At 39.6% G+C, this 288,358-nt stretch overlaps 3 protein-coding genes and 1 long non-coding RNA gene across 13 annotated transcripts in view; 2 read left to right on the forward strand and 2 right to left on the reverse strand.

The window, feature by feature from the left end:
* Positions 1–57,033: 57,033 nt before the first annotated feature.
* rnf180a (ring finger protein 180a) lies at positions 57,034–188,213 on the forward strand. Of its 4 annotated transcripts, none has more exons than XR_011353513.1 (8): positions 57,034–57,202; positions 64,767–64,890; positions 73,274–73,369; positions 83,541–84,581; positions 153,203–153,428; positions 165,147–165,272; positions 182,970–183,180; positions 183,993–184,078. XR_011353513.1 is itself a non-coding variant. In XM_069924494.1 (8 exons), exons 3-8 carry the CDS (start codon positions 64,795–64,797, stop codon positions 184,184–184,186), a joined length of 1,779 nt encoding a protein of 592 aa, XP_069780595.1. In that variant the 5' UTR covers positions 57,035–57,202; positions 63,920–63,992; positions 64,767–64,794; the 3' UTR covers positions 184,187–188,213. The 4 variants fall into 4 exon arrangements, 3 of the variants coding, with proteins under 3 accessions (XP_069780596.1, XP_069780595.1, XP_069780593.1); XM_069924494.1 differs by lacking the exon at positions 182,970–183,180 and adding an exon at positions 63,920–63,992 and having other exon boundaries at positions 57,035–57,202; positions 183,993–188,213; XM_069924495.1 differs by lacking the exons at positions 182,970–183,180; positions 183,993–184,078 and adding an exon at positions 167,685–167,753.
* On the reverse strand, positions 57,453–103,913 carry LOC138757340 (uncharacterized). Of its 4 annotated transcripts, none has more exons than XR_011353519.1 (5): positions 103,706–103,913; positions 102,380–102,442; positions 81,810–81,833; positions 63,588–63,623; positions 57,453–57,683 (listed from the first exon to the last, which is right to left on the reverse strand). It is a non-coding gene; the product is annotated as an uncharacterized lncRNA (long non-coding RNA). The 4 variants fall into 4 exon arrangements; XR_011353516.1 differs by lacking the exon at positions 81,810–81,833 and adding an exon at positions 97,386–97,688; XR_011353517.1 differs by lacking the exons at positions 57,453–57,683; positions 81,810–81,833 and adding exons at positions 61,271–61,728; positions 97,386–97,688.
* Positions 188,214–196,535: 8,322 nt separating the features above from the next.
* Positions 196,536–250,190, reverse strand: LOC138756695 (mannosylglucosyl-3-phosphoglycerate phosphatase-like). The gene is made up of 9 exons (XM_069923082.1): positions 250,167–250,190; positions 246,415–246,839; positions 233,461–233,558; positions 232,632–233,215; positions 230,365–230,512; positions 227,769–227,934; positions 215,548–215,695; positions 198,049–198,232; positions 196,536–196,888 (listed from the first exon to the last, which is right to left on the reverse strand). The coding sequence occupies exons 1-9, from the start codon at positions 250,188–250,190 to the stop codon at positions 196,698–196,700; spliced, it is 1,968 nt and encodes a 655-aa protein (XP_069779183.1). The 3' UTR covers positions 196,536–196,697.
* The window catches only part of rgs7bpa (regulator of G protein signaling 7 binding protein a), a 98,830-nt gene continuing 56,932 nt past the window's right edge, over positions 246,461–288,358 (forward strand). The window contains exons 1-3 of one of the 4 annotated variants that reach the window (XM_069924500.1): positions 246,461–246,833; positions 251,077–251,135; positions 259,263–259,429. In XM_069924500.1, coding sequence (XP_069780601.1) covers positions 259,263–259,429 — 167 coding nt within the window. In that variant the 5' untranslated portion in view covers positions 246,461–246,833; positions 251,077–251,135. Of the gene's footprint in view, positions 246,834–251,076; positions 251,136–258,270; positions 258,488–258,797; positions 258,965–259,262; positions 259,430–288,358 lie in introns of those variants that run through there. The other 3 variants (XM_069924498.1, XM_069924496.1, XM_069924497.1) reach the window with 3 other exon arrangements.

Raw genomic sequence — 288,358 nt, forward strand, 5'->3', positions numbered from 1 at the left:
TTTACTGAAGAAAATTGGATCTTTTGCACCAGTGCAAGAATGTTCATACTTTCGAAAGTAGGCGACACGAGCAAACCAGAGTCAAACTGCTCTGACGTTTTCAGTATATCTGAGAAATACATCATACTAAAATATTTTTAAAAATTATTTAGATTTGGGTGTGCAGTCAAAATGTATAATTTTGCAGAAGATGCAAGCTAAGAGAGTCAACAGTGAGGATGGCATCTTCCTCAATTCTTGATCAATAACTGGTAACATGTTTGTTACTCAAAGGAAGGAGAGAGGGTTTTGAAAATTTCTACATTGAACATTTTTGCCACACACAGAATGCAGTAGGTCACATGGTACAGCCCTTACAGTAGTATACAATCATACATTTCTATTTCTTGGTAGGAAAATTGAGGAGCGGTTAGCTGGTAGCATGAAAAGGAAGTGATGGAAACATGAATAGAAAACTGAAAATGGCAGAAAAAGCCATGAAATGGAGTAACTGGGATAGTCAGACTATATAGAAGCACAGAATAAAAGAGAAAAGGAGTTAGGGTTATCAAGCATATCGAGAATTGTGTCCATTTCGAGATGTGCGGGAGAAATTTATGAGAATGAGCAATTTAGTTATGTGGCTAGACTGTTAAAGAATCAAGATCATTCTGTGCAACATTGGTGATGCCTCCTCCACTCATGATGGTTCATGCTTTCATCCACTTCCCTGCTAACTTTCACCCTGACCTTAAATTCACTTGCTCCATCTCCAGCAACACCTTCCCCTTTCTCGATCTCTCAGTTTTCATCTTGGGAGACAAAGTCTCCAAGATATAACCTACCAACTCCCACAGTAACCTTGATTATACCTCTTCTCTCCTTGTCTCCTGTAAAGATTCTATTCAGATTTTTAGATTTCAGATTTATTATCAGAGTATTTACATGACATAACATACAACCCTGAGATTCCTTTTTCCTGTGGTGAGACAGAATTACCACTAATTAGTAGTGCAAAAAAATAAACTGTACATAGCAAACACATGTAAACAAACAGTTAACAGATAATGAATGTGAACAAACTGACTGCAATAAAGAGAGAACAAAAAGAAAATCATGAAGCGCAAAAGTAAAAGTACTTAAATGAGTTTCTGATTAAGCTTGTCGTTGGTCTGATGGTGGAGGGGTAGCAGCTGTTCCTGAACCTGGTGGTGTGAGTCTTATGGCACCTATACCTTATTCCTGATGGCAGCAGCAAAAATAGAGTGTGTGCTGAATGGTGAGGGTCTTTAATGGTTGCTCTGCCTTGACAGCATTACCTGAAGATGTTCTTAGTAGTCAAGAAAGTTTTGCCTGTTATGTCCTGGGCTGTGTCCACTACCTTTTTGAGGGCTTCATATTCAGGGATATTGGTGTTTCCATACCAGACTGTGATGCAACTGGTCAGCACACTTTCCACCACACCTCTGCAGAAATTTGCCAGGGTTTCTGATGTCATACCAAACCTCCACAAAATCCTGAGGAAGTAGAGGTGCTGATGTGCTTTCTTCAAGATGCCATTGCTGTGTTGGGTCCAGGAAAGATCCTCCAAGATAGTGACACCCAAGAACTTAAATTTCCTCACCCTCTCCACCTATGATCCCCCATTGATCACTGGATTGTATACCTCTGGCTTTCCTTTCCTGAAGTCAACAATCAGTTCCTTAGTTTGGAGACATTCAGTGCAAGTTTGTTGTTGGTGCACCATTCAGCCAAGTTTTCAATCTCCATCCTGTTTGCTGGCTCATCTCCTTCCTTTATACAACCCATTACCATGGTATCATTGGCGAATTTGTAGATGGTGCTAATGTCGTACCGAGCCACACAGTCGTTGGTGTAAAGTGAGTAGAGCAGGAGACTAAGAACATAGTCCTGAGGTGCTCTGGTATTGATAGATATTGTGGAGGAGACATTCTTGCCAATCCTCACTGATTATGGCCCGAAGGTGAGGATATCTATGATCCAATTACACAGTGGGGTGTTGAGTCCCAGGTCTTGGGGTTTGCTGATCAGTTTTGAGGGGATGATGGTATTGAATGCTGAATTGTAGACAATAAAGAGCATCCTGATGTATGCATCTTTGCAGTCTAGGTACTCCTTTATATTAATTCCTTCGACTCCATTGTATTTGCTCCCAGGATGTGGTCTCCCATTTCAGAGATGTCTTCCCTGTTTATAAAACATGGTCTCCCCTCTACTGCCATCAAATCAGATCTTACGCACTATTTCCCACACATCTGTACTGGCCTCCTCTGCTCACCTATGACTCCACCAGCTTCCGCATCCAACAGATTATCCTCCACAATTTCCACCACCTGCAACATGACCCCAGTACCAGACATATATTCCCCACTTCTCCTCTCCACTTTCTGTAGGGCCTACTCAGCCTTTCCTACTTATTTCCCCCCTTGATACTTACCACTGTCTGCATGAAATGCTACTCCTTGTGTGCACACCTCCTCCTTCACCATCAGTTGGGAACTCAAGCAGTACTTCCAAGTGAAGCAAAACTTCACATGTAAATCTGCAGGGGTCATCTACTGCATCTGGTTCTCCCGTTCTGGCCTTGTTCTACATCAGAGGAAACAGAATATAGATTTCAAAATCATTTCATTGAGCACCTTCTGTTCTAATAACAGGGTCCTCCCAGTGGCCAACCATTTTAAATCCACACACCATTCCCACAGTGACATGTCTATCGATGACCCTCATTCACTGACAAGCCAAGGCTTACCACAAATTGGAAGAACAATGCCTAATATTCTGTAATGATGGTGATCATGTTTGCATGGCCACTAGCAAGGCCTTGATTATAGTTAATGTTTGATTACACTTGGCTGCCAGCAGGGGGCTGACACGCAGCATGCAAGATCTGTAATGGAGCCTCATGGTGCTGTTTGCAACAACTTTAAAGTGAAGAACTTTTTCCTTCATCCATGTGTTGTCTAAGAACTCACACATACAAATACAAGATGAAACATGGTGTCAGAAGTGGAATGAAGGAAATTAAAAGGAAATACTTTAAAAGGTAAAACCTAAAGTCAACTGATCAGTAAAGAGAAGCTCACACAGTTAAAAATGGAAGGATTACATCCACCAGCAAACCTTCAGCTGACAGGTAATATGGCTGAAAATTTGAACAGATTTAAACAACATTTTGGATTGTATGTAGTGGCAGTCAGAGCTGATGAGAAAAGTGATAAAGTTAAAGTGTCAGTTTTCTTACATGTTGTGGGTGATGAAGCCCTGGAGGTGTATAATAACTTCACATTTGCTGCTGAAGGAGAAAAAATGAAACTGGAAATAATAATGGAACATTTGAGGCATATTGCATCCCTACACATAGCATGACATTTGAGAGGCACAAATTTTTCAGATGTGTACCGAAAATAGAAGAAAGTATTTATCAGTATGTGACTGAATTGAGACACAGAAGCAAAACATGTGTATTTGGTGCACTGACCAACTTGCTGATAAAAGACAGACTTGTGTGTGGTATTCCAGATAATAGTCTAAGGGAAAGACTGCTAAGAGAGCAAAATCTAGACCTGGAAAAAGCCATAGCACTCTGTAGGGTTACAGAAACTGTAACATTGCAGGCAAAAGAGCTGTTCAGTGAAACTAGCTGCAACATGGATGCAGTGAGCAAGAACAGACATAAACCATTTAGCAAAAAGCATGCCAAAGTGGAAAGAGAGGCATTGCCAGCAAACAAAAGTGAAAGGGACAACCGAAAGTCATATCATCGATGCAGTACACAACATCTACCAAAAAAGTGTCCAGCATATGGTAAAACATGTTATATGTGTAGCAAAAGCAACAATTATGCCCATTGCTGTAGAAGCAAAGTGCAACAAAGCAAGGTTCATGCTTTGTTCATGAAAGGAGATAGAGGAATTCTATGTAGATGTTGTGACTGAAAGAAAGAAAGAAAACAGAGACTGGATGTTGAGATTGAAAGTGAATAACATATACATTTCAGTTAAATTGGAGACTGGAGCAAAAATTAATGTAATATCAGAGACTGATTTTAAGAAAAGTAGACCCAGACCAAAGATGTATGGAACAAATTGAAGGTGACAGGATATTCAGGTACCGATATACCAGTGCAAGGAGAATGCATGGTCAAAGTGAAACACAAGGACAGAGAGCACATTCATCGTGGTATCAAAGGATGTACAGGCCATACTAGGTTTAATAGCCTGTGAGAAACTAAACCTGGTAAAGAGTCCTCATTGTGGAAAGCGAAGGAGAGACAGACTATGAGGAACTCATGAAGGAGTACAATGATCTATTTCAGGGTCTAGGCTGCCTTCCAGAACACACGATCAGAGTGGATAAACTTGGGCCACTGATAATATATCCACAGAGAAAAGATCAATTTGCACTTCAAAAGAAAGTAAAAGCAGAATCAGACAGGATGGAAAGTCTGAACATAATTCAGAAGATAGATGACCCAATGGAGTGGGTGAGTTCACTCGTCGTTGTGGACAAAAAGAATGGAAAGTTTAGAATTTGCTTGTATCCAAGAGATCAAAAGAGAGCAATAAAGAGAGAACATTTTAAACTTCTGATGTGTAAAGAAATCATGTCATAGTTTGCAAATGCAAAGTTTTTCAGCAATTTTTATGCATCATCAGGATTTTGGCAGTTAAAATTGGATGAAGCAAGTTCAAGACTGTGCACATTCAATAGTCCATTTGGCAGATACAGATTCCTAAGGTTACCATTCAGTAATGTCTCAGCTCCTGAAGTGTATCACAAAACTATCCATATGGTCCATGAGCACCTAGATGGAGTTGATATCTCAATGGATGACATCATAGTATAGGGAACAATGAGAATAGAGCATGATGAAAGACTAAGGAAAGTGCTGGAAGCAACAAGGAAATCAAAAATGAAGTTGAATTGAGAGAAGCCAGCTCAGGGGGTGACAGAACTAACATTTGTAGGAGTTATTATTGGCAGTAAGGGTATCGGACAAGATTCCAGAAAGATGTCCACTATTGGGAACATGCCAAGACCACAATGCAAAAAGGACATACAGAGGTTTAATGGAATGGTCAACTACATGGGTAAATTCATATCCACCATCTCAGAAAAGACGGCTCCATTGAGAAGACGAACAGAAAAGAACATTGAATGGGAGTGGGATCATGACCATGAAAAGTCATGGAGCAAAAGAAAGAAACTGCTCAATGAGGAAACAGTTCTGAGGTTTTACAACCCAGTGAGACCCATCATATGCACCACATAGTGGGCTCAATGCACTCAGTTCTTCTGCAAAAATATAATGACTGGCAACCCATTGAATATACATCACACTCAATGACAAACGCGGAGATGCGATACGCTCAAATCGAAAAGCAGCTGCTCAGCATCACATACGCCTGTGAAAGATTTCATGAGTTTGTGTCAGGACAAGCAATCAGTGTAGAGACTGACCATAAGGCCTTTGATTACATTGTTCCAAAAGCCATTAAATGAATGTCCACTGAGAATACAAAGAATGATGATTAGGCTGCAATGCTATACACTTAATGTAGTGTACACTTGTAAGCTAATGTACACAGCAGACACGTTGTCTAGAGCTGTTGACAGGAGAGAGGCCGTGAACGCCTTCGTGAACATGATCACAAGTGCACTGCCCATATCAGACACAAAAATGGAGCTCGTAAAGTCAGAGACAAACAAAGATGAAACACTGAGACAACTGAGAATAACATCTTAGCTGCAGGACTGACTGCTCACCCAACATTTCAGAGTAGTGGAACTGAAGGGTGGAACTATCAGAGGTTGAAGACATCATTTACAAAGGAAGTAAAATCCTTATCCCAAAGAGTCTGAGAAAAGAGATGTTAAAAAGGATTCATGGAGGACATTTCAGAATCAAAAAGTGTACGAAAAGACCATGAGAGGTGATGTACTGGCCAAGAATCAACAATGATATAACAAATGAAGTGTCAAACTGAACAATATGTGGAAATATCAAGCCAGAAATCCTGAAGAATCACTAAAGCCACACCCAACAACACACAGACCTTACCAGAAGGGAAATGCTGACCTATTCGAATGTCAAGAGAAGGACTATCTGGTAGTCATAGATTATTATTCCCTCTATCAAGAGGTGTATAGACTGAACACCACCTCTGCAGATGCTGTAATAACAGGTATGAAATCCATAATCTCCAGACATGGCATGGCAACCAAGGTCTTCACAGACAATGGACCTCAGTTTTGCACTTTAGAATTCCGATAGTTTGCCACATCAAGTCCTCATTTTCCACAGTCCAATAATCTAGTGGAAAAATCAATACAGACAGTGAAAAGACTGATGAACAAGGCAAAAGACAGTGGAACAGACTTCTACCAGAGCATGCTAGTATACCACAAAATGCCGCTCGAGTGTGGTATGTCACCAGCACAACTCCTTATGGGTCATAGGCTAAGATCAAACCTACTCATTCAAGAGAACGTCCTAAAAACAAAAAGGGGGTAAAAGTGAGGAAGTTCAAAAAACAACAGAAAGAAAAGCAAATGTATTACTTTGAAGAGTAACTAAAAACCTACCAGAATTCTATACTGGTGACCAAGTAAGACTAATAGACAAAACAAACTTATTGACTCAGAAAGGAATTGTCCTTAGTGAGGTCCAACCAAGATCATACACCATTCAGACAGATGAAGGTGCTGTTCTGTGAAGAAATCATCGAGATATTCAAATAGAACCAGTCACAGTAGATGGAAAGATGGATACTGCTGGACAACATGAATACACAGCTGAGAAGACATCATCTGAGGCAACAACTCCGATTCAAGCACAACCAATCAGGAAATCAAGACATGTGAATCCCCCCTAAGAGACTCATTGAGCAAGTTTAAAGACTTCTGTTATAGAATGAAGTAGTGCTATCTTATTCACTCTTCAAGTTTTAGTATAGGTAAATGTGAACACACAAAACAAGTTTAAAAAAGGTTATCAACGTTGATAACAATGAAAATCTATTTTTTTGATGTTAAAGTTAAAATTGCAGTTATTCGAACATGTTAGTTAAAAGTAAGCTACTTTGTTTGAAGAAAGAGAAATGTAATGATAGTGATCATGTTTGCATGGCCACTAGCAATGCCTTGATTATAGTTTCTGTTTGATTAGACTTGTCTACCAGCAGGGGGCTCACACACAGACAGTATGTTAACTGTAAAGGATACTTGCTACCTTCTGGAATGCCTCATGGTGCTGTTTACAACAACTTTAAAGTAAAGAACCTTTTCCTTTGTCCATGTGTTGTCTAAGAAATCACACATATGAATACAAGATGAAACATATTCTATCTGGGCACTCTTAAACTAGATGTCGTTAACATTGACTTTTCCAGTTTCCATTAAACACATTTCTCGAATCCATCTCTTTCCTTATCCTTCGGTTTCCTTTCCTCCAGCTCCCCAACCAGAACTTTCATTCAGAACTACCCCTTCCCCATCACATCTTTTTTCTCTTCTACCCTCCCACCCATATCCACCTATGACTTCTTACCTCTTAGCCTATCCTCCTCCCCCTGCTGCTTTCTCTCTCCTCTCCATTCCTCCCTTCACTATTTTATTCAGGGGGCTGCATTAAAAGACTGGTGAAAAGGGGAGAATGGCAGGGGGAAGAATACAAACAAACAGACAAAAGTTGTTCATTGGATATGATGAGGACAGGAGAGAGGAATGATTGGGGCAGAGGGGTTGTTTTTGGCCCTGTGAAAGGAGATAGAGGGAAAAGAGAGCGAGAGAGTTAGAGAGAGTTAGAGAAAAGTAGACATCGGGAAAGATAAGGTTTGGGGACTAACGGAAACCAGAGAAGTCGATATTAATGCCTTCTGGTTGGTGGGTGCTCGGATGGTATTATGAGATGTCAGAATCAGAATTAGAATCAGAATTTATTGTCATGAACAAGTCATGAAATTCGGTGATTTGTGGCAAACATTCATATTATAACTGTTACGAGTCCAGAGGACCCCAAAACCCAGCAGCAAGAGAAATTCACCAAGACAACTGGTTACTTAAACAAAAGTTACTTTTAATTTTCTTTAAACATAAAAACAGGATCAAACTTTAATGTATTACTATTAATTTAACTTAACCTAACTTAACCCCTTTCTAATTCTAAGAGCACGTGCCTGTATATGTTCAGGTAAGTTCTTTGTTTCACAGTCCAATCATTCACCGGTTCACCGGTAGTTAAATGGTTACTGCTCAGGAAGGTTCTTGTTAGTTTCAGAGAGACTTTTGTTGCTCGTTGGACACACAAACTGATTTCCTCCAATCAGTCACTTCAGTGTCTTACCGAAGAAACTTGCCCCATCATGGGTTTCCAAAATGATAACCTCTTCTTCCAGGTCATCACAGAGTTCCTCTTGTTTCCCTTATTTCACAGGAAGCTCTCTCGCCAGCCATTTCCTCTTGTAAGGACTACAAGGGTTTTGAAGAAGCTGAACTCACAACTTGTCCCCAAAATGCGGTTTCTCAACAAGCCTGTCAGTTTTCCATTTTGTAGCCTCAACTGCTGCTATCGAGCTAATCTCTCTCTCTCTCTCTCTCTCTCTCTCTCTCTCATTTTGAGAGAAGAATCCTGTTTGTTCTTTTCTCTCTGCTTGCAAAAACCAGAACCCCTTTCAAGACTCCAAACCCAATCTTTGAAAGATCTTTATCAGCACTTGAATCCAGACTTTTCCATTTGCACCTACTTTGGAAATTCTTTCCAAAGCATTTCCATTGTCTCTACAAAGCCACTGGTACTTGAATGTCTGGCTTCAGCAAAGCTCTTGCATTTTAAATGAGATGTGAAGTGTAAGTATCTGTTTATGAAGTGACCTACACTAAACCCCTACAATCTATTTCTTTTAAAAACGTATTTATATGTAATATAATATAACCAGTAATATAACCATCTCGCAACATTTACAATAGAAATAAAAATAATAGTGCATGTAAAGTAAGGCATTGATTATTTAGGAATCTGATGGCAGCGGGGAAGAAGCTGTTCTAGTGCCGTTGAGTGCTCATCTTTCTGCATCTTTTTCCCGATGGTAGCAGAGCGAAGAGGGCATGGCCTGGGTGCTGGCGGTCTTTGAGGATTGTCCCTGCTTTTTTAAGACACCGACTCATGTAGATGTCCTTGATGGTGCTTGTGATGTCACAGGCCAAGTTAACAACCCTCTGGAGTTTATTCTTGTCCTGAGAGTTGGCACCTCCACACCAGGCAGTGATGCAACCAGCCAGAATGCTCTCTATGGTACACATGTAGAAGTTTACGAGAGTCTTTGGTGACATACTGAATCTCCTCAGACACTTCACAAATAGCCGTTGGCAAGCCTTCTTTGAGATTTCATCAACATGGAGACTCCAGGACAGATCCTCGGAGATGTTGATACCCAGGAATTTGAAGTTCTTGACCCTCTCCACTACTGAACCCTCAGTGAGGACTGAGTCATGTTCCTCTGACTTCCTCCTTTTGCTGACATTGAGCGCAAGGTTGTTGTCGTTACACCATTCGACGAGCTGATCTATCTCCCTCCTGTTTGCTTCCTCATTGCCGTTTGTGATTCTGCTGTCAACTGTAGTGTTATTGGCAAACTTGTAAATAGTATTGGAATTGTGCCTGGCCACACAGTATAATGAGTGAGCTAAGCACGGATCCTAGGGGTGCACGTGTGTTGATAATCAGTGAGGAGGAGACATTGTTTCCAATTCATAATGACTGTGGTCTTCCAACGAGAAAGTCAAGGCTCTAGTTCCAGAGTGGGGTACTGAGGCCTTTGTAGGTTCTTAACCAGCACTGAGGGAATAATGGTGTTGAAGGCCGATTTGTCGTCGATGCTGTAATGTTTTTCTAGTATTTCTGTGTATTTACTACAATCACAACATCTGCAGACTTTCATGTTTCACATTCATCATGCCAATGTCCAAGAAGAGCAGGGTGAACTGCCTCAATGACTATTGCCCAGTAGCACTCACATTTACTGTGTTGAAATGCTTTGAGAAGTTTTTCATAGCCAGAATTAACTCACACCTAAGAAAAGATCTGAACCCAATGCAATTTGCCTACCACCACAAACATTTCACAACAGATGAAATCTCACTGGCTCTTCACTAAGCCCTGGATCACCTGAACAACAGCAATAAAGGTGTATGTATATCAGGCTACTTTTTATCAATTACAGCTTAGCTTTCAACATCATCATCTCCTCAGAACTGGTGAGTAAGCTTCAAAACCACTGTACCTCCATCTGCAACTGGATCCTTGACCTCCTTGACTTTCTCATCGGAAGACCACAGTTGGTGTGGATTGGTAACAGCATCTCTTCCTCACTGGCAATTAATACAGGCGCACCTCAAGGATGTGCTTAGCCCACTGATCTACTCTCTCTGCACTTGTGTCTATGTGACTAGGCACAATTCAAATACTATCTACAAATTTGCCGGTGACACCATGGTTGTTAGCAGAATCACAGATGGCAATGAGGTAGTGTACAGGAGTGAGATAGATCAGCTAGTTGAGTGGGGTCATGGCAACAACCTTGCAGTCGACGTTTGCAAAACTATGGAATTGGCTGTGGATTCAGGAATGCGGAACCAGGAGAACACAAACAAGTCTTCATTGAAGGGTCAGCAATGGAAAGGGTAAGGAACTTCAAATTCCTGGGTGTCAACATCACTTAAGATGTATCTTGTGGCTTCCATGTCAATGCAATTATGAAGAAGGCATGCCTCCAGCTATATTTTGTTAGGAGTTTGAGGAGATTTGGTATGTCACTAAAGACTCTTGCATATTTCTGCAGGCATACCGTGAGGAGAATTCTGACTGATTACATCACTGCCTGGTATAGAAGTGCCAATGCACAGGACAGGAACATGCTACAGAGCGTTGTAAACTTGGCCAATGCCATCATAGACATTAGTCTTCACTCCATTAAGGACATCTACAATAGATAGTGTCTCAATAAAGCAGCCTCTATTATTAAGGACCCTCACCACCCAGGCCATGCCCTTTGCTCGCTGCTACCATCAAGAAGGAGGAACAGAAGGCTGAAGAAGCACACCAAACATTACAAAAAACAGCATCTTCCCCTCTGTCGTGTGAATTATAAACAGAAAATGAACATATAGAAACTAGCTCACTTTTTTCTCTTTCCTTATTTACTTTTAAAATCTTGTTTTTACGGAACTGTAATTTATAGCAATTTTGTACCTGTAATTCACAATACCGCTGCTGCAAAACAACAAATTTTGTGACCCATGTTCTTGACAATAAACTTGATTCTGATTATGATTCTGATCTTGGGAATGAATCTTGTTCCTACTCAAGATCAGCTGAGTGTGGTGGTGTATGCCCTCTTGGTTTTGACCTATGCTGCTCAAGCTACAATTTGGACAACCGTTTATCAGCATGTTCCTCATTTTGTGTCACCTCTTTTGAACTACACTCAAGATTACATCTGTATCAGAACCATAGAACCATAGAATGCTACAGCACAGAAAACTGGCCATTTGGCCCTTCTAGTCTGTGCTGACAATTATTTCATGCCTCATTGACCTGCTCCCATTCCATAACCCTCCAGACCTGTCCCATCCATGTATTTATCCAATTTATTCTTAAAACTTGTGACTGAGCCCACATTCTCCACATCAGATGGCATCTCATTCAAAACTCCCACCACTCTCTGAGTGAAGAACTTTCCCCTAATATTCCCCCTAAACCTTTCCCCTTTCAGCTTAAAACTATGACCTCTTGTATTTATCTCCCCCAAACTAAGTGGAAAAAGCCTGCTCACATTCACTCGCATCCACTCTGTCGATACTTCTCATAATCTTGTAAACTTCTATCAAATTTCCCCTCATTCTTCTTCGCTCCAAGGAATAAAGTCCGCTCCCGTTTAATCTTTCCCTGTAACTCAACTCCTGAAGACCTGGCAACATCCTAGTAAATCTTCTCTGCACTCTTTCAATCTTACTGATATCCTTCCTGTAGTTAGGTGCCCAGAACTGAACATAAATTTCCAAAGTGGGCCTCACCAATGTCTTTTACAACTTCAACATAACATCCCAACTTATATTCAATTCTTTGATTTATAAAGGCTAAGATATCAAAAGTTTTCTTTACAATCCTGTCCACCTGCAACACCACCTTCAGGGAACAATGTAAAAGATGTGGTGGGTTGGATGGAAAGGGTCTCCTATAATTATTTGAGCCCTATTTGCACAATGCTCCTGGTAATGACCTGTATAGTAAGGACGGGTTACACTTAAATCCCAGGGGGACCAGAATCCTGGCAGAGGTATTTGCTAGGGCTACTCAGGATCCTTTAAACTAGAATGGTTGGGGGGAGGGAACAAAATAGTACAGAGCAGTAAGGAGAAGGTTAGAATGAAAACAATGAAAGTTTGTAGTAAGTATTTGAATATGGATGGGCAGGTGATAGAGAAGGGAAATGCTCTGGAAGAAGATGAAGGGCAATTGTCAGGAAAAGTAAATAATGTTGTTCTTAAAGATGAGGGAAAACAGGGATTAAAAAATGGGAAATCCCTGAAATTCATATATTTTAATGCCAGGAGTATTGTAAAAAAGGTGGATGAGCTGAAGGTGTGGATTGATACTTGGAAGTATGATGTGGTAGCGATTAGTGAGACATGGTTGCAGGAGGGATGTGATTGGCAACTGAATATCCCTGGGTTTCGTTGTTTTAGGTGTGATAGAGTCGGAGGGGCAAGAGGAAGTGGGGTTGCATTGCTTGTCAGGGAAAATATTACAGCGGTGCCTAGGAAGGATAGATTAGAGGGCACATCCACGGAAGCTATTTGGGTGGAACTGAGGAGTAGGAAAGGAGAGGTTACACTTGTAGGGGTGTATTATAGACCACCCGGAGGGGACCGAGGCCTAGAGGAGCAAATCTGTAGGGAGATAGTAGATATTTGTGATAAGCACAGGGTTGTAATTATGGGAGATTTTAATTTTCCACATATAGATTGGGAAACACATTCTGTGAAAGGAATGGATGGGTTAGAGTTTGTGAAATGTGTGCAAGATAGTTTTTTACAACAATATGTAGAGGTGCCGACCAGAGAAGGAGCAGTGTTAGATCTACTGTTGGCAAATGGGATGGGTCAAGTGACGGAGGTTAGTGTTGGCGAGCACTTCGGGTCCAGTGATCATAATGCCATCAGCTTCAATGTCATTATGGAAAGAGAGAAATCAGGGCCAAGGATTGAGGTTTTTGATTGGGGAAAAGCTAGATTTGAGGAGATGCGAAAGGACTTGCAGGGTGTGCATTGGGACAATTTGTTTTATGGGCAGGATGTAGTAGAGAGATGGAAGTCTTTTAAAGATCAGATTTTGAGAGTGCAAAAGCTTTATGTTCCTGTTAGGTTAAAAGGAGGGGCAAAAGGTTTGAGAGAGCCGTGGTTTTCAAGGAATATTGGAAACTTGGTTCGAAGAAAAAGGGAGGCGTACATTAGATATAAGAAGCATGGAGTTAAGGAGATGTTTGAAAGATACATTGAATGTAAGAGGAATCTTAAGAGAGGAATTAGGAAAGCTAAAAGAAGGTACGAGAAAACTATGGCAAGCAGGGTGAAAACAAATCCAAAAGAGTTCTACAAATATGTTAATGGTAAGAGGAAAGCTAGAGACAAAATTGGTCCCTTAGAAAATCAGAGTGGAAAACTGTGTGTGGAACCTAGAGAAATGGGGGAGATATTGAACAGTTTCTTTTCTTCGGTATTCACTAAGGAGAAGGATATTGGGAGATGTGGGATAAAAAAAGCAAATTGGGTAAATATGGGGAATATAGAGATTACAAAAGGTGTAGTTTTAAGGCTTTTGAAGAATATAAAGGTGGATAAGTCTCCAGGACCAGACGGGATCTTCCCCAGGACATTGAGAGAAGTGAAGGAGGAAATAGCAGAGGCTCTGGCGGTAATTTTTCGAATGTCATTAGATATGGGGATAATGCCGGAGGATTGGCGCATTGCGCATGTGGTTCCGTTATTTAAAAAGGGTTCAAGGAGGAAGCCTGGCAACTATCGGCCTGTAAGTTTGACGTCTGTGGTAGGTAAATTAATGGAGAAAATTCTTAGAGATAGTACTTATAAACATCTGGATAGACAGGGTCTGATCAGGAGTACTCAACATGGATTTGTGGGAGGAAGGTCATGTTTGACCAATCTGATTGAATTTTTTGAAGAGGTGACTAGGAATGTGGATGAGGGTAGCGCAGTGGATGTTGTCTATATGGACTTCAGTAAGGCCTTCGATAAGGTACCACATGGAAGGTTAGTTAGGAAGGTGCAGTCTTTAGGTATAAATTTTGAGATAGTCAAATGGATTGAACATTGGCTGAAAGGGAGAGGCCAGAGAGTGGTAGTGGATAATTGTCTGTCAGGTTGGAGGCCGGTGACCAGTGGTGTGCCTCAAGGATCTGTATTGGGCCCATTGTTGTTCGTTATATACATTAATGATCTAGATGATGGGGTGGTGAATTGGATTAGTAAATATGCAGACGATACTAAGATAGGTGGAATAGTGGATAATGAAGAAGGTTTTCTAGGATTGCAGAGGGATTTGGGCTGCTTAGAAAAGTGGGCTGAAAAATGGCAGATGGAATTTAATGCTGATAAGTGTGAGGTGCTTCATTTTGGTAAGAAGAATCAGAATAGGACATATGTGGTAAATGGGAGAGCATTGAGGAATACAGAAGAGCAGAAAGATTTAGGAGTGACGGTACATCGTTCCCTGAAGGTAGAAACTCACGTGAATAGGGTGGTGAAGAAGGCTTTTAGTATGCTGGCCTTTATCAATCATTGCATGGAATATAGGAGTTGGGAGGTGATGTTGAGATTGTATAAGACGTTGGTGCGGCCTAATTTGGAGTTCTGTGTGCAGTTCTGGTCGCCTAATTATAGGAAGGATATAAACAGAGTGGAGAGAGTGCAGAGAAGGTTTACCAGAATGTTGCCTGGGTTTAAGCATCTGGAGTATGGGGAGAGATTGGACAGATTGGGTCTTTATTCTTTGGAGCGTAGAAGGTTGAGAGGGGATTTGATAGAAGTATTTAAGATTATGAAAGGGATAGACAGAGTGGATGTGGATAGACTATTTCCGTTAAGAGGAGGAAAGATTAAAACAAGAGGACATGAGTTAAGAATTAAGGGGCAGAGGTTTAGAGGTAACATGAGGGGGAACTTCTTTACTCAGAGAGTGGTAGCTGTGTGGAATGATCTTCCGGGAGAAATAGTGGCGGCGGAGTCAATTGTATTATTTAAGAAAAGGTTGGACAGGTATATGGATGAGAGGAAGATGGAGGGTTATGGGCATTGTGCAGGGAGGTGGGATTAGAAAGGGGTGTTTGGTTCGGTGCGGACTAGAAGGGCCTAATGGCCTGTTTCCGTGCTGTAATTGTTATTATTATTATTAAATATCATAAATAGAGGAAAGGAAGACCACAATGATTGCAATCTGTGCAGTTTTGGTAACCTAACCATAGAAAAGCTATCAATAAGATTGAAAGAGTTCAGAGAAGATTTATGAGGATGTTGCCAGGACTTAAGGAACTAAGTTACAGGTAAAGGTTAAACAGGTTAAGACTTTATTCCCTGAAACATAGAAGGATGAGGGGAGATTTGAGGAGCATAGATAAAGTAGATCTTTTTCTTCTGAGGTTAGTTGAGATACTAACTAGAAGACATGGGTTAAGGGTGAAAGGGGAAAACTTTAGGGAGAATATTTGGGGGAACTTCTTCAAGCAGATAGTAGTGGGAGTGTGGAATGAGCTGCTAGCTGAAGTGGTGAAAGAAGGCTCACTTTTCACATTTAAGAAAAAATTAGACAGGAATATGGATGGGAGGGGTATGAAGGGCTCTGGACTGGGTGCAGGTCAGTGGGACTAGGTAGAATAATAGTTTGAGATAGTCCAGAAGGGCCAAATGGCCTGTTTTCTATGCTGTAATTTTCTATGGTCCTGTGGTTCTAAGTGCAAAGACGGAGAGGAAACACAGAAGGAAAATGGGCTACAAGTAAGCCCGATGGTGGGAGGTACAGCACCCAGCAACCCCTGTTCCCCCAGCTCTGGGAGCAGTTCAGAGGCTATAGCCTTCCCACCCCTTGCCACTCCAGGTGACTGGGAGCAATACAGAGCCTATTGCCCTCCCCCCAAGCTTTGGGTGATGATGCAGTACAGAAACTATTACCCCCAGCTCTGGGATACCAGGAGCATTGTAAAGGCCATTGCCCCTCAGCTCTGGGAGAATACAAGCCAGCCCAGGGATGGAGGAGTAGGAACATAGTCTGATCTCTCCCTATTGGCATCCCCAGTATCATCTGAGGAGACCCCATTCCCAGAAGATCATTCCTGTTCCTAAGTATGAAATCAATGTGCTGCAGTTCACCAAATAGGTGGGCTCAGGTTGATTGACACTGGCCTGTGAGGATTAAGAAATGGAGACTCCTCTGAACAACAATGGAGATTAAAATATCAACCCTCAACATGTACAGTGTTAAACGCGCTATATGATGTGCAAAAGCCTTGCGATACCTGACCAAGATCACGGTTTATGTACTTTCATACGAGAGTGTGGGCTGCCACATCTCATAAATTATCGGAGATGGTTGTGATGATAGGCCCATGCATTGTCTGTAGGTTTGGGGGGGAGGGGGGATGATTGTCACACATCCAGTGTGGGTGTTTTGCTGTGGGGAGGAAAATTTGTGATCACCACAGTTCAGGAAGTACTGCGACACCCTGCTCCAGCTGATCAACATGTATGCCTCACCCATGCAGCATAAGAGGCTGGCCATCTTCCAGCAGCTCCCACCATTGCTGGCAACATCCAGGCTGGTCGTCCTGGCGGTGACTTCAACAGCAGATGGATGATTCGGCTGTGTCAATAACAGTCTGGAGAGATTGTCCAGACTCCTGATGGAGATGTAAAGGGTACATAGCTATGCAACTCCTTCAATAACCCTACAGGTGGAACACAGCCGCAGCCCACCTGGTCGAGATTGGATGGCTCAACCCAGTCTCAGATAGACTTCATGTCAAAGGCTGTCACGCTGGTGTTCTTCTCTGACCACTGCGTCCTTCATGCCTCCTGTTACCCACAGAAGGACCAGAGGATAGGGGAATGTGGAAGCTAAACATGAGGTTGCTGACCAAAGAGAATGTAAAGGAAGTATGGAAGGAGTAGACTGGTTGGAGAATTGTGAAACCCTTCTTTGTCTCCCCAGTGACCTGGTGAAAAGTGACCAAGGAGAACATCAAGAGGTTTTTTATCCTCAAAGGTGTTCAGAAAGCAAGACAGAGGCAGAGGGAACTGAGCCAACTCCAGACTGACTTGCAGCAACTCCTTCTTTTGTAGTCAAGAGACATGAATATGAGGGAAGATCTCCAAGAGGTGAAGAGATGGCAATTTGTGCTAGACACCTAAGAGTCTTCCAAGATCATCTTCCAATCCAGAGTCCACACAGTGTAGCAGGATGAGACATACTCACACTTCTTCTACCAAAAGGTTCACAAAGGGAGCTCTGTGATCCACAGCCTTAAAGAAGAAGATGGCTCAGCCACATCCTCACAGATGGGCATTCAGTTGATCGGTAGATCCTTTTATGTTAAACTCTATGGCATGAAGGCTATGGTCAGAATGGCCTACCAAAACTTCCTGGCCTCTATCTTAGACAACAGCAAGCAGGAAAGTCTGGAGCAGCCAATTACCTTGGGGGACTTGACAGATTCCATCTGTGCCTTTGGGTCAAGTAAGACTGCTGGAAACGATGGCTTACCAGCTGAGTTGTACATGGCTCTGTGGTACTGGATCAGCCCGGACCTGCTGGATATATACAATGCTATGTTCCTGGCAAACTGGATGTCAGAATCGATAAGAAAAGGATCCATCATCGGACTCATATTCAAAGGGAAGATGGAGAAGGAAGTTATCAGGAATTGGAGACCCATATCATTGTTAAATGTTAATCACAAAATCTTGTCTAAGGCCATCGCCAGTCGAGTCAAGTCTGCCCTGGGGCAGGTAATCCACCCAGACCAAACATGCATGATTCCAAGCTTGAAGATATCTGATAGCCTCACACTGCTCAGGGATATTGGCGTCTACGTACAGGACAGTGGGTCAGACACCTGCCTGGTCAGTTTAAACCAGGAGAAGGCCATCAATTGGATGTGCTCTCCAAAATGCACTTTGTGGAGGAAATTCGGAATTAGATTAAATTGCTCTACACAGACATCCACAGTGCAATCCAATTCAATGGGTGGGTAACAGAGAGCTTCTGCCTTAAGTCTACAGTGCCACAATGCTGCCCACTATCTTCACTCCTATTTGTGTGCTGCATAGACCGCTTTACTAAATCCATCAGGAAGGACAAGGGCAAAAGAGGAGTGACCTTGGCAGGCAGAGGAGAAACTCAAGTTAAGTTTTCCCTGTACATGAATGACATCACTGTCTTTTGTTCAGACAACCAGATTGATCAGCATCTGCAGCCAGTTTGAGTCTGCATTGGGTGATAGGGTAAACCAGAACAAGAGCAAGGTAATGCTCTTTGGTAACTGGTCTGACCAGTCCATCATCCCCTTCACAGTCAGATCTGACTACATGATGGTATTGGGGATCTGGTTTGGAGGGGTCGAGGTGCAAAGGGCCGCCAGGTTTGGGTTTGTGGTGTTACGAGCCCAGAGGACCCCAAAACCCAGCAGCAATAGATATTCACCAAGACAAATGGTCACTTAAACAAAAGTTGCTTTTAATTATCTTTAAACATGAAAACAGGATCAAACTTTAACATCATTATTAAACTTAACTAATCTAACTTAACTGCCTTCTAATTCTAAGCACATGTGTATGTAATGTATGTGTAAGTTTAGAAAAGTTCTTTGATTGACAGTCCAATCTCACTTCTCATTCCTCTAAGTTTACCGGTTGCAGGCAATTCTTATACTGTCCACAGAATTTAACATTTATAAAGTTCACGAGGCTTTGATACTTGAAAGGTAAATGGTTACTGCTCAGGAAGGTTTTTGTCAGTTTTCAAAGAGAGATTTGATGTTCCTGGACACAAACTGATCCCTTTTAATCAGCCACATCAGTGTCTTTCCTTTTTTTTTAAAGACTTTATTTAAAATTTTATAACATGAATACAATAAAGAATTACATTTAAATAAAAATAGAAAAAAAGAATTTAAAAAGGTATGATTACAATATTACATCAGAAAACTACACAAAATAACCCCCCCCCCATTAATTGTAACACAATATTAATAGTCTAACTTAAAATTAGTCCAACCCTCCCCCCAAAATAAAGAGTGAAGAGTTAATAAAATTGACAATATTATATATGAAAAAAAATACCCACTTACAAAAAAAGAGATAAAACTTAACCTAAAACAATTCTAACAACAACAACAAAAAAATTGTCAATACTAAAATATCATACTTAAACATATATTTAAATCAAACTTAAATGCATATAATTAGCAAACGGAGTCCACTTTAACTTATAAAAAGACATCTTATCCTGAATTGAAAAAGATATCCTTTCCATAGTCAAACAAAATTTCATTTCCAAATACATTTCTTAGCCACAACTAAAGCTAAATAAATAAATGAAATCTGATAATCCTCTAAACCTAAATCGATTAATGATTGCATGTTCCCTAATAAAAATATATCGGGATCTAATACAAGATGGATATTATATAAACTGTTAAAAACAAATTGAATACCTTTCCAAAACTGTTGCAATCGATCACAAAGCCAAACAGTATGCAAAAAAGTATTGGCCATCTGATCACATCGAAAACAAGAATCCAACTTACTAAAACCAAATTTTTTTAATTTCTCCGGCGTTAAATATAGCTGATGAATAAAATTATAATTAATCATCGCTAGTCTAGCATTAATTAATTTCCGAATACTATTCTGACAAATTTCCATCCAAGTTTCTTCAGCTATTTTATGTCCTAAATCTTTTTCCCATTTCAACTTATCTTTATCCCAGTCTTTTTTACTATCAATTTCTTGTAAAATACAATACAAATCAGATGTATATCCCTGTTTTGGTATTGAAAGTACATATTCTTCAAAACTAGATTCAGGCAATAAAATCATATGTCGACCACATAACTGTTTTACAAAAGATCTTAATTGATAATATACAAATATAGAATTTGCACTAATATCATATTTCCTTTGTAATTTGTCAAAGGAACAAAAACAACCCTCAGAAAAACAATCAGATAAATTTTTTATTCCCTTCTTTTCCCATTGTTTCAAAGTGGCATTAGAGACCGTAAAAGGAACAAGTTGATTATTATATAATGGCAATCTTCCAGAATATATATTTTTAAGTCCCAATTTTTTAAGTTTACTTGTCCATAAATTCAATAAATGTTTCAATATTGGCACATCATAAGTTCGTAATAAATTTTTATTCCATCGAAACAAAAACTCATGAGGAAATTTTTCTAAAATAACCGCCATTTCTATCTTTACCCAATTAGGTGGGTCGTCCATATTCATTAATGCACTAAGAAATTTGAATTGAGCTGCTTCATAATAATGCTGAAAATTCGGTAATCTTAAACCTCCAAATTGAAAATCCCACATCAATTTTCTCATTGCTACTCTTGGAAATTTTCCCTTCCATAAGAATTCTCTCATCCCTTTAGTGTCTTCAGTGTCTTTCCGAAGAAACTTGCCCCATCAGGGTTTTCCAGATGATAACCTCTTTCTTTCAGATCACCACAGGGTTTTCCACAAGCTTGCCAGCTTGTCCTGTTCCAGTCCCAGCTGCTGCAGAACCTCTCTCTCTCTCTCTCTCTCTCTCTCTCTCTCTCTCTCTCTCTCTCTCTCTCTCTCTCTCTCTCTCAGAGAAAAGGCCTGTTTGACTCTCTCTACTTGCAAAACCACATGATCCTCTTAGATCTGCAAGCTGCACTCCAGACAACCTGTGGCTCAGATCTACTCCTCCAATCTTTTTCATCTGTTGCTTTTCAAAACAACAATCCATTAGAGAAGTCTCTTGGGCACTCCCCAACATTTTTGCAAATGACATCTCTTGTCTGGCTTGAGCAGAGCTCCAGTATTTTAAATGAAATCTGTTTTGAAGTGTTTGTATGTGACCTACTCTAAAAAACCTGCCCCAATTTATCTTCCAAAATCATATGCATATACAATACAAATACAACATAATCTGTCACAGTGGGCACGGTGCTCCCTCTCAATAACAGGGAGGAATCTAGTCATCAGGTGCGAGGTGCTCTTGGGACTACCATTCATGCCACCTCTCTGCCCTGGCGGTCACCAGAGCTATTATCCAGTTCATGTGAGGATCCAAGATGGAAAGGGCCCAAAGGGATGCCATGTACAAATTGCCAGACAATGGGGACAAGGGCCCTCATCTTGATGACCACCTTCATCTGTGGCTGCATCAGGCTGTGAGTGGAATCAAAGTACAAGGGAACCAAGTGTCCCTTTGTGCTGAAGTTCTTCCTGTCCCAGATGTGGCAAAGAATGCTGCGCAATGTCCCAGTCAGCTGGACTATACCACACCACATAGCCTTCATGGCAAAGATTTTCCAGACAAACACATTTGCCCACAAGGACATCAGGCACTTATTGGCACAGAACATCTTGCAGACACTGAGAGACAAGAACTCAATGGACCTGGTGGGGTGGTTCCCTGAGCAAATGGTCCAAGCCATCAGGTGGAATGCCTCATTGCCAAGACTCACAAACAAGCAGCAGGACTCGACCTCGCTGGTGGTGAGAAGAGTCCTGCCAGTTGTGGTGGAACACTGTATTGCAGTCATTGTATTGGTTTCCTGCCCCAATACTGTAACTCCTCCCCTCCAGGATTCCTAATAAAGGTGGTACTGCCCAATCCCCTCCCTCAGTACTGCCTTGAAATCAGACCAACAGCATGTAAGATATGACTGTAAGTTTATAGTGATTAAAGCCTATTAATTTTGACTTCTGGTCCATTGGGACTGATTGATAGCGCTACACCAGTCAGATCCTTCCTGTATGACTGGAACATCACCCACCATGCACATCCCCAAGATGACTGCGATGGAGTAGAGATGTTAAATGCAGATTTGCTGAAAGACTGTTGAGACAGATGCAAGGGTCCTTGTCAAGGTTCATCCTCAGCAGCTGCATGACAGAGGACACTGATTTTTTTTGGCATGCAGAACTTCTGGAAGACCATCAACTCAGTGAAAGGAGCACTTTGGTCTGTCCGAAACCTATTGGTGTTTCCACACATGGAGATGTTGGTAAGGGAATGCTGCCGACCAGTACATTCCAGGCTGCAGGAACAGTTTTCATTTTGTAAATAATTTATTACGAATAAAGTCTATTTTTGGTTTAAAAAAATTGCTTGAAAAAGGCTGCTTCCAGTAAAGTGGATGCCATATTAAGCCAGCAGGGGTCACCAAAGGCAAAGCAATAGAAGATATTTTTACTTAAAAAATAAAATTAAAGCATGTGGGGTAGGAAATTGGCCTTCATAAATCGATATGAAGGGTGCACTTAGACCTTCAAAAAGGCATCAATAGCACCTTGGACAAAGAACATCATATAGTGCATTTATTCACTTACGTACAGAGCCCACCTCACTGACAAAAGGCAAAGGAGGAAAAACCCAACAGCCAACCCCAACCAACCAATTTTCCCCTGCAACCGCTGCAACCATGCCTGCCTGTCCCGCATCGGACTTGTCAGTCACGAAGCCTGCAGCAGAGTGGACATATCCCTCCATAAATCTTCGTCCGCGAAGCCAAGCCAAAGAAAGAAGAATATAAGTCTCTATGAGTGTAAGTTGCTAATTTGCATACTATGGAAGCATGCTTTCTTGTGTGGGTTTTGTGATGAGCTTTCATCTCAATTGTTTACATTTGCTGCAGTTGCTATATTTTTCTGTGCAGTGAATTCTAAAAGGTTCTACTTTATTAAGCCATTGGGCTTTTCTATTGTACTATAATCTCTTGGTGCCTGCCACATTGACCACCGCCAGTGGGCTGATATCGCCTCAAACCGTGCATCTTGGCGCCTCACAGTTCGGCGGGCAGCAACCTCCTTTGAAGAAGACCGCAGAGCCCACCTCTCTGACAAAAGGCAAAGGAGGAAAAACCCAACACCCAACCCCAACCAACCAATTTTCCCCTGCAACCGCTGCAACCGTGTCTGCCTGTCCCGCATCGGACTTGTCAGCCACCAACAAGCCTGCAGCTGACGTGGAAATTTTACCCCCTCCATAAATCTTCATCCGCGAAGCCAAGCCAAAGAAGAAACAGTGAACATTGACATTACACTGGGCGAGAAAATCATGATCTCATACGCATGCCATTTGCTGCTCAGAACCATCTTTTCTTAATCTTACACATCTGAACACAAATGTAGCAGCAAGAAGAATCCCCTGTAACTGAAAAAGGAAAATGTTAAAAGCAATCTCTAAGGCATCAAAGGCTGAAAATATTGCATAGTTTATATTCCTCCTAAGGATGATGCTGCTTTGTGCCCAATTCCTTCCATATGTTCCAAGCTTTGCAGAAATCGTGGAAAAGATCGAACTGGGACCTCTAATAAATGCAAGAAACGATCTCTTTCTTCGTTATGAAGCGGCGTATGAGTTGAAGTTCATGGCTGATGTCTTTATAAGGGTATAACTAGTAAGTTTTTATCGAGATAAAGAAAAGGGTTGTTAAAAGATACAACAGACCATAGATCAGCAGGAAGGTTGGGCAGAGTGATGACAGGTGGCATTTAAACTTGACAAATGTAAGGTTATATATTTTGAGAGGTCATATTCTGTTAGCATTTATATAAAGTAACTGGCAGGGACTTCGGGAGAGTTAATGCATAGGGGAGACCGAAGGATGAAACTCCATAAAACCCTGAAAGTGGTGACACAGGTGGATAGGAATTTGGTAGTAAGGTCTGAGGTCTGAGGAACTCAGCAGGTCCATAGGAAGTAAAGATCTATTTTTATTTACCAATAATATACTTTATTCACAATAAATTATTTAAAAGGGAAAACCACTCAAAAACTCTTCCTATCCCTACTTTCATATCCATACATTTCCGCCACTGTACGTTGTTACATTTGATTCTATTTACACTGTGGCACCGTGTCTTTTCTCCTCCCTCTCTTATCTGAGGGACTTTCCCTCAATGTCTGATAACGGAAGGATTCTAGATTGTGGTCCTTCCCCACAATACCCTCGCTCTGGCTGCACCAAACCTAAGTATGCACTGCTGCAGCCTGGAATGGGCCAGTCAGCAGCATACCCACACCAACCTGTGCTGAAAGACCAACAGATTCCAGGCAGACCAAAGTGTGCCTTTCACCGAGTTGATGGTCTCCCAGCAGTTCTGGATGTCTGACTCTTGAGTGTGTCCTGGGAATAGCCTGTAGATCAGAGTCCTCTGTCAAGCTGTTTCTAGGGATAAACTGTGACAAGGATATGTACATCCTTCTCCACACACGCTTCACAAATCTGCATTCAGCAAAGAAGTGGGTGACTGTCTCCTCTCCACCAGTCATCTCGGAGTCATCAGGCGCTTTTAAACTGCTGCGCCTGGGTAGCTCTCGTGGGACCCAGGTGTGTTTAATGGGTTGAAGGTGTTCCCGGAACTATTAACCTGCAGGGGAATCGCCAGGTTGGCGATTTAATGGGGATCCTGCCCCCACGATGATGTGGTGAATGACACATCACGCACTCACTGGATGAAATGACGTAGAAGATTTTAACCTCATCTTCCTGGGAAGCACATTTAAACCACATTATAATATCCCCTTTCCTGACCTACACTGCTGAGTTCCTCCTCTACATTTGAACTTGGCGCCAACATGCTGCCTGGTGATGCACACACACAAGCACTGACTTCACCGGAATAATCAGGTCAGCCATTTTTGATTTCAAGCCACCAGTGGATGAGACCTAAGTAAGTTTTACCTCCGAGGTAGGGCAGGGACCTGATTTATTTAAGAGCCCGCTGACCGGGTCGGATCCTTTCAAGCTGCCTTTTGAGTGGGGCGATAACCGGGCAAATTGCCTGGTTAACCCCATTTTACAAGGCAGCTTAAAAGCACCTAGTACAACCAATATTTCGGGCCTGAGCCCTTCTTCAAGGAATTTGGTAGAATTGTCTTCATTGCAGAGGCATTGGATTGGAATGTCATACTTTTCTTTGGCTTGGCTTCGCGGATGAAGATTTATGGAGGGGTAATGTCCACGTCAGTTGCAGGCCCGTTTGTGACTGACAAGTCCGATGCGGGACAGGCAGACTCGGTTGCAGCGGTTGCAAGGGAAAATTGGTTGGTTGGGGTTGGGTGTTGGGTTTTTCCTCCTTTGTCTTTTGTCAATGAGGTGGGCTCCGCGGTCTTCTTCAAAGGAGGTTGCTGCCCGCCGAACTGTGAGGTGCCAAGATGGACGGTTTGAGGCGATATCAGCCCACTGGCGGTGGTCAACGTGGCAGGCACCAAGAGATTTCTTTAGGCAGTCCTTGTACCTCTTCTTTGGTGCACCTCTGTCTCGGTGGCCAGTGGAGAGCTCGCCATATAACACGATCTTGGGAAGGTGATGGTCCTCCATTCTGGAGACGTGACCTACCCAGCGCAGTTTGATCTTCAGCAGCGTGGATTCGATGCTGTCGGCCTCTGCCATCTCGAGTACTTTAATGTTGGAGATGAAGTCGCTCCAATGAATGTTGAGGATGGAGCGGAGACAACGCTGGTGGAAGCGTACTAGGAGCCGTAGGTGATGCCGGTAGAGGACCCATGATTCGGAGCTGAACAGGAGTGTGGGTATGACAACGGCTCTGTATACGCTAATCTTTGTGAGGTTTTTCAGTTGGTTGTTTTTCCAGATTCTTTTGTGTAGTCTTCCAAAGGCGCTATTTGCCTTGGCGAGTCTGTTGTCTATCTCGTTGTCGATCCTTGCATCCGATGAAATGGTGCAGCCGAGATAGGTAAACTGGTTGACCGTTTTGAGTTTTGTGTGCCCGATGGAGATGTGGGGGGGCTGGTATAGTCATGGTGGGAAGCTGGCTGATGGAGGACCTCAGTTTTCTTCAGGCTGACTTCCAGGCCAAACATTTTGGCAGTTTCCACAAAACAGGACATCAAGCGCTGAAGAGCTGGCTCTGAATGGGCAACTAAAGCGGCATCGTCTGCAAAGAATAGTTCACGGACAAGTTGCTCTTGTGTCTTGGTGTGAGCTTGCAGGCGCCTCAGATTGAAGAGACTGCCATCCGTGCGGTACCGGATGTAAACAGCGTCTTCATTTTTGAGGTCTTTCATGGCTTGTTTCAGCATCATGCTGAAGAAGATTGAAAAGATGGTTGGTGCGAGAACGCAGCCTTGCTTCACGCCATTGTTAATGGAGAAGGGTTCAGAGAGCTCATTGCTATATCTGACCCGACCTTGTTGGTTTTCGTGCAGTTGGATAACCATGTTGAGGAACTTTGGGGGGCATCCGAGGCCCTTTCCTATTCACGGTGTCGAAGGCTTTGGTGAGGTCAACAAAGGTGATGTAGAGTCCTTTGTTTTGTTCTCTGCACTTTTCTTGGAGCTGTCTGAGAGCAAAGACCATGTCAGTAGTTCCTCTGTTTGCGCGAAAGCCGCACTGTGATTCCAGGAGAACATTTTCGGCGACACTAGGTATTATTCTATTTAGGAGAATTCTAGCAAAGATTTTGCTTGCAATGGAGAGCAGCGTGATTCCCCTGTAGTTTGAGCAGTCTGATTTCTTATACAAAGCACTGGAGTGACTACATTTGGAGTAGTGTGCGCATTTATGGTCTCAGACCATAAAAAGGATAGATGGCAATAGAGAGAGAATGAGTGCAGAAGTGATTTCTGAATACATTGCCTGGAATGGAGGACTGCAGTTATAGGGAGAGATTGGATAGGCTGGGTTTATTCTCACTAGAACATGGGAGGATATTTACAAAATTATAAGGGGCATAAAGAAAAGATCACCGCAGTACCCGAGGACGACAATAACAGGCCTCAATAACTACTGCCCTGTGGCTCTGACCTCCACCATTATAAAATTCTTCAAGCGTCTGGTGATGGAACACATTAAAGCACACCTCCCAGAGAAGCTGGACCCATTTCATTTCATCTATGGGGAAAAAGCATTCCACGGAGGATGCTATACCCTTGTCACTTCACTCCATCCTGACCTACCTGGTGAACAATGGCTCATACTCCAGGCTGCTGTTCATTGACTTCAGTTCGACATTTAAAATGATCATTCCCCAGAGCCTGGTGGAGAAGATGTCCTCAATGGGACTCAACCGCTCCTCCCACCCCACCCCCCACACCGTAATCTTGGATTTCCTAAAGGAAAGACCACAGTTTGTCCTGATCAGTAGCAGCACATTGAGCATGACATGCTGATCACTGGCGCACCTCAGGGCTGTGTGCTCAGCCCACTCCTGTTCATGCTTCTGACCTACAACTGTACTTCCTGAGAAGACTGAAGTGGGCAAGGCTACCAGCGACCATTATGTCAATCTTCTTTAGGAGCTCTATTGAGAGTATCCTGGCTGGCTGCATCAAATGTGATATGGTTTCTGCAGAGAAATGGATTGGAGGTCAATCCACAGGACCAAAATAGTGGCAGAGAGGATCGCTGGAGTCACCCCACATCAATGTGATTTACTGGGATCATTGTCTGAAGAGGGTGCATAATATCATTGAGGACCCCTTCCCCCCTGCACACAACATCTTTCAGCTGCTCCCATTGAAGAGATATAGGAGTATCAGAGCTAAATAGTATCAGACCAAAATAGTGAAATGAACCATGAGGAATGCCATTGCAGCTGTAAAATAGTCATGTCATTTTCCATGGTCTCTCTCTTTCTCTACACTCTGTCTCCTTCTCTCCAGCTCCCCACCACCTTAACTTCCTTCTCCTATCACAGGCAGAACAGAGTAACACTCTGGAGGAAGATCTTCAGCCACATTCTCATGGCTGCACAGGTCTCCTGATCATTGTCAAGGTGACATTTATTCTCAATATCTCTACCACATGATCTCTCCATGTGACCTCAGCAAACCTCTCCAGGACTGTCAATCTGATGCACTCGCTGGACAGATCATAGGCCACAGTATTCACGGGTGAATGGCTCTGTCCACTTTGATTTCAGTAAACGCTCAGGCACAAGAAGTCGTGAGTATTGCTAGTTTCCCATAAATGCAGGAAGCCATCATTTGCACTCACATGATAACAGCAAGCAAGAGCCCACAATGAATGGTAGAGATTTACAGTCCTTCGGTGCGCAGCTGTTGTAGATCATAAAGAACTTAATTATGTTAAATATTACAGTTCTATGAGGCACATATCCCTTTCGTCTTTCTTTTTTAAAATTTATTTTATTTTTCACACTATGAACCATATTAACTAAAATACACACAAACATTTCCCTCTTGAATATACACAGTGTCATTTTCTCCCCTTTTTTCCCCCCTCCCTTCCCTCCCTCCCTCCCACCCCCCTCCAAACCCATTAAACGTTTAACATATACAATACAATAAACCCATTAAACAATGTCATCACACAATGAAAATAAACAAGAAAATTGTGTCATCTACTTTTACACTCTGGGTCAGTTCATTTCATCTTCTTCTCAGTCATCTACTTTTACACACTGGGTCAGTTCATTTTTTCTTCTTCTCATTCTATCATTTTAGGGGTGGAGGTCCACGGTAGGCCCTCTCTGTTGTGTTCGATGTACGGTTCCCAAATTTGTTCAAATAATGTGACTTTATTTTTTTAATTATATGCTATTTTTTCCAATGTAATACATTTATTCATTTCCATGTACCATTGCTGAACTCTCAGGCTCTCTTCTGATTTCCAAGTTGACATTGTACATTTTTTTACTACAGCTAAGGCTATCATAATAAATCTTTTTAGTGCTTCATCCAGTTTGAGGCCTAATTCTTTACTTCTTATATTACTTAGAAGAAAGATCTCTGGATTTTTTTGAATGTTGCTTTTTGTGATTTTATTTAATATCTGATTTAGATCTTCCCAAAATTTTTTCACTTTCTCACATGCTCAAATTGCATGTACTGTTGTTCCTGTTTCCTTCTTACAGCGAAAGCATCTATCTGATACTGTTGGGTCCCATTTATTTAACTTTTGGGGCGTGATATATAGCCTGTGTAACCAGTAATATTGTATCATGTGTAACCTCGTATTTATTATATCTCTCATAGTTTCGGAGCATAGCTTTTCCCATATTTCATTTTTTATCTTTATGTTTAGATCTTGTTCCCACTTTTGTTTGGGTTTATAGCTTATTTCATCATTTTCTTTCTCTTGCAGCTTGATGTACATGTTTGTTATAAATCTTTTAATTATCATTGTATCTGTAATCACATATTCAAAGCTGCTTCCTTCTGGTAATCTCAGTCTGCTTCCCAATTTGTCCTTTAAGTAGGTTTTCAGTTGGTGGTATGCAAACATTGTACAATGAGTTATTCCATATTTGTACTTTCTTTGTTCAAATGATAATAAATTATTTCCCAAAAAACAATTTTATATTCTTTTAATTCCTTTTCTCTCCAATTCTCTAAAGGAAAGGTTATCTATTGCGAAAGGGATTAGTTGATTTTGCGTCAATAATAATTTTGGTAGAGGGGGAGTCACGTGATGGAGTAGTGGCCGGACGGTGAACTCCAGCCCTCTCCAGAAAAGTCAGGAAAAACAAAGGAAAATACAAAGGTACAAAAATAAAAATTAAAGAAAAGTGAGTATAAAGGTGGAAAGAAGATGGCGACAAAAAAAGAAAAATCGAAATCAACGGTAAGAAGAGAGGAAGAGAAGACAACGGAAGAAGAAGGAGAAGGCCTTACCTGCTCGAAGAGGCCCGCGGTGGAGAGAGAAACCCGCTCCCTCAGGTCGGTAAAAAGTGGACTACAAAAATGGCTCGCTGAGCCGAGTAAAAGTACGCAACCGCGCATGAAAAAAAACACACCAACGGGAGGGGTGACCAGCTGGGGAGTCGATCTCCACAGCCGGCAATGACACCTGCAGAACACCTGCAGCAAGAGGAGAACATAGAAGACAACGAAAACAAGAAAGAAGAGAAGAAAAGGGCAACAAAGAAACAACAGATGGCCAACCCAGAGGAAGAAGAAGAGGAAGAGGAAGAGTACAGTGAAATAGAAGAAGAAAGGAAAGGCAAGATAAAGGATATACTTTCTCTTATTAAAGAATACATGGAGTCATTTAAAGAATGGCAAGCGCAAGAATTTAATGATTTAAGAAGAAGAATAAACAATACAGAAGAGAAAATGAATAAAATAGATATGACCTTAACAGAAATGGGAAAGAAAATGGACAAGATGGAAGAGCGGGAAGCAGTAGTAGAAATGGAGGGAGAAGACTTAAAAAGAAATTAGAGGAATCTAATAAAAAAGTTATAGAGACACAAGAACTGTTAGCTCAGAAAATAGATATAATGGAAAATTATAACAGAAGAAATAACATAAAGATAGTGGGCCTTAAGGAAGATGAAGAAGGCAAGAATATGAGAGAGTTTATAAAAGATTGGATCCCCAGGATCCTAGGATGTCCAAAACTACAGCAAGATATGGAAATAGAAAGGGCACATAGAGCATTGGCCTTTAAACCACAACCACAACAAAGGCCAAGATCTATTTTAGTAAAATTCCTAAGATATACTACAAGAGAAAAGGTACTGGAGAAGACAATGGAAAAAGTAAGAGAGGGCAACAAGCTACTGGAGTACAAAGGGCAAAAAATCTTCATTTATCCAGATATAAGTTTTGAACTCCTGAAGAGGAGAAAGGAGTTCAATACAGCAAAGGTGATTTTATGGAAGAAAGGGTATAAATTTATACTAAAGCATCCAGCAGTATTGAAAATATTTATTCCAGGACAACAAAACAGACTATTCTCGGATCCAGAGGAAGCACGAAAATTTGCAGAACAATTACGAAATAGACTGAGGGATGAAGACGTGTAACGAGAGTACAAAACACTGAGAACTAAAAAGACACATAAGTTTTGAACTCCTGAAGAAGAGAAAGGAGTTCAATACATCGAAAACGACCTTATGGGAGGGAAAAAAAACTATTCTCGGATCCAGAGGAAGCAAGGAAATTTGCAGAACAACTACAAAACAACCAGAAAGATGAAGATATGTAATAAGAGTAAATATGTGTATGTGGGTAAAGAGGTATATATGTGTATATGTATAATGTGCATACATGAATGTATCCGTATTTAGAGGAAAATATAGATAGTATAGATAAGAATTAATAAGGGAAGGAAATGGAATAGAGGGAATAAGGAGGGAACTAAAAGAGTGACCTTTGTTACATATGAAAAGTTAAATCTTTTCTGGGGGGGGGCTGGGTGGGGAGGAGTTGCGGTCACTGCAAAATCAGCTGACGCTTGCGAGTGAATTCGCAAATCCAAATGGAGAGGGGAGATATGGTTGTCCGACAAGGGATAAAGGACAACTCAGGAGGGGAAGGGGAGATTGGGGCTAAAGAAGTTTTAAATAGGAGAATAAGGAAAATGTTTGATGTTTTAGGAATGTTGTCTTATAAAGGGTTCAAAACAAGAAAACAGAAATGGATAAGAAGGAAAGGTAATGATGGAGAAACGGAAAGGGAAGATAAACAAAGTATAAAATGGCTACGTTGAACTATATGACTTTAAATATTAATGGAATACATAACCAAATTAAAATAATAATTTTGGTAGTTGGTAATTTGTTTTTTTCCTTTCTATGTGAATCTTTTTCCAAATGTTGAGCAGATGGTTCAGTACTGGTGAACTTCTATATTGCACCAGTTTTTCATCCCACTTATAAAGTATATGTTCTGGTACCTTCTCCCCTATTTTATCTAGCTCTATCATGGTCCAATCTGGTTTTTCCCTTGTTTGATAAAAATCTGATAGATATCTTAATTGTGCTGCTCTATAATAATTTTTAAGGTTTGGTAGCTGCAAACCACCTTGTTTGTATCATTCTGTAAATTTATCTAGTGCCATCCTCGGTTTCTCCCCTTTCCATAAGAATTTCCTTATTATTCTCTTTAGTTCATTGAAGAATTTCTCTGTTAAAGGAATTGGTAATGATTGAAATAGGTATTGTATCCTTGGGAAGATATTCATTTTAATGCAATTTACCCTTCCTATCAGTTTTAGTGGTAAATCTTTCCAATGTTCTAAGTCATCTTGTAATTTCTTCATTAATGACTGATAATTTAATTTGTATAGATGGCCTAGATTATTATCTAGTCTAATACCTAGGTATCGGATTGCTTGTGTTTGCCATTTAAATGGTGATTCTTATTTAAACTTTGTGTAATCTGCATTATCCATTGGCATCGCTTCACTTTTATTTGGGTTGATCTTGTACCCCAATATTTCTCCATATTCCTTCAATTTCTTATGTAGTTCTTTTAATGATAATTCTGGTTCTGTTAAGTAAATTATGATATCATCTGCAAATAGACTGATTTTATATTCCTTCTCTTTTATTTTTATCCCTTTTATTTTATTTTCTGTTCTTATCAGTTCTACCCATGGTTCTATTGCTAAAGCGAACAGTGAGGGAGATAGTGGACATCCCTGCCTAGTTGACCTGTTTAACTTAAATTGATTCGATATATATCCATTTACTGACACTTTCGCCATTGGTCCCTTATATAATGCTTTAATCCAATTAATATATTTCTCTGGTAAGTTGAACCTCTGTAATACTTTGAATAAATAATTCCATTCTACCCTGTCAAAGGCTTTCTCTGCGTCTAAAGCAACAGCCACTGTTGGTGTCTTATTTCCTTGTATTGTATGGATCAAGTTAATGAACTTACAGACATTGTCCGTTGTTCGTCTTTTCTTAATAAATCCTGTTTGATCTAGTTTTACTATTTTTGGTACACAGTCGGCCAATCTGTTTGCTAATAGTTTTGCTATTATCTTATAATCTGAGTTAAGTAGAGATATTGGTCTATATCAGGGGTGTCAAACTCAAATTCACGGAGGGCCAAAATTAAAAACTTGGACTAAGTCGAGGGCCGAACTAAATATTTATTGAAAATTTTCAACAACATCTGCATGTTTTCTCTTCTTTCAACATATGTAATGTTAAACTTTTTCTTATTAAAATAAATGTTTAATAATAGTTTTGGATAAACTCTTTCCAGAAGCATTAACAAATGAGAAATAAAATATTCAATAAATAATATTTCTCTATAGAGGATTTGTCAAATGTTGCTAGTGTGCTGTCGAATAGTAAAATCTGAGGGCTATTGAGAATGTGGGAGAATAACATGATTCCTGAAACAATCAAATGGGTGACTGATTGTGGGCATGAACTCTAGCAGGGTTATTTGCCATGCCCTTTTTCCATTGGTACAGATATCCTTTGATTTACACATTTTTCAAGTTTTATGCCTAATGAGCTTGTATCCAGGTGCAGGACCATTTTTAACCAGGAATATATTTATCACTGTGACATGAAACTTTTGGAAGATTGTTTTATCCTGAGATTAAAGTTCATAATCCTTACTCAGGCCTGTGTGCGGGAGGGCGGGGTTTGCGGGCGATCGGGTTGGACAACGACAGTGCGGGGGCATCGACTCTCGCTGCAGGGTGGCATCGTGGCGGATCAGCGGCCCCGTCACCGTGAGTGGCGGGTTGGCTTGCGGCAGGGAGGGGGAGTGGGCAATGGTCCTGTCGAGGTCAGGCCCCCCCTGAGTTTCTGCCGGACCCCCCTTGACCTGCTGAGTTTCTCCCGGACCTCCCTTGACCTGCTGAGTTTCTCCCGGATCCCCCTTGACCTGCTGAGTTTCTCCCAGACCTCCCTTGACCTGCTGAGTTTCTCCCAGACCGCCCTTGATCTGCTGAGTTTCTCCCGGACCCCCTCCCCTTAACCTTCTGAGTTTCTCCCGGACCCCTCCCCCTTGACCTGCTGAGTTTCTCTCGGACCCCCCTTTGACCTGTTGAGTTTCTCCCGGATCCCCCTTTGACCTGCTGAGTTTCTCCCGGATCCCCCTTTGACTGCTGAGTTTCTCCCAGACCCCCCTTGACCTGCTGAGTTTCTCCCGGATCCCCCTTTGACCTGCTGAGTTTCTCCCGGACCCCCCTTTGACTGCTGAGTTTCTCCCGGAATCCCCCTTGACCTGCTGAGTTTCTCCCGGACCTCCCTTGACCTGCTGAGTTTCTCCCGGACCCACCTTGACCTGCTGAGTTTCTCCAGGACCCCCTCTTCTTTCCGTGCCGGTGACCCAGTACCTTTCCAGGGCAGTCTCCGCGCTCAGGACCGTGCTGGGATCCCGGTCAGCGGTGGAGGAGCAGGTGAGCGCGGCTAATCCCGATCCAGCCCATGCCACTCCCGAGACTGGCAGGGGTTCCACCCTACCTGCCCGACCAGCCTCGCTCTCCACGTGTACTCTGGGCACCCGCCGCTGGTCTGGTGGGAAGGCACAGGGCGGCCGGCGGCCGGCACCCCCATTGCCCGGCGGGGAGCCCCAATCTTCCCTCCGGCATCCCGACTCCATCAGCAGCTCCAAGAAACGCTGTGCCACTGGGGTTCCGGGCGCTGGGAAGCGGCCTTGGCTTCCCCTGACACCGGCCAGGCCGCGCTGCAGTGGGGGGGGAGGTGGGCGGGGGGACATGACAGTGTGTTTATAAAACCACCCACCACTACTTTTCAAGGACCAGGATTTTTCTCTCTCTCTCTCACCCTGGGACACAGCGGTTACTGTGCATGTGCTATACTGGCGCGGCGGCCAGCGGGCCACCTCTAATACATTTTTGATATGATCTTGCGGGCCAAATATAATTATATCGCGGGCCAAATCTGGCCCGCGGGCCAGAGTTTTACATGTGTGGTCTATTTGATGCTGGTGTTAGTGGATCTTTCTCCGTCTTTGGTATTACTGTAATTATTTCTGTTGTACATGAATCTGGCAAGTTTTGTGTTTCTTTTATCTAGTTCATTACTTCTAGGAGAGGAGGAATTAATAAGTCTTTAAATGTTTTATAGAATTCTATTGGGAGTCCATCCTCTCCAGGTGTTATATTGTTCGGTAGCTTTTTTAATATATCCTGTATTTCCTCTATTTCAAATGGTTTTATCAATTTGTTTTGCTCTTCTTCTTGCAATTTCGGTAGTTCAATTTTAGCTAAAACTCATCTATTTTGTCTTCTTTCCCTTCGTTCTCAGTTTGGTATAAATGCTCGTAGAATTCCTTGAAGTTTTCATTGGTCTCTCTTGGGTTATATGTAATTTGTTTGTCCTTTTTCCTTGATGCCAATACCGTTCTTTTAGCTTGTTCTGTTTTAAGCTGCCAGGTTAGTATTTTGTCCGTTTTTTTCTCCTAGCTCATAATACTTCTGCTTTATTTTCATTATGTTCTTCTCCACCTTATACATTTGTAGTGTTTCATATTTTTTTTTGTCTGCCAATTCCCTTCTTTTTGTTGTATCTTCCCTTGTTGCTGTTCTTTTTCTGTACTTACTATTTACTTTTCCAGCTGTTCTATTTCCCGATTGTCGTCCTTTTTCATCTTAGTTACATAACTTATTATCTGCTCTCTGATGAAGGCTTTCATTGCATCCCATAATATAAATTTGTCTTTCACTTTTCAAAGTACATTTTAATTTGGCACTCAATAAATTCTCTAAATTCCTGTCTTTTAAGTAGCATGGAGTTTAATCTCCATCTATTTGTTCTTGGTGGGATGTCCTCCAGCTCTATTGCTAATAACAGGGGTGAGTGATCCAATGACAATCTAGCTTTATATTCTGTTTTCCTAACTCTCCCTTGGATATGGGCTGACAACAGGAACAGTACAATCCTTGAGTATGTTTTATGTCTACTCGAATAATATGAGTATTCTTTCTCCTTTGGGTGTTGTCTCCTCCATATATCCAAAAGTTGCATTTCCTGCATTGATTTAACCATACATTTGGCTACTTTGTTCTTTCTGCTAGTCTTTTTTCCAGTTTTATCCATCTTTGAATCCAAATTAAGGATAAAGTCCCCTCCTATCAATATATTCCCCTGCGTATCTACAATCTACAAAAAGATATCTTGCATAAACTTTTGATCCTCTTCATTAGGTGCATATATATTAACCAAATTCCAGAATTCTGAATATATCTGACACTTTATCATTACATAACTCCCTGCTGGATCTATTATTTCCTCCTCTATTTTGATTGGTACATTTTTATTGATTAATATAACTACACCTCTGGCTTTTGAGTTATATGATGCTGCCGTTACGTGCCCTACCCAGTCTCTCCTTAATTTATTATGTTCCACTTCAGTTAGATGCGTTTCCTGTACGAATGCTATATCTGTTATTTTCTTTTTTCAGTAAATTTAATAGCCTTTTACTTTTGATTTGGTTATGTATTCCATTAATATTTATAGTCATATAGTTCAACATGGCCATCTCATACTCTGTTTACATCTCATTTCCTCTTCCTCACCACCACCTTTCCCCTTTTCCCCATTTTCATTTCTCAATTTTCCTTTTTTGAATGCAATGTATGACAGTACTTCTAATACTTCAACCACTCCCATATCTAAAATTCCCTTAACCCCAAGTGTTCCCCACCCCCTCTCTGAGTCACCCCTTGTCCCTTGCCGGGCAACCACAACTCCCCTCTTCATTTGGACTGCGAACCTATTCGCAAGTGTCAACTGATTTTGCAGTGACCCAACCCAACCCAACCCCCTCCAGAAAAGATTTTTATCTTCACATTACACCAAATCTCCCCCTCTTTTCTTCTCTTTTCCTTTTTTTTAACCCCTCCTCTTTTTTCCCCCCTTCTCCCTTACTTCCCTTTTCTTCCCTCCTTTAGTTCTTACTTATACATTATTTTTACATCTTAATATGTAGTTTGTCGTCGTTCTTTGTCTTGTTACATCTCTTCATCTTCCTTTCTGTCTTGCAGGCATTCTGCAAATTCTCATGTTTTCTCTGGATCCGAGAACAGTCTGTTTTCCTTCCCCGGGTTAACTATTTTAAGCACCGCTGGATATCTTAACATAAATTTATAGTCTTTTTTCCATAGGATCAATTTTGCTGCGTTAAACTCCTTCCTCTTCTTTAGGAGCTCAAAACTTATGTCTGGGTTGAAAAAAAATTTTTTGACCTTTGTACTCCACTGGTTTTTTGTCTTCTCTAATTTTATTCATTGCTTTCTCCAATATATTTTCTCTTGTCGTGTATCTCAGAAATTTTACTAAAGCGGATCTTGGTTTTTGTTGTGACTGCAGTTTCGGGGGTAATGCTCTGTGTGCCTTTTCTATTTCCATTCCTTCCTGCATTTCTGGCATTCCCAGGACTTTTGGGATCCATTCTTTTATAAATTCTTTAATATCTTTGCCTTCTTCATCTTCCTTAAGGCCCACTATCTTTATATTGTTTCGCCTACTATAGTTTTCCATTATATCCATCTTCTGAGCTAACAATTCCTGTGTTTCTTTAACTTTTTTGTCACTTTCTTTTTAAGTCATTCACTTCCATTTCTACCATCATTACACATTCTTCCACATTTTCTAATCCTTTCCCTACATCTGTTATGACCAGCTCTATTCTACTCACTTTTTATTCTGTACTTTTCATTTTCCTTTTAATTTCACTAAATTCTAGTGTCAAACATTCTTTTAATGCTTTCATTTGTTCTTGAAATTTTTTTTATCTATGTACTGTCCATTCATTTTACCTCCTATTCCTCTGTGCAGAGCTTGGTGTTTTTCTTCTTCTTCTTCTGTGTCTGCTCTTGGATTTGTGTCTTCTATTTCTCTTCCTTGTATCTTCTGACTTTCTTGTTGAGCTGCATGTCTCAGTTTGTTGGGGTTTTTTTTCATGGTTTCTTGATGTTGGTCCTCTTCTTCTGGGCTGGATATCTGTTGGGTCTCCTGCTTCTGTTTTTCTTTCTCACTCCTCCCTTTCCCATTGCTTTCTTTGTCTTCCAGCTGGGAGCCCTTCTGTTGGGCATCTCTCAGCTGTTTATGTGTGGAGTTTCACTCCACAGCTGGTCCCCCATCCCATTGGTGTTCTCCTTGTCATGCACAATTGCGCACCTCTGTTTGGCTCAGTGAGCCATTTTTGCAGTTCCGTAGTCGGTAAGTCGTGACCCTGCAGTGTCTCCACTAACCTTGGGGAGTGGGCTCCTCTTTCCACGGCTGGTCCCAGCTTATTCGTGCAGGTAAGGCCTTCACCTTTCTCTTCCAGCATCTTTCCCTTTTTTTTTCGGGTTGTTTTTGGTTTTTCTTTCTTAGGTGCCATTTTCTCCACACCTTTATCTTTTATTTGTTGTGTTTTGTGTATCTGGGGCTTTGCTTTTTCTTCACTTTTTTTCTTCTTTTCTGGAGAAGGCTGGTATTCTCCTACCGGCCACTATTCCATCACGTGACTCCTCATGTCCCTTTTATCTTGAAGGAGACCCATTTCAGACATTGCCTCTTGGGATGCATTCTGTGGAACAAGACTACCCTTTACCTCTTTGTTGCTCATTCCACTCCAACCAGAATAGGTGAATGTTGCTACAAGAGGATCCTGCAAATGTTAGAATAGTAGATTTCCTCAAGCTGAGACATTGCTGCCTGCATCAGTCTGGATTTGCCTCGCAGTATATACCAAGCTGCATGCTACTACAAGGATGGGGAAGTAGTGATGAAATTGGGCAGGTGATGGAACACATAGGGTACAGTGAGCTGTACGTTTCAAGGTTTTATGGAAAGGGGTATGGCTGTTTCTCAAATTAAGGTCCTAATTTAAGGGAAGGCTGATTTCAACCATGTAAGAGGGGACCTGACAAAGGTAATCTGGGCACAGATGACACATGAAAAAGAGGGAAGTCTGTTGAAAGAGAATTATTAAGAGTTCCACTAAGAATGAAAGGCAAAGGTTTGGCAACCTTGGAGGGCAAAAAGTTTGATCAGAAAGAAAAGGAAACATATAGCAACTGAAGTTGAGTTGATCTCTTAAGGAATATAGAGGGTGTAGGAGAGATGCCAAGAAAGAAATTAGGAGGGAAAAAAAGAACCATGAAATATCCTTAGAAAGTAGAATTGTGGAGAATCCCAAGATATTTTATTAGTTTATCATGGTAGCCAGGGAAAGATTTGGGTTTGGGCCTCTCTAAAGATCAAAATAGAGAAATTCATGTGTGGAGTCAAAGGATGTGGGGAAGATGCTTCTCATTTGTGACATCTAGTGAATTCGGGGAGAGTTATTTGAATAATATAGACTAGGTTAGTATTAAGAAGGGAAGTGCTAATATCAAGGAGTGCATACATGGTTCATGCATCCTAAGGACTCAATGAATCTATCCCAGGAAAGGAAAAATTAGATTCAGCCTTGACAGAGATGATTGCATCTTTAATAACTGCAGGTGAGGTATCATTTTATTTAATTTAGAGAGGCCCAAAATTACCCCCTCCATAAATCTTCGTCCTCGAAGCCAAGCCAAAGAAAAATGTATGTGTTTGCACTCTTATGCACTGTGGACAGAAGAATGCTGTTCCATTGGTTTGTATTGGTACAATCGGATGATAAATGAACTTGAATTTGGTGGCTTTTTGCAGATGATACGAAGATAGGTGGAGGGACAGGAATGTTGAGGAAGTAGGGATTCTGGAAAGGCTCTTGGATAGGTTGGGAGAATGGAATAAGTAGTTGCAAATAGAATACCATGTATGGAAATGTATGGTCATGCACTTTGGTGGAGGGAATTAAGTAGACTATTTTCTGAATAGAGATATAATTCATAAAGACGATTGTTGAGATTGATACAATATTAAGGAAGAAATGTTTGTATTTGTCTTAAGAGCACTGGAATATAAAGATGTATTGCTGAGGCTTTGCAAGATGTTGGTCAGGCCTTATTTGGAGCATTATGATCAGGTTTGGCCCCATATTTGGGTAGGAAGTGCTGTTTTGGAGAGGGTCCAGGGTAGGTTTATTAGAATAATCCAAAAGATGAGAAGGTTAACATATGAGGAGCATTTCATGGCTCTGAGCCTGCACTTGCTGCAATTTAGAAAAATGAGGGGGATCTCATTGAAACATTCCGAATATTGAAATGGCTGGATAGAGTAGAGATGCTGAAAATGTTTCCAGCATTTGGAGAGTCAAGGACCAAAGGGCACAGCCTCAGAATAAAAGGATTTCATTTAGAATACAGATGTATCAGAATCAGAATTTATTGTCATGAACAAGTCATGAAATTTGGTGTTTTGCAGTGACATCATCATGGTGCAAAATTTCATATTTCAACCATCTTACGACATGACTTTAAAAATGTTAAAATAATAGTCCATGAAAAGTAAGGCAGTATATTTGGTTCATTGATTATTCCGGAATCTGATGGCAGTGGGGAAGAAACTGTCCTTGTGCTGTTGAGTGGTCATCTTTAGGCTCCTATACCTTTTTCCCGAAGGTAGCAGAGTGAAGAGGGATGGCCTGGATAGTAGAGGTCTTTGAGGATAGAGGCTATTTTTAAAACACCTCCTCATGTAGATGTCCTCGATGGAATGAAGTTTGGTGACTGTGATGTTGCAGGCCGAGTTAACAACCCTCTGGAGTTTATTCTTTAACTGAGAGTTGGTGCCTCCATACCAGACAATGATGCAGCCAGCTAGAATGCTCTTCAGTACACTTGTAGAGGTTTACATGAGTCTTTGGTGACATACCAAATTTCTTCAGGTACCTCACAAAGTATACCCGCTGGCGAGCCTTCTTTGTGATTTAATCAACATAGAGGCTCCAGGAAAGACCCTTGGAGATGTCGACAGCCAGGCATTTGAAGTTCTTAATGCTCTCCACTACTGAGTCCTCAATTAGTTCTGGGTCATGTTCTCCTAGCTTCCTTCTGACATCCACACTCATCTCCTTGGTTTTGCTGACGTTGACCACAAAGTTTATGTCATTACACCATTCAACAGGATTAAATGATTATCAGATTTCTTTTATCTATTTAGCTTTAGCAGTGGCCAAGAAATGTATAGCGTCTACTTGGAAAGATAGAAATATACTAACTTTGGATAGGTGGTATTTAGAGATGAAGTCTTGTTTAATTATGGAAAGGATATCTTTTTCAATTCAAGATAAGATGTCTTTTTATAAGTTGAAGTGGACTCCATTTGTTAAGTATATGCAATTAAGTTTGATTTAAGTATGTTCCTAGATGTGATATTTTATATCTGATAAATCTTTTTTTAAATTATTTTTATTTGTCATATTTTTCTTTTTCTTTGTGTGTGCTTTTTTAATACATAATATTATTAATTTTACTAATTCTTCACTCTTTATTTTGGGGAGGGGAAGGGTGGGTTTTTTTTATATATAGATTTTTTTAGTTCTTGTATATGTAGGGGGGGTTAGGTTGAATTAAGTTAGGTTATTAATGTTGTATTGTAATTATATTATTTTATTTTATATCTTTTCTTTAAATGTAATTTTTCTTTTTATTCCTGTGATAAAATCTTTAAATAAAGTTTTAAAAAAAAATTACACCATTCAACGAGCTGATCTATCTCCCTCCTGTAGGCTTTCTCATTGCAATTTGTGATTCTGCCGACAACTGTGGTGTCATCGGCAAACTTGTAGATGGCATTTGAATTATGTCTGGCTACACAGTCGTGGGTGTATAATGAGTAGAGCAGTGGGCTAAGCAGCCATCCTTGGGGTGTGCTTGTGTTGATAATCAGTGAGGAGGTGATTTGTTTCCAATTTGAACTGACTGTAGAGGTTTCTTCAGTCAGGATTGTGAATCTGTGGAATTCATGGTCACATTTGGCTGTAGAAGCTGCTGTAGGGTACATTTAAAACAGAGGTTGATAAATTTCTTGTCAAAAGCCGCTTTCAGGTGGAATCGCCTGGAGAATGTGGCTCCGGAACAGGCTGCGGGTGTCTGCAAAGAGACATTCAGGTGGCAGTGTTGAAGGAGGTGTTCTGCCACCTGAAAGGTCTGAAGTGGGGAGAGGGGCTGCAGAGCAAATGCTGACTCCTGAGTCTAGGAAGGGGCAGCTGTCTGACACCTCGCTTCCCTGCTGCCTGACAGCCCCCCACCCCCCTCGCTGCCTGACATCCCCCCAGCGTGGGACTATGGGTCTGGAGCGGCCGGTGCAGGACGTCAGGGGCCCGAAGTCCCGTGCCGGCCACTCCAGCCCCGTAGTTCCATACCAGGGGACTGTCAGGCAGCGGGGAGGGTAGGTGTCAGCTGTGGGGAGGGTAGCTGTCACTAGCAGGGAGGGTGGCTGTCAGCGGGTGGCCAGCTGACTCAACAGCCTGCCCACTGCTAGCCACATGAAAGCTGCTATCAGCTTTGCCTGAGCTGCTTTCAGGTGTAATGGAGGATTCTTGGAGCAGGATATTATACCTACAGGAGAATGGTTAGGTAGGTAAACCTCTTGGCCGGGTTCTCCATTCTCAGGAGGCCACCCGACAGCCGCATAGGCTGCTTTACAGTTGGGTATTGTGGCCACCTGAAAGTGGCTAAAGATTGGGGGGAGTATACAGGAGAAAGGGGTTGAAAGGAAAAATCTATAGGCTTTTTCAGGTACATTTTGCACTAAGAATGCGCCTGAAGAAGCAGAAGCGGCCCTTTAAATTGCAGTTCATGTGGCAGCGTTTAAAGCACAGCGCTGGCCACTTGAAAGGACACCTGCGCTGGGATGCGCATCTGAGCACATTCTGGCTCCTGTCCCTTGGGCTGTCAATTCAGGATGGATGGCTGGCTATCAGCTGGGAGAGCCACCGTGGGGACGTCCTGTGCTGGACGTCCCCACAGTGATCCCACTGCCCCACTCACTCCCCAATCACGGGGCTGGAGTGGCTGGCTGGGGAGGAGGCTGGAGCACCGGTGGGTGAGTACGGGGGCTGGAACACCGGCGGTGGTGTACGGGGGCTGGAGTGGCTGGCGGGGGAGGAGGCTGGAGCACTGGCGGGGAGGAGGAGGAGGCTGGAGCACTGGCAGGGAGGAGGAGGAGGCTGAAGCACTGGCAGGGAGGAGGAGGAGGCTGGAGCACCAGCAGGTGAGTACGGGGGTTGGAGCAGCCAGCAGGGAGGAGGTCTGGAGCACCAGCGGGTGAGTACGCGGGCTGGAGCAGCCGACGGGGGAGGAGGCTGGAGCACTGGCGGGGAGGAGGAGGAGGCTGGAGCACTGGTGGGTGAGTACAGGGGCTGGAGTGGCCAGCGGGGGAGGAGGAGGCTGGAGCACCGGCGGGTGAGTACGGGGGATGGAGCGGCTGGCGGAAGAGAAGGAGGTGCCTGAGTCGGGTACCGATATTGTTTCGGCCAGCTCCCTTCTCCCCCGCCTGCCACTCCAGCTCCCTTCTCACCACTCCTGAAATCAGTCCCGACAATGTGGGGACAGGCCGTGCCGGCTTCCTGACAGTGTGGGGACTGATTTCAGGAGTGGAGAGAGAGTAGGGCAGCAGGATCAGTGTGGGGACGTTCCCGAGCTGACAGCCCGCGCCGGCCACCCGACAATGTGGGGACTGGGAGAGGAGCTGTCAGGCGCTGGCCAGCTGACTGTCATTCAGATGGCTGGGGAGGCCACTGTGCTGTGGGGATTATCCCTCTTAGAGGAGGGTTACCAAACACGCCTTGCAGGTGCCTCCTGTACATTCATGTGACCTTCCCACAGCTGCATTTTGCCAAAATATGCGGCTTTACAAGCGGGTCAATTGGCCACCTGAAAATGCATTATCAAACAGTGCATTTTTGTGGGAGGTCTGACTCAGATACATTTTTTTTGCATTGAGCTGCACATTCACAGAAATCCTGAAGATGCTATCACCTTAAAGGCAGAATGACCACAAACTCCATCGGTAGAACCATAAAATCTGACCCACTATTTTTTTCTTTCATGTTCATATTTGGTCTTCAGGTTACTAATGATTGGCCTTGGAAACATTATATTTTGACCCCCTAAAGTGCATTTAGATGAAAACTTCCCTGTTAACGTCGTTGTGCTTTACTCTCCACTCGTAATGAAGTTGTAGAATTTATCAATTTTTCATTCCTCAAGAAGTGGGTATACTGTGTTTTTTTTTAGTTTTTTTTAAATTTTTATTTTTCACACCATAAATCGCATTAACCATGATACACACTTTTTCCTTTTCACACATATACAGTGCCATTTTCTCCCCCCCCTCCCCCCTCCCATCCCACCCTCCCTACCTCCCCCCTCCCGTCCATTTAAGGTATAAAATCTAGGATACATTAAACCAGTCAGACAATGTTGTCATTCAATAAAAATACACCAGCAATTCCACCGAGTCCATTCTTTTCATTTCCTTTTCCTTCCGTTAACTTAGGTAGTGATTGTCCCCGGTAGGTTTTCGCTATTGTATTTAATGTAAGGCTCCCATATTTGTTCGAATATTTCAATATTATTTCTTAAACTATATGTTATTTTTTCTAATGGAATACATTTATTCATTTCTATATACCATTGTTGTATTTTCAAATTATCTTCCAATTTCCAGGTTGACATAATACATTTTTTTGCTACGGCTAGAGCTATCTTAACAAATCTTTTTTGTGCATCCTCCAAATCAATTCCAAATTCTTTGTTTTTTATGTTACATAGGAGGAGTGGGTATACTGTGTTGATGGAATATTGCTTGATCACAAGATAGGTTGTAGCATATTCATTTGAAATATACCTTGCTTTTAGTGTCACTTTGAACTGAAATAATCCAGGAGTAATTCTGCCATAATTTGAGTTGATGAGATCAATTTAGAGAAAAATATCCAATATAGGAAAATAAAACTCTCCTGCTACAATTGAAGAGATAAGTAATGGTGACGTTACAATGATACTTAAAACTGTTGAGGCAAACTTTTGAAAAGCAGAATCTACAAAGGTAAACTTTGCTTCAAGAGCCAAAAATCCATTTAATTCATTGAAGATGAGGGTTATGAGTTTTGAAGTGACATCCCACAATAATATGGCAGCTAACTGTAATGAAATATAAAAGATGAAATCCCTCACTCTGTCAAGTAATGTTACAGGAAACAGATCAGATGGAGAGAAAAATGTATCGTTTAGCGTCTCCTACATGTTAAGAGATAACTTGATTAAATGATTATCATGTTTGTAATAAGCTACAGGAAAGAAGTTGCTTGCTTTCACACTGCCCATGAAAGCCAGTATTTAATCGTCTTTTTACTGTTTCACTTACCTGTGTGAACACACTAACATGGTATGGTGGGGTCATTTTCATCCCGGTACTTACCTGTCAAGGTAGGTATTATCAGAGCCACTGTGTTTCTCATTGGCTCCAGTGTAAATGGTCTACCTGCCTTCCTGGGTCCAAGATGGTGACATATTGATGATGTTCAATTCGTTCAAATTTCCTGCGGTAGTTTCAGTAGGATTTGCAGCAAGGAGATAGAGAAGGTATGTGGACATTTTAAATTTGAATTTGTCTCTAAATTGAAGATAGCAAATTAGGGTGATGAGATGAAGGAGCTCCTATTCCTCAGAGAGGAAGAGGAGGGGGCATCATGTGATGCTGTAGGGTTAGGATGTAGGATCCTGACCCTCCTGGTGGATTAGTAAAAAAGTACAGAATAAGAAATATTTTAAACTATTAAAAACTTTTAAAGTACATTTAAACATTGCTACAAAATTTTAAAATTCCCTCCAACGTGGAAGAGAAGATCAAAAGATATCTGAGGCCTACCGCAAGTCAGAAGCAGGGAATTAGTATCCTAGCTACTCCCTGGGAGGGTGATCCTGGTGAGGGAACTTCTGCTGACGTCGCTCTCCTGCGAGAGATTGCATTGGAAAAGGACCCAGAAGCACATCGCACATGTGTGAAGAGCTGGGAGGAAGAGTCGGAGGAAGAGTCGGACTCACCATGGACCAGGAGTGAAGAGGAAGAGAGTGAAGAGAAAGATCAGCAATTAGAAGAGGAGGTACTGAAAGAAGCTAAAACTTCTAAAAGTAAACCTAAAGTAGAAGGTATAACTAGCATTAATTTATTTATAACAGAATTTCATAAAATGAGGAGGTGAAAGGAGAAATAAATAAAGTTCCAGATGTTAATAAGTTGAAGAGAAAAATTGATAAATTAGATGGGAAAATGAAGAAAATGCAGGGAGAAATGCAGCCTATGGATGATAGAGCAGCGGTGGAATCTTCCATCTAACTATGGAAAATCAGAAACTTCAGCAAAAAGTGGATATATTGAAGAATTTTGGCAGAAGAAATAACATCAAAATAATGGGTCTTAAAGAAAGAGTGGAGGAACCAGATCCAATTGGCTTTTTTTAATGAAATGGATTCCTGAAGTATTAGGTCAAACGAATTTTAATCACCCTAAAGAGATCAAAAGAGCACACAGAGCTCTGACCAAAATCGCTTCCAAATCAGAACCCACGCTCTGTGCTAATTAAATTTCATTGATACCAAGACAGAGAGAAGATTTTGACTCCAGCAGAAGAAGGGGAAAGAGCAAGGAAAGGCCCACTTGAGTATGTTGGGGTAAAGTTTTATTTTACCCTGATATAAGTGCCAACTTATTTAAAAGAAGAAGATAATTTAACCCAGTTATGGAGATTATTTAGGAAAAAGAATATCAATTTGTAGTGCATCACCCTGGAACTTGAAGATTTTCTTGCCTGAAGGTGAAAGTAAGTTGTTTTTGAACTTTGTCCAAGCAGAAGAATTTGTGTAACATCTTCCAAGAACTCAGTTTGAATGAAGAATCAGAACAGTTATCAATATATTTCGATGGATCAACATAATCTGGCAGTTCACACAGAACTGAATTATCTAGAACAATGCTTACTTATTTTTTCTGGTTGATTTTTGAAATTTTTTTTGTATCTTTCTATGTTTGTATTAAATGTCTAAAGATTAATATACCAGGGAGGTTGGGGAGGAGATGGGTTTCTGACTTCTACTGTATCATGTGGGTAATTGTGACCATGGTTGCAATCCGTAAAATAGAGGGAGTTAGTGTTGGGTATTATTTAACTAAAACCTACTGGGGGGTTTATTTTGTTTATATATAGTTATAAATGTGGTAACATGTATGCTCTAGAAATAAATCTGTTTTCTTTTTTTCTATCTGGATTGCCAGAGGAAGTGCAAGCCAATATTTTGCACATTGAAATGGAGATTTGAGGGAGGAGTCATCACAAGTGGAGGCTGAGGAAGGAGTGGATTATTAAGATGAGTAACATAGTGAGATTTTTAAATTTTAATGTTAATGGGCTAAACAGGGGAGTGAAAAGAAAGAGAATATTAACATATATTAAGAAAATTGGATTAGACCTAGCGTTTTTTTTTCAATCAACACATTTAAATGAGAAAGAATATTTGAAGTTAAAGACAGACTGGATTGGATATGTAGTAGTTTCTTCATTCAACTCTAAGGCAAGGTGAGTGGCAATTTTAGTGAGAATAAAATCTTCCAATTAAAATACAAAACATGTAATTAATCCTGCAGGGAGATATGTGATGGTACATTGTCAAATATATTCAGATTATGGACCAAATGTGGATGATGAAAAATTTATACAGGAAACATTTTTGAATTTAGCAGAAACACATGAAAATATTTTAATAGGGCTTTTGATTTTTGTTTGGATCCAATTTTAGATAGAACTGCTCGAGGAATGCCAAGAACGAAAGGAGCAAAACCTACATTGGTATTAATGAGGGACTTGAATTTAATGGATGCATGGAGAAGAATTAATCACAGAGGAAAGGATTACTCCTTTTATTCAAATTGACATGTTTCTTATTCCAGAATTTCAGTACAATTACAAGGATATTCTTTTCTTTGGCTTGGCTTCGTGGACAAAGATTTATGGAGGGGGTAAATTTCCACGTCAGCTGCAGGCTCGTTTGTGGCTGACAAGTCCGATGCGGGACAGGCAGACACGGTTGCAGCGGTTGCAGGGGAAAATTGGTTGGTTGGGGTTGGGTGTTGGGTTTTTCCTCCTTTGCCTTTTGTCAGTGAGGTGGGCTCTGCGGTCTTCTTCAAAGGAGGTTGCTGCCCGCCGAACTGTAAGGCGCCAAGATGTACGGTTTGAGGCGATATCAGCCCACTGGCGGTGGTCAATGTGGCAGGCACCAAGAGATTTCTTTAGGCAGTCCTTGTACCTCTTCTTTGGTGCACCTCTGTCATGATGGCCAGTGGAGAGCTCGCCATATAACACGATCTTGGGAAGGCGATGGTCCTCCATTCTGGAGACGTGACCCACCCAGCGCAGCTGGTTCTTCAGCAGCGTGGACTCGATGCTGTCGGCCTCTGCCATCTCGAGTACTTCGATGTTAGGGATGAAGTCGCTCCAATGAATGTTGAGGATGGAGCGGAGACAACGCTGGTGGAAGCGTTCTAGGAGCCGTAGGTGATGCCGGTAGAGGACCCATGATTCGGAGCCGAACAGGAGTGTGGGAGCAAGCTGGGATGTGGCAGCGAGGTCCTTGGGTCGTAGGTTTTATATCGGAATGGCCTTCTCCTATATCGGTGTGGCCTTCGCCTAACAAGGATATTAGATGCAGAATATAAAGCGAGAATTTTATCTGATCATTCACCTCTATTAATGATGATTGCAATGCCTGACAAAGATAAATCAGTTTATAGATGGAGATTGGATTCATTATTTTTAAAAAGAAGAGATGCTTAGAATTTTATTAGAAAACAAATACAATTATTCTGAGATGTAAACTTGAATTCTGTAAATGATTAATTTGTAATATGTAATGCTTTGAAAGCATATTTGATAGGTCAAATTATAAACTTCTAAAATCAAGAAGGAGAATATGAAAGAGGTAGACTGAGTAGAACAAGATGCCCCAAACATTCCTTCCAAGTGAGGCAACACTTCACCTGTTGGGGTCAATTACTGCATCCAGTGCTCCTGGTGTGACCTCCCCTACATCTGAGAGAATGGACACAGATTGGGGGATCGCTTTGTTGAGTACCTTTGCACCATTTCAACAGGCGGTATCTCCCAGTGGACAACCACTTCAGTTCCACACCCCATTTTCCACTGATATATCTATCCATGGGCTAATGTACGGCTAGGTTGAGGCCACACATAAATTGGAGGTATAGCACCTTGCATGACAACTTGGCAATCTCCAACCAGACAGCATCAACATCAGCTTCTTCAGTTTCCGGTAACCTCTAGCCTGTTTGCAAAATCCTGCCCCCATTCTCCCTTTTCTCTCTGGCTCCATTCCTTTTCCTCTTTTCATTATCTTTCCCTCTCCCGCACACTCTCTACCTGCCCATCACACACACCTTTTTTATAATTTATTTAGGAATTTTAGAGCTACAAGAGAAAAATTGTACATGTGTGTATATATATTTTATAAAAAACTCCCACCCCCTCTTCCCCCTCCACCCACCCTTCCCCTCAGGTGGATGGAATGAAGGTGTAGGTTGGAGATGTGAACATACGCCTCTCCTGGCAGAATTAATCAAAAACCGACCAAAAATTTTTTTTTTCCAAATTTTCTTAAATTTAAAAACTTCGGGAATTGTTCACAAATCTATATACTATGGCTTCAAGGAAAGGGAAGATTCAAATGACTAAGAAAGCAGTTGTTAAAGAGGTTAGTATAACTGAAAAAGTTGGGCCTACATTAACGATGGAGCCTCGGACTCAAGTTCCTCCTCCTTCAAGCACGACTCGTGCTGCGACGACAAGGGTCCATATGACTCCAGCGCCACCTCTCCGGGAAGCCGGAGAAGATGGCACTGGAGTCCAGAAGAAGACAATCAAGCTACAGATGTCACAGGAACAACTGCACATGCACGAGAGTTAACACATGCGCACAACGGAGCAACCTGTTTCCCTATGGGGAACAGCTGAACCAATTAAGGGTGTTGTCAGAAGCATGGCTAGCCAGAAACGGCCATTGATTCAACTAGATATTGAATCAGGAGCATCTGGAAGTGACTCAGAGGGACAAAAGGATGAAGACCAAGATAAAGAGAAGGAAGAAAAAGCTTATGAAGAATTGGATGGAGCAGGAGTGGAATATGAAAAAAAAGATGAAGCCCAACTGATCGAAGCTATACAATTCAGATATCCTGAAGCCAGAACCCAAGATATGGAAGCTCAAGAACAAACATATAATTATTAATCAAATGCAGTTAATGTGAATCTCTCAGAAGTGATGTTCAAGCACAATTTGAATATATTAAGAGTGAAATTAAAAATATTAAAGAAGAAATGACAAAATATACCAAAGCTGTTAATAAAGTTAAAATTCAAGTTCAGAAACATTGAAGATGATATTCAAGATTATTGTCATGAAGTGGAATAATGTAAAGATGTTAATAAAACGGAAGATTCTATTATAGCTTGGGAAGTGCAATGGAAAGGACTTTTACAAAAGATTGTTGTATTGGAAAATCAGTCACAGGAATAATATGAAGATCATTGGGTTGGTTGAAGATTTTGAAGGCTCTAATCTGGTACAGTATTTTTTTTAAGTGGATTCCAGAAGTCTGGGTCCTGAGAATTTCCCAAATGGACTTGAATCGAGCACATAGGGATAATAGAAATAAGTCATTCCTGGGACAAGCGCCACACTCGGTTTTGATGAGATGTTTATGTTATCACGATAAAGAAATAAAGAGTGGCTGTACAAAATGCCTGAAAATATCAAGGTCCATTAACAGGGGCAAATAACAAGGTATTTTTTAATGTGGATTTAAGCATGTCAATTGTGAAAAGAAGAAAGGCATTTAACCCTGCAAAATCAGTATTCTGAAAAAAAGGATATACATTTTATTTCCGATATCCAGCCATACTTAAAGTGTTTTCTGGAGAAAATCAGTCAAAGTTTTTTACAAATGAAGAAGCAGTATTGGAATTTGCAAATTCTCTTCCGAATATTAAAAAAGATCAATGATTGGATGTGCAGAGTTCAGTTACTCAGCAAGTTTTGGCAGTCCAATCTGAGAAGATGCAAGTTGCAGAACTGCTGTCAAAGCAGCAAGAATTGGTTGAGATTGATGATGACCAAGAGAAAAATGCCCTTGAAGAATCTCTTTATAATTATAAATGAACTGTTTAATTAAAGCAATGCATATTCTGTCCAGGAGGGGCAGACTTTGTATCTTCTCCTTCCGTAACCATGTGCCATTTTGTGATGAAGGCCACTTCACTTATAATAGAGGGAAGTAGTACTGGTCCTTTATATCAGTACATTTTTTTGTCAAAGGGTTTTTCATTTTTCTCCTGGTTTTCTTTCTTTTTCCTTTTATTCATTTCTGTTTGAAGACATCAAATATAATTGAAGGTTTTAATGGAGTGGGGTCCAATTTGGGGTGGGGGAGTTGTGAGAGTTGTTTAATTTTAGAATTTAAGAAATTGCAGTGAGTAAGGTATTAAATTTTGTAAGTTTTAATATAAATGAGCTTAATAATAAAATTAAGAGAAAAAAGTTTTAGCTCATATTAAAAATGAAAATTGATATTGCTTTTTTACAAGAGACACATTTAACAGAAAAAGAGCTTAACAATTAAAAAGAGATTGAGTAGGTCAAGTGGCAGTTTCATTGTTTAATTCTAAAGCAAGAGGGATTGCAATTTTGATGAATAAGAATCTACCTGTTGTGATTCAATCTATAGTTACGGGTCCTGCTAGGAGGTTTGTTTTGGTACATTGTCAAATTTATTCAGCGATGTGGACACTTATGAGTATTTATCCATCTAGAGTTGATGATGAAAGATTTATTCATGAATTTTATGCAATTTGATGAAGCTAATGAAAAAGTTTTAATTTGAGGAGATTTTAATTGTTGTCTTGATCCAATTTTGGATAAGTCACAGAAGTCGATTACTAGGACTAAAACTGCGGAGGATTTTGACTTTGATGAAGGATTTGAATTTGATAGATATTTTGCGAAGATTAAATCTGAAGGAAAAGGATTATTTTTATTCTTATAGACACGACTTATTCAAGAATAGATCTGTTTTTAATGTCGGCATTAAAGGAAGAGTTATGCATTCAGAGTATAAAGCTTTGATTTTATCTAATCATTCACCACTCTTGATATTATGTTTAGTTTATGAAAAGGAAAAATCATTTTATAGAGGGAGATTTAATTCTACATTATTGAAAAGGGTAGATGTTTATGATTTTATAAGAAAATAAATTCAAGAATTTTTAGAATTAATGTTAATTCAGTGGATAATAAATTTATTTTAAGGGATGCTTTGAAAGCGTATTTAAGAGGTCAGATAATGTTATTCAGCTAAAATTAAAAAGGATCAACTAAAGAAGTTGATCAATTGGAAAAAAAAGATAGAGAGTTTGGAAAAAGATTTGCAGAGAAAGGCTTCTGATAAAAAAGGAAAAGTTTAAGAAAGAATAAATTTTATTATAATATGATTCAGACTTATGGAACTGAAAAATTAATTAAGAGAACTAAACAAAAGTATTATAAATTGGGAGAAAGAGCTCACAAAGTTCTTGCTTGGCAATTGAAGGCAGACCAAACTTCTAGAATAATTAATGCATAGTGATGAGGTTAAAATTGATAATTTTTTGTCTCAAATAAATTTATCTACCTTGAATTGTCAAGATCAAAAAGATTTAGATGCTCCATTTATGGTAAGGGAAATTAGTGAAGTTCTTAGCAAAGTGATAAGTCACCTGGAGAGGATGTTTTTCCACCTGAATTTTATAAGAAATTTACAGATTTATTAATATTATTTATGTAAGTGTTGAAACAAGCAGCAGAAATCATTCTCGACTGGAATCATTTTCAAATGCAATTATTACTGTGATACCTAAGATAGAGATTTGATTTTAAAAAAATCTTACAGGCCAATATCTTTGTTAAATGCTGATTATAAAATTATTGCTAAAATTTTGGCAAGTAGAGTGGCTAGATATCTACCAAACTTATTCATATGGATCAAATGAGTTTTATTAAAAAGCAGCAATCTGCCGATAATGTTTCTGGATGGATTAGTTTAATACATTTATCTCAAAAGAAGGGTGACTTGTTGGTAACTTTAGATGCTGAGAAAGCCTTTGATAGATTAGAATGGAATTATTTATTTAAGGTATTGGAAAAATTTGGTTTTGGATATACATTTATTAATTGGGTTAAAATTTTAAATAAAAATCCCTTTACTAAAGTTGTAACTAATGAGCAAATTTCTTCTGCTTTTCCATTGTCTAGATCAAGTAGAGAAGGATGTTCTTTATCACCAGTTTTGTTTGTTTTAGCAATATAACCTTTAGCAGAGTTAATAAGACAAGATTCTAAGATTAAGGGTATAAAGGTTAGTCAAGGGGAATATGATTAATTTATTTGCTGATGATGTTTTGGTTTATGTGACAGGCCCTATAAATTCTTTCCATCAATTATATATAAGATTGGATGAATATGGTGAAATATTGGGTTATGAGATTAATTGGAACAAAAGTGAAATTATGCTCCTGGTTAAGGGTGATTATACTCAATGTAGAAAATCTGCTCAATTTAAGTGGCCAGAGGATAGAATTAAGTATCTGGGGAGTAAGGTTGATAATTATTTAAATAATTTGTATAAATTGAATTATTTACTTAATAAAATTAAAAAAAAGATTTGAATAGGTGGAATAATTTGCCTATAATCCTAGTAGGTTGAATGAATTATATGAAGATGAATATTTTTCCAAGGGTACAATATCTTTTTTAGTCAATTCCTTGTTGGATTCCCCCCAAATTTTTTAAGGATTTGCCTTTGAGTATTAGGAAGTATAACGATGGCTAGTGTGTCTTTTGAAAATTTGACTTGGAAGTTTGAATTAGGAAGTTTACAACTTCTCTATTTTAAGAATTATTATAAGGCAGTTCAATTAAAATTTATTAATGTGATGTTTGATGTAGATAAATCTCCAACCTGGGTTAAAATAGAATTGAATAAAATAGGAGAGAATAGTATGCAGGATTTTATTTATAAATGGAATTCAAAATTGTTTTGAAACATATGATGGAGTTATGAAGTAAAATAGATTATGAAATAGGGGTAAAAGGTCTGATTTCTCAAAAAATGTCTTAACATCAAAATAGACTTCTTCCTTTTTCTATGGATATTTAATTTTTGAGGATTTGGATCAGAATGGGGATTAAGAGAATATAAGATTGTTTTGAAGCTGGCTGCTTTATTACTTTTGAACGAATGAAGAATAAATTTAACGTCCCAAATAAAACGTTTTTATGTTATTATCATGTTAAGGCTATATTGGTTGATAAATTAGGTCCTAATTTGATATTACCTAGACAGAATTAATTACAATTATTGATTTGTAAGGGCAGTTTGAATGTTTATTTTGGTGATGTACATATTACTTCAAAAAGAAGCTCCTAAGTTAGGAATTCATAAATCAAGATTAAGATAGGAGGTTGATTTCAATAGACGAATAGATGAAAATGATTGGATTAAATTACAAAGAAAATAATGACAAAAATTATTAATGTTAGGTAAAGATTGGTTCAATATAATTTTTTGCATCAATTATACTTCTCAAAAAGTAAAAAAATTGAATCCAATATTATCAGATTTATGCTTTAGATGTGGTCAGGAAGTTGGTTCATTTTTGCATTCTACTTAGAAATGACCTAGAGCAGGGGTCTCAAGCTTGCAGCCCGCAGGCCAACTGCGGCCCTCGGGATGATAGTTTGAGGCCCCGCATTAATGTGAAAGTTTAATGTTAGTGCGGCCCGCGAGTTTGATATGATTGGCACTTTTCAGTGTTGTGTGCGGAGCTGAACGAACCTACCAATCTCGGTGGGGTATATTGCTCTTGGGCGCGGGACATCGGCTGGGCTTATTGCGAATATAAGCATATTTGTGTGCATTTTCTATTTGTCATATGGACGCGGCACATGCGCAATTTCCGCAGCCGCTCCCGCTTCACGCGCTTCGGCACGTGAACTTCAATAAGTCCAAGTACAGGTCCAGACTTACTGACGAGCACCTTCAAGCCCTACTGAGGGTCTCAACTGCCTCCTCCCTTAAGCCAAATGTGGCTCAGCTATGCGAGAGGAAGTGCTGCCAGATCTCTAGCAGTAAGAAGTAGGCAGAAGAAGACATGTTCATAACAGTTTATGTTCAATGTTCCATTCATGTTCAGAAAGTTAAAGGTTAAAGAACTGTTAATATAGACATTTGAATCTGATTAATAATAATTACATTTCTCCAGTCAGCAACTATATGTGGTTTCTTCAGTCTTCTATATTTACTGTATTATTATTTTCATTATTATTATTTTCATTTTATTTATTTATTACTGATTGATTTTATTTTCTTTCTTATGAATTGTTAATTTATTTATTTTTTCATCTTATTTTGTGTTTAAAAAAATAAAAATAAAGACATTTGATAACATTGGAATGTTTTTGTAAGAGCTTTTCTTGTGGAAAACCTGATGCGGTCCAGCCTCACCCAGACTCTACCTCCAGCGGCCCCCGGGTAAATTAAGTTTGAGACCCCTGACCTAGAGTAAAACCTTTTTGATTAGAGGTAGGAATTTTTTGGAAAAAATATTAAACTTCCACAGGATCCGATGTTATTTTTGTTGGGTAATATTAAAGTGATTAGAGCTAAATTGAGGTTAACTATTTATCAAATTGAGTTTTTAATGTTTTGCTTTAGTTGTTTCTAGGAAGTGCATAGCCATTACTTGGAAATCAGATACATATTTTGGGATGGCATGCTGAATTGTGTAGTTTTATTCCACAAGAAAATTACATAATTTACATAATAAATATAATTTCTTTGGAAAATATGGAGCCCATATTTGCAATATATTGATTTGAAAATTTGAAGGACTCTTTGAAAGCCCATCCTGTTGGTAACCCCAGCTCCATTATTGTTAGTATTGAGATCTTGTTTTTTTTTACATTCTCCTAACTTTCTTTCTTCCATCTCCTCATCCCTTTCCCTTCCTTCTTCCCATCAGAGTGCATCTTTCTCAATCCTTGCCCCTTCTTATCATCTCTTAGCTTTTCCCCCAACTTTCCCCTCTGTATTCACCCATCACCTGCCAGCCCGTGCTCCTCTTCCTCCCTTCCTCCACTCTTTTATTCAGGCTTATGCCTGTTACTTGCCATTCCTAATAAAAGGGTTTTCGGCCTGAAACCTTGACTATCCACTGCCTGAACCGCTGAGTCCCTCCAGCATTTTCTGCATTGCTTCCTGCACATTACATTTTCCCTCCATTTCACAAACTGAAGGCCACTTCTTGTCTCATCACCAATTGCTCGTAGATCATGTGTTCTCACAAGTTTTGATTTAAATTGGCAGGAGTAGTCTTGGAAAAGAATTTGCATAAGATTCTGTTGGCTTCCTCTTTGTGTGGGAATGACAGAACAATGTGCACTCGTCACTCTTTTTCCATCAATGACATATTGAATGAATGTCATCTGGCAGACATGCCCATTATCCTTAATAAGTTCATTTTCTGAGGCTTTGAAAATAAAGAGGATTTTAAAATAAGGCAGTGGATATAAAGGGGAGGCAATTTTAAAAATGTTTTACTTGTAATTTTACTTTTTAATTTTTCAACTATTTCATAATTTTTAAATTATTTTCATTTTTAATACTTCTGAAGCATTTGAAACTGGTAGTTTTGACAATCACTAGTGGCCAAAGCTGGTCTTTGTCAGTTGTCAAAGCTTTCAGGGACTTGTCATGATGAGAGCTTCTTCATTGTTACACTAGAAGCCCTGCCAATGACTAGATGTTGCCACTGAATTGCAGGAAGTTTTTGGTTAGATAATGGCCTAAATAGCTCAGAACATTGATTCCATATAACAGGATCAATTTAGTAAAATCGGGCATAATAATGAAAAAAACAATGTTTGCTGTTAATTACGTGGACATCAGATGACAACTTCTTTCAGTTGTACTCATGCAATTAAAATGTTGCCATTTCCAATGATGCCAAAACCTAATGCACCTTCCTCACCCCTCAGCTTCCAGCTTTTGAAGGAACCACTCTTCTAACACCACCAATCTGACTTCTACTTCTCGTGATACCTTCCAGAGCAATGACAGGAAAAGTAACTCCTGCCATTTTACCTCCTTGTTTCTCACTATCCAGATTCTCAAATGAAATTGGCAGGTAAGCCAGTGATTTACTTGCACTTTTCAATTTAGTGCACTTTATTTGCTACTCATCATGTGGTCTCTTCTACAATGGGGAGACCAGCTATGGATTGATTAAATGTAACAAAAGAACTCTTTTCAAATCAAAGCATAATCCAAAGCTTTCAGTAACTGTCATTTTAATTCATTGTTATTGGCATCTCACACTGTTTCACTGAAGTTTAAAATAATCTTGAGAAGCAATCATTCATCTTTTGACTGGGCATTTTATAGATTTCCTGAACTTATCAATTTCAGAAAATAATTCTGCTGCTCTCAATCGCCTTGGCATCATCCTTCATCTTGCATTATCATCCCATTTCAAACTTAATCTATCCCACAAATTGTTTGATCACTGAACTTCACTGTTGTTCCTTTTTCTTCTTTCCAGATTATTGTATCTCAAAGTTTGTTTCTCCATAATCTTTTCTTCCAGCTCTGATTTTTTTTTAAATAACCTGAAACATTAATGAGAAAAGGTTGGGCCCTAACTTAACTTTAGAAGAATGAAAGATTATCTTATTGAACCATAATAGATCCTGTGTGGGCTTTGCAGGATAGCTCTTGATGGGGAAATCTTGAAATGGGAGGCATTGTTTCAGAATAAGGGGACACTGACTTAAAAAGAAGATGAGGGGATTTTTTTTCTCTCGGATCATTGTGAATCTTCGAATTCTCCAGAATACTCTGGGGTTCAGTTACTGACAATATTTAAGGCTGATAGACAGATTTTAATCTATTGGGCTATTGAGGTTATAGAGAATAGGCAGGAAAGTGGAGTTGAGACAAAGATCAGGTCAGCCATGATCTTACTTAATGGTGGTCTAGGCTCTAGAAGGCACTTGGCCTACATCCGCACCTTATTTTAATAGGGTTGTTGCAAATAATTCTAGCCAAAAGTTCATCCCATACCAACAACAAAAATGTGCATTAATGTAATACCTTTGCTATAGGTAAATGACCTAGTTTATAGTACTGAAGTATTATTGAACTCTATTAGGACATTAAGTTTTAATGGAAAACAAAGGACATATTAGGATAGATTACAAAAAGATTTGAAGGAGGCAGGTTTCAGGCAATATTTTAAAGAAGAAGAAAATGGACAGGCAAACATTCAGCAAAGGAATTCCAGAGCTTGGATCCCAACCAGTGGTTGGCATGGCTATCAAGCGCCAAGGGGTAGAATTGTGAAGTCTGAATTTTTTCAGGAGTGATGAGGCTGCTTTGGAGGAAGTGACAGAAATAGGGTGGAGCAAAAAAAATGTTTTCAGTGAAATTGAGCTTTACTAGATTATGAACAAATGATGATCAGGACAGTTGGCAGAAATATTAGGTAATGGGTTCAGTCACTCAGATATTTAGATGGAGGGAATATTTACTGATCCATGGTTGTCATTCAAGGTATGCAACAAATCAGAGGGAGTAGAGCTTGTCGGGTGGGGCGGTGGGAAGGCTGTGATAGCAGATATGTAATTTGGCATTACTTGGACTATATTATTAAGAGAAAGTGAATGAAACCAAGGATAGACCTTGGTATTTTAGAAGTGAGAAGGAAAGTCGTTGCAGGTGATCTGGTGGGTATGACTGGATGGGAAGAGTAGAACCATATTTGTACAATTTTATATTCTGGATAGTGGAGTAAAGTAGTTTGAAGAGGCAGATAAAATCAAACATTGCTTTACATTATTTTAATATCATAAGTTTTTGTTTTGTGATTGAATGCAAGGAATGATACAACCTACATAAAGTTAGCTTTTCCAGGCTAGGAAAGTTGTTCAGCAATAATGGGCTGCATGATAATAAATTAATATGTGTATACGGCATAGTTAGCGCAGCACTATTACACCATCATAGAACTAGGTTCGAATCTAGCAGTGACTGTAAGGAGTTTTTACATTTTACCCATGATTTTCATGCATTTTCCCCAGGTGCTCTGGTTTCCTCCCACCCTCCAAAACATACAGGGTTGTAGGTTAATTGGGTGGCACGGATTTTATGGGCTGGAAGGGCCGTCTTCTGTGTTGTATCGTTAGAAGTATTACAGCTTAGTACATTGAAAAGCAATTAGCTTTTAACAGTCAACATGAAAATTGTTAAGTGTTTCATACAGTGAAGCTCGTATATAAAATGTAAAAGTTCACAGCAAATAACTGATTCTATACAGATTCAGTCTGTGAAAATTGCTGCAGCACACCTTGTGGAAGAGCAGCGAATTTGTGGGAAACAACTTTTGGACTTCTGGTTTTAGAAATGTATTTGCAATGACCAAAAGTTACTATGAGTTTCACAGTGGAATTGTGATCATTGTTTGCTTAGAATTACAACAGAACATTTTGATCCTGTATGTTTCTGCCACAGGTGGGGATGGAGAATTTTTTTCTTTCGTCTCATGGGGTGTACTTTGAATATAATGAAATGTGCAGATTGACCTCTGTTACTGAAGTTGGTCAACAAAACTCAACTTTGGACCAGAGTACAATATATGCAACCTGGGTGGATTGTTGTCCACAGAATGATATAAATGATGCATCCTGTATGATTTATATGTGTGACCCAGGAGCATGAGTTATCATTGTTATCCCTGAGAAAACTACTCCTGAATGTGTTTGTGTAAGGACCGAAAAAACACTTGTGCTGAAGATTGTAGTGACATGAGATTGATTAATTTTGTGCAATTTAATAAGATATGGACCTCTGTTCCATGAACTCCATTTATTCTAATTCTTTTTTCTTTCTGACATTCAGCTCACCCAAATAAAATTCAACTCTTGTACAAATGGCCAGATTTATTGCTGGCAAGATTTTTAACGGATTCACAATCCATGATCCACTTTTGCAGAGAATAAACATCTTTTAATCTGGCTGAAAGCTCAAACTGAATGTTAGTTTAATAGTCATACACATTTCTCCTGTAGTCATTGGCGCTGCTCAAGACTTTGGTAAAGTTTGAAAATCCTCCCTTTAATTGCACATGTGCAGTTGAAAGAAGTTAGCATCTGATGTGACCCAAACTGGGATTCAAGTCACCGCACTCACAGATAATTTCAACAGGTACCCTCAGCAATCCCTGATATATCCTGCCGAAAATATGTTTCCATATTTATCAGATCAGAAAGAACTAAAATATTGGACATCTGATGAAGTGTCCCACATTTCTCAATCACATTTCCTGCCTATTTTCATCCTACTGGAAAAACAGAGCCATTGGGTGGGATGTTAGTGGTATTCAAGTGGGAAGGAGCAGCAGTGGAGATCCTCAACATTGACTCCAGACCTCTGAAGTTTCATGGCATCTGTCAAACATGGTCAAGAAAACTTCCTCCAGAGGATAATGTACAATTCTCTTTCAGGTAAAGAACTGATTAGAGTCCATGTTGACCAACCCCAGGAAGGAGCATTGAAAGTAGCAGGAGCAGAGAGTGGAGGACTTCCATACAATTCACCAACAGTAGTTGATGGTGCCATGATTAAATTCTGTACAATATAACTGTCAGACCAGATCTTTCACTGGAAGTGAGAAAATTAGCGTGAAGAAATCGGAATGCTCAAAACTCAACAACCACGAAGTGCTGTGTGCCCTTAGGAAGAGCAGGAATGTACATTGCAACAATCTGCAGTTTTAGTGCGAAGCATATACTGCAGCCTACCTTGACAGTCATGTTAGGTTATCAACACTGAGGACTATATGCTAGGAGCAGGAACAAATGCACTTCAAAATGAGGTCCCTTGTGAAGCTGCAATGCAGGGCTGCTAGATAATAGAGCTGAGCAGTCCCACATTCATTGGATCATATCAAAGGCCTGCACATCTAGTCCTGAAGGATGAAACAAGGTGATTGTAGATAATACACAAAAGAGCTGGAGAAACACAGCAGGACTCGTGGAGTCCATAAGAGGCAAAGATGTATAAAAAGGCATGGGGAGGCCATAGGTGGAGATGGCTAGGAAAGCAGGAGAGAGAAACTGAGAATTAATCAAGGGAGGGGGAGGTAAGTCTGTGAATGCAGATCCTGAGGAAAGGAGGGAAAGGAAGAGATGGGATTGGGCAAGAGGGTTAACAGAAACTGGAGAAGTCGATGTTAATGCCATCTGGTTGGATGGTGCCCGGACAGAATATGAGGGAGGTCTCAGTTTGGTAGTGGATGAGACCATGGACAAACATGTTGGCAGGCATGGAAATGGAGCGGGGAATTGAAATGGGTTGCCATTGGGAGATCTCTGCTGTTGCAGCAGACAAAGCGAAGATGCTCAACAAAGTGATCTCCCAGTCTGCACCCATTCTCTCTGGTGTAGAAAACATCACAACGAATGCAGTAGATGACACCTGCAGATTCACAAGTGGAATGTTTCTTCACTTCTGCTATACCTCTTCAGACCCTGTCCACTGTAAGGTTTCTATCTCTTTCTTCCTTCTTCTATGAGGCATCTGCTCCCAAGACGAGAATTTCCATGTGAGATCATCCTAGATGTCCTCCTTCTCCTCTACCACCACCAACCTGGGCCTCTGTAATGGAAGATTTAAACCTTGTTTTTTACTTTTGCAGCCTTTGCTTCTGCAAGGCTGAGAACCTGCTTGTTTTTTAGAATCAGCAGACATAAGCTAAATTCCACCGAGAGGCCAGAGATGCAATTATCTGACGAAAGGACATCTGTGTACCAAGAACATTTAATCTTCCTGCTTGTTTTGGTCACAGATTGTCAGAGGCCTAGCCTTGATGCAAAATAAACCATTGTATTCAAAGTGATAAGCTGAAAATTATGTTATTCGATAGAAGCCTAGCATGCTAGCTTGCTCGCTTATCTTTCTTACTGTGCTGGGAATATGTGCTTGGGTAAGCAGTTTTTGGGTAATATAAGCCATGGTCCCACTGCTGAAGTTTGAGACTCTCCGAGAGGTGGCAACATCTCTCAGCAAGAAGAACTTCTAGAGTCCAGCCAACGTCCCGGTTGGGGGAGGTGGAGAAGCTGATACCGGCGCCCCGACAATCAACTACAAGTGTGCGGTCATTGCCTTGCTTCGGCAGTTGGGACCAGTCCAGACGTTGATAAATATAATTGGGAAGGGCTTGCATATTGTAGTTTGAAATCAGGTTTTGAATTTGTAATAAACATTTGTATAAACTGAACTGCTCTTGGTGTGTGTGTGTCTATTTTCTTTCGGTAGCTCAAACACTATGACCAATCTAAAACGAACAAAGTGAAAGGTACAAGTTTACCCAGGACATCCTCACCTGCATATTCTCCATGACCTTCTCATCCACCCCAGGCTCCTCTGGCCCCAGACGTAACAAGGACTGGATTCCCCTTCTCATCACCTACCAGCCTCTGCATCCAGCATGCAATGTGATCCCAACCTACAAACCCTCTACCAGACACATCTTTCCCTCTCCACCTTCCGCAGGGACCACTCCCTCAGTGGTTCCCTCATCTACTCCTCCCTTCCCATCAATCGTCCCCTCTGACTGCAGGAAATGCTACACTTGCACCCACAAGACAGTCTTCTCAAGTGAAACAACACTTGTGAATTTGTAGGGGTTCATTGCTCTTGTTGTGGTCTCATCTACATCAGAGAGACAGATTGAGATTGCTTTGTTGAGCACCTTCACTCTGTCTGCTTAAAAGTGCGGAGATTGCCAGGGCCACCCATTTCAATTCCCTGCCTCATTCCCATGCTCACATGTCCAACCATGTCTGACCCTGCCACATTGATACCTTCTGCAAAATATAGAAACAACAGCTTGTATTCTGTCTGGGCACCCTCCAACCAGTTGGCATTAACATCAGCTTATCCTGTTTCCATTAGCCCCCTCCTCCACCTAATCCCTATCTCTCCTTTTTCCTATCCCTATGCCTCCTTTCTTCTAGCTCTGTCTCTTTCTCTTTCCTTATCCTCTCATCTTTCCTACAGCTCTGCATTTATAGAGCTGCCCCCTCTTCCCTAAACAAGTCTCAACTTTTGCCCTCCTGTTGTCCTGTCCAGGTCATCTATGACCTGTTGGCTTTTAGAATGTGCTCCTTCCCCTGCCCTTTCTTCTCTCTTTTGTCTGCCTTTTTATTCAGGTGTCTACCTGTTCTGTTGCTCATATGACAAAGGGCTAAAGCTTGAAACATTTGTTATATACTGTATCTTTACCTCCTATGGACTCTGTGGGACCAGCTGAGTTTCTCCAGCACGTTTGTCTATTAATCTCTAGTCATGAATAGTGGTGGACAACTACTAACAATAAGAGACCTCAAGACCCCTTCCTCAATGACGGCAGGGCCCAGCATTTAATTACTAAAGAAATGTCTGAAGCATTCATAACAATGTTCATCCAGAAATGTGAAATAAATAGCCATCTCAGCTTGCTCTATGATACCCACCATCACAGAAGTCTGTTTCCAGCCAAATCGATCACCCTAAGAAATATCAAACAATAATATGAGCACACAATACAGCAAATGTTATTCCTGCTATAGCAGTGAAGGGTTGTGTTCCAGAACTAGCTGTGCCTTCACCCAAGCTGTACCAGTCCAGTTATAACACTGGCACCTACACAATGTTGAAAATGAAAGAATGTCTCTATCCTGAATGATGGCAGGGCCAATCAGTCGACTCTGTGATAATCAAAGTGAAGGCTAGTGATTAGAATGGTGCTGCCAAATGGCTCCTAGTCTCTAATAATTTGGTCAGTAATGTCTTGATTTTGTTTCAGCAAGATCATTTGGTGTCTGATCTCATCACATCTCAGAGAAATGTGGACCAAACATCTGAAATTCAGTGATGAGGTGAGGCTCCATGCCCTTGACCTCGTTAAAATCTGACCAGTTGTAACACCCAAAAAAAAAGGTTATCAAAATAATTACCATGTATCCATTTCCAACAAGATAAATTTTAACCACAAACACTGGGTATTTTCATATATATTTTTTTCATACATTGTTGATTTCATCAGGAGGATAGGAACCAGAATGTCAAGGCAGATGATAGAGAAGTTGGTGGAAAGGGAGGGATAAAGGGGGAAACATGTCTGAAGGCAGAGGAGGTAGGAAGATGTCCTAAATACTTTAGTGTTCGCCAAGGAGACAGACCTTGCTAATGTGAGGCCCATTGTAGAATAGGCCCATGTGCTGGAACATGTGGAGAAGAAGGGAGTGCTGGATATTTTTAAAGGTATGCAGATAGGTAGATCCCTGGAACTGGACCCCAGGTTACTACAGGAAGTGGGGAAGAGATTGATGATATTTGTGTCCTTCCTGGTAACACAAGGAGTTGTCAGAAGATCTGAGAAAGGCAAATGTAGTCCCTTTGCTTAAAAAAGGTTAAAGGGAAAATCCTGGGAATTGTAGACCAATTTAACATTGTTAAATTCCACTTACATATAATAGAAGATGAATTTTCAAGCATTTCAGAAATGTCTGTTTTCTTCGGAATTTGGGTTCTGATTTGGCTTAACTCATATTAATGCTTTAATACATGCAGAAAGTTCAATTTAAGCTTTGCAATTTAATTATTTCTAATGCCCATCATTGATAATTATTTCATGCACATTCTCTTATAAGCATATGAGGATCCACTGAGAATTCACAAATGGAAGGTATACTACGATGCTGGAAATGTCGAAGATTTGTATTGGATGCAGATAGTTTGTCCCTTTCATCAGGGAGAGAGTCATCCAAAATACAGGTACCTTCATCTTTGTTCATTTGGTCACATAAATGCCACCTTTCCTAAGTATGGAAAAAACCTGGTCCAAAAATGTAGGTTAATCTGTAATTTAATCTTATTTTTCTGCACAGGAGGGCCATGAATGCTCAGAATCATTTCATTCAAAGCTGATGTCAGTTGGTTTTTGGAAATTATAGGAATCATGGCTTGTGGAGTTAGAAAAAATAAATAATGTGGAAGTGGGAAATCTGCTGAGACCTAGTTAAATACTAGAGCAGGGCTTAAAGGGTCATATTGAAACAGGCACTTTGGCCCAACTTATTCATGTTAGCCAAGTTGTCTATCCCATTTACCTCCATTTTCCCCACATCCCTCTAAACTTTTCCCATCTATGTACCTGTTTATCTGCCTTTTAAACATTGTAATTGTAATTGCCTCTACCACTTCCTCTGGAAGCTTGTTCCAGGGAACCTCACTCTGTATGTCAAAAACTTGCCTCCAGTCCCTTTAAAATCTTTACCCTCTCACCTTAAATCTGTTGCCTTCTAGTTTTTATCTTTGCCCCTTATGATTTTGGACACCACTCTGAGGTGACCACTCAAATCCTATGTTCCAAGGGAAAGTGCTTCAGCTTATCGTTGGGTAAACAACAAAATCTGCAGATGCTTGAGTACAGTACACAACAATGTGCTGGAGAAACACAGCAGCAGCATCTACTATCAAATTCACAGACAAGGTTTGAGCTGCTAAAGTCTAGCTGCCTTGCTAAAGACCAGACAACAGCTCTCCGATAACCTTTTCTTTGAACGGGACCCCACCAAGAAAAATTAGGCCAACAACTCTCTCATTATCACTGATATCATCACTTCTGGTTATCTCTTTTCTACAGCAGCTAACATGATAGCTTTCCAAACCCACACTACCTGGTTCTGCCTCCTACCCAAGATCCACAAACTCAATTACCCCAGTTGACCCATTGCTTAATGCGTGCTCCTGCTCCACCAAACCAGTGTCATCATACCTCAACTCCATTTTGCTCCCCTGGTCCACCTACATTCGGGACACCTCACATTGCCCTCCATTGGACTGGACTGCCTTATTTTTCACCAGCGACATCCAGTCTCTATATACCTCCATTCCTCTTAAAGAGGTCAAGGCTCTGCTTCTTCCTTCATAACACAACTAACCAATCCCCCTCTATCACCACCCTCATCTTTTACTCATCTTCAATAACTTCTTCCTTGAATCATCCCACTTTTTCCAAGTCAAGGATGTAGTATGGGTACTCACATGGGTCCAAGCTATGCTTGTCTTGTATTCCCATGGATAGTGCATGACCTGCTAAGTTTGTCCAGCACCTTTTAGTGCCAATCTCTCTTTTCTCTACTTATAACTCAAACCCTCCACTTGGTAATGTCTTTGTGAATCTTTTCAGCACCATTTCCAGCTTAATGACATCCTTACTACAGTTTTATGACATCATTACTACAACTTTATAAACAATACTCCCAAGTGTGGCCTTAGAATATATTTTACTCTTGTAACGTGACATCTCAACTCTTGTACTCAATGTCATGACCAATGAATGGTGTGCCATTTTCAAGGAAATATGAAGTTGTACCTCCAGCTCTCTCTGTTCTGCAAAACTATCCAAGGCCCTGCTGATTGCAGGATATGTCCTGATCTGCTTGCATTTATCAAAGTGCAGCACCTTGTACTTGTTTGAATTACATTCCATCTGTCATTTCCTTGGCCAACTTTCTTAGTGATCTTTTGTAATCTTAGATAACGTTCTTCACTGTCCAGTATACTCCTGCTCTGTGTAGTTGGAAGAATTAATAGTAGGAGAGTATTTTTTGGTTAGTAATCATAATTAAGTTGGATTTAGAATAGTTATAGAAGAGGACATTGATTCAATGTTCTTCAATTGACATAAGGGCAATTTTATTAGGATCAGAATTAATTTAGCAAATGTAGCTTAGAAACAAACACTTAAAGCTAAAGGAGGAATTTAGGAGGACAATTCAAGGAGTTTAGGATAATATTCGCATAAAGAAAAAGCCTGCGATTGCCAAATCAAGAGTTCCCTAGATGACAGAGTACATGCAGAGTAAAAAGATCAAAAAAAGGAAAGCATACATCAGATGGTTAAAGATTTATTCACCAGAAGGCCTGGAATACAAAAAAAAAGCTGTGTGTGGAGTGAAATTAAAAGAGAACTTTTAAAAGCAGGAGTATTTGAAAATAATCTGGCAGCAAATCAAAGAAAATGCAATGATCTTTTGTAAGTGCTTGAAGCAAAAGGATAACTAAAGAATGAGTACTATTATTAGGGACCCAAAGGTAACCCAAAGAGTTGGAGATGGAGGATGTGGGCTGATTTTTTTTTTGTCTGTCTTCACAGAAACAAAAGTGAAGACAAACAAGGAATATGTATTAAATTTTAGGGTGGAAAACCTGACAGAAGATGAAGTATTAAAAGGTTTATCATTTTTGAAAATGGATAATTCGTCAGATCTGGATAAAATATATCCTAGGCTGTCTAAAAGAAACAAGTGAGGAAAATATGAGACTCTTTTCAATCATGGATCAAGCTGGAAGGATACTAGTGTTGTTGAAAAAGGGATAATCCAATTAATTACAGTCCAATTGGATTATAGCCCAGTCAATTTAGCCTCAATGGTTAACAATTACTGCACTGTTTAAAGGACAGTATTATTCTTCATTTAGAATAGCACAGATTAGTCAAGGACAGTCAACATGAATTTTTTAAGAAGTCCTAATTGTAGGACAATATATTTGATGAAGTCTACCTGATTTTAGCAAGGCTTTTTATATAGTACCTGCAAAGCTGGCAATTCAAAGTAATGAATGGGCAAGGATCCAAGAGAGTGTGGTAAATTGGCACAAGGTAATGGTTTACAGGTGCTTTTGTGATTGGAATTGTGTGACTATTGTGATACCAATGTCTCATTATTTTAACCCTCACTTGTTAATGACACATTAATATTTTAAACCTAAATGGAGGAGATTATAAAGAAAATTGCAGATGATGCAAAAATTACCTTGTTGTTGACATTGAGGAGGAAAACTGTGAGGATTGTAGGTGGATGTAGGATGTGAGTTGGGCAGAAAATGGCAAATGGAGTTTAATCCAGGGGTGTGTAAGTAATGCATTTGGCAAGGTGCAATAAAGCAAAGGGATCTCCAATAAATGGGAGGAAACTGACTGTCATGGAGGAAAAGAAAATCCTTGGAATGTATTTGCATATGTTCATGAAGATGTTCAGATCTGTAAAATTGTTGGAAAAGCATATTGAATGCAATTTTAAAAATTAAAATGTAAGAAGAGGTTGCTGGTATGGACTATGGACTGAGCTTTTAGACTGTGGACTATCATTATAAAGGATTGATTTCTGCCAAGAACTCTGTGCAACTTGTGGTACCATTGAGTGCTGACTCAGGAATTGCTTGTAACTTTTGAGAACAAAGGGAGAATCTAGCTGTGAAGCAGAGGACAGCAGTTGGAGCAGCAGAGGTCAGCTGGAGAGCTGTGTTAAATGCACATGCCTTGTAAGTCAAGTTTCATAAGTTTACTGCAATGCAACATCAGTCACTTCTCTCTCTCCAACATTCAATACGACATCCTTTATTTTCAGTCAAAGAACTGAACTTGGACATTGAACTTTGAGGTTGAATTCTGTGGATTGTGTTTTTCAGACTGACATGACTGACTGACCTAGGGTTTTGGGGATTTTTCTTTTTTGAATATTGGGCACAGTCAGTAATGGTCTGGGTTTTTCACATACACACTGTTTATAGATATATTATATATTTGCTGTAGGTACTTGAAGTGGGGTTAATATAAAAGACATTATATTGTTAATAGTCATTAATAAATATAGAGTAAAATATAACCTTTTTGAATTGCATCTTCAGTTGTTCCTGGTTTGAGATGTAACATTATGATGATCAAAGGCAGGCTAGGCTAACATTTTTTTGGAAGTGAAGAAATGACTTAATTGAGTCACCTCCATGGGTTTGTAGCTCGCAGTGTCCAGAACCAAAGATTGAGAGAATTAGAAGAGAAAACAGGAAAGGAGGGTGAGCAACCAAAGATTATGGTCCATATTTGTACCAATGACATAGACAGGAAGAGAGATGGGGCCCCACAAAATGATTTTAAGGAGCAAGATAGTAAAGAAATGATAGATTGGTGAACTGCCCATCAGTGATATGGAAACAATTGGAGGATATTCAGGGATAGAATTTGTGCACATTTGGAAAGGCCTGCGGCAGATTGAGGACAGCCAGCACGGCTTAGTGTGGGGCAGGTCATGTCTTTATAAATGTTATTATTTAGTGTTTTGAAGAAGAAGGATAGGGATTTTAATAAGGACTATAATATGGATATTAGTGAGGTTTTTGACAAGATCCCTCAGTGGTTGGTTGATTCTGAAGATAAAGCTGCATGGCATCCATGCTGAATTGATAGTTTGAACTCCGAAGTGGCAGGTTCATTAAAGACCGAGGGCAGTAGTGGAGGTGTAGTGTTCTGGCAAATCTTGCTCTACAGGGATCTGTATTGTGACCCCCTACTATTTGCCATATGTATAAATGACTTGCAAGAAAACGCGAGTGAGTTAGTAAGTTTGCAGACCCCCTGAAGATTGACGGAATTGTGGACAATATAGAGACTATTAAAGAATGCAACAGGATGTAGATCAGTTCCAGATGTAGGCAGAGATATGCAGATGGAGTTTAATCCAGTGTGAGGTGTGGCATTTTGCAAGATCAAATTATTTTTTTAAAATTAGACATGGAGAACAGACCTTCCAGCTAATGAGCTCATGTCACCCAATTATTCCACAACCCCCGTATGTTTAAAAGGGTGGGTGGAAACCAGAGCACCCTGAGTTAACCCATGCAGACACTGTGAGAATGTACAAACTCCTTACTGAGCACTGGATTCTAACCTGGGTCACTGGCACTGTACTAGTGTGGTGCTAACCTATGTAATATTAAGGGAATGAGTATAGGTAATTGTAGGACTTTTAAAAGCATTGGTATAGAGAAAAATATGGGGTTTAAGGACCATAGCTTAATGGCCTTGTAAGTAGATTGGGTGGTAAAGGTTCAAGGTTCCTTTTATTGTTATGTTTTCTTTTTTTTCTTTGGCTTGGCTTCACGGATGAAGATTTAAGGAGGGGTAATGTCCATGTCAGCTGCAGGCTCGTTTGTGGCTGACAAGTCCGATGCGGGACAGGCAGACACGGTTGCAGCGGTTACAAGGGAAAATTGGATGGTTGGGGTTGGGTGTTGGGTTTTTCCTCCTTTGCCTTTTGACAGTGAGGTGGGCTCTGCGGTCTTCTTCAAAGGAGGTTGCTGCCCGCCGAACTGTGAGGCACCAAGATGCACGGTTTGAGGCGATATCAGCCCACTGGCTATGGTCAATGTGGCAGACACCAAGAGATTTCTTTAGGCAGTCCTTGTACCTCTTCTTTGGTGCACCTCTGTCTCAGTGGCCAGTGGAGAGCTCGCCATATAACACGATCTTGGGAAGGCGATGGTCCTCCATTCTGGAGACGTGACCTACCCAGCGCAGTTTGATCTTCAGCAGCGTGGATTCGATGCTGTCAGTCTCTGCCATCTCGAGTACTTCGATGTTGGAGATGAAGTCGCTCCAATGATTGTTGAGGATGGAGTGGAGACAACGCTGGTGGAAGCGTTCTAGGAGCCGTAGGTGATGCCGGTAAAGGACCCATGATTCGGAGCTGAAAAGGAGTGTGGGTATGACAACGGCTCTGTATACGCTAATCTTTGTGAGGTTTTTCAGTTGGTTGTTTTTCCAGACTCTTTTGTGTAGTCTTCCAAAGGCGCTATTTGCCTTGGCGAGTCTGTTGTCTATCTCGTTGTCGATCCTTGCATCCGATGAAATGGTGCAGCCGAGATAGGTAAACTGGTTGACTGATTTGAGTTTTGTGTGCCCGATGGAGATGTGGGGGGGCTGATGGAGGACTTCAGTTTTCTTCAGGCTGACTTCCAGGCCAAACATTTTGGCAGTTTCCGCAAAACAGGACGTCAAGCGCAATTTTACATCCGGTACCGCACGGTCTCTTCAATTTGAGGCGCCTGCAAGCTCACACCAAGACACAGGAGCAACTTGTCCGTGATTGTTATGTAATAATACATTAAAAATGTAACATGATATACTTTAACTTTTGCCTGCTGTAAGGTCATTTGGCAGGTCATTTAGTGTAATGCTCTCCATTGTAGGCAAAATCTTCGCTAGGATTCTCCTAAATAGAATAATACCTAGTGTCGCCGAGAATATTCTCCCAGAATCACAGTGCGGCTTTCGCGCAAACAGAGGAACTACTGACATGGTCTTTGCCCTCAGAAAAGTGCAGAGAACAAAACAAAGGACTCTACATCACCTTTGTTGACCTCACCAAAGCCTTCGACACCGTGAGCAGGAAAGGGCTTTGGCAAATACTAGAGCGCATCGGATGCCCCCCAAAGTTCCTCAACATGATTATCCAACTGCACGAAAACCAACAAGGTCGGGTCAGATACAGCAATGAGCTCTCTGAACCCTTCTCCATTAACAATGGCGTGAAGCAAGGCTGTGTTCTCACACCAACCCTCTTCAATCTTCTTCAGCATGATGCTGAACCAAGCCATGAAAGACCTCAACAATGAAGACGCTGTTTACATCCGGTACCGCACGGATGGCAGTCTCTTCAATCTGAGGCGCCTGCAAGCTCACACCAAGACACAAGAGAAACTTGTCCGTGAACTACTCTTTGCAGACGATGCCGCTTTAGTTGCCCATTCAGAGCCAGCTCTTCAGCGCTTGACGTCCTGTTTTGCGGAAACTGCCAAAATATTTGGCCTGGAAGTCAGCCTGAAGAAAACTGAGGTCCTCCATCAGCCAGCTCCCCACCATGACTACCAGCCCCCCCACATCTCCATCGGGCACAAAAAACTCAAAACGGTCATCCAGTTTACCTATCTCGGCTGCACCATTTCATCAGATGCTAGGATCGACAATGAGATAGACAACAGACTCGCCAAGGCAAATAGCTCCTTTGGAAGACTACACAAAAGAGTCTGGAGAAACAACCAACTGAAAAACCTCACAAAGATAAGCGTATACAGAGCCGTTGTCATACCCACACTCCTGTTCGGCTCCGAATCATGGGTCCTCTACCGGCATCACCTACGGCTCCTAGACCGCTTCCACCAGCGTTGTCTCCGCTCCATCCTCAACATTCATTGGAGCGCTTTCATCCCTAACGTCGAAGTACTCGAAATGGCAGAGGTCGACAGCATCGAGTCCACGCTGCTGAAGATCCAGCTGCGCTGGGTGGGTCACGTCTCCAGAATGGAGGACCGTCGCCTTCCCAAGATCGTGTTATATGGCGAGCTCTCCACTGGCCACCGTGACAGAGGTGCACCAAAGAAAAGGTACAAGGACTGCCTAAAGAAATCTCTTGGTGCCTGCCTCATTGACCACCGCCAGTGGGCTGATATTGCCTCAAACCGTGCATCTTGGCGCCTCACAGTTTGGCGGGCAGCAACCTCCTTTGAAGACGACCGCAGAGCCCACCTCACTGACAAAAGGCTAAGGAGGAAAAACCCAACACCCAACCCCAACCAACCAATTTTCCGCTGCAACCGTGTCTGCCTGTCCCTCATCGGACTTGTCAGCCCCAAACGAGCCTGCAGCTGATGTGGACATTTACCCCCTCCATAAATCTTCGTCCGCGAAGCCAAGCCAAAGATAGAAGTTAGACTGGGCTTCTGGTCACACCATAACAGGAAGGATGTTGAGGCATTGGGAAACGTACAGAAGAGATTTACTTGTATGTTACCTCGATTGGAGAAAGGTTGGACAAATGTGAGTTACTTTCTCTGGAGGTTTGGAAGCTGAGGGGAGACCTAATAGAAGTTTATAAAATTATGAGAATAAAAGATAGGGTATACAATCAGAATCTTTTTCCCAGGATAAAATATAAGAGGACATATGTTTAAAATGGAGTTTGGGTGGTGGATGGAAGTTTACAGGAGATATGCGGGCCAGGTTTTTTTTAATACAAGAGTGGTAGGTGAATGGAATTGGCTGCCAGATGTAGTGTTAGTAGATCATTTAAGAGGCTTTTCAGTAAACACAAGAATATGAAAGAAATAAAAGTATACAGATCACCTGCAAACAGCTGAGTATGTTTAATTTGGGCAGTTATCATAGGACATCTAGTGTTGTACAGTTCTATATTCAATGTTCAATTTAAATCGGCTTAATGATATGGCATATGTAATAGCAATAATGTTTTACAAATTTTTCTCCTTTGTTGTGAAGTATCTTTACTGTTATAGATCTAATTGTTCTTTATTTTAGAATGCTCCTGAGGAATCAGCTGGGCAAATTGACTGTACAGTTTGGCATGTGAACTTGGATGCTATTCCAGTTTGGATAAGAAAAGAAATAGAAAAGGTAAATAAATCTGAAATAAAAATGGAGAGTGCTGGAAAAATATATTAGAATAGTTACCATTTGGAAAAGTGGTTGCTGTCATCAGAAGTGGGTTGTTTCTTTAAAAAAAAGTTAAATTTAAAGATGCAGTACACTTTAAAAGATTGAACTAACAAGTAATTAAATACAGTAAGTATTCCAACTGAAAGATGCTGCTTTTATGTTTTTACAGTATTGTTTCATAAACAGCGATGTTACCCTGTCAGTTTCTATACTCGGGTTGAATTACACTGTTAACTCGAATACTAAATAAACTGTGAGGTAAATATTTAGATTTTAGAGTTTTTTGGAGTTTAATCAGAATGAATGAAGCCAATTTTTTTTATCGTTATATAATTTTATATGGCAAATGTGGATTGGAAAGAGCAATGAGAGGCATTTATGGAGAACTTGGTCAGACCAAGTAGGTCATTGAAAAAGAGGGTGGCCCAAATCAAGATATCAAGGATGTTGAGGTTATGTTAAGGTAAAAGATGGTAATAGTCAATACAAATGTGAAAAACATGGAGGAGTATTGAAAGTGGAGAAATTAAAAAAGAAAATATGAAGGCAAATTGACTGTATGAACAATGGCAGTTATTAAAAAGAAAGTTAACAGAGGAAAAAGGCTCGATTTGGAAGCAAAACAAGAGGTAATGTGTGGCCCGAGGAGCATTCTACAATTTTAAATGAATGCTTTTCACCTGTCTTCAGAAAGAGGATGATGATATTCATTTTATTTTAAAAAAGAAAATTAAATTGTTAAAATAAACTTGGAGAATGAGTAATCCTTAAGGGATAAAGCATTTTTGGAGTGGATAAATTGCCAGTCCTTATTATAATATATTTCAGGATATATTAAAAGAAGAAGTGTATAAATTGGGCTGGCTTTTATTTTCCTCTGGGTAAGGGCATGGTGTGCATGAACTTAAAGACTTGATTTAAAAGAAGAATGTCATGAGATTTATTTCCCTTGATAGTGGTAGATAACTAGGGAACCTTAAATTTTTAGCCAGTGGAAAGGTTAGAGGAGATTTGAGGAAGTTTATCTTCAACCAAAGAGCAGTGAAAGTGTGTTACATTTGAAAGGTACTTGGAAGAGTATTTGAAGAATCATAACTGTCAAGGTTCTGGACCAGGGACATTGGATGTGAATCCAGAAAGCATCCAACTATATTATTGATGACTTCTGAACTAAATGTGCCTCTAACCATATTTTCCAATAAAGTCATGTCTAGTTGACCATGTGGAAAATTGCCAAGCTACATCATGCCCACTGAATTACCAACTATCTCTTCTTAATAGTCAACAATGTGATGATGGGTATTGTTAAAAGTGCTCCCCAGCGACACTTACTCACAACTTGTGCATCAGTACTCAATTCAAGTGCACCCAGAGTGATTCAGTATCTAACATTGTTACAGCCTTCGTCAAACATGTACTAATGAGCTGAATTTCAAAGGTGAGGTAAAAATGATTTTGCAAGAAATAAAGGCAACACTTGACAAAATGAGGCATCAGGGCACCCTGGTAAAATAGAAATCAATGGGCATCAAGGATAAACCATTCCAGCCCCAACTACAAAGCGGCTACAAAGATAATGTTTGGCTCGCTTGCCTTCATAGGTCAAGGCATTGAATACAGGAGTTGTGACGTCCTGTAAGGGACATTTAGAATAAGTGTGCTGTTCTGGGTACCTAGTCATTGGAAGGGTGTAATTAAATTGCAAAGGGTGTTTTTAAAAAAAAAAAAAAAAATATTCATGAGGATATTACAGAGACTGGAAGGTTTGAGTTATAAGGCTGGGATGTTTTTCGCAGGTGCATAGGAGGTTGAGGGATGGCCTTTAAGAGCAGTGATTTACAAACTTTTTCTTGCCACTCACATACAACCTTAAGTAATCCCTATGCTGTAGGTGCTATGTGATTAGTAACGATTTTATTAAAGTGGTATGTGAATGGGGGGGGGGGGGGGGGGGAGAAAGGTTGAGAATCACTGGCCTGAAATATTTTGCTTGAGAAAAATTGTCATTGGCCCATTTCCTTTAGTGTTATCAAACCATTCACATAATGAGTCAATTAGGTACAGTTAAAACAGTGGTTTTCAAACTTTTATTTCCACTCACATACCACCTTAAGCAATCCCTTACTAATCACAGAGCACCTATGGCATAGGGATTACTGTTCTAGAGATTTATAAAAGCATAGATAAGGCCAATGGTCGCTGTCTTTTTCCCCCAGAGTAAGGGAATCCAAAACTAGAGGGCATTGTTTGAAGGTGAGGGGGGAGATGGGATGGGATGGGGGTGGGGGGGAAGGACAGATTTAAAGGGGACTTGAGAGGCAAATTGTTCACACAAAGGGTGATGGGTATATGGAATGAACAGTCAGAGGAGGTGCAAATGGAGGGTATAATTATGTTGTGACATTTGGATAGGTACTGGATAGGAAAGGATTAGAGAGATATGGGTGATGGCTAGTAGAACTAGCTCAGATAAGAAACAGTAAGTATGCATAAAGTAGGAAGGAAGGGCTGTTTCCATGCCATATGCTATGACTTTATCAGTGAAGTAATTACTACAGATGTTGTTTCTTTCTTTGGCTTGGCTTCGTGGACGAAGATTTACGGAGGGGTAATGTCCACGTCAGCTGCAGGCTCGTTTGTGGCTGATAAGTCCAATGCGGGACAGGCAGACGCGGTTGCAGGGGAAAATTGGTTGGTTGGGTGTTGGAATTTTCCTCCTTTTTTTGTCAGTGCGGTGGGCTCTGCGGTCGTCTTCAAAGGAGGTTGCAGCCCGCTGAACTGTGAGGCGCCAAGATGCACAGTTTGAGGCGATATCAGCCCACTGGCGGTGGTCAATGTGGCAGGCACCAAGAGCTTTCTTTAGGCAGTCCTTGTACCTCTTCTTTGGTGCACCTCTGTCACGGTGGCCAGTGGAGAGCTCGCCATATAACACGATCTTGGGAAGGCGATGGTCCTCCATTCTGGAGATGTGACCTACCCAGCGCAGTTGGATCTTCAGCAGTGTGGATTCGATGCTGTCGGCCTCTGCCATCTCGAGTACTTCAATGTTAGGGATGAAGTTGCTCCAATGAATGTTGAGGATGGAGTGGAGACAACGCTGGTGGAAGCGTTCTAGGAGCTGTAGGTGATGCCGGTAGAGGACCCATGATTTGGAGCTGAACAGGAGTGTGGGTATGACAACGGCTCTGTATACGCTAATCTTTGTGAGGTTTTTCAGTTGGTTTTTCCAGACTCTTTTGTGTACTTTTCCAAAGGCGCTATTTGCCTTGGCGTGTCTGTTGTCTATCTTGTTGTCGATCCTTGCATCCGATGAAATGGTTCAGCTTTGATAGGTAAACTGGTTGATGCTGAAACAAGCCATGAAAGACCTCAACAATTAAGACGCTGTTTATATCCGGTACCGCATGGATGGCAGTCTCTTCAATCTGAGGCGTCTGCAAGCTCACACCAAGACACAAGAGCAACTTGTCTGTGAACTACTCTTTGCAGACGATGCCACTTTAGTTGCCCATTCAGAGCCAGCTCTTCAGCGCTTGACGTCCTGTTTTGCGGAAACTGCCAAAATGTTTGGCCTGGAAGTCAGCATGTAGAAAACTGAGGTCCTCCATCAGCCAGCTCCCCACCATGACTACCAGTCCCCCCACATCTCCATCGGGCACACAAAACTCAAAACGGTACAGATGTTGTAAACTTGAAAGAAAAACAGCTAAATGTTCAAATACTCAGATTAAGCAGCTTCTGCGTAAGTGAGAAACAGAGATGCCCGTTCAGGTTGACAATTCCTGATGAAAGATTGTTGATCTGAAAAGTTCACAACATCACAAGTTAAAGGAGCAGAAGCAGGCCACTAGGCCCATCGAGTCTGTTCCATGACTAAGCTGAGTTATGCTCACACCTGGTTCCAATTTCTAGCATTTCCCCATATCCCATGATACCCTTACCAATGAGATACTTGTCCATTTCCTGTTTAAATACACCCAGTGATCTGACCTCCACTGCTTTGTGCGGCAGTGTGTTTCACAGATCCATGACCCTCTGACTAAAGAAGTTCTTCCTTCTCTCTGTTTTAATTGGATAACTTCTAATTTTAACACAGTAACCTCTTGTCCTCGTTTCACCCATCAAGGGAAACATCTTATCCACATTCACTCTGTCAAAACCTTTCAATATTTGAAACATCTCTGAGATCTCCCTCATTCTCCTATACTCCAACGAATAAAACCCAAGGGCTGTCAAACACTCCCCATACACCAGCTCCTGCACTCCAGGAATCATCCTAGTAAATCTCCTCTGCACCCTCTCCAACAACATCACATCCTTTCTAAGATAAGGGGCCCAAAACTGTACACAGTACTCTAAATGAGCTCTGATGAGCTGTTGGCTGGCATATCTAGTCTGATTTGGGTCGCCACCACGTGCATGACTGTTAGCATCTCAGACCTCACTTTTTAGGAGTGTCGTCAGTTAAAGATCTCTCTTTTTTCCAACATCACACTGAGTATAGAGGCACACTGTAGGAAAGGAAAGTGAGGACCATCCTCATTAGAGGGGAAAAGGTATTTGGACAGTTTTTAAAATTAATAAGTTTGAAGCACTTAAATAGCATTCAGTACTAAAGAAGAACAGCAGATTAAAATATTGTCGGTTCAATGTGTTCTCAGTGTTCAAATTTTTAAAAAGCATTTGCAATGTTTAGCAATAAAAATGGACCAGGATAAAGATTTTAAAAATGCATATTTTAATTTAAGTCATAGCTATTAATTTTGCTATTTTTACATTTGTCTTTTTTTGTTGTGCTTATTTTAATAACTAGAGAAAGACTCCTGACCTATACTTCAATTCTAACTTTTAACAGTATAAGTTCCTTCACTAACTCTCTACTTTGAGTACTTATTTCTGCAACAATTATTTTTCTTAGCTACCAAAGTTTTAATGTGTAATGTTAAGGACATCATTAATATAATAATTCAAGCATCATAGTTGTATGTTTCCTTATTTGAGAAGGTTTCATGATCTTTAGCTATAGGTTAGTATTTTACTTTGCCATAAATTCATTGACAATGAACACTTGATTATCTACCAAGGCTACCCGCATATTGAGGGAACAACACCTAATATTCTGTCTGGGTACTCTCTAACCAGATGCCACTAAAATTAATTTCTCCAGTTTCTGTTAAACGCCTCTCCTGAGTCTCTCTTTCCCTATCCCCCCTGCCTCCTTTCCTTCAGCTCCCCATCCTTTCTCTCTTCATTCAGAAAGCACCACACATCACCTCAGCTTTTTTCTATTCTACCCTCCCACCTATATCCACATGAGCTCCTCCCTCCACCTTTTTATTCAGGCACCTACCTGCTCTTTCCCCTGAGCTTGATGAATGGCTCAAGCCCAAAATATTGGTTACCCTTCCCTATGGATGCTATGTGACCAGTTGATTTCCTCCAGCACGTAATTAGCATTGTTTTAATCTTCATGATACGCGAAATACTTGGCCTTTTGTTTATGACTGAGACTTTTCCTCCTCTTAAATTCATTACCTGGAAGATAGATTCCTGACCTAACTTGTGCCATGCAGGCCAGTTGAGATTCTGCTGTTGCTCTGTAGTAGATATTTGTGAGTTTCTAAATGTAATACCCAAATCCACACGTGTGAACACACATTTCAAAGTACTGCTTTGAAGATTAGATCATAAAGATAGTTTTGTGAAATGTGTGGGCTCAATAATGACAAACTGGACCTTGTATCTAATTTTTTTTCCATCATCAATGATTTTCTCATCTTTTCTGGTGCTCGAACTGCTTCTGGAAAATAGTCTAATGATCAGAGTTGCCTATCTTTTTTTTGTTGAACGAGGCAATAATTTTTATTTGATATTTGTCCAAAAAATAAATATTCCATGACTTTGGATGGGTAGAAAAGAGTTGAATTGTAGCATATTTGAACTTTTAAATTGCCAAGTTCATTTGAACTCCTGCCAAACATTGTGTTAATTCATTCCTTATTCCAAGACCAGGGTGGAATTGCTTAGTTTGATTCTGAATGAAAATTGGGCTCCCATTCTGGCCCACAAAAAACCCACAAACTCTTTGCCCTACACCAACTAAAAAGGTACCACATCAATTGTGGGCAGATTAATCGATTTCAGTTAAGTGTCCCCATATGGATAAATTAAAATATCCATTTCACTCTGAATCCATTGGATAATGAAAATAACACATTATACTTCTTGCAAAGAATTACAAAGTTAAGACACTCACTGTATTCTACTCATTTCTATTAAAATGTACATTTCTCTTCCTGAACCCTGGTTTGTTATCAGTTTCTTTTTTACTGCTGTATCGTACCACATGAATACCCCAGGTTGCTGTGGAAAATGAGAGAAGAGATAGCTGGGGTAGTAGCTATGATTTTTGAATCCTCTTTGGCTACAAGGGATGTGCTAGAGGATGGGTGATTGACAAATGTATTCTCCTTTTTTAAAAAAATTGATAATAATAGGGAGAATCCTGGGAATTATATACTGGTGAGTCTTATGTCAGTGGTGTCCAAACTATTGGAGAGGATTCTTAAGGAAAGGATCTTTGAGCAGTTGGAGAAGTACAGTCTACTCAAGGATAGTCAGCATGGCTTTGTGAAGGGAAGGTCATGCCTCATGAGCCTGAGTTTTTTTTTGAGTAAGTGACAAAAGAAATTGATGAGGGTAGGGTGGTAAATGTGCTCCATGTGGATTTTAACAAGGCATTTGACAAAGTCCCCCATGAGAGACTCATCCAGAAAGCCATGAGGGATGGGATTAATGGAACCTTGGCTTTGTGGATAAAAATAGCTTGTAGGAAGAAAGCAGAGAGTAATAGTGGAAGGAAAGTATTCTGCCTAGAGGTTGGTGTCTAGTGGAGTTCCACAAGGATCTGTTCTGGGACCCCTGTTCTTTGATTTTTTTTAATAAATTACCTAGATGAAGAGTCGGAAGGATGGGTCTGTGAGGATGTCGAAGGTTACAAGAGGATATAGACGGAATGCAGAGTTAGGCAGAAAAGTAGCAGATGGATTTCAATCCAGATAAATGTGAGGTGATGCATTTGAGAAGGACAAACCAGAAGGCTGAGTTAATGGTAGGATACTTAAACAGTTTGGAGGAACAGAGGGTACTTGGGGTTCAAATCCATACATCCCTCAAGGTCATTGCCCAGGCTGATAGAGTAGTTAAGAAGGCCTATTGGATGCTGGGGTTCATTAATAGGGGGATTGAGTTCAAAAGTAGAGAGGTCATGTTGCAACTTTACCGATCTCTGGTAAGACCACATTTAGAGTATTGTGTTCAGTTCTGGCCACCTCTTATAGGAAGGATGTGGAAGCTATGGAAAGGGTGCAGAGGAGATTTAACAGGATGTTGCCTGGATTGGAAAACAAGTCTTATGAGGAAAAGTTAGCAGAGTTGGAACTTTTCTCTTTGGAGTGTAGAAAGATTAGTGGAGACTTGATAGAGGTCTACAAGATTATGAGAGGCATAGATAGGGTGGATGGCCAGCACCTGTTTCCAAGGCAGTAACAGCAAACACCAGAGGACACATGTACAAAGTTGAGGGAGGGGAGACATCGGGGATAAGATTTTTTACAGAGTTGTAGGTGCCTGGAATGCCTTGCCGGGATGATGGTTGAGGATGAAACATTAGGGGCATTTAAGAGATACTTAGATACATAGATGAAAGAATGGAGGGATATGGGATAGGGAGGGTTTAGTACTTTTTTAAAAGGAATATAAGGGTCAGCACAACATTGAGGGCCGAAGGGCCTGTACTGCGTTGTCATGTTCTATGTTCTAATACAGCAGGCAAGAGGAAATTACTCAAAGGAATTGATTAATTTTTCTTCTACCTGTTATTACTGAAATGAGGCAAATAGTTTTGATTGCTGTGAAGCACCATGTTGTAAAAAGAAGGTTCAATAAGAGGCTTCACCAGATTCATTTATTATATCAACCAATTCATATGGCACTCGTAAACCTGAATTTTTAAAAGTAAGTTTCTGAGGCATTTTTTACTAAACCTTATCTTTCTTGATATGATCCTCGTCCTCTGGTATTGAATTATGCTTTTTCTGGATCAGAGGACTCCACTTCTCTGATGAAATTCCTAACAGAAATTTGCCCTCTTTAGATAATTGACTGGGTTGGGATTACTGTGGTCTTAGCACAGATATCTTCCCTTAATTCTCTTCTGCTGAGGGGGGGGGGGAATTATTGTGAAAAACATTAATAGAGTCCTAGTGAACCACGTGGATTTTGAGCACACTTCATTTAATGAGAAGGTGGCCAACCTTCAACTACAGTATGCACCTTAAGTTCAAGGTTCCTTTATTTGTCAAATAATAATACATAAAAAATGTAATGTATCCGGTACCTGATGTACTTCAACGTCCGTCTGCTGAACAGAAAATAAAGAGTTACCACAAACATTGCCCAGTGCCTCTAACAATAAGAGAATGAGAAGCAAAATGAAGTCCCTTCAGAGACACTGAGTGTCTGTGGATTCGCCTCCAGCAGTTCTGTAGCTGAACAGTTTCCTGTACAAACCATTGGAAACTGAGTTCCAGGTCCAAACCTCCCATACGATCAGGAAGCTGAGGCCCTACGAGACTCCAACTTGCCTTAGTACCCTTTCAAATCTCAATTCCAATACCTGCTTCTCAAAAGCTAATCTCCTGCAGCTTGTGTGGGTCCTTCAACTGCAAGCTGCCAACAGCCCGTGGCCTATGTGAGTTGTTCGACTACAAATCATCTTCCACCAACTGCTAATCCCTTCGCTGTTCTGCTACTGTTGTGACCTTGCCTGTAGGATCATCTCCCCTGCTTCTCCTTCACCCTGTTTCTGGTGCCCAGCACTGGTTCACTTCTCTCCTGGAGTCTGCAGCCCTTCATGAAACAGGTGCTTCATTGGGCAGAAACCTCTGTGGTTGCAGGATTTAAAAACAAAACTCCTGTTGTTTTTTTTTTAAACAGGCCATTTAAACCCTGTACTGAGCTGTTGGCATTCTCCTTCTCCTGATACCCATGACTGAGATCAAGCCTTAATTCAAAAATCTATCATTCATAGCCTTGAGGTACTTAACAACCACAGCAATCATGGATACAGATATTCAAAGATTCACAACTGTCTGAATAAGGCAATTGCTTCTAATTTTAGAATTAAATGACTGAGACTAAGCCTTCTGGTTGTAGAGCCCAATGCATTTTCCTCATGTCTTTTAAAGATTGAAAAACATTAATTATGGTGCATACACTAGATTTTCTCTGGTTTTGTGTTTATTTTCTTGCCTCGACTCATAGCCAGCATCTTTCTAATGAGAATTGACTGAATTTGCTTTTGTAATCAAAATACAGTATTAGTGATTGTGGTGTTTTCAAGTTTCTTGCATTATCAATAACAAGAACTTGTACCCACTTTCAATTAAATGGTGTAATGACTCATGATTTGCAGAGGATTATTCAATCTAAAAATTATCTTTTCTGGGCAAATCTTTACTCGCAATGTGCATTTTAGGAAAACAAAACTGTACAGCACAATGGCTATTTAAGTTGGAGCAAGGTCCAAATCAGAATGCATGAAAATAAGCTACATATTCACTATGATCAAGATGTAATTGGCTCCATTTTAACAAATATGCACTTTTTCCCAGTCATTAAATAAATGGAACATAAATTGTTTGCTTTGACCAATTAACAATAATTTACAGTTCAACAGTTTTTTGTGTATTCTGAAATAATGCATCAATTCAGCATTTTAATTGGTTTGTATTTTCAGTTGGAAGACAAATTACTTTCGGTACTTCTAGGTTGTGGTTTTGAGATCTTTTTGTAGATTCTACTTTTTACATTTGGCATGAAATAGTGTGGAATTTTCAGCATTACTGAATAACATTTATTTTCTAAAGTCTGCTACTCTGATGTACACAATATGCCAGATCAGGTGTCTTGTCACTCTGTTGCATGGGCTTTTCTGTGCAATACTTGATTCCACATGACACACAGAAAAGAAAAGCTGACCTCTTGAATTGTGTGAAATAGTTGATGTGGTCATTTTCCCTCTCTTTTATTACAATGACCAGATTGTTGTCTATTTTCTTTTTCATAGTCATGGTGGACAATTGGGAAGCTGAACTGCCAGTACTGTGGGGCCCGTCTCGGGGATTTTAACTTTGTCTGCCCTGCAAAATGCCCTTGTGGACAAACAGTGACTGTACATATCTGTAAGAGTCGAACTGACTATGAGCCGCCACGTATATTGAGAATCAGTGAACCTTCAGAGGTGAAATCTTTGCAGAAGCTACAATATACGCACATGTTAGAAACTGTGAAGATGGAATATGGGACAGAAAACAGCTTGTTCCGCAATAGGCAGAAAGATTCTTTACACCATTCGAGAAAGATGGATCATGAGCAAATGACTGATGCACTTTGCCTGGAGGCAAGATCACACAGCAGAGGAATTGTAGAAGTTGACAGCAAAGAATTTAACGTCAAAGCAGCTTGTCCACAACCATCTTCTGCTTCACAGCTAGTGAGAGACAGATGTCCGGTGAAAGGTTTCCACAGAAAAACTCTCAGTCTGGATTTCAGTAGCATAGACTCAAAGGATGCATCTGTTAGTTTTGCTGGCATTCATGGATTGGGTCCACAATCTTCCTCTTGTGGAGTAATTAATCACCCTAATGAGACGGCCAGTCCTATGCGGCAAATCCAACTGGAAGAAGATAGTAATCTGCAGCCACCTGCACGTGAAGAATTGAATGGGTCTCTCTTTCCTGGTCAGTTCATGAAAGAGTCTGATTTTTTGTTGAGCCCTCAATTGCTCCATCATCATCCTGTTGAAGAAGAATGTGATGATGTTGATCCTGGCCCATCTGTGCCAAGTCACTGTAGGAGAAATGCTGCTCATGTTTCCTCCATTGTTAGAGGTTGGCCACCTGACTCAAGTACTGAAGGAAGTGATGTCGAGAAATGGGGTGAAGGACATTTCACAGATGCAAGCAATTCTACACCATGCATTCCCTTATTCTCCACTGTAGGTGATAGACCCTTGAATAAAAGACAAAGAAATAAACTCAAGAGTTTGAAAAGGAAACAACGCAAATGGCAGCGATGGCATCAGAGTAAATTGAAGGAACAAAATCAGGTCAGTGCTTACAAGCCTGAGTGGTCCTACATGAAGTAAAATAAGTAAAATAAAGTAAAATAATATAATGTTAGTTTGAAAATGAGGAACTACTAGCATTAACATTACAAAAAAAATACCAGTTACAACATAATCCACATTTAAATCAGAATGAAAGGGTAAGAATGTGAAAATAGTACATTATGGAAGAAAAGTTGCTTTCAGACTAGAGGAAAATTAACATTGTGCTCTTCAGTGTTTAGTGTTGAGGCTGCTCTTACTCTTTTGGTAATCATGGCTGTTTTTATAACATGTACAATTTTTTTCATTAAACGAAACTTTAAAATGTACCATGTAGACTTGAACACTATAGGTAGACTGGTGAAGTGTGCATCCACGTGACTGATTCAAGATAATGCAGATAAGTATGAAGTGAGACCATCCAGATTGAAAGAAGATCTAAAGGGGCAGAAACAAGAGGCTTATGTGCATATGTGTACAAATATTTGAAGTTAGTAAGTTAGGCTAAGAAAAAGGTTAATAAAATGTAAAGGTCCTGAGTTTCACACTTGAAATATAAAAATCTGGATACAGTGCCCTCCATAAAGACTCCTTGTTCCTTTATTTGCCCATGCTCCACAATTTTAAATTTGTAATAGAATGATTCACATATAATTAAAGTGCACATTCCAGATTTTATTCAAGGTTATTTTTATACATTTTGGTTTGACCATGTCAAAATTATAGCACTTTTTATACATAGTCCTCTCATTTCAGGGTACTATAATGTTTGGCTTTACAGGTGTTTGTGAGTACTCAAGTACTTGCTTCTAAGCTTTTGATCACCTTTGGAGTCCGTAGTTGCCATTTTTCAACATGAGGACCAGAGTTGTGCCAATAAAAGTGAAAGAAGCAATTATGAGGCTGGAAAACCAGAATAAAACAGTAAGAGACATCAGTCAAACCTCAGGATGACCAAAATCAAACAATTTGAAACCTCATTAAGAAGAGAGAGTGTTCTGGTGAGCTTAGTAATTGCAAAGGGACAGGTATTCCAAGGAAGATCTCCACTGCTGATGACAGAAGAACTCTCATCACAAGGAAGAAAAATCGCCAAATGCCTGTCCAACCGAAACATTTTTTCAGGGGGCAAGTGTGGATGTGTCAATAACTACTGTCTGCAGAAGATGTCATGAACAGAAATACAGAGGCTTCACTGAGGTACAAACCATGGCAAAGGCAGTATGCTTTGGATTTTGGGCAGCTGCTTTCTGCCTCCATGCCATCACTCTGATACAAGTTAATCTTGGTCTCATCTGTCCACAAGACCTTATTCCAGAATTCTGCAGACTTTTTTTAAATACTTCTTGACAAACTGTATTCTGGCCATCCTGTTTCTGTGGCTAACCAGTGGTTTGCTTGTAGTGTAGCCTCTGTATTTCTGTTTGTGAAGTCCTGCCTCCTGAAGAGTGTTTCAGAACTGTTGGACATGCGTTTGGGGATTTTTCCTTATGATGAGAATTCTTCTGTCGTCAGCAGTGGAGGTCTTCCTTGGGTCCACCATCTCCATTGCAGTTACTGAGCTCACCAGAACACTCTTCTTAATGATGTTTCAAACTGTTGATTTTGGTCATCCTAAGATTTGGGTGATATCTTTTACTATTTCATTATAGTTTTTCAACCTCATAATGGCTTCTTTGACATTCATTGGCACAACTCTGATCCTCATGTTGAAAAGCTATGGACTCCAAAGGTGACTAAAAGCTTAGAAGCAAGTCTAGCTCTGTTATATCTGCACCAATGGAGCAATTAAACATACCTCCATACTCACATACTCATGATAGGCAGATCCACAAAATAAAGGCACAGTGAATCCATAGAAATTTAGTGGATTGGTTTCAAAATTGGCTTGCCAGTGGAAGGCAGAGGATAGTGGTGAAGGGGTGTTATTCTGTCTGGACTTCTGTGACCAACAGTGATCCACAAGATTCAGTACTGCAACCTCTTGTAGATAGTGAGGAATGTTGATGTGGATCATTTGGAAATATGGATGAAAAATGGCAGATGGAGTTTAATCTAGACAAGTATGAAGCTGTAAAGTCAAATGTCCCAAATATTATGGTGTCTGAAATAGGGAACTATGCATTAAAATGTGCTGTAATGATCAAGCCAAAATGCACACAAATAACCTTAAATAAAATCCAGAATGTAGACTTTTGTAACATGTGAATTGTTTGATTATAAATTTAAAACCGTGGAACACGGGCAAATAAAGGAAAAAATAAGTGTCTTTATCCCAAATACTATGGAGAACACTGTATAATGAAAAACCTTCATAAAACAATAACGGCACCTGATGGGACCTATCTCAATTTATTGAGGGGTGCAAGAGAGATTTCCAGGGCTTTGTTTTTTGTTTCCTTTTTAGATATTTGTTTCCTCTAAGTGTCAGAAGACTGAGGCAAGAGGGACTGGTGAGCCTCATGTAGGGAAATTCTCTGATAAGATTCTTCGGGATTGGATCAAATTGCAAATGGAAAAGAAAATGCTTAATAGGAAAGTCAGCAGGCCTTTGTGCAAAGATGTCATGTCTCAAAGTTGATTTAGTTATTTGAGGTGGTGATAAACATAATTGATGGGGCTAGGGGAGTGGATGTTATATATGTGGATTTTAGTAAAGCTTTTGACAAGGTCTCTCAAGGTAGGCAGATCCACAAAATAAAGGCACAGTGAATCCATAGAAACTTAGTGGATTGGTTTCAAAATTGGCTTGCCAATAGAAGGCAGAGGATAGTGGTGAAGGGGTGTTATTCTGTCTGGACTTCTGTGACCAACAGTGATCCACAAGAATCAGTACTGCAACCTCTTGTAGATAGTGAGGAATGTTGATGTGGATCATTTGGAAATGTGGATGAAAAATGGTGGATGGAGTTTAATCTAGACAAGTATGAAGCTGTTGCAATTTGGGAGATCAAGTGTAAATGATCATTCAGGGTGTTGAGTATTAAAATAGGGAAGTCTTTTTGCAGCTCTATTAAAATTTTGGTAAGACTATATTTGGAGTATTTGGAGGAAGGATGTGAAGGCTTTGAGAGGATGCAGAAGGGATGCTCCAGTATGTTGCCTGTTAGCTATGGATTGTTTTCTCTTGAGCATTGGAGGCTGAGGGACAAATGATAGAATATTAAATTATGAGAGGCATGTAAAATTCCAAATCCTGGATGCAATCCAATAATTCTAATTCTAAAAGGCCTTAGCATCCTATCTAAAATATGGTAACCAGAATTGGACACAATGCTTTAGTTGTGGCCTTAACAGCTTTGAAAGTATAGCGCAGGAACAGGCCCTTTGGCCCATATTCTGTCAAAAAGTGCTTCCACCTCATCCCCTTGTAGCACATGTGTAGACAGGTTTGCAGTTTAAATTGGCATCAGTGTTGGCTAGACATTGTGGCCCAAAGGGCTGTAGAAAGAGAGTGGGGAAGTAGAACTGCATGGTTTGTTTTGCTACAAGCCAACATTAACTTAATGGTTGAGTAGGCTTCTTTGTTTTACTGATTTCAAAACTTATGAAATCAAGATGAAAGTATTGTGGGGGGAAAAAAAGTCCTATTTTGACTGAGTGAAAAATTAAAATTCCATTACATTTCATTTAATAATTAGTGGTGCATTTAGTATCTTTATAATTTTTTTCAAGTAATTTCTAGTCATAAAAAAATATCCTGGAATTTTGAATGCTGACTCGGGAAGAGAGACAAAGAATGTGAAGTAAATAATACGGTAATAAATTTCTTCTGATGGGAAAGGGCATCACAGTGAGATTTCCAGTGTTGTTCTGACAGATTGGAGTAAGCATTTAGCTGCCTTCCTAAAGTTCTCCAGGAATTCGGATAGCTCATTTCTGAGACATCTAGTTGAGGGTGGATCTGCTGACACACATGGAATTCTTGTGGTGAACCTTAAGATGAAGCGAAAAAAACAGAAAAATGAAGATTTGAACCACTTCCAAGTTGCACACTATCTTGACTTAGAAATAGTGAGCATCCCTTCATCACTGGATTTATATCGTGAAATAGTCAGACGACACAGTGGGGGAGATTTCATTGGAAGGACTGCACCATTTCAAGACTAGCTACCAACTTTTCAGAACAACTAGGAGTGAGCATTAACAACAGCCTTGTCAAGTGACACTTTACCTGTAAACAAATGAAATTAATCACTTGCAAAGTGAAGCATATACTTGCAGTGTGTTAAAGGTTGTTTACTTTGCAGAGACATGATTTTTAAGTGCTACAATGTATATCAGAGAATGCAATTCAGTAGGCATGTTGTAACAGTAATGAGAAATAAGAATTAGCTGTATTGAAATTGGAAACATTCTCACTTGCCAATCAACTTCCCCTTGATTCTGTAAGCACTTGCCAATGCTAGGGAAAGCTTACAGTTACCAAAGAACTGTGCCAGCACATCTTTGAAATAAGGGATAAAACTGGAACACCCAGCAGAAACTTGCATTATTTTAGGAGAACGCGTAAATCTGAGATTGAACCCACATCCTTAGAGCTGTGAAGCAGCAGCCATCATGCTGCCCAATGAAAATCAATTCAATGATCCTAGGAGCTGATACTTTAACCAGGATAGTAATCTAACTGGTCAGTTTAGGCTTCTGGATCGTATGAAGTGATAGTGATGTTATTGAATTTCATGAGAGGTGATGGAGTTTTCTATGTAATATACCACATAAAAGTTTTGACAATTTGTTTTAAAGCACAATAGTTAAATTTTATGTAAATTAGTTGGGCTGTATTATTTTATTTACACAATGTACAAGTGGAAACTCGTGTTTCAAGTTTATTGTCACATACCTGGTACAATGAGAAGGGTTCTTCTGTAAGTGGGCTTGCAAGTCAACTCTTAATATTCATAAAACTGTAAAAAATAGCAGCACAAGAGCTGTTGCAGAGCATGAGGATGCAATAAATTTAAGCTTATTTAAGTTTATTTGTCACAAAACACCTAATACAGAGAGAAGGACTCTTCTGCTAACAGACTGACAATTAGATGTGACCTTGTATCGAGCACAATTTACAGATTAATTGATCACAATGAAATTACATTGTAATCCTTTCATTACAATGAAAAAGACGGTAATTAGCACCAAGCAAGATCTGGGGTATGATGGGTCTTTCAGTATGTTGGCTGCCTTTCTTAGGCAGCAGGAGATGTAGATGGAGTCCATGGAGGGGTTTGTAATTTTTGTTCTGAGCTGCATTCACGACCTTCTGTAGTTTCTTCCAATCTTGAGCAGAGCATACTGTGGTGCATCCAGTAAGTGTTCTTTTGTTGATGCACCTGTTGAAGTCGTTGAGGGAGAAGGGAGAGATGGCCAAACTTCCTTAGAGTTTGAAGAAAGTAGAGTCCTTTTTGTGCTTTCTTGAATGTTGCATTGATGTGCTTGTCCCAGGTTAGGTCAAGAGAGATACTTATTCCTAAGAGCTTAATGCTGTCTTTTCTTTCAACTTCAGTGCCATTAATGGGGACAGAGGTAGGGCATTGTCCTCTCTCCTGAAGTTGATGATTATCTCAGTTGATAAATCTGAAGATGCCATTTGAACAATATTAACTGAACATTTGTTGATGTAGAAAAGGTAGAGTAGCAGATTGAGTACGCATTCTTGAGTAGAGCCAGTACTGAGGGTGATCGTGGAGGTGATGTTATTACCCATCTTCAATGATTGCGGTCTATTAGTCAGCAAGACAAGAATCTAATTGCAGAGGGGTACCTGAGCCCTAAATCCCAAATTTTGGAAGGGAGTTTGCTTGGGACTGTGGTATTGAAGGCAAGGCAATGAACAGAAGTCCAATGTGTAGTTGGCATCCAGGTGTTCGAGGGCTGAGTGAAGAGCTAGGGAAATGGCACTTGCTATGGATCTGTTTGGGCAAAGGGCCACATTGAAATGACTCTCATAGGATTCAAGGGAAAGTTGCAAGATTTATTTAAAAATTAACTGAGTGAGAGAAAATAGGTTATAGTGACCAGAGTTTCAGTAAGTGGTGGGGTGAGCTTATAGGAATTCTGTGGGAATTAATGCTTATCCCCTTGCTTTTTATATTTAACAGTCTTTGCAGGGACCAAGATTCAGAAGTTTGAGTTGATAACAAAATGGATAATGCTGTTGTTAGTGAGGAAGAAAATTATTCAAGAAAATCCAAAAAGAGTCCAGATGCTGAAAATCTGAAAAAAAGTAACAGAAAAAAGCTAGAAACACTCAGCAAGGCAGGTATCATTTGTGGAAGGAGAAAGATATTTTGTCAGAACCAGAAAGTTGTAGAGTGTGGGGAAAATATCAATTGACTGGTTAGTTGGATGCAAGAATGGCAAAAGGAATTCAAACCAGAGAAATGTGAAGTCGTATATTTGGGAGGGCAAACAAGACAGAGTTGCATAGGATATTAAGCAGTGCGAAGGAACAGGAAAATATAGAAATTTATGTTCATAAATTCTTGCAGGCAGCTCAGTTTATTGATGATTTTGCATTTATTAGCCAATGCAAAGCATATGAGTGTTGTGCCAGACCTATTTAATTCACTAGCTAGACAACTGGTAGAAACCTGTACACAGTTCCAGTCATATAGAACGCTACACCACAGTACAGGCCCTTTGGCCCTCGATGTTGTGTGGACCCATATATTCCTTTTATTTAAAAAAATATATATATAAAACCCTCCCTACCCCATAACCCTCCATTTTTCTTCCATCTTTGTGCCTTGTCTAGGAGTCTCTTAAATGCCCCTAAAATTTCAGGCTCCACCACCATCCCTGGCAAGGCATTCCAGGTACCCACAACTCTCTGCATTTTTTAAAAAAAACTTACCCTGATGTCTCCCCTAAACTTCCCTCCCTTCACCTTGTCCTCATGTCCTTTGATGTTTGCTATTTCTGCCATGGAAAACAGGCACTGGTTGTCCACCCTATCTGTCTGATGTGCTTTTCCCTGAGAACATCTGTTCCCGATTTGTTCTTCCCAGTTCCTGCCCAATCCCATTATTCATGGCCCCATGAAACACTTTACCATTTTATCTACTCATATCCTTGCTCATAATGTTGTGGTCATTATCATCAACATGATTTTACACTGAGAAATTTGTCAGCTGACTGGATTCATTATCCAGTACTATAACCCGTATGGGCTCTCTTCCAGTTAGCTTGTCCACATAATGTGACAGGAATCCTTCTTGGACACACCTGACAAATTCTGCTCCATCTGTCCTCTTGCAGTAAAGAAATGCCAGTCAATAAGTCTCTGGGTCCTGACGGGATTTTCCCCAGGACCTTGAAGCAAGTCAGGGAGAAAATAGCGGAGGTTCTGATGGTGATTTTTCAACAGTCACTGAAGGAGAGAGTGGTGCAAACGTGGTTCTGCTGTTTAAAAAGGGCTCAAGGTGTAGGCCCAGCAATTATCAGCCAGTAAGTTTGACATCGGTGGTGGGTAAACTTATGGAAGGTATTCTTAGGGATAATATGTATAAATATCTAGAGGGGCAGGGATTGATCAGGGACACCAAACATGGGTTTGTGATGGGTAGGTAATGTTTGACCAATCTTTCTTAATTTTTTGAGGAAATGAATAGAAAGGTTTGATGAAGGTAGAGCAGTAGACATGGTCAATTTGGATTTCAGTAAGGCTTTCGATAAAGTTACACAAGGAAGGTTGGTGAGGAAGGTTCAGTCACTAGGGATAGATGTTGAGGTAGTCAAATGGGTTCAACGGTGGCTAGAAGATAGGCACCAGAGAGTCATGGTGGACAACTGTCTGTCAGGATGGAGGTCAGTGATGAGCGGTGTGCCTCAAGGATTGGTTTTGGGTCTTTTATTGTCCTTCATTTACATTAATGTTGGGGTGGTAAATTGGGTGAGTAAATATGGGGATGGGGATTTCATGGACTGCAGAAGGATTTGGACTGCTTAGAAGAGTGGGCTGAAAGGTGGCAGATTGAGTTTAATACAGATAAGTGTGAAATGCTTCATTTTGGGAAGAATAACCAAAATATGGCATATGCAGTGAAGGGGAGGGATTTGAGGAATACAGAGGAACAGAGAGATCTTGGAATAACAGTTCAGCGTACTTTGAAGGTGGAGTCTCATGTAGATAGGGTGGTGAAGAAGGCTTTTGGTATGCTGGCCTTTATAAATCATAGCATAGAATATAGGAGCTGGGAGGTGATGTTTAGACTGTTCAAGGCATTGGTGAGGCTAAGTTTGGAATATTGTGTGCAGTTCTGATCTCCAAATTATAGGAAGGATATCAATAAAGTCGAGAGGATGCAGAGAAGATGAACTAAAGTGTTGCCTGGATTGCAGTATCTAGAATATGGAGAAAGATTGAGTAGACTAGGTCTTTATTCATTGGAGCGTAGAAGGTTGAGAGGGGATTTGATAGATTAATATAAAATTGAGGGGAATAGATAGAGTAGATGTGAATAGGCTCTTCTCCTTGAGGGTAGGGGAGATTGGAATGAGGGGTCATAAGTTAAGGGTTGGGGTCAAAACTTTAGAAGTAACATAAGAGGAAGATTCTTCACTCGGAGAGTGATGGCTGAGTGGAATGACCTTCCAGAAGAGGTAGTTACAGCAGGGTCATTTCTGTCATTTAAGAGGAGATTGGATGAGTACATGGGTATGGAGGGGGTTGGAGGGTTATGGGCAGGGAACAGGTAGGTGGAACTAGTGGAGTTTCACTTAAATCGATGCAGGCTAGAAGGGCCAATATGGCCTGTTTCCGTGCTGTAATTGTTATATGGTTATATAATAGAGAAGATGAATTCTCCCATAACCCTGTTATTTCTGAACCTTTCCAAAGTCTGCCTACTTACCTGCTCCTTAATGTCCTGAGGGCTATTTGTGGGCCTATAGACTACACCAATACAGTGATCTCTCCCTTCTTGCTTCTGACTTTAACCCACACTGACTCAGTAGACAATTCCTCCACAACGTCCTCCATTTCTGCAGCTGTCATACTATCCCTGATGAATAATGCTCCCCTCACTCTTTTCCCTCCTATCTCATCCCTTTTAAAACATGAAAATCCTGGTTCCTGCATCATGGCCACATTGTAATTCCACAGACTGATCCATGCTCTAAGTTATGTTACATATTACTTACTAACTGGAAGCTGGGTACTGATTTTTGAAATTTTACAATGGTATGCTGAAGATAGTGCCATCACAGATGTGATCTACAAGTCTAAAATGATTCTGAGTAGAGTCCAGCTAGACTGGGGTTAAAAACTAAATGCTGCAAACACCCACTCAGCTAAAAGGCAGCATCTGTGGTAGGAAAAGCAGAGTTAAAATTTTAGGTCTGAACCCTTCGTCAGAGTAGGTGGTGAGAGATATATAGAAAACAGGAAGTGTTTTTGATAGTGTGAGATCAAGTGGGATAATGTAGCAGTTAGAATTAGATTATGCTTCTTTCTCTCTGTTATGCATCATTAATAGCAAGGATTAGGATATTTCCAGTAGGCTGGACTATACTAATTGAGAGAAAAATACTGAGCCAACATCAGAGGTCGATGATTACCAGAAATCACCAGTTCTGATAAAGACTGAAAGAAAGAATGAACTACTTCAAGCTGGAGAATTCACGATTGAGAATGGAAGGTGGCAGTGTGCTCAGATAGAATCTGAAATATTGATCCTGAAGCTTGATTTGGACTTTAATGCAAGAGACCACAGATAAATTGCAGCTGGCAGGCAATTGGAATCTTAGGATCACTCCATTGTGCTTGGTAAAGTAAGATTGGGTTTGTTTTCTACACATCAAAAGAGGGAAGATTTCATTAAGGAGACTAAAATTTTTAAATGCTTAAGAGCTGCAGATGCAGGAAGTCTGAAATAAAAACAGAAGCTGAAAAAACTCGGCAGCATCTTGGGTTGAATATCCTTAATCAGAACTGATGTAATTGACACATAAAATTGTGAGTGGATAGACAGCACTTTAATAAGTGAGTTACCATAAAGCAGGAGACACAAAGTAATTTGAAGAAGGATTAGAGGGGAGATGAGGAATATATTTTAATCTAGATAAAGAAATATGGTGACACTGTGGTTCTTAAAAAAAACCTTTGCTGAGATCGCCATACCTTTGACTAACCTTTTTTCAAAAAAAAATGGTGAAAAAGTTTATTAGGACAAACATTTGTCAGGAAGCATTTGACAAACTGAAAGCCATTTTATGTCACAAGCCTGTGCTTAAATCACCTAACTTTGGAAATCCATTTTCTTCAGCAGTAGATGCTAATGATGAAGTGAAACAGAGCTGTTCAATTCCAAAACAAAATGACTGTGATAATATTGAACATCCAGTGACTTACATATTTAATAAATTCAATCAACAACAAAATAATTATTCTACTATTGAAAAATAATTATTGTTCCTTGTATGGGCTTTGCAAAATTTTGAGGTTTACATTTACAATGCTATGGGATCGATTATGGTTTACACTGATCACAATCCATTAGTGTTTTTGAGTCAAATGAAACATAAAAAGACATTTATTAAATTGGAGTTTAATTTTGCAAGAATATGATTTAATGATAACTCCTATTAAATGCCAAGATAATGTAATAGCTGATTGCCTTTCAAGATGTTGACTTTGCATGTTCTTTCTGCAATATTTGTTTGGATTATATTGTATAACATGAGAATGTAAAATCTACCAGATAAATGGTAGGTTGCAGTTTAAAAATTTGATCTTTAAAAAGATAAGTGTTTTCTTTGTTGCAAGGTGATGTGATGAATTTGTGCTAATATTAATCTTTGGGTATATAGTATAAGGTATATTTCTTAATGAAGTTATTTTGTGGGTTGGATTCAGGGCCACACTTACAGACACATAATTACACTCAGAGAAGCCATTTTCGGAGTTGCAAAGTCTGGTAAACAACCTAATAGAACCAGAAGTGTTTGTTCATTGAAATATCTAGGACAATGGGGTTGCTCAAGGAGGACATCTAATTAAACAAAAGATTCTTTGCTTGCTTTCCTACGTTGTTAGAATAGAAACTCTGATGGCATCTGTTTAAACAAAGCAGGCTTTTGCTTGTGGTCAGCAGACAATTCGGAATCATATTAACTCATAAACTTTTGGAAGAGATAAACTTCTAACAGAAGCCAGCAGTGAGGTCATGTCAGGAGATTACACCAGTTCAAGAGGGATCTTTGATATTATTGAACCAAAAACATTTTTTGCACTTCATTGATTTTTTTCTCTCTACATTGCTGTTTGTTTACATTTCTTTGTTTATATGTATACACTGTGTACATTTTTTTACACTACCAATAAGTGGTAGTTCTGCCTTTCCCAGGGAGAAAAATAAATGTAGGGTTGTATGTGATGTCATGTATGTACTCTGGCAATAAATCTGAAATCAAAATTGAATTCTGCCTCAACCGCAGGAAAAAATATCTCAGGGTTGTATGTGATGTCATATATGGAGTCTGTCAATAAATCTGAAATCTTCTTATAGCTGTTCCCAAAACGTTCTCCTCTTGAAACTCTGATCATCTTCCAGGTTCATTTCCCAATACAAGGTCTGGCATGCCATCTTCCCTGATCGGATTATCTGTAAACTATTTGAAGAAGACCTCTTGGGTGCACCTAAGAAAATCTGCCCCTTCTAAGCCTCTGGCACTAAGGCAGTCATCATTAATACTGAAGAAATTAAAGTCACCAATTACAACTACTCATGTTTTTTTCATCTCCATCATCTGCCTGTATATCTGTTCCTCCATCTCCTGTTGGCTATTTGCAGGCTTGTAGTGTAACCCCATCATGGCGATGAAACCTTTCTTATTTCTGAGCTCTACCTAGAATATTGCTGTGAGATGGCATGAATCAAGTGGCCACTTTTTGTGTGATAATACATGCACTGATAAGGTAGTAATGATGTGGAACCTACTGCCTGGAAGGGTGATGGAAACAAAAAAAAAACACTGCTGCATTTAAAAATGGTCACATGTAGGCATTAAAAGCTGTAATCTGCAGGTCAACAGACATCATTATGGAAAATAGGATTAGAATGGATGATTTTTTTTAAACTAGCACAGATCTGAGTGTCAGAATGACTCGACAAGTGTTGTATTTTGTAATTCCATGATTTCAGTAATCATAAATCAGGTATATCCAATTTGATGTGAAGCAGCTTCATCAAAAGCAAAGCAATATTTGCTTTCCCAACCTCAGCAGTCTACAGCAATTGGTGTATTCAATGTAATTACTGTTGTAATATAGCAAACAGCTGGTGGTTTGGGGACTGAAACATCACAGAAACTATTTTGTATGAAGCCAGATAATCGGTATTACTGATGTTGAATGAAAGGTAAATTTTCCTACTTTACCCCCTGAACCATACTTTCAAAAGAAAAAGGGAAGGAGAGAAAATCAACAGATAAAGGAAACCTATAATTCTGGTTAATTTGACCAGTTATACTTGGACTTGTATGAATCTATACAGTAAGATTTTTTTTTCTATTAGTGGCATATGAATGATGACATTATTGTATGTCAGTGTAAGTTTGCTAAACTTTTGCAGCACAATGTGAACCATTGCACAATGAAGTGCATTATCTAAATATGTGGTTAGTTTAAAAAAGCCAGGCTTTAATTGTGTGTTGATCCCTGCAGTGCTGTGTACCATTTTTGTACCCTGCTTCAAGCTTTAGAAATACTATGAAGAAGCCACATGCTGCGAGACAGCCCACGCACTTTTTTTGATTATTTATCGTCAAACTAATAATAATGTAGATTTCTCTGTGGATTGTCACCTTGTCGTGATGGAGAAGCTTGCGTTCCCGAGAATGATGCTACGCTCCTGGGAGGGTCACCCACGGTGGTAAGGGTAAGGTCCCTGTTGAAAAACAGGCCAACGGTGGAACAGGCAGATGAAGTTACTCTGAACTCAACGACTGTGAAGGGAGACGAAGGCTGCAACAAATCCATCAGCTCCAATTGTCGTGGTTTTCATGCCATTGGAATTAATTGGTTGATTTGTAAAATATCGTGTGCTTCTTGGAGTGCTATATCAAGTATACATTAAACAAATACACGCATAGGCAGGTGTCTTCACTCTGTGGATCAATGGAATGAAGGCCATTATCATAGACTACAAGGAGTAGCCACGACGAATAATGTAGATAGGAGAAAAGCAATCAAATTATTCCATGGCTCCATCAGAAAAGATTAAAAGAAGCAGATCATTTCTAGCCTTCTGGATTTAAAAAAAAAGCTACTATTAAAATGCAGGATAGTAAATGAAAGAAGAAAAATACAAGTGAGCATTTTATGTTCAATCTTAATGCATGAAAGTTTTGATCCTGTAGAATAAAATAAATATTTTAAAGCATTTTTGTTCTGATATCCTTTATTATGAGAGAATCTTTTAATACAAGAGGAAGGAAGTATTGCATTTGTACAGGGCCTTAGTGATATTACAGCTGGACTGTTTGTGTGTGTTGTTGGTCTCCTTACCTCAGTGAGAGTGCAATGAAGATTCACTCAACTTGTTCCAGAGATGAACATAATATATAGTTAAGACGCAGATATATTTTTGAATAGAAGAAGAATGAATGATTATGGGGAACTGCTGGATAAGTGGCATTGACTCCATGGTCAGATCAGACAATGGTGGAGCTAGCTCAACAGGGCAGATGGCTTGTTCCTGCTCCTATTTTTTTTATTTCTTAAGGAGCAAGATTTCTGGCACTGAGATGAGGAAAGATTGTTTTATTTAAACTCAGAGGTTGGTAACCATCGGAATTCTCTTCCCAACAGCTTTGTGGAATCTCAGACACAAAGATCTCATTCAGAACAAAGATCAATAGATTTTCGGACATGAAAGAATTAAGGGATCTGGGCCCCAACCTGGAGAGTGACATTGAGTCGAAGATGTATCATGGTCTTGATGAATAAAATGTGTATACTTTAATGCTAGGAGTATTAGGAATAGACCAGATGAACTCGGGGTGTTGGTCAGTATGTGCAACTACGATGTTGTAGCCTTTACAGAGACTTGGCAGTCTCAGGGCAGGACTGGCAACTGAATGTGCTGGGCTTTAGATGTTTCAATAAGGACAGGGTGGGGGGGTAAGAGAGATGGGGAAGTGGCATTGCTATAGAGGGATACTATCATGGCTGCAGAAAAGTGAGTGGGAAGTAGTGAAGGGATTGAATCAGTAGGGGTGGAAGTCAGGAACATGGAAAAGTTGTATATTGGAAACTACTTAATAGTAACCGATACATCATGGAGCAGGTAGGGAGACCGATTCTAGAGAGGTGCAAAAATAATAAGGTTGTTCTAATAGGTGATTTTAACTTTCTTAATATTGATTGGCACCATCTTAGAGAAGGGTTTGGATGGAGGGGAATTCTTTAGGTCTGTTTTGGAATGTTATTTTCTGAAATGTTAATTCACAGCTGGTTAGTCAAATACATTATGTTAACATGAGTATTCTAAGTCTGGATCATGGTTACGGTGCTCGTTTTTGTAAGAAATGGTTTATGTGATTCTAACAGATGATTTACTGTTCTCTAATGCTTTGTCTAGATGCAGGGAATAATCAAGCAACAAAGCTAAAAATACACAGCCCCCTTTTTGTAGGATTCCTGTTGACATTGGAGCTGTTTGTACTCTCCAGCTCCAGTACTGCTGAGCTATGTGATGTCTGAATGTGTACATTTCATGCTGTTGGCATTTCTCTTCCCTCTCACCCCTGATCTACTTGTGTGTGGAAGGCATTTAAACTGCAGTAAGTGTCTCAATGAAACAGAAGACTGCCACCTACTCCAGGCAAACCACCCTCCTCTGAGTTTTGCGGGTTGCCATTATATTCAAAGTGGCCGTGAACTGAGGTGCAGCCAGTTGAGAAATTCACCAGTTCAGTAATTTGATAATGAGTTTATTGTCATATACATTGTCCAATGTACATATACACTGAAATTCTTATTTAAACATAGAAACATAGAAGATAGGAGCAGGTGTAGGTCATTCGACCCTTCGAGCCTGCTCCGCCATTCAACGAGATCATGGCTGATCTTAAAGTTCAGTACCCCGTCCCCGCCTTCTCTCCATAACCTTTAATACCCTTATACTGAAGAAATATATCTAATTCCCTCTTAAATAGATTTAATGAACCTGCCTCTACTGCCCTCTGTGGCAATGAATTCCACAGATTCACCACCCTCTGGGTAAAGAAATTTCTCCTCATCTCGGTCCTAAATAGTTTGCCTATTATCCTCAAACCATGGCCCCGGGTTCTGGATTTTCCCATCATTGGAAACATCCCATCTGCATCCATTCTGTCCAGTCCTGCCAGAATTTTATATGTCTCTATGAGATCCCCTCTCAATCTTCTAAACTCCAGCGAGTACAATCCCAATTTGCGCAATCTTTCCTCATAAGTCATTCCTGCCATTCCAGGTATCAGCCTGGTGAATCACCTCTGCACTCCCTCCATTGCAAGAACATCCTTCCTTAGATAAGGTGACCAAAACTGCACACAATACTCCAGGTGTGGTCTCACCAAGGCCCTGTACAGCTGCAGTAAGATATCCTTGTTCCTATACTCAAACCCTCTTGATATGAAGGCCAACATACCATTTGCCTTTTTAACTGCATGCTGTACCTGCATGCTCATCTTCAGAGACTGATGTACAAGTACCCTTAGGTCTCTCTGCACTCCCCCATCTCTTAATCTATTGCCATTCAAATAGTAATCTGCCCTCTGGTTTGTATTACCAAAGTGGATAACCTCACATTTATCCACATTGTAGTGCATTTACCATGTACCTGCCCAGTCCCTCAATTTATCCAAATCACACTGGAGCTTCCTGACCCCCTCTTCCGTGCACACAACCCCTCCTAGCTTAGTGTCATCTGCAAATTTGGAGATATTACATCCAATCCCCTCATCCGGATCATTAATGTAAATTGTGAACAGCTGGGGTCCCAGTACAGATCCCTGTGGTACCCCACTGGTCACCGCCTGCCACTCAGAAAACGAGCCATTTATCCCAACTCTCTGTCTTCTACCTGCCAGCCAGTTCTCAATCCACATCAATACTTTGCCCCCAATCCCATGAGCCTTGATTTTGGAAGCCAGTCGTTTATGCAGGATCTTATCGAAGGCCTTTTGGAAGTCCAGGTACACCACATCCACTGGCTCTCCCCCATCTATTTTACCTGTCACCATCTGCACCAGGTACTTCATTAAGAAAAATAAAACAACTACAATAGTATACGTTAAATTATAAAGAATTAGTAAATACAATGCATACATAAATATAATAATTTAATCACTATGTGACTGGATCCTGAATTCCTAAACGTGGATCGCCATATTTGAAATACTTTTGGACTAGCTTTATTGCTTGATTATTCCCTGCATCTCGACAAAGCATCAGAGAATCTGTAAATCAACTGTTAGAATCACATAAACCATTTCTTATAAAAGCGAGCACCTTAACCATGATCCAGACTTGGAATACTCATGTTAACATTATGTATTTGACTAACCAGCTGTGAAATTTAACTTTGTATTACAAAGATATAATAAATAATTTGAAACCATGTGATCTGGTAAAATAATTAATATATTCTAAATAATAGTCAAGACAAAATGAAACATAGTCGATACAAATACGTAATTAATCTGAATCTTAATTATTTCCAAAATGCATTTCCGACAAATAGACCAAATGTCACTTATTTGCTAAGAAAACACAATAAGTTGATAAGAAAGAGAGTGCTTTTAACTGCTAAATGATGCATTTTTTTTAATATAAATCTGTATTCTTTTGAGGATGAAACTGGCAGACTGTTTCAAGCTCCCCTGATCATGCTAGCCCTTCCCTTTTCCCTCTCCTCAGAGCAGCAACGCCACCCATGATGTCACAAACATGGCAGTTGCTCTCTTCCCCTGAGTTGTCATAGCTGCCAATAATATATAAAATGGATTATCTGTTAGTATGATGAGCAGGAGATTCCTGTGCTGCCAGCTGCTTTCTACTGTGCCTTACTGTCATCCATTCCTTTCCTGTGCAGCATAGCCACGCCCCTAAATATACTGTCCCCATAATTCTCAGCATTAAGGATCCATCCAGAGGTTTAACGATGTCATGTGATTACTGTAATTGCTGCTGGATCCACTTCCTGCACACATGGTTGTTAGGGACAGTGGAGAGGTCTCTGAGTCCTATAGAGCCCAACAGAATTTTGCAAAGGCTTCCCTTTAATTACTTTAAACTAAATTAAAGCAGAGGAATCATGCTGGACCTTATTTTACTCCCAACACTTCCCCATGCAATCAAAGGACCTTATATTTAACTCGAAAACTATAAAAGCAGAGAAATTTCCAGTTTATTTCTGCTTATCAATCAGCTGCCTCCTCTGCTAGAATTTCTGAAATCAAGAGGACCACACATGTCAAACTCAGGCCCACAGGCCAAATTTGGCCCGTGATATAATTATATTTGGCCAGCAAGATCATATCAAATATGTATTAGAGCTGGCCCGCTGGCCGCCGTGCCAGTATAGCGCATGCACAGCTAATACTACAAATCCCAGAATGCTTTGCAAATGCGTTGGCATCAGCCCGCTAATCGCCCCCACCTCCTCTCTTTACTTTCATCAGCATCTGTGACCTGTCGCCCAACTCACATGTAATAAACCCCTTACGAAAAATGGCCAAACCAAAGACAGAAAACAGGACCTTTCAAGACAGGTGGGAGGCAGACTATATGTTCATCATTTTAAAAGACAAACCTGTTTGTCTTGTGTGTGGAGCCAGCGTGTCTGTAGTTAAAGAATATAACATACGACGACACTCTGAAACGAAACACCAGGACAGGTATAAGGATCTGAACGAGAAGCAAAAACTCCAGAAGGTGGAGGAGATGAAAAGAAGTCTGGTTTTACAGCAAACTTTATTTTATATTTTCTCATTTGTTAATGCTTCTTCTGGCAAGAGTTTAACCAAAACTATTATTAAACATTTATTTTAATAAGAAAAAGTTTAACATTACATATATTGAAAGAAGAGAAAACATGCAGATGTTGTTGAAAATTTTCAATAAATATTTAGTTTGGCCCTCGACTTAGTCCAAGTTTTAATTTTGGCCCTCCGTGAATTTGAGTTTGACACCCCTGAAGAGGACAGTTCCAAATCTGCTGCTGGTTCTGGAGGCGAGCTGGCTCCTTGGTTATTCTCCCCTCACTGCTGCTGCCAGCTATGAAACTTGCTGCTATTGCCCACTGCCTTTACTCTTAGCTGCCTCCTGCTCGCTTACCACTTCTCCCTTTCCCACTCTCCTTTAAACACTTTAAGGTTGCTTGATAGGGTAAATGCTTAGAGATTGTTTTTTCGAACTAAATAATCTCAAACAGATAGTCCTACAGAAATTAGATGAGAGGAAAATTCAGAGGAATGGGAACATTTGACGTTATCTCTCTGAGAGGGGTGCTAAGAAACGGATCGACAATTAAGGCTGATAAAATTATGTGCTCCTGTGCAATTAAAGAAAATTGTTACAAGAAATAAAAAAATAAGTTGATGGAAATATTTAACTGAGATTTTATTGAATGCATAATCAACTTAAGGGATCTGTTCTTGTTATTCCCTTGAATACATCAAACAAAGAAGTATTAGTTGGATGATCTCAAACATGGCTTTTAAAACATTTTGATAGCTAGGAGGAGGAGATTGAAAAAGTTTTAATCTATTGTCTTGAGAGAAAAAAGAGGTAACAGCGCAATGAGATACTTCTGGCATAATTGGAAGGCAAATAATAAGAACCCATCCAGAAGTCAATAATTTAGAGTTGATAAGAGACCAGAGAGGAAAGCATTGATTGGTTCTTTGGACTAACATTGTTAAGAGTTCAGCAAAATTGAAGTCTGTGCAACTAAAGGGATTAACACCAGCAAGCAACAAAATGTTGCGAAGCAGACAGAAATTAGAGTGGTTGTGAATTATTTTTGAGACTGAAAAAGCACAAACCCTGGCAAGGGTTACATGAAGAGGCCATGTGAAAATGGACACAGTCAAACTGTCCATGTTTCAAAGAGACAGCTGAAGTGACTTTTACTTACCACTGATTTTGTGTATCTCCCATGATAAAGATAATACAACACAAACAGTACCTCCCTGACCAGAGGCTACTGCATTTCTGACCTCAGATATTTCTTGGTGCAATATTACAATGTATTTTCTGGAGTGTTGAAATCACATGACATGATCTCATCATTAAGATATTGCAGAGCCTGTGGCCTTTATTTTAAAGAGTTCTAAATTGTGCCAGCTGGCATATCTAGGGAACATAGTGCCTATGGCAAGCACTGAAATTGCCCCTCCCCCCTGTTGACTTACTTATACATTCTGCACTTACACTGAAATTACGACCCCCCCCCCCCCCCCACCTTCCCCTCTCTTGTTCAAACTTACACATTTTGTTAAAACAGAACTAACTTAAGGTGGCGGCAGTTAGCTCATTGTGAGATCATTGGCCATCTTTGTTACCCATAATCCCCCACATAGCTGGAACCGCTTTGTGTTTCCCTAGCACAGTGGCTGTAGCAGAGCGTTTCTAGAAGTGTAGGGGTTATGGGTAACGAAGATGGCTTTTTGTCCCGCATTGAGCCATCGCCGTGATCTGCCCGAGCGCCCCCAAAGCTGCCTGATCAGAATCAGATGCCAGCGCGGATAACTTTCACTACCACCCCTTTAAGTTTTCATATTTTAATTCCCAAAATACCCCCCCCAAACCCAAACAGCCATTATATAACACTGATAGTATTACAGTACCACTCCGATTATCCAAAAATGGACTTTCCGAAATCCTCAGTTATCCAATTTTTTTTAAAGATTCTGAATAAATGAGGATATCCGAAACAAATCAGAAATCGTTATTTATCCAAAAAATTTTCAGAGCCAAACTGACTGGGGCCGTCAGGCTCCCAGAAGCAGCAGCAACGGACTTCAGGTTCCCGGTGGCAGCAGCAGCAGACCTCGGGCTTCTGAAGACAGTGGGGATCTCAAGCTCCTGGGCAGGAGCAGGGCCTCAGTGGGGAAGTGTCATTTATCTGAGGTGGCTAGCATTATTTTTAAACACTATTTTAATAGTAAAAAGCCTTGCCTTGTTGTTTGTGTTGTTTAAACACTGTTACAAATGATTTTCTGTTGCTACTGGGCTGTTTTTAAAAAATGATCCGTTCTCTGAAAAAACCGTTTGTGAGAAATAGGCCCGGTCCTGAGCATTTCAGATAATCAGAATTGTACTGTCCTTAGATGTAGGTATCAATTTCAAAAGTCAAAAATAACAAAACTACAATTAAAAGTTACATTTTCTAGGTTTAGCCTGAGCAAATTTGTTTATGATATGGGAAATCTCTATTTCATGCAGAAGTTCATGATCATTGCTCAATAGAGTGAGATTATTCAATGTGTTTTGACCCGTGGTTCTCCTTGGTTCAGTTTTGAAAATAACATTCTCCACTGTAGTCGGTAACCATGAGTGACAAATAGATGCACAGGCAATTTTAATATTTGGAAATCAAGACCCCAAAGATAAAGAATTGTCAGTGAGCAAATGGTAAAACTGTAACTCTACAAGGTCTTGTTTGTTGCCAATCCGAGAAGCACACTCACTTTTAAGCAGTTCAGCAAACTGCACAAATTCTTCACCAAGACTTTCTTCCAGATTTTCCAGATATGATTTGATGACTTCTTTACAATCTCTTCAGGTACAAACAACTGTAACTGATGAAGGACTCCAAATGCACCATTCAACTTTCGATAAACTTTCTGGTGTTTTGACAGGGCAGAAAGCAAGCTATCAATAATAGCAAGAAATGTTCTACTTTTAAACTTCTGAGAAGGTATTTGAGATTCAACAAGTGGATCAAGAATGCTGGAACCACTGAAAACATCATATGTGCAATTTTGCTTGTGTTCTCTTTGAATTTGTTGTTGATAAAGTAGACCACATAGCTTGAATATGGAAGGATACATAAGCCCCTTTCATACTTGCAAATCATCCCAGGAATTAAAGGCCAATTGGTCTTTAAAGTATCTAGTGTGAAAACAAAATCAGCTCAATGCCAGTGTCAGATGATGTCATCTCATGCCAAGGATTGACAGCCTCAACCCCAAGCACAATCCCTGGTGGCTGTAGACATGCAAGTGTGAAACAGACATTTGCATTGTGACATTGAAATGATCCAAGTTTTTTGCATGAGTGCAGGAACATGAAGGAAGAAAAGATTAAAATAAACGTATAAACTTTGCCATGCACAAGTTACAGTAGCAGAGAGAGGAAATAAATAGCAATAAATGGCAATAGAAAGCAACAGCGGAGAATTTTTAAACGGCATGGGAAAGTTGATAGTGCACATTTTATAAAGACTGTGGGGAAAAAAACAATGGCAGACTTGACTTTCCAGAATGCTGTGCAGCAGAGAAACCCCTGCATGGGTGCTCCATATATGCAGCTGTGCATACAGCCCTTTTTCTGCCGCACAGCATTCTGGGAGTGCAGGTCCGCCATCGGAATTTATAAATTGTACGTGATAGTACTACCAACTTCCCCACCCTGTATAAATTGTACATGATAGTGCTACCAACTTTCCCACGCTATATAAATTGTGTACTATAGCGATACAAACTTTCCCACACCGTGTAAGTTGTATGCTATAGCGCTACAATCTTTCCCACCCTGTTTAAAAATTGTTTGCTATTGCTATTTATTGCTAGCACTTTCCCACAGTCCCTTATAAAGATTTATATAGGTTGGCACAACAACAATGGGCTGAAGGGCTCATACTATGCTGTGCATAAAGTTTAATTATGTTATAATTAGGGATGATTAATTTTGTTCAAATATAAGATTATAATACATTGATCAGGATTTAGGGCAAGTCCACCATCACTCGATGCATCATGATGTCACTGGTAGAAGTAGCGCAGTCCTAACCCTGGGGATGGATCCTTGCAAGTAATAAAACATTGTGTCCCAGTCAGGAGTGGTCAAGTATGAAATGCCAAGCCCCTTTTCCTATCCCAGGACACTGAATGGCCAATTTAGTGGAAAACAAGTATGAAATGGGTTATAGAGTGCACAAGCTGTGTTCAAGTCTTGGCCAGAGGATTGCAAAGAAGCACTGGTCATTTGAAAATGCTGTAATACTTGATCCCACAATATGACCGTTATTCCTGTTTCCAACATCATCATGGTTGAAAGTAGTCCACGAGCTTGTTGTCGATGCTCTGCCCTCTGATCAATGTTTTTTGAAAATTTATCAATGTTTTATTGCAGAAAAGCTGTGTAAAAATGCTTTTGTTGCATCTGCATGAGCTGACTACCTGGTATCAGACATTCTTTTCACAATGTTAAATGAGCACCACCATCAGCTGGAGCAGCAGAATGGAGATACCACCGATAGGTAAAAGCAAAAAATTAATGCTTCTTGACAACATTGAGCAGCACATTTTCCAACCAAATGTAATGAATGTGCAAAACATGGAATGTAATCCGCAAACTCATTCAGCTCTTTAATTCGTGCTAGTAAGCCACTATACTTGCCATTCACATTGCTGGCATTGCTATAACTCTGACCACAGCAGTCTTTTGTATCAATGGTATTTTTCTTTAAAAAACCAAGTAAACTTTAAGCGACCTGTTTGGCACTACAACCTTCTATATCCAAAAACTTCACAAAGCTTTCAACCGGCCCAGATGGCAAAACATAGTGTGCAGTCAAAGTCAGCTGGTCCACATTAGATATATCTGGAGTAGAATCCAATGAAACAGAATAATGCTTGTATTACTTCACAGATAATGTGATCCAGTATGCTGGATCCCATCAGATTGATGAGCTCCTCACATGTTGCTTTAGATAAATATGATTTATGACCCCTTCCTTTGTTTGCATGAGTATTTATATGCTCTGCCAGGAAAAGGTCAAACTTAGTAATTCTAAAAACCCCAATTCGTACCAGTGGATTATGAGGAGAGCCAACCGTTTCATCTCTACCAGAAATGAATGCCCTCCTTCTGCTAAAATCTTTACAACATCAACTCTTTGCTCTAGAAGTGTGCCCCAGTACTTTTGCTCAGTCTCAATTTCTTCCACGTTGGGAATCGACATGTAAATCTTTGTTTTTGTGCATCAACAATGAAATTAAGGTTTGTCTATTCATGTCGACCTAATAGATTGCTTGCGTTTTTCCAATCGTTAAGCTGCCCCCCCCCCCCCTTCAGTAAACTTTGATGAACATCCTGAAGTCATAACCTTGTATGGGACAAAGAAAAGGCTTCCTTTGCTTTCCAAATAGCATAACCAATTTCTTGCATATTGCTTGTTGGTTGGTTTGTGAACATGTATGAAATAAAACTTCTGACAGGGCCGAGGTTTCTTTTCATTGTCATGAATGAAGAAAAGACACTATTAGCACGTTGACATTCATCACTTCCCTTGGTTAGCCAATATTCACAATCACCTACATTATTTGGCCAGTCACCAATATCATTAGAGAACTTGTTCTTTTCATTTGTTCTTCCGCATTCAATGGATGCTGACTGTTGCTGTATCCCTTCTGCTGCACTGGTATGAATTATTCCTATATTTCCAGCTTCAGCCATTATGGCACCATCACCATAAACATCAAAATATTCTGTCAACTTATGTGTTTTTCATATCACAAGATGGTCTCTTCTTTCTTTTTCTTCCTTCGCTTTATGCTTTGCACTTCCAGAGGCATAATGGCGTTCAATATCTCCGGCTTGACTCATCGCTATCTGCAGCGTGCAGCTCCCCCAACGTGTAAATGAGCAAAAGCAGCCAGCTGACTGAGGGGATGAAGTGAGGATTATTTGCAAATTGTGCAGCCTGTAGCGGCTGTGAGACACAGCACATCCATAGTCTGTGTTAATAACCCTGATTAAAGGTGATAATAGGCTAAAATCGCTACTTTAAGGTTAGCAATTTTAGCCAATTGTCACCTTTAATCGGGGCTATTAACAGACTAACAGTGTGGTTTCTCATAGCCACTGCACGAAGATGAAAACAAAAATGTTTAAGTTCATAATTCATAATGCTGTCATAAACGCAGGAGCCCTTAAAAATGCGTGGCCCATGGCTTATGCTACTTTCACTACTATGTTAATCCAGTCTTGGACCTCATTGATGTCTTTGAAGTTTCTTCAAACAACTTCAAAAGTATGAATCATGAGCAAAGGACTCGGGCCTGTATGCGCAGGTCATTGAAGCAAGAACTTGCTTGTTTGAACAGAAGCCATCTCTCAGCAAACACTATTGTCTTAGTTTCAACGAAGAATCGCTTCAGTATTTATGGCTGTTAAACACAGCTTTAACCAACAATGGAATAGCAGACATTTTGACTTTCAAAATGGTTTCGTGGGTAAGGGTCTGTGGTGTCTGTGCATCCCTGTCTACCCACAAAATCCCTTTATTGAGAAATATATAATAACTAAATATTAATAATAACACAATTCCATCACAATACTTCAATATTTTCCAATAATGATCATTTTTCCGTGTGTTCATTGCTGAAAAGTCACAGTGTTGAGTAAAACACAAAAGTCTGCAGACACCATGATTGAAGTAAAAACACAATACTGGAGAAACTCAGCAGGTCAAACAGTGTACTGTATTATAGCAAAGATAAAGATACATAAACAGTTTTTCAGACTTGAACCTTTCATCATAGTATGAGCAAAATGTAGGATGGCACCAGAACAAAATGGTGGGGGAAGGGGGTGGAGCACAGTCCCACAGGTAGGAGGTGATAGCTGGATAAGGGAGGGATGGCACACCAGCAAGCAGGGGGAGAGGGGATGGCTCTATAAATTGAGAGGGAAGGGAGAACTGGAGGAAAGAAGACAGAGCGATAGGGAAAAGAGAGAATGGGGAGTTGGCTAGCAAAAACCAGAGAAGTTCATGTTTATGCCATCTGGTTGTAGAGTAACCAGACAAAATATTAGGTGTTGCTCCTCCAATTTAAGGGTGGCCTTGGTTTGGCAGTGTATGAGACTATGGACAGGCATGTCAGCATGGGAGTGGGGGGTGCAGAATTGAAATGGTTGACCACTGGGAGATGTCTGTCATTGATGCAGACAGAGTGAAGGTGCTCAATTAAGCCATCTCTCAGTCTGCAACCATTCTCTCTGATACAGAGAATGCCATAACGGGAGCACCAATGCAAATGATGACTCCTGCAGATTCATATGTGAAGTGTTGGTTCACTTCGAAGGACTGGTGGTGAAGGAGTAGATGTGGGAAAAATGTGGCACTTCCTACAGGTGCCAAGGGGGCAATTACTGGGAATGGGTGAGGGAGTCATGGAGGAAGAGGTTCCTGTGGAAGGCAAAGAGTAGAGTGGAGTAGAGGAGAGGGGAAGATGTGACTCATGGTGGAATCATGTTGTATATGACAGAAATTGCAGAAGATAATGGGCAACATGGTTAGCGTAGCAGTTAGCGCAAGCCTTTGCAGTGCCAGCAATTGTGACCAGGGTTCAAATTCCGCACTGTCTGTAAAGAGTTTTTACATTCTCCCTGTGTCTGCATGGGGTTTCACCAGGGGGTCCCGTTTCCTCCCACCTTTTGAAACGTACCGGGGGTGTTGGTTAATTGGATATAAATTGAGCAGCACAGGCTTATGGGCTTAAATGGCCTGTTATTGTGCTCCAATAGAATGTTGTTAGGATGGTGGTCGGCAACCTTACTCTCCTCAACCTCCATAGGAAGTGTAGGGACTGCTGCACTTTTCTGATTAATGGGGAGGTATTGTTGGTCCGGATAGGTTGTCCTTTAAAAGGACGCCAAGGATCTTTATGCTCCCCACTCTCTCTATGACGGAACCATTGATATGTGGTAGAGGTGCTTGTCCTTCATCCTCCTGAAGTCCACAATCAGTGGATGGAATGTGAATGTTGTAAGTTGGAAGGGTTGAAATGTGTGTACTTTAATGCAAGGAGTAATAGGTCAGATGAACTCAGAGCTTGGGTCAATATGTGGAACTCTGATGTTGAGCCATGACAGAGACTCAAGGGCAAAAATGGCTGTTGAACATACAAAGCTTTAGATAAGTGGTTCTCAACCTTTTTTGCCCTTTAATATTTCAAAAAAAACGTATGCCCTGCCATTAGCAGAAAAAAGTTATATATTCAAAAGAAGTTTAATTAAATCAATTTAAAAATAATAAGTTTGATGCGGAAGTTGCTGGGTTGGTAGGTGAGGGCAAGGAGATTCCTGTTTTTGTTGTGTCGAGGGGCGTAGGGGACCAGGAAAGATCAGCGGGAAATGAAGGAGATGTGGGGAGGGCTAAGTTCATGGTGGTAGAGGGAAATCTGTGTTTTTGGAAGAAAGAGGACGTTGCAGATGATCTAGGTTGGAAAGCCTCATCTTGGCATCAGATGCAAAGGAGTTGGAAGAATTGAGAGAAAGGAATAGAATTCTTGCAGGGAACTGAGTGTGAAGAGAAGTGTAGTCGAGATAGTTGTGTAAGTTGGTAGGTTTGTAAAAATGTCTGAAATTTAACACCTATTATTGTAGTACTTCATGATCCCAAGATTAAAGAAAAAGTAAAGAGAGACTGAAGATAATTGAAAGTTCAAAGGCAAAAGCAGGTAAGAGTTATCAAGTTTTGCAATGAATTTTGTGCAAAACAAAGAGTGTTGGAAATCCTGCTTAGAAATACTAAAGGTTTATTAATCGTTGGGATTAATAGAGAGCCCATTTGAATTGATGGGAATGAACATATTTGCACTCTGTTGTATTTTATATTCCAACTCAAGTTCTGTTCACCAAATTATGTTTGAAATGTCAGAATTGAAAACTATACTATTTTTAAAATGCAGTTTCTGTCTGTGAATCAGTTAATTTAGCTTCAGTGAAATGTCACTGGCAGATCACATCACAATAAAGGAAAAAAGAAAAATGGTTGCGAGTTAGTGTTACGACTTTTAATTTGTTAAAATGAAACTGCAGTAATCCCAGCCATGAAAAATATATCATTGAAATGAAAACTTATTTCATTTCAACAAATAATCTCTTATACGAGTATGATATTTCAGATGCTCCATGTTAATTCTAAAGGTTCTAAGCAAATCTTAGTTAGTTAAACAGATTTCTTCCTCCAGCAGTCCAAATCTAAGACTTAAAAAAAATTAAGACTAAAAAAAACTAAGACTGTAAAAACTAAAAATATCTCGCTCTGTGAAGCTTATTAAACTTAAGAAAGAAAGCGGCCAAAAGTATGGGTAAATTTTGTATAGCTCCTCTGCAAAGTGAGATTAGTAATTCACTTTCACCTCACTCATTACATTCAGCGATTGTTACTGCATTCACTTTTATGGCTGGAGTGTTTGGACTAAGAATTCTCTACAGTTGTCTCAACACTCTGGTGATTAGCAGGATGGGTGCTTCTGCCAAATGGAATATTCCTGTCTGTTGTTCTTCACTGAACACAGAATTCCATTCCTATCTTGTGACAACAGCAATTTGATACAATGCAGAAAGCACTGATATTTTTTAAAGAAATCAATTGCAGGATTGTGTCAACAATATTAATAGTGCCAATAAACAATTTCCAGAACTGAGTATGTATTCTAATTCATTTTTAAAATTAAATTTAAATGTACAGCACGGTAACAGGCCCTTTTAGCCATGACACCTAATTACACCCAGTTGACTTACATCCTCGGTACGTTTTGAACAATGGGAGGAAACCAAAGCACCCAGAGGAAACCCATGCAGCCACTGGGTAACATACAAAGTCCTTATAGACAGCACGGGATTCAACCTCAAGTCCCAATCACTCTGTGCTAACTGCTATGCTTATAGTGCCACCCAAATAAAAGTTTGTTAAGGATATATCATGTAGTCAAGGGGAAATCAATGAGCTCTTTTAAAATGGAGCACCTGATAGCCCTCCTAGGACTTGGATGTGATTATTGGAACAAAGGTGCTGGAAGCACCTTTTAGACTGCAGAGGGATCGACCCATTAAATCGCCAACCTGGTGATTTAAGGAGGATCCCACCCCCGCGATGACACAGAAAGTGACATGCAACACACTCACGGGATCTATCAGTAGTCAGTCTCCCCACCCTCCCCCCCACTGGCCATCTGTCACTATCCCATCAGTCTCCCTCGTTTGTCACCACCCACCCTCTATCAACACCCAGCCCGACAATTGCGTCTCCCCCCAGCAACGTCCCGCTGCAGCGAACATTGAGTCGTCGCTGCGAACCGGTGTGGCATTCGCAGCAATGGTAGTTCGTGGGCTCCCAACTCTCCCCCTCCCCTGGCGGCAGTGGCCCTTCTCTCCCCGCGGCAGCGACCCCTCTGCCCCCTGTGGCAATGACCCCTCTCCCCCTGTGCCAGCGACCCCTCTCCCTCCCCATGGCAGCGACCTCTCTTCCCCTCCTCCCCCACTTCCCTGGCCCCATGGCAGGCATTTCAGCCCCGGTTTCCCTGTGATGCCAGCATGAAAGAGCTGACGTCACCGGTGTAACCGGGTCGGGGCCATCTTCCTTTTCTAGTCACCTGTGGATATGACCTAGGTAAGTTTAACTAGGTTTCCTGACTACTTCTGAGGTAGGTCAGCAACCCGGTTGGATTAGGACCACGCTGACCTTTCTAACTGCTGAATGAGTGGGGCGCTAACCGGGCAAATTGAAAGAGCCTAATGAATGCAGTGTGAACATATCTGAAGATTCCCTGAAGGTTTTGGGGTGTGGTCTGCACAGGTAGTTGCTGAATACAGTTAGAGTACTGGATGTTACTGGTATATGTGAAATACCAGGGTGGATAGAAACTATGTTAATACATTAGGAATAGATGGGTCCTTCTCAGGTTGGCAGCCAGTGACCAGTTAAATGTTACCATGATCACTGGCTGGAAAACCAATTATTCATTATTTATTATCAAATATTTGCTGATGACATTGAAACAAAATAAGAATGTGAGTATTGATGAGAATGCAGAGGCCTCAAGAGGAGATAAACACGAGGTTATGCATGATACAATATAATTGGTTACACAGGCTATACACCATGCCCCAAAAGTTAAATAAATGGGACCCAACAGTATCAGACAGATGTTTTCACTGTAAGGAAACAGGAACAACAGTACATGCAATTTGGGTATGTGAGAAAGTGGAAAAGTTTTGGGAAGATCTAAATCAGATATTAAATAAAATCACAAAAAGCAACATACCAAAAAATCCAGAGATCTTTCTTCTAAGTAATATAAGAAGTAAAAAATTATGACTCAAGTTGGATGAAGCACAAAAAAGATTTATTATGATAGCCTTAGCTGTAGCAAAAAAATGTATAATGTCAAGCTGGAGAGCCTGAGAGTACAGCAATGGTACAATGGAAAAAATAACATATAATTTAAAAAATAAAGTCACAGTATTCGAACAAATTTAGGAACCGTACATGGAACATAACAGAGAGGGCCTACTGCGGACCTCCACCCCCTAAAATGATAGTATGAGAAGAAGACTAAATGAACTGACCCAGTGTGTAAAAGTAGATGATACAATTTTCTTATTTATTTTCATTGTGTGATGGCATTGTTTAATGGGTTTATTGTAATGTATATGTTGAACGTTTAGTGGGTGGGGAGGGGGGTTGGAAGGAGGGAGGGAAGGGAGGGGGGAAAAAGGGGAGAAAATTACACTGTGTATATTCAAGAGGGAAATGTTTGTGTGTATTTTGATTAATATGGTTCATAGTGTGAAAAATTTAAAAAAAATAAAAAGAGGAGAGAGAAAAGCTAAATCAATAAGTTGTAAAAAGAAAATAAAAAGAACTTGAATTTGAACTTGAAGTTGAAAATGGTTTTGCATCTAATGGAAACCTGTTTGTGGAAATGTTTTATTATGAATATTCTTCATAGAAGAGAGGATGATGACAATGTTGTAGCTATGATAAATGAAGTATTGGTTGGGATAATTTTGGATTAAGAAAGTAGTATCTTTGGATCATGGTCATAGAGCAATACAGCACAAAAACAAGCCCACGTTGACCACCAGCCATCCACTTAAGCTAATTCTACATTATTCCTATTTCTTTAAATTCAATCACATTCTCATCATCTTCCCCAGACCCCTCACCCTGCCTCAAGATTCTGCCACTTATCCGCACAGTTGGGATAATTTACAGTGACTATTTAACCAACTATCCCATGTGCCTATAAGATGTAGTAGCCGAATGAAACACCTGGAGGAAACTTACATAATCACAGGGAGAATATGGAAATCCAACACAGGTCATGACTGAACCTGGTTCTCCATTGTTGCTGATCTACTAGTTACACCATTTATGCTGCCCACTAATCACCTGGTTGGTTTAAAACAAAATGTAGCCAGAGCCTTCATACATTGCTCCCAAGTTCTGGAGAATATTTCGTACATCTGGTGAATTATCTATTTTCAAAGATGCTAAATTATATCTGAAAGACTTGTTGTACCATTGCTTTAAAAGGAAATAGTAATTCAGGTAATTACAGGACAGTAATTGGAACCAATTCTGAGGGACAATATAAAATCCGAAAATAGCTTCATGGCAGGAAGCAGATGGTGTGGTGAATTAAAGAATGTTACCAGCGGGCTTCTGTAGGGCACAGTCCTCAACCTTTTTTTGTTTTTTATATGGATCTTTACTTATATATATATATATATATATATGAATGTCAGAGCTAAGTGTCGGGTATAGGATGAATAAATTTGCATGTGATACAATCATTGACTGTGGGGATAACAATGAGGAGGAAAGCAGTCTGCAGAAAGCATAGATGGTCTGATCAGCTGGTCAGAGGAGTGGCAAATTACATTTAATTAAACAAGGCAAGGATAAAGATGTTCATAGTGAGGGTAGTAAAGGAAATTGGGAGTATGTTTTCAGATAATTAAAAGGAGCATGACATGTCACAAGGTAGATGAGATGTTTTTCTACATAACCAAGAGACTGACGAATGGAATGATTATGCTAGAACTGTAATACAGCTTGATTTCTAATTGATTTGAATAAAAGTCTCACACGTTTCTTCCTGCATTTCTCTTGGAGTTGTTGCCTGGTGAAGATCTTGTTCACTGTGCTTCCAAATCAATGCATTTTACACTGTGATTTGGGAATCAGCTCTTCAGTCATGGAAGGAAGCTGTTCAGATGGGCCCTTATGATGATTTTCCCAGTCATTTCAGTCAGGCTTGTAACCATTCTTGAAGATGGTCATGGTTACAGCATCCCGAAGCTCTCTCGCTTCTCCTTACCTTCCCAGATGTTAAGATGGTGACAAAAGCACTTCACTGTGAGTTTTAGGATTTCAGTAGGGATAGTTTCTGATTCTGAGACCATATTATATTTTTAGAAGAGATATGGCCTTCTTATTGGTCAGAAATGGCAGAAAAGCTGGCCCATGAAGTTGCTGTGGGATGGAGTTAAGAACACTCAGGGTCACCAACTCTTAATTAGAACTGTTTTTGATGATCAATGACCAGAAATGTTACCTTTCTTCTTTTGATCTACATCTACTGCCTGACATAATTAGTGTTTTCCAACATTTTCTGCTTTTATTTTGGATTTGCAATGTTTGTATTATTTTGCTCTCATACTTTATTCCAACAAAAATCTAATTTCTGAAGTGCCGCATTGCTACTATTGTCATCATGTCTGTGTTGCATTGAGTTGCAAGAACAAGGATCTGGTGATCTAATTTGACTGTCTTAGATCTTAAACTTGTAATAGTCCAGTCAATAATTACAACTTAATTTTAAAAATGGTAAACACACTGTAACATTACCAGTGACCAGGGTTCGAATCTGACACTGTCTTTAAGGAGTTTGCTTGGGTTTCCTCTGAGCACTCCTGTTTCCTCTCACTGTTCAAAACATTCTGGGATTATAGGCCAATTGCATGTAATTAGGTGGCACGGGCTCGTGGGCTGAAAGGGCCTGTTTCTGTGCTGTACATCTAAATTAAAAATCATTTATTTTCATTAGTTTAAGCAGCAGCTATGAAGATGCATCAATTTGAAATATTAGCTTTGTTTCTCCCTCCACAGACCTGACTTGCTAAGTATTTCTAGCATGGGCAAAACATTTAGGAATGGTATTTCAGAGCTGAGAGATCAGATGGCTAAAGGAATACTGCCAATGGTAGGATGAAAGTAATGAAAATTGTATAAGAAATCACCCACCTACATAGGTGTTAGAGCCACATATAAATTGTGCAGAAGTAAGATTGAATTTGAAGAATTGTCATTCTCCCTTCTTAATCAAGAAGATCTGATCAAAAGTAGCACAATTACTCACTAGGGATAGCTTTCTTATAATAGGGCCGCTAATTGAATTAGAAGTTAATGAAATTGTTATTTTGGACATAGATTTATGGAAACTTATAATCTCAGCATACTTTGATTTTTTTTTAATATATTACCAGGAACTCACAAAACAAGCTTAGCAACCGAAATAGCATGCTGGATAATAGACAGAATTCCCAAAGAAATTCACACAGACCCACGCTCCATCCTTAACAGCTTTAAAGGTTTACAGCTAGTTTTGCTACCCTTATGAAATTAATGAAAATGTGACCTTTGTTTTCATATGAAAGTTCAGGTTTGTAGATCATTGAGATCTTCTCTGAAAAGGGTATGACCTATACAATAAGGATGGGTGGCACCTGAACAAAATGCTGTGCACAGGTTTGATAGAGCTGTGGGGGAAGGTTGAAACTAGCTAGGCAGGGGTTAGGAACTAGAGTGTTAGGACAGATGATGGTGCAGATGGTGAAAGGGTAGATGCTATGTATAGGGAGAATGTGAGTTCAAGTTTATTGTGATCTAATTGGAACATATACAACCTGACAAAACAAGTCTATCTCTGGACCATAGTCCACACACGTAGACACATAGTACACATAAATGACATATATTTCACAAACCTTCCTCGTTGTGGCCCTTACACTTTTTACATCTGTACTTTCTTTCCAATGCAATATTCTGCATTGATTTTTTTTTGCACTCCCTTGTACTTATTAATATGTTGATTTGTTTCAGGGATTGTCAAGCATTCCCCTCGTTTGGTAATCCTGTCATATCGACACAGAAATGTAAAACATGCAGTTACCCACCATGAAACCAGTGGTCCCCCGGTTTCAGTTTCAATGCTTGCATGTAGATTTCTTCCTGACCACTTCAGGATAGTTCGATCATATTCAAGAGCTGGGAATTCTTAGAAATCCATAAATTATATATATATAATTTATGGATTTCTACGATCATTCAACAGTCTCACCACTTGCGGGAAGAATCTATTTCCCAGCCTAGCAGCTCTGGCTTTTATGCTCCTTTACCTCTTCCTTGATGGTACTATCTGAAAGATTCTTTTGGCTGGATGGTAAGGGTCCTCAATAATTTTCTGAGCCCCTTAAGCACTTGTAGATCCTTTCGATATTGTTGATAGAATAACTCCTGTGATCTTCTCAGCAAATTTAATCACTCTCCGTACTAACCTCTGATCTGATGCTTTGCAACTACCGTACCACACTATGATGCAGCCAGCCAGGAAACTCTTTATTGTGCTCCGATAGAATGTTGTTAGGATGGTGGTCGGCAACTTTACTCTCCTCAACCTCCATAGGAAATGTAGGCACTGCTGCACCTTTCTGATTAATGGGGAGGTATTGTTGGTCCGGATAGGTTGTCCTTTAAAAGGACGCCAAGGATCTTTATGCTCCCCACTCTCTCTATGACGGAACCATTGATATGTAGTGGGTGCTTGTCCTTCATCCTCCTGAAGTCTACAATCAGTGGATGGAATGTGAATGTTGTAAGTTGGAAGGGTTGAAATGTGTGTACTTTAATACAAGGAGTAATAGGTCAGATGAACTCAGAGCTTGGGTCAATATGTGGAACTCTGATGTTGAGCCATGACAGAGACTCAGGGGCAAAAATGGCTGTTGAACATACAAAGCTTTGGATAAGTGGTTCTCAACCTTTTTTGCCCCAAGCCCCGCTTTATATTTCAAAAAAAACGTATGCCCCGCCATTAGCAGAAAAAAGTTATATATTCAAAAGAAGTTTAATTAAATCATTTTTTTCTCTCACAGAGATTACATCAAAACTGCACTAGCCTCATGCTTTACTTTCTGGGGTCCCTATTTTTTCCCGATTTTGGCATCCCCCTCAGACTGGCGCCTGGGATAGAACCCTCCCCCCACCCCCCACCCCCCCACACCCATCAAGATACTAGGGCACAAAGATACATACAAATACAGGTCTCACTGAACTGAAAAAGTAAAGGGGTATGGACGGAGACATGATTTTTGAGATCATTTGGAATCTTCATCCTGATAAGATCATTTGGAATGGATGATAATAAGACCAGTCAGAAAAAATATAATGTTAACCAAGGATAACAACAGTTAAAATAGGAGAAACAACAGAGAAACATCGGAAAAGCAAAAACACATAATGAAAATAAAAAGAACAAAGTGATTTTACTTTGAAGATACCACGATTGTGTCGTACTGACAGTGTTGCCAAGTCACATCTTTCACACCAACATAACGAGTTTATTTTTTCAAACCAATTTTAAAATTATTTCCCAAAATATTCCTATGCCCCACTAAAATATTCTTAAGCCCCACGACCCACCAGAAATTTTCCCACGCCCCACCAGTGGGGCATACGCCCCACCTTGAGAATCTATACTTTAAATGTTTCATAAAGGAGAAGGAGAGAGGTATAAGAAGTGGGGGAATGGCATTGCTGATCATGGAATCATGCCTACAGAAAAGGGGGAAGTGGTGGAGGGATTATCTCCTCAGTCCAGTGGTTCTCAACCTATTTATTTCCACTCACATGCCATAGAGCACCTATGGCATCCTATGCTATTAGGCAAAAGCTCGGGAGCATAAATTGGGGGCAGATGTATTTGGGGAAAAGTACAACCGAAATATAGCAAATGTTCAAGGAACATTTCATGGTGCTCTGCATAAGTATATTTCATTGAGGCAGGGAAAGGATGGTATACAAGGGATGTAGAAAATCTAGCTGAGAAGAAAAAAAAAACCTTACAAGACGTTTAGGAAGATATGAATTGATAGAGCTCTAAAGGATTAGAAGATTGTCAGGAAAGAGCTTAAGAAAGGACTTAGGAGAACTAGAAGGGGCCACGAGAAGACCTTGGCAAGTCAGATTAAGAAACAAAATCTCCAAAGCATTCTACAAGTTTGTGAAGAATAAGAGAATGAATCTTGTGAGGCTAGGACCTATCAAGGATGTTAGTAGGAACATGTGCATGGTGTCGCAGAAGGTACCCAAGGTCCTTAATTAATACTTGCTTCAGAAAAGGATCTTGCCAATTGTGAGGATGACTTGGGGTAATCTGAGACACTTTAGCATGTTGACACAAAGAAAGAGCTTTGAAAAAATGTATGTCTCCAGGATCAGATGAGATTTACCCAAGGCTACTGTGGGAAGTGAGGAACAAGATTGCTGAGCCACTTATGAGTGGGAACAGGAGAAGTACCAGATCATTGGGTTGTTGCAAATGTTGTTTCCCCTGTTCAAGAAAGGAAGTAGAGATTACCCGGGAAATTATCCATGGGATTGAGTTCAAGAGCCATGAGATAATGACTTTAGTTAGATCCCCCTTGGAATATTGTGTTCAGTTCTGGTCATCTCATTACAGGAAGGATGTGGATTCTATAGATATTGTGCAGAGTTGATTTACAAAGATGTTGCCTAGATTGGAGAGTATGCCTTATGAGAATAGGTTGAGTGAACTTGGTCTTTTTTCCTTGGTATGATAGAGGATGATGGATGATCTGATTAAGGTGAATAAGAGCCATTGATTGTCTAGGCAGATGCTTTATCCCAAGGCTTAAATGACTAACACCAAGGGGTTTAGTTTTAAGGTGCCTGGGAATAAGTACAGACAGGGGGGGATGTAAGAGCTTTGTTATTCACAGAGAGTGATGGGTGCATGGAATATGGTTCCAGCAATGGTGGTGGAGGCAGGTACCATAGGATATTTTTAGAGACTATTAGATAGATACATGGAACTGAGAAAAATGAAGGGTTATTAGCAGGGAAATTCTAGGCAGTTGTTAGAGTAGGTTATTAGGTTGACCCAAGAGTGTTGGATGAAGGACTTTGATTGTGCTGTAGATTTCTATGTTTTATAAAAGAGAGATGAAAAATCAAAAAGGAGGACAGTGGCAGAATTCATAATGCCTTACAAGGCCATCAAAAAGCAACAAGGAGGTATCTGAGTTTTTGCATCAAAGTTGGTGGAGTAAAACACTGTGGGGAATGTGCATATTTTTGGTTACCAGACAGCAGAAGCGATGCCCGCTTACAGAAAGCAACTGCCTAGCCTTACTAACACAAAATTTGCTACATATATACATAACCCTAAATATTGTGGCAGAGTATATAGATATGTTTTTGTGGGAGATAAATTGGGAAAGGTTTGTTAGAGTATATCACATACAAACACTTTAAAATAGATATTATTTGAAGTACTGGAGCTCTGCTAATACTAGACATTATCGGCCCCATAGCCTTAGCAAGAGCTTTGGAGCGTGCCGAAGAGACTTCACTAATGGATTATTGTTTACAAAAAGGCAACAGATGAAAGAGCTTGTCGGAGCCGCCTTCTGTCTGGAAGAGAGCATGATGTACTAAGCAGAGAGAGTCAAACAAGTTTTTTCCTTCAGAGAGAGAGAGGCACACACAGAAATCAGTTCTACAGTGTTAAAATCAGCAACAGGACAAGCTGACAAGTTTGTGGAAAACCCAATTTGGAAGACATGTTGTGAGTTCTTAATTCAGCCTGGTCAAAGCCCTTGCAAGAGGAGAGGACCAGTTGTCTAATGTTTCACTTGGAATAAGAGAAACAAAAAGGAACTCAGTGGTGACCTGAAAGAAAGAGGTTTTCATCTGGAGATCCCTGAAGGGGCAAGTTTCGTTAGCAAGACACTGAAGTGGCTGATGGAAGTAAATCAGTTGTGGATGACCTGGAACAACAAAAATATCTCTGAAAACCGACAAGAACCTTCCTGAGCAGAAATCATTTACCTTTCAAGTACCAAAGCCTGGTGAACTTTATCAGTGTTAAATTCTATGCACAGTATAAGAATTGCCTGCAACCAGTGAACTTGGAGGAATGAGAAATGAGATTGGAGTGTGAACCAAAGAACTTTTCTGAACTTACACACACATTTTATACACATGCGTTTAGAATTAGAAGGGGGTTAAGCTAGGTTGGTTAAGTCAATAGTGATAAGTTAAAGTGTGATTCTGTTTTCATGTTTAAAGATAATTAAAAGCAACTTTTGTTTAAGTAACCATTTGTCTTGGTGAATATCTGCTGCTGGGTTTTGGGGGCTTCTGGGCTTGTAACAATATGCTCTTAATAGAATGCCATGTTAAAACCTGTTGTGTTGAAAGCAGAATGATTTCATTATGATTTTTTCAAGAAAGTCTTATACAGCTAATTCATGGTTCTAGCAAGAAACAATGTTATAGTAAATTAACAAATGCTACAGGAGTGTGGTTGCACAAATATGGGCTCTCATTTCATTGCTAAGGAAAAGCAACTTTTGTTGAATGATCTAAATTGATTGCATCCACTTTTAAAATGTTAACTTGCTGCCATTTTTTACATTAAATTGAGTCATGAAAATAGGAGATTCTTGCTTTGGGTTTTATCAGGAGAGAGTTGTTCAAGTTGAGCTTAGTGCTTGGTCCTTGGGTCTCAAGTCTAGCAGCGGAGATGTATAATCTAGTCCTGAGTCTTTGGTCAAAGCTTCCACAGTGCTCCTCTAGGTGAATGAAGAGGAGGGATGAATGAAGGGAAAAATACTGAAACAGGAGTAATTCCAAGTAGGAGATGTGAGATAGGGGTTGTAAAGAGTGAGAGGAATCGAGTTAGGGAAGAAGATGGACAGGTGTTTATGTGCTTGTTTGTGTCTGTGTAGCAGCATGCAATCTTTAATAAACTTGTACTTCATTGTGTTACAAGCCCAAAGGACCCCAAAACCCAGCAGCAATAGATATTTAACGTGACAAATAGTTACTTAAACAAAAGTTGTTTTTAATTATCTTTAAACATGAAAACAGAATCAAACTTTGACTTATCACTATTAACTTAACTAACCCAACTTAACCCCCTTCTGATTCAAAGCGCATATGTATATAATGTGTGTGTAAATTTAAGAAAAGTTCTTTGGTTCACAGTCCAATCTCATTTCTCATTCTTCCAAGTTCACTGGTTGCAGGCAATTCTTATACTGTGCATAGAATTGAACATGTATAAAGTTCACCAGGCTTTGGTGTTTGAAAGGTTACCCCTCAGGAAGGTTCTTGTAGGTTTGCAGAGAGAGATGTGTTGTTCCAGTATTTCCACAACTGAGGTACCACCATTCGTCACCTCAATGTCTTGTTGATGAAATTTGCCCCATCAGGGTTCTCCAGATGATAACCCTTTCTTTCAAGCTACCACAGAGTTCCTTTCTGTTCCACATATTCCAAGGGAAGCATCAGACAGATAGCACTTCCAGCCATTAGCCACTCTGGAGCTTCTGTTTCAGTTCCAACAAGCTTCTCCTGGCTTGTTACAGTTTTCTGTCACACACAGTCCAAGACTCCCTTCTGTCTCTCTTTCTCTCTATCTAAGATTCAAACTGCCAGCAGCATATCCTTCTTTCTCTTACTTGCAAAATCCTCTACCTTCTCCAGCAAACAATAGGAGTTAGTCTTCTGCTCGTCATTTTAGGTAAACAAACCTGTCAATGACCTCTAAGTGAGCACTTTGCAGAGAGGTCAAAAGCCTTGCAAAAAGGTCCAAAACAGACAGCCTGTCTCTGGTTGTTCTTCCAAGACAATAGTCTATTAATTTCATGACATCATTTCATTTAGCACCTACTTGTGAAATGTGCATAGTATTCTTCAACGTTTCTGTAAAGTCACTGAATATGAATTCTTCAGAATTTCAAATAAGATCTGTTTTAAAGTGTGTGTATGTATGTAACCCTCTCTAATTTTACCAATTTATCTCCCAAAAACATTCCCAAATATTCCATCACAATTGGCATCAAAATAATGTCTTGCTTTGTCAAGTTTGTATGGTAGCTGGTGTGCTGTGGCCATCCCACATTAAAAGAACTCATGCAACAAATATGCAAACAAGCCATCCTTGGCCTTGAGAGATTGTCTAATATATTGGCAAGTCTTAAGTGTAGGACAATAGATATCCACTTCAAGGATTTTAAGTAGAAAGTGAGTGTTGATTATTGTTGGAAAATAATACTTAAACATGAAATAATCCTGCAGATCACTCTCTGAATCCTTCTGGTGAGACATGTTTTTTTTTTAACAATAAAGACTGGGTTGAAACTGCTGACCCAGTCATTGTGATGAGATCATATCCAAATTTTATTGCTCCATAGTACTGTGAATAGAAATTAATAAAATTTGTTGTTTTGTTCACTTTTTCTATCTATCTATCCATCCATCCATCTATCCATCCATGTTTATTTGTTTGTTTGTTTGATTTTTTATTATTTATTTATCTGCCTGATATTTAGTTAATTCCACCTTAAATTCCATAAAAGTGAATCTTATTTGGGTGGAGTAAATAAAGAACAGAAGTTGTCTGTGAGCTGAATCAACAGAATTGTTTAATGGATTCTTCACAGGATTTTAAATAATTATAGTTGGTGCGCTATCACATTCACCAACCTCTGAAGTCACGCACCTCCCAGAGTTCTTGGTGCCCCCAGCTACCAAGAACTCCTGATCCAGCAGGGCCTGCAGCTAGGGGCGCTGGTTTGATAATAGAAACATAGAGTGACACAGTTTGCCACATAATCCCCCCCTCCCCCCATCCAGAACCAGAGTTCGGAGGTGACACGGCAGTCTCACCTATACAGCTAAAATGGGCCAGAGAATGCACCCTGCACTGGGGGCATGCCACCTGTACCGGCTGATCTAGGTCCACATGTGCTGGCTTAAGTCGATCTACCAAAATTATTTTTTGCCTGCCAGCAATGTCTGTTACAAACGTGGAGCCGTCATTCCGTACCACCTTGAAAGGACCTTTATTTGACTGTTGCAATGGTGTCCTGTGCACATCCCTACACAGGAATACATAAAGGCAATCCTTGAGTTCAGGCAGAATGTATGAAGTCATAGACCCATGCCGGGTGGCCGGGATAGGTGTCCGTGTACCCACTTTCTCCCTTAAGCACTTGAGTACTAAAGTGGGAGATTCCTGCTGCCCACATGCTGCTGAAATGAAATTGCCTGGAACCATTAAGGGGGCTCAGCAAACCAATTCTGCAGAGGACGTAACTGGATCTTCCTTCAGTGTGATATGGATATCTAAAAGTACCCAAGGCAATTCATCTATCCAGTCTGATCCCCTAAGATATGCCGTGAGAGCAGTTTTCATATGATGGTGAAAACGTTCCACTGAGCTATTGTACTGGGGATGATAGGCAGTTGCATGCCCAGAAACTGTGTGATTGTAGACCATAACCAGGACTTAAACTGAGTTGCTCTGTCAGAGGAGATATGGATATGTAGTCTGAAATGCTCTATCCAATTGGCAATGAGGGCTCTCACACAAGCTGAGGCAGAGGAGTCAGAGAGCGGGACATCCTCTAGCAATCTCGTGAACTTGTTTACTATTGTGGCGAGTAGCACCCTTGGACAAGGGGGCAGCAGGCCAACGATATCCACATGGATGTGATCAAACCTGTGCTGCATAGGTACAGAAACCTGTATTGGGGCTTTAGTGTGGCACTGAACTTTTGTAGTCTAGCACTGGATGCATGTTCTTGCCCAAGCACCAACTTGATTGTGCAGGTGGTGCCACATGAATTTCCCCATAACAAGCCTTGTTGTCGTCCTAATCAAAGGGTGAGCAAAACTGTGCATGGCATCAAACACCTGATGGCCTCGGTTGGCTGGTGGATATGTCGCAAAGTAGGGAGTCATTTGCTGGACCAAAACGTATGTCCTCCAATTTCAGTCCCGATATGGCAGTGCCATATGCGGCCATCTCTTCACCTTCCTGCTGAACTGCTGCCAAAGCCATGTAGTCTATGCCAGGTGCAGGCGAATGGAGGGAAGCGATGGTGGCTAGATTGTTCTTCCTAGCGATATGTCTCGTCTTATAATCGTAAACTCTGAAATGTAGGAGAGTTGTCGTGCTGACAACGGATCTGACATCTTGGCAAAGGCAAAAGTCAATGGCTTATGATCCGTGTAGACCGTGACCCCTCTGCCCTCTAGGTAATAGCAAAAATGCAGTATGGCCAAGTAGAGGGCAAGGAGTTCCCTGTCAAAAGCACTGTACCTTTGCTCTGGTGGTCTCAGACAACTAAAGAAAGCTAGGGGATTCCAGAAGCCGTTGATGAGCTGCTCCAGGACTCTGCCTACCACAGTGCCTGACGCATCCACTGTCAGAGCCATTGACATGTTAACCCTCAGGTGGACGAGCATAGTGACTCTCGCTAGCGCTCCTTTGGCAGTCTTGAATGCGGCTGCGGCCTCATTGTTCTATTTCAGTTCCTTGGGATGTCCAGACAAGAGTTTGAAAAGTGGCTGCATAACTTTGGCTGCAGCTGGCACGAAACGATTGTAAAAGTTAATCTTGCCATTTGCAAATGGCCTCGACCTTGGAAGGTAGTGGAACCGCTCCATACTGACTGATGTGGTGGCCGAGGAAATTGATTGATGTGAGGCCAAACTGGCATTTGGCCAGGTGATCGCTAACCCGTGGTCATTTAGCCACTGACATAGTTGACGGAGATGGGGCTGCTGCTGCGAGCGGCAAGAAGGATGTCATCCAAATAAATGAATATGAAATCCAGGCCCTGGGTAACTGTGTCCATTAGGCTTTGAAATATCTGGATTGCATTTTCTAAACTGAAAGGCATATGGAGCAATTCAAATAGCCAAAACGGGTTAATCAAGGCAGTCTTAGGAATGTCATTTGGATGAATTGGGTACCTACACATCTGATCGATTTTGGAGAAAATCTTAGCACCATGAAGGATCGCAGAGAAATTCTGTATGTGGGGAACCGGGTAGCAGTGATGCTGCAGTAATGTCATTCCGACGCTGATAATCCCCACAAGATCTCCACTCTCCGGACACCTTAGTAACCATATGCAGCGGTGATGCCTACGGGCTGTTGGAGCAGCAAACAATCCCCAATTCCTCCATGTGTCGCAATTCGTCTTTAGCCAATCACAATTTATCCAGAGGTAGTCTGCATGCTCGAACATGCAGGAGACATCCATGAGTAGGAACGTGGTGCTGTATTCCATGTTTCAGTTGGGCTGTCGAGAACTGCGGAGTAATAATGCTGGGAATTTCACTAAGATTATGGCATATCAATCTTCCGAGAAAGTCACCGAGTCGAGGCAAGGTGCTGTCAACGCCGCGGGATGCAAGGCAAGGGACTCGATAGTCTTTGAATTAACTAGCTGGTGACCTTTGAGATCTACTAGAAGGGTGTGTGCTTGCAAAAAATCAGTTCCCAGGAGTGACTGTGGTGAAGGACCAGCTGAACCACGATGAACTGAAATTGAGCGGAATTGTCCATGACCTGTACGTCTGGATGCCACTGTTATTGGTGGCCATGAGAGAAGGGACCTTCTTTCCTGAACTTGTGTCCGCTCCAGTGTTGACCAAGAATCAACGGCATGAGTGTCAACCCCAGAGGAAAAGAAGGTTACCAACAGCCGGCCTCGGTGTTTCCTGGATGCATGCGGGGAGTTGGCAGCGATGGGCTGCAGCTCCCTTTCTCTGATAGTAACAGCACCACTGCTCCGCACTGCGTCCGGATGGGTCTGACGTCCCACCACTATCCAGAGTGGGCAGGGTTCATGCCCTTTGCCGAGGCACTACTACACGCCTAACTGAAAATCTACGATGCTGGTTAGCATGCCACAGCTCATCACCCAGGCTGCTAAGTGACGGGGGTTGTTAAAGTCTTCATTCCCACTGAGAATGTATAGATGGAGATTAAACTCCATGCTACTTAAAAGACAGGATTTTAGAAAATTCATTGAATGACAAATTAAAATGTACTTTGAAATAAATACGGAATCAGTGAAAGATAAGTTTATACTATGGGACGCAATGAAAGCGATCATCAAAGGGCAGATAATAAGTTATGTAACTAAGATGAAGAAGGACTACAATCGGGAAGTAGAACAGTTGGAAATGTAAATAACAAATACAGAAAAAGAATTAGCAATAAAGGAAGATACAACTAAAAGAAGAGAATTGGCAGACAAAAAAATAAAATATGAAACACTACAAACATACAAGGTGGAGAAGAACATAATGAAGACAAAACAAGTATTATGAACTCTTCTTTCTTTGGCTTGGCTTCGCGGACGAAGATTTATGGAGGGGGTAAAAGTCCACGTCAGCTGCAGGACAAACAAATTACATATAACCCAATGGAGATCAACGAAAACTTCAGGGAATTCTATGAGCAACTATATCAAACTGAAAATGAAGGGAAAGAAGACAAAATAGATGAATTTCTAACTAAAATTGAACTACCGAAATTGCAAACAGAGGAGCAAAATAAATTAATAAAACCATTTGAAATAGAAGAAATACAGGAGATATTAAAAAACTACCGAACAATAAAATGCCAGGAGAGGATGAATTCCCAATAGAATTCTATAAAACATTTAAAGACTTATTGATTCCTCCTCTCCTGGAAGTAATGAACCAGATTGAAAAAACACAAAACATGCCAAATTCATGCAAAACAGCAATAATTACAGTAATATCAAAGATGGGGAAAGATCCACTAACACCAGCATCGTATAGACCAATATCTCTACTTAACACAGATTATAAGATAATAGCTAAATTATTAGCAAACAGATTGGCCGACTGTGTACCAAAAATAGTAAAACTAGATCAAACTGGATTTATTAAAAAAAGACAAACAATGGACAATACCTGTAAGTTTATTAACTTAATCCATGCAGTACAAGGAAACAAAACTCCAACAGTGGTGGTTGCTTTAGACACAGAGAAAGCCTTTAACAGAGTAGAATGGAATTTTTTATTCAAAGTACTACAAAAATTCAACCTACCAGAGAAATATATTAATTGGATTAAAGCAATAAGGGACCATTGGTGAAAGTGACAGTAAATGGATATGTATTAAACCAATTTAAATTAAGCAGATCAACAAGGCAGGGATGTCCACTATCTCCCTCACTGTTCGTGTTAGCTATAGAACCACTAGCAGAACTGATGAGAACAGAAAATAAAATAAGAGGGATAAAAATAAAAGAGAAGGATATAAAATCAGTCTATTTGCAGATGATGTCATAATATATTTAACAGAACCAGAAATATCAATAAAAGAATTACATAAGAAATTGAAGGAATATGGAGAAGTATCGGGGTACAAGATCAATGCAAATAAAAGTGAAGCAATGCCAATGAATAATGTGGATTTCACAAAGTTTAAGAAAGAATCACCATTTAGATGGCAAACACAAGCAATTCGATACCTAGGTATACAACTAGATAATAATCTAGGACATCTATACAAACTAAATTATCAGCCATTAATGAAAAAAATTACAAGACGACTGAGAGCACTGGAAAGACTTACCACTAACATTGATAGGAAGGATAAACTGTATTAAAATGAACATCTTCCCAAGGATACAATACCTATTTCAATCATTACCAATTCACCTAACAAAGAAATTTTTCAAGGAGCTAAAGAAAATAATAAGGAAATTCTTATGGAAAGGGGGGAAACCGAGGATAGCACTAGATAAATTAACAGAATTGTACAAACAAGGAGGCTTACAGCTACCAAACTTTAAGAATTATTATAGAGCAGCACAATGAAGATACCTATCAGATTTTTATCAAACAAGGGAAAACCAGATTGGACCAGATTAGAGCTAGATAAAATAGGGGAGAAGATACCTGAACATATACTATATAAGTGGGATGAAAAGCTGGTGCAACATAGGAATTCACCAGTATTGCACCATCTGCTCAACATTTTGAAGAAGATTCAAGTAGAAAGGAATAAAATAAATTATCAACTACCAAAATTAATATTGACACAAAATCAACTAATCCCTTTCACAATAGATAACCTTTCCTTTAGAGAATGGGAGAGAAAAGGGATCAAAAGAATAGAAAATTGTTTTTCGGGAAATAAATTATTATCTTTTGAACAAATGAAGGACAAATATAATATAACTCACGATACAATGTTTTCATACCACCAACTGAAAACCGACTTGAAGGACAAATTGGGAAACAGTCTGAGGTTACCAGAAGGAAGCAATTTTGAATATGTGATTACAGACACAATGATAATTTAAAAATCTATAACAAACATGTATATCAAACTGCAAGAAAAGGAGAATGAGGAAACAAGCTGTAAACCTAAACAAAAATGGGAACAAGATCTAAACAAGATAAAGAATGAAACGTGGGAAAAGCTATGCTCCGGAACTATACAATAAACACGAGGTTACGCATGATACAATATAATTGGTTACACAGGCTATACATCACACCCCAAAAGTTAAATAAATAGGACCCAACAGTATCAGACAGATGTTTTCGCTGTAAGAAGGAAACGGGAACAACAATATATGCAATTTCTCATGCATGTGAGAAAGTGAAAAATTTTGGGAAGATCTAAACCAGGTATTAAATAAAATCACAAAAAGCAACATACCAAAAAATCCAAAGATCTTCCTTCTAAGTAATATAAGAAATAAAGAACTCGGACTCGATTTGGATGGAGCACAAAAAAGATTTATTATGATAGCCCTAGCTGTAGCAAAAAAATGTATTATGTCAACCTGGAAATTAGAAGACAACTTGAGAATACAGCAATAGTACATAGAAATAAATAAATGTATTCCATTGGAAAAAATAACATATAATTTAAGAAATAACATCACAATATTTGAACAAATATGGGAACCATACATGAAACACAATAGAGAAATCCTACCACAGACCTCCACCACCTAAAATGACAGAAGGAGAAGACAATGAAATGAACTGACCCAGTATGCAAAAGTAAAAGACACAAATTGCTTGTTTATTTTTATTAAGTGACGACATTGTTTAACGGGTTTAATGTATCATATAGATTGAATTTTGAATAAATGGGGAGGGGGTGAGGGAGGGAGGGAAGGGAGGGGGGAAAAGAGGAGAAAATGTATATATTCAAGAGAAAAATGTCTGTATATATTTTGGTCAGTATGGTTCATGGTGTGAAAAATTTTAAAAAATTTAAAAAAAGAAAACATCAAAAAAAGATTAAGGAAAAAGTGGAAGAATTTTTAAGATTATGCAAAATTGAAAGATATTAAGCAAGAAGATTAAGAAGAATGTTTATAATGGGACCAAGTAAAAAGTGTATTTATTGTTAAATATTATGGAAATTTTCAACGAGAACTCAAGAAAGAGCGAGAGCGTTAAAAAATAGTAGCAGAATGAAGACTTCAGACTAAGGGGGGATAGTGACACTGGGAGAGGAGCAGTTTTGCAAGATGGTGATAAAGGGAGAGGTTCTTATTTCTCAGAAGATTTTGTGGGCTTTTTTTGCAGGCTCCCAGGATTTATTGTTGATGTCATCGTCAGAACAGGGGCATTATATTTGTTATTTAAAGGAGAAAGATCACCATTATTTAAATAATCAAAAAGGTTTTATTGCTGAACAAAATTTGTTTAAAACTGGTACGGATAGAACGTTAAAGTTTATTAGTCTGTTTACTGGCTAATTGGGCTGGTGAGAAAGAAATGGGTCTTAACACACTAAAAAAAATTAAAAGTGGATGTAATTTTCCTGGAGGAAACATACCTTACTAAATTGGAACATGCTAAATTAAAAAGAGAGCAAGAAATATCATCTTCTTTTGGTTCAAAGGGGAGAGGAGTAGCAATTCTAATTAATAAAAATGTACAAGTGATAATAAAAGATGTATCGATTGACCAAGCTGGAAGGTTTGTAATGGTACATTGTAAAAATTTATGGAGAATCATGGATGTTTATGAATATTTACTCTTCAAATTATGACGATGAAGCTTTAATGAAGGATATCTTTTTTAAAAGCAGCAGAAGGTAGACAAAACATATTGGCTGGGGGGATTTTAATTTCTGCCTAGATTTGATATTGGATAAATCAGCGAGAACAGTAACGAAGGTGAATGCTGCAAAAGCAATGCTATCAATTAAGAAAGATTTAAATCTGATTGATATCTGGAGGCAGCAGAACGTCACAGAGAGCGACTACTCATTCTACTCAAGAGTCTATGACTCATTTACAAGGATTGACTTATTTTTAATGTCTGCACAGTTAAAAAGCAGAGTGATAAAAATAGAATACTTGGCGAGGATACTGTCAAACCACTCACCATTAACCTTATCTATTGTGATAGTGGAAAAACAAGAAAATGTGTACAGATGGCGTTTTAATGCCACTGTTGAAAAGAACACACTTCTGTAAGTTTATTAGGAGACAGATAGAACTATTTTGTGAGATCAATCCCTCTGCCACAGATAACAGCTTTTTGATATGGGATACGTTTAAAGCTTATCTGAGAGGGCAAATTATCTTTTATACAAAAAACCTTAAAAGAGAACATAATGTAGAATTGGATGGTTTGGAGAAAGAGATAACAACTGGAGAAGGAATATCAGAACACAGATTCACAAGAAAAATATTGATTATTAGATTATTTTAAAATGAGATATACCACATTACAAACATATAAAATGGGAAAAAAAACTTAGCAAAAATATTATGAATTAGGAGAACGAGCACATAAAGTCTTATCCTGGCAAGTGAAGTCAGAGGAGTCATCGAGGATGATAAATGCAATTAAGACAGAAGCTGATATTTTAACATACAACCAAAAAGAGATTAATGATATTTTTAGATAATACGACACAAAACTATATAAATCAGAATTATTAGGAGATGATAATGAGATGGATGAGCTCCAAAATTAGAGGTGAGAGAACTGACGGAGTTAGATGTTCCTTTCACAAAAGAAGAAATTGAGAAGGCTCTGAATACTCTGCAGGATAATAAGTCTCCTGGGAAGGATGGGTTCCCACCTGAGTTCTATGGACAATTTAAGGATTTGCGGATACTCTTATAATGGAAGGGCTCAACCAGGCAGTGGAGACCCAGACTCTCCAGGACTCTTTTTCAACAGCTATTATTACAGTGTTGCTGTTTTTTTTTAAAAGGGATCCATTTAAAAACTCATCATGTAGATTGTTTTTGAATGCTGATTTTAAGATATTGGCAAAGGCATTAGCTAATAGACTGGGACAATATTTACCTAAATTGATACATACAGATCAGTTGGGATTTGTTAAAGGAAGATGTTCTTCAAACTATCTGGGGAGGCTATTCAATATAATACATACGTCTAAATTAAAATTGAATTCCAATACAACAGTCTACCTCGACGCGAAAAAGGCATCCAACTGCTTAGAATGGATTTACTTATTTAAAATAGTGGAGACATTTGGAATAGATAGAATATTTATAAATTGGATAAAAACTTTATCATAAACCACAAGCCAAAATTATAACTAATAGTCAAATGTCAGCAGTTTTCCCTCTGAGTAGATTGAGTAGACAAGGGTGGCCACTGTTCCCAGTGCTTTTCATTCTTACGATTGAACCTCTGGCAGAGATTATAAGGAGAAATCCGGATATTAAAGGCATCAAAGTTGGACAAGAAGAACATAAAATCAGCTATTTGCTGATGATGTGCTATTATATTTATCTGACTCAGCTGAGTCTCTGGACAAATTGCAAACAACACTAGAAAAATTTGGAAGAGTTTCAGGTTATAAAATTAATATGGATAAAAATTTTGATTATGAAAAATATCAAATAGGAAGTTGATTTAAATGGAAAGTAGATGGTATCAAATACTTAGGAATCATGATTGATAATAACGTACAAAATTTGTACAAATTAAGTTGTACTCCCCTGTTGGGGAAGATAGAGAAGGATTTGCAGAAATGGAAAGATTTGCCAATCACTTTGATTGGAAGCGTTAACTGTGTCAAAATGATAGTGATGCCAAGATTACAAAAAATATCTTTTTCAATCGCTGCCTATTTCTTTGCTGAAAAATTCCTTTAAATTGTTAAGTAATTGTATTAGGTAATTCCTATGGAATAATAAAGTGCCGACAATTTTGCTGGAAAAATTAATATGGGATTATAAGATAGGAGGATTTAGGTTACTGGATTTTAGCAAGCATTATTTGTCAATACAAGCTAGATTTCTTTCATCTTTCTTTGAGGAAGGCAGCCTCCACTTCTTGGATTTAAATGGAATTATACTCAATGAAAGAGGGGACAGCGAAGGATTTTATCTATGTGAAGTGTTAAGTCACTAACAAAAAAGTCAGATAATCGTACATTAATACATATGATTAGAGTATAGCAAGAAATCAATGAGTGTATTGGGGAAAAAGCAGGGATATCATTAAGAGCACCATTATGTAAGAATGTGTTGTTCCCTATAAACATAGGTAACAGTGTGGTCTATTAAACTCCTGGTATAACAAAGGAATAAAATACACTAAAGACTGCTATGCAGAGGGGACTCATGTCTTTTGATCAACTAAAAGAGAAATATGGAATAGCTAAATATGGAATTTCTTCTCTTTTCTCCAACTAAGATTATTTTTTAGAGAAAGATAGTGGCCTACGTTGGTCCCTCCTGAATACGCCCAAATTTATTTAAAAAATGTACTATGTTCTTCAGGTCGAGAGAAAGATGGGAGTCGGACTTAAGTGTTGCAATATCAGAAAGATGTTGGTCTGACTAGTATTTGGATAATTATAAATGCGAGATATGAATTGGTTCAGTATAACTTCCTACACCAATTATATCTTAAGCCACATAAGTTACATAGGTCAAAATCTGAAATATTGGAGATGTGTTTTGGATGTGTGAAGGTAAGGCCTTTTGGCAGGATATTGCGGAAATGTAAACAAGGAGTGGCCGTCATAGATGACCCGGGGCTTTATCTTTTGGGTAATTTTATTGAAATAAGTAATAAGTTAACTAAATTCCAAATTTATTTTGTCAAAGTAACTTTAGCAGTGACTAAGAAGTACATTGCCTTTATTTGGAAGTCCGACTCTCCTTGACTCATAGCACGATGGATGTGGAGATGAATAGTTGTATACCTATGCAGAAAATTACATGCAATCTAAAAAACAAGAATGACACATTTGTCAAGATATGGAAGCCATATTTGGACCATATAGGGACCAAATTATAATAATGATAATAACAGATGCTGTTGCAATATAAACAGATGCGACTTCCCCGCATAGATTTTTTATGGATATTATAAATGTGTGCTCTGACGATGTGTGGATTTATATTTTGTAGGAATGTGGGGGAGGGGTTTTCTTTGTTTATTATACAAGGACTGCCTAAAGAAATCTCTTGGTGCCTGCCACATTGACCACCGCCAGTGGGCTGATATCACCTCAAACCGTGCATCTTGGCGCCTCACAGTTTGGTGGGCAGCAACCTCCTTTGAAGAAGACCGCAGAGCCCACCTCACTGACAAAAGGCAAAGGAGGAAAATCCCAACACCCAACCCCAACCAACCATTTTTCCCCTGCAGCCGCTGCAACCGTGTCTGCCTGTCCCGCATCGGACTTGTTAGCCACAAACGAGCCTGCAGCTGACGTGGACTTTTACCCCCTCCATAAATCTTCGTCCGCGAAGCCAAGCCAAAGAAAGAAATATGAAAAAATGTAATATATTGTGATATTGAAGATTTTACTATGTATATTTATAAAAAATGGAAAAAATTTTTTTTTAAGTACTGCAATTAATATTGTCTGATGTGTAATTTCCATGGAATACTTTATCAGAGTATTTCCCAAGAGATTAGGTCATGTTATTCTGAGGCCCCTTTTACACAGCACTTGAAAGCTGGCTTTTATCTGCCTTTCCGTCTTTGATCTGCCAAGGTAGGTATTGTCAGTGATGGAATGTATCAACGTGGGACCTATCTAAAACTGTCGACCTGTGTTGCTGGGTCAAAAGGGCAAGGGAAGGTGACGTTGTGATGTTGAGTCCAGAAAAAGTTCATAGTCATAGGTGCACAGTAGGTGTTCAAATATAAGATTATAGCGGGGCTATGGTGGCACAACAACTCCCAGGAGGCATTGAACTGGCCATGTGACATCAGTGCATGATGACGTCGGCATGTCGAGCGCGTGATTCTGGTTTTTAAAAGTTTGCATGGGTGATGAAGAGTAAACACATTTGCTTCACTCTAGAAATGTGTTTTATGGTTATTTTGTCATGGCCACTGCGATTGCAGTGGCCACAAGATGATCAGGATTTATGGCAGGTCCACCATCGCTCGATGTGTCATGATGTCACTGGTAGAAGGTAGAACAGTCCTAATCCCAGAGATGGCTCCTTACAAGTGTGAGAGCTTCAGTGACCTAATTAGGAGTGGCCAAGTGTGAAAGCCAAACCACTATTCCTATCCCAGGACACTGAATGGCTATTTTAGTGGGATGCAAGTGTGAAAGAGGCTTCAGGGTCCCAGATATAAATCTAGTGAAATTGGCCAAAAATATGCCACCACTGCAGTAAGTACTCAGAATTATGCATTAATATGGAACTTGTGAAGTTCCTATCAGTAGCTGAATGGAAAGCTCTCAAATATTCTATCTTTGCATTGCTAATCACTAAAAGGTTGCCCTGGAGGTGAAAGCAGACACGGGGAAGAAGGAAATACAGTAGCCTTCTTTGTGCGAGCAGACACACTGCATGCATCATCCTCCTTGGCTAAGTCCCATATCACAAGAGACCCCATCTCACTGTAGGTATGGTCTTATCAATGAAGCAGAGATTTCAGTGTGTACCTCCAATCTGAATTGTATAAAATGTCTGCTATCAGTGATAAAATAGTAAGTAAAGGGTTTTAAATATCCTGGGATTTGAAAACTGAGGCTGGTAGATGCTATGTGGAGTTATCAATCTGAGCAGAGACTCCTCAATCCTTAAGCAATCTTAACGCAATGTGTTGCTTCTCAGTTTCTGTGAGCATTCACTTAAGGTCATTGGTTACATCTAAAGTTCCTAACTAATACCAGCAGAAGATGAAACAAGAAGTGTACAAATAGCAATGTTATTATTTGCATAACTTACCATTAAGTCAAGAAAATTTGGTCCTCAGTTGTTTGTAATTTATGTAAATGATTTGGATGAGGGGATTATTAATAACATGAGCAAATTTGCAGATGACACTAAACTGGGTGGCAGTGTGGGGTGTGAGGAGGATGTCAGGAAAATGCAGAGGGACTTGGACAGGTTGGGGGAGTGGGCTGCTGAATGGAAGATGACGTTCAATGTAAGCAAATGTAAGGTTATCCATTTTGGGGGCAATAATAGGAAAGCTGAGTATTATTTAAATGGAGACAAGCTAGGGAGTGGGGAGGTGCAAATGGATCTGGGTGTACTTGTTCACCGGTCACTGAAGGCTAACATGCAGGTTCAGAAAGCTGTGAAGAAGGCAAATGGCATGTTGGCTTTCATAAAGAGGGGATTTGAGTATAGGAACAGAGATGCCCTTCTGCAGTTGTACAGGGCCCTGGTGAGACCCCACCTGGAGTATTGCGTCCAGTTCTGGTCTCCAATTTTGAGGAAGGACATACTAGCTATAGAGGGTGTGTAGCGCAGATTTACAAGGTTAGCTCCAGGGATGGCGGGGTTGACATATGCTGAAAGGCTAGAAAAACTGGACTTGTATCCAATGGAGTTTAGAAGGATGAGGGGGGACATGATTGAGGTATACAAAATTATCTGGGGGATAGACAGGGTGAAGTCGGATTACTTGTTCCCAATGATGGGGGAGACGAGGACTAGAGGGCATAGTTTAAGAATATAGGGTAGGCCCTTTAGGACGGAGATGAGAAAGCATTTTTTTACCCAGAGAAGTGTGAATCTGTGGAATGCTCTGCCACAGAGGGTGGTAGAGGCAGATTCGCTGATTATGTTCAAAAGAGAGTTAGATAAGACTCTAATGGGCAAAGGAGTTAAGGGTTATGGGGATAAGGCTGGAAAGGGGTACTGATAGTAGTGATCAGCCATGATCTGTAAAATGGCGGTGCTGGCTCGACGGGCCGAAGGGCCTACTCCAGCTCCTATTGTCTATTGTCTAAAATATTAGTTGTACTATGATATACGGTATACAGGCAATTTCCTCAGGAAATGATTGCTGCCATGGTCTGCCACCTAAGGCTCTAATTTAGGTTCATGTTCTTAAGAATTTTATTTAACTTTTTTTGTTTACTTTAAAGCAACAATTTATTTTAAACAGATAAATAGCTCTACCTTTATAACAAGAAAGGAATTCTGTTGAGCTTCCATATACTAAATAATTTCTAAGTAATCATTTCCAAGTAATGGTTCATTAAAATCTAAGCATTTTTTAAAAGACTTGATCCCTGATTTAGTTACATGTCACTGAATCCCAGTAGAGATTTTTTTTTTCTTAATTATAAAACTAAACTGTTGTCTAGGATAAGATAGTTGAGAGAAATATAAAATAAAGTGTTCTCAAGCTGTTTTATGTATGTGGAAATATCATTGATACTGTGATGAATTATGAGAACTGCACAAAGCTATTGAATTTGAGAAAAACTATATAGACATCTCAGAGTGATACTATCTCATTGGAAGCTTTTTATTGTGAACCCCTGAGCTGGCATAAACAAAAGTTCTTTTTACCAGATTTGGACAAGAATCATCAACATGTTGAAGCTTTGGTGTGGAACATTTTTATATTGAAATTTATGTACATTTGATTCAAATTTAACACATGTATTCTTTGACCACACCAAATATTGAAGATGAAGTTGTGAAAAGTATTCCACCTTCAAGGCTCTGGTATTATTTTTACATATATTTCCACATCACTTCTTTCCCAGCATGAGGCTGTCATATAAATGTGGCAGAGAACTCTCTCCGTACAGACTTGAAGAGAATTTGTTTTCCCTTGATGCCATTTCAACTTTAACTAATATATGTATATGGAATGGAGCTGTTCTGTGCAGTACTGCTAACAAATGTATTATCGAACAAGAATTTTTTTTTCTATTTTAGTGTTTAATGAGTAGATCAAGACCATTTTAAAATTTGCAGCCAGAATGTTTTCATTCAGATACTTGAGCATATCAAATGGTACAACCAATAAACATCAATTATAAATTAACAAACTGGAGAGCTGGAACAAACTGCTGTTGATGATCAGCAGTTAATGAATTCCTTTTAATTGGGCCTACTTTATATAAAATTGTACAAATGTTGTACAGGGGCATGGGGATGCAGTGTTATTGATGCATTATTTTCATGCATGCACCTTGTGCAAAGAATTAGGGAAAGATTTTGACCATGGTATATGTTAATCGGCATATCACAACGTATGTGAATGTGATAAGCCTAACATGATTGAATAATTTTGTGTGTGTGTATGAGAGAGAGATCTCTGAGATGTGTACAAGAGGTTGTTGATAACCACATGGGTGGAGGCATGGCCTACTGTTCCATTAACCTTGATAAGGCGTGCAGGTTCATTCAACTTGTAGTTTTATGATCCAGGTGGTCAGAGTGACATCGTGAGTGATGATCTCACATACTCTCTCTTCCTGAGGCTACTTTAGTGGGCCTTCTAGAAGATCTCTCTCTGAGGGTCCATCTTTTCGACTAGAATCTCAAAGTCAGCAACTGTTCATAGGGGTGCCTGCTCCATTTTATGACTGGGATAATCAGGGATTATTAGTTTCAGTGAACCTCCCCTTGAAGCAATGCAACTATTTGAAAATTACCGGTTTTTAGGTGGTGCCCAGGAGTCCTGAATTTATTCATACTTAACACCTTTGTTCCTTTACAAGAGTAGGCTGCATGGAATCAAAATCTGCAGCAGAATACTGAAGGGACTCCTGATATACTCATGGCCATCTGGTGGAGACAGTGATTACTGAGGATGATTGTACTCACATAGCCAATTGTTTTTACATCCAACTTCATCTTAAAATCTATTCTGCTTCATAGCATATACCCTCCTGATCTGCCCCTCCTCTCATCATGATCATATTTTTGGATCTCGCATTACAACTCCTGTACAAACATCTTCCCTTTGGAATGGAACTAATTGACAGGGTGAATGAGAAACATTCTGACGCCTGACACTTGCACTCCAGAAGCAAGGCCATTCCCAACCTTGGTCATTGGGTTGCAGTATGCAGGTGACCTTGCTTTTGTCTTCACATTACTATCCATTTGTTTCTGATCCAATTGAGAAATTGGACTTCTCACCATAGATGTAAAAACAAAGTTCCTCCATTAGCTTCTCTCCCCTTCCCAGCACCTCACTGTGACCTTCCTATGACAAAAAGGTGCATGACAAGACACACTCTACATCTCTCAGCAGGCATGTCATAGCCAAAGCAGATATAGTTTTGGTCGACTGTCTTCAGATCATCATCATAGCCCGTGACTCTCACAATCAAAGACTGTTTGAAGATGAATACACATCTTACTTGTCAGGTATCAGCATGACTGCTACCACTGATGGTAAGTCAGTATAATCCAAACCATCTCGTTCACCTTTAAAGTCAGCCTTACGTCTTCTCATTCACTGGAATATTCACGATCAGTTTGTGGAGACATTAGAGAAAGACTGCATAGGATTAATAAGCCATGCAAAAGCTCATGGAAGACAAAACTAAGGCAAGACACGAAGATGGTGTGCCCTATTAAAAATACAACATATTTGACATGTTCATCACTTTGCTTCTAACTTTTCTGATGTTTCCAAAATGATTATTAGTTTGGGATTAAAGATCAGATCTCACTATTCATTATTATGTAGTGGTTAGATGTCCTGGGTGCAGGATTTGTTGCGAATCCTTATTTGGGATTAAGAGTGATTCTTTTGTGATCTGGATGTCACTTGCAAGAGCAGCACAAATTGCCCTTTCCCAATTGCAATTGAGAATGTCCCAGCTGAGCTTCAATTCAATGATGATCCCTGAGCTTTTGATCATGGGGTACTCAGGGATGATAAATTACAGAGGGTGTCAGCTCTCTCCCTTCACCAAAAATTCATGTATCCTCAAAATGATTGAGAGTGGAGTTTTTACTCCAGTTACCGATATTTTTTCCAATATTGTAAAACTGCATCTTTCAACTAAAGCAGTGGTTCTCAACCTTTTTCTTTCCGCTCACATATCATTTTAAGTATTCCCGACGCCATAGATGCTCTGTGATTAGTAAGGGATTGCTTAAGATGGTATGTGGGTGGAAAGGAAAAGTTTGAAAACCACTGTTTTAATTGTACCTAATTGACTCGTTATGTGCATGGTTTCATAACTCCAAAGGAAATGGGCCAATGACAATTTTTCTCAAGCAAAATATTTCAGTAACATTTGGGTCTAGAGCAGTGATTCTCAACCTTCCCTTCCCACTTACATATCGCCTTAAGCAATCCCTTGCTAATCACAGAGCGCTGATGACATAGGGATTACTTAGAGTCGTGTGAGTGGAAGAAAAAAGGTTGAGAACCACTGATCTAAAGAGTCAACAGATGTCACTCCAAGACTTTTGGCAACCATCTTTGGTAATGCACTCAGCTCCAAATGACTCCCCTGGGAACTGCAAGTAATTGATCGCTTTAAATAACTCTAATTCATTGACTGCATCAATTGTTCAGACCTGATTTTCTTTATGTGGCCCTTATTGAGTATTAATTTCACAAAGGAATGCTCAGGTAGGTGTTGTAGAAGGATTGATTTCACTCCTGCATGCTTTATGTGCTTCTGCATTAGCCCATTATGTGCAAAGGATCAATGGTTTGATGTACTATTGTTTAAATTTAAATTGAAATTTAGATATACAGCATGATAACAGACCCTTCTAGCCCATGAGCCCATGCTGCCCAAATACCATAATTCACCTTCAACTCCAGTATATTTCGAAGCTTAGAAGCCTGGAAGAAACCATGCAGACATGGGGAGAACATGCAAACATGGGATTGACATGCTCCTTATAGGGAGCACCGAATTTGAACTAGGGTCACTGGTGTTGTAATAGCATTGCGCTAACCGTTAAGCTAACCATGCTGTACCAGGGGTGACCAACATTTTTTTAATTTAGACATATAACATGGTAACAGGCCATTTCGGCCCATGTTTACATATCGGGGGTGTAGGTTGGGTGGTGCGGACTCAAGGGCCAAAATGGCCTCTTACCATGCTGTATGCCTAAATTAAAAGATTGGCTACCCTGTGTAGACCATAAAACAGACATAAATTTATAGGTTTTTATCTTCCTAATGCATATAATTTTGTTTGATTGCTAATGATGTTTATCTCTGCCTTATGCATGAATCTCAACCATGTTTTAAGGTTACTAACTACTGAGAGAACATTTACAAATACTACATGACACCATTTAGCCTTCCTACTGTTAATTGGGGCCTTGCAAATGTTCTTAGCTGGAAATGTGTGCCTTCTGGGAACTGAATTATGATCACCCAATTTGGCCTTTTTGCACAAATTAATTTGAACCAGAAAGTGTTGTAAATTGTTTTAGAGCTGTCTAACTTCCTTATTTTATTATAAGATTCATTATGTAATAGCCATGGCTAGTAGGTAGAAATTAACTGTCTGTAGCTTAGATAAAAGCTCTCACACGACTGGAGGGAGAACAAACACCTTTATTAGCTTTCATCAGTGGGTAGGGTTCACTAGTAGGCTTCAGAGGGGTTCTAGGTTTAGGTGGGAAACCAGGGTTATATAGGGGTAAATGGGGGTGGAGCCAGGAGGTGGGGCCAGTCATCAATACAGCTCTCTCTCAGTGAATCCCAGTTCACTGCATTCACCCCTTCCTGCAGAATTAAGGGTCTGTAAATGAAGAAAACATGAGATCAGAAGCTAGCAGATGACAGAAAAATAAAGAATATACAGTACATAACCTATTTACAAATGTAGGCAATGTGGAGGTCTGGAGATCCTGATGGAGTGGCTTAGCAGCGGGGGGCCTTGGGCTCCTTGGGTCTCCTGGTCTCCCTGTGATGGAGTAGTGGGCTGAGGCTCAGGCTCAACGATGGAGGTGGGTTCATTCTCTTCCTGAACCGGATCCCATGAGGCCCTGAGTGGGGATGGAGAGAAAAAGCTTGGTAGCTCGTGGGGCACCTGAGGCAATGGGTGTTCTGATCCAATAGGTGCCAGGTCCCTGATGGAGACGGTGTCCTCCCTGCCTTCTGGGTACTCCATGTAGGTGTACATGGGATTGACATGAAGCAGTTTTACCCTTTCCACCGGGGGTCGATCTTGCTTCTCCTCACGTGCTTCTTAAGAAGACCGGACCAGGACTAGTGAGCCAGACTGGGAGTGTAGTTCCCGATGCCGACCTTCTGTCGAACGTGAACAGTAGCTCATGAAGAGTAGCATTGGTCACAGTACAGAGAAGTGAGCGGATGGAGTGGAGCGCGATGGGGAGGGCATCCTGCCAGCGTGAGTCTGGAAGGCCTTTTTGTTTCAGGGCAAGTTTGACAGCCTTCCAGATTGTGGTGTTCTCTTTTTCAATCTGCCCGTTCCCCCAGAGGTTGTAGCTGGTAGTCCTGCTGGACGCGATGCCCCTCACCAGCAGGTACTGATGCAGCTCCTCGCTCATGAAGGATGAGCCCCAGTCTCTATGAATATAGCCAGGATACCCAAACAGGGTGAAAATGGAGTCTAGGGCCTTTATAACCGATTTGGTGGACATGTCTGAGCACGGAATGGCGAACGGGAAGTGGGAGTACTCATCAATGACTGAGAGAAAGAAGATGTTCCCAGTCATAGAGGGGAGAGGTCCCTTAAAATTGACACTGAGCCATTCGAAGGGCATAGATAACTTGATCAGGTGCTCCTTTGTGGGGTGAAAAAAGTGTGGCTTCCACTCAGTGCAGACGTGGTGCAGTGATGACCTGGTCATCTCCCTGACATCTTCTACCAAGTAGGACTTGACAAAATGATCCATGCGGGTGACCCCTGGATGGCAGAGCTCATTATATATGTTCCGCAGTTAACCAGTGTGTGCAGAGGCACAGCATCCCCTGGACAAAGAATCTGGAGGGTCATTAAGGGCTCCTGGCCGATAGGCGATGTCATAATTGAAAGTGGAGAGTTCAATCCTCCACCTAGCAATTTTGTCATTCTTGATTTTGCCTCTCTTGATGTTGCTGAACAAGAATGCAACAGAGCGCTGGTCCATGAGGAGTGCAAATCTTCTACCAGCCAAGTAGTGCCTTACGGCTTCTACATTGTCCTGAGCCTCCTTTTCCACTGACGAGTTCCAGAGCTTGTGGCCTTGTAACGTCCATGAAAAAAAGGCAACCGGTCTGCCTGCCTGATTGAGGGTTATAAACTATTATAAATTCAATCTCATATATGTCATATACGGGTTCCAAATTTTAACAAGGAAAGAATAATTATTACATAAATTATGAGTTATCTTTTCCAAGACTTCATTTCCAAATGCCATCATTGAATACTCAAATCAGTCTCAAAAGTAATTACCAAACATTTTCTAGCCACAGCTAAAGCCAATCTCAAAAAAGCAATTTGAGACTTATCTAATTTTAATTCCATACTCAATTTTGAACTATAACCCAGTAAAACTACCATAGGATCAAGTGAAATTTTAAATTTAAATATAGCTTCTAAAAGTTCCTTAATTCTATTCCAAAAAGGTTTCACTGTTTCACATGACCAAGTAGAATGTAACAAAGAAACAACTTGTTTATGGCACCTGAAACGTAAATCAGAAGAAATAAACTTATAGTTCCTTAATTTTTCAGGAGTTAAATGTAACTGATGGAGAACATTATAATGAATCAATCTATACCTTACATTTACAATTTTAGACATACTGTCTTCGCATCAAGTCATCCAAACATCCTGAGAAATAGATATGAACAAATCTTTTTCCCATTTTAATTTAAATTTATGAATATCCAACTTAAGCATTTTATTCTGTAATAAAGCATACGTCTTAGATATAAATCCCTTCTTACCACCTTCAGTAAGTAAAATTTCAAATTTAGACCGTATAGGTAACCGTAATGTACCCCCAGAGTTATCCAACAATAATGCTTTAACTTAATAATAAGAAAACAAAGTATTCGAAAATATTTCATATTTCTCTTTCAATTTATGATAGACTCCTTAAACTAAGTCAAGCATATGATAAAATTTTGGTAGGGGGTGATTTTAATTGTTCCTTAGATCAATTGTTAGATAAATCTCCAAAATCGATAGTGAGGGCAAAAATGGCTAAACAGTTAATGACATTAATGAAAGATATGAATTTAGTAGAGATCTGGAAGAAATTAAATCCTAAGGAGAAAGATTTTTCATTTTACTCATCTCAACATGATTCTTATTCTAGAATAGTTCTTCGAGGGGGTTACAAAAAAGGTTGATGAAGGGAAAGCTGTGGATGTTGTCTATTTGGACTTTAGTAAAGCTTTTGACAAAGTTCCCCACAGGAGGTTAGGAAAAAAGGTGGAGGCATTGGGTATAAATAAGGAGGTAGTGAAATGGACTCAGCAGTGGTTGGATGGAAAGTGTCAGAGAGTAGTGGTAGAAAATTGTTTGTCCAATTGGAGGCCGGTGACTAGTGGAGTTCCTCAGGGTTCGGTCCTGGGTCCACTATTATTTGTTATATATATTAACGATCTGGATGTAGGGGTAGAGAATTGGATAAGCAAATTTGCGGATGACACAAAGATTGGTGGTGTTGTGGACAGTGAGGTAGATTACCGTAGATTAAAAGGTGATTTAGGAAGGCTGGAGGTGTGGGCTGAGAAATGGCTGATGGAATTTAATACAGATAAATGTGAGGTGCTGCATTTTGGAAAGGCAAATTTAAATAGGTCATATACATTGAATGGTAGACAATTGAGGAGTGCAGAGCAACAAAGGGATTTAGGAGTTATGGTAAATAGTACCCTCAAGGCTGATACTCAGGTAGATGGTGTGGTGAAGAAGGCATTTGGAATGTTGGCCTTCATAAATCGGAGTATTGAATTCAAGAGTAGGGAGGTTATGATGAAATTGTACAAGGCATTGGTGAGGCCAAATTTGGAGTACTGTGTACAGTTTTGGTCACCAAATTATAGGAAAGATATAAACAAAATAGAGAGAGTGCAGAGAAGGTTCACGAGAATGTTGACAGGATTTCAGGGTCTGAGTTACAGGGATAGGTTGTGCAGACTGGGGCTTTTTTCTCTGGAGCGTAGAAGATTGAGAGGGGACTTGATAGAGTTGTTTAAGATTTTAAAAGGGACAGACAGAGTAAATGTGGATAGGCTTTTTCAATTAAGAAAGGGGGAGATTCAAACTAGAGGACATGGTTTAAGATTGAAGGGGGAAAATTATAAGGGGAACATGAGGGGAAATTTCTTTATGCAGAGGGTGGTGGGGATGTGGAATGAGCTTCCGGCAGACGTGGTCGAGGCGGGATCATTGGTTACATTTAAGGAAAGACTGGATCGTTACATGGATAGGAGGGGACTAGAGGGGTATGGACCGGGTGCTGGTCAGTGGGACTAGGAGAGTGGGGATTTGCTACAGCATGGACTAGTAGGGCCGAACTGGCCTGTTCTGTGCTGTAAGTGGTTATATGGTTATATGGTTAATAGATCTATTTTTAGTATTTGCGCAATTACAAGGGCGAGTCTTGAGAGTAGGATCATTCTTTGTTATTAATTACCTGTATTGGTTCAGAGAGAGTGGAGAACTCTTATTGATGGAGATTTAATCCTATGTTGTTGAGAAATTCTAAATTTATGAGGGATCAAATATATTTGTTTTTGAAATTAAATGTAGATTCAGTTGATAGTAAATTTGTTCTATGGGATGCTTTGAAAGCTTATTTGCGGTGGAAGATTATTAATAACACAGCTAAAATTTTAAAACAACATATGGCTGAGACTGATAAATTGGAGAAGGAAATAGAGAGTTTGGAAAAAGATGCAGCGGGATTCTATGGAATTTAAGAAAGCTTGTTTAATTAAATTGAAATTACAGTATAATTCATTACAAACTTATAAATTTGAGAAGTTATTGCAGAGAACTAAACAGCATTATTATGAGTTGGGTGAAAGAGCCCACAAAGTGTTAGTGTGGCAGTTAAAAGCAGAGCAAGCTTCTAGAACAATGAATGCTTTTAGATATGATTTAATAATTACCTATACACCTCAGGAAATTAATAATGTATTTCGTACATTTTATGAGAATTTTATACTTATGAAGTATTGGAAGATAATGCTAAAATTGACAACTTTTTGTCTGAGTTAGCTTTACGTTCTTTGAAGAATATGGATATTAAGGATTTAGATGCATTCTTTACTGTTACAGAAGTGAGGGAAGCATTTTGATCTATGCCTCGTGGGAAGTCTCCAGGAGAGGATGGTTTTACTTCTGAATTTTACAAACAATTTCAGGATTTATTAATTCCTATATTGATGGAGGTATTGAAACAGGTATTACAAGATCAAACCAGCAACCACATAGAAGGCATATCACACAGGGGTAAAGATGAACAATTACTTGATTAACAAAAATTCACCTTCAAACTTTAATTAAAAATTCCCCATTTTATAACAATGCCCACTGGTTACTATGCAAATCTCTATAACAGTGTAAAACTAATAAATTCCCCAGCCTAAATATAAGATATGTAATTAAAGTCTAAGTTATATTTCCAACTAGCCCACAGAAAACCTTAGACACAAAACACACAAGACTCACAAAACTTCAATCTCAACTGAAGCAAAGATCATAAACAAAATTTCAGTTTGTTTAGTAAACTGAAGCCAAAAGATATTTGAGAGAGAGAGAGAAAGAAAGAGAGCACAAAATCCGAAGTTGTCTTCTTGTGTTGCTTGCAGAGAGAGGAACAACTGGCTTGGTCCAGATCCTTCTGGCTACCTTCGGAGTGTTCATCCTTTTTGAAATCCCAACATTCTGAACTGTACTCCAGACCATGACTCATGCTCTGGGCCTTCTTCCACTCCACAGTACTACCCAGTGGTGGTTTATCATCCAAGTCCAGAAATTTTTAAATCATTTTCTGCACATGCTCAGTCCGTCTCCCACTCTCTCAGCAGTCCACCTTCACCTTGGCTCTCTAAGGCAAACTGTCACTTTTTAACATAAAACCACACAACACATAGGCCAATACACAACACAGAACTCTGTATCACATATTGGTTCTTTCCTGGATTCTTTTTCTTGAGCAATTATTACAGTTATTCCTAAGGATAGGGACCCATTAAAAGTAGGATCTTATAGACCTATTTCTTTATTAAATGTAGATTATAAAATTGTTGCCAAGGTTCTAACTAATAGATTAGCTAAATACTTACCAGACTTGATTCATGTGACCAAGCGGGTTTTATTAAAAATTGGTATTCAGCAGATAATATTGTGAAGTTAATTTCTTTAATTAATATTCCTCAGGAGCGATCCGACCAACCTATGGTAATCGCTCTTGATGCAGAAAAGGCCTTTGACAGATTGAAGTGGAGTTTTTTGTTTAAAATTTTGGAGAAGTATAACTTTTGGCCTCTTTTTACTGGTTGGATAAAGGCTTTATATAAAAATCCTATGGCTACAATTGTGACAAATGGACAGGTATCTTTTTCTTTTATATTATCTAGAACGACGAGATGGAGCTGTCCTTTGTGTCATCAGCTCTATTTGCACTGGTCATTGAACCTTTGGCTCAGTTAATTAGACAAGATTATTAAGATTATTTTACCCTAATATTAAGGGTATTAAGTTGAAAGCTGATGAATATAAAATAAATTTATTTGCAGATGATGTTTTGATATATTTAACACAACCTCTGAAATCTTTGGGGAGTCTGCATGCTAGATTGGAACAGTATGGTGAAATATTGGGATATAAAATTAACTGGGATAAGAGTGAAATTATGCCTTTAGCTGATGTGGATTACTCGTTTTGTAGGCATATTGCGAAATTTAAGTTGTCTGATTGGATTAAATATTTAGGTAGTGTATAATCATTTATATGAATTGAACTATTTAACTTTGTTGTTTAAAATTGAAGATGGTTTAAATCAGTGGAAAGATTTACCTCTAACATGAATAGGACGTATTAATTGTGTGAAAATGAATGTCTTTCCCCATATTCAATATCTTTTTCAGTCTATACCTTGTAATATTCCTCGAAGCTTTATTTTCCATATGGAAAGGTACATTCTTGTCTACCGCATGCATGGCAGCTTTCACAATGTAGCTTTGGAGGTAATTGAAAGCCATCTGGGCTTCAACCAAGAGGGGGAGACTAGTGGCTTTTAAGGGTGGGCAAACCTTGTTGGCATATTGAGGGACCCACTGGGCGTAATATGAGAAAAACCCCAGGCATCTCCTCAAAGCCTTTGTGGTCCCAGGGAGCTCTAACAGGGGGAACATCCTATCGGGATCAGGGCCAATGACGCCATTTTCCACCACATAGCCAAGGATAGCCAGTTGTGTAGTCCTGAATACACATTTGTCGAAGTTATAAGTGAGATTCAGGGCTCATGCTTCATGGAGAAAGCTCTGGAGATTGGTGTCATGGTCTTCCACGGTGTTGCCACAGATGGTGACATTATCGAGGTAGGGAAAGGTAGCCTTCAACCCATACTTGTCCACCATTCTGTACATTTGCTGCTGGAAGATAGACACCCCACTGGTAATACCGAAAGGGACCCTCCGGAACTGATAGAATCGACCGTTAGCCTCAAATGCCATGTACAGGTGGTCCTTGGAATGGATTGGCAGCTGGTGATAGGCAACCTTTAGGGCAATGGTCGAATAGACCCGATACTGTGCGATATCATTCACCATATCCCAAATGCGAGGGAGGGGGTATGCGTCCAGGAGTGTGTATAGGTTAATAGTTTGGCTATAGTCAATTACTAGCCTGGACTTGTTTTCCCCCTTTAACACCACCACATGTGTTATTCATAGACGGGTGCTGGGCTTGATAATCCCCGCTCCAGCAAGCGCTGAGTCTCCATCTTTATGAACTCTCTGTCTGCCATGCTGTACCTCCTGCTCTTGGTGTTGATGGGCTTATAGTTGCCACACAGGTTTGAGAATAGAGGGGGAGGGTCGATGTTCAGCATGGAGAGGCTGTAAGTGGGTCCTGATTTTGAGGGCCCTCCATTCTGAACCATTGCTGGGGGGGAAGGGACCAGAAAACTCCAAGGTCACGCTTTTAAGGTGACACAGGAGTCCAGACCCAACAGTACCAGAGCACATATTTCATCTAAAATATACAAACGAAATTTACAAAATTCGCCCCTTCAAATGACAAATGAACTACAATGTTTTTGTACACGCGCCGAATGGGACTGAGACACGAGGAAGGATACATTTTTAAGTTATACTTTCATACAGTCCGTAAGTCTGTAGAACTTTCTGTGGAGTCCGTGTCGATTAGGTACTTGGTAGAATGTCTGTTTACCTTCACTGTTACCATAGAGTTACTGAGCTGGTGAGATCTTCTCTGGTCAAGGACCAGTGATTGCAGTTCGCCGGAGATGTCTTGTTCCTCACTCAAGTGGTCCCCTCCATCCTGAACCAACCTGTGCAGGTAAGATGGCACTGAACTCATGGCGCGGCAAGATTTCCACCCTCCTTGATGATAATGGCACTGAATTTGGACTGTCCCATTTCTGAAGACGGCAGGTTACGTAGCAGGCGATCTTGGGCAAGTTCAGGGCAGACGTCTTGGGGCTGGAATCGGATCCCAGGAGCAGTGCAAGCCGTGGACTTCCCCCAACTTCCTTTCGCGCGGCAGACCCTCACCCAATGTCCCTTCTGCATATGGAGCATGCCGAGTCTTTAGAAGGGCAACAAGCTCAGGGGTGCTGACCTTTTTCACAGAAAAAGCACTTCCTGGTGCAGGATGCAGCAGCCGTTAGAGCAGAGGCAGCCGTAGCAGGAGCGGCCGGTCCTTGGAGGTCCTCACCTGAGAGTGTGAGTTCGCTAGCTTCGAGATTGTCATTTTCGAGCCTGGCCTGTTCCAGTGATTTGGCCAGCTCAACATGACTAGCGAGGTCCTTCTTTCCCAACTCGAGTAGTTGCTGCCTCACGTACCTCAAGCGTATTCCTGTGACCAGAGTGTGCCGGATCTGTTTGTCTTCTTGGACGCGGCCCAAAGCCACTTCATACCTGCACTTCTTAGCAAACGTCCACAGATCCAGCAGGTAATCATCGATTGACTCTGATCATTTGGCGACGTAGAGCGAGCCGGTGCCTCTCTAGGACCTAGACCTTCAAGTAGCGAGTCTTCCGCACCTTGATGGCGGCTTCATACGTCTGGCAGTCTCTGATAACTGCGTACCCTTTCATTCCTATCCTGAAGATAAGCGCCGACCTCCGGAGTTCGTCTTTGTGTTATGTTCAGGTAGGCCTGGAAGTAGCCTAGCCAATATGCAAACTCCTCAGCCACGTCAGGGGACTTGGGGGCTATTAGCAGAATGCTGGGCTTGAGATAGCCTCCATCCTTGTTTTGAAAGCGAATAAAATTGTAACATAGATAAAAGCTCTCACACGACTGGAGGGAGAACAAACACTTTTATTAGCTTTCAACAGGTAGGGTTCACTAGTAGGCTTCAGAGGGGTTCTGGGTTTAGGCAGGAAACCAGGGTTATATATGGGTAAAGGGGAGTGGAGTTGGGAGACGGGGCCAGTCATCAATACAGCACTCTCCCAGTGAATCCCAGTTCACTGTACTGTCCTTCTACATAAAGTATTAGGAATAATTAGAATGCTGTCTCACCTTTACTAAACATTGCCAGTATGTTTTGTTTTGCTTTCAGATTTGCAGATTTTACCGTGTAGTGTAGCAACAGGGGAAAGGGAAGCAGCCAGACAGAATGTTCTGCAAGTAGATATATTGAAGAAAAAACATGAGCAATTGACATGATCTAGAGCAACTAAAGCAAAATATATTTTATATATGATAGAGTAGCATTACTCTGAGTCTTTGGTGCATACATTGTACATCCTTTTCCTTGTCATATCTCAACATTGTTCTTTAGTCAGCAGAACTTATTTTAATCTCTTCCTATGAGCAATTAATTAAATAAAGAGTACTTAAACATTTGCACACCTCATCCTAGTCTTTCTTTGCAGCAATTTTTCTTTCATGTCCTTGACATATGTGGAAGGTGACATTCATTGCTGCTGGAAGAATGTGATGTTGGAGCTCGGCCATCTACAACATGAATTGAAACTTTATTGAGGAGGACCAAAATCTTGGACTCGAGAGTGCATTTTCAGTCATGTTGCTCACCAAGATACTGTACCTGCCTGAAGAATTCAATTGCCTTTATTAGCTGAGCCTCAGAACATAGCAGTAGGACTTTTGGATAATTAGCATACTGCTTATAGATGTGTCATCACATTTCAAAAAGAAATGCTCGAATGCATGAGTACAGAGGAGATTTACAAGGTTATTTAAACTGAATTTTAGTTATGAGAAACAAAAGCTGAGGCGTGATTTAATTGAAGTGTACAAAATTGTAATGCATGTTGACAGACTGGATAGAAATAACTGTTTCACTTAGCATCTCGGTCATTGTTCAGATGGGATAGGGTAAAGTGATTGCAGAAGAGGGGGATTTATGTTGCTAAACATAGTCTCCTGGATGAACTCACCGGGAAAAAACAGTGAGAGAGGACAAACGGTCAACCTTTTGAGCAATTCAGAGGTTAGCAGGTATTTGGAGTGTGCTCCCTGTAAGGATAGGAACCTTGGCAATGAGCTGTTCCAGGATGTTTGAGAAAGATTGTGATGAGATGCCCTAGTGAACTGGAAAGTGGAACTCATCTTTGGCCAGCACACAGACAATAGTGATGTGACCTCCTTCTGTGCTGTAAATCTCTATTTATCCATAGTTCCATGCTTCATCACTCAACCACTAAAGATGTCAACATTCTTCAATGCACAAAGCAATCTGCACAGAGGAATCATTAACATTTACTTCATTGCATAATTTCATAGAATCTGATTAGAAAGACATCCTGCCAATCAAAGTGGGTGTACCAGAGATCAGAATTTTCCAGTGTGATCCCAGAATTTTCCCGTTGATTTTTTGATTTGTGCCCATGGTTCCAACCAGGTCTTCATTCACGAGAGCTTGGTTACTCCGTTAGGTGACACCATTTTCCTTTTTCAATCGCTTAGGAAAGCAAAATATAATAATTTAACCAAGGACACTGGTTTAGCTGATTGTATCTCTTATAAAAGGTAAGGTTACAAATATATTGCCATATATTCACACTCTTGATAGAGTCTTGCCTTACTTACTTCTGGTTTTATGACTACACAAGAAATTGTAGATACTGAGTTTAAAACCATTTTGTTTTCAGGCATCCAGTTCAAATCTGACCACTTCAGATGATGATGAAATCAAATGGGAGAAGGAAGGCTATATCTGTGCCGTTTGTCTGGATATTTTCTTCAGTCCTTACATGTGCTACCCATGCCATCATATCTTTTGTGAACCTTGTCTTCGGACCCTTGCCAAGGACAACCCTACAAGTACACCTTGCCCTCTATGCCGTACCATCATCACAAGAGTCTTCTTTCAATCAGGTACTGAATAACGTAGAAATGGTAATTCTGAGATGTCTTCCATGATGGAAAGATTTTGTTAAATAATTTTGAGTCATTGTTACAGTCCTCTGCTTTGGGTCAATGAAAGGAGAAGCCAAGGTGAAATGGCTTCATTCATGATTTAATAACATTCTTTCCCAAGTAAACAGAAGAAAGAAAACCACAGAAATTCTCTCCCCATGTCTTTTGTAGTGTTTGCAAAAGAATCTTTTTTTCTCTCTCTCTATGTGTCTGTGTAATTGAGCACATATTGATGCTGAGAAACCCCTGGTCTGATTCACTATAAGTGTAATACACAAGTAATCACTGCTTCTAATTTGCCAGAACGTTCAGAATCACTATAAAGTGAAGTCATTAAAATGTCACCCATCAATATCTCTGCAGCTATCACGTTAGTCATGAGCATGTGCTATGGGTAGATAATAAAACCAATTGACAAGCAACTTGAATTAAATTGAATCAAAATAGTTATTGTCACGTCAGAATCAGACTCAGAATTTAATGTCATGAATAAGTCATGAAATTTGATGTGTTGCAGCACCATCCTTAGTGTATATTATAACCATCCTACAATATTATATAAATAATAGAGCACGAAAAGTAAGGCAGTGTCTTTGGTTCATTGATTATTCAGGAATCTGATGGCAGCGGGGCAGAAGCTGTCCTTGTGCTGCTGAGTGCTCGTCTTTAGGCTCCTGTACCTTTTCCCCAATGGTAGCAGAGTGAAGAGGGCATGGCCTGGGGTTTTTTTCTTACTATGCCCAATGGATCCCCAACTATGTGGATCAGGCCCATCCCCTCATTAAATCCATCTCTTTTCCCCTAACACCAGAGGCCCGTGCAGCCTTCAGCCGCATCAAGGCAGACATCACCAAAGCCACGATGACTCCATTCCATTCCAGATGGAGACCGATGTGTCAGACTTCACTCTGGCTGCCACACTTAACCAGGCAGGGAGACCCGTTGCTTTCTTTTCCCGTACCCTCCAAGGCCCCAAAATTCGACACTCCTCTGTCGAGAAGGAGACCCAAGCCATTGTTGAGGCAGTACAGCACTGGAGGCACAACCTGGCTGGGAAATTATTATCTTGCTAACTAACCAATGTGCAGTTGCTTTCATGTTCAATAACCAACAGCAAGGTAAAATCAAGAACGACAAGATTTTGAGGTGGAGGATTGAACTTTCCACCTACAATCATGGTATCTTGTGCTGGCCTGGGAAACTCGATGAGCTCCCAGATGCCCTATCCCACAGGACCTGTGCCAGGGCACAGATCAACCACGAACAAGCCCTTCACAATAATCTTTGTCACCCTGGAACCACCAGGTTCTTCCACTGCATCGAAGCTCGCAACCTGCCTTACTCCATCAAAAAGATCAGGACGTTAACAAAAAACTGTCAGGTCTACACGGGGTGTCAATCACACTTCTACAGACCAGACAGAACGCAGTTGATAAAGGCCACCCGGCCCTTTGAATGCCTGAGTATTGACTTCAAAGGACCCCTCCCCTCCTCGGACCACAGTGTGTACTTCCTCAATATCATTGATGAGTACTCACGTTTTCCGTTCGCTATCCCCTGTCCCGACATGACAGCTGCCACTGTCATCAAGGCCCTACGCAGTCTCTTCACTCTGGATTTCCCAGCTACATTCATGGCGACTGGGACCCCTCATTTATGAGTGATGAGCTGTGCCAGTACCTGCTGGCCAGATGCATCACCATGAACAGGACTACCAACTACAATCTCCAAAGGAAAGGGAGAATGCTATGGTCTGGAAGGCTGTCCTCCTAGCCCTGCGGTCTAGGGGCCTCCCAGTCTCCCGCTGGCAAGAGGTCCTTCCTGAGTTGCTCCACTCCATCAGGTTCCTTCAATCTGCAGCCACCAGTGCCACATCGCATGAATGTATGTTTTTGTTTCCCAGGAAATCGGTGACAGGGACCATGCTGCCAGCATAGCTGACATCCCCAGGGCCAGTCCTACTCCGAAAACATGTGAGGAGTCACAAGTCCAACCCACTGGTTGACAGGGTCCACCTCCTCCACGCCAACCCCCAATACACCTTTGTGGCGTACCTCGATGGGTATGAAGACACTGTCTCCATTATCGACCTGGTACCCTGAGGGACTCTGGAGACCACCACTGATCACCCCATACCCAACCCACCCTTTGCCACACATGATGCACCAGGGCCATGGCACATTACCTTAACCCTAACAAATGATACACCAGTCTTGTCACTGCATACCCACCAGCTCAATGCCAACAACTGCATACAGGTGCCCCAGACTGTCCAGGACCCCATTGCTGCACCGCAGTCACAGCCAGTGCTACGACAGTCATAGCGGAAAACCAAACCACCAAAAGACTTAATTTGTAATTGTATCGTAAACACTTCACCCTGCTGGACTCTTTTTAAAAACAAGGGGTGAATGTGGTAAACCACTGTTTGTATATTTATCTGTCTGGGCATTACCATTAGCTGACTGTACCTGTGGTTCCTCCCACAGGCTTTTGAATAAAGGTGACTGTCCCTCAGCCCCCTCCTCAGATCAGGACAGTCAACCAGCAGAGATTTTCCTTCATTCGTTGCAAATAGCAGCCTATCAGTTTTGCTCAACTTCAATCTTTTGAGTCATTGATGGTGCATCACCGAACGGTCCTGCAGCACCAATGTCAATCCTTTCTGCCACTGTCGCTGTGCAAGTGCTGAACCTATCTTGCTGTTCATGTGGATGGTGCCACCACTACTATGGAGATGGAGCTGAGCCACCCATGATTCCTTAGAGTGTTGTCCCTGCCATTTTTCCCCTCTATCTGATCCATAATTACCAATATGGATAATGTTTTGAAGATGTTTAAGAGAAAGTTCTGCTGTATAAGGAGACTGAAAGAAGTTATTACACCACCAACTCACAGAAATACAGGAGTGGACTAAGAGTTAGAATAACCTCTAGCACAATGCTACAGCAGCTAATAGCCTGAGTACGCCTGAGATTGTCTGATCTCAGAAGCTAAGCAGGCTCAGATTGGTCAGTTCTTGGAGGGGAGACCGCCTAGGAACACCAGGTACTGTAGGTTTCTGTGTGGAGCATGGACAAAGTCCCTTTCAGTAGACAAAAGTTAAAGAATTTCTTGTATGTTATATAAATATAGTATTACATGACAATAATGGAACCTTATCTTCTGTCACTAAACATGGTATAAATTGGGTTAATTCAGGGAATTACAGAAGGAAAGCAAGGTCAAAGGGGATTGCTATTCTGGGTTTATCCTCTCCTCCCTGCCATGATTTCAAATGCCAAGCATCCTGTTTGGATATTAAAAAAATACCATTTGCCTAGTGTCATTGTGCAGATTGAAAGGTGATAGATTATCAGGAAGATATTATAGACCTGTTGTGAGAGTTTAATTGCCCTCCACATCTGTGCTAATCAGCTAGAACACAAGTTCACTTGTTCATAGGTTTGTATGAAGAAGTAGACTAATAGAGCAACAAAACACAAAACAGGCCCTTTGGCCCAACTCGTCCACACTGACCAAGTTGGCCATTGGGCTAGTCTCATTTGCCTGCATTAAGGCCTTCCCAAATATATATATATATATGTCCAAATGCCTTTTGAATATTGTAATTGTACCTGCTTCTATAGCTTCTTCTGGCATCTTGCTCCAGATATGGACTGGCCCCTGAGTGAAAATGTTTCTCCACCCACCACCAAATCCCTGAGTGAAAATGTTGCCCCTCAGGTCCTTCTTAAATCATCTCACCTTGAACCTAAACTCAAATCTTCCAGTCCTGGAAAAATAGCAGCGAATCTCCCCTGCATATCTTCCAACTAATTGATGTCCTTCCTGTTGCTGGATAACCAAAATTGCACACAGTCCTTCAAATATGAACTCATCTACATTTTGTATTGCTGTATCTATACAACACCTCCCAAACTCACACCATTGAAGCAAGCATATCCTTACTCTGTCTACCTGTGACACCATTTTCAGAAAACTACACCTATGTCACTAGATCTCTCTATTCTTTGACACTCCCCAGAACTCTGCCATTTACTCTGTAAGCTCTACCCTGGTTTGACTTACTGAAGTGCAACATCTCACACTTGTCAGAGTTAAATTCCAAATGTCATTCCCTGGGATTGCAAGAAACTGAGAAAGGAATGTAAGGAAGCCATCTGTAGGCAGAGCTCTTAAAGATTCCAATCCTGCAATGGTTATTGTACCCTGAGCATCATTACATGTGTCCTGTATCATTCAGTTCCAGCTTGTGAAGAAGATTTATTTACTGAAAATAACTTTATCATTTTCTGTGTTACTGGGTAATTTCTGTCAGTTTATTTAAGATTAAATAATAGATAAAATGTAAATCATTTAATCCAAAGCCTCATACAGTTTAACTTTATTATATATATATATGCCATAAGCTCTAACTTGAAGTTAAGACTGATTTGAATTTTATTTCCTTGCTGTGCAATTGTTGAAACATTTTAACAACAATGATTGACATGTAGTAATTACTTTAAATGTCAAAATGCTCTTTAATATCAGTATTGCACTGTTAATTTCCATCATAATGCAAATACCCAACTAGCCTGAGAGCTGTTTTTGATGTTGAGTCGATCTGTAACCATAATATATCACATTATAATTGTTTTTACATTTAATCTGACTTTGATTTCCAATTTATAACTTTTGACAAGTTCAACTCTGGGAGTGTTTGTACCAATGTTGACCAAATTGAACAAAACTGTCAGTTTAATTGGAGGTATAATTAGGTGCAGCAGGTTGTGTTTTTCCCACCATTTTAAGATACATATGCAATGCAGAATTAAAAGAAACATGAAACTGAATTAAATTTAGAAAAACAAATGAGAAGAAATATGAATGAATCTTAAACAGGGCACATGATCAGAGAAACTAATGTGTTCACACACTCAAATCCTTGAAAGTGGTAGGATTATTGCTTTTAAACACGTGAAATTCCAGGCGCTATAAAAGCAGGAGGGTTGTAACCACTTCTTCTCTTTCAATTAAGGCCTTTTCAATGCTCAGCAGTCGGTAGCATCTGTGGAGAGTTAGCATTTAGAATCAAGGCCATTCATTGGAACGGTAAGATATGGAGATGTACCAGTAATGGGAACTGATTGTGCCTGAAAATAGTGCTGGATTACTTTGGTGATGAGCTCAACTTTTTGGGCAGGAGAACCTCTCGAGCTTTATGAGCATGAAAGGTTTTTGCTGCAAGCTCATTACAGTGATTTCATTGCCCAGTCGGTATTAACTTTTCTGTTTTAATCCACACCCGAGGGCTTTATTTCATGAGTAGTTATTGTAATTAGCACTGACTGAAGTTAGTGCAAGCTAGCACCTCTAAAAATGGGTTCTTTGCAAGAGGCTTGAGTAAAAGAAGCCATTGCACCTGTTTTGATAATTTACTGGAAGTTACAGCTGGTTATGGTGTGACAGAGTATATAGAAATGTTTTTGGGAGATAAATTGGTAAGGTTTGTTCGAGTAGGTCACATGCAAACACTTTAAAACAGATCTTTTTTGAAATACTGGAGACATAGTGGGTTCTCACACCTTTTTACAAGTGCTTTGAAGAGTGCTCAACAGACATCTTTAATGGATTCTTGTTTATCCAAAAGCAACAGATGAAAGAGAATGCTGGCTCCGTTATTGTCTGCGGGAACGCTGTTGTAAGAGGGTCATGTGGTTTTGCAAGCAGAGAAAGTCAAACAGGCTTTCTTTCAGTGTGTGTGTGTGTGTGTATATGTGTGTGTGTGTGTGTGTGTGTGTGAGAGAGAGAGAGAGAGAGAGAGACACACAGAGATCACTTGTTCAGTGTTGAACATGACAAGCTGGCAAGAAGCCCAGTGTGGAAGATGCCCTAGTTATACCCCTTGTGATTCATGCAAGAGGAGAGGACTGGCTGTCTAATGTTTCACTTGGAATAAGATAAACAAAAAGGAACTCTAGGGTGACCTGAAAGAAAGAGGTTATCATCTGGAAAACCCTGATCAGGCAAGTTTCATCGATAAGACACTGAGGTGACTGATGGAAGTACATCAATTGTGGATGTCCTGGAACAGCATATCTCTCTCTGAAAACCAAGAACTACCTTCCTGAATGGTAACCATTTAACTTTCAAGCAATAAACCCTGGTGAACTTTATAAATGTTAACTTCTGTGCACAGTATAAGAATTGCCTGCAACCAGTGAACTTGGAGGAATGAGAACTTTTCTGAACTTACACACACATTACATACATATGCGGTTAGAATTAGAAGGGGGGTTAAGTTAATAATAGATAAGTTAAAGTTTGATTCTGTTTTCATGTTTAAAGATAATTAAAAGCAACTTTTGTTTATGTAACCATTTGTCTTGGTGAATATCTATTGCTGTTGGGTTTATGGGTCCTCTGGGCTCGTAACAATGGCCAAAAGCAGGCAGCCTTACTCTGAGTTTCTAGTCAACAAAGTGGAGAAAAACAGAGAGTTAAGAAAAGTATCCATGCAGGTGATCAAGTGGTTATGGAACGTTCAACAAATGAAAATACCCTGTACAACAAAATTGATGTCTTATGAAAGACATCACTTTTGAGGAGGTTAATCTACCAGATACAAGCCACAGTGGTCAGGTCTCTGGCATGAAGTTTGGCCCTCTGGCTCAGAAAAGTAGGTGGATGGGTGGAGAGAGAAGAGGATTGAGTCTTCGGCATTCTCTTTTTAAAAAATATTTTATTTTTGTTTTTTTTTTTCAAAAAATATACAATATATTATACTTTTTCCTCACATACACCACAAACAAAAGCAAAAACAAAACAGTCCCTCACTCCCCCCTCCCCACCCCCCCCCCCCTTCCATACATACAGGTCCATTCACCATCAGAGCTTACATTTTTGTTTTTTTAATACTTACTTTTATACCCTTTCTTTTTCCTTTTTATTACTGTATCTGAGCCTCTGTGTGGTCCGGGTATGACTGCCATACCTTTACAAAATTGTCATATTTATTCTTTGTTGTATGTGATATTTTTCCATAGGTATACAGCTGTTCATTTCCACAGTCCATCATGCGATGAATAAAGAGGAGTTGGACTTCCAAATGATAGCGATGGGTTTTTTTTTTGCTACTGCTAGTTCTATTTTTATAAATGAGATTTGATATTTGGAGTCCACGGCATTCTCAAGTGGGAGGGTGAGCAGAGAGATATCATGGTCCATGTTGGGACTAATGATATGGTCAGAATAAAGGCAGGACAAGGTACTAGAATCTTGGTTTTTAAATGATATTAAGGCCTTGGTTAAGATAGAGGTGTATCAGCAAGGAATGAACAAGGTACTGAGTATAAGAAATGCATGAAAACACTAAAGAAAATCTGGAGGGCTAAAAGAAGGCATGAGGTTGTTCTGGTACATATGGTGAAAGGAAATTCAAAAGGTTTCTATAGATATAGCAAGAGCAAAAGGATAACAAGGGACAAAATTGATCCTGTTGAATAGTTGAGTAGTCAGCTATGCAAAAGAGGTGGGGGCAGGTCTTAAATATGTTTTTTTCATCTCAATTTGCTCAGAAAATTGACACAGTTTGTAGAAGTGAGGCAAAACAACAGTAAAGTTAGAGAAGGAGGAGGTTGCTGTCTTGAGGTAAATAAGGGTGGATAAATCCCAAGAGCCTGACAAGATATCCAATGGACCTCAAGGGAGTCTAATGTAGAAATTGCACGTCCCTAGCAGAGGTATTTAAAACATCATTGACCATGGGTAAGATGCAGGAGGATTGAAGGATAATTAATTTTGTTCCATTTTTTTAAGAAAGGCTCTAAGAATAATCCAGGAAATTATAGTCTGGTGAGCCTGATATCAGTGGGTAAATTATTGGAAGGTATTCGAAGAGACTGGATATACAAGGATTTGGATAGATGGGGAATGATTTGAGATTGTCATCATGGCTTTATGGGTGGCAAATTGTGCTTAACCAGTCTTGTAGAGTGTTTTGAGGAGGTTACCAAGAAAGGTGATAAAGGAAAAGCAGTGGATGTTGTCTACATGGACTTTGGTAATGCCTTTGAGAAGATGCTGCATGGGAGGTTGGTCACGAAGGTTCAGACACTCTGTATTCAGGATGAGATAGTAATATTCATATATTACACTCTGGGTATTTCCCATGAGTTGTGTTAACATGATTTAGAATGTCAATTTGATTTTTCTCTTGCCTTCATGAGTTTCAATCAAATAAACCCTAAAATAATCAGCAATTTAAGGAAAGTACAATAAAAACAGAAGGAATGTATTTTTTATAAAATAGTCATGTGCAATTGGGATGTGGACCTTTCTGGTGTGATCCTCTTTGAGGAAGTGAGGAATACCTTTTGTTGACACCTTGAATTTCTTTTGGGAAAGCTCCCATTGTGGTGATAGGTGAAAAGTTCCAGGATTTTAATCCACACCAATGCAGTGACTGAGATATATGTCCAAGTCTGGATAATGTTTGTGGCATGGAAACGATCTTGCAGGTGTTGAGATTCTAAAGTGCTTTCCATCTTTGCTCTACCATATTGTACAAGTCACAAGTCCAGTCAGATGCAGTTGTAAAAGCCTTGGTAAGTTGTTGGACTGCGGAGAAATGGAATATCCAAGATAATGAATGCATTGACAGATAAGAAGGTTGGAACTGAATATTTGGATGTGCGTATAGGCATTAATTTCTCTTGAAAATATTTACCCTCGCATCTAAAGACAAATGTGTCCAATTGTGATTCCAATAGTGATTTTGATATACCTGTGGCAACCTTGACTAACCAATATAGGAGGAACATTTCATTTCTTCAATTGAATTACCTTCCTCCCCATTCATTATCCCATGTTACTCAACCCCAGCACTAACCTATCAACAATAATTTTCTTTTAAGATACCCTTCTAATGTTCATGTGCTATATCATGCTCTGTTTTAGGAGTAAATATAACCAGCAATCTGTCCTGGTTCTATCACATTGAAGCTATTGCTAAGAAGGCACACCAATACTTGTACTTTCTTTGAAGCCTGAAAAATTCAGCATGTCTCCATTGTCAACTAATGTTGATAGATGCACCACAGAAAATATCCTGACTGGATGTTTCATAGCTTGGTATGGGAACAGCTCTATCCAAGACCATAAGAGTTTTGAATGCAGCTTGGGCAATCATGCAAGCCAACCACCTCTCCATCAACACTGTCTGTACTTCTCACTGCCCTGGGAAAGCTGTCAATATACCAAAAGGCCCATCCCACTGGATCACAAGTTCTTCCCTCTTCGGTAGATGCATGAGTTTGGAAACACACAGCAGAATCAAGTATGGTACTTCCCCACTGTCATCTGGACTTCTAACTGGAAAAATGATGTTCCCCTTACGCTGTATTAACTGAACTGTCTGGATTCAACAGACTGGACCATGTCCAGCAGCAAAACTGAATTAATATGCTCACATCAAAAAGAAAAATAATGATGCACCTTATCTGAGGATTAAAATCCTCAGAAAGAGTCTGGCCTAGACAGTGTTCCTGGCCATGTCCTTGATACCTACATGAACCAAATAACTCAAGTTTTTGAGCCATTTTCAACCACTCACTGCTACAGTCTGAGTTCCCAACTTCTAGCAAATGGACATTCATCATACCATACCTAAGAAGAGCAAGGTGACCTGTGACAGATTATAGATATGTTTTTGGGAGATAAATTGGGGCAGGTTTTTTAGTGTAGGCCACATACAAACACATTAAAACAGATCTTATTTCAAATATTGGAGTTCTGCTCATGCTAGACAGGTTGGCTCCAAGAGCCTTTGCAAAAGCTTTGGAGAGTGCCTAAGAGATTTCACTAATAGATTGTTGTTTACAAAAAGGCAACAGATGAAAGAACACGTCAGAGCCGCAGGCTGTCTGGAGTGGAACTTGCTGTTCTAAGATGTTCGTGTGGTTTTACAAGCAGAGAGAGAAAAACAGGCTTTTTCTCTGAGAAAATTGAGTTCTGCAGTGCTACAGTCAGCAGCAGCAGCTGGGACTGGAACAGGACAAGCTGGAAAGCTTGTGGAAAAACCCCATTTGGAAGATGGGTTGTGAGTGCTTAGTTCAGCCTGGTCAAAGCCCTTGTGGTTCATACAAGTGGAGAGGACTGGCTGCCTAATGTTTCATTTGAAATAAGAGAAGCAAAAAGGAACTCTGTGGTGACCTGAAAAACCCTGATGGGGCAAGTTTCTTCGACAAGACACTGAAGTGACTGGTTACAAAGAATCAGTTGTGGGTATCCTGCGAACAACAAATTTCTCTCTGAAAACTGACAAGAACCTTCCTGCACAGTAACCATTTACCTTTCAAGCACCAAACCTTACGATCTTCATAAATGTGGAATTCTGTGCACAGTATAAGAATTGCCTGCAACCAGTAAACTTGGAGGAATGAGAAGTGAGATTGGACTGTGAACCAAAGAACTTTTCTGAACTTACATACACATTACTTACATGTGCGTTTAGAATTAGAAGGGGGTTAAGTTAGGTTAATTAAGTTAATAGTAACAAGTTAAAGTTTGATCCTGTTTCCATGTTAAAGAATTAAAAACAACTTTTGTTTAAGTAACTATTTGTCTTGGTGAATATCTATTGCTGCTGGATTTTGGGGTCCTCTGAGCTCGTACGGATCATTTCCTTTTTTGTTTGTTATGATATCTAGTTTAGATGTAACCGATTTCTTATTTGTCTTTGTATATTTCCTTTTTCATATTACCTCTTTATAGTTAGGTAAATATGGCTTCTACTTTTTGTACTATTATGTAAAATTTAATAAAAATATTGAAACAAAATTTAATTTATTTTCAAATATATTTATTTATTTGTTTTCTTGACCTTTTTGCCAGTTGTTTGAGTTTCTGGTTGATTGAGTGCTGCTTACTATATGTGACAAGAAACTCTCATTAATCTGCATTTTAGTTTGATTTTCACAGTACAAGTTTTACTGAAAATTGGTTGACTTGGCTGGATAGCATGCAAAATAAAGTTTTTCACTGACTCATTGTTTTTCACTGACACAATGCATACAATTGAATTCAACATGAAACACCTGATTAGCAGTTTTGTATGCTTACGTGCTCACCAATCCAAACTATTAATTCTTCGTGTATAACCTTGTATGAGAACCAGCGAACTATTAAACAATGCAGATATTGTTGTGAATCTTGTCTTCCTACAATTATCACTGACACATTCACTTCAGCAAAATTCAATAGTTGTGAAAGTGTGACCCATAACTAGAGTTCTTTCAGTAACTCAGATGCTGCCACATCCTACCACAACTGCAGCTATTATCTGCTAATTAGGACTAACTATAGAGAAGGCTCAGTTGCTTACTGCCTTAAAAATCTAATGCTGTTAAAAAAAAACTTAAGCTATTTCACCAACCATCATCCCCCCACCACTATCTCATAATTTTGCTGCAAAGGTAGACAACAGTGTGAACAAAATTCCCTTTGATTTTTCCCTTCCTACCATTTGGAATATGGTTCCATTTACTATCTAGTTACCCACAACAGAAAAATTAAGCTGAGGACTTGGTGACATTTTAATTAACATTATTTTTACTTCAGAGGTTGACATTCTAAACATACCAAACTCTTAATTAACAACAATTTTTAAATATCCTTCTTTCTGCTTTACAGATTTAAATAACACCACGAAGAGTTTATTCTCTGAGGAGTATTTAGCCAGAAGACAAAGTTTTCAAAAAGCAAGCTGTGCAAAGTGGCCATTGCCGAGCTGCAGGAGACTGATCAAAGTCTTGGGAGGTAAGGAAGTACTTCAGTGTTACAGATTGTTCCAAACAACAACTGGCTCTGTAACCAATCTCAATTTTGAAGGTTTATTTTGAAAAGTTGAGTGAAAAGAAACAAGATATGTCCTAACTAATGCAAAGTTTTTAAAATGTGCACTGTTAGTTCTTTGTGGCTCAGCGTCAAAATCTTTTTATAATTCTCTGAAATGCTGCGGGCCATTTTAGTGTTTTAAAAGGAACACACACACATTACATCAGTCTCTTACCATACTAGATTAGCTGAGTAAAATCAGGTAGGCAGGTGTGTACCGCAACAAAGGAAGTTCTGTGATATTTCCTCCAGACTTATTCTTAGCCATAATTTTACCTGACACAAAGGGCCCATCACCTTTTTTTTGTCGAACAATTTGGCTGCTATCCGTAAATTACTAACTTTACAATAACTTTTGGCTCACAGTTTATCTAAGAAAGGACAAATCTTATTCATTTTATGATAGTGAACATCAAGGTAATGGCCTGTGAATCTTCTACAGTATGTTTGTGATTATCTGAAAACCACTTTATCAAAATTCTCAATTATCCGGAAAGATTTTTAGCAGAGACATGATGTCACAAGATCAAAAAAAGTCAATTTTTTTTTAACCTGCCACGCTCAAGTGCAACTCTGACGTGCTGTTAGCACCATTTTGAAACTATGGAGCTCTCTTGTAAGAATTAAATATTTATTTCATGCTTGAAAAACCTTACCTTCTTCCTTTTAGTTGTTTTAACTGCTGATACAAATATTATGCTAATGCTACTGGGCTGGGATCAGAGCGGGGACTTCAGGCTCACGATTAGGTTTGGCGCTGGCAGTGGGAAGGTGTTGGAATCAACGACGGCCGATACAAGTATTCTGCTGCTTAAACTGGGCTGCTTAAAGCCATTTCTCAGATATTCAGAAAATGCAGTTCACCGATACACATCCGGACCTGAGCGTTTTGGATAATCAGAAACATACTGTATAATGAACTAATTAGAAACAGTCATTCAGTATAACTGGTAATTTGCATCATACTGTGTTTGTGTCTGACAATTGATGGTGGGAAGGAGAAATCCTTAGAGAGGAAGTAAGGGAGTGTGAAAATGAAAAATAGAATCTCAATTACTTCATTATTTTCCTGTTAATTAATTGTAGACAGTGACTTAGTATAAGGAGAGGAATTCTGTCACAATTTTGAATCCTTCAATAAGGACAATATTGCTACATGGAATGCAGTAGCCTTAAATGTTTATCAAGGTGCAGGCTGCTACTGTTTTTATAATGACAGGATCAAAATTAAATAATACCTCCCCTGACTTGAAGACATAAAATAACCTTTTTAGTAACTTATCTAATGGTCCTCTAATACCAGGGGAATTAGGGGATATGGGGAGAAGGCAGGTAGGTGGAGTTAAGTCATAAATTAGATCAGCCATGATCGTATTGAATGGCGGAGCAGGCTCGATGGGCCATTTTTGGCCTACTCCTGTTCCTACTTCCTATGTTCCTATGTTCCTATACCAAGGAAGAGATCTTGATACGACAAGATAAATTAGCTGAGCTTGGTGGAAAACTCACTACAGGTAATTGTAGCTGTCACCTCAATTTCCTGTGTAACTCATGTTTAATCTAAGTGCTGAAATCCTTTGAATGCTGCAATTTTGGATTTGAGCTATTTTTTTTGTGGTAGGCACTGGGAAAATCAAGCAATATCATGATAAAACAAAAAAGTAAACGATGCCAAAAATTAGAATTAATATTCTTTTAGGAACAACTTGACCTGATCCTGCTCCTATTTGCAATGTTATTGTGTGACCTCAAGATTAGATTAATTAACAGACATTCCTGAGTATCAAAAGACTACCTGAAATATGAAATACACCCCAAGGAATCTACATAATTGATGCTCAAGGATATACAAACCAAATAAAAAATTGTTAAAGAAAATAAGGGCATATTCAATGAGAGTTTAGGAAGTTGTAAGACTAACCAAAACAGAGAGAAAATTATTCCTGTTAAATCTCCTCTGTACTGCCTCCAAAGCAAGTATATCCTTTCTCAAGCAAGGAGACCAGAACTGCATACACTGCTCCAGGTGTATACCTTACTTTTACCCTGTGCAAGTAACAGTTGTGGCAGAACTTCCCTGCTCTTGAATTCAATCCCTCAAGCAATGAAGGGCAAAATCCCTTTGACTCCTTTTTTAAAATATTTTATTTAAAAGTTTTAAAAACCACAACTACAATTATTAAACAATAAACTGAAAAAAATGATACATATGTGGTGTGTGTATCCCTTATACCTCCCTCCCTCCCCACCCCCCAACCACCCATAAACCCCTAAAATAAAAAAAGAGGAAAAAAGGAGAATGTCAAGAACACAAATATAACCTCAATTCAATAGCTCTGGAGCTGAGAATTACCACCGGAACAAGTTATTGAGAGCTCTCAAACTTTCAAACCAACATATTGTAAGTATGGGCTCCATATTTTCAAAACAAAATTATATTTATTATGCAAATTATATGTTATTTTTTCAAGTGGAATACAAGTACGTAATTCAGCATCCCATCTCTGCATTCCTAAATCTACACCTGATTTCCAAGTAATTGCTATGCATTTTTTAGAAATAGCTATAGCTAATCATAAAAGTTCAATTCATAGTTTACGTTCATTTAAGACTAATCAATTTAAAATTGCCCAACAAAAATAAGATTGGATCGAGTGGCAGTTTTACCTTTAATATTTGTTCCAAAAATACTTTTATCTCTATCCATAAAGGTTTTACCCTGGGAAATTGCCAAGTAGAATGAAAAAAATGAGCCTACTTCTTGACCACATTGAAAACATAAATCTGATAATGTTGAATTTTTTAAAAATTTTGGGGGAGATAAATATAATTGATGTAAAAAATTATATTGAACCAAGCTATACCATACATTAATAATTTTTGTTATACTATCTTTACATAACTCCATCCAATCAATCTTTCTATCTAAATTTAACTTCCATCTTAATCTTGATTTATGAATATCTTCCTTAGGAGCTTTTCTTTGAATTAATTTATACATTTCTGAAATAAATGTATTCAAATCATCTTTGGTAATCAATAATTCTAATTAATTCTGTCTAGGCAATCTCAAATTTTGACCTAATTTATCAATCAAAAAGGCTTTAACTTGAGAATAACTAAAAAAGTAGTATTCAGAACATTTAATTTTTCCTTCCTTCATTGAAAAGTAATAAGTTTACCAGCTTCAAAAGAGTCTTCTATTTTTTAATCCCCATTTGACTCCAATTTATCAAAAAATGATTATTCATAGTAAAAGGAAAAAGTTTATTTTGATATAAAGGCATTTTCCGAGAGATTAAACCTCTTACACCAGCTCATAATCTATTTTGTTACATAATTCAATTAAATGTTTGAAAATAGGTGTATCTTTAATGCCTATTAACAGATTTGAATTCCATTTATAAATAAATTCCTGCACATATTTTTCATCTATTTTATTTAATTTTATTTTAACCCAAGTTAAAGATTTCTCTAAATAATAAACTTCAATTGGGCTGCTATATAATAATTCTCGAAATGTGGAAGTTGTAAACCTTCTAATTCAAACTTCCAAATTAATTTTTCTGAATAAATTCTGGCTATCTTTCCTTTCCATTTAAAAAAAACATCCTAATAATTAAATTTAAAACCTTAAAATTTTTTGAGGTATATTACAAGGAATGGACTGAAAACGATATTGAATCCTTGGAAAAATATTCATTTTAATACAGTTAAAGTTATAGGTTATAGGTAAATTATTCCATCTAATTAAATCATCCTTGATTTAATTAAATAATGGTAAATAATTCAATCTTTATAAATTATTCAAATCTTTTTCAATTTTGATGCTAAATATTTAATTCCATTATCTGACCATCTAAATTGAACATTTTTTTTTACGTTGAGTATAATCCCCATCAACCAAAGGCATAATTTTTCTTTTATCCCAATAAATTTTAAACCTGATATTTCACCACATTCTCTCAATCTTGTACATAAAAAATGCAAAGAATTTAAAGGATTTGTGATGTCATCAGCAAATAAATTAATCTTGTATTCCTCACTACTAATTTTAATTCGCTTAATATTAGTACATTGTCTTATTAATTGTGCTAAAGGTTCAAATGCTAGAAAAAAAATAAAGCTGGAGATAAAGGGCATCTGTGTCTAGTCAATGTAGTCATTGGAAAAGCTGAAGAAATTTTCCCATTAGTTACAACTTTAGCAGAAGGATTTTTTTAAAATAAAATATTAACCCAATCAACAAATGTTGATCCAAACCCAAATTTTTCTAATACCTTAAATAAATAATTCCATTCTAATCTATCCAAAGTCTTCTTGGCATCTAAAGCTAAAACCAATGCAAATTCCGACTTATTTTGAGACACATGTATTAAACTAATTAATTTAGCAATATTATCTGCATAATGTCACTTTTTAACAAAGCCAGATTGATCCATATGAATTAAATCCATTAACTATTTAGTCAATCTGTTTGCTAGAACTTCAGATATAATTTTATAATCAACAGCAATATAGCAATATTTGGCCTACAAGATTCAGTTTTTAATAAATTTCTATCTTTCTTAGGTATAACAGTTATGATTGCATTTGAAAAAGAATGGTTTCCATTGCCTATTTCAACACCTCCATAAAAGGAGGTGTTTCTTATAAAATTCTGGCAGAAAACTATCATTTCCCAAAGACTTACCACTTTGTAAAGAATTAAGAGCATTAATAATTTCTTTAACTGTAAATGGGGCATCTAAGTCTTTCTGATCTTTGCAATTTAAAGAAGAAAGATTAATTTCAGATTTTAAAAAAATTATTGTTCTTAACTTCATCATTATCAGGCTGAGATGTATATAAATTAAAATAAAAATCTTTAAAGGAATCATTTATTTCTTGTGGTTTATGTATTTTTTTTAAATTTATTTTAATAACATTAAGAGACCTTGAGGTTTGTTCCACCTTCAATTGCCAAGCCAAAACCTATGTCCTTCCCCCCCAATTCATAATACTTCTGTCTAGTTTTCTCATTCATTTTTTGTTCTTTAAATTTGTATCAAATTATAATTTATTCTTTATTAAATATTTTTTCTTCAGATATATTTTTCTGCAAATCTTTTTTCTAAATTCTCTATTTCGTTTTCCAATTTATCAAATTCTTTAAGATGATCCTTTTTAATTTTAGCTGAATAACTTATTATTTGACCTTTTAAATAGCTTTCAAAGCATCCCATAAAATAAATTTAATATCCATTGAATTAGTATTAATATCTAAATATTCCTGAATTTGTCTTTTTATATAATTACAAAAATCAACATTTCTTAACAATGAAGAATTAAAACGATTTTTCCTTTTCAGGAACTGTACATGAAATCAAAAGATGTGAATGGTCTGATACAATTCAAGCCTTATATTCTGCATGTGTAATTCTTCCTTGTAATTGAGCTGATATTAGACACATATCTATTCTTGTGTAAGAATCATATCTATAAAAATAAAAAGTATAATATTTTTCTTTTGGATTTAATCTTCACCAAATTCAAATCCTTCATCAAAGCCAAAATTCTTCTAGATGTTTTTGTTCTAGTAACTGATTTTTGTGACTTATCTAATAATCGATCTAAACAACAATTAAAATCTCCACCAATTAATACATTTTCATTTGCTTCAGCAAGATGTAAAAAAGAATCTTAGATAAATTTTTCATCTTCAATGTTAGGCGCATAAATATTCATAAGTATCCACATCTCCAAATAAAGTTGAAAATGTATTTTAAAAAATCTTCCCACGAATCTGTAACTACAGATTGTATCTTAAAAGGTCATTTCTTATTCATCAAAATAGCAACTCGTTTTGCCTTAGAATTAAACAAATAAGCTATCACTTGACCTGCCCACTCTCTTTTTAATTTTTGATGTTCTTTTTCAGTTAAGTGAATCTCTTGTAAAAAAGCAATATCAACCCTCAATTTCTTAATATAAGCCAAAAAATTCTCTTTATTGGGTTATTAACCCCATTCACATTAAAAGTTATCAAATTTAAAACATTATTAATAGCCATATCTCAAGTCTCAAAAGTAAAGATCTCTCACCACCCATCCCAGTGGACCCCACTCCATACAAATTTTCAAAAATAATTGACACCTCCAAAGAAAAGGATCAAAAGAAGAAAAAAAACCCTTAAAGTAAACAAAAACAAAAGAAGTACTGATATTAAAAAGAACTAGTACTCTATTGTATGGGAAGTGACCTTCGCTGCTACGGAAGAAGACAAAAAGTCTACCTTCCCCCAGACAGAATACACATAGATTCATTTATACTTTTCATTGAAATATAAACAGCTTCTTTGAGATCCTTATTCACTTGGTGATCATCAATCGATTCTCCATGTTCTAACATCTGACGTTTATCTTGCATCTTATCAGCTTGACAATCTCACCTTTTGAACAGATTGACTTTGAATTTGAACTTGTCTAATATTAGGCAAGGAATTAGCAAATTCCAGAGCCTCATCTTCATCAGTGAAAAATCGCAACTGATTTTCTCCAGAAAAAACACATGGCTGGTTATTGAAAAGAAAACTTGTATCCCTTTTTCCTTTTAACGATAGATATACTCAAATCTGCATAAAAGTATACTCTATTGTTTCCAACTATTTGTTGTTTATGTTATTTTGAACTGCCAATCTTAATATTTCTTTATTTTAATCTAATCAGAATAGAGCATGGTGGTTGTCCCGGAAATGGTTTCTTTCTATTAGCTCTATGTGCTCTATCTAATTCCAATCCATTGGAAAGTTTTCAGGGCCCATAATCTCTGGAATCCATTTTTGAAAGAATTGTACTGAATTGGGGCCTTTAAAGTCTTAAGGCAATCCAACAATTTTAACATTATTTCTGTGGCTATGATTCCCTAACACATCAATGTTTTGTAATAGTTCTTTCCTTTGAACTTCCCAAGCCATAAAAGAATCTTTCATTTTATTCACTGTGTCTTTATATTGCTCGACTTCAAACAAAAGTGTATATCTTTTTCAATTTTCTGGACTTTAACTTTAATCTTATCCACACTCTCAGCATACTTTGCCATTTCTAATTTAATGAAATTCATTTCACCTTTAAGATATTGAAATTTTGTACTGGCATCAGATTTAACAGACAATTTGGGCATCCATATGTTTAATCATTTTATCCATTCAATTCATAATTAAAGAAGTCTGAACTGAATAATCTATACCTTCAAGTTTAACTTCAGAATATTCAAACTTTGTTTCTTCCATACCTTGAATAAACTGGGATTCTTTTCCTCGATATAATGTTTCTACTCCCACCAGTTCTTCATACATTTCTGTTTCCCTTCATTTCTTCCTTCTTCCTCTTCACTCAATGATGAAATTAATCTTGTCTGTTTATGAGCCAATTGCTTAACCCTGGTCTGACTAACAATGCTAGCAGACCCTGCCTTAGCTGGCTCAATCGCTCCCTGAGCGGCATTGATTCAGTTGTGCTCATGCATAAATTCTCATGCATGCGCAGTTGTTCTTGCAATGGTTGTAGTTCAGCAACCTTCTTCTGAACTCCAGCGCCATCTTCGCTGGAGTTGCATTAACTTTAGCTGTCGCAGCACGAGTCGACCTCGGATGGAGAGGAGGAAAATCTGGAGGCTCCGTTGTTAAGGTAGGCTCAGTTTCTTCAATCATACTAACCTCATTAATAGTCTTTTTCTTTGCTGTTTAAGTCTTTGCTTTCCTTGTAGCCATTGTATTTCAGTTCAGAACAAGTTTCATGTTCTAAATTTTTTAAATATTTTTCAATTTGGTTTTTTAATTAATTCTGCTGGGAGAGGCGTATTTCCACGTCTCCGACCTAAACCATCATGCCACCCCACCCCACCCCTTGACTTCTTGAGTACCTGCTGCAGCTAAAAATGAATCTTTTCCACTTTGTGTATAAGCATTCCCAGTTGTCTCTGCATAACACCATACTGCAGTCTTTCACCATTTATATAGTAATCTGATTTACTCATTTTTCCTTCCATCATGGATGACTTCACAATGTACTCCATCTGCCAATCTCTTGTCTACTCACTTAACCTATCTATATCTCTTGACAGGTTCTCTGTGCAGTATGCTTTTGCACTCATTTTAGTTTCATTAGCAAATTTTAGATATGCTACATTTAGTCCCTTCCTTCAAATCATTCATGTGAAAAGCAAACAGTTGTTGGCTCACCGCCAGTCCCTGTGACATTCCACTAGCCATTGATTGCTAAACAGAGAATCACCTATTTTTCCCAACTCTCTGTCTTCTATTGGTTAATCAATCCTCTATCCATGCTGATACATTACCCCCTTACCTTATGCAGAAGTCTTTTGAGTGGCTCCATATTGACGCCTTCTGGAAATCTAAATATACCACATCCTACTGTTCCCCTCAATGCACTGCACTCATCCTATCTTCAAAGAACTCAGATGGTAAATGGTAAATTAGTAAAACTAACCTGTTCTTCCTGAATTCTTGTTGTGTGTGCCTGATGGAACAATTTGTATCCAGATGTCTCACTACTTGTTCCTTGATGATAACATCAAGCATTTTCCCAACTACGAATGTTAAACTAATATAATTACCTGCCTTTTGCAATCTACCAGGATCTGCCCAGATTCCAAAGAATTTTGGTAAATTACGACAAGTTCCTCAACTATAACTTCTGCCATTTCTTTCAGTACCCTGAGATCTTATTCCACCAGGACCAGGGGACTTATCAACCTTTAAATCCATCATAATACTACCTCTTCAGTGATAGGCATTGTATTGAGGTCCTCACCTCTTTGGCATGTTCTCCATGTCTTCCACTAAAAGATCTGACACAAATTATTTTTTCAAGGCCTTCGGCATTTCTGCAAGGAAAATTAAACTTTTTTTTAAAGAAAGGGCATGAATATTCAAATCTTATCTGAGCTTACCTTAATTATTAGGGCTGATTGAGCACGTCAGAGTGCCAAATGGCATGCTAATGCTGCTAGCATGAGTACTAGAGGAACTTCTGCTAGCTACATAAGTACTAGTATGCTGTACTTGTGCCACATTAGTCCTTGTACCACATAAGCCCTTGCACCACAGCAGTAACAGTGCCACATAAATCCTCGTGCCGCATTTAGTGCTAGTGCCACATAAGTCTTTGTGCCAGATAAGTATTTATTTTTCTCATGCTTGAAATAATGAATTGGTCAATAGAGGATAGTGTCTCAATGGAGCTAGTTGAGTAGACTAAATCTCTTTCTGGATACCATTTGTGCTCAGAATTTTTTGGTCACGGATACAAAAAATACAGACAAATTTATTAGAACAAAAAAAATTGTGAATAATTTCTGAATGATTGATTTCACCACAATGACAAATGCATGACGTGAAACTTAGTCAATACTGCTGTTTTACATTAAAAAGTTACAGTTGTAATTTTCCTTTGAATTTAAGTCAATTGAACATAGAACATTACAGCACAATACAGACCCTTCGGCTCTCAATGTTGTGCGCACCTTCTGTATATATACCTATCAAAAAAAACTAAACCTTCCCTATCTCATAACCCTCTATTTTTCTTTCATTCATGTTCCTGTCTAAGAGTCTCTTAAATGAACCCCTATTGTTTCAGTCTCCACCATCATCCCTCACAATGCATTCCCAGTATCTGCAACTTTCTATGTAAAAATAACTTAACCCTGGTGTTTCCCTTAAACTTTCTTCATTTTGTACAGGTGGCCTCTGGTGTTTGCTGCTCCTGCCCTGAGAAAAAGGCACTGTCTACCTATCTATGCTTACATAATCTTAAGGGCCTCTATTAAGTCACCTCTCATCCTTCTTCACTCCAAAGAGAAAAATCTTAGCTCTGCTAACTTTGCCTGTTCTCATAAATATTTGTGCATGTTTGTCTGTTCTCCATGCAAATCAATACGGAGCCCTCGAGAAATGTCCAAGGGGGTTCAGTAAGGATAACATTTGATGCTGAATGTCATGACCACATTGAATTTAACCTTTAAGGTCAAATTAAGTTCAAAAATGTTTTTTGACCAGCTTACACCGACTTGCACTGACATGTATTACTGTTTACTATAAATGTGGTAACATTTGATGCTGAATGTCATGACCACATTGAATTTAACCTTTAAGGTCATATGAAGTTCTAAACTAAATGAACTTGCACCAGGGACACCTCAATTAGTCAATGTACATTCAGAATAAAAACAAGTGGCCAGACCCAGTTAAATATGGGCCCAAAAAAGTGCAGCAACATTGGCAGCAGCTCTTCACAAGCCCGTAGCGTTAGACAGCAGAGGAGCATTAGTCTCGCCTCACTGTTGGTGCTTCCAGACATGCAAGGAACAAGCAAAAGAAAACAGAACAGCAGTGGTACTCCAGTCTCAGTGCTCAGAGCTCCAGACCAGCTAGGGGCAGGCATGTAGTCAACAACTGAGTTTTTATTTCCCGATCAGCACCGGATATCCTGCTAGTAAGACATATTTTCCAATTCCGGCAACATCCTGGTATATCTCCTCTGCACCCTCTCCATAGCTTCTTACATCCTTCCTACTGAACACAATACTCCAAGAATGGTCTCACCAGAGATTTTTAGAGCTGCAACCTTACCTCACAACTCCTGAACTTAATCCCTCGGCTAATGAAGCCCGGCATACCATAGGCTTCTTAACTATCCTATTAACCTGTGCATCAACCTTGAGAGGTGCATGGTTTTGAACCTCTATTTTTCCACACTGTTAAGTATCCTACTATTAACCATGTACCCTACCTTCAAGTTTGACCTTCCAAAATGCATCAGCTCATACTTATATCGATTGAACTCCATGTGTCACCTTTCCGCCCAACTTTGCATCCTGGCTATATCTTGTTATAACCTTTGACAAAGGTGACAAATGGTTCAGCACAGACAAGTAAAGCCAAAGGGCCTGTTTTCCCCGACTCAGAGAGGGGGGGGACACTTGGGGTTAAGGGAATTTTAGAGGTGGGAATGGTTGAAATATTTTATGTTTTAGAAGTGTTGTCGTACAGTGCGTTCAAAAAAAGAAAACTGAGAAATGGAAATGGGGAAAAGGGAAAGGTGGTAGTGAGGAAGCGGAAATGAGATATAAACAAAGTATGAAATGGCCATGTTGAACTATATGACTATAAATATTAATGGAATACATAACCAAATCAAAAGGAAGAAGCTAATTAAATTTACTGAAAAAAGTAAAAATTGATATAGCATTCATGCAGGAAACGCATCTAACTGAAGTGGAACACAATAAATTAAGGAGAGACTTGGTAGGACACGTAATGGCAGCATCATAAAACTCAAAAACCAGAGGTGTAGCTATATTAATCAATAAAAATGTACCAATCAAAATAGAGGAGGAAATAATAGATCCAGCAGGGAGGTATGTGTCAGATATTTTCAGAATTTTGGAATTTGCTCAACCTAATGAAGAGGATCAAAAGTTTATGCAAGATATCTTTTTGAAGATTGTAGATACACAGGGGAATATATTGATAGGAGGGGACTTTAACCTTAATTTGGATTCAAAGATGGATAAAACTGGGCAAAAGACTAACAGAAAGAACAAAGTAGCCAAATTTATGGTTAAATCTATGCAGGAAATGCAACTTTTGGATATATGGAGGAGACAACACCCAAAGGAGAAAGAATACTCATATTATTCAAGTAGACATAAAACATACTCAAGGATTGACCTGTTCCAGTTGTCAGCCCATATCCAAGGGAGAGTTAGGAAAATGGAATATAAAGCTAGATTGTTATTGGATCACTCACCCCTGTTATTAGCAATAGAACTGGAGGACATCCCACCAAGAACATATAGATGGAGATTAAACTCCATGCTACTTAAAAGACAGGATTTTAGAGAATTCATTGAGCACCAAATTAAAATGTACTTGGAAATAAATACGGAATCAGTGAAAGGTAAATTTATATTATGGGATGCAATGAAAGCCTTCATCAGAGGGCAGATAATACATTATGTAACTAAGATGAAGAAGGACTACAATCGGGAAATAGAACAGCTGGAAAGGGAAATAGTAAGTACAGAAAAGAACTAACAACAAGGGAAGATACAACAAAAAGAAGAGAATTTGCGGTCAAAAAAATAAAATATGAAACACTACAAACGTATAAGGTGGAGAAGAACATAATGAAGACAAAGCAGAAGTATTGTGAGCTAGGAGAAAAACACGCACAAAATACTAACTTGGCAGCTTAAAACAGAACAAGCTAAAAGAACGGTATTGGCATCAAGGAAAAAGGACAAACAAATTACATATAACCCAACAGAGATCAATGAAAACTTTAAGGAATTCTACGAGCAATTATACCAAACTGAGAACGAAGGAAAAGAAGACAAAATAGATGAGTTTCTAGCTAAAATTGAACTACTGAAATTTCAAGAAGAGGAGCAAAACAAATTGATAAAACCATTTGAAATAGAGGAAATACAGGATATATTAAAAAAGTTGCCGAACAATAAAACACCTGGAGAGGACGGGCTCCCAATAGAATTTTATAAAACATTTAAAGACTTATTAATTCCTCCCCTCCTGAAAGTAATGAACCAGAATGAAGAAACACAAAACTTGTCAGATTCATGTAAAACAGCAATAATTACAGTAATACCAAAGATGGGGAAAGTTCCACTAACACCAGCATCGTATAGACCAGTATTTCTACTTAACACAGATTATAAGATAATAGCAAAACTATTAGCAAGCAGATTGGCCGACTGTGTACCAAAAATAGTAAAACTAGATCAAACTGGATTTATTAAGACAAACAACAGACACTATCTGTAAGTTCATTAACTTAATCCATGCAGTACAAGGAAATAAGACGCCAACAGTGGCAGTTGCTTTAGATGCAGAGAAAGCCTTTGACAGGGTAGAATGGAATTATTTATTCAAAGTACTACAGAAGTTCAACCTACCAGAGAAATATATTAATTGGATTAAAGCATTATATAAGGGACCATTGGCGAAGGTGACAGTAAATGGATATATATCGAACCAATTTAAATTAAGCAGGTCAACTTAGGCAGGGATGTCCACTATCTCTCTATTGCTTTAGCAATAGAACCATTGGCAGAACTGATAAGAACAGAAAATAAAATAAAAGGGATAAAAATAAAAGAGAAGGAATATAAAATCAGTCTATTTGCAGATGACATCTTAATATACTTAACAGAACCAGAATTATCAATAAAAGAATTACATAAGAAATTGAAGGAATATGGAGAAATATCAGGGTACAAGAGTGGGAAGGAGGGAGGGAAGGGAGGGGGGAAAAGGGGAGAAAATGACATTTATGTAAATTCAAGAGGGAAATGTTTGTGTGTATTTTGGTTAATATGGTTCATAGTGTGAAAAATAAAATAAAAAATTTTTAAAAGTTCACTAACCTTGTTTCTAATACTACGGGAATTCAGCTAAAGAGCCCTTCTGCTCATTGTCCTTTTAGAATCTAGTGACCTCTGCATCCTTTGCCTTTGACTTTTCTGCCCTATATTTTTCTCTTTCCTAACTCTACCTTTGGTTTCTGTACCACCTTCCTCATTCTTTATTTGTAGGTTCCCATGCCCTACCCCATTAGTTTAAACCTTCCCCGACAGCACTCGCAATCTCCCTAGACCATTGATCCTGGCCCTGCCCAGATGAAGACCATCTGGCTTGTACTGGTCCCATCTGCCCCAGAACCGGTTCCATTGCCCCAAGAAACAAACCCTCCATCTTGCACCACCATTCAAGCGACATATTCATTCTAACTATCCTGCTCTATCTACTCTGACTAGTTCATGGCACTGGTAATAATCTTGAGATTATTACTTTTGAGGTCCTATTCCTTAATTTATCTCCTATCTCCCTAAATTCAGCTTGTTGGACCTCATCCTGCTTTCTTCTTATATTATTGGTACCAATATGGACCACGACACCTGGCTGACCACCCTCCCCTTTCAGAATATCCTGCAGCCGCTCCGAGACATCTCTGATCCTTGCACCAGGGAGGCAACACATCATCCAGAAGTCCTGTTTGCAGCCACAAAACTTCCTGTCTGTTCCCTTTACTATAGAATCCCCTCTAACTATTGCTTTAGCACTCTTTTACCCTCCCTCTTGCACAGCAGAGCCATTCATGATGCCATGATCCTGGCTACTGCTGCCTTCTCCTGATGGGCCATCTGTTTTGGAGGGTGATGACTGCAGGAGACTCCTGCACTACCTTCCTGTTGTTGCTCTTCCTGTTGGTCACCCAGTTCCTATCTTTCTCTCTTAAGCTGCAGTGTGACCAACTCACTAAATGTGCTATCCACCACATTCTCCGCATCCTGGATGCTCCAAAGGGAGTCCATGCACAGTTACAGTGCTGTCATGCGGTTTATCAGGAGCTGCAGCTGGACACACGACTTGCACACATAGTCCATAGGGAGACTGTCAGTCATGAGTTCCCACATGGCACAGGAGGAACATGACACGGACTTCACCTGCCATGCCTGAAACGAACTCCTGTGATTATATTAAATAAAAATAACTTACCCCTATGACCTGTGCCTCAGCCTCTCCACGCTGATGTCTCCTGAGCCAAAACCTCAGTGGCTCCACTCCTTCTCTGTGCCACTCACTCGCTGGGCTGATCCTCAATAGCCGCTTCTTGACCTTCCCCTCCTTTTATTGGCCCCTAACTAATTAATCCTGTTGCCCTGTCTCTCGCTCCTCTTCCTCACTGCTCCTTCACTTCTCATCCGAACTAGGCCCCGAGACCAATGAGCGCACCCTGTTCCTACCGGCCCTGTCACTCGTTCCTCTGCCTCACTGCTCCTTCACCTCTCGCCCAAACTTTTATTTGATAAACATTGCAGCCACTCTGTGGTGGTGGAAGGAATCTCTTATGGTAGTAGATGGTACTATTTCTTCAGGTTTTCCAGGATTTGAATTGAACACAAAAGAGGAAAGGAGATTAAAATGGTCTTGCAAATGGTACTTGCCATGCACACCTTCCATTTTCTTATTTCTGGGTTTGGGGAGTGCTATTGAAAATGCCACAGCATGTTCCAGCAGTCAACTTTATAAATTATACAACCTCTGTTGGTTGTTGGTTTTCGTGCCCTCATTTTTACAGCAAATTTATCATGTGTTTAAGTCAAATGTGGTGCTGAAGTTGGCAGTAATTAAATCTCATGCATCACATTTCAAATGCTGTTTTCATCAGCTTGAAGTTTCTACATGTTGTCATCTCTAAGATGTATTGGTACAATGAGTAAAAGCTCATTAATGCACATAGTAATCTCTAGTCTCTTTTACAGCACATCGCTGGAAGATGCTTTATCCAACATATTAATAAGATTCTTATATTGTGCTAAGAGTTTGATGCCCACTAATTTAGTTCATCAAGTTTGGAGAAAAAGGGAGGTGTACAAGAGGTATAAAGAGCAGGGAGCTGAGAGAGTTTGAAGGAGGACTACAAGGAGTGTAGAAGGAATCTTAAAAAGAAATTAGAAAGGCCAAAAAAAGACACAAAGAGGCTTTGGCAGACAGAATAAAAATAAATCCAAAGGGTTTCTATAGGTAAATTAAAAGTAAAAGATTAGCGAGGGATAAAATTGGACCCCTTGTAGATAGCAAGGGTAGGCTGAGTGAGAAGTCAGAGGAAAGGGGGGAAATTTTGAATGATTTCTTTGCCTCGGTATTCGCTAGGGAAAAAAAATATTGAACCAGTTGAAGTAAAAAAAAATAGTGGGGAGGTCATGAAGCATACAAGGATAACTGAGGAGGTAGTGATGGCTATGTTGAAAAAGATAAAGGTGGATAAATCTCCGGGACCGGACAAAATATTCCCAAGGACACTCCGGGAGGCTTGCGGACAGATAGTGGGGCCATTAACAGAGATATTTAGGATGTCATTGGTCACAGGGGTAGTGCCAAAGGATTGGAGGGTGGCGCATGTGTTTCCGCTGTTTAAGATAGGGTCCAAATGTAAACCTGGGAATTAAAGGCCCATGAGTCTGACGTCTGTGGTGGGCAAGTTGATGGAAAGTGTTCTGAGGGATAGTATTTACAAATATTTGGAGGTACAGGGATTGATAGGGAGTAATCAGCATGGTTTTGTCAGGGGTAGATCATGCTTGACCAACCTGATTGAGTTTTTCGAGGGGGTTACAAAAAAGGTTGATGAAGGGAAAGCTGTGGATGTTGTCTATTTAGACTTTAGTAAAGCTTTTGACAAAGTTCCCCACAGGAGGTTAGGAAAAAAGGTGGAGGCATTAGGTATAAATAAGGAGGTAGTGCAATGGATTCAGCAATGGTTGGATGGGAGGTGTCAAAGAGTAGTGGTGGAAAATTGGATGTCCTCAGGGATCGGTCTGGGTCCACTATTGTTTGTTATATATATTAACGATCTGGAAGTAGGGGTGGAGAATTGGATAAGCAAGTTTGCGGATAATACAAAGATTGGTGGTGTTGTGGACAGTGTGGAAGATTACCGTAGATTAAAAGGTGATTTAGGAAGGCTGGAGGTGTGGACTGAGAAATGGCTGATGGAATTTAATACAGATAAGTGTGAGGTGTTACATTTTGGAAAGGCAAATCTAAATAGATCATAAGCATTAAATGGTAGGCTATTGAGATGTGCAGAGCAACAAAGGGATTTAGGAGTGATGGTAAATAGTACCCTCAAGGCTGATACTCAGGTAGATGGTGTGGTGAAGAAGGCATTTGGAATGTTGGCCTTCGTAAATCAGAGTATTGAATTCAAGAGTAGGGAGGTTATGATGAAATTGTACAAGGCATTGGTGAGGCCAAATTTGGAGTACTGTGTACAGTTTTGGTCACCAAATTATAGGAAAGATATAAACAAAATAGAGAGAGTACAGAGAAGGTTCACAAGAATGTTGACAGGATTTCAAGGTTTGAGTTACAGGGAAAGGTTGTGCAGACTGGGGCTTTTTTCTCTGGAGCGTAGAAGATTGAGGGGGGACTTTATAGAGGTGTTTAAGATTTTAAAAGGGACAGACAGAGTAAATGTGGATAGGCTTTTTCAATTAAGAGTGGGGGAGATTCAAACTAGAGGGCATGGTTTAAGATTGAAGGTGGAAAATTATAAGGGGAACATGAGGGGAAATTTCTTTACACAAAGGGTGGTAGGGATGTGGAATGAGCTTCCAGCAGACGTGGTTGAGGCGGGATCATTGGTTACATTTAAGGATGGACTGGATAGTTACATGGATAGGAGGGGACTGGAGGGGTATGGACCAGGTGCTGGTCAGTCGGACTAGGAGGGTGGGGATTTGTTACAGCATGGACTAGTAGAGCCGAACTGGCCTGTTCTGTGCTGTAAGTGGTTATATGGTTATATGGTTAAGCTCTATAACGTACAAATGCTTTCTGCATATTTTAAATAAATTTAAATATTTTTGCATTTGGTTCCTCATTGCAACATATCTTGAAAATAAATACTAAGTGCTCTGTAAGATCAAATAATTGCACCTTGAAATGACTGAAACAGTTCTGCATGAAAATACATTAAAACATTTGTTTTTGTTGATTTGAAACAATACAGTTGGAATTTATTTCCTTAGAAACTTTGATCGAAAGGCTTGATCTCCTTCTGGGCCGACATTGTCACAGAAGGTGGATTTGGCAGGATTTCCCCAGTCCATCCCAATCTTGAATTTTGAATCAAAACTCAGTCAAAACTTCAACCAACCATAGAGCCAGAAACACCCAGTGGTGCAACTGCACCTGAAAGGAAAGATACTTAAGGGGACAGAGGCCTCCAAGATGCACAAGGTAATATTTTTAACAAGAACAGGATCATACAGAAGTAGAAACATTTATTAGATGACTTATTTTAACCTGTTACTGTTTAAAAAGGCGGCATGGTTAGTGTTATGCTATTACAGTGCAGCGTCACTGTTGGATTCCAATACTGGCTGTAAGAAGTTTGTACATTTCCCCTGTGTCTGCATTCGTTTCCTCCAGGTGCTCTGGTTTTCTCCCACCCTTCAAAGTGTAACCGGGTTGTAGGTCAATTGGGGTATTTGGGAAGCACAAGCTCATAGCCTGCTACAACAGTATATCTAAATTTAAAATGAACAGGAATAAAATTAACTTTATTTTCCTTTCTTTGTAAAGTATTTTTAATGAGTTTAATTAAAATCTACACATATAATCATCTAGTAAGAGCATATAGCAGGAAATAAATCAACTTTCTAACTAGTAAATTAAAGTAAAATAAAACTGCAGATGCCATCAATCTGAAATATCAGGAGAAAGTGCTGGAAATGCTCAGCAAGTCAGACAGGTTCCCTGGAAAGTAAAACAGTTAATGTTTCAGGTTGAAACATTGTCTGTTTCTCCTTCTGCAGATGCTGCCTGACCTACTGACTAATTTCTGCTTTTACATGTATATTGCTGTTGGTCTTACAGATTTAAGGGTTACCACACAGAAAGAGATTAAGCATCCATTTAGTCCACATTGGATAAGAACAACGAGTTCCTGATTTTTGTTTTGCAGCTTGAAGCCTAATTTACCATATTTCCTGCTTCTCATTGATGGAGTGTGTTAAACCAGGTGTCATTAATATTATTTGACCTTACAGGTTTTGGCAGACGTCCAGATCCTGTCACAAGAAGACAATTCCCTCATGGAGCCTATAGGCTGGATTTTGAAGATAACAATCGTGGTTGGAGATTTGATATGGACATGGTCATCATCTATATCTATTCTGTCAATTGGGTCATTGGCTTCATTATTTTTTGCTTTCTTTGCTACTTTTTCTTTCCATCCTTTTAAATGGAATTTGGTAACATGATCTTAATTTAACCACATAATGTTGATCAGTATGTTTAGAAGAGAATTCCAGAAGTAATACAGAAATCCAGGAATAAAATAAAGGTATATTTGAAGAAATTAAGTTAGCAATATTTTTTCAGCTATTTCTTCTATAGTTTGAACTAATAGCGTTGAAAGCCAAGGTGTAGTGAGTGCAGTCTGCAGAGTGCAGTCAGTGCAGTTTATCCAATATGCTGTTCCCATAAAATTGAGCAGTTTGGACTTTGTTCAAAAACTTAAACAAGCCAACACAATGCATGATTTTAGTTGTTCCATTCATGAGATATTTGGCATTTTGCTTTCACTGCCAAGAGATGATGCGTAAAAAACTAATACAGGAAATAACGGGAGATAGTGCAGAATATATACAATTTTAAGCAAAAATTGTATGTGGCTTCAGATAAGTGTAATAAACTTTTGCTTTCATTGGTTAAAGTGCACACTGCAGAGTTAGTCCAAAGCTTTGAACAGAATATTGAAAAATTTTAAATACCCTGAAAAAAATAATAGAGCAATGTCTCTAATTTAAAATCACATTTTATTCCATTTAGTATCATACACATTTAATATGAAGTGGTAATTAAATTTTAATACATAATTGAATAGATGTAAAAGCAGCTATGGTCAGTGACATTAGTTGAATTATGTTAGTTGATAGATATTTCCTCATCTGCCTTGTCACCAGCCTCCACATCCAACATATTATCCTCCATAATTTCCACCATGTGCAACAGGATTCCACCACCATACACATCTTCCCCTCTCCTCCCTTCTTTGCCTTCTGTAGGGACCACACCCTCTGTGACTCCCTCATTCACTCATCCCTTCCACCAATCACCTCTTTATCACCTTCCCCTGTGACCGCAGGAAGCACCACACTTGCGCACACCCATCCTCCATGACCACCATTCAGGGCCCCAAACAGACCTTCCAAGTGAAGCAATACTTCACTTTTGAATCTGCAGGAGTCATCTACAACATCCGGTGCTCCTGTTGTGGCCTTATCTACATCAGAGAAACTGCATGCAGAGTGGGATAATCGTTTCACTGAGCACCTTCACTCTGTCTGTATCAATGAAAGGGATCTCCCAGTAGCCAACCATTTCAATTCTGCACCTAACTCCAGTGCTGACATGTCTACCCATGGCCTCATGCACTGCCAAACCAAGGCAACTCATAAATTGGAGGAGCAACACCCAATATTCTGTCTGGCCACTCTCCAACCAGAAAGCGTAAACATCAACTCCGATTGTTGCTTGCCCACTCCTCATACTCCCTCTCCTCCCTATCCCTCTGTCTTTTCTCCAGGTGTCCACCTCCTTTACCCTCCATTCAGAGCCATCCCCCCTTTGGCTGTTTGTTAGTGTGCCCTCCCTCCCTTATCCACCTATTATTACCTCCTGCCTGTGGGACTGTGCTCCTCCCCTGCCCCCCACATCATTTTGTTCGGGCGGCTGCCTGCATTTTGCTCAGACCTTGATGAAGGACTCAAGCCCAAAACATTGGTTATGTATCTTTATCTTTGCTTTAAAAAGTACACTCTTTGACCTGCTAGTTTTTACCCAGCATTGTGTTTTTACGGTGCCTGCAGACTTTGAGTTTTATTCATATCAAAATGTCAATTTATTTTCACAATAAGAATGCTATCAGTTTAAACTAATCCTTATTTGTGTCTAAGACATTTGTTTCCTTTTATTTATTTGATTTCTCCAGTAATTGTAAATATTAAAACCTGGATAAAAGATTCAAAATAATAACTTTAGGATTATGTAACAAGCATCAAGTTCCACAGTGTGATTTTGGTAACAATGGGGTCTGTGAAGCCAGTTTTCATGCAGTATAAATCTCTATCCTTCATTATAGATAAATGTTCCCTCAGGGATCCCTATGAAAACAGTTATTGATATAAGTACAAGAAAAGTGGGTTGAACTTGAGCATAGTTCTAAATTTACCTTAAACCATGACTTGTTGCTGACAGAACTACAAATATTACTGTAGCAACACACAATGCTGGAGGAACTTGGTGGGTCAGGCAGCATCCAAAGTAGTAGATAGTTCACATTTCACACTGAAAACCCTTCATCAGGACTGGCAAGAAAGAGGGCAGAAGACCCGAGTAAAAGGGTGGCAGCAGCACAAGCTAGCAGGTGATGGGTGAATACAAGCAGGAAAGGGAAGAAGGAGACCAAGAAATGAGTGATAGGAAGAAGAGGCAAAGAAAGATGGGAGAAGATGGAAAGAATGGAATGAGACAGGGAGCTAGAGGAAGAGTGTGCAAGACAGGCAGGTCAAGAGGGTCCAGGAGAAGAGGAAAAGAGGAGGAATGGGGCGGAAGATAGAAAACAAGTGGAGGGATGATTTTCTGGAAATTGAAAAAGTTGATATTGATGCCATCTTGTTGAAATATAAGGGGTTGTTCCTCCATTTTTCGTGTGACCTTAACCTGGCAGTACATGAGGCCATGGAGGGACATGTCAGTGTGGCAATAGGGTGTGGAGTTGGCCTATAGGAATTCCTTACTGTTGCAGTGGGCAGAGCTAATGTGCTCAACAAAGTGAAGCCCCCCAGTCTGTGTCTGACAAATGGTATCTTTTCAATGTACAATGGAAATACGCTGTAACTAAAAAGTTACTTCTAAATGTTCAAATACCTTTGCTGGAGGAAAGCAATTCATGTGGATTCTTCTAAAAGCTTTGAAAGACAAAGAGAATTGAGAGAAGGTGACATCCGATTCTGGATACATCGATATCCCAATTATTGATAGAGCAAATATGCCTATGACCATATTTGATGTAATATGACAACATTAAATCTAGTCTGGAATGTTCCTTGATTTCAGTTACAATAGTGCAAAATAATTTAGCTGAACGTGTCTATAGCTTCATTTGATATAAGTCAATTTACAAAAAGCTCAGTTGACTTATAAATGCCTCCTTGCAGTGTGCTCTGTCGACAGTGCTGTTTGTTGCAAAGTTGTCATTGTAATTTCACAACTTATTACAGCTCGTAATACACATCAGGACAGATTTTATGAAGGCTGGTTCCCATTGGAGAAAGTCAGCAGGTCATGCATCATTCAAAGAAAGTAAAAGGCAATCGATGTTTCAGGTCTGAGCACTTCATCAGGTTCCTGCAGATTTTCTTCTTTATCCTCTTTGTATTAAAGTCTCAAATAACCACATAATTCCATAACCCAGAACTCTGAATAATAACCAAAAATGGTGGAAAATTCTAATATGGAAATCGCCCTGCTTTACAAAATTTAGCTAATTCATTAATGATGATAATAAGTTTATTCTCATGCATATAAAGTACAATGTACATATGCACCAAAATTCTTGCTACAGCCAACCGAGTACTTTAGTTAAAAAAAACTCCAATAGATAATATACAATTACATTATCCCAGTATGGAAAAAGATAATAAATATAACAGACAGTAAAAAAGATCATAAATATTCACAGTTATAGCTAGTGCAAGAAAGCAAAAGTTGTGTTTCAATCACACAGTCACGTTTCTTGATGACTCGGGTAGTATTGATCTAAGTAGCTTTCATTAGGAGTAAAGAGAAGTTGTTTTCATGGAAAGTTGTTGACCTTTAATGAAGTCTGCATTAGAGTAAAATACACTGCTTCAAAACTGAATATTGCTCAATTAAATTTTCTTGTTAAATTCAATATTTTAATATTTATACGATTTTTTTGCAAAACACCATCATTTTGTGATCCCGATTACGGCATTATTTCACTAAATATTGAATTGTATACCACAATAAAAGGCAATCGTGCTGTCTGAGCAAGCAATCTGAATAGTTGTATTGAATTGTTATTTCGTAATGGACCTGTAAACATATCCTTCCAGAAACTAAATTTGTATTTTCAGCATGGGGATATCCTACATGCATTTTCTTCCAGTTATTGCTCCAAATATTCTCACATTTTAAACATGTTTGTGTGGTCAAATTAATAAAATATGGATGGATATTGATGTGGTGTGTCAGTTCCTTTATTTAAATTACTGCATTAAATGAGATCATCTTTTTTTAAATAGCTATTGAAATGCAACAACCACCAAGAAAGAATTTCAGAGGGAAGTAATAATTTGTTATATAACATTAAAGATAAAGCAGATAAAGTGTACTCCCTTTCCATTCAAGTGTTAGTCCTGTCAATTCATCAATTACCGTCACAAATCACAGTGTTAGGGAGACAAAGTGAAAGAGTAGGCCATTCTGCTCTTTGGACCTGCTCTACCATTCAATAAGATCATTGTTGACTGCCCACTTCAGTGCCTATTCATGCCATCTATTTGGCATTAAGAAATGGCGTGTGTAAGATGATCTGTCTATTGGACAACATTGGAATTTTCATCTAAAATATATATATTTGAGTGATACCCTTTCTATAAGATGACCTCAAAATCTGCCACTTACAGCTGACCAATGGATGCAGTTAAAAGCAAATCACAAAATTTTAATAACAAATTGCCATGTAAAGGTTCTAACTTTATGTGCGTTTTAAAGTAAACCACAGTCAACTCCTGTAACAGGCCATTTAAAGCATGTACAGAGCCATGGGAAAGTGCTGAGACTAAGCTGATAATGGGGGATGCGCAAGATTGTGTTGGAGCTGGCGGGAAGATGGTAACGATGTTGACATTTTGCCATCAAGGGTCGAATTTTAGATCCAGCGTATACGACAACCCTGATACTAAGGTGAATATTTTTAGTTTTGGATTGTCCTATACAGTAGCATATATGGTATGGCTATCCCCTTCTTTAATATTTTCATAGTTTATCTCCACTACCTTCTGTGGTAGAGAATTCCACAGGTTCAGTGATCTCCAAGTGAAGAAGTCTCACTTGACCTCAGTTTCAAATGACACACTGTCCATTATTCCCTCTAAGATGTGCGCATGCGCGCACATGCACGTTTTGCAACCAGCGCACAAAGGTTAAGTCCCTAAAATAATGTGATAATTAATAATTATACTTATTGAAAATAATCTCGCACATACTTTTGTCACAGGAAAAAAAATTGCACATTACAGGCCTTTTCAAACCGTGGGTGATTGGTGACCCTACTTGGACCCAAGTGAAATTCCAGGGATGGCAGGATCTCCCAGGCTTTTCACACCACGGTTCAAATTCCCTGTAATTTGCCATCATCAGCAATTTGGGGAGGGTGGGTGGGGGGAGTGTGAAAGTTTATGTTATATTTTACATTGTATATAGATATGTTTTAAAGCAGATAAATTGTAGCAGGTTTTTTAGTGTAGGTCACATAGAAACATTTCAAAACAGATCTCATTTAAAATGCCAGTGCTCTGCTCAAGCCAGACAGTCCAGGCTCCGAGTGCCTTTGCCCCAACTTTGAAGAATGCCTATAAGGACTTCACAAGTATGTGTTAATTGGACATGCTGTGAAGTAATGGATTATTGTTTTGGAAAGCAACAGATGAACAAACTCAGAAGACTAGATCCAGAGCCACACTCTGACTGAGTGCAGTTTGCTGTTCTAAGAGGATCATGTTGTTTTCTCTGAGTGAGAGAGAGTGAATTCAGTTCTACAGTTCAGCAGCAGCAGCTGGGACTGGAACAGGACAAGCTGGAAAGCTAGTGGAAAATCCCATTTTGAAGACAAGTTGTGAGTTCTTAGTTCAGCCTGGTGAAAGCCCTTGTGGTCTATTCAAGAGGGAGGACAGGCTGCATAATGTTTCACTTGGAATAAGAGAAACAAAAAGGAACTCTGGTAACCGGAAAAAAAAGGTTATCATCTGGAAAACCCTGATGGGGCAAGTGTCTTTGGAAAGACACTGAACTGGCTGATGGGAAGGAATCAGGTTGTGTCCAACGAGCAACAAATCTCTCTCTAAAAACCAACCTTCCTGAGTGGCAACCATTTACCTTTCAAGCACCAAAGTCTGGTGAAATTCATGAATGTTAAATTCTGCGCACAGTATAAGAATTGCCCGCAACCAGTGAACTTGGAGGAATGAGAAGTGAGTTTGGACTGTGAATCAAAGAACTTTTCTGAACTTATATACACATTACATTCATGTGCACTTAGAATTAGAAGGGGTTAAGTAAGTTAATAGTGATAAGTTAAAGTGTGATTCTGTTTTCATGTTTAAAGATAAAAGCAACTTTTGTTTAAGTAACCATTTGTCTTGGTGAATTTCTTTTGCTGCAGGGTTTTAGAGTCCTCTGGGACCATAACAGGGATCTCCCATCTCCAGTGATGACATAGTGAGTGATGCATTATGCACTCACAGGAAGGCCTACCAGAAGTCAGAAGACTGTGTGTGTGTGTATTCATCTATATCACACACACACACACACACACACTCATGTACATACAAAGCAATTAATAAATAGCAGAATTAACTGATTTATTGAAGGCAAATTGAGGTTGAGAAGCTTAAATGCTGAAGTGACAACATGATTTCAAAGCATGCAAGCCCTGACGTCACGGCACTTCCCCTGCTTGGCCATTTGCCAATTCAGACCACAGGGAGAGGTGGCCTGGGAAAATTACCCGGATCCACGGCCCTGTCTCCTAGGTAAAGCTGTGGACCCAGGTGATTTTCCCAGGCCGACATTTTCACACCGCTGGTTCACAGGACGAAAATTTCCCTGGAACAGCCATTATACACGGCGGTGTGAAAAGGCCTACTGACTATTAAAAAATTAGAGGGAACATTGACTGTGACCTAGGCTGTGACTCCTGGTTTTTGACTCTCCAGCCATCAAGAACATCCTCTCTATCTTTCTGTTTGGATTTAATACTCAGACATATTTCCTTCATAAATTATGATTATGCCCTCTATTTTTTATGCTGGCAGAATGAATAATCTTTGCAATTCAGGCATTCATTAAATGTTATTGATTGCCCATCTACATTCATTCCATTTAGTAAAGTTCTGTAATTTATCATCACTTCATGCTTCAGTGCTGTGTTTCTTTACTCAGATTCAGTCTAGTTCTTTGGTTGATACTTCAAATATTAATCTAAAAATGAATAATCTACATCTAGCAATTCCTCTTCCATAGTCTTGGTGCTGATTTTGTTTGACCAACTTATTTATACCCTTCTTGTATAGGTCTCTACTTTCCTATTTTATTCCAGCCCCTGTAATGCCACATAAAACATATGCCAATGGAAACCATTCTCCGTCACAGTGTTGTCAGATTCCACAGCATGATTTTCCAAACCAATGTCCATCCTCACCATTGCTTTGATTTTCTCGTTTATGAACAACACAACCCCATCTCCTTTTCCTTTTCATCTGTCTTTCATAAATATTGTGTATCATTTGATAATGAGTTTCCATCCTGGTCACTTTGCACAGCCATTTTTCAGGCTTAAGGTGAGACCAAAGATTTGAAAGGAAGCTGAGTGGTACCTTCTTAACATGGATGGTGGTGTGAAAATGGAACAAGCTGCTGGAGGCAGTGGTAGATGCAGATGCAATTTTAACTTCTAAACCAAAAAATATATGAATACATGGATAGGGACGGTTTGGAGGGATATGGCTGAATACAGTTAGAGGAGACAACTTGGTTGGCATGGACAAGTTAGGCCATATGCACCACGGTAACTCACTTTCACTCTTAACCTCAATAATTTGACATCCTGTAATCTTGCACCAACAGGGCAATTTATTGGAGTCTCATTTGTGGCCATAGAAGTACCTATCTCTTCCCTTCTTGATTCTTGAAGGAGATGGTTAATGGTCTCACAGATGGCTCTCCTGTGCAGGAGGTAACAAAGTGGGCAAGATTATATTGAAAGGGGATGAATAAGAAGTATGTAGATGCTGGAAAACTGGGACCACACAAAGTACTGGAGGCAGGTCAAGCAGCATCGATGGAAAGCAAATCATTCAACATTTCAGGCCAAAAGCCCTTCATCAGGAATTATTCCTGGTGAAGGCGATTCAGCCTCAATTGTTGACAGACAATGGTGTCTGATCTGCTGAGTTCTCCAGCACTCTGTGTGTTGCTCCAATGTTGAAAGGGGATTCAGTTGTGAAGGAAGAGATAATATTTTAGGATGCTTAAAAACTGGATCCTCACAAAAAACATAATATGATGTTTCAAGTCCCTGCTTACTTGCAAATACTGTACTATTAGTATAGAGACAGAAGATGTACAGCATTGGATATTAACATGGGAGATGGCTTCATCAAGGGACACATCCTAAAATACATGTCAAAACTAGGTCTGTCAATTAATTGCAGTAGAAAGATTTAGATATATTATTTGAAATAGAATGGGTGAAATATCAAAGTTCCATACAAAGGGCAGAAGAGTGATCAGGATGATAATTAGGTAAATTGGACCAGCAAGTTTGCAGATGAGACAAAGATTGGAGGTGTAGTGGACTGAAAAGAAAGCCTTTAAAGCTTGCAGCGGGTCTCCACCATGTGGAAAAATAGGCTGCAAAATGGAAGATGCAATTTAATGCAGACTAGCGTGAGGTGTTGCACTTTGAGAGGACCAACCAAAATAGGACATATATGATAAATGGTAGGGCACTGAGGAGTGTGGTAAAAGAGGGATCTGGGAATACAATGCATAATTCCCTGAAAGAAATGTCACAGGAACACAGGGTAATAAGGAAAGCTTTTGGCATGTTGGTTTTCATAAATCCAAGTATAGAATATCGGAGTTGGGATGTTATGGTGAAGTTGTATAAGACATTAATGAAGCAAAATTTGGAGTATTGTTTGCAACTTTGGTCATCTAACTACAGGAAAGATATCAATAATATTGAAAGATCGCAGAGATTTACAAGGATGTTGCTAGGACTTGACAACTGAGCTGCAGGGAAAGGTTAAACAGATTAGTCTTTTATTCGCTGGAGCATAGAAGGATGGGAGATTTAATGGGTGTATAAACTTATGGAGAATAGATAAATGTAAGAAGACTTTTTTCTACTGATGTTAGATGAGACAAGAACTAGAGGATATGGGTTAAGGGTGAAAGGTGAGATGTTTAGGGGAACTTTCTGCAGAAGATAGTGAAAGAATAAAGGCTCAATTTTGATATTTAAGAAAAAAATAGATAAGTATATGAATGGGAGGGGTGTGAAGGTCTATGGTCTGGGTACAGGTCAATGGAACTAAGCAGAAAAGTATGACATGGACTAGATGGACCAAAGGCCCAGTTTCTGCTCTGTAGTGTCCTAAGGTTCTAATAATGTAGATAAGATAAAGGAGGAACAGTTATACAATCCAAAGTTTAAAGGTGAAATATAGTGTGAGGAAGGGCAACAGGAGGATCTCATAACTTCCACATTTTTAGGTCATAACAAAGAGTATGTGTGCTGATTCACATTTACACATGAAGAAAACAGACATTAGAGAGGTTTTGGGAGAAATGATTTGCACTTCGGGAGGAACAAGAACAGAACTTTTGCAAAGGATTTAGTTTTAGAGAGATTGGAGGTCAGGAAACTGCCAATTAACTATTCGGTTGAAGAAAGTGAGAGGATACATTGCTGAAAAGTAAAATTTAATAGAAGGAAAACAAACAACTGTTTGGTAAATTTCTCTGCAATTTGACTGTTAATTTGCTTCTCTTGTTCCACCTCAGGGATTTGCTCATTTTATTGCATTGCTATCTGTCCAAGGTATTTTCAGACACTATTTATTGTCATGTATAAAACAGAAATGTTATATTACACAAAATTGCCTTTTGTCTGCCATACCTGGTTCTCATGAGTCAGTCTCCAGCAGACCGCAGCCTGGTGTGAGTCCTTTGAGCTCAACTCGTCAGCAGTCCACAGCTTATGTGTGTTCCTCACCTGCAAGTCACCAGCAGCTTGGTGCCTGTGTATGACCTTCAGCCACAGAGCCCCTTGCTAGTCCACCACCATGGTCACTGTCCTTGGGGTTCTTTCCTATGCTTCTCCTCTACAGGGGAGGAGGGGTGTGTTCTCCCCACTACTTGTGCCCTGCACCGGTCTGCTGCTCCCCTGGAGTCTGAAACTCCTTGTGGCTGCTGCTGAGCACAGGCAGTGCCATCTTAGCCCAAGACTTTACAGTCCTACTTTACAGTAGGATTTTAAATAAACACCATCACCTCCCATGGTCATTTAGAGCCTATAGAGTTGTAGCATTAGGACCGGGCAGGAGAGTGCTGTGTCTCTGCTACCTTCTCTCCCCACGACCACCAGTATAACAGCAGCTCCAGCACCATTTATTTGTGATATACTAACAATCAAAATCTATCATTAAAGTTTGGTTTCACATATGCTTGTTCCCTGAATCTCCAAGAACCATTTAATTCAAATATTTGTTCCCATAATATTAAGGTAGGGGTCAGACCCCAAATGTTGCTTATCCTTTGCTTCCTTTAAGGTGCTGAGTGACCTGATGTATTTCTCCAGTACTTCTGTGTGTTGCATTGCAATGTATTCTATCATAAATTTGCAAACTCAGTGGTGTGAATACTGGCTACAGAAATTAGTCAATCCATCCAAGTGCCAAATGTTACTAAAATTTACCTTTTTACAGTCATTCCAGTGAGCACTTCCATATTTTGAAATTTCAATAGGATTGTTCCAACACTTACTATTCTCCATTATTTGTCTTTTACTTAATTGTTCAGAGTTTAAGTACAGTTATTGTTGTTTTGAAATTTTAATTGAAGACAGTGAGAAAGAAAATATTGCTACTTCCTAGAGGTTCCAATTATGTTTCAGCTCTGGAATTAAAAGAAATCTGGGAACAAGAACAAATAAATTTGGAGGGAAAAGGAAATAAGGTTATTGAAGAAAAAGTTACTTTTGGCTTTGTAAAATAAGCATTAATGCTTTAAAATGTTGAAAATGCTGCATGTTCTTTTATTTATTCAATTTCTTTGAATGTTTTGAGCTTTGCACTTAAATGAATATTTGGAATGGCTTCACAATTGCCAAAATAATTCCAAATAAATTAGGATGCAGCTAGATTACTAAACCAAGTCATTGATAATGGGTTGCAATAGTGCAGACTAGCATCAACCTAGTTGAGTCAAAGATTCCTTTGTTACATAATAATACATGAAAAATGTAATCTGCATGATATACTTCAACCTTTGACATAAAGCAAACAAAGTGTCACCATGAGCATTGCTGGAGTCCCTAACAATAGGGAGAGAGAAGCAAGAGAATCCCTTCAGTCACTGAGTGTCCATGGATTTGAGCACTCCTGCAGCCTCTATAGCTGCAGACTCCAGTTCAATCATGGCAACCCGAGCTCCAGATTCAAACTCTGATACGATCAGGAACCCTTCAGCACTCAATGTCCCTTCAGGAGTTTTTCTTGCTCTTGGGACCTCCTCGAATCTCGGTCCCAATACCTGGTTTTCATGAGCCAGTCTCCAGCAGCCTGCAGCCAGAGTGGGTCCTTCAGCCACTGAACCCCTCACTGGTCAACTGCCATGGTCGCCATTCTGTATGTCATCGCCCAGGCTTCTCCAATCATAATTTCTCCTCACTGGTAATGTGCCAGTTTGTCTATCACAATCATTGGGTAGGTGACTAAAAGGATTATGAGGACAGGGCAGATATAATATCTATGGACTTCAGCAAAGCCTCTGACCAAGTCCCGCATGATAAGTTAGTCTGGGAGGTTAATTCATATGGAGTCCAAGAAGTGGCCAATCAGATTGAAAACTAGTTTAGTGGAAGGTGACAGGGGATAGTGGTGGAGGATTTCTTATCTGATTGTAGGTCTGTGACCCAGTGGTTCAATGAAGATTTTTTAAGTTGTACTGTATAATTTTTTTCTCTCATGTTCCAGACTGGTTTGCTTATTGTTTGGCTTTTCCTGTTTTTTTTAACCCTGCAACTTTATTGAATTCTGCAGCTCTGTACACCAAATAGTAATGAATATGGATATTATCCACATGTATTTACTTTCCAAACCAATTAAGACATTTATTTTGTTGAATCACCATTGAATAAATTATGCTAGCTTCCTATTTTTGCCTAATTATGATGAGTGCCAGATAAATCCCCCATTTGCCATTTCAACTGTAAGTCAGGCAAATATGTTTGAGACATACTGAAACATGATATTATTAAACAGATTTAATAAAAGCTATGCGCTTCTCTTATAAAATAACTTTACCATCAATTTTTGTTGTTTCCTTTACTGGCTAATATTTTTGCCAATTCAAAGGCATAGCAAAATACAAATATGCAAAGACAGATACAAGCTCTGAAATAATGGTACAAAATGTCGATATTTTCATTGTTCTCAGTCCTAAAAGAGAAAATGAATGATTTTTAGATCCAATTTGACAAGACAGATGAAAACTACAGATCAACATTCCTTTTATTCAATGGACAAATTCTTTAACTGACTTTGAATCAGCAATATTCAGTGGATTTTATTTGTTCACAAAAATCAAAGCTGGATGTGACATTTATTAAAATCCAAAGAGAAAAAAAAGTGAGAATAAAAAAAGTTAAATTTTTACTACTTTAATTCAAAACCAACAGAGTTATTTGAACTACGAAGATCAAAGGGAAATGTCCTTTGGCCCATTTCTCGTTCAGAATGGAGTTGCCTGAGGTGTTGTTTCATTTCCTCAGTTACGTGATATATTCTTCCTTCCACATCAGGGACAGGGGCAACTACAATTTTGTCATCAGCTTTCTTTTCAAAGTCTAAGAAATAATAAAAACAATATTTTTGAGAATTGTGTTAATGAAAAAACAAATTATTTCCCACTTTTTCATACAATAAACCCACAAACAAATCTCAAGTTATAGAACATTATAGCATAGTACAGGCCCTTCAACCCATGATGTTCTGTTGACCCACGTAAACCTATTCAACATCTAATTTTTCCCTATCTCACACTCATAATCCTTTTATTTTTCTTTCATCCATGTGCCTATCTGAGTCTTGTGAATATCCCTATTATACCCACCTTCACCACCAGCCCCAGCAATGCATTCCAAGCACCCACCACTCTATGTAAAAAGGTACCTCTGACAACTTCCCTAAACTTTCCTCCACTCTACGTTCAAACCGTACTGGGGGGCTAGATTAATTGGGTGTAAATTGGGCAGGATGGACTAGTGGGCTGAAATGGCCTTCAACTGTGCTATATGTCTAATTTTTAAAAAAACTTAAATAGATGTCCTCTGTTATTTGCTATTGTCACCGAAGGAAAAAGGTGCCCGCCATCTAGCCCAACTAAGCCCCTCATAATCTGAAATATCTCTATTAGGTCACCTCTCACCCTTGGTTAACCATAAAGAAGAGTCCCAGCTCTGTTCTCCAGTCCAGGCAATATCCTGGTAAATCTCCATTATCTAAAGCATCTACATCCTTCCTGTAAAGAAGTGACCAGAACTGAACACAATACTCCCAAGTGTGGTATAACCAGAGTTTTATAGAGCTGCAACATTACCTCATGTCTTTTGAACTCACGGTTGGCATAGCAGTTAGTGCTATGCCTTTACAGCACCAGCAATTAGGACCAGGGTTTAAATCCCGCATTGTCTGTAAGAAGTTTGAACTTTCCCCCTGTGTCTACGTGGATTTTCCATGGGAGCTGGGGTTTCCTCCAACCATTCAAAATGTACTGGGGATATGTTAATGGAGTGTAAATTGGGCGGCACAAACCCATGGGCAGAAATGGCCTTTTACTATACTGTATATCTAAATTTAAATAACTCAAACTGTTCTGGGCTTCATCCACAGCTGAATTTACCAACATTTGGACTTGGAACAAAATATTAGTTGACCTTTCACAAATGCAAAGACATAGCATGAAACAATTTCTACACAAAATTGTTTAATGAAGAAAATAAAGTACCTGTTATGGATGCAGAGTGGGAAACTTTGATTAAACCCATCCGATGTCCAGATTTACATTTCTTAAGCCCTTGAACAATTTTTACTGATTCAAAATGGTTAACAACAACAGTGGAGAGACTGGGAGCTGTTTCTGTATCAACCATCCACTGACAATTACGGAACATCACATATCCATCCTTCCCCTGCACAATACAACATATTCAAGGTAAAACTGTGCAAAATCTATAGAGATGAATTAAGAAGTTCAGTAATTTATTTGTTTTCTAGAAATACCATGATAATACTCATATGGAAAACCTGTTAATGGAATATCAGTAATTGAAAACTAGAAGCTGTTGTCATATAATGTAATATTAAAAATTAGGGCCAACTAGAATAGATTTTTTTTAAACGTGAGCAGTTATAATTTCCCAAAAGTAACTGAATTGAGCAGAGAACATTGTAATCAGTTTATGTTCTGCAATTAATGTCCATTCACTTGAAAAAAATTGTAAAGTATCTGAAGAATGATTTCCACAGACAAAATACAGATTTTTACAATGCAAGTGTGCTCGTGCTATATACGTACATTTCTGAAGCCAAGGAAATACGATTATGAATTATTAAAGCTCTAGCCTTGAAAGAAACTGGCATTCTTTGAAAATACAAACAAAATGGAATTTCAACAAACAATCAGGCCACAAAGCAACCTTACTCCTTTTCCTAATGAACTGTTTCAGTGTTCTCACAATAGTTAAAAATATTCGAGCAACAATTGTTTCTATGTTACTGACAGCAGAAGTCTTGAAATTTTGGCACACCAGACTTTTTATGTTGTTCCATTCCCTGTAACTACAAACAAAAAAACATTCATTCCCAATAAACTCAATATCTTGCTTAAACTGGAAAGATGATTGAGCTCGTGAACACTCCCTCACCAACTAATACTGGAATTGGGAGATGGTCCAGTATCTTTCAAAGAATATTTGTTAAGTATTGTCATTACTCTTCCTCCCACAATCATTAAAATAGCTTAGCATATCAAAGCTATTATTAGGATTCATAGCCCTGCATACCCGACAAGTCAGCAAGATATTATGTTTTGGTGGAAAAATTATGGCTATGAATTCAATGATGCTATGCCAGATTTTCACCCATTAAAGGGAGGTGAAATACTCTAATTGGCAGCTAGGAGATCCATATTCATTACAAGTTTCAAGAGTGATGCCCATTCTGCATGAACAACCAAAAAATGGCATTCAGGGTCCATGTATGAAATGAACACTGGACTTTTAAGGCTTACATTCTAAACCTAATGTCTATAAAATTGTGTTGCTCGAAACTAAATTGGTTACAGGCTGGTTGTACTCGGAAAGGCTGAATCTAATTGTGAAGAGGAACATCAGAGCATGAGATACCACCCCATTGAGAAGGCTGGAGGAACGCCTTACAGGGTAGACCATGCTAGTGGACCAGTGAGGAGCTCAACAGCTGAAGGGCTCACTCCAGGATGCAGGATGCCTGCAGGAGACTGGAAATTGGCTCATGGAAACCACAAATCAAGACTGGTGAGAACATGGTTCCCGAAGGGCCTTGAGCATTAACAGCTTCCCAATTGTATTGAGGGATTGGATCCAAGAGCCAAGGAGGTGACTTGGATGTCTCAAGCTCATGTTCATCGCTGGAATGGCCAAGAGGTCATGCAACTATGGGAGCACAGGAGGCGGAGACACTGAAGCAGATGGTAATATCTTTGGACCCTTGATGTCTCTGAAGAGACTCCTTTCTTGTGTTTCTTTCACCTCTTGATAGGAGCACCAAACTAGATGTGCCACTTTATGGTCTCAACAAACAAAAGTAAGCAAATGTAATATTTTTCTCTAAATGACAAAAGAGGAACTTTAAACTATTAGTCATCATGATGGACTATCACTAAATTGAAAATTTAAAACATTTACTTAATTTCCATCAGTATGACAGATTGCTTTCAGACCCCAATATTTTAGCCCAAAGTTTGCTACCAGCAGGACAGCAGCTAAGAATTCAAAACTACTTCATTGGCAAAGTATCTTGGAAATACACAATAGATATTTGCAGCTCACTGCTTATATTATGCCTGGTTCTAGTAGAAATTGAACAGAGTAACATCTTAAGAGTTTGGAAGGCCAGTTTTGGGTAGGGTTGAAATTTCCTGTTTTTATTGCATGAGGTATTTTTCTGATCAGTGCACTGCCATAACTGCCTGTCATACATGCCATCAAAATAGAATTTATATCCCGATATCTTTGAGAGGAGGTGCTTCAAGATAGTGGTGCACAAGGTTGCATCGCCCACTTCAGCTCCTCACAATGGTGAAATCCCCAACCTGCTACTTTGTGTCTATGATCGGCAAACACTCATCAAAATACAAAACACAATCCAGACTTTCAAATTAGTGTATCAGATGGGTTAGATTCTCTGTGGTTTAAACCTACTGAAGTAGGGAAAACAGACCTTCGCAAACTGTGGAGCGGACGTTGGAGACATGTGGGAGGCCATCAGAAACATTGATGGAGAAGGCAGAAGTATAGAAAACAAGCCGGCATTGGGGTTAGACTGAGAATTAACCCTTTCAGACGTGCTCCCAACAATCTTCCTCTCAAATGTAAGATCACAGGAGAAGAAAATAGATTACCTGAGACAGTATTTGAACTAGAGAGAACTGCAGGGCTGTTGGGCTCTGGTGATTACAGAAACGTTGTTATATACAGACGAAACTTGGGACTATCTTATGCTGGAGCATGAACACTGCAAGACTGTAAGAGCTGCTTACAGTGGTGAGTGGTGAGCATGACACAATGTAAGAGCCACATCACATTGAGTGGTGAGCATGCTCAGTGCAACAGTGTATTAATACATGACCAGTAACCTGAGATGTGAGTAAAAGTTTGTGCTCTAAACTTACAAGCTTTTCTTTGTGTTTATCAAGACCTCCAATGGTACAACTGAGGACATAACATGGTGGCAGCGGTGGGATTGACAGAAACCCACACCATGTATGAAAAAAAATCTATAATAAACACGAAGAGAAGGAAACAAAAAAAAGCATCATTATCTGACTACCAGAGCTGGAGGAGAAGATGGCCACAGCAGCAGCAGCGTTGCACCCTGTCATGGACGGGGAAGCTGACGACATCAAAGAGGCTTTTAAAAAGTTCAAGCAGAAGTGCAACCTGGCATTCAAAAGTCTCCTCAAGGGAATCACTCCAGAGGAAAAGGTTAGTTACATCCTTCTTTGGACAGGGGAGCGAGGACTAGACCTGTTTAATAGCTGGGAGCTGGCTGAAGAGGAAGAAAATAACCCAGAAAGGATATTAGAAAAGTTTTCCTCTCATCTGGAACCGAAATCCAACCATAGAATAAAGCGATATAAGTTCCAGGGATTAAAACAAGAGCTTGATGAGTCGGTAGATAATTTCCTCACAAGGCTAAAGAACATGGCAACAAAATGCAAGTTCAAAGAAATCGAGGAGAGAATAGTCGACTAACTAATCTGGGGAAGGCCTCGTCCTGAAGTGCAGAAAGCTCTCATAGGAAAAGACAGCTTGAAACTAGCAGATGCCGTAGACACAGTTAGGGCCTTTGAGGCCACTAGGAGGCAAATGCAATCCCTTTCCGTGCAGGCCAACACAGAGCACAGAGATAGAAGGGTCGATGCCATAAAGCGCATGCAGAGAAAGTCGCAGACATTCGAGAATTGCAGGAAGTGCGGCAGAATACACCCCTTCAATGACTACAAGAAATGCCCCGCATATGGTTCGAAGTGCAGGACCTGTGGGAAGGTCAATCACTGGAAAAAAATGTGTAGGTCTGACATGAAAAGAGAGAGAAACCAAGGATATAGAAGGAAAGTACACCACGTAGAGGGAAGTGACAGCAGTGACTCTGACTCACTGACGCTCGGCATCGAAACAATACTCCTCCATGAGACGTCCAAGAAAGGGAAGGGAGAAAAAAATGAATTACACACCACGATCTAAGTGAAAAGAAAGATCGGAAACAAACAAATAATATTCAACTTGAAAATAAAGTTGGATACAGGATCACAAAGCAACATCCTCCCACTTAAACTGTACCGCCAGATGTTCCCCAAGCACATAAAGAATGGGTACCCAGAGGACGGCACACTAGAAGCCGCAAATGTCATGCTCACAGCCTATGGTGGCTCCGTGATTAAATAACTAGGTAAAGTCCAAATAAAAGGCAAACATAAAGGAAAAAGCATCATATCTACATTCTTTGTGATTGACACCAACAGACCAATATTCCTAGGCCAGAATAGTTGTCAGAAATTACAGCTAATCTCTGTAAACAATGAGATCAGGGAGAAGAAAATGTCCAAGAGGATCAATTGCGACATCCCACTTGAGCAACGGTCTCCGATCACAAATAAAGCCGAGCTCAAGGACATGTACCCTGAATGCTTTGATGACGCAGTTGGGTGCTTTGGGAACTTTGAATACCACATTTCGATAGACCCAAAATACAAACCAATAATCCAGGCTCCACAGAAGGTGCCAATGGAGCTGAAACAAAGGCTAAAGCAGGAGCTGGAAGAAATGAAAGAAAAACGAGTAATAGCAAAAGTAGTCGAGCCAACTGACTGGGTAAATTCTACAGTAGTAAAAGAAAAACCGAATGGCCGCCTAAGAATATATCTTGACCACAAAGACTTAAACCAAGCAATCAAAAGAGGGCATTATCCAATACCAGTGCAGGAGGACATCACTTCTGAACTAACGGGATCCAAAATCTTCAGCAAGCTCGATGCCAAGAATGGGTACTGGAATGTGAAGCTGGATGAAGAATTGACACTGCTAACAACTTTCAACATTCCATTCAGCCGGTACAAGTTCCTGCGCCTACCTTTTGGCCTAAAGGTGAGCTAAGATATCTTCCAGCAAAAGATATATTGAGATCTACAGGGGATGCAAGGGCGCCATCAGCATTGTAGATGACATCCAGATCTTTGGCAGAGATGGGAAAACCCACAATTTCCACCTTTGAACATCTAGATCCTTTAATTTGCAACTTCTGCTAGATCTTCTCCCATTCTGGAGTGGCACTGCACCTTCTCTGTAACCAACTCAAAAACACCCATTTAGGAAGAAGTTTTTGATAATCACAAAATCTTTTTGATTGTGACCATATTTTTAACTTTAATCAAACGGTTGTGTGATGTCAGTGGAAATCAGTATAATAGTTCAGATCTCGAGGACATTGGCATGTAAACTCCACATGCTACTGTATATTCACTATTTACATTGCTACTGAAATTAAGTTCTGACTATAAAATAACTAGATCCTGGAAGTGGGATATAACAATGTTACACAGGTGACCACTGATGAATTTCTACTTTGTTCAGCTTTCCAAAAAAAAAGTCATAATGTAGATGCATTAATGTCATATTCATGTCTGGAATTATTTGCATAGCAAGTGTACGATCAAGCTCTTCAGAAGAAAAGATAAGCAGGCAGACTATTTTCTAAATGGGGAGAACATTGAACATTCCCAGATGCAAAGGGACCTGGATGTCCTTGTGCAGGATATCCTAAGGGTAAACTTGCATGGTGAAGAAGGCAAATGCAATGTTGGCATTCATTTCAAGAGGAATAGAATATAAGAGCAGGCTTTATAAAGCACTGGTAAGACGTTACTTTGAGTAAACGGTTTTGGGCTCCTAAATTAAGAAAAGATGTGCTGATGTTAGAAAGGGTTCAGAGGAGGTTCACAACACTGATTCTGGGAATGAAACGGTTATTATGTAAGGAGCATTTGACAACTCTTGGCATGTGCTCATTGGAATTTAGGAGAATGAAGGGGGATGAAATATTTGGACATTGAAATACATGGACAGAGTAGGTGTAGAAGGGTTGTTTCCCACGGTGGGTGAGGACAAAAGGCACAACCTCAGGATTAAAGGGTGTCCACTTATTTACCGAGAGGGCAGTAAATCTGTGAAATTTGTTCCCACGGGCAGATGTGGAGGCTGAATCATTGGCAGAGATTGATAGGTTCTTGGTTAGCCAGGGCATCAAAGATTATGGGGAGAAGGGGCTGGCCTGAGTGGGGAAAATGGATCAGCTCGTGATTAAATGGTGAGGTAGACTTGAAGGCCTGAGAAGATTATTTCTGTTCTTATGTCTTATGGTTTTATGTCTAACTAACAGGAAAAGGCCATCACATGTAACTGAAGAATAGTTGGAGATGTTTCTCAAAGCAAACAGCATATTCTAGAAAATAATAGTGAAAGATTTTTCTGCAACAAAACATTAAAGCAAAAATAGGCCAAATTACAACAAGTTGGGCAATGTGGTGTTGAATTAGAGAAGTGAAGCAACTGATGTTTCTCTTAGCCAGCTTATAATCCTGGTATAAATAAATAATTTGTCCTAGGACATAGCAAGCAGAATCCTAAAATTTGCTGTTGAACTAGAATGATTGGCAAACAAGGAAGTAATCTTTTTTAAAATATTAAGATTGATAAGTTCCTGGAGTAGGACAAAATATTCCCCAGGTTGCTGTGGGAAGGGAGGAAAGAGATAGCTGGGGCATGGGCAATGATCTTTGCATTCTTCTTGGCCACAGGGGAAATGCTGGAGGTTGGAGAATGGCAAATATGGTCCCCTGTTTAAAAAAGGTAATAGGGAGAATCCTGGGAAGTATAGATCAGTAAGTCTTATATCAGTGATGTGCAAGTTTGGGGAGGATTCTTAACGACAGGATCTTTGAGCATTTGGGTAAGTGGGATAGTCAGCATGTCTTTGTGAGGTGAAGGTCATGCCTCATGAACCTAATTGATTTTTTCAGGAGGTAAAAAAAAAAGAAATTGATGAAGGTAGGGCAGTAGATGTGGTGTTAATTGATTTTAGTAAGGCATTTGACAATGGAGAGATCCCATTGTCCAATGAGATATAGAATCAAGAGAACCTTGGCTGTGTGGATTCAGAATTGGCTTGCTAGTAGAAAACAAAGTATTCTGCTTGGAGGTCAGTTACAAATGAATTTCCTGAGGAATCTGTTCTAGGACCACCTGGTCTTTGTGACTTTTATAAATGATTTAGATGAAGAAGTGAAAGGATGGATCAGTAAGTTTGCAGATGATACGAAGATTGGAGGAGTTGTGGACAGTGCTGAAGGTTGTTGTAGGTTACAAAAGATAGAGACATGATGCAGAGTTTGGTGGAGAAGTGGCAGATGGAGTTCAATCTGGATAAGTGTGAGGTGATGCATTTTGAAAGGTCAAACCTGAAGGCTATTGGGGATGCTTAACAATGTGTAAAAACTGAGGGACCTTGGAGTCCAAATCCATACATCTCTTACGGTTGCCATGCAAGTTGATGTGATAGTTAAGAAGTCCTATGGGATGCTGGCTTCATTAGTCAGGGGATTGAGTTCAAGAGTTGAGAGGTCATGTTGAAACTCTACAAATCAACACTTAGAATATTGTGTTCAGTTCTGGTCACCTCAGGACTGGAAGGATGTAGATGCTATGGAGAGGGTGCAGAGGAGATTTACCAGAATGTTGCCTGGATTGGAAACTAAGTCTTATGTGGCAAGGTTGGCAGAGATGGAGATTTTCTCTATGGAGCGTAGAAGGTTGAGAGGTGATTTATTAGAGATCTACAAGATTCTGAGAGGCATAAATAAGGTAAAGTCAGAGACTTTTTCTGAGTGGGGGGGGGGGAGGGCAGGGGGAGAACATAGCAAACACCAGAGGACATCTGTGCAAAGTGAAGGGAGGAATGTTTAGGAGAGACATCAGGGGTAAGTATTTTACACAGAGAATTATGGATGTCTGGAATGCCTTGCCAGGGGTGGTGGTGAAGGCTCAAATATTAGGGGCAGTTAAGAAACTCTTAGACAGGCACATGGATAAAAGGAAAATAGAGGGTTAGAAATAGGAAAGGTTTTGTTTTTTTTTATTTTGGTAGGAATATATAGGTCAGCAAAACATCAAGGGCCTGTACTATGCTGTCATGTTCTATGTTATATTACAAAACTTGATTTAATGAAGACAAAGATTGATGGAACAAACTAATTAATGCACAGAAAAGGGATGTAATACGTTTTGCCAGAAGAAAAAATAATTCATGAATATACACCACAGAAAAGTGCTGAAGAAAAAAGGAGAAATGGGGGTGAAATATATCGTCACAGAAACGGTGATGATAAATGTATAAAAATAGTATTCGGGATTTTACAAAGTAACCTGATAAATTTGTGCAAAACGCCAGTAGTTTAGGCAATTTGGAAATTGTTTAATTGTTGGAACAATTGAGAGGATAAGAAATTAAAAACTATCTAAGTAACAATCACCCCCACCATAATTTTATCATATGCCTGACTTAAATTAAAAAAGGAGTCTGCCATAAATTGCTCATCATCTATATTAGGAGTGTAAATATTCATTAAAGTTCAAGATTCAGAAATGATTTTACAATTAGCAATCAAAAGCTGACTCACAAAGTGAATCCAAGTTAAAAGATAACTTTATTAATCAAAATAGTGACTCCTCTTGCTTCAGAATTAAAAGAAGACGCTATAACTTGTCCAACCCAATCTCTTTTTAATTTCTGATGTTCCTTTTCAGTCAAATGTGTCTCTTGCAAAAAAACAACATCAACCTTCAAATTTTTTAAATATATGCCAATAACCTTTTTCTCTTAATCGGATTATTAAGCCTGTTAACATCAAAAGTATCAAAATTTAAATTAGCCATTAAATCATATCTATAAACACCCTACCATAAATGGCAAAGCATAAATGGCTCCAAAACAAAAAAAAGATTTCCTCAAAGAAAGGAAATGAAAAAATAAAAAAAAACCATAGAGAAAAAAACCATCAAAACAAAAAGAATACTGTAATAGTATTACCTCCCTCAATTATATGGGAGTGACAAATCCCACAAAGTGGCCGACGACTTCGGAAGGATTGGTAGTCGAACCACTTCCCCCGAACAGAACAACAAAAAAAAGACATAAAAATCATCTCAAGTATGAAATGCTTCTTCCAGATCTTGATTAACTGCTCATCATCAATTCCAATATCAATCAACTGTTGAGATTCCATCTCTCGCTTCCCATTCTTTCCTTTTGGAACCTAAACAAGCTGTTGAGGGAACTTTCTTGCCTTTGTAGCTGCTTATTATCAGGTAGAGTTAGCAAATGTAAGAGCTTTAGCATCATCAGCAAAAAACTGAGATTGATAATCTCCATAAAAGACTTTAAGAACAGCAGGATAGCAAAAGGCAAACTTGTATCCTTTCTTCCACAAAACAGCTTTAGCTGAATTAAATTCTTTACAACATTTAATTATAGCTTGACTCAAATCAGCATAGAAAAATGCTCTATTACTTTTAACAAGTAAAGGGCCCTGATTACCTCGCAATCTTTACAGCAAGTCTTAAAATCAATTCTCTGTCCTGATAATGCAAACATCTGATCAAAAGAGAAAATGGACCTTGACCAGAAAACAGCTTCCTTCTTATTGCTCGGTGGGCTGGATCTAATTCCAGTCCATTCAGGAAATATGCTGTTCCCAAAACCCCGGGAATCCATTTCTGAAAAAACTAAACTGGGTCTGGACCTTCAAAATCTTCCGAAGACCAACAACATTATTTCTCTGAATCTGATTTTCAAAAGCATCAACCTTCTTCAACAAATCATTTTTTCTGAATTTCCAGCCAATAAACGAATCCTCCATCTGTTCCATCTTTTCTTTACATTTGTGGAAGAAATTTGCAAAATGGAAGGATACTGTAGATGACAGAGTAACTTTTAAGGGGTTAGAGGCATGATATAAAAGTTGTTTGTGAGAATGGAATGAGTCCGTCAACACGGAGGTCGCCTCAACCTGACTAAGGGTATGGACTTCCCCCCCCACCAATCACTGGACTGAGGGAGGTTGGGACCCCCACAGCCATATCGGGTGTTAACACACATGCACAAAGTCTCGTGCATGCTTAGTTGTTTGTCTTGATCGGGAGGAGGTCGACATCTGGCAGTAATGTGAAATCAGCGCTGGTGAAGTATGCACCTTACCAAAGGACTGGCATTGCGGTCTAGGCTAAGAAGAAATTGAGTCCGGAGGCTCCACTTGCAAGGTAGGCCGAGATTCTTCAGTATTTGTTAACTGTTTAATAGCCGCTTTCTTTGCTGGTTTAGCTTTAGTTTTCCTCATATCTGCTTGTAGAGTACTTCAACAGTGTAATCAACAGGTTCTAAAAATATTTTTAAAACTTTAAAATGAGTTTTAAATAGTTCTTCCAGGGGGAAGTGTCTTCCCACATCTTCTCCCTATGCCATCATGCCACACCCCACCCATTAAGTCTTTGTTAATTTGTTAAACTTACCCTTTCACAATTGGACCAGCATCTGCAGTGTTCCTGAGCTCGAGGCATCCAAGTCACAACTCCTCAACTGTTGCTTCTAGCCATCAGAATGATATGAAGATGTAAGTGCTGAGGCCCTACAGAAACACTGCTCATCATTGGAACCCTCTTGAATCCTATTCCTAATACCTGCCTTTCAGAATCTGTTTGACAGCAGACTGCAGCCTGCCATGGGGACTTCTACCACCAAGTCCCACACTGAGTTTCTGTGTTTTCCTACCTTATAGGATCCTTTCCCAAACTTCTCCTTCTTGTTCCCGCTCTGGTGCCCTGTGTCACTCCGCTGCTTCCCCAGAGACAGCAACCCTCGTGGTCGAGGCTGCCAAACATGGATGTTGGCATCTTGGACAGTGGAATTAAAAGGAAATTCAATGTAAAAGAACTACCACCAGCAATTAAAAAATGTATGGGTTGTCCGGCAGAATAGCCAGGCAATAGGAGGAGTGCCAAAAGACTACATCTTCGCTCTACCATTATTCCAAGATCTGCAAAAGCGGCAGCACTGCCATTACAGCAGCTACCACAGTCCATGTCACATCTTGATTTTCAACCTAAACTGTCAATAGCATAAGGAGACATGAATGTTTACATATATTAGATCATTAAGAACACAGAATACTGTACTCACTGCAGAGAGTGACTGATATGGAGATATGGCACCTTTTAAACAAAACAATTATAATAGACAATATGAGCCAAAAGCCAGGACAACCATGAGGAAAAGAATAGCTTTCTTCTGTACTCAAATATGCTATGATTTTAAAGACACAATTGAAAACAGATGTGTTGAAATATTGGAGATATATTATTTATATCTATTTCAATCCCTGATTAATTCTGTGAAAATATGTTTCTCTTCACTGCAAACTGGCTTGGAGATGCTTTGAACTGAGATAAATATGATACTTATCATTGATGGTCAAAATGAAGTCAAGAAGTATACAGTTAAATTCTTCAATGGCAGAAATGTCAGTCAAGTGAGTCTGAAAGATACTGTTACAATTTTAATGTCAGTCTTAAAGACAGTTTAGGAAACCACTCTCTGCAATTTTATCATGAGCTTCAAAATGCTCAATTGCAGTTAAATTCTTTTGCCAAAGTTCACACAGAGGCACAACATCTCCAAGTCTAGAAAGTCCTGCCAAGCATTATACTGATATCACCTGCTTAGAACTAGGAACCCAGAAGAATGAGAAATCAAATCACCCAAAATTCCAATGAGAAAGCTGGACAAGGAGCATATTGATGTGCTATCAATAATTCAAAAGATGAGATAAAGAACAATAGGCTTTTATTTACAATAAACTTGAATGTCATTCTGTGCTGTGACCCAGGCTTTCTGGGAACGGGTTATGGTGTTCTAAACAGGGCAAAGAGGAAGGAGTCATGGGTACAGTCACAGAATAGGGTGGAGTCTGATAAACGAATATACAGCAGTTCATCACATTCACCCCTTGTTTTTCTTATTTTGTCCAGCGGGGTGACATGGGGCACAAAGTCTTACAGGTTAAGTCTGTCTGGTGGCCTGGTCTTCCATTGTGACCAGCAGAGAGCTGGGGCCGTTGTTGAGTTCTGGACATCCAGCGTTGTTTCAACCTGCTGGGAGTGTGGCGATTCAACCGGATTGACTGGGCCATGGATGGGGTTAAGGAGTGATGGTATGTAGTGTGTGTCCATGGAAGGGGGTAGTGCTGTCTGGTGGATATGCTCCTCAGGTGCCCCTGAACATGCGAGGTCCTAGATGGAGACAGTTTCCTCGTGCCCATTCAGGTAGGTCATGTGGTTCATATGGAGGAGTTGGACTCTTTCGACCAGTGGGTTGGTTTTATGGCCCCTCACATGTTTCCTTAGGAGGACTGGCCCTGGGGACATCAACCAGGATGGCAGGGTGGCCCCGACGTGGATTTCCTGGGGAAGAAGAAAATTCATTCATGGGGGGTAGTATTTGTGGCAGTACATAACAGTAACCTGATAGCATGGAGTACCTCAGGAAGGGCCTATTGCCAATGAGTTCCCTGGAATTAAGAGCAAGGAGGAAGGCTTTCCACACGGTGGCATTCTCCCTTCCACCTTTTCGTTCCCTCGGGGGTTATAACTAGTGGATCTGTTGATGGCAATACCTCTGGCCAGCAGGAATTGGCACAGATCAGCGCTCATGAACGAGGGCCCCAGTCGCTGGACACATATGACAGGTACCCGAACAGGGTGAACAAGTTGTGTAGTGCCCTAATTTGTCATGTCCAGGCAGGGGATGGCAAAGAGGAAATGTGAATACTCATGAATGACCACGTTGTAGTTAATGGAGGGAAATGGGCCCTTGAAGCCCATACTCAGATGTTCGCAAGACCATGTAGCTTTAACCAGGTGTGCCTATCTGGTTAGTAGAAGTGGGTTTTGAACTCCGTGCAGACCCAGCAGTCCCTAGTCATGTCTCTGGCATCCCTGATGGAGTATGGCAGATTACGAGATGTGATGAAATGGAAAATTCATGTGACACTGGCAGAGGTCATTGTGAAGGGTTTTGAGAGTCTATCTGTGCTCTGGCACATGTCCCTAGGGACAGGGCATCTGGGGGCTCGTTGACTTTCCCCAGCTGATACTGAATATTCTAGTTATAGGTGGAGAGTTTGATCCTCCAACTCAAAATGTTATCATTCTGTATCTTACCCCACTATTTGTTGTTAAACATGAACGCAATGGCCCATCGGTCCGTGACCAGGGAAAAGTGTCTGCTAGGCAGATAATGCATCCAGTGCCACACTGCCTCAACTACTGCCTGAGCCTCCTTCTTGATGGAGGAGTGTCAGTCTTCGGAGCCTTGGCAGGTACAGGAGAAGAAGGCCATGGGCCGACCTGCCTGATTAAGGGTGGCAGCCATGGCGAAATCAGATGCATTGCTCTCCATCTGAAATGGGGTAGATTCATCCACTGCATATGTTGCGGCCTTAGCGATGCCTTATTTTATGCGACAGAAGACTGCCCAAGCCTCTCTTGTCAGGGAGAAGGATATGAACTTGATAAAAGGACAGCCTTTATCTGGGCATAGTAGGAAAAGGCACCTTTTGAGGGCCTTGAGACTGGGAAAGGGGGAGCTCTAAAAGGGGTGCATGCGGTCAGGGTTGGGGTCAATGACTCCATTCTCCACAACACACTCAAGGATTGCCAGATGGGTAGTGGTGTGGAAAACATATTTATCCCTGTTGTAGGTTAGATTTAAGCGTTTGGCAGTTGTGAGGAATTTCTGGAGGATGGCATCATGATCTTGTTATCCAGGTATGGGGAAGGTAACCCGCAGGTCATTTTGATCCACCATCCGGTCCATCTCTTGTTGGAAAAGGAGACACTGTGGTTAACACGGAAGAGTATCCTTGTGGTAGGCAAATTTCAGGTCAATCATGGAAAACACACAATATTGGGCAATTTTATTGACCATATCCGCAAAGCAAGGGAGGTGATATGCATCCAGCTGCATATAGCGGTTAATGGTCTGGCTATAATCAATCACCATTCTGTGTTTACTCCCCCTCTTGACCACCACTACTTGATCTCTCTATGGCCTGGTACCAGCCTCTATGATCCCCTTATTCAAGAGTCGCTGCTCTTCCGGTTTAATGAATGCTCTGTCCATTTCACTGTAATTCCTGTTTTTTATAATGACTGGTTTACAGTTGGAGGTGAGGTTTGCGGAAGGAGGTCGATACGGAGACTGCGTGTTGGTTGGGCCGGTGGGAAGGAAGGGGGGGAGGGCGGTGGGGGGGGGGACAGTCGGCTGACAAACTGCGGGTTGCCAACCATGACTGGCGGAAGAAGACAGTCATATTGCATTGTAACACTCTTGAGGTGGCACTGAAAGTCCAACCCCAGCAGCACTGGCACGCAGACCTGCAGTATGATGAAGAGTTTAAAGTCCTTGTAAGTTGTGCCCTGCAGGGTTAGCATCATAGTGTTGTAGCTGTGGATCTCGACTGAGTGGGACTTGAGGCCAGGGCGACTTTATAGCTTACTGGCCTTGTTTTAAGGGAGTAATACTGCACCGTATCAGGGTGGATAAAACTCTCAGGGCTCCCTCTATCAAAAAGGCATCTTGTCACCTGATTGTTGATCAAGATGTTCATCGTGGTCCGGGAGAGCTGATCCAGGCTGTTTAGATCCAGTACCACAGAGGCCAGTGTCGATTCATGGTCTGGTTCATGCTGACTCATAGTCTGAGAGCAAAATGGGGGCATCTATGTGGCGGAGTGGTTATCCCCGGAATTTGATGGCATCCAAGATAGTGATCCGTCATCTCCGGAAGATGGCACGTCGCACATGTGCCAGCGCTGGGACTGGAAGGCAACTGTGATTGACATACCTTTGCATAATGTCCCTTCTTTCTGCACTTCGAACACGTCGCATCTTTGGTTGGCCACAAAGGTAGCATTTCAGGTGCTCTGGGAGACCGTGGCTGTGGTGGGCTCTCTCGTCGAATGTGATAGCGGACTGCTGGCCTGTAAACCAGTGTCCAAAGATGGCAGATCCCATGTGGACCCTGCATCATTCACCAAGTAAGGTTCCATGTTACGAGGGCGATCTCCAGCGATTTTTCGAGGACGATCGTCCCTTTTAACTCCAACTTACTCTGCTCAAGTAGCCTCTGGCACATGTAGTCCGATCTAATGCCTGCGACAAAAGCATCCCGGATCATGTCTTCAATGTTTTGGGCGGCCGACACCAACTGGAAGTGCACGCTCGTGCAAGTCCCTGCAGGGCCTAGAGGAACTTGTCACTCAATTCACCTGGCCTCTATCTGCAGGTGGCCAGCATGTGCCTGGCGAACACTTCTTTGACTTTTTCCTTGATCTGGTCCTTGAGTATGTCTCCCTGTATGATGCGCCATTCCTGATCATCGGGAACAGTTGATGTCTGACCCAGGAGAAGAGTAAGTGCAGCTTGTTTGCCTCCATGGCCACGATTCCAGAGGAATTTTGCAGGAAGTCCTCAAAGCAGTATAGTTAGAGTTCAAAGCAGTCTGAGGCTTCTGCTGAGTGTGGGTTGATCTCCAGCTTATCAGGTTTCAAGAGTTGTTCCATCATTGGAAAAAAATTATTGCAAATAAAATTGATACACTATCAATAACTCAAAAGACTTGAGTTACAGAACAATAGGCTTTTATTTACAATAAAGTTATAAGGTCATCCTGTGCTGCAGCCCAGGCTTTCTGGGGAGGGGTTATGGTGTTAGAGCCTTTATAAAGGTCAAGAGGGAGGAGCCACAGGTACAGTCACAGAACAGGGCAAAGCCAGATAAATGGGTGTACAGCAGTTCACCACACCTATCTCAAGCTTTTTTTGTTATAAATTTCAAAAGATCAAATGTTACTTGGGAACTTCCACTGATGAAATGGGAGCGCTTAACATTAGGTTCCACTAAACAAAACCATAAAATGCTCAAAATGTAAAGCAACTTATCAACCTCATTGTCCCAAGCATCACTGATCCCACCAAATACAGGAGAATCTCCGGAATCAGGAATTCAAGCAATCGGCAAGAAAACTGAGGAAATAAATAACTTTAAATAAATAAGAATAAATAAATTGTTAAATGTTCTCTGAAGCAACACACAAACCCTTGATGAAGATGAGAGCAAACATCAAGCCAGCGGAGTGCTTCAGTTGTGCCCCGCCTGCAGCAGCTGTGTGAATAAAGTTGTGTTTGAATAAAATGGCCCGGGGTGAGGAACCGGCCGATGCTGCTTGCCACTGGGGTGACTCTCCCAAAGTGTCCCCCTATCCCTCCTGAGTAAGTCTTTATCTTTACAGTATATTATTAAGTAGAAAGGCAAGGCTTTATCAATAAAAGGGATTAATTATGATGGCAACACAGTTATTGTAATGATTAGTGCTGTTACAGTGACAGCAACCAGGGTTCAAATTTACATTTTGTAAATTACAGGAACAACCTGATTAAAGGTGAACTTTGCATAATTAAGGACTACAAAATTGATTTTTTCAAGTTACTTTACATTTAGCATAGTTTTTTTAAAAACTGTTTATTTTTAATGCAGGTGCATTAGTTGGGCATTGTAAGAGTGGGTCTCGCAAAAATGGAAAAAATTGCATATCAGGCATCCGCAATCCCTGTAGGGTCCAGATATCAGAGGTTTTACTGTGTATATGCTTAAGAGTCAGAGCCAAGAAATGGATTGGTGGCAAGGATTCTCCACTTAAAATATCATACTTTGCTAACTGCGGAACATTCCTCACTCCATCAAATCAACCCCTTCCTTGAACTCTTTCAAATCCAGGCTGAAGTTGTATTTCTACTTGCAAGCGTTTTGAGGTGATTTTTGATTATTACCATGTTGTATGTACAATTCTAAACCTCAAGTACCCATTTTATATTGCATTTTAAATATCTGCTAAAGTTAAGGTGTAATGTATGATCTGTACAGCACTTTGGTCAAGGTGAGTTGTTTTAAATGTACTATATACCCCACCTCACTGACAAAAGGCAAAGGAGGAAAAACCCAACACCCAACCCCAACCAACCAATTTTCCCTTGCAACCGCTGCAATCGTGTCTGCCTGTCCCGCATCGGACTTGTCAGCCACAAACGAGCCTGCAGCTGACGTGGACTTTTTACCCCCTCCATAAATCTTCGTCCGCGAAACCAAGCCAAAGAAGAAGACTATATAAATAAACTAAACTAAACTTTGATTTGATTTATCTGCCAATGGACTTGCTTAGAGCCAGATCAGGGTTCTACCATTTTCAGGAAATCAGCTCTGCCAGAAGTATAGAGAGTCCACAGACACCAATACCAGCCCATCTGCCTTGTAAGCAATTTTGGTCCCTGTACATTTATTAAAAGGAAATCATGGATGTTTCATAAGATAGCATGAGAAAAAAGTGCCTAAAAATTAGTTAATTAACAAGTCCCTGCCTCTATTAACAATGTGCAGACGATGGATATTTGTAAGCTACTATCAAGAATGATCATTTCTATTTTCATTGATTTACTAACAAACTGAAACATAGCTTTTAGTCACGGTTTTTGTAAATACACAAGATATTCCTAAGGATAAAACCATACAGCATTGTAACTTACTTTTGCTAGGTATTCCTTGATTGCAAGCAAATATTTTCTGTTTCTGTCCACGTACTGTCCCTGTACCTTTACTGTGTCCACAACAATTCTGTGCCCAGGCTCTGCACTTGGATCAAATCCAAATTCTAATCCTGCCACTTGAGGGAACCTTTAAAATATGAAACCTAAATGAAATTTCAAATATTGAAGCAAATTTTATTAAAATAGTTAGCCAACTCTAGAATGTAAGCTTCAATTGTATCTGGCAAGTTTAATTAATTGGATTATGAGGTACTTGATTATCTACCCAATTAAGTTAATGGTGTGAAAATCCAAATTTGGACTGCAATTTCCCGATAGGATCTCCCAGCGACCATCAATTTTGTCAGAACCATTAGAAATCAGACTAAAGGGTAAACCACTGAAGATATGGTACATAAATAGATTGAGGTTGCTTGGTAAATTTGTTTTTGTAGAATTTAAAAAAAAGATATGGGCATTCCTGAGGTTACATTAGTTTGATCTAAATGTTGAAATGTATGCATTAAAATCAGGGGCCGGTGTCAGGGGAAGCCAAGCCCACTTCCCAGCGCCCGGAACCGGAGGCCTCGGACCTCGCCAGGACCGTTGCCCACTCCCCCTCCCTGCCGCAAGCCGATCCGCGACTCATGGTGATGGGGCCGCTGATCTGCCGAGATGCCGCCCTGCAGCGAGAGCCGATTCCCCCGCACTGTCGTTGTCCAACCCGATCGTCCGCAAACCCCGCCCTCCCGCACACAGGCCTGAGTAAGGATTATGAACTTTAATCTCAGGATAAAACAATCTTCCAATAGTTTCATGTCACAGTGATAAATATATTCCTGGTTAAAAATGGTCCTGCACCTGGATACAAGCTCATTAGGCATAAAACTTGAAAAGTGTGTAAATCAAAGGATATCTGTACCAATGGAAAAAGGGCATGGCAAATAACCCTGCTAGAGTTCATGCCCACAATCAGTCACCCATTTGATTGTTTCAGGAATCATGTTATTCTCCCACATTCTCAATAGCCCTCAGATTTTACTATTCGACAGCACACTAGCAACATTTGACAAATCCTCTATAGAGAAATATTATTTATTGAATATTTTATTTCTCATTTGTTAATGCTTCTGGAAAGAGTTTATCCAAAATTATTATTAAATTTATTTTAATAACAAAAAGTTTAACATTACATATGTTGAAAGAAGAGAAAACATGCAGATGTTGTTGAAAATTTTCAATAAATATTTAGTTCGGCCCTCGACTTAGTCCAAGTTTTTAATTTTGGCCCTCCGTGAATTTGAGTTTGACACCCCTGCTCTAAATCATTTTATATTTCCCTGTCTATCCATTCATTCATATGGTGAAAACAGTTAATCCTGTAATGGACAAAAAATCTACATCTAAGATGAATTGGAATCAGTGACATTTCTGTCTCTCCAATCCTGCACACTTTATCCAGATGAGAAAATGGGAAAGGTCAGAGCACCTCCCCAGCAGTTCAAACTTTAGTTGGCCTGCCTCATTCCTCTCTTTGCCAAGGTCAAGGCTATCTCAATCTCAAAGCCAGTTATCCACCTCATATATTCCCATTAAAGGTGAAATTTACAAAACTAATACACTGAGTTGCAGTTCTTATCAAATAAAAATGTTATCAAATGAAGTACAAAAATGTCCAATAGTTGTAATATATAGTGATAATCAAAACAGAAGATGTAATGGTTCTTCAGATGAATGATATACAAACAATTAATTAGTGTTGGGTACTGTTGCAGGTGAAAGGTGTGTCAATTGTCACATGTCAGTGAGGCCAGGAATAGGAAGTTATGACAGATGAATGTGTGGCTGAAATGTTGGTGCAGAGGGCAGGAGTTCAGATTTGTGGATCAATGAGATCTCTTCTGGGAAAGGCATGACTTGCACAAAAAGAATGGGTTGCACATGAACAGGAGGGGAACCAATATCCTGGTGGGCAGGTTTGCTGGAGCTGTTGGGGAGGGTTTAAACTAGTTTGGCTGGAGGATGAGAACTAGAATGTGAGGGCAGGGAATAGAGCAGAAGGTGGAAATGATGATGCAATGTGTTGAGGGTTTGTGAGGAAGGGTAGCCAGGGACGAAGCATAAATTTAGTCAGCTGGAGGATTTGACATGTTCTATTTCAATGTAAACAGTATTTAGGATAAAGGAGATGAATTTGAAACATAGATCAGTGAGTGGAATTAAGATGTTGTGGCTGTTACAGAATGGTGGCTGAGACAAGAACAGGATTAGCTGATGTAGGTTCCAGGGTTTAGATGTTTTAATAGGATGGGAGAGGGGTGGAGGGGGGCAATAGCACTGCTAGTCAGGGATAGTGTCATAGGTGCAGAAAGGGAGGACGCTGAGGAGGGATTGTCTACTTAGTCAGTGTGAATGGAAATCAGAAATAGGAAGGGAGCAATCACTGTACTGGGAGTAGTCTCAAAACCCCCAAATAGCGCAAGGGACACTGAGGAGCAGATAAGTAAGCAGATTTTGTAATGGTGCAGAAATAGCAGGGTTGTTGTTATGGGTGGCTTTAACTACCAAATTATTGACTGGGACCTCTTACTACAAGAGGGATAAATGGGGAAGAATTTGTCAGCTGTGTCCAAGAAGGATTCCTGACAAAGTATGTGGACCAGCCAACTAGGGGAGAGGCCATACTGGATCCAGTACTGGGTAATGAACCTGGTCAGGTGACAGACCTCTCATTGGGGGAATATTTTGGTGAAAGTGATCACAACTCCCTGACCTTTAGCTATGGACAAGGATAAGATCAGACAAAATGGTAAAAGTGTTTAATTGGGAAAGGACTAATTACATTGGGATTAGGCAGGAACTCGGGAGAGTAAATTGGGATGTTCTCTGGGAAAAGTGCATAAGAAATGTGGAGGATGTTTAGGGACCACTTGCGCGGGGTTCTAGATAGGTTTATCCCACTGAGGCAGGGAAAAGATGGTAGCATAAGGGAACTGTGGGCCCATTCCACCCCAGATGCAACAAAACAGAATTTCCCTTGTCCTCATCTACCACCCAGCAGTCTCCACATTCATCATCCATCCTCCGCTATTTCCGCCCCCTACAACAAGATCCCACTACCCTCTTCCCCTCTCCTCTCTTCTCCACCTTCCACAGGGAAGGATCCCCCATCCACTCATCAGGATCAGAATTTATTTTCCTGCACATGTCACAAAACTTGTTGCTTTGCAGCAGCATTATTGTGCATTACAGATGCAAAATTGCTATTAATTACATTTCTGTAAATAGACTATATAAAAAAATAAAGTAGTTCTAAGAGGAGGAAAAAGTGTGGTTTATTGTTCATCAAAAATATGATGGCAGAGAGGAAAAAGCTGTTTTTGTACCGTTGGGTGTTCATCTTCAGGCTCCAGTACCTCCTTCCTGATGGCAACATAAGAAGAGGGTATGGCCTGGGTGGTGAGGGTCCCTGATGATAGAGGCTGCTTTCTTGAGATACTGCCTTTTGTCAATGACCTTAATGTATTGAAGAGAAATGCCCATGATAATACTAGCCAAGTTCATTACTTTCTGCAGCCTTTTCCTGTCTTGTTCATTGGCACCTCCATACTGGACAGTGATGCAACCAGTCAGAATGCTCTCCATGGCTTTGGTAACATAGTAAATCTCAAACTCCAAACAAAGTATAGTTACTGGTGAGTCTTCATAATTGCATTGACATGAAAGCCCCCAGATAGATCTTCAGAGATGCAGGAATTTGAAATTCTTTACCTTTATCACTGCTGACCCCTCGATGAGGATTGGTTTGTGTTCTCCTGGTTTCCCCTTTCTGAAGTCCACAATCAGTATTAGTATTGGTATCGTTGAGTGAAAGGTTTTTTGTTGTGACACCATTCAACAAGTTAATTTCACTCTGCCAACAACAGTGGTGTCATCGGGAAATTTGTAGATGGCATTTGAATTGTACCTAGCCACACAGTCGTAGGTGTTGAGAGAACAGAGCAGTGGGCTAGGCATGCATCCTTGAGGTGTGCCTATGTTTATTGTTAGGGAAGAAGAGACATTATTACCAATCAACACTTAATGTCATCTTCCGATGAGGATCCAGTTGCAGAAGGAAGTGCAGAGACCCAGGTTTTGAAACTTTCTGACCAGAATTGAGGGGGTAACGTGTTGAAAGCTGAGCTGTAAATGATGAAAAGCAGCCTGATGTATGACCCTTCCAACCAATCGCTCCCTTGATTCATACCCCTGAGAATAGCAAGAAATGCTAAACTTGCAAAATCATTCGGGGACCCAAACAGTCCTTCTAAGTGAAGCCATGCTTCACTTGCGAATCTGCAGGGTCATCTACTACATCTGGTGCTCCCGCTGTGGCCTCCTCTACATCAGAGATACCGGTCGCAGACTGGGAGATCACTTTGTTGAAGATCTTTACGATGTAATATTTCCCGCTCTACTCCCATGCGAACATGTCTGTCATTGATCTCATGAACTGCCCAACTGAAACCATCTGCAAATTGGAAGAACACCTCATATTCCATCTGAGCATCTCCAATCAGATGGCATTAACAGCAGTTACCAGAAGCCCACCACCACCACCACCACACCCCCCCCCCAATCTCTCTCACTCCCTATCCCTATATCTCATTTCCTCCAGTTCTACATTCAGAGCTACTCCCCTGATTAATTCTTAGCTTTTCTCTACTGTCCTCCTATCTATGGCTGATGGCCTATGCCTATGCTCCTCCCTCTGGGCTTTCTTCCCTCCTCCCCTCCCCTTTTATTCAGGCATCAGTCTGCTTTTTGCTCATATCTTGACAAATGGCTCAGGCCCAAAACATTAGTCATATATCTTTACCTCCTCTGAACACTGTGGGACCTGCTGAGTTCCTCCAACACTTTTGTGTATTTACTTTCAGAACACCACTAGTCACTGACCCCCGGTCAGAATACGTTTGATCTATGACTCTTCTCTGCCTTCTGTAGGCCAATCAATTCCAAATCCACGCAGCCATGTTTCTATGCATCCCATGACTTTGTGAGTGCCTCATGAACTTAACTGACTTTTTCGACGAAGTGAGAAAACATCTTTCCTATAGCCCCCACTCTTATCCAAACAAGGAGTAAGAGTCACAGACTTGTGAGACAAGATGAAGGTGTAATTGCCTCCTGAAACAAAGTGATCTAACATTCAAGTAAAATAGTTGAAATTAAAACTTGAAGTTGACTCTATGGAAGAACAAACCATAGGTAACCTTGTCAAACACCTGACTAAAATACATATACTCAGCTTCCACCACTCTACCTTTATCAATCTGTTTTCTCACTTCGTCGAAAAAGTTAATTAAGTTCATGAGGCACTCACAAAGTCATGCTGACTATCCCTGACTATTTGTGCTTCTCCAAGTGCTTGTAAAGCATGTCCCTAAGAATCCTCTCCAATAATTTGCCTATAACTGAGGTAAGGCTCACTGGTCTACAATACAATAAAGGAGAACTTTGTATCCCTGGAATAATACATATAATCCTCAATACTCATCTGAGGACTAACAAAAGTTTTCCTTCACTGACTAATACTGTAATAAGCTGGATCAAAAACATATTGCTGAAGGAACTCGGTGGATTGAGCAGCATCTCTGAAGACAAAAGAATAGTCAACATTTTAGGTTGAGACCTTGAATCAGGAGTCATGAGTAGCAAGCAGAGACAGCCAGGATAAAATGGTGAGACAAGGGCTAGAAGGCAATAAGTGGTTGCTGGTGAGGAGTTTGATAATGGGAAGATGGAACTAAGTGAAAGAGGGGATGGGTGGAGTTGGGAATCAGCAGTTTGTAGATGATACATAGAGAGAAATGAAAGGGGAAGATGGAGTTGGATGGAAGGTGCAGACAGAGACAATTTCCTCCATTTTGCAGATATCTGCCCTCAGTCATTTTCTCAGACACAATGGAGGAGTTCCCTTAGTCCTCACCTATCAAGCCAGCTTATCATCTTTAGCCATTTCTACCTCTATAATAGGTCCCCATTGCCACTACTCACTTCCTCTGATCATCCCTTTCTGTAAGTAACATTTTCTTCATGATTCCCTGGTTCACATATACTGCCTACCTACCTCTCCCTGACCCAACACATTCTCCTAAATTGGCGAGATCAAGCATAAACTAATCAACCATTTTGTGGAACAACTGCACTCTGACACAATAGCCATCCCGGCTCTTGGTTGCCTGGTATTTCACTTCTAAAATTCCCATGGTGGCCTTTCAGCCACAGCCTTGTCCAAAGCAAATGAGAAAAACAATATTTCATATTATGTCCAGTAGTCTACAGCCTAAAGGTATGAACACTGAATTTTTCATTTTCACTTCCTGTGCTCCTTTCTCACTCCATTTGATCCACCTAGGTTCTTCACTCTCCTTCTTGGTTCCATCTGTATCTTACACTCTACTTACTGGGTCCCCATCCTCTCTGCCACGGCTTCCATCTACCCACCTACACTTCCTTATCAGGTTCCACCTATCACCTTCCAACTTCTGTCTCTTCTACCTTCCCTTTCTCCCACCTAGTTCTGTCTTACCCTTTTTTCTCTCCTTATCTGTGTTTACCTATAGAGACCAGTAGTCTCTTCCTCCACAGCTCCCACTTCTCCACCTGGCTCCATCTGCCCATCATCTTTCCTATAGCCCCCACTCTTATCCAAACAAGGAGTAAGAGTCACAGACTTGTGAGACAAGATCAAGGTGTAATTGCCTCCTGAAACAAAGTGATCTAACATTCAAGTAAAATAGTTGAAATTAAAACTTGAAGCTGGCTCTGTGGTGCAGAAAACCATTCAAGAGGAGGAGAAAAGAGAAATGTAGTGGTATTCAGAGATGGGTACAGTTAGGGGAATAGACAAAGTTCTCTGTCACAGGAATAGACTGCCCAGAGGGTTCAGGACATCTTACCTGATCTGCAGAGGAATTTTCAGTGGGTGGGAAAAGATACAGTTGTCATGGTCCATGTGGCTAGCAACGATGTAGGAAGAACTAGAAAAGAAGTTCTGATAAGGAAATTTGAAAAGCTAGGGACCAAATTAAAAAGCAAGAACAAAAAGGTAATAATCTCTGAATTACTACCTGAGCTATGTGCAAATTGGCACAGGGTCCAGAAGATTAGAGGGTTAAATCCGTGGCTCAAAGATTGGTGTGGAGAAGTGGGTTCCAATCCATGGGAAATTGGCACAGTATTGGGGAAAGAAGGAACTATTCAAAGGGGACAGGCTCCATCTGAACCATGATGGGACCTGGATCCTGGCAAATCACATAACTAGGACTGTGGATAGGGATTTCAACTAAATAGTAGGAGGGTGGTTTCAACAGATTGGACAGGGATAGATGAAGTAAAAGAGAAAAGGGTGGATAAAGTAAAATCAAAAGTTTTTAAAAAGAGAAAAATAAGGGTAGAGTGTTCAAAAATAAAGTGCAAAAGAGATTCCAGATTTTAAGATTCATTATCAAAGTAGATAGAGTACAACTCCTATTATTCAAAATGGTCGGGATTGGGCCTATGTCGGATAAAGAGGTTTTTTTTGGATAACTAGTCTTTTTTAAAAACAGCCCAGTAACAACAACAAATTACTTGTACAAATTTTTAAACAACAAACAATAAGGAAAGGCTGTTTAAGCATTAAAATAATTTTTAATTCTCAACAAAAAAATGCTGGCCACCAGCAATCACCGAGACATCCCAACCACTGCAGCTGATCACTGACATGAACCCAATGCCACCACTGATCACTGAAACCTCCTAACTGCCACCACCAGTCCCCCCAACACCCTCACCACTGCCACTAATCCCCAAGAAGGCTTCCCAGGCTAGTGGAACACTCAGTGGTGAGTCGACAGGCTCCTGTCTCCCTGGTCACCGGAGCTCCCGACGCCCGTGTCCTGACTCCAAATTCTTACCTAGGAAAACTGCACACCAGGAGTCTGGTGTGGTAGTATGTTGAGGGGAGGGTTTGGAGGCGGCATCCGGTGTGCCGAGGAGGGAGGGAGGGGAGGGGAGAGGAGGGAGGGAATGCCACTGACCCCAAGGTTCCATTCCTGCCTGAGAGGCCGCCCTCCTTGATGATGCTGGGACATGGGATACTTCTAACTGCTTGTGGCTGGGAGACAATAGCATGCAGTTTGAGAAGGAGAGTTGGAGAGAAAAGTCAAAAGGGGAAGGTAAAGAAGAAATTGAAAGAGAGAGACGAGGGAGTTGCCTGAAATGAGGACTATCATCATTCTAATTTCATGTTGAATGAATTTTTTTCAACCACTGAAAAAATGTTGGTTACATGAAGATTTATGATTTGTTTTGGATATCCTTATTTGTCCAATTTTTAAAATAAAATTCAGATAGATGAGGATTTTAGAAAGTCCGATTTTTGATAATCGGAGTTGTACTGTACATGACATCACATACAACCCTGGGATTCCTTTTCCCTGCCAGCACAGCAGAATTACCACTAACTGTAGTGAAAAAAAATAAATACAATGTAAATATGTAAACAAACAACTGTAAACAGATAATGAATCTAAACAAACTGTCTGCAATACAGAGAAAACAAAAAGAAAATCAATAAAGTACACAAGTAAGATCCTTAAATGAGTCCCTGATTGAGTGCAAAAAAAAAAGGTGAAGTTACCAGATTTTAAAAGCAAACTGAGTATAAGTGAACTTTATCTGAATGCCTGTAGTATTCAAAACAAGGTCAGTAAACTTGTGGCACAAATCAGTATAAAGAGGTTTGATTTAGTGGCCATTGTGGAAATGTAGTTACAGGGAGAAGAGGATTGGAAATTAAATATCCAAGGATATCAGGTAATATAGGACAGGCAGGGAGATAAGGGAAGTGAGGTAGCTCTCTTAGTTCAGGATGACATCAGGGCAATAGTGAGAGATGATTAAAGATCTAAGGAGTAAAATCTTGAATTCATGGAAGAGATTAGGAACAGAAAAGGGGGAAAAAAAACAAGTGGGAGTTGTCTACAGGGCACCCAATAATAATATTAGATAGCCACAGGTAATAGACCAAGAAATATTGGAAGCATTTAAGGATGGAACAGCAGTTATCATCAAGAACTTTAACATGCACATAAACTGGGTGATTCAAGTGGGTCGAGGCAACCTTGAGGACTTCATACAATGTATCCGAGGTAACTTTCTTGAACAGCATGTTACTGAAACTACAAGAGAGCATGCTATCTTGAATCTGGTCTTGTGCAACGAGACAAGTAGAATTAATGATAGGGATGGTCTTGGAAAAAAGTGATCACAGTATGACTGAGTTTCTCATACAAATGGTAGGTACGATAGTTCAGTCTAAAGCCACTGTATTATGCCTAACCAAGGGAAACTACAAGGAGATGAGGGAGGAGTTGGCCAGGATAGACTAGGAGGTAAAAGTTGAGGAACAGTGCAAGGCTTTCAAAGAGATTTTTTACAGTGCTCAACAAAAGTATATTCCAGTTAAAAGCAAGGACAGTAAAGGTTGGGTCAGTTAGCCTTGGTTAACTAAGGAAATAAAGGAAGGCATGAAACTAAAAGCTTATGAGTAAAAAGTCGCCAAGAGCAGTGGGAAACAAGAAGATTGGGAAAACTTTAAAAAGCAACAGAGTCACGAAGTGAGCAATAAAGAAAAGGAAGGTAGATTATGAAAAAAGATTTGCAAAAAAATATAAAAAAGGACAGGAAAAGCTTTATAATCATATAAAGTGGAAAAGAGTGGCTAAAGTGAAGGTTATGGTCCCATTGTGGATAAGAAGGAGGAACTGATATTGGGTAATGAGGAAATGGCTCAGGCTTTGAATTACTATTTCGTGTCGTCTTCATGATGGAGAACATGTCTACCATGCCAAAGACGGATGTGATGGGAGATGAGAACCTGGATGCAATAGCTATCACTAAAGAGATAGTACTAAACAAACGTGGATCCAAAGATAGATAAGTACATGATGGAAAGCATCCCAGGGTACTGAAAGAATTGGTAGGTTTTGGTGATTATTTGCCAAATTTCTCTGAACTCTGGGCAACATTACTACAGTTGCTGGATATAGAACCATAGAATAAGACATCACAAGAGCAGGTATTTCGTCCTTTGTTAGCTGCTGATCAATTATTCTGCCTAATTCCAGTGACCTTGACACAGACTATCTTTTTCCATACCCCTCCCATCCATGTACCTGTCTAAATTTTTATTAAATGTTTAAAATTGAGCCCACATTTATGCCTTAAAATAGCACCTAGTTCTTCACGCCCACTATTCTCTGTGTGAACTTCACCCTAATGTTCACCTTAAACTTTTCCCCTCTCACCCTTGGCCCATGCCCTATAGTTTGTATCTTTACGTCTTGGCAGCATGCCCATCCAAGCTCCCAATCCCTTGGGCACCCTCCCATCTGAGTTATTGACTCCCTGGCCATATCTGAGCTCCCAATCCCCCAACCACCTGTCCATCCAAGCTCCAGACACCACGGCTGCCCACCTTCTGGAGCTCCCGACGTGCCTGCTCTTCTCCCATCCGAGCGCCCAATGCCCTGACCATTCAAGCTTCTGAAGCCCCAGGCACCCCCATCCAATGTACCAGCCGTCCATCCATCTAAACTCCTGACGCCCTGTCTTCCCGCCAACAAAGGTCCCGACATCCCCAATGCGGACTCTCACCTAGGCCCCAGCCAACTGCCACCTAGTGGAGCTCATAATGTCTCGAATGCAGACTTACCAGCCAATCCCTGCCAGTCACCCATCCAAGTTCCAAATGCCTCCAATGACTCAGGTATTTACAGTGGTACAAAGTTGTATGTAATAAACAACCCCCTAAATTTTACTCTCAAAATTGGTGCACAATATTTGACTATTACATAAGTAGATGTTGTGTACATTTTGATTATTAAAACCAATACAAATTAGTAGTTTAAAAACTACATACAGTACAACTCCAATTATCTGAAATCGGATTATCCGAAATCTTCAGTTATCTGAATTTTTTTTTAATTTTGCATAAACGTGGATATCCAAATTCTTATTTATCTGAAATTTTTTTGGACTCCCAGTGGTGGCAGCAGCGGACCCCGGGCTCCCCATAGCAGTGAGGACCTCAACCTCCCAGGCAAGAGCAGGACTCTCGGTCTCCCAGCATGAGCGGGGGCCTCGATGGGTAGGTGTTGAGGATCGGTGGTGGCCAACAATTTTTTGTGAGAATTAAACATTATTTTAATGTTTAAAAAGCCTTAGCTTGTTTTTTTTTTCTTGTTTAAACACTATTAAAGAGATTTGCTGTTGCTACTGGGTTGTTTTTTAAAAAATGACTGGTTCTCCAAAAAAACCATTTATCCAAAATAGGCCCGGTCCCAACCATTTCAGATAATTGGAGTTGTACTGTACATGAATAAATATTATTACTTACATGTATTTAATATTTATATAACATTTTGTATCACTTAAGGGGGTATGTGAATAGAATGAAAAAATTTGAAAACCACTCTTTTAATCATACATAATTGACTCGTTATGTGCACAGTTTCATAACTCCAAAGTAAATTTGGAGTTATGACAATTTTTCTAAAGCAAAATATTTCAGTAACAATTGGGTCTAGAGCAGTGATTCTCAATCTTCCATTCCCACTCATTTACCACCTTTAGCAATCCCTTACTAATCACAGAGCACTGATGGCATAGGGATTTTTTAAGACGGAATGTTAGTTTAGGGGGGCAGTTTGAAAACCAATAATTTAGAACCATATGGCCCAGAAAGCCAACTTGGTTGGCACAGACCAGTTGTACTGAAGGACCTGTTCTATGCTCCATGGCTCTATAAATAGCAGACATTCCCTACTCTATTTTGAACAATGCAAACACAATTTTCCAAAGAACACATGCAACTGATTTTCCAAATAATTATCCTAAAAAAATTCCTCCCACCGTTTAAAAACACATTGGGGGTGTAGGTTAATGGGGTGTAAATTAGGCAGTATGGACTCGTGAAATGGCCTGTTACCGTGCTGTATGTCTAAATTTTTTTTTAAAAAGGTCTCTGAGAGAATTATATACAAATGCAATTTTTATTTTGGGATATCAATTGCTTCTAATTTTATTTCTTTATAATTAGATCCTCTGTTCCATATTTGCTCAAGGGAATTGTTATGTCACAATCTATTAAGACACACAAGATAAAAAATAATTCAAGAAATAATTACCTTCCATCAAGTTCTGGATACATGCTGACCCCATTTTCTAAAGCTTCCAATAATTGTTCTGCTGTCACCTGGACAACCAAGAGTGGATCCACAATAGGTAAAACCAACAAAAGATCGTGCATGGTGAAATCACCTGGTGGATGTAAGCGATCTGAGCGCAAAGTACCTAAGAATTTAAAAAAATATTTTTTTGCAGATTTGGTCCAGATTATCAAACCATGCCAAGGGATTCTATTTTTTTTTATTTCTGAGAAATTTGGAGGAACAAAATGGCCTAGCTCTTTTTTGACCAGGATTGATAGTTGTACAAAAATTTTCAATGATTCAGTCATGTGTAATGGACATCCCTAACAAAGACAAAATTAATTTTCTATCCATAACTGGAATGAATCAGAGGGAGTTAAAAGTCATCCACTTTGGTGCATCTGGAGTCATATATAGATCAGGATGTGTACAGACCACAGATTTGGACCCTTAAGAACATTAATGAAATCAAATGGATCATTCCAATAATCAATGGCTTTCTGCATATCAATACTACCATATTTTTAAATCAATCCAAAATTAAAATGATTTAAATTTAAATTCCACAGCTGAAATGAGAGTAAAGCTCATGTCTCTGATCAATGATCCAGTAACTCACATCAATTCAGTGTAAATTCAGATGTGAAAAAAACATATTTAATAAAAATAAATTTAGAATTTGCAACTATCATGTTAACTATATTGCAAAACTGAAAATGCTACACGTAATGAAAGTGGGTTGTCATATGTTCTAATTCACAACAACAAGAACCATTCTAATTATTCTAATTTTGCAACAGATCTGTGCTATTAATAAAACTACGACTTCCATCGCACTAAACTAACTGAGATCACAAAGCCTCCTGCTCTATAAATTACTGAGTGTAAATGAATTAGGTGGACCAAATCCCATGTGTGTGTATATTCTGTCAATAAATGACTGTAGGCATTCAGCACATTAAGGTTTAGTTTCTAGGCAGTTCCACTTTCCTTTTCTACCCTTGAAGTTGTTGATATTTAGGTAACTGTTTCCAAAGACACTTATAAACTTCCATAAAGTGCCAATTCTTCACATTTGTTCCTGATAAACATGATGCATAAGCACGCAGGCAGAATAATTTGAAAATAATACTGCATTTATTTAACCTCAGTAATTAAGCTTTCAGTAAAATCACTGGATGGTACAGTAATTAGCAGTGGAATATAATATACCAAGGCCAAGAACATACTATTGATTATATGCCTATCCCAGAGAAGGAGACAAGCCTGCTATTTTTACAAATTAATACGCTATAAGTGAATTTATTTTCTGTGCTACTGAGGTAAAACTTGCAATAGACGACCATAACTATCATCATTTCATTTCAGGATAGATGACAAGCATCCTTCCATTCTAAAAACATTCAACCACCACAAACTAATTACATCGTTGATTTTTACATTCCCTAAATAAAACATGACTCAGTAAAAATTCCTTATTGTCATGAATTGTGATGATCAATGAAAGCTGGCAGTGAATAGTTGAGATTGTTCATCTAAGATAACTAATAAGAAACAAAAAGTGGGTGTTCATTGTTAATTCAGAATAGTGGAAAGGTTTTTTTGCAACCACTTTTTATATCCTCTTGAAAACCTTAAACGGAGTCTATGTTTCTCTTTAAAACTTTAAAAAGCAACAAACCCTAAATATCAAAGATTAAACTGTTCTATACTGCAGAACTGCTATAATGGCAGAGCTGTTACTGGTGAGGACTCAGGAAAGCAGGGACTGGAGGCACAGAACTACATTGCAGGCTCCAACTACCCAGTCCTCCTGCCAACAGCACCAGACAGGCTTTAGACGACCTGTTAAAGGAGCCAACAGTGTTTTTTTTATAATGCTGCAACCACGGATGTCTGTGCCGAAGATGGTAGTACCTATTACAGGCAGTGTACCACAAGGGATTGCAGACTCTGGAGAGCAGAGGAATGGCAAAGGGCAGCAGAAATGGTGTGAACACCCCCTCATTGAGAAGGAGTCTACAGCAGAGGACCAGTGAGGGCCTCAGTGCCTGAAGGATTCACACAGGCTGAAGGCTGCTGACGATTTGTGGTCAAAGGACCCACTCAGCAGGCTGTGGGCTGCTGAAGGCTGGTTCACAACCAGGATTCTATTGGATGGTGAGGGCAAGAAGGGATCCCAAAGGGCTTCAGGTGCTGAAGGCTCCATAATCATATTGGAGATTTAGACGTGGAACTTGGGCTGCTAATGGTTTGAACAGGAGTCTGTGTGGCTGCAGAGGTTGTGGGAGAGCTGGAGGCGAATTTATGGACACACAGTGTCTCTGAAAGGACTCTCTTTTGCTTCTTTTTCTCTTATTGCAGAGGCGTGGGTAATGATTGTGCCAACTTTCAGCCTTACAGCAGACAAAAGTTGAAGTGTCTGATGTATAATACATTACGTGACAATAAAAGGAACCTTGAGCCTTGATTAGAACTGCCAATTGATCCAATATTTTAATCCAGTCCTTTCTGTAAATGGTCAGGTTTCTATTAGGTTATTGTAAATAAGAATTTATTGAAGAAAATATACCTGAATTAAGCAATGCCACATCAGCATGTGTGGCTTCAAGCATGGCATTGGTAACAAGATTCCCTAGACTGCTCTCTGATTTTCTTACTGTGGTGAAACGGCCATCCAGTTCTACCTCTATCTGACAAAGTACTTCTCCAAGCAGGTGCTGCACAGATAAAAGTTAAGAGTTTGTTACAATTTATGTTATTTGTTGATGCTAAACACTAGAGCAAATTATCAACTGGCACACATTAAACCAGATCCCAGTACATTGTGTTTATATCCAGATTATAATAACTGAAAACAACCAAAATAATTGTTTCACATGCCCTTAAGGTACACTGCCCTAGCTGAGTAGTCAAAGGTGAATCAGGGGATTTCTTCAGATGATATGTTATCATTATGAGCAATGTACTGATAATTAACAATATTCAGGATGGAGGAAAGCTTACTGAGACCTTAGGAGATCTAAATATTGAACAGTAACTTACAATGTAAACAATATAAATTATACTTTATTTTATATGATTTTAAATTTCATTATTCCTGTTCTACTCAATAACAGCCTTATCAGTTGGACAATGAAACATTCCACTAGCAGGTGGGAGTCCGTAAGGTTCTACTGATCTAGAAAACATCTGGTGCTAAAATTAATCCTCAATATTACATTAAAAGTAAGTTATTATGAGAACATTTTAATATTGGCCCACAGAGTTGGACTAATGCTCATCAGTACTTCATTAATTACTCTAAAGCAATCCTACTTCTAAGATGGGCTTCCTTAATGACGTTCTGATTTATTTTATAGTAGTAGCAGATACTTATGTTCTAACTAATGGTGAAAGCTTTATGAACACTATCATTTTGTGAACAAAGAGATCAGTTGACCCAAAAAAAGGTCCATGGTAATTTCTGCCACATTGAGATATCAGATCACAGCCAAGATTGCAACACAGGCTTTATAATTGACCTCAACACCTTCAGTACATGGAAATAACCATTTTCTTAGCAAACTATATCACAGCATGGGTCAGTGCCTTCAAGAGAGGTAGTTCAGTGTTGACTTAAATCAAGAATGGATCTTGAAGCAACACAAAGATTAAAGGTTTCTGAAGTCAATATCTAATCATGTCAACAGAATTACTTGCATGTAAAAAATATTTTGCACTAACTCTTGTAAAAGATCGGTCATTTACGAATGATAGAGAACAAGATCTATGGTTAGAAGGAACGTAGGATATTTTAAAAAGAATATATATAAAAAATAAAGAACAATGGGGTTAAATATTGACCTCGCAGGTAGGTAATTTCTACAATCTTAGCAAATAATATGAACTCTTTCTATTTCATCACTTGAAATTCATGCTATCTTTCCTCTTACACCATATATCTTTGTACCCCATTCCTTATTATCATTGCCATTCACGAATTGGCATACTGGCAAGGTCAGCCCAGAACAGGATTACTGTATTTTCAAAAGCTCTGAGCTGCACAAAGGTGTATGGGTGAGTAATAAACCCACTTCATTAAAATAGCAGCTGCAATGTTGCACAAGTCACTTAATACAAGTCTGAAATTGATCACATATTTAGACAATGTAGCATAAAGGCTCTTCAACTATTACAGTATTTTAATGTGTATTAATTCATATTAATGCTTTTTAAACATGATAGGGCATATTTAGCATTACTTAGGTGGGAATGCATTGATACACAGAAGAAGGCATCAATGGTATTCATGTTTTATTTCTTCATTTAAAGTTTGTGACTGTCAAATAATGAAGATTAATAATAAGGGGTGGCATGGTTGACGTAGCAGTTAGTGCAACAACTTTACAGCACCAGCGATCAGGACTGGGGTTTGAATCCCCCACTATTTGTACATTCTCCCCATGTCTTCATGGGTTTCATCCGGGGGCTCCGATTTCCTCGCACTGTTTGAAATGTGCCGAGGTTGTAGGTTAATTGAGTGTAAATTGGATGGTACGGACTCATGGGCTGAAATGGCCTGTTACCATGCTGAATGTCTAATCAAAATATATACAAATTATTTTTGAGATCCTGTCAGAGATACTGTTTTCAATCTTACATGGTAAAGGTGGTTTGGAATAAATGTGTTTTGAATGAGAATATTCTGCATTACCAATTGATACTTATCTGTTAATTGAATATGAACAAACAACCTTAAGTTATGCATGCCATCAAAGAAAAAAGCAAGATCCACCAAACTATAAACTGATAGAAAGAAAATACATTGTTAAAATCATTAAACAGTAGCCAACATACCTCCAAATTAAAAGTTAATTCTTCGACAATGTTGCTCACAAAAGTGTCTTCCTCCAAATCGTTTGTAATATCTATCCTCTGTGTTGTATACTTGTAATTATTTTCAAGAGTTTTTGTAATGTCAATTTTGGTAAGACTTCTAAAATCTGATCCACTTTTAATGATTAGAGTTCCATTAATCATTTTGGTGCCATAGTCATGATCATGGCCTCCCAAAATCAGATCCAAACCATCTGCATTTCTTGCAAGTCTGATATCATTACTCCATTTCATGTGTGTCAAGGCAATCAACAGTTCTGCACCTTTGGTTCGAAGATCTTGAGAAAGTTTGTTTGCAACAATGACATAATCAATAAATTTCACATTTGTCTTATCAATAGTTGGTAAAGTATCAATCCATTCTTCTTCCACCAATCCCATCAAACCAATTTTTATGCCATTCCATTGCAATATCCTGCTTTCTATACCATGTCCTAGTGGTTCCGAAGTAAATATGTCATACACATTGCTGAGTAACCAAGGAAAATTCATTTCCGATATTATTTCTTCCAGTAAGTCAACTCCAAAGTCAAATTCATGATTTCCTGAGAACAAAATATCTTTTAAACAAAATGTATCATTCAATTTTTGGTTGCAGCAATACTCTGATGTCAAAAAATGTTATAGCAACAAAAATAGAAAAAAATATGAAATCTGAAATGGTAATAACTCTGTAGGAAAATATAACTGAAGCAAATAAAAAGTCATGGATTGGATTTATCTATTTTGCTGAAGATGATTTCAATCAGAAAAAAATACAGGAATAAAATACAAAAATCAAATTACTCACCAAACACTGCACACTGTACTCCAAAAGCATTAAGAATTGGTATCATGTGTCGTCCTTTTGTACTTGTACTTAGGAGGGAAGGGTTTAAGCAGTCACCACTAAAAAGGATCAGGGAATTTGGTGATTTAAATTGTTTTAATGCTGCAGCAAACCTGAAAAAATATGATGAATTGGTGAAATAAATAAGGTGCAAGAAAGCCAAACACATATTACATGAAAATAAAGAAAAAGTAAATGTTGATACTGTGAAATAAAAACTGAAAAAAGCTGTAGTCACTCAGTAGATCTCCATGAAAAGAGAAAAAGAGTTAACATTTTAAGTCCAAAATGCTTTGTTAGATCTACGGAAGAGAAAAAAAAAGTGGGTTTTAAGTTACAGAGAGGAGATCCAACCTTTGTGGCTGCCATTATTTGTATTGATGGGAGAATATATCTGATAAGGCCAGGGATGATCTTTTTTTCCTCCCTGGATATTTCCCCCTCCATTTCAGGGGAAAAGCTAGTGACAAATGTGCATTAGAAGCCTATTCTAATCAGTTATCGTGATACTCCCTCTCTGTCATACCCATTCTAATAACGAGGCCTTCCACACTAAAGTGCCCCTGTAAATTATTTCTTCTTCTTGAACAATGGATTCCACTCTACCATTGCAAGCATTTGACTACTTCATATCACCACTACACATCACCTACTTCCTGAACTTCTGCTCTCACACCCTAAGCTGCTAAACAGAGCAAGTATAAATTCCCCTTGGTTCTCTGATCTACATCACCAGACTTTGCATTCAATTAAGTCATTTCAATTTCCACCACCAGTGCCAAGAACCCATCACCTTACCCCCCCGCCCCACCTTTCAGTATTCGAAAGGGACCATTTTTATTCATATGTGCTCTTCAGTCTCAACCAAAAACATTTTCTTGAGAAACTTTTTCACTCTCTAAATGCCTTCATTAATGGCTTTGATGTCCCTTTGCTTATGTTCTCTATCTCTCAAATTGGTCTCATTAAGTAATCAACAGGATCACCCTATTTATAGCTTATTCATTGCAACGTTAGTCTCACCATATCATGGAGATTCTCTATCCAATCCATTCCCTTCTCCCTCCTATAAATTTAATGTTTCCTCTTGTTCTCAGTTCTATCAAAGGATCTTCAACTTGAATGTTTCATTCCTCTGCTGTTTCTTTTATTCAGGCGCGGTCTGCTTCTTCCCAAACCTTAAAAAGGGCTCAGGCCCGAAACATCAGTAATAGAAGTCGAGTATCCTGTATCCATAGATCCAAAAACAGAAAAGATCCAAAAACCAATTTTTTTTAGCACTGATGTGATGTCACATGTGGAAAAAAATCAGCACCTGACTTGCCCGTGTTGATCTCTGATACTCTGTTGGTGCCAGTTTGATTACAAAAAGTTAAAAAAGTGAAAACTGTGCTTCTGGCTGGGAAGATGCCAAACGAAGCTGGGTCCAAGTTTTCAGCATCGGCTGCAGTTGAAGTCAGCGACAGCGACTCCATTCTCAACATCAAGTGTTGTACCGTTCGCATCGAAGGAGTCACCTCGGGCTCCCACGCAGAAGCAGGGACCATAGTCAGGGACCAGCTACAGAGTTTTGGAGATGTCAGGGAGCAGCAGCCGTCCACATCAAAGAAGTCATCTCAGGCTCCTGGCAGTATCAGGGATCTCAGATTCCCAGGGAGGAGCGGGGACCTTGGGCTCCCAGGCAGGAGTGGGGACCGTAGTCAGGGACCAGCAGTGGCAGTTGGGAGGTGTCGGGGACCGGCAGCAGAGATCAAATTTTTTTTGTACGTATTAAACTTTATTTCATGCGAATGTTCATGTTGTTGTTTGTTGTTGTTCAACCAGTGTATTCTGCGGATGATGCTATGCTGTTTTGGGATTTTTAGTTTTGTTCCAAAACCAAAAAAACCCAAAAACCGAACAACGTCTGGTCTTAAGTGTTTTGGATATGGGGTACTGTACCTGTATATTTCTTACTGACGCTATGAGACCTGCTGAATTCCTCTAGAATTTCTGTGCTTTTACTTCATTCACCTGATGTTATCTGATCTACTGAGTGTTGTCAATGTTTTAAGTATTATTTGTGATTCTTCTCTGAATTTCTAGCTAATGTGGGCTTTCTACAAGAACTTAATCACCTTTCCACGACATTCCTGTTGCCAAATTGTCAGGGGGCATGGCCATGCAGAGGATCCATGTTTTGAAAGAGCTCTCCATAAAAAGTATTAAAAAGACAGCTTAAAAGCTCAATAATCAGAATATCGTTGTTAAAAATGGATAAAACTAGTTCTAAATGACAAAGGCAACCAAAAACAAAAACTGAAGGAGCAATAGTTAAAGCCCGATGAGGAGCAGCACTAGAGGGGCCTTGGGACTGGCTGAGCCCAGCAAAACTAGGGGAGGGGGGTCAGCCCAAGATATAGCCAACATCCTGAATAAGATGGAAACTTTTGCACTTGTTTTACGAGCATGGAATCAGCAATAAGACATATTGGAAATTATTGATTGAGGAAAATTTAATGGAACAAATAACTCAAGTGGAGGCTGAGCTGGATTAAACAAAAGAGAGACTAAAGGCTCTTGAAGAAAAAGCAAAAACATGGGACACAGACAGATAAGGATTGATGGACAAGATCTGTCATATGGAAAATTTCAGCAGACTCAACAATGTAAGAATCATTGGACTGAGAGAAGGAATTGAGGGGAAAGATCCAGTGAGCTTCTTTGAAACTTGGATTCCACAAATACTGCAACAAAATAAGTTAAATGCAAGTTGCAAATTGAAAAAGCACACTGGACCTTTGGACCCAGAAGAAATGGCGATCAACAACATGACCAGTCCTGGTAAGATTTTAAGTTACCGGGAGTGAGATGCGATTTTGGGAGCCGCATACAAATATTTTAAAAATAACAATGGCCTATTACTGGTGGACAATGAAAAAGTAATGTTTTTTCAGGACTTTAGCCCTGCCTTGCAAAAACAAAGAAAATAAGTTGATGAGGTAAAGAGACAACTGCAATCAAAAAACTTAAAATATTCAGTGATTTACCCAGTGACATTGAGGGTTGATGTCCCCAAAGGAAATTGGCAAATTTTCAAGAATAAAGAAGCAGAAGAGTTTTTACGAAAGTTGAGAAGAGATTTGAGCTCCTAGGAAAGAAGATCGAAAGACTATTTTGGATACTAACTGAAGGATGTATCTTTTTTTCTCTTTTGTAGTACTGAGCCATCTTGTTTTTGCTGTTAAAAGAAAAATCTTGTAATATACATGGAGAGCTCTGGAAAGAAAGAAAGGTGGTGAAGGAAGTGGCAGGGTGGAGACCCCGATTTAAGGGGGAAAATGGCATTGGAGGAGGAGCAGTTTTAAAAGATGGTGCTGAAGGGAAGGGTTCTTCTTTAGAAGATTCTGCAGGCATTTTTCTCAGGTTTCCAGGCTCTATTGTTTATGTCACTGTCAGAGCTAGGGATGTGTGTGTGTTTCTTAAATGGGAAATATGTTTGTTTCCTAAAAGGGAACTGTTTCTTAAAAGGGAAATGTTACAGTATTATTAAAAATTTAGATATTATTGTTATACAATATTTGTTTGAAAATGGTATGAATAAAACACTATAGTTTATTAGTTTTAATATCAATGGGTTAAACAGATGAGTGAAGAGAAAAAAGGGTCTTGGCATACCTAAAAAAAATTAAAAGCGTATGTAATTTTTCTGCATGAAATGCATCTTACATGATAAATTAAAAAGAGGATGCTAGGACAAATACTATTATTTTCTTTGGTTGAAAAGCAAGAGGGATAGTGATTCTAATTAATAAAAATACAACAGTATTAATAGAAAATACATCGATTGATCAAGCCAGAACATATGTAATGGCATATTGTAAGATTTATGGAGAACCAAGGACATTTTATGAATATTTATGCCCAAAATTAGGACAATGAAGCCTTGATGAAGGATATCTTCTTAAAAATAGCAGCAAGAAGACAAAATACATAGGTTGGAGGAGAGTATAATTTTTGCTTGATAAATACTACATAAATCCGCAATAACAGTAACGAGGGCAAAAGCGGCACAAACCAAAATTTTGTATATGAAAGATTTAAACCTTATCGATATATGGAGGCTAGTAAATCCCACAGAGTGAGACTATTCCTTCTACTCAAGGGTGCACGATTCACACACAAAGAATGATCTATTTTTAATGTTTGCCCAGTTAAAAAGTAGAGTGATAAAAACAGAATGCCTAGCGAGGTTTCTATCAGACCACTCACCACTAACATTAACTATCACAATAATGGAAAAGCAAGAAAATACAGATGGCTTCTCAATCCTACACTACTTAAAAGAACAGACATCTTTAAGTTTATAAATAAACAGATAGAAATATTTTGCAAAACAAACCAGCCATCTACTAATAATAATTTTTTTTATATATGGGACACATTCAAAGCATATTTGAGGGGACAAATTATATCCTATAAAAAGAATATAAAGAGAGAATATATGACATAAGTTAACAGCTTGGGAAAACTGATCAGGAAAAATAAAGAAACATTTTATAATTTTAATTTCATTATTCTAGCATATGGACTCCAAATTTGCAAAAATAAGGAATATTTATCCCTTAAATTATAAATAATTTTTCCTAATGGAATATAACTTTGAATCTCAGCATACCATCTATCGAAGGTTAATGAAACATCAGATTTCTATGTTACAGCACAACATTTCCTTACTATTAGAAAAACTAAATTAACAAATTTTAATTGAGAATCTGACAGCAACAATTTAGGAGTGGCACTTCCAAAATTTCCTAACAAATGTAATTCAGGGTTCAAAGGAAAATTCACTGCCGTATCCATTGCAAAAAATAACTAATAGAAACCCAGAGTTGGCCTTTAAGCAAGACCAGGTAGAATGAAAAATGTTCCAATTTCTGTTCCACATCTAAGACATTGATCCAATAAATTCAATCTCCATCTACTCAATTTCTGAGGAATAATATATAATTGGTGCAGAAAATTATAATGAACTAATCTATATCTTACATTAATAGCATTTGTCATAACTTCTTTACACAAATTTTGCCAATCTTGTCTAAATCTCATTTCCATCTTTCTTTTGAATTAAACAAACCTACTTTAGGTGTCTGTTCTTATATATATACACAATTGAAATCAACTTTTTAGTCATTCCATCAACTATATTTTGTTCCAAATTTGAAAGATCTTTTAAAATCATTTCTGATCCTAATTTCTCTCTGAAATGTTCTCAATTGAAAATAATATCAAAATAATGTATTACAAGTATATCATATTTAATAATTAATTGTTCAAAAGAAATTAATCTATTACTATCATAACAATCCCCCAATTTAGAAATTCCTGAATAATGCCATATATTAAAAAAGGATTATCTTTTGAAAAAAATCAATAAAGGATTAATTAATGGTATTTTTAGTAAAATAATATTTCCACCGGTTTCTAATTTAACTTCATTCAAAATATTCAACATATGTTTTAATATTGGAACTTCCTAATCTATTACACTAGATTTAGGTTCCCATTTATAAATAAACTTGTCTGGTCTAACTTTTCCTATCTTATTTAATTCAATATCCACCCATGATGGTTTAATTTTAGCAAACATGGAAACTAAAAACCTTGGTTGTGCTGCTCAATAATAATTCTTAAAATTAGGAAGTTGTAGTCTTCCATGTTCATATTTCCACTTCATCATGTTAATTTTTCTAATAATTTTCTTATCATTTTGCCTTATGAAAGAAACTTCCTAACTTGCTTATTTAAATCTTGAAAAGATTTTTGAGGTAGAAGTATAGGTAGAGTTTAAAATAAATATTGAATTCATGGAAAAACATTCATCTTAATACAATTAACTTTCCCAATTAATGTAGGCATTTTGTTCTTGTTTAGACACTCTAGATTAACTTTAAAGTAACTTTAGTAGTGTAAACTTAATAAGTACTTTTTTAAATAAAATCCCCAGGAGTCATAAGTGTGTGCTGCGTTCCCTACTGCATTGCGTGGCCTGCCCCAATTTCTTTAAATTATTAAGCAATCATATTATACAGTTCCTATGGAATAATAAGGTACCAAGATTCACACTGGAAAAACTAACATGGGACTATAGGCTGGAAGGACTTAGACTTCCATATTTTAAAAAATACTACCCAACTGCACAGGTTAGATTTCTCACAGCCGCCTTTGTGGAAGACAACCTTGGATTCAGATGGGAATTGCCTTAACGAGGGAGGGGGAAGCAAAGTATTTTATCTATAAATAGAGTGTCAAGTCTCAAGTAAAAAAGATAGATCATCCTATACTAATACATATGATCAGAACATGGCAATAAATTAATGAATATATACGAAAAACGTAGAGATATCAATAAAAGCACCATTGTGTAAAAATGTGTTATTGCCTAGGAACATAGTCAATAGAATATAAAATTTGTGGTATGACAAAGGCATAAAATATATTAAAGATTGCTATATGGAAGAGACTCTTTGGTCCTTCAAACAACTAAAGCACAAATACAGAGTGGCCAATGGGACTTACTTTTGTTTTCTCCAGCTTAGATCATTAAGAGAAAGATGGAGACCAAAGTTGACCCCCACCTGAAATTAGTGAAATGGAATTAATGGTCTGGATGGGGAATACACCCAAATATGTAACAAAAATGCTCTCCAGAACAAATGTGCAAAACCAGGATTACAGAGGTCAAGGGAAAGATGGGAGTTTGAATTGGATGTGGTGTTTTCAGAAAGAAGCTGGTCAGATTGGTGTAAGGACAGCATGACATAAATTATAAATGCAAGCTCTGGATTGGTTCAGTATAGTTGTTTACACCAATTATATCTTATCACACAAGTCAAAAGCAGAAATTTTAGAGATGGCTGGTTACATAATGTTTCACTTGAATTAGGGGAAAAAGAAAAGGAACTTTGTGGTGACCTGAAAGAAAGAAGTTATCATCTGTAAAGCCCTGATGGAGCAAGTTTCTTTGGTAAGAAACTGACATGGCTGATGGGAAGGAATCAGTTTGTGTCCAAGGAGCAACAAATCTCTCTTCGAAAACCAACAAGAACCATCCTGAGTGGTAACCATTTACCTTTCAAGCACCAAAGCCTGGCGAAGATTCATAAATGTTAAATTCTGTGCACAGTATAAAAATTGCCTGATATCGGTGAACTTGGAGAAATGAGAAATTAGGTTGGATTATGAATTAAATAACTTTTCTGAACTTATACACACATTACATATATGTGCACTTAGAATTAGGAGGGGGTCAAATTAGGTTAAGTTATGTTAATAGTAATAAGTTAAAGTTTGATCCTGTTTTCATGTTTAAAGATCATTAAAAGCAACTTTTGGTTAAGTAACCATTTGTCTTGGTGAATTTCTATTGCTGCTAGGTTTTGGGGTCTGCTGGGTCCATAACATTGTGATCACTTTGAAGTCCGACTCTCCTCTACTTATAGCGGTGGTCCGCGGAAATGAATAGCAGTATACCTATGGAAAAATAATCACATAAAAGAATAAGCATGACACTTTTGTAAAGATCTGTCAGCCATACCTAGACCACAGAGGGGCCCAAATACAGTAACAGAAAGGAATATAAATGCTTATACCTGAAAGTGATTTCCCCAATTGTATTCTATATATTTAAAAGATCTGTAAGCTCTGATGGTGTGCAGATCTGTATGTATGGAAAGGGAGGGGGAAGGATTGTTTTTGTTGTTGTTGGTATGAACAAGTTAACTATATTGTAATATTGAAGATGTTATTATGTATATTTATGAACAAAATCAAAAATAAAATATTCAACAAAAAATCCTCTAGTATCATTGATGACCAGTGACATGATTGGACCAGAAGCATAAATACTGTAACTATAAGAGTAGCTAAGAGGCTGAGTTTCTTATACTGAAATTACATTCAGATTCCCCCAAAGTAATTTATAGAATACTCTCCCTTTGCCTTGATGAGTGCATTTCCAAAAGCTCTCAAGTAACTTGACACCATTCAGATGTCAACTCCACTTGATATCACTAACAGGCTCCACCTTTCTCCACCACTTTCTACAACAATGGCATATGTTGGGTGTATTCTGAACCACCTACAAGATGCTCTGCAAATCCATGTCTTCCATTACACAGAAAAACACGGGACCAAGTCAAAAGCCATTTCCTTAAAGCTCCTTTTCAAATCATCACCTACATCAAAATATATTATTCAACTGTCACTGGATCAAAGCCCTGGAACTTACAAAATATAATTACTATGGGAATAACTTTTCCAAAAGAATTTGTTTCAGAAGGAAGATCACTACCTCTTTCTCAAATGCATTGGATATAGGCAATGAATGTTGCCCTACCAGAGATGTTCATGTCCTATGAATGAATAAAGAGTAATTGATGTCCATAACAAATTAATTTGTATATTTTTAAATGTAAGGAGACAATTCAATATACCATAGGTTTCTACAGTATACAAAGTTTGGATATATAAGGCATTGAAGAGTGTGGTAGAACAGATGGATTTGGGAATAAAGATACAACTTCTTTTATCCAAAATGGTTGGGACTGGGCCTATTTTGGATGACTGAATTTTTCGGACAACTTGTCATTTTTAAAAACAACCCAGTAACAATAGCAAATCACTTGTATCAACATTTAAACAACAAACAACAAAGAAAGGCTTTTTAAGCACTAAAAAATTGCTGGCTGACGCCGGTCCCCAACCACCGCCACCGATCTCTGACATGTCTCCACTGCTCCCACCTTCCTGGGCTGGTGGAACACTCACTAGTAAGTTGGCAGGCTCCTGTATCCCCATGGGCTTCCTCCAATGGGGACTGTTCTGGATTTGCATCCTGGTTCTCGATGTTGAAGCCCAATACATTCCCAGTATTTTCCTGTGCACACTCCCCCTGCCAACTGCTGCTGCCAATCACCGACAACTCCCCACCGAGGCCAGCTCCTATCCAGGAGCCCAGGTCCTGCACCTGCCTGGGAGGCCACTCTCCTTGATGTCGCTAGGACAGTGACATTCAATTTGAGAGGGAGAGTGGAGAGGAAAGTCAACAGGAGTGGGTAAAGAAGAAATGGAAAGAGAGAGGGGAGGGAGTTACCTGAAACAAGGACAATTGTCGTTCTCATTTCATGTTAAGTGAATTTTATTTTCAACCTGTGAGGTGAGTTCAGCTTGGAAAATATTTTGGATAACTGGGATTTCTGATTGTTTAAGGTATCCTCATTTATCCAAAATTTTTGGAGCCAAACAGACATTACTTCTGAGTCCAAAAAAAGAGGATTTCAGATAATCCAATTTTGGATAGTTGGGAGTTGTACTGTACATACTTCCCTGAAATGGGCATCACAGGTGAATAGGTTTGTAAAGAGAGCTTTGGCATATTGACCTTCCTAAATCAAATTACTGAGTAGAGGAGTTGCAATGTTATTGTAAAGGTGTATAAGACATTGGTGAGACCAAATTTGGAGTATTATGTACATTTTTGGTCACCTAAAGAGAGGAAAGGTATCAATAAGATAGAAAGAATGCAGAGAAGATTTACTAGGGTGTTGCCCAGACTTCAGAAACTGAGTTACAAGGAAAGGTTAAACAGGTTAGGAATATATTCCCTGGAGCATAGAAGAATGAGAGGTGATGTAGGTAGGTTTTTTCCATTGAGAGTAGGTGAGTCACAATCCAGAGAACATAGCTTAAGGTGGAAAGGGGAAAGGTTAAGGGGGAACATTAGGGGAATATCTTCACACAGAGAGTAGTGGGAGTGTGGAATGATCTACCAGCTGAAGTGGTGAACGTGGGCTCAATTTTAACTCTTGAGAAGAATTTTGACAGGTACATGGATGGGAGGGGTATGGAGAACATGGACTGGGTGCAGGTCAGTAGGACTAGGCAGAATAATAGTTTGGCACAGACTAGAGGGGCTGAAGGGACTGTTTCTGTGCTGTAACATTCTATGGTTTGTATTATGTATTTGCATAGCAGATTTAAAAGGTAAAGTCATTAAATCTTTTTATTGATTAACTGAGATACATTTAATTGTTTTAAATGTTTGCTGGTGTTTACATTGTTTCGAGCCCAGAGGACGCCAAACCCCAGCAGCAATAGATATTCACCAAGACAAATGGTTACTTAAACAAAAGTTGCTTTTAATTATCTTTAAACATGCAAATAGAATCACACTTTAACTTATCACTATTGACTTAACTAACCTAACTTAATCCCCCCTTCTAATTCTAAGCGCACATGTATGTAATGTGTGTGTGTGTTCAGAAAAGTTCTTTGATTCACAGTCCAATCTCACTTCTCATTCCTCCAAGTTCACTGGTTGCAGGCAATTCTTATATTGTGCACAGAATTTAACATTGATAAAGTTCACCAGGCTTTGGTGCTTGAAAGGTAAATGGTTACTGCTCAGGAAGGTTCTTGTCGGTATTCAGAGAGAGATTTGTTGTTCGCTGGACACTCATACTGATTTACTTCCATCAGCCATTTCAGTGTCTTGCTGATGGAACCTACTCTCTCAGGGTTCTCCAGATGATAACCTCTTTCTTTCAGGTCACCCCAGAGTCCCTTTTTGTTTCTCTTATTTCAAGTGAAACATTAGGCAGCCAGTCCTCTCCTCTTGTATGAACCACAAGGTCTTTGACCAGGCTGAAATAGCACTCACGTCCTGTCTTCCAAATAGGGTTTTCCACAAGCTTTCTAACTTGTCCTGTTCCAGTCCCAGCTGTTGTTGCTGACTGTAAAACTGCAGAACTGCAGAGAGAAAGCCTGTTTGACTCTCTCTGCTTGCAAAATTACATGACCCTCCCAGAACAGCAAGTTCCACTCCAGACAGTATACGACTCTGACAATTTCTTTCATCAGTTGCCTTTTTTGTAAAAAACAATCCATTAGTGATGTTCTTGGGCACTCTCCAAAGCTTTTGCAAAGGCTCTGGAGCCGACATGTCTAGCATTACCAGAGCTCCAGAATTTTAAATAAAATCTGTTTTAAAGTTTTGTATGTGACCTACACTAAAAAGCCTGCCCCAATTTATCTCCCCAAAACATATCCATATATAATACAAACACAACATAATCAGCCACAACAATTTTAACTAATTTTAAAGCTAAAAAGTAAATTTCAATTGTGTAATTTTTTGACATACACAAACTTGATACGCAAATGCTAAAAGATGTTTCTTCCAGATGAAACATCCTTTTGAAACCAAGCTTCACTCGTGCAATTGATTAGAACTTTCAGTAATTTTTTTCAGAGAAATTTAGGAAATATTAGGACAGAGCTGCATCAAGATCTGGTTTAGAGACACCAATACCACTGGGCGAAAGGTTTTGCTAAAGGTAGTGGAGAAAGCCCAGGACATAACAGGCAAAACCCTCCCCACCACTGAGAACATCTACAGGGAATGCTGCCGTCAGAGAGCAACAGAAATTATCAATCTCGCTGCTGCCATCAGGAAAGAGGTATTGCTGCCACAAGACTTACAGCACCAGGTTCCGGAACAGCTGCTACCCCTCCACCATCATACTCTTCAACATTAAACTCAATCAGGGACTCATTAAGGGCTATTGCTTTGCACTTTAATGGACTTTTTTTTAATCTGCGGTATTGCACAGTTTGTTTACATTTTTATTAGGCTACATGTGTACGTTGTGTACAAATTTTTTGCACTACCAATAAGTGGTAATTCTGTCTTGCCCACAGGAAAAAGAATCTCAGGGTTGTATGGAATGTCATGTATGCACTCTTGACAATATATCTGAAATTTGAAAATCAAGCACAACCTTGGGTGAGGCATTGGATTAATATGAAGGCCTGAAGGCGTCGATTATTTGTCCTGCTTCTAAAATTCTTTATAAATAAAAATATGAAAAATATAAGGAAACACTGACAAGTACTATTTGTGTCAAAATTTGAGGGTATCTACAAAACTGAAAGTAGTAGCCGAAATCTGTGTCCAATGTGTTAATAGCCTTACTGTGTGCTAGCAATGTGGACAGATTATACTCCTACACTGACAAGATTGGGATATTGAGTTGTGCACATGACATAATGAAATTTGGGAAAGGAATTAGAACAAATGACTGTAGTGTGTCAACATGTAGCAGAAAGGGATGATTTATCGTCAGAATTTGGGACAAACAGGAGAAAAATGTTGGAAACACCCAAAAAAACTGATAAATGCCATGATATGTAATGATAGAAGTATTTCTGGAGTGGAACTATAAGGAGAAGGATAGATGGGTACTGACACATTGATAGAAGTATCTATTCGTTTACTCTTCACTGGTAAGCCTTTTCAAATGTATAGTTTCAAATCTTCTTTGATATGACTGCATCCTTAGCAGCATTCGTTAAAGACAACCATTTTTGACCACCTCACATATTCATTTCAAATGTATTTTGCAATGTAAATCAGAAGTTAAGAGACCAGTAAAACATAGAGCCAAACTTTCAAGTGCACCAGATGTATTTGACGTCAAGTAAATTAGTTTATGGTCATTATTGTTGACATGAATGATTTAAATGTGAATTGAATGCATGGCTGGATCAATAAGCATGTCTTTAGATTAACACTTTAATAAGAATGCCACTGCAACCCTCCAATCACAACTCTCAAACTAAATTTTCTTTTTCCAACTGCATCAGGTACTTTTGACATTTTTTAAAAATCCTTAGAAGTTGTAGAGAACGTGTTGGCAATATTATCAACCTCTCCTCAAAACATGCAAACAGTTTCTGTTGACTGTGCAACTCAACTTCTCGCCCAACCCACTCGCGGCCACGAGAAACTCACACGGCCACGAGCCGTCGCGCTTTATTAACAGACGCCTTGCCCCCCCCCCCCCCCCCAAATCAACGTGTAAAAAGGAGCGTAACCTGGACGCGCCCCCCACAGGTTCCTCTGCACGTGGCTGGATCTCATAAACATCATTGAAGTGGAGGATAGTGAACAGCGGGGGCTCTGCCTCCGCCGTTTGACACGCCGCATCGCGCACCCCCGCCATTTTCCAATTTCCGCCACGACAGCCGTGCGCAACTGCCCGGCCGTCGCTCGTGAAACGGCGAACCCCTGCCGCCACGTGCCAAGCAGCAGCCACTTTGTGACGCACTGAGGGGGCGGCGGCGTGGAGAAATGAGGTCACGCGCAACCTTCGCGCCAGCTGGGACAGCCGCTGCACCCTGAGAAGGGCGCGAGCGTTCATTGGTGTGACTGGGAAATGAACGTCACCAAAAGACGAAGGCGCGTGTACCCCCAAATGAAGGCACGTTGTCAGTCGTGGAAGTAGGAGCAAGAGGTACAGCTAGGAAACAGGTTTATAGTCATTTCTGCGTAAATGGAAGCTAGCACAGTAAAGATTACACAGGAGCAAGATGTTACAAGTATGCTGGGATAGTGTTTTACGATCAAAAACTTAAGCTGCTTTTCAGCCTGAACTCTGGCCGCCTTGCAGTGACAAACCCATAAAACCCTGATAGATGTCTTGCCCTTTTGTTCTGAATATCTTCAATGTCCTGTCTAACTGTGGTTAGTTAACTGTTGAGGGGGGAGGGGAGTGGAAAGAGCTTGAACTCTGCAGAAAACTTTCTATAGAATTGATCATTGTAAATTGTAGTGTTATGAGCCCAGAGGACCCCAAAATCCAGCAGCAATAGAAATTCACCAAGACAAATGGTTGTTTTTAATTATCTTTAAACATTGCAAACAGAATCACACTTTAACTTATCACAATTGACTTAACTAACCTAACTTAGCCCCTTTCTAATTCTAAGCACACGTGTATGTAATGGGTGTGTAAGTTCAGAAAAGTTCTTTGATTCATAATCCAATCTCAATTCTCATTCCTCCACATTCACTGGTTGCAGGCAATTCTTATACTGCGCACAGAATTTAACATTGATAAAATTCAGGCTCTGGTGCTTGAAAGGTAAATGGTTACCACCCAGGAAGGTTCTTATCAGTTTTCAGAGAGAGATTTGTTGCTCCAGGACACCCACAACTGATTTACTTACATCAGCCTCTTCAGTGTCTTGCTGATGAAACTTCCCCGCTCAGGGTTCTCCAGATGAAAACCTTTCTTTCAGGTCACCCCAGAGTGCCTTTTTGTTTCTCCTATTTCAAGTGAAACATTAGACAGCCAGTCCTCTCCTCTTGCATGAACCGCAAGGGCTTTTACCTGGCTGAACTAAGTACTCACAACCTGTCTTCCAAATGGGGTTTTCCACAAGCTTGCCAGCTTGTCCTGTTCCAGTTCCAGTTGCTACTGCTGACTGTCGAACTGATCTCTCTCTCTCTCACTCTCTCAGAGAGAAAGCTTGTTTGACTCTGCTTGCAAAACCACATGATCCTCCTAGAACAGCAAGTTCCACTCCAGACAGAATGTGACTCTGACAAGCTCTTTCATCTGTTGCCTTTTGTAAACACCAATCCATTAGTGAAATCTTGGGCACTCTCAAAGCTTCTGCAAAGACTGTTGGCCCCAACATGTCTAGCATGGGACAGATCTCCAGTATTTTCAATATGATCTGCTTTAAAGTGTTTGTATGTGACCTACACTAACACCTGCCCCAATTTATCTCCCAAAAGCATATCTATATTCTGTCACGGTAGTCAATGCTGATACTGTTAACATTGACACTGCTGATATTGATAATTGTTTGAGTTTAAGTTTGGAAAATCAAAAATAAAATATTTTTAAAAAAAGAACTTAAGCTGCTTTTGATGCAGCAAAAAGTTATTGTTTTTTCTCTTCATTGTATTTATGTTGTTTTGTCAATTGTCTTACTGCTTCTCATTTTTCTTTTTGCCACAAATCCCTCTATACAGATGATTCCTATTGTGTAATACATGCTTACTTAAAAGCTTTGCACACCTCAAGTTCTAAAGACATTGCCCAATGTGAGAAAGATGCAAAACCTCAGTTTGATGTCACAGACATTGGACATGATGCAATAAGACTTAAGAAAAGCAGAGTTTATGAGAGGTTAAAACCATTAAAATTTCAACCAATTTTAAATATGTCTGTTGGTCACAATTCTCTCAAATCATAGTTTAATAATTTTTCTTTGGCTATTTTTAAATACATAAAATCATCTCCATTGCAATGTATATCCATTTTCAAATATTGCAGAAGGTCAGCATACCAGCATTTACTGACACATTCCCATCGTTTGGAATACTACGTCCTGTGATCTAGTTCTAAATGAGTGTAGCTAATAATGCATCAGGCAATTAAGTTTCTTTCCTTGGTGCCTCAAGCACATTTTTTCTCTGCAATACAGAGATGATGAGCAAGTCCACTGTGATTGGGCCCATTCAATTAACCACCAGACTTAGAGCAGTGAGAAAAATAAATGCAGGGTTTAAGGAAAGAAAACAAAAGAATGAAAGATATTGTTTTAACTCAATATATTCTCTGCAACACTGTATTCTGCACAATTGCTTATTTTGCAATACTTGTTGCATGCAAAGGTGAAAAAGGGGAAGGTAGAAAAAATGTCAAGCAAAATTACAGAGGAGAATACTCAGAGAGACAATTTACAGAAGAGATGAATGTTTATGCACTGGAGTTCAAAGCAAAGCACAGAGCAGATATAGACTAGCACAGCACAGGAACAGGTTCTTCAGCCCACAACGTTTTCACCAAAACATGATGTCAAATTAAACTAGTTCTCTACTCCTTGCAAAGATACATATTTTCCAATTTCCTGCACATTCATGTGTCTATCTGGGAGTCGCTTAAGCACTATTGCATCTGCTTCTACCACTACCTCAGCAGGTATTCTTGGTACCTACTGCTCTCTATATAAACCTTTTGCTGCACATCCTCTTTATTTCGCCCCCCCCCCCCCCCCAATTGCTCACCTTAAATATTTGACCATTTTACATTGGAAAAAATTCTGACTGTCTACCTTATCTATGCCCCTCAAACTTTTATTAGCTTTAGTCAGGTCTCCCCTCAGACTTTGGTTGTACCTTTACACCTGACGTACAAGCAGAGACTGAGGACCACAGCATCAGTGGTGAAGACGCTGAAAGTATAGTCGAGGGAGGCAGAGGAGCGTCTGGAGGACTGTTTTGAATTGGTGGACTGGAACATATTCAAGAACTCATTCATAGACTTGAATGAATATGCAACAGGTGTCAGTCACTGACATCATCCAAGACCTGCATGGATGAGTGTGTGCCTATGCACAATACTGGGTGCTCCCCAACCAGAAGTCCTGGATGAATCAAAGAATCTGCAACCTGCTGAGGGCAAGAACAAAGGCTTTTAAGGCCAGGGATCGGGATCTTTACAAGAAGTCTAGGTACGATTTGCAGAAGGCATCTCTGAAGCAAAGTGGCAATTCCAGAGGAAGCAAGAGACAGGGATAGATACGCACCAGCTATGGCAGGGAGTGCAGGCCATTAGAGCCTACAAAGCAAGGGTGAACACTAAAGATGGCTGTGATGATTCATTACCAGATGAGCTGAACATCTATGCCCACATTGAGAATAAGAACCAAACAGTGCCTACTAGAATCCCTGACAGTGTATCTGGCAGAGAACTAAAAACCTGCGACAAGTAACTAGCTGGAGTGTTCACGGACATTTTCAACCTCTCATTGCTGCAGTCAGAAGTTCTCACCTGCTTCAAAAGGGCATCAGTCATACCGGTACCCAAGAAGAGTAGTGTGAGCTGTCTCAGTGACTACTGCCCAGTAGCACTAATTTCTACTGTGATGAAATGCTTTGGGAGGCTGGTCATGGCCAGAATTAACAAGTACCTAAGCAAAGATCTAGATCCACTGCAATTCGCCTATCGTCACAATCACTTCACAGCAGATCAATGGCTCTCCACCCGGCTCTGGATCACCTGAAAAACAACAATTCATACATATGGCTGCTTTTTATCGACTACAGCTTGGCCTTCAATACCATTATTCCCTCAGTGCTGGTCAAGAAACTACAAAATCTAGGGCTCTGTATCTCATTCTGCAACTCGATCCTTGACTTTCTCATCAGAAGACCGCAGTCAGTATGAATTGGAAACAACATCCCCTCCTCATTGATTATCAACACAAGCGTACCCCAAGGCTGCATGCTTAGCCTACTGCTCTACCCATTATACACCCATGACTGTGTGGCCAGGCACAATTCCAATACTATCTACAAGTTTGCCAATAATGTCATAAATACAGCTTCTTCCCCGCTGTCATTAGATTCCTGAATAATCAACGAACCAAAGTCATTGCCTTACTTTTCGTGCTCTATTATTGTTATTATAATTTTTATTTATGGTAATGTTGTAAGCTAGTTATAATATGAACATTTACACGATAACGCTGCTGCAAAACCACTGAGTTTCATAACAATAAGTTCTGATTCTGATGCACCAGGTAAAAATACCCCAAGTTTGCCAAATTTGTCTAACCTCTAACCACTCATTATCTAATCCAAACAATATTCTGTTGTATCTATTCAGTACCCTTTCCAAAGCTACCGCATCCTTTCTGCAATAGGTGACCAGAATTGCATATATCTTGACTTTGTTTCAGTTAAAACAGTGCAAGAACAACATCATTTTACCAATGCAAGATCCATGTGATAAGAGCAGGTAAGAAATTGCCCTTAAACCTGTTTTCAAACTCACTTGTCTGCTGTCTGATAGAAGGGGAGAAATGAAATGACTGAAGTTGGATGAGTCCTTTAATGTTTTTTGAAAATTTTATTTAATTTCACATATGCATTTTAAAAACTTACATAAATGTCTTAATCAAACATAATAAAAAATTAATACATAGTGGTTCTAAAATGTTTCCCCACTCCCATCCTTCCCCTCCTCCCAACAACCAAATCAAAAAGAAGGAAAGAAAGAAAACATCTGGATTATAAAAACTTATAAAAAAACTTACTGAAACTATCAAATAAAATCTAACACATTTTAATTTTTTTTATTTTACGAAATTTTAGGAGTCAGAAGATTCAGGTTGGGCAATTACAACTTAATTCATACAATTTGTAAATATGATTTGTACAATATGTAATCTTTTCAAGTGGTATACAAATACCTATTTCAATATGCCATCTACCCATTCCCAAGTACACATCTGATTTCCAAGTTAATACAACACATTTTCTAGCTACTGATAAGGCTATTTTAACAAATTCTTTTTGATATTTATTCAATTTCAATTTCAATTCTGTATCAAAAATATTTCCAAGTAAAAAAAATTTGGATATTGAGGAAACTTAACTTTTGTAACTCCAAAAATAAATCCAATTCTGTCCAAAAGGGTTTTAATTTTGAACATTCCCATGTAGAATGTAGAAAAGTGCCTATTTCTTTATTGCATCTAAAACATTTATCTGAAAAATTAGAATTTAATCCATTTATTTTTTTGGAGTAAGATATAGTTGATGTAAAAAATTATATTGTACCATTCTATACCAGATATTAATCGTATTAGTCATAGTATCCTGACAAAGTTCTAACTAACTTTCCTCTTGAATATTTATTTTTAAATCTTTCTCCCATCTTTTTTTTGACTTATGAATTCCTGGTTTATACATATGTTTTTGCAAAATTGTATATATATAATTGAAATAAATTTTTTAATATTTATATCTGTAATTAATTGTTCCAAATAAATCGTTTCAAGTAATATCAAATCTTTACCTAAATTCTCTCTTAAATATGCCTTTAACTGATAATAAGAGAACATTGTATTGTTTTGTATTCCATACTTACTTTTCAATTGCTCAAATGTCATTAAAGTTGAACCTTGAAAACAATTTTTTATTGTCTTAATTCCTTTGTTAAACCAAATATCAAAAAAAAATATATTTATTGTAAAAGGAATAAGTTGATTCTGACTCAATATCATTCCTTGTATCTGAAATTTTCTTATTTCCATTTCTAAATGTATTTTACTCCATATTTTAGAGATGTTTTAACAAAGGAATATCTATTTCCAAATTAAAAAGCTCATCATTCCATTTATATATAAAATTTTCTGATTTATCTTCTCCTATTTTATTAATTTCTATATGAATCCATGGTGGCTTCTTTCTCTCTTGAAAAAATATTGAGAGATATCTCAACTGTGCTGCTCTATAATAATTTTTTAAAATTCTTAATTGTAGACTTCCTAATTCAAATTTCCATGTTAACTTTTATAACTAGTGCAACTCTTGCCATTTCCCCTTTTCAAATAAATTTCCTTACATACTTATTTAGTTCCTGAAAAAAATATTGATGGTATAAATATAGGTATTGTTTGAAATAAATTCTGTAGTTTAGGGAATATATTCATTTTTATACAATTAACCCTTCCTATTAATAATGTTATAGATAATTCCTTCCATTTCTTCTATTTTCTTAAACAATTGTGTATAATTCAATTTAAATAAATTATTTAAATTGTTATCAATTTTAATTCCCAAATATTTAATTGTATTTCCCTGCCACTTAAATTGACTTGCTTTTTTTACACAACTCATTATCCGCCTTTATTATAGGCATTATTAACTTTTATCACAATTTATTGTATAGCCAGATATTACACCATATTATTTTAATCTTAAATACAATTTACTTAATGACCTTTCCAGTTCAGTCAAATATATTATGACAACATCTGCCAATAAATTAATCTTAGGCTCTTTCCTATCTTCTTTAAATCTTTAATATCATTATCTAGTCTAATTAATTCTACCAAAGGCTCTATTGCTAAAATTAAAAAATGAAGGTGACAATGGATATCTTTGTCTTATCCTTGTATCACTTTAGGGTTAATATATAGAGCTCTGACCCAATCTATAAATATGGTGGTATTCCAAATTTACTTAAACTTTAAATTAAAAATCCCACTCAAGTTTATCAAATGCTTTTTCAGTATCTAAAGTAACTACTATGTTAGGTACCTCTCTTAACTGTGCTAAATGTATTATACTCATTAACTTTGTACGTTATATGGTAATTTTCTGATTGTAACAAATCCAATTTGATCAATATTTTGCTATTCTATTTGCTAGCATTTTATATATTTTATTATCTGCATTTAACAATGAAATAGGTCTATAGGATGATGGTTTCAAAGGATCTTTCCCTTTCTTCAGAATCACTTATTATTGTCATCTTAAATTATTCTGGTAAATCATTCATCTCTCCCACCTATTCTAATACTTCCATAAATGGAGGAATTAATAAATCTTTAAATGCTTTATAAAATTCAGGGGGAATTACATCTTCTCCTGGAGACTTATTATTTTGTAAAGAACCCAATGCTTCTTTAACTTTTTAAGCCAATACTCTTTGATCTTCCATACCTTATTTTGGTAAATATATTTGAGACAAAAATTCTTATATTTTATTGAGTCCTTTAATATGTTGACCTCTTCTCCAAGGCAATGGAAAGTGTAAATTGAGTTGTTGGTGTGGTGGATGGTTTATGTGATGGCTTGAGTTGCATAACCAACTATGTTTCAGAAAGATGCAGTGTGGTAACAGACCCTTTTGACCCTCAAGCCATACCATGCAATTACACCCACATGGCTAATAAACCTATTAACCCTTACATCTTTGGAATGTGGGAGCAAACCAGAGCACCTGGAGGAAACCCACGTAGGTACGGGGAGAGCATAGAAACTCCTTACAGACAACAATGGATTTGAGCCCAGGTGGCTGGTGCTGTAATAGGGTCCACTAACTGTTATGCTACCATATCACCCCCTACACTATACAAGAAGCTCCCTGCAGTTTCTTGTAATCTTGAGCAGAGGAGTTTTCCTACCAACCTGTGTTGTATCCAGATAGGATACTGTGTTCTGTGCGTCTTTCAAAATTCATAAGGAACAAGATCCAGAAGAGCCAAAATGAATTCCATGTCTAAGAAGAAAGAACAGAATGCATCACAACCAATTGTAGAACAGCAAAGCAAGACATTTTGATAGATGCCAAAAATGTTATGGAGGGGGTACAACTAAATGAATGAAGAGAAAGGAAAAAGCACACATTGCAGAACTAGATGGAAGCACAAAAAGTAGGGTAGAAATAAGGGAAAAGATGTCAGTTTTAAATAGCTGAGTTGACCAGAATGACGATGTTGGCAATAAATGGAAGTTGAAATCAATGGTACAGAATGGAAAAGTGGCTGGGGAATAAACAGGAGGTGTTGGACATACATGACAGACTGGGCAGCATCCACAGAGAGAAGAATTAATTTAATGTTTCAGTCAATGACCATTTGTAACAGCGTGGAGTATTAATTGTTTTCATACATGCTGAATACTTCTAACATTTTCTGCAGCTCCAGTATGTGAATAATGTAAACATCTTTGCAATATTTTGTTAAGACATCTACTGCTTTCAAGTGATCATAAATTGCTCCAGTTAATCTGTCCATCCATACACTTTGAAGAGAGTGCAGCCGTCATTAGAACTGCTGCTGCAGCGCTCTAGCAACCTAGTTTTTATACTAATCTCAGATGTTGTTTCAATTTCAAATTAACATTTGTTATCACGTGTACCGAGGTACAGTGAAAGGTTTGTTTTGCATGCTCTGCAGCGTCTATCCAGATAATCAGGTAAGTACAACAGAATAAAATATTAAATAAGGACATTATGTTAACAGTGTGAAGGTTCGTTCAGTAGTCTGATAACAGTGGGAAAGAACTGGCCTTGAATCTGTTGATTTCACACTATTCAATCTTCTTCCTGCTGAGAGGAGGGAGAAGAGAGTGGCCAGGGTGGGATGAGTCTTCAGTATATAGGCTGCTTTTTTGAGACATCAGGAAGCGCAGATGGAGTTGATGAGGAAAGGGAAGTGTGCAATGGTTTGAGTTAATTCACATTTCTCTATAGTCTCTTACGGTCTTGGGAGAGCAGTACCCAGACAATGTAGTAGGGCATCCTGACACTATATTCTCGAAAGTGCATTCGGGGTACGTGTTGAGGGATGCCGGGGATATGCCAGAATTCTTCAGGCTCCTGAGGAAGTAGCATTGGTGTGCCTTCTTGGATGTTGTGTCAATATAGTTGGTTCAGGACAGGTGATTCTTACTTGAAGCTTTCTACATCTTTACCTCACGCCATTGATGTGGAAAGACAAGCCCAGAGTTTGCACATTCTTCATAAGACTACGTGGGTTTCTTCTGGATGCTCTGGTTTCCCTTCTCATCCCAAAGTTATTTCAGTAGGTTAATTAGCGACTAGAATTTATTCCTGGTGTAGCTGTGTGGCAGGCGAGTTGGGGAAAGTTATAGATGGGAAAAAGATGTGAGCGAATGAAAATAATCGGAGAGCTCATAGAGACTCCTAGGCTCTTGTTATAAAATATGCTACAGTACGGGATCTCGAGTTCTTTGCAGTCATTGCTATAAAACTGGCCGCAAATTCAGTTAAACTATTTTTTTAATGCGATCGTAAAAACCCTGTAAATTGAAAATCTTAAGCCTATTTGAATGTAATTGAGTTATAAGGGCCTCCTGCTGTCGAGAAGGAGGCCAGTAGCGAGAAACCCCGCTACCCAATAAATCTAATCCTGTGTAGTTCTTCAGCCTGTTGATAATATTATTAACCTTGGACGTTGACGGTGGCACCAAAACTCAGTCAAAACAGAGGAATTGTTCCCACGGTGTCCCGAAAAGGTCCGCAAGCAGTTTCCGTCAATGCAGACTGTGGATTTTTTTTAAAAACTTAAACATTTTATTTCTTCTAATTCTGCTTTCTTTGATTAAATCTCATCTCAATTTGGCTATTGTTTCTCATTCAATTACACCGTCTGACGTGGACACCATCTGATGTTATTAGACCAGTGGAGATTGCCTGTGAATAACTGACGGGTACTTTAAACATTTCAGCAGGTTCTTATACGGAGCGATCTGCAATGTCTCCCCTTCTTTCCCATTAGAAATTGACACTCACCTCGCTGCCATTTCTCGACCCGAAACATTGGCTGTTTCTCGTCCCACCAGTGTTGTTTGGCCTGCTGAAGGTTGTCAGCAGTTTGTGTTCCCGTTTCACCGCCTCAAATGTGTTGCTCATTCCTACTCCGATAGCTGGCCTGTATATTGGCTTCCAGCAAGATTTTAATCACAGTGCCTGCGCTTTCAATGTTAATATGTTAGGGTTTCATCGGACAAGCGTGTCGTATGCAAAAAGTATGACCATTGTTGAGCATCAATTCAGAAATCTTAGACTCCGAGAAGTTCATTATGGGGAAATAATGAGATTGATTGAGTAAACATTTCCAAGAATGGACGGTTCTTGTCAAAACACCTTACTTTCGTTTCAGACAAAAGGAACCCATTCACTTTCTTTCTGCGCGCCCCCACTCTAGTCTCCCTGCCCCATCAAATACCTTCTCTTTCCACCAATCGAAAATCTTTCTAAACTGTAAATATACTTTTAAAATAAACATTTAGCCATGTATCTTGCTCTCCGCGGGGGCTAGCTACCACCCAGATATCGTCCTAAAGCTGGAAAATGTTGGAAACAACCAACAGGTCCGGCTACCTCTGTGGAAATATGGTTAACGTTTCAGACTGAAGACCCCTCATCAGAACTGGAAGAGGAAAAAAAAGATTTTCATAGCGATACTGTTTATTCATTCTCAGGTTGTTGCTAAGCATTTTTTTTACCCTCGTGGTTCACGCTGTAAAATGGAGCAATATTTTTCATTGGATTAATTGAAACAAACCATCCCTTGAGATGCACGAATAAATTTGATATTTTCGTGCAGATACTAAACTGGTATCTGTCGGACTCGTTCTAATTGATTGACACCTCAAGAGAATTTTTAAACGAGTGAAGCAGCACATATACGGTAGGTAGTATGGACACCGACATTTTTCGCACCCTGTTCTCTGAAGCGTTTGCCTGTATTTAAGCTCTTTCAGAAGTACGCATCTGTCAGTGGTTCTCATGTAACCCAGTTTCACACTATTGCCCGCAGTAGACTGAGGTGTAATATTGGGGTTTTTTTTGCATTTGGTTTAATGGCATGATCCGGCTCCTGTACCACTGAACCCTCGATTGATGTATTTTTCTAAGGTGTGTTGTCGAAGTAAATCGGAGTCATCTCTCACACATAGCGATAAATGCTTGGCGCCCATGAAATTGCTCTGGGTTTTTTTTTGTGCCATGTCTCTGAACAGCTGAACGTGTCATTGTTGAGATGCCGTGTTGAGACACTGCTGTCACCGCTTCACGTTTCCTTGGCTCATTGTCGAAACGGCAAAAGATCCAGCTCTTGGCGTGGTATTAATATTCCTGTCCTATCAATTGTGTCACTATCCACGTCAGCTTCGCTGATCCTTGCACTTCGCATTTCCACCAAGATACCAAGCATAAAGGCCATTCGGAAATACCTAAGATTGGAGAAAACGACTGTGGCCACTTTCAACCCACCTGGATCCTGCGATTGTTTTTATTGCTAAGGTGAAGCCGATGTGGCTTCCCCACCCTGGGAAACTGAACAGCGTAAGATTCCAGCAGCCGTCAAATTCTTAATGGAAACTCCTAAATCTTCGAGATGCGAATGTTTTCCTGATGAAATCACCATCCCAAACAGTATGGAGCGTGTTAACGTTAGGATATTTCGCCTCATCCTGTGGTGACTCTGAAGCATGTTGAAAGACGAAAGCCAGCGCCCGCTTTGCAGGCTCAAGGTTATGTAGGGGAAGGGAGAGGGGTGGGGGAATAGATAAAGCATCTAATTTCTTGTATTGTGAGCGCATATTTCTTTGCCGGAGAGAGCGATCCATCGCAACCCACCTCACCCCTAGCGAGGACCAGTTCGTCTTGGATGTGTATGGATGAGTTCTGCATTGAATGGACGCAAAATCCGCCCCAAGTCTCCCGGCTCCATCCTTCACCTCGGCAAGACGCAGCCCAGTGAAACGGAGCGGAGAGGCAGCTCCGAGAGCGCCGCGAAGTCATCCCGAGCCCTGGACGAGTGCAGATTGGTAAGTAGGAACTACCAAAAACAGCACCTTTTCAAATCCACATTGCTACTCCCCTCCCCCATCAAAATCACTTCCAAGTTCGGTCACGTGCAAATGCACAACCATATTTGTTAATGTGGAGCAATGTCCTGAATGATGACTGAATGTCAGTGCTATTCCGACGCGTCTATTTGTGGAACGGCCTTATCTATTCTAATGTATGTGAGTTGGTTTCATACTGAAGTGCTTTATTGAATACTAAGTGGAGTGGCTGGAGGACTCGAGTTCCTTCTCTCTGCGTAACCTTGGCGTTTTGATTTAAGTATCCGTGTAAACAGAACTGTTTGGAATGGGTGAACGATAGTGTCTCATTCCCAGTAAGAGGGAACATGTTTTCCTTTACAAAGATTGTGCCGATTTACGCATCTTACATTAGAAACTAGTCAGACTTATTGGCAAAGGTTCCATTGATTTGCGGCTCAGATGGAAGCCGGACAGGTACAACTACTGGGGTTATATTGAAGTATTGTTATTAAGAATGTTATTGTTAACGTTGCAGTGATAAGAGCAATTTATTCGCAGTATTATTGGCGGTGGGGTAGGTCCTACACTATCGAGAATTATCGCCACCGATTGGTGTAGCGGTCCCATCATTAACCGTCAAATTTCTTCCTTGTTTTGGTGGTAGCACGTATTGACCTTTTATTTTTCTCACTCCATTCCATTGTTGCTTTTTTTTAATTAGAAACTATGATAAACTCCTTAAGGCGGTGACCAGCGTTCTTTATTTTTTCAGATGGTGCAAGATTTTAACACCCAAGTCGCTCTTTACCGCGAACTGGTCATTTCTATCGGAGATGCCTCCGTGGACTGTCCCTCCCTGCGATCCGAAATGCAGAAGACGCGGACCAAAGGTTGTGAGATGGCACAAAGTGCACATCAAAAACTCTCCGCAATCTCTGGGTAAGTGAACTCTGCAACTTCGATAAATACGAGGCTTTGACATTAAACTGAAGTCGCATTTGCAAAATAAAATAATGCCGAATTTTGAGCAAATTTGCAGACAGGGGATGCGGTTATTTCCAAAAACGACTCCTCATTAACCCACGAGCGAATCGAGAGGGTCAATTTTTTAATGTCTCTATTACTGAATATAAGGCGATTGCACTCAAAGCCTTCGAGTGTTCCCATTATTCACCGTTGTTTCACTCAGTACATTCAGTAACTGCCCCCTTTTCTAACAGCAGTTTCTCCTTTGGAGAAGTTGACCCCACTTTGGCTGATCACTCGTTGGAGGTGCGCATTGCTCTCCAACAGAACCTAAGGGTCTCACAAATATGACATTTTCGCAGCATGAGAACTGAGTAAGATGATAAAAATAAGTGGTAAAGGCACTTTGTGCTCATAGATATTTGAATTCTGCTCCCATTCTGTGCCGGTCTCAATAAGGGAGCTCAATTGGACTGCTAATACTTAGAGGCCTTTATTTGTAATGTTAAACGAGGATTTCAGTTGTTTGTTCTACTGGCCCCAATGGATATTAAAACCCTGAATAACCGAGGATAAAAGACATTTGTAAGTTTGTGGACTGCACTTGAAATGATTTGTGAAGGAGCACTGAGTTGACAGGGTCCAGAGCAGCAGCATTGACCCTCTTCCCTCAGTCTTGACGTCACTGCTTTGGTTCTCACTTTCCAAGTAGGCACGTTTCCAATATATAATGGGATGCAAGGAGTTGCTAGCTTCTAAAAATAGGGAAAATGTCTCCATGATTTTTTTTCTAAAAAGAGGACAACAATGACATTTAAAAGTTGTTTTTTTTATATAAAAGCATTATTATTTAGACCTATTGAGTTCAAGGAAATCTGTGTATTTGTATTAATCATGATAAGTTCCTGAGACTCCACATATGAGAGGACCTCTCCAGGAGCCAGCACATTAATATAGCTATGAAGAAGACATACCAATGTCTGTACTTTCTAAGTAGACAGAAGATATTTGGCATGATTGAATACTCTGTCAAACATCTATGGGTCTCAGGTGTACTGTGGATAAAATATACTGACATGTTGTATCAAGGCCTGGTTTGTAAACTTGAATGCTCAGTAGCACAGAAGTCCACAGAAAGTGGCAAACGTAGTGAATTCCATCATAGGCTCTGGCTTCCCATCTGTTGAAAACTTCTCAAGAGGGCAGCTAACTTCATAAAAGATCCCCCTGATCACAATCTCTTTACACTGAGACTTTCTGGCAGATTCTTGAGCCCCCATGTGACAGCAGCCGTAAACAGAAACAGGACCACCAAAATCCCTGTACACACTACTGAAACATCTCTTATTTTCTTGCACTAACTGCAAATCCTAATATTTATCTATCATACTTATTAGATAAGTATCCTTCAAACTGATTATTCCTTTTTCTGTATTGGCATATTGTGGTAGTTTAAACTATTGTATTTGGTGTATCTTATGTACCTGTTTGGCTGTGACAAGTAATAATTTCAGGGCACCTGTACATTGTACTTATGTATGTGACAATACATTCTCATCTTATTTCAAATCAAGGAACTGTAGACACTGGAATCTGGAGCAATAAAATAAACAACTGGAGTGATTCAATAAATTGAGCTTTATCTGTGGAAGAAATGTGCATGATTTAGGAAGAGATACTACATCAGGGCTGATGCATGGTCTTGGTTGAAAACCTTGACAATTCCTTCCCCCCCCCCCTCCCCACCCCACATACGCTCCTTGATCTGCTGCATTCCTCCAGCTGCTTGTTTTTATAATGTTAATCATATCAGCAGCGAAGAAAATAACAAGAAGAGGAAGGAGGAAGGGGTAAGGGAGTAGTACAGGTAAGAGATCATAGGTGGATATAGGTGGAGAATGGAAGAGTAAAAAGCAGAAAAGTGTTAGGAGAGGAGTAGCTCTCTGAATGAAAATGGAAAGGGGTGGGGAGCTGAAGGAAAGGAGACAAAAGGATAGGGAAAAAGAGAGAGGCTCAGGGGAGGGGGTTAATGGAAGCTGGAGGTCGATGCTAACACTCTCTGGTTGGAGTATCCAAATTGAATATTAGGTGTTGTTCCTCCAATTTGCTGGTAGCTTCAGTTTGACAGTGCTTGAGACCATGGATAGATATGTTGATGTGGGAGTGGTGTGTGTAATTTAGAAAAGTTGGCCTCCGGGAGATTTCTGTTATTGCAGTGAACAAAGTAAAAGTGCTCAATGAAACGGTTTCCTAATTTGTATCTAGTCTCTCTGATTATAGAGGCCATAAGAGAAGCACCGATGACCCTGCAGATTCACAAGCGGGATTACTTCACTTGGAAGAACTGCTTGGGGCCCAAAATGATGGTGAGAGAAGAGGCATAAACACGTGTTGCATTTCTGGCAATCATAGGAGTAGGTGATGAGTGGACAATAGAATCGCAGAGGGAGGGTTCCTGTGGAAAGCAGTGGGGATCACATTGCAGACAGTGGAAATTTGTGGGTAATTTGTTGGATGCGGTGGCTGGTGGGGTGGTAGCTGAGGGTGAGGAATCCTGTGTTTGTTGTGTCTTGGGGCTGAGGGAGCCAGGGAGGTGGAGGATGTGGGTAAGGGCTGAATTGATGGAAATAGAAGGGAAACCATGTTTTTTGAAGAAGGACGACATCTTGAATGTTCTGGAATGGAAAACCTCAACCTGAGAGCAGATGAGAAGGAGGTGGAGATATTGAGAGATAGGAATAAAATCCTTAGAGGGGTCAGGGTGTGAAGAGGTGTAGTCAAGGTAACTATGAGGGGTGGTAGGTTTGGAGAAAATATCTGTAGAGAGTTTGTCTCCTGAGATGGAGATAGTGAGATATAGAAAGGGGAGAATGTTGCCAGAGATAGCATTTCTTGTGGTCACAGAGGGAGGTACAGAGGTTAATAATGACTGGTGATGACTGTTTTATAGAACATCTCTTATTTTTTTCAGTTGATTTACAATGAAAGAAAAAAATCTTGAAGTGTGCCCATGTACTCTTGACTCACCTTATATCACAGCAAAAATTAATTGCAAACAAAAATGGACAGCAGCTAATTAGGTAAGGTATTGTTTTTTTTTAAAAAAAGTGGAGTCCTGCAAAAGATAAAGGCGCTAGCATTTAAGGAAAATCCAAGCAAAGGAAAAAAATAGAAAAATGGAAAGCCTGAGCTTGAATCTGGACATGAACAAGTTGAAGTGATCCTGAGAAGCGATGTGCAAAGAGTGAGAATTTTGAAATGAAGAATCAAGTGTAGTTGGTAAGTTCCCCATGGAAGTTCCTGATTATCTAATTTAGAATTAATCAGGTAATTAAACTTTTGTTAACTAAAACCTAATTTTCCTATATACTAGGAAAATTAATATTTATATGTATAGAAAGAAACTACATCTTAGCCATTAAATATCCATCAACATTCACTGTTCAAGACAGCAGAAATTGACAGAGGATTGCCAATGTTTGTTGAGCTTTCATTTGTGTTGTCAACCTAAGATCCCTTATTCCAGTAAACATAAACCCTTGCCACTTCCTGTTGAAGAATTCTTCTATACCCAGTCTCATTTGTTACTATCAAAAAAAAACATTCAACTCACAATTCTTTGTAAATTGCCTTTGGTGGAAAATTTGTTTATTTATCTGCATTAAAAATTTGATAAATATTTTACTGTTACTTCTGAAAGTACATCACTTAAAAACTCTGAGTTCAGAAGTCTAGACCAAGGCAGTACTGAGGGCAAGTTGAACTCACAAGAAGGCTATTTGGATTCTGCACAGAACAGTAACCATATTTGTTTCCCCAAGTGAATGAAAATACTCTATGGCATTGTTCTGAAGAATGGGAGAGCCTTCCTTTGTGTTCGGTTCATTTTTCTCACAATCTAAGTCAGATTATAACGTTAATAATTTGTATGAACTTGATGTGTGCAAATTGCCCATGGCGTTCCCAAGATTACAGTAGTGAAAACACTAAATATATGGAAGCTCTGATAGTGAAATTTGTTACATGAGTGCAAGGCTTATTTTTTCTTTCCAAAATTCGAGAAAAGGGATAGCTTTATTTAAAAAAAAATATAGAAACCAGAAATTGTTGTCATTAAATGGAGTTGCTAAATTTTTTTTTGAATCAAAATTCATGACTTTGAATCTATTATTGTTGCCATCGTGATATAATTAATTTTCAGTCTTATACAACATAGAGATTTGTACATATGCTTTATAAATTCTTCCATGATGAAGCAGTTACTTTATAAATTGACTTCTGCTGGTGCTGCAGTGGAAGCTAAGACACACTGAGAAGACTAGTTGGTAAGTTCCCCATGGAAGTTCCTGATCAGATCCACAAATATGCTCATTGAATTTCCCGTTTTCAGACACTATGGGCTCTAAACTCTCTGCCAAGGACTGTTCAAATTGGGTGACATTCTCTTTCCTGCATCTGGAATATACAGAATTTTTACAAGGTTGTCAATCCAATAAACATTTAATTGCGCCTGTTCATCATTCTTCTTATGAAGCTTGTCTGCCTGATGTCTATTGGACTTTCCTATAGCAGAACATTGTCTACTGAATGCCTATGCTGCTCGAGCCCCTGCCCTGATTGCAAACACCATGTGCCATTTGTGCCTCTCACCATCCTCTATTTTACAGTTTCTGTAGCTGAACTGGTGGCTATGATGGTTGGCTCTTCCATCACTTTCTCATTTATTTCAGAAGAGAAAGGCTAGAGGATATAATTATTGAAGGGTGGAATACTCTGCAATATTTAAATTAAAAATATTATGGAATGAGGAAGAAGGGAATGTTAGAAAAGGATTTAGCTATGGAAATTCCTTCTTCTGTCAGTTCAGTTGTACTGCTAACTTGGCCTCAGATAAGGCCTTTGCACTAATGGTCATGATTGCCTCCTCTTTGGGGATAAAGACTTGCGGTCATGGCTGACCCACACTGATTTGCTTTGTTTGTTCCTTTTTTATGCGAGCTTATCCTGTTATTGAGGGACAAATATGTTCCTGAATAATATCTAAAGCATGAATAGTATGGATCATGCCAAACTTTAAACTTTTAACAGGTTGTTGAAGTTATTTGTGCCAAATGAAAAGAACCTATGAACATCATTTTCAAATTCACATTGAGAGAAATTAGGCCAAAATGTGCTGCTAACCAGCCAATGTGTGCATAACATGAAGGTCAATAAACTTGTCATTTGTCAGAATCAGGATTTATTGTGAAGAACAAATCACGAAATTCCTTGTTTTGCAGCAACATCATAATGTAAACAATCATATAAACACCTTACAAAAATAAATAAAATAGAGCACCAAAAGTCAAAGCAAGGCAGCATCTTTGGTTCATTGATCATTCAGCAATCTGATAACAGCTGGAAAGAAGCTGTCCTTGTGTCGCTGAGTCTTCAGGCTCCTATACCTTATTCTCAATGGTAGCAGAGTGAAGAGGGCATGTCCTAGCTGGTGGGGGTCCTTCAGGATAGAGGCTGCTTTCTTAAGGCATCACCTCTTATAGATGTCCTTGATGGAGTCTGGTGTCCATGATGTTGCAGGGTGAGTTAATAACCCTCTGGAGTTTTTTTGTCCTGAGCGTTGGCACCTCAGTACCAGTCAGTGATGCCACCAGCCAGAATTCTTTTCATGGTACAGAAGTTTTTGAGAGTCTTCGGTGACATACCAAATCTCCTCAAATACCTCCCAAAGTATAGCCACTAGAGCCTTCTTCATGATTGCATCCACATGGAGGCTCCAGGACATCATTCAGGCTAGGACTTGTTTAGACATTTCATGGCTTTCTAATCGGGAGAGTTTGGTACACTCAGTGTTACATGAGACATAGCTGTCACATTTTGTATGCCCCCATTCTTTTCCATGAGATCATCAACCTTCATTCAGCAAAGTTTTTTGTTTGTTTTTATTAATGTTACTGTATATTTATGCCTTTAATTAATTGGTAAAAGATTAATGTGTTAAAAATGAAATAACATTTTATTATTTTTCTTATGTTTTTAATACTTTAGTGTTTTTTAGTGAATAATGTGAACATATTGTTTTCAGCAGTTCCAGGTCCAACACTGTGTGTTGGTAAAATATGGAATTTTAAAATGTATTAGTTGTACTATTATATAAAATTCAATAAAAATATTTAAAAAAAGAAAATGTATTAGTCACAGATTATTGTGACAGTTATTAAAGTTCTTACTATGTAAATCCTGGTCCTTCGGCTTGATATTTCTCATTGACCAGCTTGGTTATCTGATCCCTCAGCTTTCTGAGAAGGCCACGTCTTTCCTTCTCCTCATTCTGCCCTGTGTCCCAAAAAAGTGGTTCTGTGCTGGAACCCCAGTACAGTTCAAAAGGTGGGAGGAAACTGGACTCCCCCCCCCCCCCCCACACACACACACAAACATGGGGAGGACAAACAAACTCCTTACAGACAGCATTTTTACTTTACTGATTTTTTTAAAATAAATTATTGAATTGACTATTTTTTGTACAAGTTTAAGATCTAAGACTGTTAAATTAGATCATAGACCCTAGTTCTTGCAACTCATTTCAATACAAAGACATGATGATGATAATGACAAGGAGTAATTCAGAAATTAGATTTTAGTTGGAAAAATTATGAGAACAAAACAATGCAAACACTGCAAATCCAAAATAAAAGCGGAAAATACTAATTATGTCAGGCAGTAGATGTCATTGATCATCAAAATCAGTTCTAGTGAAGAGTTGGTGACCCTGAGTGTTCTTAACTCCATCCCATACCAACTTCATGGGCCAGCTTTGCTGCCATTTCTGACCAATAAGAAGGCCATATCACTTCTAAAATATAATATAGACTCAGAAGCAGAAACGAATCGTCTGAAATCCTGAAACTCACAGTCCCAATTGCTGGCGCTGTAACAGCATTGCTCTAACTGCTACGCCATCCCTATTATGCACGGTTCTGGTTGGAAGACTATAGAAGGGATGTGATTGACCAGGAGAGGATGCAAATGAGATGTTCCAGAAGTTGCCTGAGTTTATTTTCCTTGCAGTTAAGAATGTTGAGAGGGAAACTGCTAAAGGGATAGAACATTTAAAAAACTATGGATAGGGTAGATTGTAACAAACTTTTATTCACAGATGAGATGTCTAAGGTTAGAGGGCATAGGTTTAAGGTGAGGAATAAGAGGTTTAGAGAGGATCTAAGGAAGTTTTATTTTACCTGCAGGGTGTTTGCAATATGGAACACACTACCTGAGGAAGTGGTGTAGCCATGTACTCTCACATTTGTGAAGCATCTGGAGAAACATTTGAATCACCAAGACATAATAGATTAAGGACAAATTGATGGCAAATTGGATTGGTATACACAGATACTTGATCAGCATGGGCATGTTGGGCCTAAGGAACTGAATCTATGTTGTATTATTCTAACCTCAAAGCACACCTACCAGCGACACTGGACACATTCCAGTTTGCCTATTGACCAAACCGATCCATGATCGATACAATAGCCCTGATCACTCTGTTCCAACCCTCCTAGAGAACCCTCTGAGAGAATAATGCCTTATATGCCAGGCTGTTGTTCATTGACTTCAGCTTGGCATTCAACACAATCGTACTTCAGAGTCTGGCTAATAAAATGTCCTCGCTAGGACTCAATACCCTTTTCTGCAACTGAATGCTGGACTTTTTGATTGAAAGACTACAGTCTGTTTGGGTTGGCAGCACAACCTCAAGCCCCATCACAATGAGCACTGGTGCACCTCATTACTGCGTGCTCAGCCCACTACTGTTCATGGTGCTAACTTATTATATAGCCAGGTTCAACTACAACAGAATTATCAACTATGCGGATAACACAATGGTAGTTGGTCTCATCGGCAACAATGATGAGTCAGCTTATAAAGAGGAGGTTGATTAGCTTATAACGTGGTGCAAAAGCAACAACCTGAGTCTCAATGTGGACAAAACTATGGAGATGGTTGTGGACATCAGGAGGATGGAAGACTATTCCCCACTGCATATCAATGACTACTTAGTAGAGAGAGTGGGGAGCACAAAGTTCCTTGGTGTCAAAAGACGATCTATCCTGGACCCACACAACTTCCCCATTAGTCAGGGAGGCACTTCCTAAAGAGGTTGAGGAGGAGAAGGCTACTGGCCACCATCACAACAATATTCTACAAGAGCACAATACAGAGTGTCTTGGCTAGCTGCATCATGGTGAGGTATGGTAGCTGCAAATCATCAGGTCAGAAGTCAGTATGTAGAGAGATTAAAACTGCTGTGATGATCATTGGGATATCTCTTCCCTCTATCAACAATATCTATGGGAGCAGTACTTACAGAATCATTGAAGACCAGTACCATCCAGACTGCAGAATCTTTGATACATCAGCTTAAACGAGGAGGTACAGGAGTATAAAAGACCAGGGCTGCCATGCTGGGAAACAGCTTCTTCCTGCACGTAAATTATTTTGGGATTGTTTTATATATATATATGTCCTTTGTAGGGTGTACTGTGTGTGTGGACTGTAGTCTGAAGATATGTTAGTTTGTTGGTTTGTGTGTATGTGTATATATTTTGTGTGTGTGTGTATACAATCAGATGACAATAAACTTGGACTTGAACTTGACTGCTGAATGTGTGGCCACTGAACAGCAGGGTTAATGTGTCTGTATGCTACAGTTATGTTACTTAACACGAGGGAAGAATTTGGAGCATTATTTTCATCAGAAAAAAACAAATATCTGATAATTCTACTTCTAAATACTCATGCACATCTTTGGAAGGCAAATTCAAACCCCAAAATATGTTTAATCCATTGTGCAAGTAATTCCCTTGTACGTGCTAATTATAGGTTCAAGGAATTTTTTTTTAAAGGTGAGAATATTTCTGCAAAAATCACAATTGGTTTAATAATATTTTGGAAAAGCTTTGCAATTTTTATTCCTTTACATATAGCATGAAGAAACTAATATTCTCTAAATGTTTTTTTTAATTTTTCATTTTAGATTTTAATTTTTTAATTTAGACATACAGCATGATAACAGGTCTTCAGCCCCACAAGCCCTGAGCTGTCCAAATAACCCAATTAACCTGTGACCCTGGTATATTTTGAAGGGTGTGAGAAAACCTGAGCACTCCGAGGAAACCCGTGTAGACAGCGCCAGATTTGAATCTGGGTCACTAGCTCTGTGAAAAAGTTGTGCTAACTACTTCACTAACCAACCCTTGTAAGTGAACATTGATTAAACAGAGAGTTGCAAAGTTTAGATACTCATCACATGGTAAAATATTTTAAACATTAGTTTACATCAACTTTTATTTAATTATCTGTGAGCACTGAGATTTATTTTATGAATATTTGGGTCATTTTTTTTAGTTCATCCACGATCTTAAGCAACTGATGCAATTCCACACTTGCTCAGCTTTTGAAATTATCCGGGATAATGCATGAAGAATACCAAAATTCGAGTAATTCCAAATTTATTTCTTAACTATTGAAATGACATCAATTGACCTTATTCATAATAATCTTCTATATTTTTTAATACCATTATGAAACTAGATATTTTAAAATTGGTTATCTTTAGTAAAAGGTGTAAGATTGTTTTAAATCAAAGGTGTTCCAGGTGATATACTTCCTTTTGTTCCTATTTCATTATTTATCTTGTTCCAAATGGCAATCAAATGTTTAAGTAAAGGGTTTTCCTGATCCCTGAAATAAAGAAGTAAGAAATGTCAATTGAGCTACTTGATAATAATTCTTAAAGTTAGGAAGTTGCAAACCTCCCAATTCGTATTCCCACGTTAATTTTTCTATAGATATTCTTGACATTTTACCTTTCCAAAAAATTTTTTGTGTATGTTTATGTAATTATTGAAAGAACTTTTGTGGTAACAATATGGATAAAGTTTGAAAAAGATATTGTATTCACGGAAAGACATATTAATATAATTTACCCTACCTACTAATGTTATTGGCAAAATATTCTTAAACTTTTTAAAACAATGGCAAATAATTCAATTTGTATAAATTATTTAAATTATTATCTATCCAAATCCCTAAATATTTAATCACCTCCTTTGGCCATTTAAATTGGGTATTTCTTTATCAAAGCGTATAATCTCCTTGTGTAAGAGGCATAACTTCACTTTTTATCTCAATTTACCTAGTAACCTGAAATCTGACCGTATTCTTCAAAATTTAAATATAATTTACACAAAGATGTCTCTGGTTAAGTCAAATAGATCAAAACATCTTCAATTGAGGGGATATTTGTGGGAAAAATTAGGTCTAACCATGTACTTATTGGCTTGTTGGAGGTTTTTATTAGGAGAGATTATACTTAGAAATTTATTTCTGCAATATATCTTTTATTACAAGGATACACTATTAAACAGGGAGTTCATAAATCTAATGGGAATGGGAGGCTGATTTAATTATTACAGTTGATGGGAATAGATGGGCAGATCTCTGTCAAGATGTATGATAAATATTATAAATGTTAGATACAGTTTAGGTCAATATAATTTTTTATATCAATTATATTTAACAATGCAAAAGTTGCACCAAATTAAATTGGATTTATCACATAAATATTTTAGATGTGGTGAAGAAATAGGGAGCTTTTTGCATTCTACTTGGTCATGTTCTAAAGTTAGAAATTTTTGGATGGATTTAGGAAATTTTTTAGAACAGATTATTGCTATTGATATTTCACAAAATCCAGATTTATTTTTGTTGAGGAATATAGAAGGAACAAGACCTGAATTAAAACTAGCATTTTATGAAGTTAAATTTATCAAAATAGCTTTAATGGTGGCGAGGAAGTGTATTGCAGTGACTTGGAAACAGATGCATATTTGGTAGGGAAAGATGGCATTCAGAAATTCAAAGTTTTATAGCTTTGGAGAAAATTGCATCTAATTTGAGAAATAAATATTCAACTTTTGTACAAATTTGGAGCCCATATATGCAAAGTTTAGGGTTAAATATGTTAAAAATATATATTTTCCAGCCTCTCAAGACGTAATAATCTTCTTCCCTAAAGTCATTTAGTATGATTATTGTAGGATCCCAGTATGTGAAGTAATCCTTTGTGCAATCTAGATCAATATTATCTTTATACTCTTCTTTCTTTTTTTTAATATATATTTCTTTTATATAACTATATATTGTATCTGTTATTATTGTAACTTTTATAGTGGGAGGGGGTAAGAGGGAGGGGAGGGCAGGCAAGGGGAAGAGATTTATACCATATCACTGTAATTTTTAAATTTAATTAAGTATTGACTCTGTAGAATTATAATTACATGGATGGAAAATTTTAAATAAAATAGTGAAAAAATGGGGAATTGTGCATTTGTACCCCTCCACCCTCAAGAAAATAAAATAAAATGATAAAATAGAAAAAGCTGAATCAAAAACATTACTATTTGAATTCCTTCTTCCATAATTCAAATATGTACAAAATCAATTTCATAGTTGCACAGAGTCACCCCTAGACTACTGATACTTTTATATGTCTGTCCACAAAGGAAAGAGAGAAGTGTCTGCCACAGGTAACAGCTTAACACACATTGAATTATGATATATGCAATTTTTTTAGCCTCGACAATGACATATTTTATTTTTATATGCTATAACCTCTGGAAGTTAGGCAAAGGTACTTAGTGATTTATGTGGTGTTGCACAATTGTCTTTTAGATGGGAGAGCAGAATGCAGTGATATCCCCAAGGTAATTGTTGAGCTCTTCCCCTTTTTGTCATGCTTTAATGGCTTAGTTTGAGTGTGCAGAGGATAATTTCAAAATTTTAACAAGACACATAAATCAGAATATAATAAAAAATGAAGAGGATAATAACAGACTGCAGGAACATGGACAGCCTAGTGCAGTTTTTTAGGTATTTCATTTTAGTATCAGTCAGTTTGAGTTAACAAATTGTGGACTAGTATAAGATGCGACCATTCACAACCATGGAGAGAAATGAGTTGGCAATAATCAGGTGCAGACTGTGCCCAAGGTTTATCCTCTGGAGGAAGCGAAGGAACATTTGTTGCTTTTATTCAGGTACAGGTGTGGAGAGACGTGTAAGTGAAGCATTTAAAGGAATAGCACACTTTGTGATCATCAGGCATTTTAAAAGAAACAGCTCTTTGAGCAGCAGCCATCTGAAGGAAGACAGTATTGGAGTGACTCTGTGTGGTGATGGACACACAGATATCTCTGTCAGGGAAATTACTGAACCATACTGTGACAAAAGGAAAGGTCATTTTGATTGACCCATGGCAGAATTTTTGAAAACTTTATGGAAGTCACACATTTTGATTCCCCTACAAAAGAAAAATGGAAGTTGTGGCCACCTCTCATCTGAAAGGAGATTCGCTCTCAAAGTAACTCAACAAGGCTTTGTGAGTTTTCAGCAGTCTGTCAGTCTCTTCCACCTCATTCGTAATCACTTCTTTTCTTCAATTTGAGAGTTTTCATGCCAACACTGGATTTCTAAGACTGACTTTGGAATAACTTTCCAGAATTGTGCCTATGCTTTAATGGTTTTGGGTATCTCTCACACATATACACAATTAAGTATATTTGCACATAGTTGGGGGAGGTTTAGATAAGTTAGATAAGGTGTTATATTGCTGGTAATTAATAATAAAAATATTATTTTAAAAATAACACTGTCTTAGTGACTTTCTATTGCTGCTGGTCTGTGACATAACATAAATTGAGGCCTTGTCTGGAATACCAACAAAATTGGAGCTTATTGATTGATTGATTTTCAATTTGAATGATTAAAAAAAAGGAATTTAATCAATTTCACTTCCTTTTGAAAGCCAATTAAAATGCTTTTGAATGTGGAAAAAACAGCAGGAATGAATATTGAGTCATTTTTGGAATTGCCATCCTCTGCAGATATGCAGAGGGTGAAAAAGATTGAGTTGTTAACTATCACCCAAATGTTGGAACTTGCAGGGGTAAAACTGGCGATTAAAAAAGGCAGAGATCCAGAGAGTTATAGTTGACTCCTATATTAGCAAAAGGGAACTTCAGAGAGGAGGAAAGGGTACAATTTCCCAAGAGTAAATCTTTTGAGCAGCAGTTAAAGTTGGAACAGAATGCACTAGAGAAACAGTTTTGAGGTAGAATAAGCAGAGAGGTTAAGGCAGTTTGAGTTAGAAAAATACCGATTTGATGAAGCTGAGAAACAAAGGCAGATTGAGAGAGATCAAAAGTAGTTTGAGCTAGAGTTAGCAAAATTTAAAAGGGAGGAACAGAAAAACACAGGGAGTTTGAGAGAGAAATGGAAACAATAAGAAAATTATATATAAGATTATGAAACAATTCCATTGGCTTAGTCTAAGAAAAGATGTGACATTTTGCCAGACCTGTCACATTTGTCTGGTTGTGGGTAAACCCAATCAGGGTCCCCCATTGGTACTTTACAACCTGTTCCTGCTTTGGACGAACCCTTTTCTAAAGTTATTGTGGATTGTGGTGGCCCTTTGCCCAAGACAAAAGCTGGGAATCAGAATTTGCTAAGTGTCATGTATTTATTCTCTAGGCTTCCAAAAGCAAAACCACTTAGAAATATTAAAGCTAAAACTGTGTCAAGAGCTCTTGTAAAATTTTTCACTTTGTTTGGTTTGCCTAAAGAGATCTAATAAGACCAGGAAAGTAATTTTATGTTGGGTCTGTTTCAGCAGTAAGTTTATTGACCCTTGCCAGAGTTTTTAAGTCACAGATTTCAGTTCCCTTATGAAAAGAATGAGGGAGTTGTGGCTACTACTCATCTAAAAGAATATTCACTCTGGAAATAAGTTGACAAGGTTTTGTGAGTTTTCTATAGTCTTGTCACTCAGTCTCTCCCACCTCATTCGTAATCATTTCTTTGCCTCAGTTTAAGAGCCTTCATGTCAACACTGGATTTCTAAGACTGACTTTGGAATAACTTTCCAGAATTGTGCCTAAGTTGTAATGGTTTTAGTTGGGGGATAATTTTAGATAAGTTAGATAAGGTTTAAAATTATTAGTAATCAATAATAAACATAAATTGGCAACTTTTTATTGCTGATGGTCTGTGAAGTAACATAAATTGGTGGCTCATCTGGGACACCACCAAAATTGGAGCTTATTGATCAATTAAAGAGAAATATAGGGAATTTAATCAATTTCACTTCCTTGATGGCAGGTCAGATGTGATGCCACTAGCTGCAAGTTCATCTCTAGCTCACACACCATCCTGGCTTTAGAAATATATCAACAATTTTCCTTCATGGGTCTAAGTCCTAGAACTCGTAATCCTTTAGGTATCTTGAACTTTCTCGAGCAATTCAAGAAAGTGATCAGCACCACCTTCTCTTGGACATTTAGGGATGGGCAATAGAGTGCCCACTTCCTGAAAAATAATAAATAAACACAGACTACATGCTGAAAGAACTCAGCAGGTCAGAGGGCATCCATGGGTAAAAATGATTAGAAGGGTAGAGTGGTAGATATATCCATGGATGATATCTGACCTGCTGAGTTCCTCCAGTAATTCTTTGTTTGCGTAAAATTCTAGTGTGACAGATTATGTTATATTTTATATTATGTATAGATATGTTTTTGGGAGATAAATTGTGGGTTTTTTTAGTGTAGGTCACAAACACACTTCACAACACAGATCTCATTTAAAATGCCAGAGCTTGGCTTAAGCCAGACTGTCCAGGATGGCCTTTGCAAAAACTTTGAAAAATGCCTATAGAGACTTCACAACTAGCTGAAGCAACAGATGAACGGACTCAAAAGATTGGGTCCGGTGCCGCAGTCTGTCTGAGAGCAGTTTGCTGTTCTAAGAGGGTTATGTGTTTTTTTCTTTGAGTGAGAGAGGGAGAGAGAGAGAGAGAGAGAATTAATTTCTAAAGTTCTACTGTTCAGCAGCAGCAACTGGGACTGGAACAGGACAAGCTGGCAAGCTTGTGGAAAAACCCCATTTTGGAAGATGGATTGTGAGTTCTGACTTCGGCCTTTTCAAAGCCATTATGGTCCATATAAGAGGAGATGGCTAGCTGCATAATGTTTCTCTTGAAATAAGGGAAACAAAAATGAACATTGTGGTGACCTGAAAGAAAGAGGTTACCATCTGGAAAACCTTGATGGGGCAAGTTTCTTTGGAAAGACACGGAAGTGGCTGATTAAAAGGAATCAGTTTGTGTCCAATGAGGAATAAATTCTCTCTGAAAACCTGGTGAAGATTCATAAATGTTAAATTCTGTGTACAATGTAAGAATTGCCTGATACTTGGAGGAGTGAGAAGTGAGATTGGACTGTGAATCAAAGAACTTTTATACACACATTGCATATACGTGCACTTAAAATTAGAAGGGGGTTAAGTTGTTAATAATAATAATAAATTAAAATTTGATCCTGTTTTTATGTGTAAAGAAAATTAAAGGTAACCTTTGTTTAAATAATAATTTGCCTTGGTGAATTTTTATTGCTGCTGGGTTTTGGGGTCCTCTGGGCCCATAACACTAGGATCTATGGATTTTGTGTTGCTACATAGACTACATGGTCAATTTTAAAGAAGGAGCAGAAACAGAACAACCAAAAGTGCAAGCACCCAATTCTTTGTAGGTCAAAAGTTCAAAATTCAGATTTATTTTCAGAGTACATACATGACATCACATGCAACCCTGAGATTCTTTTTTCTGCAGGCCAGGCAAAATTTCAACTTACGGGTAGTACAAAAAATTGTACTCAAGTAAAGATACATACACAGAGAGAAATATAGAAAGAAAGAAGCGCAAACAAACTGCAATATATAAAATAAATATTGGAGAATAAATAATATGCAAAATAAGAGTCCTTAAATGAGTCTTTTAATGAGTTTGTTGTTTAGGAATCTGATGGTGGAGGGGTATCAGCTGTTCTTGAACATAGTAGTATAAACCTAATAGCACCTATACCATTTTCATGATGGCAGGAGTGAGAACAGAGCATGTCCTGGGTGGTGTGGATCCTTGATGACTGCCTCTGCTTTCCGACGGCAGCGTTCAGTATAGATTTTTGTGATGGTGTTTAGAGTCTTTCCTGTGATGTATTGGGCTGTGTTCACCTCCTTTTGCAGGGCTTTCCACTCAGAGGTATTGGTTCCCCAATGATGTAGCCATTCAGCACACTTTCCACTACACATCTGTAGATGTTTTCCAAGGTTTTCAAAGTCATATAAAACTGCCATAAACTCCTGAGAAAGTAGAGGCACTAACATGTTCTCTTCATAATAACATTCATGTGTTGGATCCAGGAAAGGTCCTGGATCATACACCTCTAGTTTTCCCCTCCTGAAGTCCACAATTAACTCCTTGGTTTGGTGCAGGCTAAGTTAAGTAAGTTGTTAAAAATACTTTGAAGCCATCCATTTAGAGTACAAAATCAAGAAAGCCCATGGCTATTCATATAATTGTATATCCAATCTCTTAGAAAACCTTCCAATAACTGACCTACTACTATCATCAGGCTCACTGGCTTATAATTTCCAGGGTTTCTTTTGGACCCTTTTTTAAACAACGAATAAATTGAGCTACTGTGGTGGCACACATCACGATGCAGGCAAACCAGCTCCATATTTGTCATGGCCGAGGCAGCGGAGCAGCCGTTTCAAGATGGCGCTGCCAGGTTTTGCTTCCCTCGTGGGCCGCGCACGTGCACTCAGCTGCATCGTCAAGTCACCGCCAAAACAGAGGCGGGACTTGACAGCCACCTTATAAAGCACAGTGCAGGCTTTTTTGAATAAACCATTGGAAACTAAACTGACCCCAGCATGTAGTTTCTGTTCTTGTTTCCCCCTCATAGCTCCTACTACAGTTGGTGACCTCAATGAGCCCAGATGATTCTGGACTCTATACCATGGACACTGCAGCAGTCAACACAGTGGCTATGAAATTACTGTCCTTCTGGACACTTCACCCACACACTTGGTCCAAGCAAGCGGAAGCACAATTCCACCTCTGGATGATCACCTCTGACTTCACAATATCAGCGCCCTCGATCAAGAGACCGCAGCCAAAGTGGACGACCTGATACATGACCCCCCCCCCCCCCGACCTCGGAGGAAGGTAAATACCCAGCTCTCAAGAAGTTTCAAGTACTTTCGTCCTGTCCAGGCACCAGCACGCCACCATGCACTTAGATGGCCTGGGAGACAGAGCATTATTCGCCATCATGGATGAAATGCTCACACTGGCAGAGGACCACAAGCCATGTCTCATGTTTGAGCAGGCTTTCCTGGAGCAGATGCCAGATGACATACAGCTGCTGTTAGCAGATGAGGATTTCTTGGACCCACGCAAGGCTGCGGCCAGAGCAGATATCCTGTGGCGCACAAAACATGAAAATGAGTCCAACCACAACTGGGCACAACTGTGCCCAGCAAACACTAACTGGTGCTTTTATCACCAATGCTGGCGTGCACAGGCATGAAAATGTAGGCAACCCTGCTCTTTTCTGGAAAATATCCAGGCCAGCCGCCACTTAAGGCCACAGAGGCTGGCCATATCAATAGTCTTCTGCATGTCACCAAGGTTAGTGGCTGACGGTTCCTGGTCGACACAGGTACTGAACTAACAACTGCACTGGAGACATGAATGCAACCACAAGGCCCAGCGCTCCGGGCAGCAAACAATACCACCATCAAAACCTTCGGCACCCGCAACATGCAAATACATCTCAGCAATGAGCTGAAATTCCAGTGGAATTTCACATTAGCTGTGGTAGGCACATCGCTCCTCGGCGCTGATTTCCTTCAGGCACACAGCCTGCTGGTGGACGTGAAAACCAAGCGCCTAATGAATACCTGGACTTTCTAAACCGTCCAACTCAAAGCTACCATCACCTGCAACCCAGGCGTTGCCACAGTGAGCGCCCCAAAGGATGAGTATAGCCGCATCCTGAATGAATTCCTGACCATCCTCAGACCGCAATTCACTTCCACCATGCCACAGCACGGGGTGCTACACCACATACCGACCCAAAGGCCCCCACTCCACACCAAAGCCAGGAGACTTCCCCCAGAAAAAATGCAGTTGGCCAAAAAGGAATTTTCCTGGATGCAAGAGTTGGGAATAGTCCGCAGGTCCAACAGACCATGGGTGACCTCACTACACATGATCCCCAAGTTTTCAGGTGGTTGGCAGCCCTGTGGGGATTACCGCTGCCTTAACGACTCCACCACACCCAACTGCTACCCGGTCCCACACATATAGAACTTCACAGCCAACCTTCATGGTGTGAAGGTGTTCACCAAAGTCGATTTGCTACGTGGCTATCACCAAATCCCAGTCCACCTGGATGACATTGGCAAGATGGCTATTATCACCCACTTTCGACTTTCCGAATTCCTTTTGGTCTCAAAAATCCGGTGCAAACCTTTCAGTGCTTGATGGACACGGTGAACAGAGACTTGACTTTGTGTTCATCTGCCTGGATGACATACTAATCGCAAGCAACGAGCATGACGAACACAAGGACCATCTCTGTACACTTTTCGCTCGCCTGTCAGTTTGATCTCACGGTCAATGTGGTGAAGTGCCATTTCGGGAAAAGACTCCATGTATTTCTTGGGCCACACTATCACCGCGAACAGGACAGCACCATCAGCAGAGAAGTTTGCAGCCATAGGCCAGTTCACCCGCTCCGACACCCTCAAAGACCTCCAGGAATTCACAGGCATAGTAAACTTCTAGAACCAATTCATTCCGGGGGCGACTTGCATCATAAGACGACTGTTCGCCATGACATAAGACCCTAACATGGACGGAGGAGGACGAAGCAGCTTTCATCACGATGAAGAACTCCCTAGCCAATGCCACCTTGCTTGTTCATCCATGGCACTCATCATAGACGCATCAGCAACAGCCAACGGGGGCATTCTTGAGCAATCCATCGAAAGTCAGTGGAGACCACTAGCCTTTTTCAGCTGCCACCTACACCCCTCTCTGCCCCCACCCCCGAACTCAAATACAGTGCATTCGACAGGGAGCTCCTGGCACTCTACCTGGTTATCAGGCATTTTTGATATTTCCTCGAGGGCAGGCCGTTCACGGTGTTTACAGACCACAAGCCCATCACCCATGCCTTTGCCATGGCCAAGGAACCCTGGTCAGCTCCCCAACAATTCCACCTATCCTATATATCCAAGTTCACCACCACCATCCAGCATCTCTCCGGCAAGGACAATGTTGTGGCCGACACACTCTCCCAACCCGCCATCTAGTCCTTATCCCCCAGGCCGGACTACTCCCAGCTGGCGCAGGCCCAAAAAGAAGACGAGGAGACACAGTCCTTCTGCACAGCCATCACCGGCCTCCACTTCAAAGACCTCAGTCTGCCGGACAGCCCCAACACACTCCTGTGCGATATCTCCACTGGCACACTGCATTGGGTAGTGCCACAGCAATGAAGGCACCAAGTTTTCAAGGCCGTTCATGACCTCGCACACCCGTCCATAAAAACCACAACCCATATGGTATCAGAGAGGTTCATGTGGCACGGCCTGAGAAAACAGGTCATGCAGATCACTCTCAATTTCACCCAGTGCCAGACATCCAAAGTCCTCCGTCATGTCAAGACCCCAGTCCACCAGTTTGACCTACCAAAGAGACTGAACATATACATGTCGACATTGTGGGCCCACTGCCCGTCTCCTGAGATGCCTGGTACCTCTTCACAGTAATAGACTGCACCATGACATGGCTAGAGGCCATTCTTTTAAAGGACACCTCAACTGATTCCTGTGCCAGGGCACTGCTCACCCATTGGATCATGAGGTATGGGGTACCAGCCCACATAACCACCGAAAGAGGGGGCCAGTTTATGTCAGCACTGTGGTCACAGCTCGCAACACTTCTGGGCATCAAGCTGTACCACACCACTGCCTATCACCCACAGTCCAATGGACTCATAGATCGTTTCCACCGCCACATGACATCAGCCCTCATTGGCTGTTTAAAAGTCCCCAGTAGGGTTGACAAGCTCCCCTGGGTCCTACTGGGCATCAGGATGGCACCAAAAGAGGATTTACAGACATCCTCAGCGGAATTGGTTTACAGCACCCTACTAACCCTGCCAGATGAATTCTTCCGATTGTCCTGAGATGCAGGCATCTTGGGGAAGGCATCGTTACAGGACCTATGAGACAGATTAGCCTCATTTGTACCCTGCACACCCTCACAACATGGATGCCGGCCGGCGTCCATCCCCAAAGACTTAACAACCGCAGACTTTGTATTTTTCCGCCACGGCCCGCATTCCACCCCCCTCCAACGACCTTATGAAAACCCGTACAAGGTCCTGTGCAACTCTGGCAAAACTTTCACACTGGACATTGGGGGTAGGGAAGACATGTTCACAGCAGGCAGGCTGAAACCGGCACATCTGGACCTCAGTCAGCATATTGTACCAACACAGCCCAAACGCCGAGGCAACCACCTAAAGGCATGACCCCACAGCACCCAAGAGCAGCAGGACACTAGAGCTGGTTCTGGGGGAGGTTATGTGACAGGACACATCGCAACACAGGCGAACCAGCTCCGTGTTTATCACGGCTGCAGCAGCAGAGCAGCTGGGTCAAGATGGCTCCACCGGGTTTTGCTTCCCTCATGCGCAGATGGGCCGCGCAAGTGCACTCGGCTGCGTCGTCACATCACTGCCAATGCATGTGCGCGTCTTGATGGCCACCTTATAAGGCACAGCACGGGCTTTTTCAAATAAACCATTGGAAACTAAACTGACCCCAGCATGTAGTCTTTGTTCTCGTTTCCCTCTCGTAGCTACCGATACAATACCATCCAATCCTCTGGCACAACACCCATGTTTAAGGACATTTTCTTTCTTTTTCAATCTTTTTTATTGTTTTTTATAATAAATATAGTACAATGAAGAAAAGGGAACAAAACTGAAAATACAATATCACATACGTGTGTGTGTGTGTATGTATATATATCTATATATAGATATATATCTATATATATATTTATATATCTCAAGATAAAACTTCAAACAATATAAACTCAGTTTCCCCACCCTCCACTGCACTGAGTGAAGGCAGAAAAGACATTAAAAATATTTTGTATGAGGGTTACATATATTTTGTAGCATTTGATTCATACTGTGAATCAAAAAAACCAAGGTAAGACTATATCTCATCTGGAAGAGTGAGTACCTCTAATCACATTAAAAACATTTACATCAAATGAAAATAAGACATAAAAGCTTCAAATTTCACTGATGAATCAAATTTTATCTAATTTTTTTCTAAACTTAAACAGGACATAATATGAGAGAACCATTGAAACACTATTGGAGGTCTAGAGTCTTTCCATTTGAATAAGATGGCTCTTCTAGCCAACAATGTAGAGAAGACCACAACTCACTGCTCAGGTACAGAAAAACTCTCTATGTCTGGTTTAATAACCCCAAACAGAGCAATTGGTGAAATGGGCTGTAGCTCCACCTGAAATATAGTGAAAAGATGTTAAAATTTATTTCTAAGGATAGACAAGACTAAAACATATGTGCCAATGTAGCAATATCAGATTTGCATTTGTCACAAGTGGGGTTAATATTAGAAAAGATACAAGCTAGCTTATCTTTGGACATGTGAACACGATGTGCCACTTTGTATTGGATTAATGGATGTCGGGCACATATTAAAGATGTATTCACAAGTTTAAGCATCTTGTCCCATAGAACCTCCAATAAGGGAGCTAAGAATATTTTAAATATTTCTGCCAAAGTCCCTGCAATTTTTACACTAGCCTTCCTCAAGGTCCAAGGGGATATCTCGTCAGGCCTTGTGGATTTATCCACCCTTATTTCCTTTAAGACTGCAAGCACTTCCTCCTCTTTAATCTGTATAGATTCCTTGACCTCACTGCTTGTTTCCCTTACTTCCCACAACTCTGTGCCTTTTTCTGAGTGAATACTGATAAAATAAAATTAAGATCTCTCCCATCTCTTTTAGCTCCATACACTGCCAAACACTCTGATCTTCAAGGAGTCCAATTTTGTCCATTAATATCCTTTTGCTCTTAATATACCTGTAGAAACCTTTAAAATTTTTCTTCACATTGTCTGCCAAAGCAACCTTGCCTTCTTTTAGCCTTCCTGGTTTCTTTCTTGAGGTTTTTCTTGCATTTTTTTCATATTCCAAGATGTCTTATGGAATACTTTCTAAAACTGTCCATTTCAGTTTATAATCCTTGGAAATAAAGATTATTTTAACTCATGCTCATGGAATTAAATTCCACATTATTCTATATATTTGTGAGAAATATCATATTATGTGGGGTGTGGCAAGATGGCGTAGAGTCTAAATGTGTAATCTCGACCTCTCTGGCCAGATTTTTAAGAACCCGTTTTTAACTCTTTGTTTTCAGGTATCAATTTTTTTAAACTTAGTTTAAAGTATCAAGGAATTGTTATGGCTATGAATGGTAAAAAGATTAAACCTCAAGTACAGAAGAAACTACACTTTCGGAGTGTTGAGGATTTAGAGCCGAAACAGCCTCCTACGACTTCAGGTTTGTTTTCTTTCAAGTCTAAATCACGGAGATTGCCTGTGGGAGCTGAAAAAATGACTACTATACACCAGGAGAAGGACATCGCTGGAATTACCCGTTCTCAGGAGGAAGGTGCGTGTGCCCCCGATGTGGATCCCGATCCTGGCAGCCTGCCAACTTTAACTTTAATGGAGGGGGCACGCAAGATGATTCCATTATCTAAAATACCCCAGGATATACTCCAATCTGAATATTTTGGTCCTTGTTGTGAGTATTTGAAGCAACAATGGGCTGTGGGGGGAGAACAGCGTTGGCCCCTGTCATGACAATGAATATGTATGAGATGTACCGGAAGTCACGTGGTATGAGAGAGATAAGAACACAAGCAAGAGAACAAAGGGAAACTGGAAAATAAAGACAACGGAGAAGTTTACCTGACAAAATAAAGACAACGGAGAAGTTTACCTGATAAACTTGTGTTTAATGTTTTATTAACTTCACATTTTGGGCCACAAATGTGACATTGGCGACGAGGATGAAAGAAGCTTGAAGAAAATTAAAGACTAAACAAGATTACAGAGGTTTACAGACAACTTCAAGGTGATAAGAATTTTCTCTTTGTCTCAGTACTTTTGGGGCTGGAATATTTCCTCATGGCTGGGGCAGACGGAGACTTTCTAACACATAGTGGAATTGCTCATTTTGACCCAACGGGTGATGCAAGCACTGTAAGTGTGAAGTGGAAGGCATGGCTGGAAGAATTTGAATCCTATGCCGACAGTCGTGGCCTATTTCTAGATACCGGTACAGTTGAACAAAAAGCACAGAGGAGGGCGTTACTTCTTTTCACTGCAGGACCCTCAGTTCGGGAAACATTTAAGACACTTTTAAATACTGGAAGAAAGGATGAGTACCAGAAAGCGGTAGATGCATTAAATGCACACTATGTAGTGACACCGAATGCTACATTTCAACGCCATTTGTTTCGGAGAACGAGACAAGAAGATGGCCAGACAATTGCTCAGTACGTGACGAGACTACGCCAGCTAGCTATTAGATGCAATTACATGCCAGCTGATTTGGACAACCAATCATTGGATCAAGTCGTACAGCACTGTAGATCAGATAAACTCAGAAGACGTCTACTGGAAAGAGGGAGTGAGTTGGAACTCACCGATGCTTTAACCATTGCTGCTGCATTAGAGGCTGTTGAAGGGCAATTTCATACCATGACCCTGAAAGACAACTCAAGCCAGCAAATTAAGAGGCTCTCACATCGCCATAATCAGCCAAGATAACGCGGACACAGGACGTGGAGTGTTATCGATTTGGAAAAGACCCATATTGCCCGGCCAAAGGCAAAGTTTGCAGAAAGTGTGGAGGTAAGGACCATTTTGCAAAGAAGTGCAAAAGCAAGTCCAATGCAGACCAGAAGAGGAAGAGTACAACTTCCAAAGGCAAAGTCTGGGGGAAAGGAAAGTATCCTGGAAAGAAAGATACCATTCGCCAGATAGACGGTGACGATGATGATACCCAGGAGGAACAGAATTGTTACCAATTTACGTTGAATGAAGTACATCATGAGAAGGTCCCAGTGATCATTGGTGGAGTGATAGTTCAGGTCATTGTAGACTCAGGGAGTGACAGTAATGTGATTGATCGACATTTATGGGAGAAGTTGAAAAGGAAAAAGATCATCTGTACCTCAAAGAAGTGTTCCAAGAAACTGTATCCATACACAGCAACCAAGCCATTGCAGACCATTGGATGTTTTACTGCAACTGTTGAAGCTGGAGATAAGTACACCAAAGCAGAGTTTATGGTCATAGAAGAGAGGGGAGAACCATTGCTGAGTAGAAGCACAGCGCAAGACCTGGCAATACTTCATATTGGAGCTTGTGTCAATTCAATTCAGTCATATGAGGATATGAAGCAAGAATTCCCCGCAGTCTTCCAAGGAGTAGGAAAGCTGAAAGGTCGACAATTGAAGCTAGCGGTAGATGAAACGGTCAAACCCAAGGCACAACCAATGCGCCGAACTCCGTTTGGACTTCGTGGGAAAGTCGAAGCCAAAATTAAAGAATTGATCGAACAAGACATTATAGAACCGGTGGAACATTCGACACAATGGGTCAGCCCAGTAGTGATTGTGCCCAAACCAAAGGGTGACATAAGACTATGTGTTGACATGAGAATGGCCAATGAAGCTATAATTAGAGAACAACACCCTATACCAATGGTGGAGGAAATACTTCAAGAACTAACTACCAGTAAGATATTCTCAAAAATTGATCTGAAATGGGGCTATTATCAATTAGAGCTGGATCCAGGTTCGCGAGATGTAACAACATTTATGACTCACTGTGGATTGTACCGTTACAAGAGACTATCATTTGGAATTAATGCAGCTTCGGAGATCTACCAGTATGAAATCCATCGAGTGATTCAAGGCATTCCTGGAGTTGCCAACATTTCTGACGACATCATAGTCCATGCACCAACGAAGGAAGAGCATGACAAACGGTTGAGGCGTGTACTTTCTAGGCTACAGGAGGCAGGCCTTACCGTGAATGGAAACAAGTGCCAGTTCGGGGTGTCAGAAATGGACTTCATGGGACACAGACTTACACGGAAAGGACTAAACCCTGCAGAGGCCAAGATGAAAGCTATTGCAGATGCACGTGCACCTCAGAACGCAACAGAGGTGAGGAGTTTCCTGGGATTGGTCAATTTTTGTGCAAAGTTCATTCCTAATTTTGCTACAGTGGCAGAACCACTAAGGAAACTAACCAGGAAAGGTGTACCATTTCATTTTGGATCTGAGCAGAAGAAAGCGTTCACAGCGCTGAAGCAAAGCCTGACGGACGCTGATACTCTTGGATATTATGATCCAGCGGCATCAACCAAAGTCATAGCAGATGCCAGCCCGGTTGGTTTAGGAGCCGTGTTGGTCCAGATGCATGATGGAGGACCAAGAATCATTGCCTATGCCAGCAGATCGTTATCAGATGTGGAAAGAAGATACTCTCAGACAGAGAAAGAAGCACTCGGACTTGTATGGGCCTGTGAGAGGTTCCATGCATATTTATACGGCATTGAATTTGAACTCATCACAGATCATAAGCCATTAGAGGTGATCTATGCACCTAGATCCAAACCATGTGCCAGAATAGAGAGATGGGTACTCAGACTACAACCCTACAAATATAAAGTAATCCACATAGCAGGGAAAGCAAACATTGCTGATCCGCTGTCCAGATTGGTGAAGGATGGTGGTCCACAATCCAAGTCAGAATTGGGAACAGAAACAGAGAGCTTTGTACGCTTCATAGCTATTCAGTCAACACCGAAAGCTGTGACTACGAAGGAGGTCGAGAGAGAATCTGAACATGATCCAGAACTCAAGGAAGTAAGAGAATGCATACAGAGTGGACAATGGGAAAAGTGTACTCACTAGGCTTACATTCCCATTAGAGACGAACTTTATTGCATCGGACAGTGTGTATTAAGAGGTTGCAGATTGGTGATACCACAAAGATTGAGACCGAAGATCGTATCCTTAGCGCATGAAGGATACCTAGGCATTGTTGGTACCAAGCAAAACCTCAGGACCAAGGTATGGTGGCCAGGTTGTGATAAAGACGCAGAGAAATTTGTTAAAACTTGTCACGGATGTCAAATCACAAGTAGGAGTAATCCGCCAGAACCAATCCGGAGTACGCAACTTCCGACAGGACCATGGATCGACGTAGCTGTTGATTTTCTTGGACCTTTACCGACGGGTGAATCAATTATGGTAGTGATAGATTACTACAGCAGATACTATGAGTACGTTGTGTTGAAGTCCACAACCACTGAAAAAACAATACAAGCGTTAGCAGAGATATTCGCAAGATATGGATTACCTGTTACATTATACTCTGACAATGGTCCACAATTATTTTCAGAGACATTTGCAGAATACATGAGGACCACAGGTATCCACCATCATAAAGTAACTCCAAAATGGCCGCAAGCCAATGAAGAAGTAGAGAGACAAAATCAGTCCATTGAAAAACGATTGAGAATTGCACACGCAGAAGGACAAAATTGGCGAGAAGCATTGCTATCTTATGTGGCTGTCTATCGAGCAACGCCTCATGCAACCACTGGAAAAAGTCCTGCAGAAGCATTTTTTGGGAGAAAAATCCGCACAAAAATGCCAGAAATAAAGGAAATCCGAGACGACCAGGAGATGAGGGACCACGATGCTGAAAAGAAAGGTGCAGCAAAGCTGTACACAGATTCGAAACGTGGAGCCAAGTACTCAGACATCATGCCAGGAGATAATGTTCTAGTGAGGCATGAAACTGGTGGTAAGCTAGACACACCTTATTACCATCAACCCTATACTGTTGTATCCAGAAGTGGCAGTATGGTGACAGTCAAGTCTCCGACTGGAGTCCTGTATAAGAGAAATGTATCAAGTGTAAAAAGGTACCAGTCCAGAGATACATCGAGCGAAGAGGTTGAAAGACCAATACGAGATGCTGAAACTGAGAGACCTGATGATGTTCCAGAGGCAGTTACCAGCACTCCTGATGAAGTGACTAGAGCGCCAGAAACACCCGAAGCCGTGGTGAGCAGTATTTCCGACGCCGAGAGTGAACAACCGAGAAGCGACGACAATATCGCAGGAAGGCCAAAACGAAACCGGAAAGTGCCCAAACGATACGAAGACTTTGTGCCATAGTTTTAATAAGAACTTTGGGACAGTATTTTAATCTTATATCAAAAAGTGCATGTATGAGTGCTGTAGGAAGTAAACTTTATGTAGTTGAGTTATAGTATTACCATTAGTTACGATGTTTGTATGTTTCCGAGGGATATTGGTAATTGAAGGTAAAGTTTATTTCTGATTAAAGGAGGGATGTCATGATAATGAATATGTATGAGATGTACCGGAAGTCACGTGGTATGAGAGAGATAAGAACACAAGCAAGAGAACAAAGGGAAACTGGAAAATAAAGACAACGGAGAAGTTTACCTGATAAACTTGTGTTTAATGTTTTATTAACTTCACATTTCGGGCCTCAAATGTGACAGCCCCCTGAGGAAGTCGAGGTGCCGTCGCTGGGAGTCCAGACTCGCAGTAAAACTGTTAAACTGCCTGTTGTTAAGATGCAGCAGGAGCTGCAGTTACCTGGTTCTGCCACTATGCAAGAGAAAGCAGGGCTGAGCTTTTCTGAATTACAATGTAAACAGCTAAGCCTTATCATTCAGCCTATGTTGAATGAAATGTCTCAAAGGCTCAATTTGGGAATCGGTACAGTCAAGATACATTTGGAAGCAGTTTGTGAGGATTTTAAACAATTTCAGGCTGCTTTTTTGAAATGTCAACAGCAAGTGGCTTCTAATACAGAAAAAGTGTTGGAGGTGGAAGAATCCGTTAAAGAATTGCAAGAACGTGAGAGGGAGTTAGAGAAGAAAGTGGATTATTTGGAGAATCAAAGTAGAAGGAATATTGTGAAGATTGTTGGTTCGCTGCAAGCTCAACCTTCACTTCAAGCCAAAGCCCAGGAACAGTAAAGCCCCCAGAAAGAGGTTCAATGTTGGAAACCTGCAGTCAGACGAAGTGAGAGGAAACTTCCAGGCAAACCTCAAAGCAAAGCTCGACGATGCAATCCGCCTCACGGACTCATCCCCTGAAACCCTCTGGGATCAGCTGAAGACTACCATACTGCAATCCACTGAAGAGGTACTGGGCTTCTCCTCCAGGAAAAACAAGGACTGGTTCGACGATAACAGCCAGGAATTCCAGGAGCTCCTGGCAAAGAAGCAAGCTGCCCACCAGGATCACCTTACAAAGCGGTCCTGTCCAGAGAAGAAACAAGCCTTCCGTCGCGCATGCAGCCATCTTCAGCGCAAACTCCGGGAGATCCAAAATGAGTGGTGGACTAGCCTCGCCAAGCGAACACAGCTCAGCGCGGACATTGGCGACTTCAGGGGTTTCTACGAGGCTCTAAAGGCTGTGTACGGCCCCTCACCCCAAGTCCAAAGCCCGCTGCGCAGCTCAGACGGCAAAGTCCTCCTCAGCGACAAGATCTCCATCCTCAACCGATGGTCAGAACACTTCCAATCTCTTTTCAGTGCCAACCGCTCAGTCCAAGATTCCACCCTGCTCCAGCTCCCTCAACAGCCCCTAAGGCTAGAGCTGGATGAGGTCCTCACCCGGGATGAGACATATAAGGCAATTGAACAACTGAAAAGTGGCAAAGCAGCAGGTATGGATGGAATCCCCCCAGAGGTCTGGAAGGCTGGCGGCAAAACTCTGCATGTCAAACTGCATGAGTTTT

This window comes from Narcine bancroftii, chromosome 3, assembly GCF_036971445.1.
Source record: "Narcine bancroftii isolate sNarBan1 chromosome 3, sNarBan1.hap1, whole genome shotgun sequence".
In the NCBI taxonomy this organism is placed as follows: Eukaryota; Metazoa; Chordata; class Chondrichthyes; order Torpediniformes; family Narcinidae; genus Narcine; species Narcine bancroftii.

Coding starts and splice junctions, on each gene's coding strand:
- LOC138756695 (XM_069923082.1), bottom strand. CDS start 250,190: ATGACTGATGCCCTTTTGAAGCAG. Junction 246,840..250,166: donor CTGATGCCCTTTTGAAGCAG/GTGAGAACTTCT, acceptor CCTGTTTCCTAG/CTGTACCTCTTGCTCCTACT. Junction 198,233..215,547: donor TCAAGGAATACCTAGCAAAA/GTAAGTTACAAT, acceptor TGTATTGTGCAG/GGGAAGGATGGATATGTGAT.
- rnf180a (XM_069924494.1), top strand. CDS start 64,795: ATGGAAGGTATACTACGATGCTGGAAATGTCGAAGATTTGTATTGGAT. Junction 64,891..73,273: donor GAGAGTCATCCAAAATACAG/GTACCTTCATCT, acceptor TCTTTATTTTAG/AATGCTCCTGAGGAATCAGC. Junction 73,370..83,540: donor TAAGAAAAGAAATAGAAAAG/GTAAATAAATCT, acceptor TCTTTTTCATAG/TCATGGTGGACAATTGGGAA.